Consider the following 260,826-nt stretch of genomic DNA (forward strand, 5'->3'; position numbering starts at 1 on the left):
CCGACTTTAACTTAAACTCCAATTATCTCCATGATTGCAATCTGCCCAGACCAATAATCTACTGTTTTGACCCTCTAAACGATATTTTATAGAAAACCTCAAAACACAAAAGTCGTAGAGAACGAAAAGACCTTTCTGAAAAAGTATGGCTCATCAAAATTGGAGTTATAACGAATCGGGAATTAAATAAAACGTCTTCTGATCAGATTCAGAGCGAAAACATGACCTGAATATGTTTTGGGATTTTGAGAACAGTTCGAAAACGAATCTGAGAAAACATTGTGAACGAAAGTTGTAGGAGATTGAAAGAGCTTTCCGAAACATCAAGAATCGTCGAAATCCGATAAGAATTGAATTTACTACGAATTTTACAAGACAGTACAAGACAGCTGATTTATGAGAATAAAGCCCTGCGAATTTTTGTAATAAAAACGAAGAGAAGGTTGGGTGACTCTCAAAAGTGTATATAAAAGAATGAGAGAACACAATCATTATATAGAGTCTTGAAACCCTAATCGTAAACCTATCCATTATCCGAATACAAGTCTGATCCATATTCTAACTCTATCATCCTAGTCCAATTTTTAAATCCTATTCATAATCCAATTTTAATCCTTTTTTTTTATTAATACTAATCTATTAATATTAATCTAAAAATTACGGGATATTACAGGCTGCCTAGGGGTTTAACGGCTTGTTGCAAAAGCTTAGTGTGGGGATGTTTGATAGAATATATTTATATATATATTCTATAGGATTTTATTCTCATATTTAATTATATTTTGCACTGATTTGGATTTTATTTAATAGATTTTTATTGTTTTATTGTAGGAAATAAAGAATTCCAAGTTGAGAAGGATTTGGAGATAAATTAGCTATTTTGGAGCTAATTTCTATTAAAATTCGGATTTATTGGGTTCCACCCGATTTCTGCACTGTTTGGGCCATATCTTGAGCTCCGGATGTCAGAATTGGATGATCTTACAGCCCACGCGAAGCCCTTTTAATTCTCTTTAATTTAGAAGTGGTCCAAGAAGCAAAGTCCAATCAGAAAAGCCCGAAAACAGAGCAGCAAAGAAAGTTGCGAATTTTGACAAAGAATCCTACCTTGCTTGGAAGTTCTATTTGTATATTGATTTTAAAACATTAAAATTGTTATTATTATTAGAGGAGGATCAGATTTTATTATTGGAGGATTACCATTAGAATAGACATTAGTTACTTACGCTATTTTACAGAGGGTTAGGTCTTCTTCTCCTTCTCTCCATACTTTTTTCTAGACATTATTTTCTCCATTAATTGAAGCTTTGAGGTATTTCTTGATCATCTCTTGTTTATTTGTTAATGTTTTATATGGCTCTCTTCACTATTCTTGTTGCTTTTACTTTCGCTACTATGTGTGAGTAGTTTCATTCTAGGACGGAAGGGGAGCCATGTTTGCACCATTATAATGCCTTATTTTCATTAGTGGTTTAATGGGTAACGTGTAATTCTAGTCTATATGTCTTGATGTTTGATCTGTGTAATTGGCCAATATCATAGATTGATTGTATGCAAATAGGAGTACAAGATCGAGAGATGTACTTACTAGAGGCACACATAAGATTAGCGGGACTGAAATTGAGTGCGAGAGCATCAATGGATTCCTGAGAGTGTTAATGCTTGAGAGAGATTAACAATTGCTCTAATTACATAACTTGTTGAATTATTATATGATTAGCTAGTTTTGGTGTAAGCATGGTGAACCTGAATTGTCCTAGACTTTAGTTAATTGATTTAAATCATCTTTGCATTGCTTTATTTAGTTAGTAAAAAAATCTTAAATATTTGTTTGTCTTGTGAAACAATTTGCAATAGTCAGATTAAGATTCTTGAAACTTGTCTCCCTGTGGATTCGACCCGTACTTGCTAGTATCTGTTTACAACAGGCACCGTGCACTTGCGGTAGATATTATTTTACACATCAAGTTTTTGGCGCCGCTGCCGGGGAGGCGCTAGTTTTCTATATATTTTAATTTGATTATTTAGATTGTTTCCTTTGTCTCATTGGAGCTTTAGTTCCAATCGAGGCTGTTTTCACTGTTTTCCTTGTTTAGTTGTTCATGCCCAGGTCTACAGGAGACGTGGAATCAACTACTCCTGATCCTGATTTTGACACTACTCTACAGCAATATCTTGATCAGCGAAAGAAAGGGAAACAAGGGTCAAAGATTAAAATGGGTGATCTTCCTATTAAATCTTTGAAGAATTATTCGCAGCCCTCTCCGAGTGGTGTGCCTACTGGCATTGCTATGCCAAATATTCAAGCAGCAAACTTTGAGATCAAACCGGCGTTGCTCACTATGATCCAACAGAATCAGTTTGCTGGTCTTCCAACTGAAGATCCTACGCTTCACTTGCAAAGGTTTCAACAGCTCTGCTCTACCATCAAGTTTCAGGGAGTCACTGCAGATCAAGTGAAAGTTATGTTGCAGATCATAGCATTTTTTGAATTTTGAATTTGTACACAACTAATCAAAATTGAAGAAGATAATTATATTACATATACTGTCACAATTGTTAAGGTTATCATGTATCATATAAGTAAGCATTAATTATATTAATTTATCTTTAAATAAAGTGTTTAAAAATTAAAATTAAAATTTATAATTATATTTTTATTTAATATTTAATATCCGGGAGTCGTCTAATATTTAGCTATGTCACAAATATGTCAATTTTTAATTTCGAGAATAATATATATATTAAAGTTTCTAACATAGTGATATAGATATTATAAAACGTATTTTTATAAATTTTAATATTACGTCATTAATAGTACGTATTAAACATTTTATGTAGGTCACCTTGATCATAATAGATATGTATCACTATTACAGATAGCAATCGGGTCGGTCGAAATTGGTTTCGCAAATACCAAAATCGAACCCAAACTTGAAAAATTCAGAAATCTTAAACTTGAACTTGAAGGATATTACACGAGTAATTATTATTTATTCAACAAATAATATTAAATATATATATATATAATATTAAATATAAATATAAATATCTTAATTTTGTTTTAATTTTATTATATATTAAATAATAAATATATTATAAAAGATATTATGTATGTATGTATGTATGTATGTATGTATGTATATATGTATATATATATATTCGGGTTCGGGTTCGAAATAAGTTCCGGGTATTCAGGTCGGGTTCGAATCAAACCCGATCCTGGCCCGAAAATTATTCGGGTTTAAAAACAAATTTTTTTCCGAAACCCTATAATTTGGGTTTGGTAAAACACAATCTGCTCGGTACGAGTTAGACTCGGGTCGGGTAGAATTGTGACTGCCCAATCCCTCATGAAACAAGAATGTAGTATAACTATCATTATAGTGGATAGTCATTCAAATCTATTTATTCGATTTGACGTATAATTTTGATGTTCTTATTAACATAATGTTTTGTTTGATATATAATTTTAGTTTAATATTGTTTGACATATAATTTCACTTGAATTTTCTTGATATATAATAAACTTAAGTATAAGAGAGTTATGTCTAATATAATTTTTTTCTTCTTACTTTATACTTTATTTGAAAATTCAAATATAAATTTATTAAATGTATTTGTGAAATAATAATAATAGAATTCAATAAAAATGTGAAGCCCGTGCGCGGAGCGCGGGCAAAAACACTAGTTATGACATAATTTCCGACCAAAATATATAACAACTTATTCAAAAATAAAAATATTAGAACTTATAAAATTATGAAACAATTATGAAAAGTTATTATGTCTAACCAAAGTAAGAACTTTGGTTAGACACACAATACTAAAGAACTCATAATAAAAAACATAAACAAAAATTTAATTTTTTGTTAGGAAAAAGAATTAATCATTCTAATATGAAAATTATTTATTAAAAAAATTAAAATCCCAATTAACATAAGTTCATTATTTAATAATCCGATTAGACAACAAAAGTTAACATTAGCATAATAAAGTATAAGAATTAATAAAATCTAATTATTAATCCAAGGACAAAATTATCCGCACAATATTCATCTAGGACAAAAAAAACGTGTCAACCCATAATGGTCCAAAAATAAATGCCACCAATTATGGCCACCCAAAAAAATGGTACAAACTCCTTGAACATAATCAAGACTTATAAAAGCCATCAGTTATGGCACCCAATAAATTCTAATTAATAATTTATAAAACAACGAATTTATATGTTATTTAAGTCGAATAAATGCACATAAAACACTTACCAAACACACATCTATTCAAAAGCATGAATACAATCAATTAATCCCTAATATGTATATATGTAAATATAAAAACGCATTTAATAATATTTAATTCCTTCTCATATATAACCGAAGAATTTAATTCCTTCCTATCCGAAATTATTACACACTAACATATATACATGTATAATATATAAAATTATGTCATAGTTAAAGCAATTGATATTCAAATCATAACAAATCAATAATCTTTTCTACATGCAACTAAAAACAATTTTAACAACTGAAATTTATAATTTAAAAGATCAAACACACATTAAACACATCCACCAATCAAGAACTACCAAGAACACAAAGAACACATATAGAAACTTAAAACAACCCTGATTTTCGACTGAATTTGTGGCCGACCACAACAAATCTGGCCAAGATAAAACAAATTAGAAAAATATGACCTCTAAACTCAAACAAAATTCACAACATAATCCGAACAAATTTCAACGAAGTTACAAATGAATCCGATCACCTAAAAACCCGATACTACCTCTACAACAAGAGAGAAGATAAATAAAACATGCACTAACGTATATCTACTATCATAATAAAATAAAGAAAGCAACAAAACGCAAGAAAAACACACAACAAACATAAAAAGAAGACGTACCTTCTAAAGAGACGAAGAGAATTTGATTACAAATAAAATAAAAGAATGATGTTACCGATTTTGAATAAACCCATAAATCATCACTGGATCGGAATTCTGACGAGGAAGGAGATCGGAGGCTAAAGACAAAACTCGACAAAATTCTGGACGGAGATTTTTATTAAACTTATATATGCACGCATTTGGTATTGAATTATGTACGCACACTCATATTGACTTGCTACAGAAACAGAATGAAGAAAACTGCAAACCTTGTTTTCATCGCCGCTCCTACAATCGGAAACCTCGTTCCTGTAGTCGAGTTCGCCACTCAGTTGACCCACACTTACCCGTCTCTCACAGCCACCGTCCTAGTCATCCCCATGAATCGACCACTCGTGGACACCTTCGTGGACTCACGCTCCACCGTCAACTCCGGAAATGTCTCCTTCATTCATCTCCCCTCGTTAGACCCGCCCTCACCCGACCAATACCAGACCAGCGTAGGTTTCATGTCTCTCTTAATAGATTCTCAAAAACCACACGTCAAGAAAGCACTCATCGATCTCATGCACACTCAGTCGGAGACGGGATTATTTGTTGATATGTTTTGTAAGAGCCTCCTTGTTGGATGCTTAGAGCATCTCCAAGTGGCTCTCTAAATGAGCTCTTAACTTCAAATTTAAAGAGCAATGCAAGAATTAGAGCTCCAATGGGCTCCTAGAAGCTCTTTAAAAAGTTAAGAGCTTAACATCTCTCCTTTCTTTTAAAGAGCATGTAAGAGCTCTTAACTTCTTTTTTCATGAATATAATATTGGTTTCCCTCCAACTTTACTCCCAACAATTCTCTCTTTTTACTTTTCTCTCTCTTTTATATGAATAAAATATGAATAAGGAGCAGGGCCGTCTGGGAGAATTTTGGGGCCCTGTGCTATAATATGAATTAGGCCTCAAATAATAATAAAAAATATGTATATTATAAAAATAAATAAATAATAAAAATATTATTTTTTTATAAAATTAAAACATGTCACTTAAAATAAGATAAATAATGTTATTAAATAATAGTAATTTTAATATTTTAAACAAAATTAATATGAATTTATATGAGATATATCTATATGTCATTGAAAAGAATGAAATTTATAGGACATATGAAAAAATATCATATGTAAAAAACATTATGAAAACATTTAATAAAAGAGAAATTATTATATAAAAAGTAAAGATACAACATAAAAGATTTTAAATGCAAATAGACATAATAAACTAATCTATTAGATTATGTAATTATTTATCTATAAATAAACAGAATTAAAATAAATATATAATTTTTAATTTTCAATTTCATTTTCGAAATTTAATTTTATTAAATAAAACATTGATTTCTAAATTTTGAGGCCCCTATAGCTTTGGGGCCCTGTGCCGTCGCCCACCTTGCACGCCTCAAAAACCGGCCCTGATAAGGAGCAAGTATAAAGAGGAGCATTGGAGTTGAAATCTTTTTCAACGTCTTAACTCACTAGGAGCCAAATATTATATTATATTTTGAAGAGTGACTTAAGAGCACCATTGGAGATGCTCTAAATATAATATAAAAAATGTGGCTCTTAGTAATTTAGGACAAAGTTAATTAAGAGTGTAAACTCCAACAATACTCTCTACATCTCTTCTCTATTTCATATTTTATTCATATATTGGGCTCCACTATAACAAAAGAGAGGGAAAGATTGAGGTTGATTGGAGGGAAGGATTTTTTTATTGTGAAAAAATAAGTTAGGAGCCATGTGGTGGCTCTTAACTTTGAGTAGAGAGGAGAGAGAAACAAGAGGCTCTTAAGATTTAAGAGCCACTTAAGAGTCTCTTGGAGTAACATTTTGCTTCTCCCTCCTCAAATCTCAAGTTAGGAGCCTAAATGAAGAGCCTCTTGGAGATGCTCTTATACTCTATCCGTCCCTCTCAATAGCTTACATTGAGTTTGGGCACGGAGTTTAAGAAATATGTATAAAGTAGTGGAAAAGAAAAAGAAAAATGGGTGAAGTGGTGGGACCTATTGATTTTTAATATATAAAAGAGAGATAGTGGAGTAAAAGTAGTGTGAAAAAGAAGAAAAAGTGGAAAAATTGTGAGACCCATTAACTATTTTAGAAAAGTTTTGTAATATAAAAAAATGAGAGGGACATCCAAAAAAGAAAACTGTAAACAATCTAGAGAGACAGAAGGAGTAAAAAATAAAAGATTAGTCTGGAATAAGTACTCCTAGCCCTAGGTGTAATGATCTCCGAACCTCGAAGGAAGATACTAGTAGTAGTAGATGCATTATGCATAGCCTGTGGTGCTAGATGCCGGTAGACGAAGCAAAAGATGGTTGAAAAATGAAACGGAATTGCTGACCTGTGCCCTAAAGTGTAGTGATATACTCCCTCCGTCCCAATGAATTGTATACAGTTTTTTTTTGGGACGTCCCACCAATTGTATACATACCAAAAGTAGTAATTTTTATAATATAAAATAACATTACACCAACTACTTTCTTCCACTATCTCCTTTCTATAATAATATAAACACTATTACTATTACACCTACTACTTTCCTCCACTATCTCCATTCTATAATAATATAAACACTATTACACCCACTACTTTCCTCCACTATCTCAAATCTATTATTAAATATAAATGGATCCCACCACTATACTTACTTTTCATCTAACTTTACTCATTTTTTACACTTTTTCTTTGTCTCCGTGTCCCAGTCATTTGTATACAAATGACTGGGACGGAGGGAGTACTAAGAAAGAATTTATAGCCGGAGGACATGGACGTAAAACAACCATCATTTTGTCTTCTTAGAAATGAATGAGTAACTAGGGCTGTAAAATGATCCGGTACCCCTCTGCTCAAGTATCGGATCATATCATTTTTAGTTTGTCCAAATTTGGGTTTGGGATCGTTTTATTCGGATATAAACCGATCCCGGGTATTTGAGGTTCGGATCTGAACCGAATATGATCCGGTATCATATTTTTCATTTTTTAACCGGGTAGTTTATGATCCATCGAATATGAGCCGGATATGATCCACTAACATTAAATATCATTATTATTTAGTTATTCAGATAATTATCATTTAGTCTAAGTAAACATAATATTATAAAATACAATAATTTTAAATTAAAACCTATAGTTATATGTTGGTATATATCAGTTATTAAATATATATATGAAGATAATAAGCATGATCACATTAAATAAATCATATTTCATGAAGATATAAACTTAAGTAAGATATTAAAATTTTATAAAATGATGACTATTTACTTACAAATGTGATGGATTTAAAATATAATATGTATATGAGTTTGAATTGAATATGAACCGTGGATCATATTTGGGTATTCGGGTAGGATCATATTATGAAAATTTATATGAGACCGAATCTGAGCGGGTATAGGGCTCGTATCCGGGATCATATATTATACGAGCTTAATTTTTCCGCCAGATTTGGATCGTTTTCAATACGGATATGAGACATGTATCATATTTTCGAGCCGGATATGAGCCGAGACACCGGATAGTCCGTCTCGATTTACAGCCCTGTGAGTAACGTGCTTCTATGATAAAATTCTCTCTCTATATATCATTGGAGCCTTTGATTGTGTACTATAATTTTTCCATTATACCATTTACTGTATGGACAGAATTTATATGACCGGCACTTAATAAAAAATTTAAAATTTTGATATAAATATGTATATCCATATTTTAATCTATAACCATATAAAACCAAACCAAATTATAACCATATTTGATATAATAGGGTTAATATATGGTTTTGATTCATAAACCAGTCAAAATTCATATTAATCAACCAAAATTGTTCCAAAACTATTTTCTGCCTATCATATTTCATTTTTATAATTTTTATATTGTATGAAAGTACATCTATCTAATGCATTAAAGATTTAAAGTACACTAATATGAGACTAGTAGTGGAAGACAAATTTAAAGTATTATCTTCAACCTTTTCACAATTAGAAAATTATTTCGATATATACATATATCTTTGCGAGAAATAAATTCGATACGTGTACCCTTGAAAAAAATTCTACAGTATTTACTTAAGGTCAATAGATTGCAATAAATTAAAAATTTGTTCCCTTTGGAGTCCTTATTAATACTACAGAGTAGATTCAACATGATAATATGCCGAGTATAGCAGGAAACATGATTGTGTTGAGTATCTACTGAGAGAAATGAGACTCTTTGAAGTCGGATATGTTTGCGGAAACTTCAATTTTCTGATCTGAACTAGTGCTTCTTCCTTTCAGAAAACTGGAGTACCATTGCGCAGATAGTTTTGGATATCTTTTCAAATTTTTGTCATCTAAATCCACATAGTACAAGCCATAGCCAGAATTGTAGCCATCCAGTAACTCGAACACGTCCAAGAAGGACCATGTGAAGTACCCTTTTGTATTTGACCCATTCCTTTCGCCATTTCAACGTTAATATAGCAACACAAAGAGAAGACAATGCAATTGTATAAGACAACATAAGACTAGACAAATAGAAGACGTTTCAACGTTAATATAGCAACACAAAGAGAAGACAATGCAATTGTACAAGACAACATAAGCCTAGACAAATTGACGTCATATGTACACACCAAGCTAAAAAATGAGGGATATGCATACACCACATCCAATAACAATGATCCGCCTTGTGTTATTGTGAAAAGACAGCAACTTAATTTCTGAGAAGGTATACCTTATTGCAGTCAGCAAACTGCCAATGAAACCTTGAAGATATTGTAACCTTGGTATATCATCCAGCGTTCCATTTCGGATTGCACTCAGACCTACCAAAAAAATTCACACAGCCAAAACGATTAGACGATGCTGAAAAACCAGGTTCAAATAACCTAAAAGCTGCAATGTACTGATGATATGTTCCAGTGCATGCGTGGTGTCACAGTTTTTTTATTACAGAGACTGATTAATCTCTTCTCTTGATCCAGTTTGATGCAAGTTATAATATATAATTTGATCATTTGGACTGGGTGTAAGAGAGGTACCATTTTCATGGATGTAGATAGGAGGGTTCCCGTATCCCTTCAAATACTCCAAAAGTTCTTTAAGGCCTGCTGGGTTTAGAGGAAACTGTGTTGAATAAACATTATTAGTGAAGTATGAAAAATGACGTAAAAAATGAAATAAAAATAAACTAGTTTACCACTTACCTGACCTGGTGGAAAATCACTTTCATTTACTGCAGAGAAATAGAGAAAGTTATCAGCACCAAGAATCTGATTCAGTTGACCAGCTACAATGGCATTAATAGCCCTTAAAAGGAGATTGTATTATATAGTTTGATTATGTGAACATTAAAATTGCTATGCATGCTGGAACCCAGTGGCTAATTATTTTTACTAAACAATTAACATACACTTAATGGTGACTGCCATATCGGCCAGTAAGTCCCTGCTATCCATTTGAAGGCTAATGGACATATCCTTGACCTGTGCTGTGGCATAATGGTTCACTCCAAGGAAGTCAAATGAACCCTTCACTTCTCTAGACTCTATTTTGGTGAATGTTGGAATTCTTGTCCCTGCATTCTTCTTCATTATTTCAGGGTAATCACCATAAACCAAGGGATTCAGAAACCTGAAATTGCATTTTGGCATAAAAAAAACATAAGTCTGCTTCTTGCATACAATCCTCATTCCTCAACATCCAGAATAGAGGGAAAAAGTTTAGTGCAAGGTATTCACATGAGTGAAAGGATTAGTGACTAACCACCCTATAAAAAAGTCATTTGCCCTTTGGGTTGCAATAACATCTTCCGTTGCATTTGTGTAAGGTATATACCAGTACGAGAAAATATTTAGTCCAATGAAACCATGTTGCACAGCCTACATTATATGTCTTGTATGATTAGATTAATGATTGAAGTATGCTGCGATTGCATTACCTAGTAGCCAAATATAACAATAAATTACATGAACACTGTCCAGATATAAATATGTTAGCATTATTAATTAAGGAGCTTTCATTATACTGTACCATATAGTGAAGTCATGGCGTGTTACCTTGTATTTCTTCATGTACAATTTTGCAGTAGATGCGTGCGCCATTAAAATATTATGAGCTGCGGTGTATGGCTCAGTTGATGAGTTACCTCTAGTACAGTTGGTCCCAAAGGGAGAAGAACAGCGATTGGGCGGTAATAGTCCTGAATCATAACCGAATAAGACAAAAACATTGGGCTCATTGAAGGTAGTCCAATGCTGCACCCTATCACCAAATTCTCTGAAGCACACATTGGCATAAGCAACAAAATCTTTTCTGCATTTGCAAAAATATCTATCATTTCATTCATTTAACATGTTATGTGCAAAAATGAATGCACCATAGGAAATATGTAGTCATGCAAGCATGACAATAGCAAGAGTTCAAAAGTCTTTACACTGCCTTTTTACTAAGCCATCCTCCATATTCGTCTTCAAGTATTTGTGGCGTATCGTAATGAAATAAGGTGACATGCGGTTCTATTCCTGTGTGAACAATTTGTACATGTTAGAATCAACAAAATGAGTTTGAATAGGGCATGGAGATTAATTATCAAGTGCTCCTTCCGATTTACAATATTTGCCCAAAGAAAGAAATAAAGAAGACAGACATTTACTGTTGATTTTCGGATATATGGATTTACCATGGTTAATTAGTTCATTAATGAGGTTGTTGTAATACTGTAGTCCTTTTGGATTGACAGCTCCAGTTCCATCTAAAAAAAAATGGTCATCATGCCCAAGATAACAAGAAAGATAATACCAGCATTAGGTAAATATGATGAGATTATAATGAAAGCTGTGCATACTTGGAATCAGTCTTGACCATGAAATGGAGAACCTATATGCTTCTAGGCCAGTCTCCGCCATCAGATGGACATCTTCCTGTGCCACAAATATTGACTCAGAAACTAACATATTCCAAACTATCAGAATATATTATTTATGAGAACAGTGAGAACAGTTGTTCTGTACTTTTCAAAAAGCATTGAACAACTATTTTGCAGATATTTTATTTTTTAAATGTTGTATTGTTCTGTAGCAGAACAATACTCGTATTTTAAGTGTTCTCACACTAAAACTATTCCCCATAAAGCGCGACCCATATTCTTCTATTTTTGGGGACCAGCTGTGTAAAGCTTTAATAGTTAGAACAATGGATAACTTGTGCTGCCACAGTGTATCTTATACAATGTATGTATATCGCAAATGGTAACCGCATTAAGACGCGAATTTAGTATCAAATATTTCATGTTGTATCTTGTAGAACTGTATGCATATAAAAAAGGTGATTGTGTATTTTCCTAAGAACTAGTCACAAAGATTTCATATTATAACATCTGGAGGTATAATCATCCTAGGGACATCGCTGCATTGAGGTTAAGGGCTAAGGGTTTAGCAGTTCGGTAAGCCACGCCTTTCTAATGACCAAGGTTATGACACGATTCGTCTCCCCCTCCCCTGTGCTGACAGACATAAGTAAATTGTCACAGGAAAAAATTACATAAAAGGAAACTTATCTAGAAACGCTCCAATGAAAACAATGTGTTGGAAGAGATAAAAGAGAGAAACAACCTTGTATTTGTGATACTCATCGCATGCAACATCTCCATTAGCTCCATGTGTATATCCTGGAAGTATCAACTGAATCTCAAAGACCATTTATTGTGAGCTAAGTAAATTACAGTAATAAATGATGATCTGAACTCTGAAGCAGATATGCTTTAGAAATGAGCTATGCAGTCAAAGAAAAAACATGGACCACTTATAATATATGTTCTCTATATTGAACTTATGATTATAATTCCGGCAATCTCAGCCTTCTAAGTTCAAGACCAGTTGTGGGCAACAATATACCTCTCTGTAAATGCACAAATGATATATTGTGACTATATACTACAGGTTTGACACTTAAAACATTGAACTTCTTAAACAAACTCTATGATATAAGTCCACCTCCACCTACTAACTAGAAGAGTTGGTGACTGAAATGGTAGAACAGAGTCTTCAATCCGAACTCCAGTACCCATAATCCTAAAATGAAATTTAGTGACAATTTTAAGGTCTTAGATGAATAGCTCTTGGTGATCCAGTTTTCAGCTTAAAAAAATTAAGTTTCAAGTGAGAAGATTGTAGATATAAATAAAAAGTATTAGTTAAAAAAATAATTGAGCAATAGTGAAGAAAAAAATTGGAACTCCTAAAATAACTACTACATATTTCAGAAGTTCTGATATCTAAATATTTACCAAATCATGTAGCCAAATGATGATATTCCAATACAGCATTTGATAAATGAATTTTTTGTTATGCATGAAAGCATCCGGTACAGCCATACAGTAAAGAAAACGTACCTATTATTTTCTTAATCCTAAATAGAAAAACAGGATACATAAATAAGAAACAGAAATATAGTGACCAGAATGAGCATAGGTGTCCCAGATGCTAGGAGTCCTTCCATCTTCAAGTGCTGCACCTTCCACCTAGCATCTTAAATTGCATTTAGATAATGACATTAATCTGGATAGTTGGATTTGTGTTAGTAATAACTAAGTCAAGTTTTTCAATTTCTTCTAGCTCAGGTTTTGATAATTTCTTTGTATTGTACTACCAAGTTAATCACCAACTGTTCCTGAAGTTTAATGACCGATGATTCTAATGTAAAAATTAAACATAATAATGATTATTACTACTCCCTCCGTCTTTTACAAGTGGCTATACCTTTTGGCACGCATCTTTAGGTACTTTAACCGCGCGATTTCTCTATATTCTTTAATTCGCTTGACCTTTATGTAGTAGAAACTAGAAAAGTTAAACTCGATTTAACATTGATCTCAGCTAAGTTATTATATATAGTATGCTAGTCCAATTATAATACAGAAATGTATTAATTAGGCAATGTATGTGCACAGACAAAGAAAGATATACAACCTCATTCGGCCTGAGTTGTATACCATGAGGACGGAGACATGGACTTTAATTCTCTAAATTTTTATTCAGAAAAAAATCTTAAAAATAAATTATACAAGGGTTTGTCTAGTGTGTGCCCATGGGCACATGCTAAGCACTAACATTTATAAAATTGGAGAGATTTGATTGGTGTGGTTGTTGCAACTGCTGGGGGTCTACCATTATTAAAGAAGGTAAGCCAATAGAAACCATCCAAATTTATCAATTTTGGTGCTTAGTGTGTGACCATGGGCACACCATAGAAAAACCGATTATACAATTATACTTTATAAAAATATTAAAATGCGTATCGAAAAACATATAAGATTGAAGTAGTACCTGGTAAGCTGAAGAGCCAGAACCAAAAACGAAGTTGGGAGGAGGTGGAAAATCGAGTCTGGTGAAATCTGTGAGGCCCTCAATCTGCATCTCTGCCACTACTGCCATTAACGTAAGTAGGATTGCTATTACTCCACTCCCCATCAAAATTTCTGTGCAAATTTATGTGTATAAAGTTAGTTCTCCGAGTGCTTTGGCAATGCTATCCTATCCACTTGTATGAATCACAGGGAAAAGAGTGACTGGCTTTAGGCAAATTCCCCGTTTTGGTATGTGGTCTTAACCATCTTGTTTGGATGCATAAGCGACAGTTTCTGATAAGTGCAACACATTCATAATTTTTTTTTTCTTCAGACCATTAACCCATTCTACGCCTCAAATTTTCCTCAAAATACACCCCAGTCCACAAAGTACACATTGTGCATCCGCACTTCTAAATTTCCACATTTGTACACTTCGACGGCTTTTTGCTTCTATTTCACTTTTCACCTTGTACTCCCTCAATCGCCCTCATTTTTTTACATTATTTTTTGGCACGCTTTTCAACATGAATAGTTGCATAATATGTTTTCAATTTTTTTCTCTGAATAAAAATTTGATATTTAAACTTTTATTAAAAAAAAATTAAAAAAAAGTTATAAAATTATATTTTATAAAAGGCTCAAAATGCGTGTAAACAGTGAACGTAAACAAACACAGGACGGAGGGAGTATTTGTTTAGCATTATAATGTATAAATATATAATAATAAACATAAATGATATATATAATTTGGGTAATGTTCTATAATAATCATTTAGTAGCAGAATATTGTCAGTAAAAAATTGTTGAAAAAATAAAATGGAGTGATTTTCTTCCGGAGGACACAGGAACCTCCAATATTTAAATAAAAAATTTAGAATTATCTTTTATAAAAATAATGGTGATAATTTGTTGCAATATCCGTATATCAGGAACCTCGATCTATATAATTTGATTATTTAAACAAAATTCAAATAACATGATTTTTCTTTAAGAAAAATATGATTTTTGAGTAGGTACTCATTATTATCCTGAACTATCTCGACTTATAAAATTACATAATATAATATATAATAATAATGTAAACCTGAAATTCATCTCAATCCTGATTAAAAAAGTCTAGTAAACCGAATTTCACAAAAAAGAGAACAAGACGCAATGGCTTTCATGCTACAACTAGTAGCTGAATACACAATAGGACAATCTTTTTTTCAGTCACTAAAATCTCGCAAATATACAATAGAACAATCTTTATTTCTGGATGCTAAATGGTAAAATTGTACTGTTCAAAATCAAATACCACTTTTCTTTTTATGCAGTAAACAATTCTCATGTGTGATAATACGAGTTCAATATTTAGCAAGATACTTGACGAAATTCTATTATTGTACAAAGCGTCCCCAATCTCCCAATTTCTGGTTCCGCCACTGGCCACTGTCATCATGCTATCATCAACTCCGGTTTTGTTTTCTTTTCACATATCCTACAAGAAAGATGGCAGTATATATGGATAAGAAACATGTGAATGCAAAGTGATAATTTATTATGCAGTATAATGGATTCTGATTTATTGTAATCTGGTATTAATTACTGCCAGTGAAATTATGGTGTGGGCACAAGTTGGTGAGAGTTTAGTATCAGTTGGTTAACATACAGAGAAATATTTTGCATAATAGTATAACTTTTCACTTTACATGGTCAGTATGTATGAGGATTTCAACCAGTATAGTCATATTATTAACAGTATCTACTGAGAGAACTGAGATTGCGATAAGTATGATATGTTTGGAGAAATTTCAATTACCTGATGGCTGCGTCCTTTTAAGAAATTGGAGTACCATTGTGCCGATAGCTTCGGATACCTTTTCAGGTTTTTGTCATCTAAATCCACATAGTACAAGCCATATCCTGATTCAAAGCCATCGAGCAACTCGAACACATCTAAAAAGGACCAGATGAAATACCCTCTTGCATTTGACCCACTCCTTTGGCCATTTCAACATCAATATGAAAAGCACACAAGAGAGAAGTCAGGAACATTTCAAGAATATAAAAGAAGACGTCATTAGAACCCCGGAGTTACAAGATGAAGGATATAATTCATCTTCTGGAGCATATAAGACATGAAGTAACAATTTTTGACTTGTATAAATACACCAGCTTGGTTTCTGAGTAGGCATACCGTAAAGCATCTAGCAAACTGCCAATGTAACCTTGAATATATCGTAGCCTTGGTACATCGTGCAGTGTTTCATTACGGATTGTACTTTGACCTACAAAAGCATGGTGCACATAATCAACAACTAGACCAAGCTACAAAACAATAGAAGATAGTTCGACTCTGTAGGCCTTTATGACGAATTCCGGTTATTATCAATTTCAAGGAATATATCCAAAAGCAGAACTGAATTATAACATATGTATTCTATTGCATGCACCGGTAGATGTCACATAGACTGAATTATCACATAGCTCTAGTTCTATGCACGTTATAGGAGAGCTTGATCAAGTGAACTGAGTGTGAGAAATAACCATTTTCATAGATGTAGATAGGGGGGTTCCCGTAGTTCTTCATATACTCCAAAAGTTCTCTCAGGCCTGATGGGTTATAAGGCAACTGTGTTGAATAAACACCAAGTGTTAGTGAAAACATAAACAATAACTAATGGAAGGTATTCTTAAAGAAGATGATTTCAGCCCTCACCTGACCTTGTGGAACATCAGTGTCATTTACTGCAATAAAAATTCAGTAGGTTTGTCAGTACCAAGAATCTAAACATATACATATATAGTGTAATTCAAACATAGAATCACCTAACCAAGTGCAATTGATATAATTACAAGGCTCGACTCTGTAAACATTAAAATTTGCTATAGGCAATGGCACCCAGTGGCTAAACTTTTGTATAATTAACATACATATCAAGTTTACTGCCATATCCTCTGTGAAGTCCCTGACATCCATTTGGAGGTTGATGGACATGTCCTCGACCTGTATTGTGCTATAATGGTTCAACCCTAGAAAGTCAAACGAACCCTTGACTAGTCTGGACTCTAGTTTGGTAAAGGTTGGAATTCTTGTCTCAGCATTCTTCTTCATTACATCAGGATAATCACCGTGAACCAACGGATTTAGAAACCTGAAATTGAGATTAAACATAAAAAAAAAAAACAGCCTATCTTTGTTGCTCGCATAATTATCAATATACATAATAAAGAAAGAATTTATTAATGCAAAGTATTAACATTATTAGGTGGGATTGGTCACTAACCAGCCAATAAAAAAGTCAAAAGCCCTTTGGGTTGCTATTACATCTTCCGGTGCATTGGTGTAAGGAACATACCAGTATGCATATACATCTAGTCCTATCAAACCATGTTGTTCAGCCTGCATCACATGTTCGCCTATGACTAAATTAGTAACTGAAGTATGCTGCGATTGTTAAACTAGTAGTTGGTTTCATACATGCTCAAGAAGATTTTATTAAATACAGAATAACACAAAATGGCATGCCTACACTTGAAATGTAAATGTACATTTTTTTATTTACCAATGTTCTACCTTATACAGTAACATATGGATGAAATGATATGTTACCTTGTATTTCTTAAAGTACAATCTTGCAGTAGCTGCATGTGCCAGTAGTATGTTATGAGCAACGATGTATGGCTCAGTAGATGAGTTACCTCCGACACAATTTGTTCCAAAGGGAGAAGAGCATCGGCTAGGCTGAAATAATCCCAAATCATAACCGTAGTGAGCAAAAACGTTGGGTTCGTTGAAGGTAGTCCAGTGAAGCACTCTGTCGCCAAATTCTCTGAAGCAAATATTGGCATAAGCGACAAAAGCTTTCCTGCACTCACATTATTACCATTTCCTCATGCAATTCATTCTCTGGGTTATGTGCGAATATATGTGCACAAAGGAAAGACACAATTATGCAAACATGACAATAACAAGAGCGTAAAGGTCTTTACACTGTCTTCTTACTAAGCCATCCTCCATACTCATCTTCAAGTATTTGTGGTGTATCGTAATGAAATAATGTAACATGTGGTTCTATTCCTGTGTGAGCAGTCTGTACATGTTAGAATCAAAATCAGTTTGAAGGGGGCTTGGAACTAAGTTATGAATTGCTGCTTTCTGTTCACCATATATGCCCGCAGATAAAAAGAGAAGACAGACATTTACAATTGATTGTTTGGATAAAATTTACGGATGTACCATGGTTAATTAGTTCATTGATGAGGTTGTTGTAATACTGTAGTCCCTTGGGATTGACAGCTCCAGTCCCATCTAAGAAGAAAAGGGCTATCATGCCCAAGATAGCAAGAAAGATAATAGTACCAACATTAAGTAAATATGATGATAAGTGCGCATACTTGGAATAAGTCTTGACCATGAAATAGAGAACCTATATGCCTCTAGGCCTGTCTCCACCATCAGATGGACATCTTCCTGCCACAAAATATCGACTCAGAAAAGAAGAGGGGAAATTTTAAAAGAATCAGGGTATGTCAACATGCACAATTTGTTTTTGGGTAATATTAGTAAAAGGCTATACTGCTTTTGTAAGTGCTCATTCTGCGATCTGCAGCAATAGCGTTTCTATACACAAAAATTAACACCACAAAGATTGAGTACTTAGAATTGAGCTTTTCATGCAGTAGAAATGCCTGTAGAGCCCCAAGGATTGCCCAATAGGGACATATATATACGAGAAAAACAAAGATAAGGTCTTTCTTGAATGATTTTACAGACCTTGTATTTGTGATACTCATCACATGCAATATCTCCATTAGCTCCATTTGTGTATCCTGAAAGTATCAACTGAACCTCAAGACCTTCCATTGAGAGTAAAAACACTAAGCACTAATAACCAGAAGACTAAAAATGCTCATCTATAGATCAGCTATAACCAAAAAAAGATGAAAAATCACTAAATTACCAAAGGTGAACAGAAGCAGGACACATAAAAAAACAAAATCACAGACCAGAATGAGCATAAGTGTCCCAAATGCTAGGCTTCCTTCCATCTTCAAATGCTGCACCCTCCACCTTGCATGCAAGATCGCGTTAACAACTTAAGATAATCCAGTTCAGCATACGTTACCATTTACCAAATGAATTAGATTCACTCTGATGTCAGGACTAAAGGTTGAGGTGAACTGAAGCCAGATGGTTATACATGGAACACATACCTGGTAAGAAGAAGTGCTGGATCCGAAAACAAAGTGAGGGGGGAGTGGGAAATCGAGTCTGCTGAAGCTTCTGACCCCTTCCACTTCATCAGCCTTCATCTCGGCCACCACTAACACTGTCATTAACATAAATATTATTACAAAACTAGTCCCCATTATTATTGTTCACCTCTCTGTCCAGCCTCTTTCCCTGGTGTACTATGTTTTTAATGTGAGCTTCTATGCGTGTTTATATTGAGCAGGACACTTTGTAGGGTACCGGAGGAAAACACACATGTTTTAAAGCTTTCAAAATCTTCGTTTTCACTTTCTTTTGCTTTCACTGGTGGCCTCAATAATTTCGTCCAAATTTAAATGCAACTCAAGTTGATGTTCCGATGGATCCATAATTTATGATAGCTGAATGAGACCAGATATTATTATAGAGTTGATTTTAGCAGAAGATCACAAACATGTGACGATGATATTATTATAAACTGAATACAGCAAACGGTACAGATAAAAGTATGACTCTGCTATTGTCTCTTGACATTTCTATTTTAGCAACCTCATATCGTATACAATTATATAGTACTAGAATTATTTGAAGTCTTAAAGTGAAAATGAAAGAGCAGCCACTAGAAATTCTATAGTCAAGAATACAACAGGCGGGGTAAGTGATAAGTAAGTGAGTGGCGTGTATCCCTCATCCCTCCGGTGGTGGGATAAAAAAAATGAAATTAATAGTCGGTTGTTTGTCACTTGTCAGTTGTCACACCATTCGCCTTTTCTTTGGGCAAGTTTCTTCTTTTAATTTTTTTCCGAAACAATGCCCACGTGGACCGCTACAGTACAGGTTTTTTCATCGAAAAAATTCCCATATTTTAGAAATACGTCCTTCGTATATATTGAGGAGTCTATTCTTATGCTAGAAGCCTAGAAGCATTATTGATCAGTACAATCTGCAGATATCAATGGAAAAAAATAAATTTGCATATGGATGAATATCATAGATTTGAACCCTGGAGCAATTTCGGCACTTCCCCTGATCCTTTATGAATAGTGATACTACTATAATATTTCAATGGATTCAAACAAGAGTTCAATATATAAATGTCCAAGGTGAATGTGCTTCTGTTCATCTAACCCCTTGTTTCAATGTAGCCTGATGGAACATTACTAGGAGATGTAAGATTGTTGGGAGTCAAGACTTATATCTTTGATTTCAACCACATTGTATTTGTTCTTGTTTCTCCCGTTCAAGAAACTGGAGTACCAGTACGCGGAGAGCTTAGGGTATCTTCTCCGGTCCTTATCATCAAAATCCACATAATACAGGCCAAATTTTGACCCAATCATGATCTCAAAAACATCTAAGAATGACCAACTGAAATACCCTTTTACATTTGCTCCATTCCTTTCAAATTGTAAGAGGAAAAAGAAAAATCACTACCAAAGATAACTAGAGTAGTTTGTGAGGTATTTTTTATGTTGTCATACCTTAATGCATCCAGCATGCTACCAATAAAGCCTTGCATAAGTTCCACCCTCGACGTATCATTCAACGAGCCTGTACTTGGAGTTGCCTTACCTGCAAAACAGCAGCATTCAAATCTTCTGTTACTGTAGTAAATATTCTGGTTTCTTACAAACTTTACTGCTTTATTACATTTGTAGATCTGTAACATAACTGAATCTTTTTGCTAGTGCTATAAGGTGTTACACAATGGCCAGATTTTATACACAAGCCATTTCTAATACTGACACAGATAACTAATTGTTAAAGGATGAGAGACCATTTTCATGAATGTATATCGAAGTATCCTTGTATACGTGCTTCAAGTATTCCAGAAGTTCCTGAAGACCCTGGCATATTACAGGTAATCAATCAAACCATTTGTTCAAGCAATGTCAAGTGAAAAATAATGATTATACTAACTAAATTATTTTCTAGTTTTAGCTCTCACCTTATATGGAGACCTCCCATCTTGATTACGTCCAACTGAGGTATGAATGAAGTTCTATCAGTATTATTAACAATTATTTTACAACAAACAAACTCTAAAATTGCATATTTGTTAAGTTTTCATATATATATTTAGCATACATGCCATTTCTATTGCCATATCTGCCATTATGTCCCTGTTATCAGTATCAAGGGAGCTGGATCGGTCCTTGATGTAGGTAGTCGCATAATGGTTCACTCCAAGAAAGTCAATTGAACCCTTGAGATATTTGGATTCAGCGTTTGTGAAGGCAGGAATTCGTGTTCCAGCATTCTTCTTGACTATGCCAGGATAGTCACCAAAAACCAACGGATTTACAATCCTAAAAATATAAAGAAACAAAAACAGCAATCATATATCACTTTATTATCTACCAAGGTGTACTAAAATAGCATGTTCATTAGGTCAATAAGAAATTAGTTTTATGAGATTTTTTGACTAACCAACCAACATAAAACTCATTGGCTCTTTGAGTTGCAATCACATCTGCCACTGAATTCGAGTAAGGAACAAACCAGTAGGAGAAAACATTTATTCCGATGGAACCTTGCTGTGCAGCCTGCATGATCAAACCATCTAGAAATTACACTCTTCATGACTATTAACAATTAATATCATTACTTCATTATTCATAAGCCACTCTTTTAATTGATATAAAGGTTCAGCATACTAAAAGGAATGTGATATTTAGCAAGCAGAAGAGAAGGGTCCTGATTTGATACTAATCCTGCCCTGCAGTGCTAAGTATTAAATAAATGATTAATGCACTACTCATACAGGTAAGGTTTTACTTTCAAAAAACAGCAGACAATACCTTGTATTTTTTCTTGTAGAGCCTTGCAGCTGATGCATGTGCAAGCAGCATATTATGGGCAACTGTGTAGGGCTCATATGACGAGTTGCCTTTGTCGCAATTTGATCCGAATAAAGAAATAGAGCAGCGACCTGGTGGCATCATTCCCATATCATAACCAGCCATCGCAACCATATTGGCCTCATTAAAAGTAGTCCAGTGAAAAACTCTATCACCAAATTCTCTGAAGCACACATTAGCATAAGCAGTGAAGTCTCTCCTGCATATGTAGGATCATAAGTAATTTATATATGTCTTTCAGATGATTTCATCCCTCTTATTCATATAATTTACATTGACCATACACTGCTTTTCTGCTAAGCCATCCCTCATATTCATCCTCCAGTACTTGTGGTAGATCAAAATGGGATAAAGTTACATGGGGCTGTATTCCTGCATGAATCGCAGCAAGAAATATTTATCCCTGAATTAAAGTAGTAACTGACAGATTGGTGACGTTAAACAATTGAACAGTAGTTATATCTTAAACAAGTGAGTAAATGCAGATTGTTAACCATGGCCAATAAGTTCATCAATGACATTGTTGTAATATTGTAAGCCCTTTGGGTTGACAAGTCCTCTTCCATCTAAGAAAGTTAAAATACAGAACCATCAATGAATTACACTACAAAATAGCCAAAAAGAAAGAAAAGAAAAGAAAAGTATGCTATCTAACTTGACAAGATAGGATGAACATACTAGGGATAAGTCTTGACCATGAGATAGAAAACCTGTAGGCCTCCAGTCCTGTGTCCATCATAAGTTGAACATCTTCCTGCCACATGAACTATGTTTATAAGGACTAGTATACAGATATTTCACTAAGCTTTCTGATCACAAATTTGAAGCCTTTTTAACACTATCAACTACACTCAAATCAGAACAAAAGAACAAGTGAGGGTTTGTTTCGATAATCTAACTACTAATTTCACGAAGGAGATTGAAAAGTGAAGAAGTTGGGGAAAATTCAAAAAGAAAACACAAAATATTTTGCTGTAGACCTTGTACTTGTGATATCCATCACATGCTATGTCTCCATTGTCTCCTTGCCAATTGCCTGAGTTATTCAGTATTTGAGGCAACACAAAATCAGCCTTTTAAAACCAATTATAAAATACATTGATGAGGAATCAGCAAAAATAAAAAGAAAAGAGCATGCAATTAAAGAATTCTGAAACTATCAGTCTATTAATAGATTATGTAAGCTTAACAGGATTCCTTAATTAACAAAATATGAACTTTTATTCCTGATAATAATGTTAATGCATCTTTACTAGAGGTAGGAACGAATCAGGCCTCTTCCCTGAAATAAATATGAGCGACAAAAAAAAGGAAACCCCACGAAAAACTGATGTACGTGGTCATGTAAGTCTGTAGTAAGATTTTATAGATTTAGAACGAACATAAGCTGACCCGATTTTTTATATATATATAAATGTAAACAACAAAGATCGATGCCTAACCAGAATGAGAGAAGTTATCCCAAATGCTAGGCTTTTTTCCATCTTCAAATGCTGCTCCTTCAACCTTTTTCAAATATATAGCAAGTCAGCTTCGAAACAATCAAACACAGTGATTAGGAATAATTAAAACAATATAAAGAAACCAGAAAACAACCTGATAAGCAGAAGTCCCAGAACCAAAAACAAAGTCACTCGGAAAATCATCTCTGCTAAACTTTTGATCAAGGCTGCAAACCCTCAGCTCCCCTGAATTCATCATCAACACAAGAAAACATAACAAAGGAAGAGAAAGCGGAAGATAACTCAGCTTCTGCGCCATCTTCTCTACCAAACTACGAATAAAATTGACACTGGCAGTAGTGTTCTAGTTCTAGTGTACACAAATATATATTCATATCTTCACTCTTCGAAGTTTCTTGTTATCTCCACCATTTTAGTTTTGTTGCATGCTCCATCACACCTGGAGCCAAAACAAAGTTCCAAGGTGTCACTTTCTTTGGGCGACTGGAATCAAGAGAACTCACCCCTCTAGTGAAATTGCATGTGTCTGTTTGTGTGAGTATATTAAGAATTTGCCTTGGCTTTTCTAGATTAAGCCGTTTTGTACTGCAATTCCTATATAGTATAATTTAATAATTAATATGCTGTGTGATTCTGAGAATGCACTTTTTCATCTCATTGTTACTTGTTTGCTTATACAAATATTGGTTCTTGTTACTTTTACCTTTCTGCTTATAGGATCCTGTCATATTGTGCATTTAATAGATTAATAAAGGACATGTTTAAGATTCTTTAATAACTGATACACTCTTTAGTGCGTGCTATCCTGCTCCCAAGTTAAGACAATCCAAGGGGGCATTTCTTTTTTTCTTTTTCTTTGCTAATTATCCAAGGGGCCATTTCGCTTTGTTCCTTTGAGACATGCGAGCCAACACTGTTTCCAGAATCCTTTTAGCTACTTTTTTCGACATAAAATGTAAGCAAAAGATTTATGGAGCGTTTGGATCGTGAGCGAGAATGATAATCGGGAATGAGAATGGGAATGAAGAGTATGAGAATGAGTGGTATGGGAATGGGTATCCCAAGAGAATGGTATGGAATGATTTACCCTCCAAGTGAGATTGGGGTTCTCATTACATGTCAAAAAATTGTTGATCCAAACACCACCAAGTGGGTATGAGGTTCCGAATTCTGTTAACCGGGCTCATTAATCATAAACCATATGCCTCCTTAGCCTAACAAGCTCCAAACCATGAGCTATTCCTACTCAAAGCCAGCTGATCGGATTCGATTAACAAACATATTACACTTGTAAATATCAGCTGTTGGCAAAATAAACGTGCATGACCGAACAACAAAAAACTATTAATTCGCCAAACTACCGGCTACTTCCCAGAAATACAACTTGGTAATGACGTGACAAAGTAACAGAAATGTACCGAAGTTTAGAACACAGCTCTGTGACATGGAGTGTATCTTCCGACTGTCATCAAGGCTGGAGGAGAATATATTTTTATTGTTCAACAGTAAACAGTAACATTGGCAAAGCCTTTGAGAATATACAAGTATGGGGAAGTACAGCACAACTTCACCACCAGACAGAAGTATGAAACTAGATCATGTTGACTCCTTAGAAAGTTGCCTTTCTCAAGAGAGCCATGTACATCAAGCACCGCCACCAGCATACTAACTGTCAGTCATCAGGCAGAGACCGATGCTGATGACTGTATTTCTCTTCCCTATAACCCCGTAATCATTAAGTTGAAACCTAAGTAAAACACTCAGTTGGTGGTGCATTAGAGAGGCTTATGTCATATAATCAGGCATCACACAACAGCAAGCAAGCCTACTTAATGAAAATAAATCAATAGAATCTTTTACTGCAACATTAAGATCAATGAGCTGATTTAGCAACAAAAAAAAAGATCAATGAGCTGGCTGAGTAGGAAATATTATTATGCCTGAGATTTATGTATAGCAATGTGTAAATGAACGACTTAACAAAAATATAAAGAGAAAGGAGTACTAGTAAAGAGGTCATTTAAAAGATGATGCACATATATTTAATAAATATATCAACAATGCAGTTTCCAGTATTTACTCGAGAGCATATGCCTCATTAATTTTTCAGTCCAAATGCAATTTATTTACTTGCAATATACTAGACAAAAAAAGGGAGCAAAACACAAAGCTAAAGCAATCCTCTGACTGAGCAAAAAACAAAGTACAGTACAACCTACAAGCAGCAGGTCAGGTGTCCAAAGGCATAGATCCAGCCTCAAAAAACATGTCCAACTCAGAAACATAAGCTAGAAAAATGAACTTATCATCACATAGTAACTGAAAGCAGGTCTCAGACATTTATGCATATCCCAAGTGTGCTTGCAAGAACAAGACGTGCATCCTTTAACATATATGTTCTTGAGCTTCTCATCAATGTGCACACAACCAGACCAAAAGACAATACACAAACAATCCTTTTTAAATTGGCAGGCCAACAACTTAATTCCCTGTTCACGGGAAAAATACAGAGGCCCCCTAGCCAAATGTGGTCCCACTTCACTATTTATGAGACAAACACCAGCCAGAATTAGACCAGGGCAACTGAGGAAAAGCTTGTAAAGGGCAGTCCATCTGCCAGGAGGAGAATCAGTAACAATGCCAGAGAGAAGATCCGAGACAAGGGAAGGAATTGTTTAGAAGCATTTTGAACATGGCTTCTTTGTAACATACGGCAGAAGATAACAGTCTCGTGGATCATCATCGAGATTCGAGGTGCTTTTGAGATAAATATCATCAGGTAGGGCTTAAATATATGTTTCTCTAAGCTAGTGCAGATGCTCCTGGAGAGCAGAATATATACAAGCAATGTTACAATTTTGGATGAAGAAAATACCTCTTTGAGATGCCAAACACTCAAAGAATATAACTCGCAAAACTTAACTCTATCACCTATTCACCACTAAACCACAAATGGAAGTGAAACTCAAACAACAAAAGCACTCACCTATTCACGTGATAAAATTTATTTGAGGAGAGCAAGATATTGGATTCAAGTGAGATTCAACAAGAAAAGAAAGAGAGGTTTATTATCAACAATTAGAAATGGATCTTGCATTTTAGTTGTCTTTGCCTTCTCTTCTACTGAACATGAAATTGTTTTATATTTAGTTTATAAAACATGGCTGGCGTCAAAACAGTCCATAATCTCTGACAATTACTGACAGTTGAATGGGAAACATGCAAGGCATTGCGAGTTTACCAGAATTTTGTTGAAGTTGGGGTTGCAACGTCACTTCTCCTAATTAGGGTCCTCAAAAGGCCATAAGCCCGGGAATACAAATTGCATTAAGTCAAGAAAAAATACCAGACAAGTAGTTTGTTTCTTGTAAGCAAATGACAAACACCCTCATAATCATTTACATGAATTATTTAATCCTAAAATTCTCAGTAAGAAAAAATAATATTAAAGAAACAAGTAAAGGTAAATGGAGAGTGTAGACAATCACCACATTCAGTTTTCAGTGAATTATGAGCTTCATATTGTATGATCATGTATCACAGAAGTCAATAACTACTTAATACCAATAATTACTACTGCAATTTCAAGATCAGTGAGCTAAGGCATCGAGTGGGAACATATTATGACAGGCTTCAAAATTTAGACTTAACAATCAATAACTGTTTTAACTAATATCACTCCCTTAGTAGTCTGTTCCTCCCATTTCCTTGCATATTGGTTCGGCACAGAGGACAAGTGAAGGGCAAAAAAGAACAAGTTTGTGAGTCCCATTTAGATTAACAAGGAAAAATTTGCCATTTTTAAAAATGTAAAGAACTGAGATAGACACCCCAGAAAGGAACTAGTAAGGAAATAATTGGGAGGAAATACAATATTATCAAGTTTAGATAGATGACTAACAAAGATGGTAATAGTATATAAGCCATTTGAAAGAAGATGTATGTAACTTGATCTAAATGCACTAACACTGCAGTACCATGTGACCAAAAAAAAAAAAAAAAAAAAGACACTGCAGTACCAAGTATCTAGTACAATCAATGAACAAATCCAGCCATATATATTTTTACTAAAATGAATTAAATTAACTTGTTAAATGTAAATAATCTTAGACAGACAAATGGAATAACTTTCTTGGATTTGTAAAAATATGCAGCTCAAACAATTAGCAGCGAAAATGATACTGCAAATAATGCATAAACATAGCAAAATTTGCACAACCTATACTTAAGTCATATATCATATTTATCAACTCGGTCAAACTGCTACAATGACACGAAAGAGCTACATTAGTGGGCAAGAAAAGTAGGGAAACCCCAACCTCAAAACCATAAAGACATAGACACAAAAAATTATAGTATCATAAACCTGGCTAAATCCGTAACTGGTCCTTCCAATGATATTCGCCCGAATTAATATAAATGAATTGAGTAGCAGATCAATAAATAAAAATTCGATATAGTACAGAAAATTGTCCTTTATTCATCAAACAAGCAGCAAAATCTCAGTGCTGAAAATAATAGCATCATAATCAATAAAGCAGATGACAATCTTACAACAGTACAAAACGAACTAAAACTAAAATCAGATATGCAAATTTGACTAATCATAAGTCTCAAATGCATATCAATTCAGGTGAGCGAAAACAAAGTAATACCCAAAAGCAGCAAGTCAGAAGTCAGGTGTACAAAGGCCAATCAGTCCAGGCTCCAGATACATGCCCGTTCTCACAAACATAAGCTCGAACAACCAGCTCCCCATCATCATGAAACCCAAAGGCCCGTCTTAGACAAAAAGCGGAATGCAAATTCCAAGTGTTCGTACAAGAACAAAAAGCACAACTTATATTAACTTTATTCCTATCACCATCACTAACCGTCCTCCAAACCCTAGACTCTTTAAAATTCTTAAAAATCCCTCTGAACAGCATATAGTTACGCTTACCATCATTGTGCACACAGCCAGGCCAACCACAGATATACAAACAATCCCCTCTAAACCGACTAGCCAGCAACTTATTCCCTTGTTCACGGCTCAACTCCCGAGCCCCGCAAGCCAAATGTGATCCCACCAATCTACAAACCTTCCTCCTCTTACACACATTACAACCATCATCATCACCATCACTATCATCATCAACAACCCCCGCCATAACCACATCGCTAACCTCACCTCCCTTACCAATTACAACATCAGCCAAAGCCACAACAGAATCAAACACAGAAATTGGGTTATCAAAAGAACCCAACTGGGCCAAACTGCTGGGGCCCACCTCAAGATTTCCAACACTGACACCAGCCTTAGCAAGACCAGGGCAACAAAAGTAAAGCTTGTAAAGAGCAGCCCACCCACCAGGAGGAGAATTAGCAGCACCCCCAGAAAGAAGATCAGAAACAAGGGCAGGAATTGTTTGAGTACACTTAGATTTCCAACAAAATGTGTGTAATAAAGAACAGAACTTTGTGCAAACACAAGCAAGATGGGCCCAGTCTTTTGGGTCATCATCAAGATTGAAGATGATCTTCAGAACTACATCATCAGGTAGCTTTGAGAATACATCTGTCTTCACCATTTTGATCGATTTGAGATGGGTGTTATCTGGGGTTGTGTGTATGGATTTAAAGCTTGGATCTTTAAATTGATTAGCGAAATGTTTTTTGTTTGTGATGTCAATTTGTTAAAAGAACAAGGGACTGATAGAACATGGGCTATCACGTCTCTTGTTTGTCTGCCCGGTTCAACAATTGGGGCATTTTTAGGCTGCTGCTCTGTACTTGGTTGCAAACCAGTCTTTTGACTATTTTATGTAAAATAATCAAACTTTTAACTAAAATTAGCATTTCTTGACCTTTTTCTTTCTACATGAAAATTTTAAATTATTTATTTATAATTTAAGAAATTCAAATTCTAAAAAATGTTATATATATTTTGATAACATATTTTTCAAATTATAGATCATATGTTAATTTGGTCATAATTTAATTATTTTAATCACAAAAAGTTAAATTAAAGTACTAGTTTAATCATTATGTAAAATTAATTTTCTATATAGAAAAAACTTTTTAGTTCATCAAAGTTATCGGCTAATCTAAAAAAAAAGTCTATTTTTGTAAATGTTGTAAGATATATATATATAAAGACGCTTCCATCGATTTTCACCGGTGGAAAGCCCCGATTCCTTTTACCTATTCTCTTATTTTGAAATCTTATTTTACATTGTTTTGTTTTGACGTGTTGTCATCATCATAATTTAATTTTCATGAGTTTGATTCAAGTCTGAAGGTTATTATGGGATCGCATTTATGTCATCAGCATAATTTAATTTTCATGAGTTTGATTCAGGTTTATGATCGATTGTTCTGAACAGTCAGGTGAAAACCAATCAGATGGAAGTAAGAAACAAGTGCATATATTCAAATCATCTTCAAATCGCTTACTTACCTCTCCAAGAAGGAAGGATTCAACAGTGATATTCTTCGACGTCTGTCCAATTTCTCGATATTCTTCGACCAAGGCATGTTTATTACTGACCCTTTCCTAGCTGCTACTACATCTATTATCGACCCATTGTCTTGTCAGCAGTTATAGGAGACACCAATACTAGGCATATAACATGTGCCGCCCGAAACAAATTACTAAAAATAATTAAATATGACACGACTGTAACCTGAAGCCCACAAAGATCATAATTATTTAGCAAATCGACAACAGTCTTCAAAGTTCAAACCATTAGATCTTTCCAAAATCAGAATTCACAGTACAAATATAGCAACGGCGGGTCAAATTTAACAATCATAAAAATTCAAAAGTTGGGTTGAAAACATCTCAGGTTCATTGGTAAAGAAAATAAAATTAGAGATTGGTATTGATGATCACAAATGATGCTGATGGGCAATACACCTCAATCTCACCACAGCTCTGGAATATCACCTATAAATACAGTAGAGCAATCAACTTAAATCAGGTGAATATTAGCGGGCATGATGAAAAGAAAAATACATAGACAAAGCGTTACTGGACAAGACTCAAACCTGGATACACTATTACTACGGCTACGGCTTGGACTCTTGCTCCTCGACATGTGCTTCTTTAGGCTTGGACTCTTGCTCCTCGAGATGTGCTTTTTAGGGCTTGGACTCCTGCTCCTAGATATGTGCTTTTTGGGGCTAGGGCTCCTGCTCCTGGAATCATGCTTTTTTGGGCTTTTATTACCCCGTTTCTGCCGCTAAGTATAAGATCAAACAGAAAATTGGCTGACTCCAAGGTTATACAAGACTATCAAACATTTGCATCTATGAACAAATAAACGAAAATAGACCCTTCTTATTCTGAAAAATTAGAAGCTTCACCAAGTAAAACTGTACCAACAGTCCACATGAAAGATTAAAAATCAGAAAACTAAACTGGGACAGATGTAAGAACCTCACTCAAAAATAAAAATAAAATCATCTGAACTAAATACATAACAGATCTAAACTAAATAAATAACTTACAGATGGTACTGGAGACCTGGATCTTGACCGAGATCTGCAAAAGTTCCAGAAACAACCCAATTTAATATCCACATGTTCCTCTTAAAAGTGATCCAAGAGCCTTGATGCCACTTCCACGTGAGAGTTACATTATAAATAAGAAAAACCCAGAAATATTATAGCAGACAACAGAAATAAAATTACCAACAACCTTTAAGAGAAAAGGGACAAACAATAAAAGACCAAACTAAAAGAAAAAACCTTAGTGCCATATAAACTCTAATGAACATGATATTCAAAAGGACCACAAATCCACAGATTTTGGATAGCGCTTCGTTAACTTGACAGCATTTGATGGGACATGGTTAAATGTTTCTACTGCATTTGTTCCGGTTTCAAAAAGCACTAAGTTTCAAATCCAGCTTTACCATCAAGATCCATGATCTCCTGTGTTCCCAATATAGCACCCTTGGACATTCACGATGCTTATTAGAACAGAGTCACCCGAAGGGTTTCAAAGCTTCGATCTAGAAACTCATACCTCCACAACCATATATTGTATGCATTTGAACCAAATCCCACCAACATTTTATTATGCAATCCCCAGATAGCCGCATATATCCATTATCTAAAAAACAAACAAGGTGACTTCATCTTTAAAAAAGATAAAATTGACACGACAGTTTGACAATCCATTGGGTTTACGCCACCTGCTTTCAGTGTCACATCAAGAACTAAAGAAAGTAAAGTTGTGTATTAATATGATACACTTTTCTGTTTGTCGATGCCTGAGACTCATCTCCCAGAGAAAATTAATTCTTTGATATATTTAGGAAGGAATAAGCATATAAACTGGTGATTTTATTACCATATCACAGAGTTTAAATAGTATTTTATAGTTAAGATACTTAATGAAGAACTTGATGAAATTTTCTGAACTTCATAGCTTCTGATAAAATAATAGGAAAATCTTTAGATAACAGCCAAAATATCAATTACTTCAACTTTCACACTGGCAGATGTATCTTACAAAGGTTCCACCCCGGTAAACAGATAAATATTCAGTGAATTAAAAACAATCACCTCAGCCAAATACGTATCATCTCTCTCTAACCATATCTCTGTGCTCTCTACAACCATATCTTATTTGCACATATAATAAAGAAACTGTGTTTATATATAAAGTTGACTAGGGCATAAAACAAGAACAGAGAAAGGCCTCAATTATATAGCACTAAAAGAATAACATGAACACAAATCAATAAATCAGCTAATCATTATGTCACAGCGATATGTAACTTATACCTTGATGTAGCACGTGGCTTTGATCGAGAGCGGGATCGAGAGCGAGAAGATATGGACCTAGAACGAGATCTTGAGCGACGTGAAGATTTGGGTTTTGGAGATTTGCTACAGATTAATCACTATATTAATACCAGAAATGAAAGGAATGCATTACGAATCATTTATTATGTAAATCAATTGTACCTCTTGCTCCTGCTCCGACTCTTACTTCGGCTTCGGCTGCGACTCCTGCCTCTGTGACCTGGACTGCGGCTTGAATCATAAACCTTTACCTACATGAGTAAATTATGAGGATACAAATATATATACATTAAACAAAGGCTGGAAGCAACATATACACTAATTAAAGTCAGTTCATATCTTACTCGAATCACACCGCGGGAAAAGGCATTTTTAAACTCCGACTCATCCAATTTTCTGATCTGAAATCATTATAAACTTAATTATATCAATCTAAAAATAAAATTGGATGAAATCAGAAGATAAATCTTGTAAACAGCTGGAATATAAACCAAACTAAAAACAACTTACAGCATATTTCATATCATCATAGTTTGTATAATCCACAATACCAGTAGTGCCTGTTAGATATCAAAGATAAATCATGATATTTCTTACTCCACTAAATGAGAAAAGATGGCTACAATTTTTAATTTACCAGTACCACAGACAAACAGTGCCAAAAATATTCATTAGAAACTATAGATATAGGTGCATATGGTATTGTGTTTTATGCTATCCTAAAAAGGACGTAAACAGAGCTCAGTAGTTGACTAGTTGTAATAATATATCGTATGAAGCTCTCCAGGTAATACCAAAAATTCCCTTACCTCACCCCCAGTTTCAAAAATTACAAAGGTATGACAAGACTTAGTGCCGAACAAACTAAATATCACTAATTAATCCAAGCGGTCCAACCGTATTCTACTCTTTTTTTATTCAAATTGTATTCTATAGCACAAACCAAGAGATATCTTGTTTAAAGCACATGAGGTAATACTACAGCTAAGTTGGTCCAGAAATATCAAAAATAAGTAATCACATGAATATATTATGCCCTTGCACTATATATATGTAAGTGATGCATATATATCTCATTTAACTTGACAAATATTTAACAAAAATATTCAGAAATAGTGAAGCTACAACCAGTAGGCAGTAGTATTATAAATACATTGGACAGCCAACTGAAAGATATTAGAAACAGCCATGAGTATATATATTCTTAAAAGAACGATAGGGTTAAACAACTTAAACACTAAAAGGAATAAAAATGTGGCAGGAAACCCAAGTTATTATATAGTATATACAAATACAAGAACCACTTGAGCAACCTACTACCAAAGGTCACCGGTTAGTCCAGAATTTGCCACTTAGTAAATAAAGCAATTTTGTCTTGTTTTTCCGATATACATCATACATAATATAATCCTTCAATTCGATACAAGAGAACAGAGACTAGTTGTAAAAGGTCTTATCACTTATATGATTGTTATACGAGATTTGTACTATTAACAGAAGGCGAGCATTATACAAGAGACTACGACTCATGACAAAAGATCCTGGAATGTGACAGTTTATTATCTATCAAGATCAACAACTTACCACCACCTTCACGGAAGACTTGTGAGAAGCATACATCTCCTGCACGGCGCATATGATCCTAGACAAATAAGAATGAAATTAATTAATTTGAAAAGTTAAAAAGACTTGACATAACCATGACTAATTGGCGTTCGAATGTGCATTTATAAATTAACACAGAACCAACTATCTCATCTTACTTTAAGGTCTTGCCATGAAGCAGAAGAGGGTAATCCGCTCACCATCACTGAACAATTGATATCAAAGTAATTAATAAGTCACAAACCATAAATAAAACATGTAAAACACCCAGTAATTGCAATTACCACGATAATCAGACCGCCTTGACACGCCTCCACGTCCTCCACCACCTCCACCTCCCCCTCCCCCTCCACCACGACCACGGCCATGATTACTATAGCGGTCTGTTGCCGACGAATTACCACGTCCACCATGTGCCAGCTCAACCTACTCGATCAATATACAACAAAATTAAATGTTAAAACCAAGTACAAGTAACATCGTAGTAAACATATCTTCCCTTGAATGTGTGACCAACCCGCAATCGGTGTCCATCAAAATCATAACCATCACGTCCCCTAATAGCATCCTCAGCATCACGAGCTTCTTCAAACTGGAAAAGAAAAAACTTTTAAGTCCATATAAAACCTTACAAAACAAATGAACTAAAATTTTAAACCAAACTCTTACCTCAACAAACGCAAAACCAGGGGGCCTAGGTGGTATTTTCAAATCAATATGCGCAATCGGTCCATACTGCAATGTAAAACAATGATTTAAACATAAAATCAGCTATGTCATTAAAAAAATAGACACAAAGCTATCATCTTTAATTACTCCCAGAACTTTCAACTAATGTTAACAAAATCAGATATCCCCCAAAAAGAAGACCGGCATCAAACAACTCCAAAACTGCAAATAAACCCGCAATGCACAATAACCTCTACAGTAATTAACATACAACACAATAATCAAAATTGCCTTCATTAGTCCTACATATCGACAAGCTACAAATTTCAATCAGCCGAAGCTCAAGTACATCGAATACCGATACGAAAAAGAATACATAACAAGCACAAATGTAACAACCTTGTAAAAGAGATCTTCGACTTCCCGCTCACGAATATCACCAGGAAGATTGCCAACATACAGAGTTCTACTTGACCGACTCATCTTGCCTGATACAATTCAACAAACACATAGATTTAACAAACATATACATACACACAGACATACATGTATATAGATTGAGAGCAGAGTAGTTGACCTAGAACCTGTTGCACAAATTACCTAAAACAATCTACACATAAACATATAAATGAATAAAATAGATCAAAAGGATAATTAAGTAGTTCCAGATCTTAGGAAGATGCATTTATTATTTACCTGCGGATGTTGGCGGAGAGCGATTCAAGATTAGGGTTTCCAAAGTTTAGGACAAGGGGTACGATTGTGGGATGAAATAGTAGTTGAAATTTGATACTCTCGCGAGTGTTTGACCTTCTTTTTTTCTTTAACTTTTTTCGGAATAAAGATTTTAATCATACTATGATTCTATTTTCAATTAATTGTTCATATTTTTATTTTTAATTAATTGTCAAAATAATTAGATGACAATAATTTGAAAATTTATTCTTATATAATTTGAATATCAAGTACAAATCATTTTAAAATTAAATTATATATATTTCTCACCTATATATTTCTAGAAAAAAACACAACAAAGATAACATATGCAAATTTTAAATATTTACATATTTGATTATAAAACTTAATACTTATCATTTTGTCAGTGATAGGTTGAAGTCATAGATCGAAATGAATAAAAAGCAATATTATACCCTTTGATTATAAAATAAGAACCGACTTCAAGATGGTTCGATTTAAAAGAAGTGATCAATACATTATTTTTAAAATGATTTGATTATCAAACTAATTACTGAAATCATTCAATGATATTGAGTGAATTATTGATTTTACACAATGTCACTAGAATCATTTAAACGAATTAGTGATATCAAGTAGATCACTGTCGATGAATTTATTCAAACATTTGACATAAAACATAACACATGAGTTATTGAATGAATAAATACAAAAAATGAAAATGCCTTGTTAGTGAAAATAAAAATATTTTGATAGAAATATTCATTTAATTAATGTGATTATAATTTGTTATACGACGTTTGGCAAAAAAAATTATCTAACGTTTATCCAACTTTGACCTTTTAGAGGTAAGTATGTCATTGCCTTATTGAAGTTAATATGACGCACAATTTTATCGTATAATCTTTTTTATAGCCTTATTAATATGTTTGTACATAATTTGTTTATTAAATTCATCGATTTCATGAGTAATGACGTAATTTGACACAATTTTATTCACAGGAGGCTTTTTTATGACGGAGAAATACAATTCAAATAACGGAAAATTCAAACATAATATATAAATATAAAACTTTGTAATACATTTAGCTTGTAGCAAGACTATAAAATTGAAAATTATTTATTCGAAATTATAATTTATAATTACCATAACTAATTAACTACAAATTTCTTAACATTTTTAACAAGAAAACAATTAACAAGCTTATTAATCTTTTTATTAGTAAATCTTTAGTTTATTATAAATCCAGGGAGCGCAGAACTAGTAGCCAGAGAAGTGCAAGCAGGTCAATCACTCTTGTTCGATGTAGAGCTCAGAGAATGAACTAATCAAGTGAGCTTGTGCAGCTTATAAATTTGTAGAGTTGGTGCTTATTAAGTTCTTGTTGTCTAATTTAGTTGTAGAGACAAAAGAATGCAAACCTATAAAAGGCTTCCAAGCATTATATCATAACTTAATAGCATTTAGTAGGATGAGATGTCAGTAAAACAACAAATCATGACCTCCTAGCAATTAATTGGTTAAACGAGTTTATATCAGAATGATAAAGAACACTAATCTGATAGGATATTGTGTACAAGTGTTTTCATATTGAAAAGCAATAATCAATTTAAGATGCTAGTGGCCTAGTGCTGTTGCTCCAGCCATTGACATATAACTAAGATTTATTCGATTATGCAAACTCAAAAACATTTATCGGGGACGGTCATATGACAGGACCATCACCAGATAAAGTTCTTGACATTGAAAGACAAACATGAGTTAATCTCATTATTCATGATATAACCTTCTGCCACGCTGGTCGTGCCTGGATATCATCACACCAAGCTTTAACATGAGAGCGCGCCTCAAACAATTTACCTGCCCGAGTATTGTATATTAACTTTATGATTGGAAGATGGTTCAGATCAGCCAAGGTAAAGGTATCCCCTCCCAAGTACTTTGATTCAGTTAATCGCGATTCAAAGATATCAAGAACCTTAGCCAATTTAGCCTCATGCTCCTCCACAACTGCAACGTCTGTTTCCATCCCAAACATTGGCTTATATGCTAGCTCCCAAGCTAATCTTGCAGCTGCAGCTTCAAATTGAAGGGCTTCCACTTGCATCCACACCGTCACTATGGCCATTTTCTTTACATCTTGGACTACCAGTGGATTCCCCTTATCCGCATAAGCATATGCAATATATTGAGCTATTGCCCTTGATTCTGCCCCGCAAATAATTATGAATTATACAAAAGAAAATTCAATACTCTATAATAACAGTGATAAAAACCGGTTCAAGATACAGTCATGCATTTTAGTTCTGAGGTATTTAGAAATTAGAATCTTAATAATGGGACAACATGGCTTCTGCAGAAATGATAAAACAACAAATGCAAAATCAAATTAGAGTTATTGATGAGAAATTAGTGGGTAATGTGACTCTGTCGTGGTCTGATTTTTATATTCTCAGATCCTGTTGCAGGACCTGAATTCTTAAATGTACTTCCATCCAAAAACACAAGCACAATATACACATCAAGCCTCATCCAAAAACGTCAAGAATTTGGCTGAGATGGTAACTTATCATAGTATCGGATCATTTAAGCCAACAATCCTCTCTTCCCAAAAAGTAGAAGAGGAAAAGCTTCTATTTATTTCACTCTTAAACTAATTTTACTCACCTAATGAATGTTGTCTATTACATAAAATTGTTTGGTCTTAACCTGTCTGTACTCGGTCGACTGACACTCTGAAAGTACTATTTGGTTGCATTCTTTTATATCTATATGAATTATCCCTAGAGCTCTTTCTCATTCTAGTGGTTTATCAAGATAAAAACACTGCACGTACACACAACTGATTAAAGAACAAAGGCCCAACATCAGAGAATAAAGTTTTATGTGCAAACAAGGAATGGAAGTAAACTGTAGGCGTTTCATCACAGGAAAGCTATTAAAAATTGAGCACGCTTTTGAAAATCATGCTACAAGTACCCGATTTTGACAAACTGCAAACTAAATATTCTCCCAGCTTCCGCTTTTAAGCTGAAACATGTATGCTAGACACACAAAAACAATGAATAAAGCTTACCGAAGAGTTTGAGATCTCCATCTTCGAACGCTGGAAGTTGACCGAATGGCTACATATTGCAGACGATATTGATGCATGTCAGTAGACAATTAAAAGGATGCTAAGCTAAACATAGTTAATTTTCACACAAAAAAATGCATTGGATATGTGGACTAAAAGTTTATGTCTGACAAATTTTAATGAACAAGAAAGTGTGTGACAAGTTGAGACACATACATTGAGAGAAAGGTAAGGTGGCTTTTTATGCTCGCCAGTTGCCATGTCGACGTTAACAAGCTCAAAATCAATACCCTTCTCGTAGAGTGCTGCCAAAACCCTCATGGTGCACATTGATACTTTGGTTCCGTGTACTTTGATTCCCATTGCTTGATGGTTACGCTGCAGAGATGGACAATATGTTATCAACTCTTGCTGGTTTACTGAGAGAGGCAAGATGAGTGATGCCCATATTTATAACCTTTTTCGTTTCCTACTTTTGGGGATCTAAATGTTTACTGATTCACTTCCTGTTCCTTCTTATTTAATAGAATTGGTCAATATTTTCTTGCTGTTTTTAATTTTTTTTAGTACTTGTCTAAACCTCAAGTAGATCTTTGAAAAATTAGTCACTTTCCTTGTAAAAGTATTAATAAAGTGGCCGAAAAAAATCTCCTGGAGGATTGGTCAATATTTTCTTGTTGTTTTTTACTTTTTTTTTAGTACTTGTCTAAACCTAAACCTCAAGTAGATCTTTGAAAAATTAGTCACTTTCCTTGTAAAAGCGTTAATAAAGTGGCCGAAAAAAATCTCCTGGAGGAGTTTAGATAGTTAAGAGACAAGAGTGACTCCGCAAACACATGTATTTTGTTTATTTTCCTAGAAACAAAGTTGGATATTTTTATATTTCTAACCGAGACTTGTAGCTTGATTCTTTACTCATTTCATACCGAGAACATGATTTGATGACAAGGTGGGAATTTTGTTCTGAACGTGGACATGATATTCAAACAAATCTGGAGCAACCATAAACAGCAAACATGAATTATATGACCATCCCTCAACAAAAGCAGAACGGCTAAAAGAATTTGAGCAACAAAAGGAAATATACACATAGCTAACACTAAAACTTCAAACGCAGATACCAAATAGCATCAAGTTCTTCCTCTTATCTATGCATAGATCAGCCTACGACCAAGTATCAGGTTCTTCCTCTAAACTATGCATAGACCAACCTACGATCATTGCCCAAGACCATTATGCCATGCTTCACTACTTTACTGCACTTGTTCGGAGCCGTTTAGTGAAACAAGTGTCTCTATGTGTTTGAGAGTTGCAAGAACACTCTCTTTTTCAAGTCCATAATATTTGGTCTCTTCCTTCTCATAGTCATACAAGAAGCAAGTTTGAATGAGTGTGCAAGTTCCATAAAACTATGCAGCGCCTTAATAACAAGATAGCCATATATCCGTCTCCAAATCACCCCAAATACTAATCCTTTTAGTCCATGACAGCTGACCAGAAACATAATCCAGAGTCCATAGATCAACTCCCGGTCCGGTTTCAAAGATCATAGCAACAGAACTTTGGAAATCCAAAACTTCGGCCATCTTTCTATGAATAAAGCTATAAGGCCAGTTGAGACATTTGGGTTGACTAGTTGAGCGCTCAGCAGCATAATTAAATTTAATTGGTCAGGAACAACGATAAGTCCAAAATAATAAAAAAGCACAAAAGAGGAGTTTAGTTTCATCTGGACGGGGATCTGGACAGCTAAAGAAGAGTTGTGTAAGGGGTTTAGATGGGTGCTTGGTAATGGGGAGGATATAATTGCCACCAAGGATCCATGGTTACGTAAGAAAGCTAACTTCTGTGTTGATCAGAATCTATTTTATGAAGGGAGAAATGAAACAGTGTCGAGTATCTTCCTTTCTAACGAAAAGAAATGGAATACTAGTCTAGTCAGAGAAGTATTCCTTCCAAATGATGCAGCTGAGATTCTGGCATTGCATATTCCTCAACGAGAGACTTCAGATAAAGTAGTTTGGACGGGATCAAACAATGGAGTCTATAGTGCAAAGACAGGCTATCATTATTGGTTCAACTTGAAGTTTGGTAATAATATGGTTTCACAGAGTGTGGGTTGGAAAAAAGTGTGGCATTTAAAAATTCCCCATAAAGTGAAAGTCTTTACTTGGCGCTTTTGTCGTAATGTTGTTCCGCTTAGATGGAGATTGAGTGCTAGAGGTGTCAGAGTTCCTATCACATGCCCAATGTGTTCATCGGATGTAGAACACATGTTACATCTCTTTTTCGACTGTGAATTTGCTGCTGGTTGTTGGCATCATGTAAGTTTATGTTATGACTGGAGTGGCGTAGAAAATGCTAATGATTGGCTCCTAGAGAAGATTAGCTCTGCTCCTGCAGAAGAAGCAGCTAGGATTTGCATTGTCCTGTGGGGTGTGTGGTATTTGTTGGAATCAAAACTCAAAGATTTGCATAATAAAACAAAGAAAAGTGCATATATCATTCAACCAAATCAAGGCTCTATATATAGCCTTTACAGATGATAAAGAAAGCAAAACCTAACAGACTCTATAAGATAAAGTTTAAAAGACTTTACCTTGAAATCTAACTCTATCACAATCAAGCAAATCCTATCAGAAAACTATCTCTATCTCTCCTGGAGAATAGATCTTATTAATTATCCTAACTAAGATAGCACTGACAAATCGACACCTAACATTCCCTCCCTTAAGCTAAACTTGTTATTTTAGCTTATTTCTGATGCATTCACCAATCCAAGCATACTACGAAGTTTCTCAAACTGCTCCAACTTTAACGGCTTTGTCATTAAATCTGCAATTTGTTCTTGAGAACTGCAGTAGCTTAATGAAACAGTACCAGCATCCACCAAATTCCTCAAGAAATGAAATCTCACATCTATGTGTTTGCTTTTTCCATGAAAGACAGGATTTTCAGACAACTTTATAGCAGAACTATTATCACATTGAATTACAGTAGCTTCATTTTCCGCCACTCCGATTTCTCCTAGAATTCTCTTGAGCCATATACACTGACATGCACAAAAAGCTGCTGCGATGTATTCTGCTTCAGTAGTAGATAATGTCACCACTGGTTGTTTCTTTGAAGACCATGAAACAGCTCCATGTCCTATTTTAAACACATATCCAGAGGTACTTTTTCTATCGTCAAGATCATCAGCGTATCCACTATCCGTATAAGCTAAGAGTTTCGGATTGTCTACTCCTCTTCTGTAAAAAATTCCCAGCTCAGTTGTTCCCTTCAAATACCGGAGAATCCTCTTGGCCGCTAACCAGTGCGACATAGTTGGTGCAGACATGTACCTGCTAATTAGACTTGCACCATACATCAAGTCAGGACGGGTTACCGTTAAATACATGAGACTCCCTACTACTTTCTTGAACAAAGTAGTATCAAATTTACTTTCTCCTCCATCCTTTGACAGCTTTGTACCAGTAACAAAGGGATTTTTAACTGCATTGCAACTTGCCATTTCAAACCTTCTTAATACCTCTCGAGCATATCTTCTTTGACAGATGAATATACCATTCGAATTCTGCAAGACTTCGATTCCAAGAAAATGCTTCATTCTTCCCAAATCAGACATATCAAACTCCGACATCATTGAGGCTTTAAACTCATTGCACATATTCACATTATTTCCAGTGAAAATTAAATCATCTACATAAAGACTCACAATCAAAATTTTACCTTCAACTGATTTAGTGAACAATGTATGTTCACTAGTACACTTCACAAAGCCTTCACGCAAGAAATAAGCTTCAATTTTCTTGTACCACTCCCTTGGTGCTTGCTTGAGGCCATACAACGCTTTCTTTAATTTATATACCTTTCCTTCCTCCCCCTTTTTAATGAACCCATCAGGCTGTTGTATGTAAACGTCTTCTTTGAGTTCGCCATGAAGAAAAGCACTCTTCACGTCAAGTTGAAAGACTTCCCAACCATAGTGTGCTGCTATCGCAAGAATTACTCGGATAGTATCGAGCCTGGCAACTGGTGCGAATACTTCAGTATAATCTATACCATAACGTTGTGCATACCCCTTAGCTACCAACCGTGCCTTGTATTTCTCAACCTCACCCTTTTCATTGACTTTGGTTTTAAATACCCACTTGACTCCAATACATTTAGCGCCTTTAGGCAGGTCTGTCAACTCCCAAGTCTGGTTCTTTTCTATGGACTGAATTTCTGTTGCCATCGCTTCTATCCACTTCTTACTTTTGATCGCCTCCTCGAACAAAATTGGATCATCATCAGTTACCATCATTGCAAACATATCATCCTCTTCAATGATTCCTTCACCAGTTTCATAATCAGCCATCCAAAAAGGTGTTTTTCTGATCCTCTTATCCCTTCCATCAACTACAATCTCTTGTGTATCTGTGTCATTTGGAGATGAATTGCATACATTGTCATTGCCCAATTCAGTGGTACCATTCTCTTCCATATGTTCTTCAATACACTCTTGATTATTCTCAAGTACGTCCAAGTTTAACTTTTCTTCTGTTTTACTCCAGTCATAACACTCTTCTTCTTCAAACACAACATCTTTACTAATGATAATTTTCTTTGTGTTTGGATCGTACAATCTATAAGCTTTCGTTCCATCATTAACACCCAAAAATACACATTTATTGCTTTTAGAATCCAGCTTGCTTCTATTCTGGTCAGGAATGTGAGCATGAGCAATACATCCGAAAATACGAAAATAAGCAGCTGTTGGCTTCTCTTTATTCCATACTTCTTCTGGAGTTTGATCCTTCACCGCTGTAGTTAGAGTTCTATTTTGAATGTGTACACACCAATTTACAGCTTCAGGCCAGAACCTTTTCGGAACGTTCTTATCAGCCAGCATAGAGCGTACAGTGTTCATAATTGTTCTATTCTTCCGCTCAGCAACTCCGTTCTGCTGTGGCGTGTATGCTGCTGTCAATTGTCTCCTTATACCATGAGCTTTGCAAAATTCTTTAAATTCATTAGAATTGAATTCACCCCCTCTATCTGTTCTCAAGCAAGTAATGTACACACCAGACTCCTTTTCAACTTCAGCTTTGAAATTCTTAAACGTAACGAAGGCCTCAGACTTTTCACTTAAAAAATACACCCAAGTCTTACGTGAAAAATCATCAATAAAGCTTATAAAGTACCTTTTGTCGCTGTTTGAAACTGGTCTAATCGGCCCACACAAATCAGAGTGCACAAGTTGAAGCTTCTTTGATGCTCTCCAAGAACTCTGCTTTGGAAAAGAATCCCTGTGTTGTTTTCCAACCAAGCACACTTCACATAGCTTTTCTGGAACTTTAATTACGGGAACTCCATCTACCAGGTTTTTATATGCAAGTGTTCTCAACCCTTGGTAATTCAAATGCCCAAACCGACGATGCCACAAATTTGATTCCCTTTCAGAATTAACTTCAGTTTGAAGACATAAAGAGTTTGATGCTGTCATAGATGCTGATAGATAGAACATTCTGTTGCCGCTCATACTAGTGTGCATAATTACTCCCCTTTCCGGATGATAAACTTTACATGTTCCGTTTTGAATTAGAATAGCTAATCCTCTTTCCTGAAGTTGTCCAATGCTTAACAAATTACTCTTTAATTCAGGTATGTAATAAACATCTGCAATCACATGATTAATACCATTGATTTGAAGTCGTACACTTCCTTTAGCCACTACTGCCATTCTGGTGTCATTACCAAGCTTCACCTGTTGTCGATATCCTTCATCCAGCTCCAAGAACCAACATTTATTTCCAGTCATATGATTAGAACATCCAGAATCTAGATACCAGGCTTCTTCAACTTTGCTCTGATGAGTTTCAACACTAGCCATTAGTAGAAGCTCTTCTTCTTCAGCATAATTCGCTTTCTTTTCCCAATCTGGACACTCATATTGAAAATGTCCCAACTGATGACATTTAAAACATTCAATAACAGATTTGTTCAAAGGAATCCTTCCTCTTCCTCTGCCTCGTCCTCCGCGGAATGAGCCTCTTCCCCTTCCTCTGCCTGGTTTATCATCATAAGAAATTCTTAATACTTGATCTTCATCATGACTTCCCTGCATCCTTTGTTCTTGAACAAGCAAGCTTCCATGAAGCTCATCTATTGTCATCTTGTCTAAGTCATTTGACTCTTCAATTGAACAAACAACGTAATTAAATTTGGAACTTAAAGATCTCAAAACCTTACTCACCACCGTACTTGACTTCATCATCTCGCCATTCACTTTCATCTTATTTACCACAGTTAAAGTACGTGCCAGAAAACTATCCACTTTTTCTCCTTCTTTCATATTCAGCATTTCAAACTCTTTCCTCAATGTCTGCAGCTGTGCTCTCTTTACCTTGGTAGATCCTTGGTATTTTTGTTTCATTGAATCCCAAAATGCCTTTGACGTTCCTTTGTCCAGAATAGTTTCAATGATTTCTCTTTCAATTGCTTGAAAAGTGCATATATCATTCAACCAAATCAAGGCTCTATATATAGCCTTTACAGATGATAAAGAAAGCAAAACCTAACAGACTCTATAAGATAAAGTTTAAAAGACTTTACCTTGAAATCTAACTCTATCACAATCAAGCAAATCCTATCAGAAAACTATCTCTATCTCTCCTGGAGAATAGATCTTATTAATTATCCTAACTAAGATAGCACTGACAAATCGACACCTAACAGTATTGGCGTAACAAGAGAGTATGGGATGGGAAGGTTGTTACCCCGGGTTTTGCCATGGATAGTAGTTTCAAAATGTACTCAGAATGGGTCGAAGCTAAGAAGAAGCAAGTGTCTGGTCCTCCCCAACCAAGTCTGCAAGCGGAAAAGGCTGTGATTAGATGGACTCTTCCAGTTCCAAGCGTTCTTAAAATCAATGTGGATGCTTCTGTCTTCCCGAATGCTCAGACTTTTTCGGTAGGTATGGTAGCCCGTGATCACCAAGGATTATTCATTGCAGGAAAAGTCAAGTGTTTTCCCACAGTAGATTCTGTTTTTGAGGCTGAAATTATAGGCATCAGGGAGGCTCTATCATGGATTGAGGAACATCAGCTTAGTTACAACCAGTTTGTGATAGAAACAGACTCACTTCTTAGTGTTAAAGCTATCTATGGAGACAACTTAAATCTACTGGAAGTGGGGGAGATAGTTGAGGAGTGTAAACGAGTTCTCCAGACTATGCATAGAGTTTCTGTTTGTTTCATCCGAAAAAATGCTAATAGGGTAGCTCATGATATGACTAGATTCCCGTGTTTAGTAAATTCCAATATTATTTTCACCCCTCCTCCTACGTGTTTGTTGGAGGCCTTTCTTTTGATCTTTCTTGATGAATGCATCTTCCGTTTCAAAAAAAAAAAAAAAAGCACAAAAGAAATCTTATATATTTACCAGGATTATTAATAATAAAATATTTGGAAGCAATTTTTATTTTTCGAAACGGAACCCGCGCCTCCATTCTCACGCACTGCAATTCAAATTCCAGATTTGCAAACGTCTCTGTTCAAACTGCTCAACAATGAGAAAAGCCCTAAAAAGAAGCTCCTGCAACAGCAGTTCAAAAGAACAAACTCAAAAGAAAAGGAAAAAATTAGATACAAACAATGTCTCGATAATTCAGCAGCTAGGTCAGATTTCTCCGTTTAATCCCCAGCAGAAATCTCCGATCCTCAATCTAGCTAATCCTTCTCGCTTTCAGCAGCTTCTCGAATCTGAAAGCGATGTTGTCGCGCCTCAATCAGACTGTAAGCCTTCGTCGAGTGTCGAGTTCAATTTCGATGTTGGTAACGCGAATGAGAGAGTTTTTGTTCTCAGCCAGGATTTGTTTTGGTAATTTTTTTTATTTTTCTTGTGTTTGGAATTTTGAATTTTGATTTGTTTCGATTTTTTGATTTGATATTGTTAGTTTAATTTGTTGTGTAACGAATGCTATGCAGCACTCCGGATTATATTACTCCAAATGAGGCTCCGATTCCCAAGACTTTAGATTGCAATGAGGTGAATTTTGTGTGGATAATTTATACTCTTGAATTGGTGATCTCAGAAGTGTCAAAGCGCTAGTGCTGATTGTGTGTATGTTTTTGCAGGAAGATGCGTGCCCGAAGTCACCGGAGAAAATAAAGACGGTTAAAGCCAAGAAACAAATGCAGAGTAAGATTTATAATAAGGTTTCTTATCTTAGGTTGTGAAGTTATGCTGGTATTAACATATTTCATTTGTTATGTTGAGGATATGCTTCCTTGTTTACATCAATGCTTTGTTATGTAAAAAAAATAATAAATGATGAAAATATATTTCTAGCCAATCAATTTTTGTTGAGTATTGAGGTTATGTAACAAAGAATTTGCTCTTTGCTATTTTAACATTTCTGGAGATCTTTTTCTGGGTTGCATACTTGCTTTAATCTGTCGTGTCTTCTGTTAGGTGTAAATGTCCTCTTTCAAGTATACCTCTTATGATAATAAAGAGGTGAAAAGGCAGAAGTTTTCATAAAATACAAATGTTCAGTACCATCCCCTAATTATTTCAAAATCAAACAACTGTTGCTAAACAAGCAGGACATATTAGATGAAATTGAGGACCAGAAATGAGCAATTGCCGTCTTACACTAGTTCAATCAGCCTAAGAGCACATAAACGGTCTTAAAATCATTGATGTTATATATGGTCTCTCATGAGATTAGTGGTGAGATTGTTATGTTAATTTGGAGAACTGTTCTGTGGTGCTCTTAATTTGTGAGGCCACAGTTCAATGGAGTGTTTTTTGAAGAGTTGTGGCATGTCTGGGGCTGCATCAACTTTTGCCTAGGATCTATTTCTCTATCCCTAACTTTTGTGTCCTAGTAGCATAGAAGCATACGAGGGTGAAATCAATTATTCTCGTTTCATACGAAAGTGTTAAAAAAAATGAACATGTTTTATGCTCAGATTTCTCTCGTGATTAATTGCTTGATATTTAAAATGACATAAAGTATTATCGCTAGAAGAGTAGAAGTTTTATTTTTGTTTCTTTCCTTTTGCTTTTTTTTTTGTTTGCATTGTATATTCAAATTATATGTGTTTTTTTAGTTGCTCAAAGTGTCAATATTTCAGTCAAAGGATCTGACATGAAATAAATGTGTCCGAGTGTCCAAGTGTCGGATATGGGTATGACTACCTAAACGGAAAAGTCGGAGTAACATACAATGGGATAATAGGATATATAGGAACAAATGCAATAGAAATAAGGTTTTTAAAATTTTGCCTATGGTTGTTGATGGCTCCTAAATTAGAAAGAAGCTTACGCAGATCCGAAGCTGCAGTCATTTTTTATGATTCTTCCAGAGGGATCCTCCCGCGGAAACAGTCCCAACACCTGTCCCCCATGCATGACCCCTTTTATTCCCATTTTGCTGGAAAGCCTAACACCTGGAATCCCACTTCCCGGTCACATCTTCTACCATTTAGTAGGCTAGCCAAACACCCCCCCCCCCCCCCCCCCCCACCAAAAAAAAAAAAATTAAAAAAAAGAAAAGGAATGACTCATGACAAAAAGGAGCTAAAAGGACAAGAGAACGATCTTGAAAGGGGTAATGAACAGTTCTCTACAACACACACACACACACAAAGAAAAACATTATCGTCTGATAGTGGCCCTTTTAGCCGGAAAAAATCCTATGATATATGTTTAAATTCCCTACGGCCATCAGGCATGCACATATTTCAGTTGACAATGTTGTTTTTGCGATACAACTGCAATTAAAATGTTGTTAACTAAATTTCAAAGGCTTATATCTCAATCTATTTGGAGCATGATGTTGCTTTCAAGTATCCTGTGGCTGAATCTTTATCAAATTTGACTAATAATTGAAATAACAGTCATTCTGTCACTTAGTTAGCCGGTCCCAGTTTTTTAGTTAAAAAAACAATGATCAGATGTGATGCTTCATGATAAGGAGTTACTACTACTGTATTTGTGTAGAGACTGTAAACTTTGATTCTAACGCATGGCTCTTAAATTTGTGAAATATGTGAACTGTATTACTGAGCTTTGCGGATCAACATATTGAATCCAAGGATAAATTTAGGTCACACTGATGGATATTATTAGCCCAATTCAAACTAATGTAGCAAATATATATCTCGTCGTCCAGTGTCGACCTATAAGCCCTTGTAATCGAAGCGTTCTTGCAAGGCTCGTTGATAAATTGCTGCTTCATGAAGTCATACAAGCTCATTTGCCTTGATGCTATATTGTGATTGCAAGTGCATAGTCACACTCTCACTTTTCTGATGTATCGTGATCATCAGTAGTACGGAGTACCATCGCTGTGTTCCTATCAAACATGATTGCAACTAGCATTATTGTATAAAATTACACATATAATTAAAAGAGATCTTCTTTGTATCTTGTTAATACAATCTGTAGTGACTCTAAATTCTTAAAAAAACGAAACCATACGAATTAAAAAACAAATATGAAAGGAGCTTTACTTCTTAGGACTCAAAAAGAGATGCTCTTGATAATAATGATAAACTCATATACATTCCGTAATGGGTATTTATAGGTTCCCAGAAAACCATCTACATCCTACAACATAACATACCAGACATAATCTAAACCGTTGGATATAATTATCTCATACTACCAACCAGAAACTAGAAGTCGCCTCTATTATACTACTGGACAACAAAAACCAAAAAATGCATGCTGTGACTTGGACTTCTGGGGACTAGTATTAATTTTAACATATCGCACGGGAATTTTTACTTTATTATTACATAACCTCATTGTTTCTTGTGATTGTGAGGTCAAATCCTCATATAATTATCTTGCACATTAATCAAAATCTTCATATTATCCGTCTCATTATATATATTTTCTGGTTCTTTGCTTGCATATAATATTAACTTTGTCTATCGGGGTTTTGTCAATATTGTAGATGCAGCTTTGGCAAGCATAACTGGAGCTAGTTTCCCTTATGATCAGCTAGTATCAGAACTTCCGGATGATACATCTGTCAGTCATGATTGTGATTCAGTAAAAGAAATAGATTCTGAATTTCAGAAGAAACCAAATTACATTTCTCAGTCTGCAGTGGCTTTACGCTGTCGAGTGATGCCTCCCCCCTGCATGAAGAATCCTTACCTTATGGATGATTCAGGTGTCGATATAGACCCATTTGGCAGTAGCAGATCTAAATGTGAAGGTATATTAATTTTGTTGTTACTTGGGTTATAAGATCTTCAGTAGCTTTATATGGTTATAAGATACATATAAACAATACGACACACTATTTAAGCTCTTAGAACTATTATAAGCTTATATGTAATATGTGTTAAGTTGATGCTAAGAAGTGACAAAAAACCATCAGACTCAGATCACACTACAATGTGACAGTGCGATTGCTGATTTGCAGTTGTATGCTATCATATGTTTATAACATATATTATACGAATGCTGTTTCTGTCATTCAATTGTTGGTTCCAGGTAGCTGCCCATTGTTTAGTCAATATTTTGATCATGTTAAATATTATGCAAACCTTCAGGCCTTTTTCCTTCAGCCATTGGCGGTGGTGACCTTCCACGCTACCGTACAGATTTTCATGAAATAGAGGTACACTTTTCATTTATCAATGATTTTTTTGTCAATCTGAATATTTTAGGGGTCTGCGTAGCGATTGTTTTAAATAATCTATTCTACTTCAGGAAATTGGTTATGGAAACTTCAGCCGTGTTTTCAAAGCTTTAAAGCGAATCGATGGTTGCATGTATGCAGTAAAACATAGCACAAGACAACTACATTTGGACACTGAAAGGTATCGTCAAAAATTCAAAATGATTGGTGAATATTTTTTTTTTGAATTTTAGTAACATGTTCTCATGCCATCATATTTACAGGCGTAAAGCTTTGATGGAAGTACAAGCTATGTCTGCTTTAGGTTTGCATCATACTCTAGTATCTTGTCCCAAATTTTTTGCACGCACTTGATATGATGATATCTATATTATAATAACCGTTCCCCTTTGCAGGATCTCATGAAAACATTGTCCGCTATTATAATTCTTGGATTGAAAATGAGAAGATCTACATTCAAATGGAACTTTGTGAGCGTAGCCTATCCATCAATGGATCATCTAAATTATTCACAGAAGGAGAGGTCTTATTAGCAATGCACCAGGTTAATTTTTCAGCAAAACTTTGTGACTCAAGTGAACAGTGGTTTACGATCAGATAATTTTTGTTGCGTAATGCAACATGCTATATAGGCTATAGAAATACCGAAATAGTTAACTATGAAAAATTGCTTATATGGATCTTAATAGCAAAATATCACTGGAATTAACTTGTGGGGTATTGGATTGTAGTAGTTTCGGGACTTCTGCTGTCATTAACGCATGCAATTAGCATCAAGTACTTTTCTAGTTAAATTTATTATAAGAAAATTAATATTGAGGCTGTCAAGGTTGTACAATTCAGCCTTATGTTGGAGAACAGGTTGTCAATATATAGGAAGTTGGTATACACAGGGGTGGATCCAAGGGGAGGCTAACCCAGGCTAAAGCCCTGACTCAGTCAGAACAATTAGTGGATTTTTTTAATTAATTATCAGTCATGTTTTCTCCTTAAAACTTAGCCGGTGTCTTCATATCAGCCCCAGATAATTTCAAATAATCAAAAATAAAATAAAATATTATTCTAGACTTTAATTTCTGGTTCCTCCACTGAGTATACATATATGCTCTAATTTATTGGTATTTGAGTAACTAAACTAAGATGGGTCAAGGGAGAATTCACATAGGATTGGAGAATAGTGGATGCCATACATGAAGTGATTTTTGCTGACCTGCTTTTCTTTGCAAGAAAAAGGTCTTAACAGTCTGCCTAGAATGGCTGGTAACTGCAATCATGGCTTGTAAATTTATTAGCATGCCACTAGACAATGCATATTAGGATATACTGTCTTTCTTATTTGTTGAAGATTTTAGTTGTGCATCTTATGATTGACTATAATTTTGTACAGATAGCCAAGGCACTGCAATATATACATGAGAGAGGGGTTGCCCACTTAGATGTGAAGCCTGATAATATTTATGTCAAGAATGATGGATATAAACTTGGGGATTTCGGATGTGCAACTCTCCTGGATACAAGCCTTCCAATTGAAGAAGGCGATGCACGTTATATGCCCCAAGAAATCCTGAATGAGAAGTATGATCATCTTGATAAGGTCGATGTGTTCTCTTTGGGGGCTACCATATATGAGCTTGCTAAGGGGTCAGCTCTGCCAGAGTCTGGTCCTCATTTTCTACATCTCAGGGAAGGAAAACTGCCACTCCTTCCTGGCCATTCTATCCAATTTCAAAATTTACTCAAGGTAAATTCATGCTTTCTGTTTCAGTATTAGCCATGAATACTAAGAAATTAAAGCCTTGATTTGAGGAAAGTAAGATTCACTTGAGCACATAATTTAAGAGGTTAAAACAGAAGTTCCTTGCACTGAACACAGTTGTACTACAAATTTAAACCTCTGGCTGCCTATTGCATATATAAATGATACTGCTGGCAACTTTTCCATCTGTTTCGTAGTATTTAGTTGGCAGTAGATGCAAATTTTGTTACTCATATATTATCTAATGTGCATTTGTTGTTACCCCAAGTATGTAATTAAGTAAATAGACATTCTCTTAGCCACAAGAAGGCCATTGGCCCAGTGAGTCTGGATTTCCTCCCAGAAAAACTATCTGCAGCTATCTCGTCTTGTGATTTTAGTCCAAGTAATCCTTTCATAATTGCAATCTCATTGATGATATTTTTGTCTATAAACTTAGGCGATGATGGACCCAGATCCAGCACGGCGACCTTCTGCAAAAGAAGTTGTTGAAAACTCACTTTTTGATCGAATCCGCATAACTTCAAAAACTAGGTAAAGGCTTTGAAATGCTTATATGAAGTGTATACTGAATTGTAATTATTGTCTTAATGTAGTGCGCCATAGTTTTGATTGACATGGTGCTCATTTTGTAAAAATGAAGTTTAATGCTTACATGAAGTGTATACTGTATTTGGAGAAGTGTTCAGTACCGTATTCTGATAATTGGGTTGTATTATTGCAAATTGCAATTATTGCGTGGAACTGCAAAACTTGCCTTACTCCCATTCTCGTACTCCCTCTGTCCCTCTCATTTGTTTACAGTTTTTTTACACTGTTCGACACGCATTTCAAGGCGTATATAAAACATAGTTATACAACTTTTTTTTGGAAAATTTCTTTTTTGTATAAAAATATAAACATCAAACTTTTATTCAGAAGAAAAAAAAGTTCAAAATAATTTATCAAACTACGTTTTATAAGAGCATTAGAATGCGTGCCGAGCCCCCGTCCCCCAATGTAAACAAATGAGGGGGACGGAGGGAGTAATATTTAGTGCAGTACCCATGTATGTAGGGGTGAGCATTCGGTCGGTTCGGTCCAAAACCGGACCGAACCGAATAGACCGAGAACCGAAGTTTAGATTTTTTTCGGACCGAACCGGAGTACCGGACCGAAGTTTTATAATGGACCGAACCGGACCGAAGGAACCGAAATTATTTTAAAAATAAAAAAATATTATATTTTTTAACTAAAATTCATGATTTATTTTAAAATTTTCATATTAATTAATCACCCCCAATTCATTAAAGATATATATAATTAAATTTACAAACTAGATTTTATAATTATAACATATAAGATACATATATAATATAAATATAAATTAAAATTATATATATTTTGGACAATTCGGTCTATTCGGTCCGGACCGAAATATTTTTTTACGGACCGGACCGGACCGAACTTTATTTCGGTCTATTCGGTCCGGACCGAATGGACCGAACTTTCAGAAAATTAGGACCGAACCGAACCGAATTTATACGGTTCGGTCCGGTTTTTCGGTTCCGGTTCGGTTTTGCTCACCCCTACATGTATGTCAGTGATTACATATATTTGTCAAGCTCGTCAATCTTCTTGGTAAATTTTGACCAGCAACGACAAATCAACCTTATTATAATACTCTTTTCACATGATTAAATTATTTTAGGTTGTGTTTGGAAGTATGTATTTCATTTCAAATTTTGAATTTCAAATGAAATGATTTAAGGTGTTATTTCAAATTCTCAGTTTTATATTAGATATTTGAATGTTATGGATTTCAAATTTAATTCATATCGAACTTGTTTGTGTATCCAAACGTGTCATTTGATCAAATTCAAGATTTCAAATAAAATTCAAGTTCCCAAACATAGACATTAAAATAATTATTAAATCTCATTTTTAATATACTGAATGGTTGGTTAAACACTATTGCCCTGACATACTGGCAGGAGAAGGTCGTGCATGCTTGAATGTAGGGGTGAACATGGGTTGGGTTGGGCGGGTTTTTAGAAAAAAACGACCCAACTCAATTAGTGCGGGTTAATAAAAACTTAACCCATTAACCGGAAAAAATTTATATAACCCAACCTTACCCAACCCAATTAATTTGGTTTGGGTCGGATTGGTTTGGGTTAGACTTGCGAAAATAATAATTAATAAAAATTTAGTCATTCATCGGGATAGGAAAAAAAAAATATACTCACTCGCACGTCGATAGCTAGTAACAGTCGGCATACATATATTTATAGTTACTCAGTTTCTATGAATCATTCACTAATATTAGTCGATGCGTAAGTTTTTTAATTGAAGAGAGAAGCCTATTACATTAGTGAAACATTTGAACAATGGTGAAATAATAAGAAATTGTTGTATACACCCTCAGTTACGGACTCTTATTTATAAGTTATACATCAGTTCATTAACAGATCATTAATCATGTTCAAATTCCAAAAGTCATCATTTACATTTTATAGTTATCGAGATATTTAAAATTATTCATATTATTATTGTAAATGTATATACACACCCTAGATAAATCAAATTTAGGTTAAAGATTGATCGGGATAAACTTAAGAATGTAAGATAGATATGTAAATATTATACACACACGTATATATATAATCGGGTTGGGTTGGGTTAGTTAGGGTTAAAATCTGTAAAACTCTGACCCAACCCAACTTTATCGGGTTTTTTAAAAATTAACCCATTTATTTTTCGGTTTTGAACGGGTCGGGTTAATCGGCCTAAAAAAGGGTTGGTTTGGGTTGGGTTAGCGGGTTGAACGGGTTTATGTTCACCCCTGCTTGAATGTATATTCACTTCACTAGGTCATCGGTTGACCCCGGTAAAGCATAAAAGTCCTCATCAGAATTCATTTCCAGACATATGCTATCATGCAATATGAGTTGGGATAAACCCAATTCATTTCCAAACATATGCTATTATGCAATATGAGTTAAGTATAAACCAGAGTGATCCAAATTTTGGATTAACAAATAATACTGATCAAATTTGGATCACTGTTCACTGATCCAAATTTGGATCACCTACTTTATAATAAAATAATGATTTTGTTAATTTTATATCTTTTGTTTATCGAACTTAGAATTAATTTATAATTATTAATATTTAATTAATAAATAATAAAATTGATATTACTAAAAACTTACAATAATAGGAAAGCAGATTTCATTGAAATTAAAAACAGTGTACATGTAAGCATAAAATAAAGCGTACTCCCTCCGTCCCACCAGGTTCTTTACACTACCTTTTGGCACGCATTTTGATGCTCTTATAAAGTATAATTTCATAATGTTTTTTTTAAATCCTGAAAAAAAAAAGTTTGACGTTTAAACTTTTATTCAAAAAAAAAAAATAAATTAAAATAAGATTATTGATCATTACTATTATCATTGCTCAACATGTAATCATCCTCATCTTCAGGACCATCATAGTGTTTTACATACAAGTCTATCTCATTATTGTTTGACTCACCAAATTTAATCATCTGTTCAATGTGTTGTTCGGTTACAATTATTTGTAAATCAGAATCTAAAGACAACATAAGTACTCTGTCAATTATTTGTAAATCAGAATCTAAAGACAACATAAGTACTCTGTAGTAATAGATAGTCTCCAGTCCGATGTAACCTAAAGCCTAACTTTTACACGTAGATAATCCTAACTAACCTTTCCACTATCTTGATAGTCATAAATTGTCAAATGCTCAATAATATAAGATTCAATAATATAAGATGTAGTTGGATAACGTTTTAACTTCCCCGTGGTACAACCTTACACTCATCAGTTTATCTCTATATTCTGTCATAAAAGGATTACATACAAATAAAATTGAGCAATAATATTTAGTATCACATAACCTAACATATACTTCATTGAGAGATTACTTGTATGCTAAGTATGTCTACATACACACCACAAAGTTACAAAATAGAAAAAAATAAATATATATGTACACGCACATGAAGGGTTTCACACCATACAAAAAAAGGTTTGGTTCCATCATCCATGGAAGCTCTCATAGACATGACACCTTCAGCCTTCGAGCTTTTGTTTCAACTCACTAATATTTTGGAAAGCAATTCTTACAATTTTGAATGAAGTTTTGATCATAAGAGGGTTTTAAAATATCTGAGTTACGGTGTTTTTTGGAGAATGTGTCATGATTTATAATATAAGTCGGATAGGTGTCGATTGTAAGCCACATTTCGAGCTGCCTTTCTTTTTGACCTGAATTGGTTGTGGTGTTCAACTACTCAAATATAATAGGCAAGTCTATCCATATTTTTAATCTAAGAGTTTATGTGTACAAACCTATGTCCAATTAAGCCTAGATTATATGATAATTGTTTGGGGTAATATAATATATTTCTTATGTATATTATTATATGCTTAGACTAATTGTCTTCCTTACAGGTTGGGCTTGGCCAACTTATCACTGTCCGTCGATACTTGACCAGGAGGACTCGAACTCATTTCGAGTACCTGGAGAAGTTTCAAGTTGATCTGGCAATAGGTTGCAATGGCTATAATTAGGTTGGTGAGCATGTTGGAAGTACTCATGGCACTTCTTTGGAGAGTGTATGCAGATTTTCAAATGTTGCAAGGGCTTTGCGTTTTTTAGGATTTGGCATCAGTGTTGAGATGATGCATCGGTATTCTGAGCTTACACAGGATAGAGGGTGAGATGATGCATCGGTATTCTGAGCTTACACAGGATAGATGATATGATGGATGATGATGGAGCTGACATACTTGAGGTTGGGTGCTTGTACTCGTTGATTAATCATGAAATCGGACGTAAAAAGACTGCTATGAACATGAGGGAAGATCTTGACTAGTGAACTATGTAAAAAGATGATAAGCTATTCTGATTTTAAAACTGTTACGTGACACTTACAAAATATATCATGGGGATCTTTCATCTGCATTTTCATTTTTTTAAGTCTTTTTTTTTCTCTCTTCACTCTAGCCGCCCCCTCTTTTCATCCCGACGGGGCTTCCATCGATTTTCCGGTGGAAAGCCCTAAATCTTTCCGTTTAATTGCTTGTTCTTTGATTATTCTTGCTTGTTTTTCTGATCTTCTTAATAAATCTCCCTCTTCGGGGAAAGTTTTCGTAGATCTATATCATCGAAACTTTCGATTTTCATTTTGGTGCTTAAAAATACATAATTAACTTTGTTTGATTTTGTAATTTGATAGAACTATTTGAATTTTATATATATAGTGTTGTTAGGTTTTCATAAAATTGGGGTAAACTCAAAGCCGACACAAATTTAAGCGACTCTCGTGGATTATAGGTCAACTACGCCTGGACTCTTCATGTCAATTAAATTTTAGAGATGTTTATGAATTTTACCTCAATTTTGTATAGAATTTCGTATCAAACCCCATATATATTTTTATCAATTGATAGTAGATTATATCATAATAAATGAAGTCCAACATTAAGAGGGTGGGCGTTTAATTCATAAGAGCCGGTTAATCAAAACCTTATTTCATGTGTGTAATAATTTATAATTTATAATAAATATAGGATATGGCAGAAGAGAGGTGATACGGCTTGAAAATGTTGTCCTGGTGATATAATGCATCGCGAGGACATTGTTGGATCAATTGTGTTTATCAAATGCCCAAAATCAATATACTTATATAAAGGAGAAGCGAGGGGTGTGTAGGTAGCGCCGCTCACATCACTCTGTTCTATTTTTCTAATTTTCTGGAATTTTTGGATGAAAAATATCAAAAATTAGAACTAAAAAATAAAGCAAATAAATTACCTTTTAAGTGAAGGCTATTTATATAGTATTAAAAAAAAATAAAGGTTGTTGCAAACAAAGGTAGTTATAAACCGCTATGTGGGAGTCGAATATAGTCTTGACATGATATTGATGGATGATATTAATAAATTAACTATTAGTGATTTATGTTTGTTGGTTATTCTTTTATAATATTTATTTTGTTCATTGGACATGTTTGTTGTCAATTTTTATATGATTTACACAGGAAAATGTTATTCATGCATTATCTTTTTGTTCCGTTCAAACAACTTCTAAGTGAAGGCTGTTTATACAGCATTAAAAAATAAAGATTGTTATAAGTAAGGGTAGTTATTGACTGCTATCTCACGGATTTAAGTTAGATGTTTTTGTGCAGATTCAATCCAAAAAAATTGGAGGAAAGTGACAATGTAAGAACATGATTACTTTTCAAAAAAAAATATGATTCATCGTACCTTAAATTGTTAATTACGTGTAGAAATTTATTTTCATTTTTGCATTATGAATTATAGTCCAATTTTGCAAATTTATATATTAGTATTGGTATTACATATTAATTTTATTTTATCTTAAAAATATTAATTTTGAATTATAAATGCACTTTTTTTTGACTAATATGGCTTATAGCCTTACAAAGTGAGTATCTGTCGAAGATATTCTCGGGGTGAGCCAGAGTCGAACCCATGACCTGGGACGACAGAGGATAAACCCTTAACCACTGGGCTTAGGCCTGTAAACGGATCGGATTTGGATCGGATTTAACTAAATCCAAATCCTGATCCATTTAAATTTATCGGATTCGGATCGGATCGGATCAGGAGTCGGATATTTTACAAGTCAATCCATATCCGGTCCATTCGGATCGTGGATAATCGGATCGGAGATCCGATCCACCAAATATTATGAAATAATTATTTTTTACGTGAACAATGTTTTAACTTTCATATAGAAAAAAATGATATTTTCTAGTTATATTAATTCATGAATTTTAACGTAACAAGCACACAAAAAAACAACAAATAAAACAGTAAAGTAAAGTCTGCAGTTTCATGTTATTAATAAAAATGCAACCGAAAAACTTTGTTGGTTGTTCTTATGCATAGAATGTATCAAGTAATTAGAAAAATAATAAATAAATTGCTTAATATTTTTGGAGGAAGCAAATTATGCTCTACTCCTCTATTACTAAAGATTAAAATCATTAAATATGTCTTAAATACAAATCAGGTGATTGAGGAGGTGTTAATGGAAGAGTTTAGCTTCCCAATATTTATTATACTTACTCTACACAAAAAAGAAAAGAGTGATTATTAGATTAACCGGATAATAAGAGTGTAAGCCATGTCAAGATTTAGAAGCGGCTGATCGGTTATAGGAAAACATGATTTAGAATTTTGTCTTCTAATTTTTGAAAATTTTATTTTGTATGTAATAATATAATATAATATAATATAATATAATATAAAATATATAATATAGTTAAGCATGAATCGGATCGGATCGTTAACAGATCGGATTTGACCATATCCATATCCATTCTTTATCGGACCGGATTATTATCGGATCGGATTATTAACAGATCGGATTTTTTTAATAAGTATCCATATCCATTTATTTAACCACGGATCGGATCGGGTCGGATCGGATATCCGATCCATTTACAGGCCTAACTGGGCTATCCGATCGTGCTCATCATAAGAATCTCATTCTTCTAGACTTACGGTATGCAGTAGCAGCAGCAGTTCGCTTGAAAAATTATGGAATAATCTTCCCAGTGAACTTGTTTCAGAAATTGCAAAGTATTTGGGGATTAAAGATCTTATTCGTTTTCGTAGAGTCTGTAAAGATTGGTTAGCTGCTTCTTATTCATGTTCAGCTCAGATTGAGTTTTGTCGTGACCCTTGGATATTACGTTCTCCAATCAAAGAAAGTTCAAACAATTACATACTGTACAACCAATCTGAAACTTGGGTTTTCTGCTTAATAAAAAATGGCTACCTGAGATCTACATCAGAATAAACAAAATTGATTATTTGCTTTTGAAGATGAAGTCATTTTATCTCCACGTTAATTATTACATGTTTGCCGTGGAGCGGAAAGAATTAGAAATAAAGAAAGATGCTGATTTTCTGGTTTGCGGAACAAGGGTGAAAAAACACGGTTACGATTGTTACACCCGTCATTTAAACGTGAAGGGAACTACGGAAGAGTGGGACAGAGTGATCTTGTTTCATCTAGGGATGGCAACGGGTCAGATCGGGTCGGGTTTCTTGAGATCCACATCCGATCCATTATATTTCGGGTCGGTTCGGGTCCGAAATATGAAGATTCAGATCCGATCCGTCGGGTTTTTTCGGGTTTCGGTTCGGGTTCGGGTCTAATTCGGGTATTTAAAAAAATAAAATTAAATACAAATTAAAAATTATATATCTATAAAAAATGTGATTATGGATTTTATTTAACTTTAGAAATATAAGAGCATCTCCAACCTCACAAAACCCTTAGGTAAAAAATGAGTTGGCATACCATATATAAAAAATATAGCCAATCTGTTGAAAAAAGCGCACTCCAACCACATGAAACTGTTGTCTATAATTTTAGCCAACCTCCTATGGATGGCTATATTTGTCGAACCTCTACAGGTCTGTAAAAAATCTGTAGGAAGATTACACATCATTTATTACTATATTGAACTGATATATTCTATTTTAACAAACTAAAATATTAATAACATACTATTTTTAAATTATAGCCAACCAATATAGCCAATACCGTCGAAGCAAAATGTCTTACAGGTTCAACAAATTTTACATAATGTCTTACAGGTCCAATTTAGCCAACGATTATAGCCAACACCGTTGGAGATGCTCTAAAAAAGGGAATTACATGCTTCATTTATTACAATAAACACGTGAAACATGTTAACTCAATTGTATACAATCATTTAACTTATCATTTATGTTTTAATATTTTTATTGTATTTAAATTTTTTAATGCACAATAATTGAGAAAAATAAAATATTGATGTAATAAATATAAATTCCATGTTGCAAATATAAAATTAAGTAAAATGTTAATATTCATACCTAATAATTCATAATATTTCAATATATATACTTTACATTTAACATATATGTGTGTGTGTATACTATATCGGGTTTCGGGTTCGGATCGGGTTTAAATCGGGTTTCGGATTTCGGGTCGGGTCTCGGTTCGGAATACTTGAGATCCAGATCCAAACTTTTTCGGGTCCAAAAATAAGATCCAGATCCGGATCCAAATCCAAAAAAATCGGGTTCGGATACCAATCGGGTCGGAACAGGTCGGGTATCTATCGGGTCGGGTAAAAATGCCATCCCTAGTTTCATCCAAGGTTTCATCAGATTGCTCCTGGTGAGGGCTTTCTGGCCTTGTTTTACTTTGTGTCCAATATTGCTATCAGTAATTTGGAGAAATTATATATAATTAAATTTTGCGTATTTTACCATCTGAAATGAATAACCTTTGTAAACAGGATGGCGTCAAAATATATAATTTCTAGGTTGTTGATTAAAATAATATAAAATACTAATTATGTAAAATTCATTTATGAGATTATGGAGATCATTTCAGTTGGTGGTTAATTCTAGCCAAGCGATGGACAAAAGAAATTTTGTTGCCACAAGGATTCGAACAATAATTTTAACTAAACGAGGGACAAAAGAAACTTTGTTGTCACAGGGATTCGAACAATTGTGTTGCAACAAGTTGGATTCGAACTTGTGCCTTCATTGAGAAGATCTAACTCCACACAATCACGGAGTAAAATAAATTTTCACAGGGTTAAACAAATTTTCTATTAAAAATATAGGAGATATATACATATATTACTAAGTTCACCGTACAAAAATATATGCATATATTACGAAGATCAGTAGCCTGCCCCGTCCCGTCCATGGGATTATGGAAATGCCCTAACAAGCCCGGTGAGAACCCTATGCTGCAATACTAGTACTTCATTGTTTTTTTTTTAAGTAAATGTATCACCGTACTTACTAATTCTTATAAAACGGTTTATACAACTATACCTTAGGATTAATTCTATTGACAACTTTTAATAAATCGCATCAATTTATCTAGAAGTTTTCAGTTAACGTCGAACTAAACTTTGATAAATCTTTGCCAAATTAGTAACAAAATGTTGAGCTCGGGTGAAACACAAGAAAACATCCTTCATCAATAAGAAAAAAAAAATGGAACCTCAGCTACCCTCTAGACAAGTTAACCGCAATCGACATGTTGCACAGGCCAGCTACCTGTTATAGCACAAAATTATCTTCTCTGGTCACGCCATCTACGGTCACCGTGCCGGGCGTGATCCCTGAACTCAGGGTGCCGCGGTTGCAGCTGCGGCCTCGACCTATCAACCCTATAATTTTGACCATTAGTTGTTCTAGCCTGTCCATAACTCCAAACAGGTGGTTGTGATCGAACCGGACTGTTATCTGGACTCCAAGTATCATACCACGTATCACCAACCGTTTCATTTCTATTACTTGGAGGAACTATTAGAGCCTGCTGAGTTCCTCCAGCATATGCATTATAGTTATTATAATTAGTGTGAAATTCAGAGTTTGGAGTCAGATTCGGTTGATCCCTCCAAGAGGCTGTCGAAAAACGAGCATCAGGGACGTCTGCTGAGGGTTGCCTCATTTGAGACCGAGCTGATGTTGGCATTAAGTTGGGCATCTGTAAAGGAGCAGCCAAAGAATTGTGTTGAGCCAAATTACTGACTGTAAAATTATTTTGGTTTTGGAGAGTTTCTGAAGCAGTTTGATTTAAGGGGACTGCAACACGGGCTCGCTCAGGCAATGTTGCACTTGTAGCTCTTTGATACATTGGCGTTTCTGTGACTATTGGTTCCGCCGGAGCCGGGGCAATTACTGGTCTTTGGGGATAGGGTAGAACCGTGCCAGTAGAATATACATGGGGTTGTACTGTGGCAATAACAGCTGAAATGTGACTTTCTTCTCCATAAACTGTAGAGGGCTGCCATGAAAAAGAATTTCTCGAGCTCTGTGCTTCCCATCCACTCTGCAAGAAAGGAAAAGGAAACAAAACATAACCAAATCCATCAGTTAAGCCCAGAAGAAAACCACCATATAATTAACAGCAAAGTTCGTGAACTGGTGTCCAAATTATTAATTTTTAATAAAATGATATTCACAAGCTGTCACATCAAAAGTTCCCACTTTCTAAGAACTTCCCACGGACCAGAATTATGCCAGGGAAAATTGTGTGGCCTACCACCATAGGCCATAGCTATGCTAGTCATCACGTTTCTAATTTCTTACTAAAAGAGTATCAGATCCATTTGCAACTTTCTTTATCAATTTTAATAATAACTCAGAACATAGAGAATTCTTTAGTTTCTCTTTCATCATTTGATTGGGTGATACTATTGGGTAAAACCAAGCAGCCGATCCCCTAACTTCTAACGGGTAATTATTTCACCGGCAAGAACACTTCTTTACGGATCTTAGTCCATTAAAGTGGGGGAATGGTGATATAAAAAGAAAAAGAAAATGTAGGAGGAGAAGATGATTTGAGAAATTGCCACAACATTTTATAACTTTCAAGAGTTGTACAGTTGCTGCTTAAAACACGCACCGTTACAGGATTGCTGGAAGGAGTTGGGGATGGAAGAGAAACTTCAATCTGCTCCGGGGCTTTGGTGCCTATACCAGTTAAACTACTGACAGCACTACTAACCCCATTTGACTTGAGCATATCAAGTAATTTCATAGTATCTTGACTTGATAAGTTACCACCACCTTCTGCAGACGTCAATGCAAAAACAAGATCTGGGTTTTTCAATAAAACGGCAAGCAATTCAAAATCAGGCTCAGGCATGTTCCCATTCGTTATCACATTACTACTTTGTGATGTTGTGGCTGCAGAAGTAACTGGAACTTCATTTTGACTCTGAGAAGCAATTATTTCTGTGCCATCAGCATCAGGCAACTGTTCGATTGGTATTTCCGGGGTCAATGAGTCATCATAATCAATCTCACGATCCCAAGGTTCCTTGGGATCTGAAGGTATTTCATGGATTGTTTTATAGATTATTTCTTTCTCCCGACGAATTCTGTTTCTCTGGAACTCTACTTCTTTGCTATCTACACCAGTGCCAACCATCCAGCCAATATTAATTCTCATTTCTGCATTACAGAAAAAAGTTTCAGGCTTAAAACTGCAAAGAATACAAGTTATAACCCAAAGAACAAGTGCAGAGAGTTAAACTATATAATAGGTGAAAGATGAACCAACAAGAGAACTACCGCCAAACTATTCCCAATTGAATATTCAATGCTACCTTGAACATTACAAGAATTAATTGCAGCCATCACATTTGTTGATTTGCAGCAAATAGCAAAACCGCCCGCATAGCCCGTGAATTAAAAAAAAATTGTGTTTCCCTACCTCTCAAATTGTATAGAGATGGGGGTGACTAAGAAATTGGATGAATTTGTTTGACAAACTTAAAAAACTGGGTAAAAAAAATATGAAACAAGGATCTTAGAATTTGGATGATATTCATGTTTCACAAAACAATAAACAATCAAATGAGCAAATATATAGTTAATAATCATGCAGAAATCAAGACTGCCCTTTATAAAGCCACTTGCCATGATACATCCAGCTTTTTGTTTCAAGATGTAAACAATCTGATGTGTTTTGAAATAAACAGAATAAGATCCTCAATATTACAAACAATACAGCATCCAATCAATGAGCCCAGTAAAATTATAGATTCGGTTTCTGTTCTTCAGTTATTGGCAATACAGTTTTAAGTAGAAGCCAGAATAATGAATTTTGAATCGATTACTATGCTACAAAACTGGGTACATAACAAACTCGGGAAAATTAATTTTAAGCGCGACTTGCAAGGAGAGCTGGGCTTTCTTGCAAAAATAAAAACAGAGAGCTTAATTATATTTACCGAAACAGGACCGCTGAAGAGAAGAGGGCGAGCCATAAAAAGATCAAGATAAATTAGAGTCGAAGCACAAGCGGATGAGATTAAAGAAACAGAATTGCATGCTATGTTGCTCAAGACTCAGTTACTGAGTGACGCATAGATGCATACAGCACATATCCATCTATTGAACCCAAAAAAATTTGAAAGAACACATGGACACAGTCCGATTCGTAGGACAGACATAATTTATAGATACGTAAATAGGGTCATGTTCCTCTTAGAACCCTTAGAACCTTCTAGTATTAATAAGGGTTCTGCAGCACAAACTGCACATGCAAAAAGTGTCTTGTTTATGTATTATATTTTTAAATTTATTTTTGAACATACACAACGATGCAAAATAGCATGCATTTAGATTTAGATCCTGGAAATTTATTTAAAATTTAGGGTTCTGTAGCAGAACCTTCATGAATAAATTATCACCAAAACCGTGTAAAAGTAATTGAAAGATCTCAAATTAAACATAACTTTCCAAGGGACTTTACACGTGTGGCGTATTTTTCTTCTCATTTTCATTTGTTCTACCATCCATTTTATCTTTTAGCATCACAAGTTCATCTTATATGTGATCTATTAGTCGGACAAAATGCCCATATTTAAAATCAAAGATCATACACGGAACAAATGGTGAAGACGACCAAAACCAGAGGCACGGTAACAAAGATTACACGAGAACAAAGGAAGGAAAGTGAGGACATGAGGCTACAGTTCTGTTTTAAGGAGAAAGCACAAGCTGCCATGTTTTAGGCTTTGTTTTCAGCATTTTTAGGCCAAGGACATCAACTCAGTGGTTTCTCAACTTTTTTGTGTTTAATTTGCTTTTCGCTGCCAATTTGAATCTCGCATTAGCACAATCTTGCATCTACCAGCAAAGCATGTTTTAAAACACTCAGGCTTTTCTTTATTCTAAGAGGAAGTTCAAACTGCAGAAGAAAGAAAACAAAAATGGACACTATTTAAGAGTTACCAACTACTCAATATCATGGGATTTGTTACACCCTTGTTTTTAATCAATTATTCAAGTTTAATCTCAAATGAACGGGGTTAGCTGACCTGGCAACTTCAGATTAGAAAAACTCAATTTAACAAAGTCCAGTTGTGTCCCTCCATCCCTTTTTAGTTATTCAGTTTTGACTTTCAATGGTCAAATTGACCAAAGTTTGACTGGACTTTATATATTATATAATTAAACAAATATTAAAAAATTATGGCCCTGTTTGGGAATTAGCGGTTAGCTGTTAACAAATTAAATTAGATGTTTTGACTAGCCGATTGAATTAGTTGTTTGGTAATTAGCTTATTGATTAGCACTTTCTGTCACAGACCATAACTTCTAACCAAAAAAACTCCTCAAAGTAGCTCTTTCAAAATTAGCTTTTTGGATCCAAACCTCTATTTCAATCCGCTAATTACCAAAACACTAATATTAGCATATTCTAGTGGTCAAACCACTAAAACACCTCAAATCTCTAATTTTTCCCAAAACCTCTAACTTCCAAACAGGACCTCTATCATCATAAAGTACATAAAATCTATTTTAAAATGCAATTTTAAGTTCTAAAAATAAAAATAAAAATTGTCCTTAATCTTTGGTCAAAAATGGTCAATTTGACCACTGGAAATCAAAAGTGGACAATCAAAAAGGGACGGAGGGAGTAATATTTACTGTGATTTCTATTTCACATCTGATCGTTTAATTTAGGACGGAGAATATCACACAAAATACACATCTTGATTTTTAGTTATAAAACAGTTGGAATCTCGCTGCTTAGCCGCATATCATACATTTATCAGTTCATCCGAAAGGTAAAAAGTTTACTAACTAATTTCAAACACTGCTTCACAATTTGGAAGATATCAATAACAACCAGCATATGTGAGGTAAAGAATAAAAAATCTGCCTGGTTACATTGTGACCACTATTCTATTCGTCCTGTTTTCTCGTCAACTAATCCCGTCATAAATGTTAAACACCTTTTAATCGAGAACTTCAGAACATGCCTCCAAGGGATAGTGGATAAACTGATTTAACTCGTGAAATCAATAATATAACAAAGAAATAAGTAGTTTTATTCTTTTTGTTACTCCCATAAACTTCACCCGCAATGAAACGAGCAACTTCATTTTACTATCGTGACAATCATCTTTCTAATTTGCACATTATTCCCAAGCCAAGAACATAGAAGTAATATCATTGCCACCATTTTGGTACTTAAACCGATATACTGATGCATTTGCAAAACATTAAATTAGATTCTAATACTATGCTATCAGGAGAAATTCGATCAATACTTGTATAGTCCCAGGAAATTATTGATAAGCTGTAAAACTGCACAGTTCTAATTGCTTGAGCCATAAGATTGAATTTAGTACAAGCCGCTTTACTTTTATAGGTATTCCACAGTCCTGTCCAAATGTCCAAAGATTAACATTTGCACCACTTATAAAATTTGTAAAGCATATCCGTGTGAGAAATTTAAAAGAAAATTAGTTAGTAAACGAAGTATCTGGAGTGAACATGTACAATTTCAGAACGAGCACAATATCTGCCGGACATTAAACAAGTAGTTAAAAGTATAAAGCATAAGAGATAATTTAGATGCTATATCTCATTTCAATTACTTTCTAGGTACTCTCAAAAAGGTATTCTATGTCAAATTTTTAATGTAGTTAGTTGTAGGTATACCAGAAAGAGAAATTGAATAGGTATACCTGGGGGTGTCTGCCATGAAATCTGCTCCCTCTTGATCTTTTTAAATGCAGGCTCATATACATCCTGATTCATCTTGTTAGATATGGACGCTACTTTTGGCTCGTTAGTCAGAGGCTTCTTTTGCTCCTCAACTTTAGTGCGTACATACGACTTTGATGAAGACTGAGGCCCACTAACTTGAGGATTAGACACTTTCTTAGGGCTTCCATCAGAAGTAGCAAGGGGTTTCCCATATTTGCTCTGCATAAACTGAGCACGTAGTTTGGCTTTTTGGATCTCGTCAGCTGAAAGAGGTCGCCCTTGAGTTGCAGGTAGCGACCTTGCAAGCTGTGAACTTCTTCCAGTAACTTTCTGTCCAGGTTGCTCCAACTGCTGGACTCTTCTACGCTCTCTGGTTTCTTCTTATTACTTAAGGCAACCAACTATTTGCTCTTTACGCATGTACAACTAAGACAATAGACTATTACTTAAGAAGTTATGCATAAGCAGAAGATTTTGTAAATTTATCAGAAATGAAAAATGCTGATAGTAAGCAGATTGGCTACACAAATTCAAGGGGCGTATATAATAGCAAGCAGATCGGCTACACAAATTTAGGGGGCATTTTTTACTTCTTTGTTTAGGTTGGGATATGTAGAATATTAATCTGTGTTAGATTTGTAAAAACACCAGGAGGGACACATTTGGTCATTGTAAATGGGGAGAATCGCCGCACAAAGCTGACAAATTCTTCATCCATCTAGGCCTTTATTTTTATTATTCAACACTTTTGTGTAAAGATGATGATATATTTAAAAACACATATAACCACAAATCAGACTATTTTAAACCTTAGATTATCTCAGGAACAAAGATATAACGTGTCCACTAGTCCCAGTCAATAGAGAACTCATTAATTTGAAATATAGAAATAGTAATCAAGTGGATCAAAGATCATTGCAAATATCACCAGAGTTCCTCAACTATCTGAAGTCAAACTTGACTTATTAGGATGCTGGGAATTTTCAGCAACCCTGCCTTGAATCTGGTTTAACACAAATTGGCCTACTATATTATATTTTACTTAGGTACTCTTTCAATCACAACCTACATGATTGTATCTCTATAAATACTTAATGCCGCATAATATCAAACAGTGTCAACTGCAAGGCTGCAATTGTGTAATCCCAGTTCAATTAGCCGTAGCTCTGTGTTAATTATTCCACAGTTCACTTGATCTATGTAAGTTTAAACGGTTCACATAAAGCTTGATATTATAGATCATAAAAAGCCCATGTCCATTATGATTCACATTAACTAGAATTTCAAAGCAGGAACTGTCACAAGGATACGGGATGAAGAACCTCTAACAAGTTTCTTAGAGTCATCCACTGAAGAAAGCAATTTCAATGGCTGTGAAGACTCCAACTTCCTGAACAATAAAAGGGTGCTTTAACACACTGCCTGTAATATATATCATGAGCAGAATGTTTCACCAAAGATGCCTACATACCTTGAGTTCTCTGTGCCAGAATAACATTTAATAGCAGGGTCCTGCTGTGAACAAAGTAACATTATCAGTAAACTAAAAACTTCAAGCAGTTTTCAAGGAGAAGGCATCAGTATTACAAAGTAATTTCCAATAATCACTGGGGACTAAAAATATTTTTCATTTGATTGATGCAGGTTCCAGTTATGTGAAGCACTTACAAGGTTATCAGCTTTCGTCTCCCAGGATTCACTTTCCATTATTTCACCAATGCTGCACACGTAGACTTGACAATAAAATACAAGCAGATAGAAAAAAATACTACTGTCCTACAAAAAAAAAATGGCTGGTTTGGTTTTCAAAGGAAATTTATCATTTATATTTTATACACTAGTACATCCTTGTTCAAGTTAGTGTATTAATATTTTCCAGGTAATAATGTACATGTGACAGATAAAAAAGAAAGTGAAACAGGCATATTTTGTGTTCTGGGAAACGTGAATCAGGTATAAGAACTCACGTATTATCCTCAGCATAATAGGTTTAAAAAATATACAATGCACATATATAAACCCAGACATATTTTCACGACAAGTTAAAATATAAGCTCCACCATTTTTTGTAGGACGGGAATAGAAAATAGCATTATCAACTAGGAAAGAAATAGCCTTGCCTCTGCTTTAATAGCATCTCATCCTGACATTCAGATGTAGATTTCACAGCATTGGGTTTCTTTAAATTTTGGCTCCGCGCAAATAATTTGCTCCATTTAGATAAAAGAACCTTTGCTCTATTTGAGATATCTGATCCTCAAACAAGATATAATGAGATTCCACATATTAAAAAGGAACCAATAAAAGTAAATGTGCATAGATAAGATCTATATTTATAAAAGATGAGCCGTATACTCTGATCAAAAACTATGGCAGTTAAAACAATCTTTAAAATTCAGAGCATTTTTCACTGAATTCTTTTTCCCAATAGGATTATCATATCACATTTATATATTCTAGTGCGCGTTGAAGACACATATTCCACCACGAACAGGACTACAGGGATCCTTGAAAACTAAAATTGACTAGCATTCCAGAAATCATGTGCAGGTAATTTCAAATGCATATACCCGCAACTTGATGAACATATCACAGGTGCACTTAAGCAATATATTACTCAACAATTTAGTTTCATAAATTGCTCCAATCTCACCTCTTGAAAAAGGAACTTCAAATACAGATATTGATGATATCAATTTACATGTAACTAAAACATATAATTCTGCTTCATGATATTGGATTAGGTGCATTTTGTTTTATCATAATGACAGTGGCCATTCAAGTTTTGAGACAACCAAAGACATGCAACACCAACACCATAGTGAATTCTTACAAAATATTGCAAAATGATTAAGTCTGAAGTTAAAATTTCAGTATTTCACATAAGTAAATGGATGAGTTGTCTATCAAAGTCAAGACAAAAACGTATGGTAGAAGTGGGAGTATATTATTATCACATAAAAGCTATGTAACCCACAAAGATCAGCCAACAAAGAGCAACACACCTGATGACCTATAAAACCGAAGCCTATTTACACTTTGTAATATTGCAGACATGTGAGCTGGAAGAGCTTTATGTAGCGGGAGATGACAAAGGACCTGCAGAGGCATATAAAAACCATATCAGGTAATAGAAGTGGACTGTAAAAACAATAGCATAGATTATGCACGTACCTTAATAATGACATGAAGGACAGTTGTTTGTTCTTCCATTGCTGCTTGACCCAACCATGTTGCTAAAATCATAACTCCACCTTTAGTTAAGAACCTAAAATTTCATGAACATATATAGGCTTAATAACATGCCAATATAGTAAATCAGAAAAACTCATGCAGCTGGGACACCTACCAATTGAGTACTGAAGAATCCTGAATCTGCAAGATCCATTCCATCAATTTCACCTGTCCAGAAAACTTATCTTCTTTCCGCATTAAAGTAAAGATGTTCTCAACAAAATGTTTGTCCACATCATTCATGCCAAGCGGAATATCTTCATCTTGTGTAGAGCATGAAGGCCCTTCAGTATTGATAGGAGCCACTGTATTCAGGGGAAGTATACTACTAGGTATGTCAGGATTGGAGGATAATGGTCCTTCCTGTTCTTCTTTACATTTATTGGATCTATTTGCCTTCTCTCCAGATAGCCTAACAAATCTCCTTACTCTCGTGCGTTGACTGTTAAAAAACTCTCGAACCTAAAATTAGAGAGAAAATAATGTAACGTTATAGTCAAATGCAGCAATAGTTCGAATGAATATAGTATTTCAAACTCTTTTTAAATGTATTCTACTAAGTTTAGCTTTTCATACGTCACTAGATATTCAGTCAGGGAACCTTTCCCTCCCCCTTCCAACAAAAAAGGCCCAACACACAAGATAATAGCATAGGTAATCATCACAGAAAGACTTAATTTAGTTCAGTACCAAAAAACATTCTCACAGGCCTCAAAGTTCAATTTATATGCTTTTGTAACAGAATGAATTATTAGATTAATGGTAACAGAACCTGTGTGGCTGTAACCCCAAAAAGAGCACTGATTTCTCTAGACTCCCTCTTGTTGGTTGCATCTTTAATAGAAAAAAATGATTGCATATACTTCATAGCCTTGGGATTAAGCAAATCTCTTGGCCTTTTACCTGCAAAGTCATTGCATTAAGCATGAGTGCATGAAAGCAATAAACAACTATAGAACGAGTAAAACTGAACTTAAATTGTGCAAGTTAATTTTAGAAGTGGTTGTCTATGGAAAGTAGATACAATGGAGTGAATGATGACAAAATTTTACAAACAATAAAAATAACTACTAATTCAAGAAAACCAATAAAAATTATACTTAAACAGGCCGAATAGGAAACTACTGTTGCTTAATTAAAGAACTACCATCTCCGATGCGGAAACAGCATTATGTTTCTCAACTTATCGAGACTTAATACAAGGAAACACTGATGAAAACAAGGGGGAAAAAAAGAGTCTGCCATTTTACCACAAAAGTTCACAATGCCTTACCAATTTTAATTGAAAGAGCACCAGCTGCCTGCATTCAAGAAGAAACAAATCCAACCGTTAATGATAAAAATAAAAGATAATGATGTAAATAAAACTACAGTACTATACCCATCCTAACGAGTAAATAATAACCACTAATTGTCAAAATTGTCACCGGAGAGAATAGTTTTGCACATAGGACCTCCTATATCCACGAATATCTATCAGTAGAGGAACGATACACAGCATAACTTAACTGCACTGTTTCTATCAATCTGACTACAAATAAATATAACATATATAGTCATTTATGTTATACAATTCCAAACACACATCAGTCCAAACGACAAATCATAATACAAACACACGAGCTACACACACATATAATGAAAATGAAGAGAACAAACCATTTCTTGAGAGAGAGGATTGACGCCGGTGAGTTCACATTGCGCGACAACTAAATTCTGCAGATGTTCAATCTGGCTTTGAATCAGCTCCTTCTGCGAATCAATCAAATCATTAAACGACGTCGTGGAGCTCGACACCATCTGTAGCTGATTCACGTCTGATACAGCCATTGTCGACTGGAACAAAGCGGCGTCGTGTTGTGTATAGCAGCCGAATCAAACGGATCGGCGCATTGATTGGGAGATGTTGAATTAGGGTTTGAGATAGTGAATGAACAAAATTAGGGTTTAAAATAGAGGTAATTGATCGACGAGAAAGGGGTGGAACGCGATTTAGGGGAACAGAGCATTCACGCCTGCTTAAAAGATGCAATTGGATTGGGGTAGGAGGGTTAGATTTGGGTATTCGGGTTTAATATTTTTAATTTTATTTGAGACCCCTGAAGGAGGACACTGTACAGTGTACACTCCACCTTACCCCACCCAACTTGAATCCTCACAAAAAAATGACCCGATCAAGATAAATATTTACGGACAAAAACAATTAAAAAATTGTGCCAAATCGAAAATTTTAGATTTTTTATAACTTTAATATGGCTGGGATTTAAAAAATCTTGATAAATTTTACACTTTTTCGAATCTAACAGAAATATTTATAGATATAAATATTTTAGAAACTAGAAATTATTTATTTATATCATAATTTAGTTTCAAGTATGTAAATACCTAATTATAGCTCATAAAGAAAAGTCCAATGTGATTGAAAATAAGAAATTCACCAAAACTACCATTTTTGTAAGTTTTTTTTTTATGATTTTACTGTCTTTAAAAGTATTTGTAAACATACCAATTTTTAAAAAATATTTGTAAAAATACGATGTGCAATTAATGCAACTTAAAATAATTGGCTCATAGGCACTTTAAGTATGGTTGCAAGTATAGTTACAATGGATTGTATACAGTAATCTATATCTATATCTATATCTTCTTAATGTGTGCAATGCCCATTTTGCCTTTATACCCACGGGTTACCCATGTTTTACCCAATTTCTATATACTAAAGTACCTATGTTATTTATCCTGGGCGACCCGTTTACAACCTCTTAACCGGCTAGATAACCAACTGATACAGTACCTTGCCAGCTTCTTCTGTTCAAATCCGAATTTTTCAACAACCTACATCGGTGCCCTAACTTCCTCTCTCTTTCCTTATCTGTTATTCAAGATTCAGCCTTTCATTCTGACATTGAAGTCGAGCGCATGTGAGCCCTAACGCTGGCGTTCTGAGATGCCGTTTTTCAGGCTTCAAGTATCGTGATCAAGCAGAGGTTGTCAGGTGTTGTTGAGCTTTATTCGCTAGGCGAGGTCTCCGGTTAGTGAATCTTCGGTTTTGTTTATTGATCCTTGTTTTGTGGTATGAGTCTGAGTTCTTTGTATGTGGTTTTATTTTATCCCAGGGAAGAATCGTAAGTTCTTCGCCTTCATATGCCGTCTCTTCCTTCGATAAATGATGTTAAGTTCTTCCACACCCATATTATCCATCTTGCCATTCTGTGATGTGTTGAAGGCTACGAAATGGTTCATGAGAATTTGATTAGATAGGTTTTGATTCATGCATATAAGGTGTTTGATTTATGTTCTTTATGATTTTGTTTGATTTTGTAAGATCTTCTTACACTTTTATACTCTTTTTCATTCCAAGTCACATGTTTTTAATTACCTGTAAAATCATTTCTCTTTTTAATTACCTTCATATGAAGAATACAGTACCCTTCTCTCAATTAGAAGCTCTGTTCTTCTATAATTGGCCTATTCTGTGTTTATAGGATTGTTAGGAAATAATTCATTTTTATTATGTGAACTAAGCATCTCTATAAGTCCTGTATTGCGTAAGATTGAGTGTCAACATGATTGTTGCAGTGAGATGACGGAATGAAATTTTATATATTTTTATATTTGTATTGCTAGAATAGATTCGGCTTCTCTTTTAGTAAAGAAAAATGAAATAACCCGACAATGTCAAAACTTTTAGTATGTCTGTGCTTATTGATTCTGATAATCCTACAGCTAGCTGATTCGGAAAAAGGACAAGCTTCTCGAAATGGCAGTTCTTCAAAAAGAGTTGTGATCACAAGCAGCAATAGACTGAGGCTCACCTTCAACGACGAGCAGGGAATCATGGCGTGGCTCTTCTGGTGAATTTGCCGAGGGATTCTCAAGCCGGTTGGTAGCAAGCCTCGGTCGATTGTCTACTTCGCAGAGGGTTCAAACTTAAAATTCTGGAGTTGCTCATTGATGTTGGCATAAGTGGATGAGCATAACAGATTAGAAAGATTTTCAGGACTCTACAAATTCTTTATTACTTTTCTTATTTCACATTATTGTTTTATTTTGCAGCTAATAATTGCAACAAAACCGGATCCAGAGCATATGAGAAATCGCCAAAAATTGTAACTGAAGACAACATCAAGTTACTTTTTTTAATACAGAAAAAGGTTTTTATCGGTTTTATTATGTTCTCTCCTTTATGAATGAAAATTATATAGGTCTTAGACATAAGGAGTAAATCTCCTTCGGTGAATGTCATCTATGGTGATTCCACTTTGCAGCTAAAATTGTTATATCTTGCCTTTTTCATTTCTAATTATTGTCATTTTTATGATTTTTATAGGTTGATGCAATCCAAGCAAATTATTCTGTCTTACTAATATCACTAACGGACATATGCATGAAGCCGTTACGCCAGGATTGTGCAACTCAAAGTGTGCTGCAGGTATCAATTTCGCATGACCTGGACTATAAGGGTAATATTTGCTACTTTGATTATGTACAGCTGCTATTCAAAAAATAGTTGGTAGTGAAGATGGACTAGATAATTTGTGAAATTCTTGGTACATGAACATGTAAAAAGATTAAGTGATGCTATGAAGTTCAAACTATTGTGCTAAGATGATTATTTATACAGCTGTGTCAAGTTATGTGCTCTTTTGTAGTATAGTTTTTAAACAAAAATTTATATTTTAGAACTTTGTTTGGAAGAGGACTAAATGAAGAATACATCTCCAAGGAAACATTCTAAATTCTGAATTTACATGCATATGATTTTTAAGCCTTTTATATTAATCTTGATATTTCCATCAGTAAGATCGTGCAAATCGTGCAAAGAGGTAAATGCTTTTGCTAAATAACAAATTGATTTGAAAGGAGCCAGTGAAAAGTACCTTTTCAATATATATCTCTGAAAATGTGAACCACGATCTAGAATGTAACATAGTTAACCTTCATGAGTACATATATCTATACAACTCAGTGAATACTTTCTATATTGAAAAGGTTTTGTTATATACTCCCTCCGCCCCCCTGAGTTGTATACTTTTTATATTGAAAAGGTTTTGTTATATACTCCCTCCGCCCCCCTAAGTTGTATACGCAGGGGAGCACACTTTAATGATTCTGTAAAGTATAGGTTTATAACTTATTTTAAGATTATTTTTTTCTGAATAAAATTTAACTATTAAATTTTTATTCAGAAAATGAAAATCTTAAAAATAAGTTATAGAGTCATATTTTATAGAAGCATTAAAATTTGTGCCAAATAGCGAACGTATAGAATTAAATGGGACAAAGGGAGTATACTAAGTTTCAGACCTTTTTTTGTTAAATCAATTTTGAACACCATATTCTACTTCAGGTGCTTAAGGATGCAAATGGTCTTGATATTGTTGCAGAAGATGAGTCAGCAGGTAAAAAAGTTATCCAAAGACCATTTCAGTTTCTATTTTACCTTTTTGTGTCTCAATGACGCAAAAAGATAAATGTCTTCTTGATGCTACGATCAAAGAAACGAAACGGTGGCACAGCACTTAATGTGTTCATGCATAATAGAGTTAAGAATATGCAGGCTTCGAATCTAAATACATCAAGAAGTCCTCTTGGCACGCTTGATACCAATATATCTCATAACGAACAAATGAAAAAAAAATCGATTCTGAGTTGATGAAAAGGAATTCTGTGATGCCAGAGGTTGTAAAAAAATCTGTACCAGAAGGTATTTTCATGTTCCATGTGTGTGCTATGTTGGATTGTGTTTTCAAATTCTACCCATGGAATTGTGTTTTCAAATAACTATTTTGTCTATTTCATTTTTTTGCCGTTTTCATTCTGATGGGTTATTACAAATCCCCGATATACTATAAAATTTTCTTTAAGATGTGGATTCGCACTCTATTTAGTTATTTTTCACATATTTATAAGATATAATGCTTAGACAGGTGAGCGCATCATTAGTTTGGAAAATTAAGAAAAATGTGATCTCTTTTTTTGACTCAATTAATTATATTTGTGTGTGGAGTTTGTTATTACTTTTTCTAGATTTTGTAATTAGTGTAATGCTTGCAGGGGAAGTTGAAGCGGGTGGCTGGGTTCATCTTGGTCCAGAACATGGAGTAGGTGTTGTCCCAAAAATGGTCGGGATGCATTGTTTCAGAAGATGAACCACTGGAAGTAGTTGTTTGAAGGTAGTCTTTGGTGACTTTGAGGACAGTCTTTGATGTAGTAGTCAGGCTCCCGGACGGAGGGAATGGGAAGGCAATGTGTGTTATTATTTTTTTTGATCAATCTATTTGATAACTACCCTTATGATTGTCTACTTCTTTAGTAACTCCTGGGTATTTACATTATTTTGTTATTAAATAGATCAACCTCAATATCCAAATCAAGAAAAGTATAAGTGGTCATCAGAAATCCTTCCTTCAGTGTACATGTTTGATAAAATTCTTAACAAAGGTATGTTAATTTATTTGTCTTTCTTAAAGTCTATTGTCTTATATTTGTTTGTGATGATTTGGCAGAAAAGGCATATGAGCAATACACACTAATCAGAAATCCGAAGGCAGACACTGGATACATCTTTGCAGTATGTATTTCGGACTTTTAAACGTACCTCAAGTCCTTTTTAATTATGTTAGTTGGCAGGTGCAAAGAGATCCGGTCCTCCTTGAGCAAACCTAAATTGAGAAAATGGACTAGCTGCTGAAGTTATTCAGAAGATTGAAAATGTGCACCCCAATTCACATACCACATGTGCGGGTACTAATGGTAAATTACTCTTTAGAAAATTTTAATAAAAGATTTTGTCCATTCCTGTTTGATTGTTATTCCAATACAGATTTCGTACAAAAGAGGCATGATCTTGCAATAGGATGGGTTTAATTGTGCTTTGCACCTCCGTGTGTGCGAGACTCATGTGTTGTCTTTCATGTGTAGGTCGGAAGAGGAACAAAGAAAATCAATCAGATGCTTCACTTGCTGGTATTCGCGAAACAATTGCCTCGCATTCATCATTTGAGCTGTGTTTCTTTAGCTTAGGAACACCACGTGTTTGTGTTTTCAATTCATAACCAACACATTTTGGCAGGTATTCGTCAACAAGGTTCTGGAAATGCTCTGGATTTGTTCCTACAAAGACGCGCTGAAAGTATTAAGAGATCCAGGACCATCGGCACTTCGTCAGAGTTCGACAAAAACAGCACAGGTAAGAATAGTATCCGCGCATTGTCATTGTGTGCAATTGTTGATTTGTGATCGATGTCTTACACCGTCATGGTCAGAATAAAATCTTACCATGTGTTTGATTTATGAACTCTTATTGTTTGTATGATATAGGCTTCAGAGAGTATACAGGTGGAAGGGCGCTGGATTCATTTCTACAAAAACGTGCCGATAACATCAAGAAAGCTGGAACCAATCCTCCAGGGTTTGCCAACGTCGAAGGCTCTCTTAAAGAGAATGGAGGTGACACAATCAATGCGGCAACAAATCAGGACTCCCATTTTTTGAATTGCAAGGTGAAATTATGGTGAGTCTTGCCTTAAACTATGCTTGCTGTGATGTGGTTGTTTAGTTTCGAAATTCAAAATTTTGGCCTAATCATGGATTCAAAATTTTGGCCTTAAACTATGAACTCATGGTTTGATATCGGCTAAATATATTGTTATACCATGGATTCAAGTGCACGCCTCGGTCAGCCCAAATCTTCGAGCGCAGGTTAAAAGACGAATGAAAACGATTTCGATAAATTCGCATGTTCTGATAACATATTATTTGCTTGAATGTGATTGTATGACAAAGAAGAGAGGACAATGACTGATGAATTCAAATTCCCAGGTCGTAAAAGGAGCAACGAGAATCATCCTAGCAGCTCTTTCTCTGGTGATGTTTTTGAACAGCCAGCTTTATATTGGAACACCGCGTGTTTGATTTATGAACTCACATTGTTTCCATTTTCCAGGCATTGGAGAGCATGCAGGCGGAAGGGTGCTGGATTCATTTCTACAAAGACAGTGCCGAGAACATCAAGAAGTCCAGGACCAATTCTCCAGGGATTGCCAATGTTGAAAGCTCTCTTAAAGATAATGGAGGTGATACTCCATCACATATGCAAATGTTGTTGTTGTCTGCTGAATTAAGTACAAGTTTTTCAACATTTGTCATGTGTTCAAACTACAGGATACAGTCGGTCTTCGCTGTCTAAAGTTGTTCAGAATTCACCCTATGCGTTCTTAGTGGAAACCACAAACAAAGGTGTCATACTTTGCTCCATATTTTGTTCAGTCCAAATCATAATTTTAAATGCCTCTGGTAGTCTATGTAGAGAACTCTACCGAAAATATATTGTTTGACCATTTGTTTTTATGGTTATGCAGTTTGCAAAGATATTCCGCAGTCTGGGACCCAACTTCGTCGGAATTATGGACATGATATCACCTCCCAGATAACAAACAGAGGTAACTCATATGAATCGACATACATTGTTATTTGAAGTGTGTTTCAAACGTATACAGAGCGTCTTACAATTGTTTAATCACGGTTATTTAAAATTGTGAAATGCACGTATGTATGACCAATTGCATCCTTATTTCACCCAGGTCTTGAACGTACTCCGCTTAGTGTTACAGGAGGTAGTACGCTGTCACTGATAGCAACGAGTATCGGCGAGAGGTCCACCCCCGGCACATCCCTGACTAATGAGACCACTAAGACAACAGGTGTGTGTATATTTCATTTGCACTTTGGAGTATATTAAAAGATAATGTTTTAATGATTTTGACAAACATGTGTAGGACGGAGAGGACGTGTTCCTTGTGGAAATCTGCACCGGGCTCATAATTTCTTAATAGAAATCAATAATTAGTCAAAAATTTATTCATTGTAATCATCTGGTGTAATTTGAATTCTAAAAATATTATTATTTGACAGAACATCCCGAATTTGGACGCGCGGAAAACTGATTTCGTCTGAATTGATTGCACATTGCTGGAACACTTTAGTTTGAGGTACAAAATGTTTCCCTTATGTAGTTCATAGCAATGCTGGACCTATTCAATCACATTTTATGTAATCGTCTCTGATTTTCGCTGAAACAAATAAATGTTTTATAATCATCTGCAGACTTTTACAAATGGAACAGGGTTGTTGTAAGATACTTGGATAGCTCCTGCTTTACTGGCGACAGGCAAGAATCCAATTTATAATTTAAATTTCAGAGAATATATGGTCTGATTATAATTAATTCTTATAAATAATAATTCTTTAGGCCCTTGATATCTAAGGCGCATCTAAGGCGCATCTAAGGCGCTTATCTGTTGTGTTTATGATAAATTGAGCTGTCTTATTGATTTGTAAATATGTAGTAATTGAATATGAATAAGTGCTGATCTGGTCGTGTGGTGTAAATATGCTTTTCTCCCATATATAACATCCTCTGAGAATTTTAAAGTAGAACAATTTCGATTGTGCAGGCTATAACTGGGGACTCCGTAGTTCTAGAATTTGGGAAGACCAGATCTGCTCTTGAAGATAGTCTTAGGCGGGTAGAAGATATAGTTCCACAAGCTATCTGTTGTCAGGTATTATTCCCTAATCCCTGATTACTATCTCTTTCATGTTCCTTGTGGAAATCTGCACGAGGCTCATAATTTCTTAATAGAAATCAATAATTTGTCAAAAATTTATTCACTGTAATCATCTGGTTTGAATTCTAAAAATATTATTATCTGACAAATCACTCATATTGATTAACACATGCATGCATTTGTTTGTAGTTGGCTTCAATGTAAGATGGTCCCAAAATTTTTCGCAAGTTGTCATGTTTTGTAATAATCCAGAAACTGTAATTTGATTCAATTTAGAACACAAGAATTCTCAGTGTTATCATTCTTTCAGATTTTGGAGATTTTAAGCGAAATCCAGGGAATTGACTTCTTAGCTGATCCGTTGGATAAGCAGGTGGGGGATGATATAATTGGATTGCTCCAACAAGGCAAAAAAATTCAACAGTGGCTGTTCCACAATTTTAGCCGTGAAATATGCTTCCATTGAAATTTCAAAATCCTATATGCCATGATTTTAGCCATAATTTCTGTTATGAAATTGTTCTCCATGTCTCGCACTCTTTCTTCTCTAAAATTTAAATTTCACCGAAATCAATTCAACACATCGGTGATCCTAAGTCTTCAATGGAGCATAAATGTGTGTATTTCTGATTTGTGATGAAATATAAAGGTGTGTATTTTTCTGATTTTCGCGTGCATTTGGGTCCCCTGTCTTCTTCTTCAAAACGTACTGGTGAGTTTGGCCTCTTCTTTAAATTCCTATTTCTGTAAATAAATTGTCTGAATCAAATGATTGATATGACACTGATTTCCCAATCACTCTGCTTGACCCATCCTTTATACGAGGCACAACAGGATTTTGCATTGATTTCTGCTTACAGAAAATTTCATCTAGAAGCTTAAATTCTGACTTTGTATGTGTAGTACCAAATGATTTAGATATAATCAGGGCACCTCTGAAATGATTTAGATATAATCTGTGGTTTTGGACAATGTTACTTACCTGGTTCCTGTCTCAAGAGTGACAGATCATTTTTTTTTTGTTTTTTGTTTCGATCCATCGAATGCCCCCATACTGTCTCATGTGCAATCTCATGTGAATTGTAGTACCACACGACTCTAAGAGTATTGATTTTTTTATTGTTTTTCAGGATAAATAAAGAAACAGATGGTTTCGAGTTTCTGATACACAAATATTTTAGAGTGGCTAATTCACACACGAAAATTTATGCATCACTAACACTGCAATTTCAAAATTTTGAATTGTAGCCGGAAATGTATTTGCGCTATTTGGACTTAATATAATTAGATATTGTAGAACCTGGCAAGTTGTTTTTGTAGCCTAAACCAGAGTGAATAGTATAAGCAAACTTATTTAATAGACAGAAGGGTGGCGTGGCATGCTTGAGGAGCTCTATCAATATTTCTCTTTATTCACATAATTCCTATTTTTTCTGCTTCCCCATATTTATGTTCCTAATATCTATATTCATTAATTTTAGCTATTCCTAGAGTTACTAGGCGGGGAATTTCAGAGGTATGTGCAATTACACCCGTTCAGATAACTAAAGACCTATCAACTGCTCAGCAAAGGTACTATATATTATCTCGCTCCGATGACTTGGCTGTGATTTTGTATTCACAAAGAAGAATGCATGTTTTGTGTTTCCTCTTTGGCCATATCATATTATATTGATTCTTATTTTTTCATGTATGTGTGTGTATGAGTGTTATTTTTTGAAACATAGGTGTGGCTAAAACTATTCGGAGCCTTTATATTCTGATGCAGGAATGACGTATTCTTATTTTTCAAACATAGATGATCACACTAAAGACTGAAATATTAGGGTATGTGTTTGTAGGTGGGAGTCATAAACACAAAAGATGGCAACTAATAAGTCTTGGTATGACTCATTATTGAGAAAGATTAGTACCTTCCTCTCCTTTTTTAGGCTGTTCCTCCCAACTCTGTTCCTTTTGCTTGGTCTCATTCTGTAGTTTAAACATTTTCAATGATAGCATTAATTTTAAAATACTATTCGTTCAAGGCAGAGTATGTGGCATAGTATGTTCCAAAATTTCCGTTCTGCCAGGGTCCTTGAGATGTTATTAACTGATATGAAACCGTCAGCTCCTTGCACCAAATTGTATTGAAAATTAATTAACCAAGCTTCTTTTTTTTCTTTTGCCAATTCATACAAGGAACAGAGTTTTGTGTTGTCATCAGTTTGTCTGTTGGTAAAGGTTATATTTTACTTTTTATATCTTAATCATTCTAATTTTTGTACTTTTGCAGTTTGGCATTCCCATAACATATATATGGCAAGGAAAGATGGTGAAGATTTTTATGTTGATATTGGTGATTCAGAGTCTGGGAAAAATGTAGCACGTGAAGATATGTCGTCTAAAGACATGTTGGATACAGGAAATGCCATGGAAGCTTTAACCAGAGTGGACTTGGACTTGGCATACTCTTCCGAGAAATCAGTTAATCTAGACACACTTATGATGCATGTTTGGGCATGGGAAAAAGAATTTGAAGCTCTGGCTACAGATGATATATCTGTTGATTGCATAGAGAAAGCATTGGCATATGATTTCTTTTCGGGTATCTTAGAATCAGAGGTAAGAGCACCGGAAAATTTCATGAGTACCCTTCAACTTCAGATGGTTGATGCACGGCTTAAAATATCTTCATGCGGCCACTTAAGAGAATTTTTCACTGCAGTGGAGGTTAAATTGTACATTCTGGCGAGTCTCTAAAGCAATCACAGGAGAATGCACTGGAAATGAAGATGCAGTTAACCAAGTTGCAAATGACATCCCTGGCGTTCAATCCAACCTATTGTAAGTTGAGCGATATTGACAATGAAGATCATATTAGTTATCTGTCAGCAGGGAAGTTGTGTGATGCTCGATTGTTTCTGACATTTGCTTTGTAACAGGGAAATATAACAGTAACACAGGTTTGCCAGATGATTCTCAAGGGTCACTTATGAGGCCACAATTGCAAACAGCTGAACAGAGACATGTTTTAAGAATGTTGGAAAAGTCTCTTGCATGAGAGCTTGATTTTGAGAAAAAGCTAACAGCACTTAAACAAAATGAAGAAGATTTGAAATTGAAGCTACAACTAACCGAGCAGGTATCAGATCGAGATCATGAACCAGTAAAAATTGTGGAGATCATGGAACATAATGAAGTGATGCATGGTAAAACAATGCAAATAAGGCATCAGAAAGATCAGCAACATCCTTTGGTGATTTATTTGTAGTGGTTTTTTTTTGATTGATTTAATGAGTATCTGAACTTGAACCAAACTCTTGATAATCAAAAAAACTATGTATAATATTTATCTACATTTTATGGTTTAGTTTATTCTTATCTCATTATTAGCTTATATTTTTTAGTATATATCAAATAAATCTAAGTACTTTGTAAGTGAAAAAGAAATTTACTATTAATATAAAAAAGGGTATGTGTAAGAGATATTTATTTTACAAAAATTTGAAATATATAATATTTCTAAAATTTAAATGTAATATATCATTATATCTTTATATTTATTAATCAAAATATATTTATTTAAATAATTTACCACTATTATTCTATATATAATTTATTATAAATTTTTGTTATGTTATTCAAGATACGAGGTGTTGTTAGGCGACACCGAAAAAATTAAATTATATATAATTATCATTTTTGTATCTTTTATAAATATTCAAAAATAAATTTAGCTAAAAAATTTCCTGATGGATTTTATTATGGCTAAAATTATGTAGCATTCTTCTAAAAAAAATTATTATCTTAACTATATAAAATAATGAATTAATATAAATTCATAAAATTTATAAATTTTTATTCCAAACATGGAATTTATTGTTATATTAAATAATTTTATATATATCATTTCAATTTTTGAACATAAAATCAAATATTATACTGCAATCATATGAACCATCTATTTTTAAAGAAATATATTTCAAAAAAATAATTAAATATTGTTAATGTGTGAAACTCCAAAAATTACGTTCTTAAAGTTAGGTTTTGTTTTAATTTTCATTTCTTTTCCCACATATTTTAGTTTTTATTTCTTTTCCCACATAAAAACAACTTTCTGTGTTTTCATTGTCTTTACTTACTTTCCTACCTTCAAGTTTAAAGACTTTTGTTCCAAGCCTCCAACCGTCTCAAGCATATGATATTTACTCTGGTCTATAAATTTACTTTGAGTGTGTTATAATTAGAATCACTTTAATTTTGAGGCCTTATAATTAGATTCACTTTTGAGTTAATGTACTTAATATCTATACTTAACATATGATGTAATTCCTTTAATCAAATTATAATTGTTTTTTACCATGTATTTACAACGCAAATGAACAGGACCGCACAACAGATTGTGGAAACCATGTCACTGAATGAGCTAAGTGAGAAAATCACTGAAGATTACGTAAACGTTTTGTGTTTGGATTAGATAGCTTAATATTTTCTGGCTGATTGGTGAATTATATTAAAATTTAAATGAAAACGATATGTATTTTTCGATTAATATCCCCAGCTTATTAGACACTATTGGTTTGATCGGCTAACATTAACAAAACTTAGTTAGTATTTGAATTTGATAACTGCAGAAACATGTATTCTGTGTTGTCAAGATCATAAATGTTGAAGAAAATGGATGGTGGTGTAATAGTTGTGGAGGCTGTGGATCCGAGATGGAAAGACAAGATGGAAAGCTCTTTTGCACCAGCTGCGAGCACTGCATTGTGATTGAAAATTGCCGTCAAGCTTTCAGAAGAGAATGACACGCCATCAATCTCCAAATCTTCTTCCAAAAGAGTGAAAATGATTTGTACTTTCTTCAGGCCTAATCTCCCCTCATACGTTAATCCAATAAATCTGTGTTTAATAGTTAACCGATAACCGACATATTCAGTCTTTGTGGGTGTTTATGTCCTGTTCAAAAATGAAACACGTTTTAGTATATTTTTTACAATAAAAAATGTTTGATACCTCCTCAAATGCTAATATGAACCACAGCGTCTACCATGTTGACTTGAAAATTAGACTTTGTCACACAAAGGTAAAAATGCAGTGTATTTGTATGACAGATTTTTTGGGAACCAAATTGCAGAGTTTTTACTTGAATTGCCTATCCCGGAAACCATAAAATCACTGCTTTCTAACTCATGAGAAAATAGTCTTTATTATGAAACTAAATTTTGAAACACTTTGTAAAATTGCAAGAACCGTGAGTTCCTCAGCTAATAATATAGGATGGTTTCATTTGCTGCACTTTTCTACATTGTTAGTGTGTTTATTCTTAAGAAATGTTGTAATATATAAAAATTAATAAATTAATAAGTATAATTCAGATATAATGGTTACTTTCACTATATTTTGTTAGCATAAATCTCAAGTTTTAACGGTCAATACCATATATCCCAAACAATTAATTTTTTGATGATGCAATACCTGTAAATATACATAATATACATAATATGCTAAATAAAGATTAAGAATCTAATGTTAATATTGGTTTAGTTCATTTTCCGACCTCATTTTAATGAAAATTTTAAAAATTTACCCGCACGCGAAGCGCGGGCATAATTCCCTAGTTTTGTAAATATTTTCAAAGGTTTGGTATTTTGACAAAATATCTGAAAAGAATGTAGTATTTTTGTTAGAAAAATTGTTTGGACTTGGGTATTTATGGGAAACCCCACGAAAAAATTGATTTAAGACTTTTTTAAAGAGATGTCAGTGAACTGATTTAACATAGTATAGGAAATTTTTAGAAAATGTGTTTATTTTCAAAAAATTGAGAAATATAACCAACTTCACAAAAGTGAAAGTTGCATATGAGTTTGTGTCGTATTTTTCACAAGAAATTATAATTCGGATGTTTTTGAAAAAATTTATTACATGTTTGAAAACCTATTTTATAATTTGGATATATTTGAGGAAAAATATATATTTATATGTTTTTATGAACATTAGCTAAAAATACTCTTTTGTATGTTATTATTGGGCATTAACTTCAATATTTTGTTCTAATATACTATGTTGTTCACGAGCATTTTTTATAATCAAATTAATATTGACATAATTCTTATTAAAATTATGTGTTAGACTAATAAAAATTAAAATCAACAAGAATATATTAATTAAATATTCATGCTAGGAAAATTGACTTCAGTTTTTCTTCAAAATCTCAACATAGTAAGATCACAATGTATATCAGTGTTAGGGATAAATAACACGTGATCTTTCATGCTTATAGAATACAAGTATTCAATCAATATGAGTAATCATGTATGCAAAATGATGGTACAGGGAATTGAAAAATGTGGATAAATATCCAAGTCATGTATGCAAAATGATGGTATATCAATGTTAGGGATAAATAACACGTGATCTTCCATGCTTATAGAATACAAGCATTCAGTGAATATGAGTAATCATGTATGCAGAATGATGGTATAGGGTATTGAAAAATGTGGATAAATATCCAAGTCATTTCACGTTCAAAATTTAATTAAACATTGTTTACATATTTACAATATGTTGTGTTTGAACCGAATATTTTCTCTTTAAGAGTTTTTCAAGTCATATGAAATACTCAAAATAACTAGGAACAATTATAGTCAATTCGTGATAGTAATATAGATGTTCTAACATTTATCCAATATTAAAATGATAAAAAATTTAATTTATATATTTACATTTATATATCTATATATAAAGAAAAATCTTATGATATGGCATCTCTACGAATCTCATTTTTGTTAATTTTGAGGTTCGTCTGTGCTTTGTACATCTTGTTTGTGATTAAAATTGATAATTAAAATTTTCTCTAAATTAATAATAGAGCTTATTGCAATTCGCACCCCTAGACTTCGGCCCAAAATCACTTTAGTATGCAGACTTTAGATAATTGCACTTCGCCATCCGCAGGTATATTGTGCGCGGCAATTTGCAAACCTTCCGTCAATCTCCGTTAAATATTTATGTTTAACGTTACTTTAGACGGGGTAAAATGGGAAAATCCACTTCTAACAGTCTTCTTCCCCCATTTGCTTTATATAAACTCTAATCTCATGTTTATTAGCCCTAATTTACTTGTTTTTTGTATCAACTGGAGAAAAGATGAGGGAGGAGTGTGCTTGTGTAAACACTTTGCTTGATTTTGTCCGAACAAATCTGACCGCCTGGTCATCCAGATCATATGCATTACAACAATCCAAGCCATGTGATTCATTGTGTATCAAAACTTCGTCAAGCAGGTATTAAACTCAAACCTGAAAAGGCCACAAGTTTTTTGGTGATAAAGTTTAGTCACGGTGTGCTGGAAATGCCATCTATCACAATGGACGATTTCATGGGTTCCTTCTTGATTAATTGCGTGGCTTATGCAGGTTGTTGCCCAGAAAACGTGACTGAATCATCTCATGAAAGAATAACGGAGGACAACCTTTTGATCATGATCAAATAAGAAGCTGGAAATCTGAGATTTTAAATTTCCAATTATTAAACTGCTAATTAACCCACTAATAGTGGGTTAATTCTTTAATTTTTTTTAAATGTCAAAACTACCTTCAACTTTTTAACAGAACCGTTAATTTTTGACGGAAGGGTTGCAAATTGCCGCGCACAAAATACCCGTGAGTGGCGAAGTGCAATTATCTAAAGTCTGCATACTAAAGTGTTTTTGGGCTGAAGTCTAAGGGTGTGAATTGCAATAAGCTCTTAATAATATCTCAGAGTCCTTCTCCTCCCCATTAATAATTTTCAAACTATAGAGCTGTTTAATAACACTTAATAGCCTCTTAACAGTCATTTTATTTGACCGATCAGGGGTTTATTTTTTAATTCATTATCAAACGTACTTAATGAAATCAAAACACACTTATTGGACAAGCGTGTGGATTCTCACTTGTTGGGGAAGCGAGACTCAGAATATGATTTTCAATATATTCCCTCAAACTCATTACTCTTTATTTATTTTTTCCTTCCCATTCCACGCTACTTTATTCATGTGCACATCATTTTTCTTTAAAAAGATGAATAGATTAATCTTTGATATATGGGCTTTCTACAAGGTTCTCGAGTAAACAAGTTTAACAGTAAAATAATAAATATATTGTCATTCAAATATTTTCATGATTGTTCAAACAATAATTATCTTTTAGTAAAATTTTCATTTAGGCAAGTTTTTCATTCAATGTCGAAAAATATAATAACTCAACATTATTTATTCGGATTTATCAAACAACGTTGAACCTCATTTAGAGTGTTGTTATATGTGATTTGTATTACACACTGTCAAGAAAGTGAATACGTTTTAAAGAGATAGTTATTAGCAAAAGATTTGATTATTTATTGATTATTTCATGTTTTTGTTTATTAAAAATTTAATTACTGGTTTGTATGTGACCGCTAAAATTGAGGGGGTCACGCCCCATGATAATAAACATATATATAATAAATTATATCATCATACAACGATGTACTTCCATCCATTACGTATATGTACGTTAATATAAAGAATATGCGGATCATTACTATTATACTTATTTTCTATAAAAATAATTTATTAATATTGATATATTCTAATCTTTATTCTTATTATACTTATATTTAATTTATTTTTACGCACCACATGCACGAATTAGTTCCCGTCTTTTAGAAAAATCACGCGTCAAACACCTCTCTGCATTTTATGGCAAGTACAGGGAGGTTTAACAATCATCAATATACTTATATAAAGGAGAAGCGAGGGGCGTGTAGGTGACGCCTCTCAGACAGCTTCGTTCTATTTTTCTAATTTTTTGGAATTTTTGGATGAAAAATATCAAAAAATAAAAATGATCTTTTTTAGTTTCGGATATATTGGAAGTAAGTTTTAAACTATCTTTTTCAAAATATCAATAGTAAAAATTGTCTACCTTAATAAATTTCAAATCAGAGTTTCAATTTTTTTGAAATTATTTTGATATCGAAAAAGGCTTACTTTTCTTCCAAGACTATGACCATAATTTTGGAAAGGTGTATATCAAAACCAGAAAATATTTTTAATAAGCCGGTTTTTTCTCAAATCAACACCTATAAATTGAGGTCAGACATCATAAAATTTAACATAAACAATTTTTTTGTGCTTTTTTGCCATCTAATACAGCAATGAGTTATACTATGATGGATGTTTTGAATGGTGATAGAGATGATTACCTGATGAGAGTAAGAGTTTGTCGGGTGAGAGTCGAGAAATCCAAACATGAGAGGAGAATATAGTCTTGACATGATATTGATGGATGAAAAGCTGAATAAATTAACTGTTAGTGATATATGTTTGTTGGTTATTCTTATATAATATTTGTTTTGTTCATCGGACATGTATTTTGTTGTTAATTTTTATATGGTTCACTTTGTATACTGGAAAATATTATTCATGCAACACTTTCACAAAATCTGTTTGATATGCAAGATGCTTTGAATGACGATAGAGATGATTGGCTGATAAGAGTAAGAGTTGTCGGACATGGGAATCGACAAATCCAAACATAAAAGAAAATATAGGCTTGACATGATATTGATGGATGAAAAGGTCAAAAAATTAACTGTTAGTAATATATGTTTGTTGCTATTCTTTTATAATATTTGTTTTGTTCATGGGACATGTTTGTTGTTCTTAATTTTTATGAAAAAGGCTTACTTTTCTTCCAAGACTATTATCATATTTTTGAAAAATGTGGATATAAAAACACTAGCATGGATTTGAATTCCTACATCCCGACATGATTAATGCTCGTATTAATGACAAGGATATACTCTCTGAGTATTTTTTTTCTTACTCAAGATGTTTATAATATGAAATTTATTTAATTCTACAAATATTAATTTTGAATCATTAATATAATATTTATAAGTGCCGCAAATTTATTTTAATTTACAAATATTAATTTTAAATCATTAATATAATTTTTATAGACCGCCGCAACGCGGGTTCTCAACCAGTAACTTTGTGTTTCAGGAATCACAACTGACAAGCTTTTTTGTTACGGTTTCTTAAATAATTTAATTTAACGGACATATAAGTCTAGCTTGTTCTTTATTACAGAAAGCAAACAAAAACGATTACTACTGGACAGCTGTTGATACAACAGTGTATCTGGAGGCTAACACGTGGAATATAATATATGTCACCAGAAACACCTAACTCACTTGCTCATCTTACAAATGGCAACAACTCTTCAATCTTTTCTCTATCCAAAACTCCACAATTACACCACCAACAATTTTATTATTATAAATTCCTTCTTCAACACCACTAAACTCCATTCTATGCTCAGAAAACTCAACTCGTCTCCCTCAATTCGCCATTTTCTTGCTCATAATCGGAAAAAGATAAGGACTCTAGCACACCCATTTGATCAAACTTCAAGATTTCCACTGTTTTCACCCTTAAATTCTCCAAAGATTCAGTCTACTGAAAGGGGTTTTACTGATATTTCAATGGCAAATCAAGAATCCGCTTCTAGTTCTTCACAGGGCCATAAGTATACCAATCGTTTAGCTACGGAGCATAGTCCTTATCTTTTTCAACATGCCCATAATCCTGTATGTGACTCTCTCTCTCTCTCTCTCTCTCTCTCTCTCTCTCTCTCTCTGTCTGTCTCCCCTTCCTCCCTCTCCTCTCTCTCTCTCTCTCTCTCTCTCCCTCCCCCTTCTCTCCCCCCCCCCCCCAATATTTCCACACCACACACATATCTAATTATATTTATTAAATTTTGTAATCAAGTATTAATTGTATCTAATTAAGAGGGGTGTATTCGATTGGGATTTTAATGGATTGTTTTTAGTCTATGGATTTTAATGGATTAATGGATTGTGTCTGATTTTGATTTTGTGCGGATTCTTGACATTTATCGCAGAGATGATAGGATTTAAGCACAATGCTTCAAAATCCCATTGATTTTGATGGAATTTCAAAAAACTTAAAATACACTGAAGAATGCCACAAAATCCATCATTTTATGAAATGCAAAAAAATCCATCAGCATTTGAATACCATCAGATTTTAATGGATTTTAAACAATCCTAATTGAATACCATCGGATTTTAAAGCATAATTTAAAATCCCAATTGAATACCACCAGATTTTGTAGCATAATCTGAAATCCCAATTGAATTCCTCAAGATTTTAATGGATTTCAAACAATCCCAATCGAATGCCCTCGGATTTCATGAATGCAAAAAAATGCTTTAAAATCCCAATCCAATACACCCATCTAAAGAGTTTTTCTTTGATTACTAATTCAGTGTAAGTTGATTAGTTTATGCAAGTTAATCTTGCTGCAATTGTCAAAAGTAATTGACTGAGTGACAAGTAATTGCAAAGTGTTTAGGTTTAAGATGAACCCTCCTTTTAATGAAATTCTAATTTCTTAAACGATGAAGGTGAATTGGTATCCATGGGGTGAAGAGGCATTCAAAGAAGCTCGCAAGAGAGACGTGCCCATCTTCTTATCAAGTATAGTCTTATTTATAGTGGAGACTACTGTATCTGTATGACCTGTGTGTTTCGTGATTGTTTACTATTTTAGTTCCATCTGATGTCATGTTTCTTATTTGCTTATTTTCTGCCTCTGAAACTTTTATGCTCTGGAAGTTGGATACAGCACCTGTCACTGGTAAGGCTCTCAGTTCTCACGACATTATGAGATCATATATGTACTACGGCTGCCAATGTATGCCAGAAAATATTGATTTGTTATTGACCAACTGATAGGTGTCATGTGATGGAGGTGGAATCGTTTGAGAATGAAGATATTGCCAAATTGCTTAATGATTGGTTCGTCAGTATTAAGGTTTTAATAACACTCACTTTATGGTTTTATACGTATTTTAAGATTATTGACCGCATATAGCAAATATAAAAAATAAAAATCTACGGCATGATAGTAATTAGTGATAAATTTGTTATAGTTTCTAAAGAGCAGTTTGTGTTTCGTGTTGAACTATAAGTCTATAACTTAGTGGGATAAATCAATTTGCTTTCTAGAATATGGAAAACAATGTTTAACATCACTTTTTACTGAAAGATTGTGGTAAATGATAATCAAACATAGATAAATTCTTTTTATGCAAACAGTTATGAAAGTAAGGAGATAATGTTTAATGTTTTTTAGTTGGTCTTACCCGTTTCCAAAACTTTTCTATATGATCAGAAGTCAGAAAATTTGGAGCTGATAGGTACTTGCAAAGTCCTGTTATAAGTGCGGTTGATTATCATGTTAACCAAGTAATCGACAAATTTTTTATAAAATTCAATTTCATGTACAGGTTTGGCTGTTAATAAGCTATGGCGAATATCTCTAAGAATTTTTTTCAACCATCTTATACCGTTAACATGTTTCCCAACAGGTTGATCGAGAAGAACGTCCGGATGTCGATAAGGTAATTGTACAGTTTAATAAGTACATTTAGGTGTTAACTGGTGTAACTTAAGCTAGTCCTTGTAGCTTAAGCTGCTATTGTTATCTTGCTGTCCCCCTTGCCATGAGCAACCCTTTATGTACTTCTACAGCAAGATGACATCACATGTTCTTGTTTCTAAATATCGCCCATGTGAAAAATGTGTATCCATGAAAAAAATGAATTCGAGAATACTATATTGCCATACTACAAATGTATGTTTATCTATGTATATGTCAGCGGGAGGTCATCAAATCTGCCAATGGCATTAGGTAGCATTATGATAGCATTCTACTGGGGTTTAAAAACTTAATCGGACAGATCTTGTGTTAGAGTTTTAGTAGATGTAGTGCTCCTGCTGAGTTATCTTTCCACGCAGGTATACATGACATATGTGCAGGCATTGTATGGGCGTGGGGGATGGCCCCTAAGTGCTTTCCTTTCACCTGATCTTAAGCCTTTAATGGGTGGCACTTACTTCCCTCCTGAAGACAAGTTTGGAAGGCCTGGGTTCAAAACTGTACTGAGGTAGATGAGGTCACAACCATGGAAGTCCAGTATATATAACTCATAGGGTTTAATAAATTCTTTTCTCTGTTCTCATACTTATGCTGTTGCAGAAAGGTAAAAGATGCTTGGGATAGCAAGAGGGACGTGCTTATTCAAAGTGGCACTTTTGCCATTGAACAACTGTCAGAAGCAATGTCTGTGAAGGCAGAGTCCTATAAAATATCAGAGGGGATAACTCAAAGTGCTTTACACAAGTGTGCAAAGCAGGTATGTATCTACCAGCCTATAGCTATTTTTATGTATATTCTCTAGCAGGCGTAAATGTATTGCTCGAGTGTGCATAATACTTTTCAGCATTTATCTGTGTACCAGGGATTTTAAAGATCAGTCTACTGTGAGTTTTGTCTTACTGATCTTAATATTTGTTGCTGCTGGTCAATCTGTCAATAGCAGTTTAAAATTTTATATTTTCCCAACGACCTAATTTTGATGCCTCTGATTACAGTCTGTATTGACCATCCATTCAGAATTTCATAGGCCTTCTAAACATTGGAAAGACAACAGGTTTAAGTTCATGTTTGATTTTGAGTAAGTCATCCCCCTTAATAGATTTAAGTATTTAACTGATTGATGCAGTAGCAGAGTTAGAGTCTATTGAACATATAAAATTGCCAGTTGCTGAACACTATTTTCTTCGTTGAGAAATTATAGGATCTGCAGCCTTTGAACGTTCTTGTAGCTGAGATGTCCATAGATTCATATTTCTTGACAACTGTCAAGTTCTTTTTTTGTTCGCTACGTCATTTCTCAAATATACAGGCTTCACATTATTAAAGATCAATATATTGATTCCTTTCGCAGTTAGCTGCGAGCTATGATTCACAATATGGTGGCTTTGGCACTTATCCAAAGTTTCCTCGGCCAGTTGAGGTTCAATTAATGCTTTACCAGTCCAAGAGGTTGGAAGAAGCTGGAAAATCTGGCGAGGCAAAGGAATATCTGGATATGGTGCTTTTTACTCTGCAATGTATGGCAAGGGGAGGAATCCATGACCATGTTGGCGGTGGCTTTCACAGATATAGCGTGGATGAATGCTGGCACGGTGGGTTCATTTTTTTTATCTCAACTAAGATTAAGAAAGTCTTAGGGAGAGGACAAAATGAAAAAAAGTTTGTGCTGGGTTTGGTGCATATTGCTTAATTATGTAGTTGGTGTTCTTCTTTATTGCTGATGGTGGATGCTTTTCTTATTAAGTTTTCAATTCCTTGCAGTTCCACATTTTGAGAAAATGTTGTATGATCAAGGACAACTGGCTAATGCTTACTTAGATGTCTTTTCTATTACAAAAGATGTCTTATATTCATGTGTGGCTCGAGATATTCTTGATTATATACGAAGAGATATGATTGGTCCGAATGGGGAAATTTATTCAGCAGAGGATGCCGACAGTGCTGAGACTGAAAATGCTTCAGGGAAGAAGGAAGGTGCCTTTTATGTCTGGACAAGTAGTGAGGTATATTCACCATCATCTCTGATATCAGCCCTGGATTTTCTGTAGGTTCTGTATGTTTGGAACATGCTTTGGAGTGGATGTATGACAAGCTTGAGTTCTAATTAAGCACAAATGATGGAATCTGTTATCTCATTGAACAATGTTACTACTTCTGTATACAATGCGCAAGTCTTAATTGAACATCTTTTAACTACTAGTTACATTGTAATGTATTCATTATAAATGAACAGTGCATAGCCTGCCCATTATTTTACTTTTTTGCTTCTCTGGCCGTATTTTTTGTTTCTAGAGCCGTCACTGCTCTTCCAAGCTCTTTAAGCTTTATAATACAGTAATGTATTGTCAGTTCTGATATGTTTCTGTGCTAATATATCCGCCTGCTTTGAAGGTTGAGGACATAGTGGAAAGCCATGCTGATCTTTTGAAGGAACATTATTATATAAAGTCATCAGGAAACTGTGATCTATCTTCTAGTAGTGATCCGCATAATGAGTTCAGTTCAAAAAATGTGCTTATTGAAAGAAATAGTACTTCTGCATTGGCATCAAAGTTGGGAATTTCTCAGGAGCAGTATCTTGAAATTCTTGGTGAATGCAGGCGGAAACTCTTTGCTATAAGATCAAAGCGGCCCAGGCCACACTTGGATGATAAGGTTTTTCATTTTCTTTTCCTTATTTCACTTTAGGAAGTCGTTAATGTGATAACTTTTTTTAAAACAATATTGCCACAAATGTTAAGAGGTTATATATTTTAGGTCATTGTAGCATGGAATGGACTCACAATTTCGGCATTTGCTAGAGCCTCTAAGGTGTTAAAAGGTGAACCTAATGGAACAAAGTTCTACTTCCCAGTTGACGGTGCCAATGTAAGACAGATATAAGCCTTTTGTTTTACTGAAGTTTGCTTTAGTGGTGCTTTGTTGGTGAATACCACTGATGAACTTCTAGTCAAATTCATCTGGTTTGTGATTTTGTAGGAGAGACATGTTTGGTCCATTATTAATTCTTAGTTACCGTAAATTATGACTTCTGTTATAGTGGATTTAATGCGTATGAGTATTTGTTAAAGAATGTTGAGCATTATTATTCTTTGGTCCAGCCAAGCTGCAACCAGCTGACGCTTTTTTTCTTCTTTCTAAAATCAGCCAAGTGACTACATGGGAGCTGCAAGAAAAGCTGCTACTTTTATTAGAAAGAAACTGTACAATGATCAGATGCGTAGATTAGAACACAGTTACAGAAATGGCCCATCTAAAGCACCTGGATTCTTGGATGATTACGCCTTTCTGATACAAGGGCTGCTGGATGTTTATGAATGTGGCGGTGAAGTCTCGTGGCTAGCTTGGGCAGTTGAACTGCAAGATACACAGGCAAAGCAATAAATCCTTTCGTTTGGCCATACTTGCCAAAAAATTATTCTTTAATATTGTTTCTCGTTTCTTGTTTAATAGGATGAATTGTTTCTCGACAAAGAAGGAGGTGGTTACTATAATACCGCTGGTGACGATCCATCCGTTCTTCTCCGTGTGAAAGAAGACCATGATGGTGCTGAGCCCTCGGGGAATTCTGTATCAGTTATTAACCTTGTTAGATTGGCTAATATGGTTACTGGTGATAAGTCTGATCAATACAAGCGAACTGCCGAGCATCTCTTGGTTAGTTTTTACTGCAATGGGCTTTTCCCTCGGTAACATATGCACGCTACCCTTGATATTCATCTGATTTGACTGTTATATATCTGCAGGCAGTCTTTGAGAAGAGGCTGAAGGATGCTGCAGTTGCTGTACCTTTGATGTGCTGTGCTGCTGATATGTTATCTGTTCCTTCACGCAAGCAAGTTGTGTTGGTTGGTTCCAAGTTGTTACCAGAGTTTGAAAACATGCTTGCAGCTGCTCATGCATCATATGAACCCAACAAGACGGTAAGTAGATCACCTTTCGACAGCATAAAATTTGCAGTTCTGCCATATGTTTGCTTACGTTCCCGTGATGCCTTGTATTATAGGTCATTCACATAGACCCTGCAGACATGGAAGAGATGGACTTCTGGGAAACAAATAATGCTGATATTGCCCTTATGGGGAAGAACGCCTTTGTATCGGGCAAGGTGGTAGGTCTTGTCTGTCAAAACTTCACTTGCAGCTCTCCTGTCACCAATCCTTCTGATCTTGAAGCACTGCTCTTAGAGAAACTGGTGCGTGCTGCATAAATTATCTACTGGTGCTTTGTCATTTATGATGCAAAAAAGGGGGGGAAAAGCTACCAAGCTTTAGTTTTGTTAGTCGAGTTAAAACTTGCATAATAGTCGCAGTGAAGTGGTGTGTAATGCAGTGAAGTGATGTGTAATGCGCTAATGCTAATGTTGTGAGATAAGAGCATGTTATGAAATAAAGCTCTGAAGCTTTTACCATGCAACCATGGTACGGGTTTGTTTAGATCTGTTTCTAGAGTTACGCGTGTAGACCATTAGCTACGAGTCGGTTTCAGGGTTTGTTCAAGCCCTGTTTCCAGAGTTGTATGTCTGTAGACCATTAGCTACCAGGAGGGTTTCCAGAGTTATATGTCGTCTCAGATCCTTGTGCAGGATTACAGCTTGTAAGATGTTACATATGATCAGAAGAAGCTTTTATCAAAATTCTGATATGCATGATTTCCTTGAAAAGAAAAGGACACTGATTTCCGTGCAAAACATGAAACTCACGAAACTGTATAGTATCAAAATGTTTGAAATGTAATACTAAGTCCCAGTACAGAGCACGGTTGGATGGATAGCTCAAGTGGGTGGTTAAGAGTGTATCCTCTGGCGTTCCAGGTCTTAGGTTCGACCCTGGCTCACCCCGAGAATATCTTAGAACAGATACTCATTTGTAAGGCGTATGATCGAACTAATTTATGTTCATCTGGGAATATATATTATGCTATTTTAATACTCGAGTGCTTGCTAGTTGCTACATATCATCAGCGTGCCCTGGCACAGGGCCCTTGTCATTGGCGGAAACTATCATTTGCTCCTCCACTTGTGACAAACATTTTTAAGTATCCACACCCCCCACCAACCAACCATCAACTGTATATATGCTAAGCTGGGTAAAACTATCCATTTTCAAAATGCACCTTATGTAGATCTGAGTTCTTCCAACCAATACTTCACCGACAAACTCGCGACAACACCACGGTATATATGAGTGGATTACAGTAGCAGAACTCGGCCTTACAACACCGTATATATAAGTTGCTATCCGGCCTTACAACACTGTATATATAAGTGGATTACGGTAGCACCGGCCTTACAACCCCGAATATATAAGTTGTTATCCGGCCTTACAATGGGATTACGGTAGCAGAACTTATCTAAGACTGTATGTATAATGGATTACGGTGGCAGAATCCGTCCAAGGTTTACTAATTTGATAATATAAACGGATTACATGAGCGGAACCGGTCTCACTAAAATCATCTTAGTAACTCGACAAGAAATCTAAATCAACAGCAAGTTCACTTTACTAATGATTTTCACACACAATGATATAGAGTTTATGGAATTATCTTTATGTTGAGTAGCTTTCAGTAGGTTATACATGATTGCAGACCCCAAAAGCACTGCAGCACATCTGTAATCATGCTACATCTAGAGAACAATATCAAAACATGACAGTGAAAAAGCCACACCCCTCATCTCACTCCCCACCTTTCACCGAAAAGCAACACAAGGCCCCCCTACATAATATTATTTTTGACTATCTGTATGTTTAATTAGTCTAGTTAATTACACCACTCACTTAAAGTTTAAAGTTTAATTACATTCCTTTAATCTTGCATGGGATCATGTGACTTTCTACTTACTCTTCCTTTACTTTCCTTCTGCTGCTGCACACACTTCACTCACAAAACACACAGAGAAATGGGTAGTTCACACACCCAAAAGTGGGATGCTTACACAGTTGGATAAAGAATCAGACTTAGATGTCTTTATGAGATGAGGCTTTTGGTTTCGAAGTTTAACTATAGTCTGTTGTCTTGTTGAGGGGAAATATGGGAGTTGCTACACTTGCGGAATTGAAGCCAAGCATCTCGGGGAGAAGGACTCTTCGTCCAAGTGCAAGCACACGGAATTTTGTCGAATGGTACATTTCTTCTCGCAAATTATGTTATAGGGTGTATGGAAACGTGCTTTCATTTCAAATGACAGGTTTTGAGTTGTCATTTCAAATGACAGGTTTTGAGTTGTCATTTCAAATTCTCATGTTTATACTAATAATATTTGAATGTCGTGAATTTTAAATGAAATCCAAATCCATGAAATCCAAATCCTTATCCCCAAACATGTTATTTGTTCAATTCAGAATTTCAAATGAAATCCTGGTTCCCAAACAGACAATTATGTTTTGGAACTCATTTACAAGCTTTGGTTGCGCGTTTGGTTTCCTAACCTAGCTTCTCAGATAATACAACTACACTGAAGGAATTTAATAGATTCCTAACAGATTACACAAAATTCCAAAAATATTATCTCTAAGCTCATAAAGTTCTTGTCTATATGCACTACATTACATAAATTGTGACACTGACTTCTAAACAAACTTGAACCCAGAAGACAGTGTCACAAGGCCACTGTCCTTGCTTCAACTGGAGCCACACAAGTCGTAAATTCCCATAGTCCATTGTCTATTGCCAATAATTCTATAACTCACCATTTAAAGACTCTCAAATCAATGAATTATAAACGTCGTACTGCCATTGCTTGATTACGAACACCAGTTTTGAATATAGCAGATTAAAGGAACAATCTTATCTGGAATGTCGCTATTAAGAACTGTATCACTTTCACCAGAAATGCTTCGAGGATAGTCCCACACATCTGTTATTGCAGAATACTTTGTAATCCTCATGGCCCTTCTATTTATTTCTGAATAGTTACAAATAGGATTACATTATCTGTAGGGGTGACTTGTTCTCTTAATAAACAGTAGTTCATAATTTTTTGCTTCTGAACTATTGGTATAAACTTGGAAGAATCTCCGAAAGTACTATTTATAGGAAGGAGTGATAAATATTAAATAGCAAGGATGTATGTCTTCTTCTGTTGATCTCTTTTTAGACAAATATCTATATAGTGGAAATAACTCTATTGTTGTTTCAACTTGCAGGCCGATATCTGATGTTTCCAGCGATCTTACAGTCGAAGTAGGAACAGCAAGTTTTTCTCTTCACAGAGTAAGGAGATGAATTTTATCTATGTTTCAGTACTGATTACTTAGTTAACACTTTCTTGTTATACGGAGCTATTTAAGCTTGTCCAATTTAGAGTGAACCTAGAAAACATGCAAATAAGTTGATCAAATTTGAAATCTTATTAATAGTGGAGGCTTGTGAAGTAAAATCATTTACATATGAATCAAATTTGTAGACAGTGGAGAATAGAGGAAGAAAATTTAGTAAACTTTTAGTTGAGACTTTGAACATAATATGAATATGACCTCTTTACAGTTCCCTTTGATTTCGCGGAGTGGAAGAATCCAAAAGCTGTTGCAGGAAGCAAAGGATGCGAAGATCTGCAGACTGAATGTGACAGGTATTCCTGGTGGAGCAGAGGCATTTGAGCTAGCTGCAAAGTTCTGTTATGGAGTGAACATTGATATAACTCTCTCAAACATTGCTATGCTACGGTGTGCTGCTCATTTTTTGGAAATGACTGAAGAATTTTCGGACAAGAACTTGATACCCCGAACTGAAGGATATTTAAAGGAAATGGTACTTCCAAGCATATCAAACTCAATATCTGTTCTTCATCATTGTGAAAAGCTCCGACCATTGTCAGAAGAAATCAACCTAGTTGGCAGACTTATCAGTGCAATAGCAAACAATGTCTGTAAAGAGCAGCTCACCTCTGGCTTGTCCAAGCTAGATCACAACTTCTCTACAAAATCTGTACCTACCATGGAGACAGAAAATACTTCAGACTGGTGGGGTAAATCAATGACAGTTCTAAGTCTTGATTTCTTTCACAGGGTTCTTACTGCAGTGAAGACAAAAGGCCTAAACCAAGATTTGATCAGCAGAATTTTGATTGATTATACGCATCATTCTCTCCAAGGCCTTCTTGCGAGGGATCCACAATTGGTCAAGGGAAGCTTGTCTGACACCGAGTTGCAGAAGAAACAAAAGGTCATAGTTGAAACAATAGTTAGTTTGTTGCCAACGCCATCAAGGAAGAGCACAGTTCCAATGGCATTTCTTTCGAGTTTATTAAAATCTGCTATAGCGGCATCAACAATCAATTCTTGTAGATCTGACCTGGAGAGAAGAATAGGATTGCAACTTGACCAAGCAATTCTTGAAGACATTCTAATTCCGACAAACTCACATGGAAACCATCACTGCCCCATATATGACACAGAAGCAATTTTGAGAATCTTCTCCATCTTCTTAAATTTGGATGAGGATGATGACGAGGACAATTATATGAGAGATGAAAGTGATATGGTTTATGACTTTGACATCCCTAGATCTCCAAAACAAGGCTCGATTATTAAGGTGTCAAAGTTACTAGACAACTATCTTGCAGAAGTTGCCCTAGATTCAAATTTGACTCCATCAAAGTTCATTGCTTTGGCGGAATTACTTCCAGACCATGCTCGTCTAGCAAATGATGGCTTATACAGAGCAGTGGATGTCTTTTTGAAGGTAAAAAGTCCAATATTATTCCGTAAGAAAAGATATTTAATTTTTCTAATGGCATGAAATTATTTTCTAACAACCTGACCTTCCATCAAATCAGAATGGCTTCTGAGCAGTTGTGTTTTCTTGTAACAGGTTCATCCAAACATCAAGGACTCTGAGCGTTATCGACTCTGCAAAACCATAAACTGCCAGAAACTCTCTCAAGAAACCTGCAGCCATGCAGCTCAAAATGAAAGATTACCTGTACAAACCGCAGTCCAGGTTCTGTACTTCGAGCAGATCAGGCTACGTAATGCAATGAATGGGGGACACAATCAATTCTTTTTCAGCTCAACAAACGCTCAATTTCCTCAGCGTTCAGGGAGTGGTGCAGGAAGTGGCTGCATTTCACCGCGAGACAACTATGCATCAGTGAGAAGAGAAAATAGAGAACTAAAGCTTGAAGTTGCAAGAATGCGAATGCGACTAACTGACTTGGAAAAAGACCATGTCTCCATGAAGCAGGAACTTGTAAAGCCACACTCAGCAAGCAGGCTACTGAGATCATTTACCAGGAAGCTAAGCAAGCTCAATTTCTTGTTCCGAATCAAAGAGATGAAGAATACGAACGGAGGGGCCACTTCAGAAAGTCGATTTTTCTTTCAGAAGAGAAGGCGTTACTCTGTTTCATGACCATTTTGCTCGCAGACAAGCACATAGTATAGTACAACATTAAAACCAAGTTCATGATCAAATGTACTGAGCTAGAATCATGATAAGCACTAGAATCATGATAAGCACACAATATACTACTACCATTTTAGTTATTTTGTTAAAAGGGACGATGATTCCTCTGTAATATATAGATCGTTGGGTTACAGTTGAGATAACTAGCATACTGCAATTGATCAAAATAATGTTGCAGCGTGTATGAATTTGGAGTTAGGTCCATATTATATTAAAATAATAAAATGGTGGCAATTTTTCTGCAAAGTCAAATATTTTAATTGGTCTAAAGAAACCAAAAAAAGTTACATCCTTAATTATTCAGTGATCGATTAAACTTACCTAAAACATAATTTTATGTTCCAGTTGTAATAAAAGAGTATATAAAGTATCGGTTGTCAAAAAATTAATTTAAAATTTTATAGATATAATAAAAAATAAATAAATAAAACGAATTCGCTATATTGCATTCTATATTGAATTTAGGCAAGGAAGATGTACCTCCATCCATTCAAGAGAATGGGAAGGAGATCCTGAACTTGACTCGTATAAAATGTGTGAAATAAAATATTAATTTAAAAAATGTAAATTATGATAAATTATATTTAAATTTATCAAGAAATTAAATAATCACACAACATTTTAACTTGCGTTTAGGCAAGGAAGATGTAAACATTTTGTTAGAAAGTAATAACATAATAATGTGTTTGTTAAGATATTGAACTAAATAATACCAGAATTGAACTAAAATATAAATTGAAATTTAATAAGACACTTGCGTTGGTTGAATAACTGAAAAAAAATATATTTAACTTTTGACGGAGACATAATCACAACTATATATAGATATGCTAATTTATCATATTTTTGAATTTTATGATAGTCAATGTATCATAAGATCCATGGCTATTATAAAATTATATTTATTTTATTATAAAATCTAATAAAATAACCATCACAACACTATATAAATAACAGAAACAGAAAAAGAAGAAATAAACTTTTCATTAATCCTGAAAAATTCACTTATCTATACTATACTATTAAAGCCGAAACATTAAAAGTTTGGTCGGTCGGTACGCGGGCTTTTATACGGACTTTTATAATTAACGGGTTTCAAACAAAATTAGTGGGCTTCAAACAAAATATAAACAATCAAAACATAAAACAAATCTACGATCAAAACATAAAACAAATATAAAACCTATTTAGCTATACCAAAACCAAAGTCAAACCTTAAAAAATACTACACTATCAAAGCCGAAACATTAAAATTTTGATCGGTCGGTACGCGGGCTTTTGTACGGACTTTTATAATTAGCGGGCTTCAAACAAAATATAAACAAATCAATACATAAAACAAATATAAAATCAAAACATAAAACAAATATAAGACCTATTTGACTATATCAAAAACTAAAGTCAAACCTTAAAAAATACATAGGCATCTATACTATCTATACTATACTATTAAAGCCGAAACATTGAAAGTTTGGTCAGTCGGTAATTGGGCCAAAATACGGGCCTATCTATATACCAATTATTCTTTTTAACTAAAATATGTTATCTTTTTTTATATTTTCTAACTAAAAAAACTCCATTATCTAAAATATCATTGGAAAACATAGTAATTACCTTTTTAACTAAAACACATCATCTTTTTTATATATTCTAACAAAAAAAACAGATCTTCTACAATTAACACGGGCTACATATATCATGATTTTGTTCTCACAATAATATTAGTTTACTATATTATTAAAACCGGAACATTAAAAGTTTGGTCGGTCGGTACTTGGGCCAAATTATCGGCCTACTTATATAATCAATTATCTTTTTAACTAAAAAATCTATTATCTTTTTTTATATGTTCTAACTAAAAAAACTCAATTTTATAAAAATAATATTGGACAACATAGCAACTACTCTTTTTAACTAAAACACATTATCTTTTTCAGAATCCTAACTAAAAAATCGATTTCTAAAAATAACACATGCAACATTCATATAAAAAAGGTATTATATATCTATATTATACTATTAAAGCCGAAAGCCGAAACATTGAAAGTTTGGTCAGTCGGTACTTGGGCCAAAATACGGGCTTATCTATGTACCAATTATTCTTTTTAATTAAAATATGTTATCTTTTTTTATATTTTCTAACTAAAAAAACTTCATCATTTAAAATAATATCGAGAAACATAGTAATTACCTTTTTAACTAAAACACATTATCTTTTTTAAATTTTCTAACTAAAAAACGGATCTTCTACAGTTAACAAGAGCTACATATATAAAAATATATTATTCTATATAATTTAATAAATAACCTGTGATATTTTTCAACCAAAATACATTAACATTATTTTTAAATACACTAATGGACTCACTTTAAAAGTAATATTATAAATCTATAATATACTATTATACTGTTAAATCCGAAACATGAAAAGTTCAGTTAATCGGTAGATCAGTCGAGTTCGGTGAGCCGGTTGGTATTCAACCCACGAACCTCCCTAATTTATAACATGTTATAATATATTTTTTATTATCTATTAAACCAAAACATTTAGGTTAGTATGATGGGTCGGTATTTGGTTTTACGCGTCTTTTCAACTTAATATTTAACATACTATATTATTAATTATCAATAACGAAATATTAAAAGATTGATTGATTGATTTATATCTAATTTTATAGATCTCCTTAAATTATAACATGAAAAAAAAACGTATTTTAACATTCTGAGTAAAATATATATGTTCGACCTAATTTTTTATTAGCCATTTGACGAAATTAACTATTAAGAATTTATCATTTGTTAAATAAAAATTTTTATTTAATCATATTATTCTATCATAATTTTATTCTCACAATAATATTATTTTGAATTAAAATATATACGATAAAATAGCAAATATTATAACCGCCCGTGCATTGCACGGGTTATAAGCTAGTCATAATTTATTTTAATAATACAAAATATAATTAGAAAGAACATATCAAATTTAGAGTTGGGCTCTTTGGAGACCAATTAATTTGGAGTCTTTGAAGACTCAATCTCATACCCTTAATCTAAAACTACAATGAACGATAGATGTGAATGACACGTGTTTTTGGTTTATAATTTAAAATGTATTGGATAATCCCCGTATATGGTTCCGTATATACACCATTCGGTATAGTAAGCATTCATTTGACAGTTACAGACATTTATCATCCTAAACATTCTCCCCAAAATTAAAATCCAGCAATCTTCGGGATAACAACCACAACGATGAGTGAAGAACAATGACAACCAAGATTACAAAAACCTCTGGGACGTAAAGCTTTAAGTGAAAAACAACGCAGATGGAGTGAAGAACAACACAGATTGAGTGAGGAACAATGACAGTAATGAGTTCAGGTTCGTATTTCACCCAAAAGAAGTGTACACGGCTAATCTGTATGTTTTTCCATTGTTCAGTTGTGTTATTGTTTTGTTGTTTACTAGTTGTTCCGATGTGTTATTGTTTTGTTGTTTACTAGTTGCCGGGTGAATGTAAGTAGCGCATTGTGTGTTAATTTAATGATCTTGTTGTTACTAAAATCGAAAGAACGGGACAAGACAACAATGTGATTGATATACGGAACAACGGCATCATACATTACAAAATCGAAACTAACTTTCTCCCCTAAATCAATGAAACAATCTTCGGGACAAGACAACAATGTGATTGAGTGAGGAACAATGGCATCATACATTACAAAATCGAAACTAGAGCATAGAATCAGTGGGAAACAACATGCAATGAGTTCAGGTTTGTGTCCACCCGACTCAAGTGTAGATATTTAATCTATAAAGTGTTCGACTGTTCTGTTATGTTATAGGTTTGTTCTTGACTAATTGCTCGATGAATGTGTGTATTGGAGAACTATCTGAACCCATTTTATGATTGTGTTGTTCCTTAAAAAATTTTGAGACTGAAGCATCTGAGGTGACAAATGGGTGTTTTTTTAGGTTTGGATGCATGCCTTATTAATATGTTGTTAGAATTTATGTGCTATTTAATCAATGATCTGTTGCCTTATGTGTATTGTTCCCCACTTGTGTACCTTCATTTCTAAATTCCCTACAGATGTTCCATAGAGTTTGACTTGTGTAATCTCATTGTAAATATTCTCCAACCTCCAAATATTGTCACAACTTTCTACAATAGGTCTTTTATTCAGTTGTTCATGCAGGTTGTCTTGAACTTTGGAACCCTCTGGCAGTTCAGCACGGTTGCAGGAGAAATGATCAAATCCTGAGACAAAATACATTTCAATTAAGCCTTGCCTGGAATAAAAAGGAGTACTATAAACATGGTCTAGGACTCCGGGCAGATGCAACACATATATGAATTTAGCATATTAAGAACACTTAAAAACTGATAAATTAACATAGTAGAATTATGAGGAAAGAAACTTGTCCGTAGAGTACTATACTCAAAAAAACTGCAATAATCTTCCTATACCTCTAAACTTCAGGTTCCAATCAAATTGAACAAAACATTTCGCGTGTAATTAAAGTTTCTGAGATTATTTGATTAACAAAAAAGCAACTTCAGAAAGAATATACTAGAAACTAACATATTATATCGAAGATCAATAGACCATACACATACCAGACTTTTCTCCTCGAATAGCCATTTTGAAAACAAGAAGAAGAGATTTTTCTGAGAAGATAGTATCATATGGACAAATCGGAAATAAGGAAAACAATTGCAGCGAGCAACAGAACAGGACGACAGTTCGCGGAGATCTCCTCCTGAAATTACGCTCTAAACCGTTATAGGATTCTTATACCGCGTATAAACTTTGTAAGATACAGATGCATACAACTGAAATTTTTTTAAATTATATAATGAAAAAACACCAACCGTAGGATTAAAAGAGATTGGATGGTCAGGATGAAGGACTCCAATACTCCAAAAAAATTAGGTCTCCACGGAACTTAAACCATCAAATTTAATATAGTAAAGACTATAATATAAATTCATAATATAATAATGTCAATATTGAATGCCGGCTAACCCGACTCCAAATCCATATCTCTGGCCCTAATTTGATTATCCAATTGATACATACAATGCCAATTTCGTTGATGAATTTCGGTCGTTCTTTGCCTTTTTCTACCGTTTTCAGGTAACCTCTCTCTCTACAAATACATATACATACATATATGCATTTCTATATATTTTAATTGTGTTGTTATCACACGTTTACTTGGTTCTTGATATAATTCCACTTGTTATGCATCGCAAGTATATAGTTAGCAACTGATAGAAACTTGAAATGATATATTAATGGAAGAGTTGAATTGATAACAAGTTAATTTATTGAATATTTCGGGTTTGGTAGGAAGTTGGGCATATAAAATTGGCTTAGGGATTTATTTATTCGGGTTAAATTGTGATTGTATAAGATTTAAGTATTAAAGGGAGTATGAATGTGGACTGATGGAGACATTGGTATTGCGGTGTTGTGTAAATGGATTTTCTTCCTGATTTCCGACTAAAAGAGGGTTGTTTATAGCTTTGATGTTGAAAAGAAGAGCTGTTGCGTGTCATCGTGTTAAATAATTATAGACTTATATTAACAGGGAATACTAAATACGTATCATTGGAGCTAGTCCAATAGGTTACCTATCCTATTACTTATAAATAATATAAAATAATGAGTGCTAGTATGTCTTAGTGATTTAAGTAATCTATTTTTAGTGTCAACTCCAATAGTAATCCTTATATTTGTTCTCCTAAGATTATTTCAATAATAAATTTGAGAGAGAGAAGGGGAAAAGGAGAGAATAGACAATGAAAGAAGGAGAGAGATGATTATTTTATTCATAAATATTAAATAGGTAATGACTAGGGGTAACTTATAAATAGGTAATGGTTAGGAGAATTAAGGTTGTGCTAGTGATTTAGGATAACACTAGGATAGTGTTGGAGTGCATTTTTTTGACACATTACCTAAATGTGAGTTTAGGACATCATATAGGTAACCTATTGGACTTGCTCTTAAGAGCAACTCCAAGAGTGTCCTAGTGATTGCCTTAATATTATAAAATATAGTGTCCTAGTAGTAGTTTAGGACATCATTTTTGTACAACACTCCAACAAGAATCCTTATTCGCAAGCCCTATTATAGAAATATTGATATATTTGAATTGTAAGTGTGGAGAGAAGTGTGAGAGAGGGTCGGGAACAATAATATTTTATTATTAAAATTGAAATGAGGCTTGAGTAGGGCAGCCTTAAAAATAGGACTAATGAAAGATGTCCTAGCAATTTAAGACATTTAAAGGACACTGTTGGAGCTTTTATTTTGGTCAATTGCCCTAAATTTTGATTTAGGACACCAAATAAGGCACCTGTTGGACTTGCTCTAAGCCCTGCCTTTCGAATTAGAGTAGCTGTTAGTAGTCTTAATCTGGCTGACGCTCATAGGAATATTATAATAATGTTTTGACCGACTTTTGCTATCGTTTGCGTGTTTGGTGAAGTTTGTATTTAGATGAGGTTTAAATTTTTAAGTATTTGTGTGGAACTAATTGCTCTATGTCATAATACATGCATTTTTTGCTACGCCACTAGGTATTTTCATCTCGATATGATCTTGCACCACTACTACTTTGATTGTAGTAATCATCTTCTCATAGCTGTACTCAGTTGTCACTTCTTCTTGTCTTTTGGTCATGACCTAGAGAGCTTATGGACTGGTTTTTTGTTCTAAATCTTTTCCTTATTGGCCCTGGGATTGAAGATTATACTACATATGTATAGTTGAGTTTAAAAGTGAATTATCTTTATCATAGTGAAATATTGATAATTTTCCGTTTCAAATTACATGTCCACTTTTATAAAAATAATGCATATAAGGAAAATTTAACTTTTGTAGGAAACTTTCATTTGTAGTCATTATTTATTGCATCGACCAAATATAATATGTTTTATATAAATGATCTTGGAAATATAAATTAGAAATATGTGGTATAAAGTTCATCTTGATAATACAAATCATGAACTACACTACATTGAAAGTTGAAGTGAACAACTGTTTTGAAACATTTTTTTTTTTTCTGTCCATGCAAATTGAAATGGAGGTAGTACGATTCCCTTTTATTTTTTCATGTCTGTTAGTTGCCAATTGTTTATTTGAAATGACTATTATATATACATATATGATTTCCCGTAGGCAGCTAGAGCAGCAAATTGAGACTGTAGTTAAAGTACTGAAACCAGGCCCTTTGGGGATCACCGAACACAAGTTTTCTGCTGAGGAGATAGACAAGGCAAATGCTACAGTTAAGAGGGCAGTGGAGAATTGGCAAAGAAATGCAGTCATGGAACGGAATAGTCCATTTTTGAAAGATTTTATTAACTGACTGATAAATAATTGTTTTTTTCAAATTTTTTTACTAGTTTTTTTAATCAGAAACAAATTGTGTAATAACTAAAAAATTAGACTCTTACGGTGTATTTGCTTTTGGTACCTATTCTTATTTACACAGTTACCTTCTAGTGTTAGAAACGGTAAAGTTAGAATGTGAACACGAATTACTTTGAAAAAAGTAAATGTCTTTGTGAAGCAGAAATATGTACTGTTATATTATGCAAGTAGATGCTATTGAGATCATAACAAGAAACTAAGCAAGCACAAACATTTCTTCCAATTCAGAGAGATGGAGCTGAGTGGAACCTGATTCAGAAAAACTAGTTTTTTCTATGATAGATAAAGGTATTACATCTTTTACCTTTTGAAAGTAAGTTAAGCACCTAGTCGACACTAGTACCAAGTTTCATGACCTTATGTACTGAGGTAGAATAGTGACATGCACATAGTATAGTGCTAGCCTCCTACCACCCTAGTTTTGTTGAGAAAACTGATGTTTTATTGGTAATATAGATCTGTCCCATACAACTTAGATACAACTGAGTTAGTTTAGCCTTCAATACTGCGTCTTCAGCTAATATGGAATCCATTAGTGCCTTGGAAATAGTCTGCAGCATGTATTTACATGTGTTTCAGGTCTACAATCTTTTCTGTAATAATATCACCTAATAAAATAGGTTGAAGATAACTGTATGTGGGAGTGATGTCATATCTGCTTTTGACATTTTCTTTTCTAAAAATGTTGCATATCTTGCAGGATTGTGTTGGATTACTAGTTGTCTATAATTTTAACATCCTTTCCCACTCCCAAAAGCTCATTTTTGGGTTAACAAATAAGTTCACGGGCGCCCATTGGTGCAAAATTTTACGTTCGTGTTCATGATTAATTATGAGAACTATTGGGAGACGGCTGAACAGCTCAACCTTGAATTGATGTCAGAAAAGGAATGTTCTCTTTCCTCAGTCCCTGTAAATCTTTTCAGTTCATCTAGTTCTGATATTACTCTTAAGAAATCTTCAGAGATCGACAGGCTTCCTTGTTGAAGCACAACTAACTTGTTCTTGAAGACTCGAACAACTGTAGCCTCTCCTTTTGGAGTACATTCTAATGACTGTGTCCCAGAACTCCTTGGGCGAGTTTACATCTCGGACATGACCGATAAATCTTTTGCAATTGAAGTCCTCAAGGCGATAAGGGCCTACATTTGATCTTCTATTTCCTTTGTTGTTTGAGATTGTTCAGAGTGGCTGCTGATTCTTTCTCCTCTTCTCTTCTCCGGTAACAATCTTCCACAAATCCTGTCCTTGAAAATAAGCTTCCGGTACTTATTATTTATGCTCACAAGCTTCTTAACAGAGCTGTTAACAGAGAAAACAATGTTTTGAACCATTGACTCCTGTACCCAACTCCATAGATAGACCTTGTAATCTTTTAAATGCAATGATTTGATAGACGAAAAGAAAACATATGACAATTGACAAGGGTATGTGCCAGAAATTAGACTCGGATTCATTAAAATTGTGTGAAAGAGAAACGTAAATAGACTCGGATTTATTAAAATAGTAGTGAAAGGTAGACGTTTGCTGTAAGCACTTATTGTGGACTTCCGAGATAAGCCTGCAACACTTGTTTATGAACTTTCTAAAGATATTGGATTATCCGATATATCTTAAGGAAGAAAGACTAAAATTGAGTTAGAGCCCTCCCGGAAGGACTGATAGTCTGGTATAGATCTTTGTACTTGTCCACCCAATCAAATGTGACGTCTCTTCTGTATGAGCAAAGCTTATATGTCTCTCAGGTGCTAGACGTCCTTCGACAACTTAAACGAAAATTATCTGTACAAGAACAATGTAAGTAGATGTATTTAGATTTCTACCGGAAGAGAGCTGGTAGTTCTGATGTCAAGCAGTTGTGAATTTGTAGACATCTGGCTTTCAAGTTGGAGTATTGTGCTTCGCCAACTGAAAGTCCAATATATCTTATCAAATTTGCACTTTGTAAGTAATGGAATTTGGTCTTTATTTGCACTTTCTTTTTCCTCGTGTATTTCTTTTTAACATTTTTCACAAATTTAGTGAAATAGAAAGAACATCACATTAGAAAGAGTTGGCTACTGCTTAGAACTTGCAAGGTATTGAACTATTGATTGATTTATGAAATCCAGCAAATGAACAAAGAAACAAAATAGATTTACAACATCATAATTCATACCTGTTTACATTGGGGATTTAGAATGACAGGAAATATCAGGCAAATTTTAGCAAAACACGTATAAAATCACATATATGTTTTCAATTTTTCAGGAGATATTTTTATAGTTTTCTAAAAATTCGGAATGATAAAAAAATATTGAATTTTTTCTTATGAGGACATGCCTCTTAGTAAATACGGCTGTGCTTGTTTATGCTATTCTTGATCATTTTAAAAAAAATTAAATAAAAATATCGGTGAATATTTATATATTTATAAAATAGATAAATTTAAGTTACCGCCTTGTTAATTTTATTTTTCCGAATTTAAGACCAAAACTTACATAGAGGTGTAATCACAAATTTTTATATTTTAGGAATTACTAGTGAATATAGAAGTCAAAAGTTATATAATTTATGTATTTATTTATCTTTTAAATTATTAAAATAAAAAATGAATATACACGACAACGAGGGTTTAGAGCTGAGACTCTAGTCTAGTCCGACAATAAAATCGAAAACCCTAATATCTGAGGTGAGCATCGTCGCTTCTCTACTGCTTCTCTGCTTGCTTTCACCGGGGGGCCTTCTTTTAAGCTCCTCCCTATTCATATATACACATCCAATTCAATTCACTACTATGCTGTTTTCTACATTCATCTTTCCATCTTATTTCAGGTCACCTCTCTCTCTCTCTCTCTCTCTCCCCCTCCCTCTCTCTCTCTCTAGTATGCTTTCTATTGTATATTCTTCGAGTCGTTGGATGTGTGTATTTGACCTCTAAATGTGCTGTAATATTGGATGATGTTCATATAACTTAAATATTTATCTGCATAGTAATTTCTATTTTCTGGAAACGAAATATATTGTTTTTTTAATGTATTTTTAGTGTGTACTTGGTTGTATGTTAGTAGTATCATACTTATTGCCTTTTCTCCATGTTAGTGTTGTCCATGGTATTCTAGTGATTTTTTTAACTTAAAGTTGAAACTCGATTATGAAATAATTGATGAAGTAATAAACCTCACTGAATTAATAATTTTTTCCGTCCACAACATAATGCAGAGTATGTATTGTACTCTCGATACTAAATGATTAAACTCCATAAAGTAATATTTTTCCTTGGTCAAAAGTTATTACTTTTAAAGAGGTTTAACTGTATAATGTTATTTTCTCTATTTGCTCTGCAGCTTCCGTTCCTGTGAATGTCTTCTTGATCACTTTTTATGAAGGCATTGGTTTCGGTTATTAGAGTTTGTTCTGCTGGATCCAAATTTACAGTTCTTAACAAATTTGAACCGTTTAGACTTTTATCCTCCACCGCCTCTTTGCTAGCACTAGAAACCTCGTCTTTCAAGGAGAATCAACTGGTGTCTGCTGATGAGTGCATTGGTGAAACTGATGATGGGAATGGTCGAACTGTTCATGCGACAGGTGCATGCATTTCAGTTGAATCTAATACGGCAAATGGTAGGTTTTGCCCTGTTTTTCAGAGGGATGCCATGTTTAAGTCTGTAAATGATGAGAATAATTCGATGTATTGGTTGGGACCAGAGGACATTGGTCGCTTAAAAAGAATTAAATTAATTCTTTCAAGTTTTGGCTGGAACTTCTGCTTTTGCAATTATGGCTACGGAAATATTGAGATAGATCAGCATAATGTAATACAAATTTTGAATAAAATTTATGGGGAAAGCAGAGATGCTTCTCTTGCTTTTTTCTTTTACCAGTGGTCTCAATTTGGCAGAGATCCGAAGCACAGTTTACCTACAGTTTGTACAATGATATATATTTTAATTGATGGCAATATGAACCACAAAACAATAGATCTACTCTTTCTTCTTGTAAGGGAAAATGATAGAGAAGATCAATGGCTTTTGCTGATGGAAGTCCTTCATGAAACCCACATTGATGCAAAGGCATTGGGAACTGCATATAGCATGCTTGTTAACTGCTATGTTGAGGAAAATAGGCTGCAGATTGCTCTGGAGTTGAGCCGTCAAATAAAGCGTTATAATCTTCTTCCATCAAAAGGGGTTATTAATTCACTTATCAAGGGATTGATACAGTCTGAACATATAGAGCTAGCATGGGATTACTTGGAAGAGATTCAAATTCAGGGGCTGGTTGCTGATGCTTCAATTATGAGCTTATTTATTCAAAGTTACTGTAGAAAAGGTAATCTTAAATGTGCTTGGAAGCTACTGATGGAAATGAGAAACCATGGAATCGATCTTGATGTAGTTGTATATACTATTCTAATTAATGCCCTCTGTAAAATACGCCTTACAAGGGAGGCTACCTCTTTGTTATTTAAAATCAGCTATATGGGTATCACTCCGGATGCAGTATGTGTTAGTTCTGTGATTGATGGTATCTGCCAATCGGGTGGTTTTGATAAAGCAATTAATATTTTGAAGATATTTAGGTTGCCGCCCAATATTTTTATCTACAATAGTTTCATTGCAAAATTGTGTATAGATGGGAACATGGCTCTAGCGCTAAATATTTTCCAGGAGATGATGGAGTCGGGGTTGCATCCTGATTGTTATAATTTTACTACCATACTTGAAGGATACTGCGAATTAAAGGATTTCAACGGTGCCCTTATGTTTTGGGGGAAAATGTTAAAGAGTGGAATCAAAGCATCTGTTGCTACCTATACTGCATTAATTGATGGTTACTGCAAGTCTGGAGATGTGTATACAGCAGAGTATTTCTTCCTAGCCATGATTAAAGAGGGACTGTTACCTGACGTTGCTGCATACAATACCCTAATAGTTGGGTACGGAAGAAATGGCAACTTGTACAAGGCTTTCGACATTTTGGATATGATGAAATGTGCTGGCATATCTCCTGACATTGTGTCTTATAACGCAATAATTCGTGGTCTTGTCCTTCAAGGATATGTAAATGAAGCTAAAGATATACTACAGGAGCTTGTATGTCGAGGTTTTTCTCCTGATGTTGTAACATTTACCAACCTCATCAGCGGATACTCAAACAAGGGATACTTTAAAGAGGCTTACCTTATGTGGTTTCACTTGAGAGACCTCCATATGAAGCCTGATGTTGTGATGTGCAGTGCTCTTCTATATGGGTATTGTAGGGTACATCTTATGGAAGAGGCTGATGCTCTTTTTTTAAGGATGCTTGGCATAGGTCTGGTTCCAGATGTGATACTGTATAACATGCTTATACATGGTTTTTGTTATGTAGGATGTATAGAGGACGCATGCCGGTTGGTTGATATGATGGTCAACCAGGGAATCATTCCAAATGATGTTACTTACCAGGCACTAACTTTTGGATATAAGAAGAATCGGGCTCGGCATCCTGTTGAAACTGCAGTTTATAAGGTGCAGAAAATACTCCAGAAATATGGCTATAGCACAGATGTTGGTTGCTTATATATTTAGTACCACACAGGGTGATGAAACTACATCATCATCTGGACTGAAATTACTGATAATAAGGAAGGATCACTAGGTTAATGTGATATTATAGACAAGGGAACCCGGATACTGATGAAGAAATATTAAGTAACATGAACGCCCGGATCACTTGAGGTTAGCACATTCTACGATCACACAAGTCAGCCAGAGCTATGCCAGTAAGTCATGTTATATTGCTTGGTCATGCTTTTATATGGAGTTTCAGGCTTTTACATTTTTTTTTGTCAAGGCAAATTGATCCATACAGCATTATTCATTTTTTTCACCGCCAAGTAATTTTGTTGCAAGATTTATATGTAAATCAGTATTGCTGGAGTCAAATGCTATTGTACCTTAATTTTATATGATTGTTTATGAATTATAAGTACTGATTTTCGTATGGTCACCGTTACTTGTGGAATATCTTTTAATAATAGTAACACTGATGATTTTTTTAAAATTGATGCGAATTTTTATTATAATTTGACTAATCATTGGACTGATCAGTTGAATGAGCTGCTGGAGTAATATGCTCTTATAAATCCCTATGATTGAATGCACACAAGAAATCTAGAGTTAATGTCTTTCCGCTATAAAAAAAACAGCGGATAGTTTGCTGCAACAATCGATTGGTAGGGACCGCACATTATATATATATACTAAAACGAGGCCCATGGGGCATTGGTTTAAATATCAAAATGGTCACTGACATATCACCTTTTTTTTTCCGGTCTTAATGGGATATCATTTGTATCATTAAAGTCACAATAAATATCAAGTATCTCTGAATATGTACTTGGGGAGTAAAAATATTTTTTATGGATTTTTACACATTATTCTTGAATGTTACACAACCAAGTAAAAGGGTATGAATTATAGTATTTATGATAATACTATTTAGACTTTATCAAGTTAACTATTTATTTTTAATTAAAACAAAGAAAATAATTATATAATAAAAAGTAAATAGTAAATAAATTTGATAAAATCTAAATATATTATCATAGATACTAGAAGTCATAACCTTTTACTTGGTTGTAGTAACATTCAAGAATAATGTGTAAAACTCTATGAATAATATTTTTACTCCTTGAACTAATATTTAGAGGTACTTGGTTGATATTTGTTGTGATTTTAATGATTCAATTATTCAAATAATACCCCGTTAAGATCGGTGAACAAAGTGATATATGACCTTCACTTCAGTAAACACTTTGATATTTAACCCCATGGCATTAAGTTAAGAAAACCCATGTTTGTTGGTGAGGAGACATACAAGGCAAATGCTATAGTTTACAGAGCAGTAAAGACTTGTTGTTAATTCTTTGCAGGGATGTTAAAGGGCCTAAACACTCTTAGCTCGCGAAAAAATCATGATGGTAAGATGAGCCTCTAGCATCTAAGGGCTGATCAGACCAGTGCTGGAACTTTTAGAAAGAGCTTTCTGCCAGATTTTCTTAATTGTTCATCATTTTTTACCCGCAAGAATTAACGCAGCTATGAGTATTGCTGGCTTATTTGTTCGTTGGTTCTAATTGTCTAATTTGGAGCTGATGAAAGTCTTCTGAGGGGGATTTTTATAAGATTTCCATTGACTTTGGCAAGGTAAAGGTAGTTTTGAAAGGTATTTATTTTCCCTCTTTTCTTAATCATTTACATCTTTAAAGCTGGAGGAGTATAGAGGACAGGTATGTTTGCTTTTGCGGAATCTAATATTTTTGCTCATATTTTATATAGTCTTCCTTTTCTATAGACTGGAGCTACCAATTACTTAGCTGGACATCTAATACTAATTTTCATGGCTGCCAAAGATTTAGAACACAACTTTGCTTGAAAAAGGATGAAAGCTCTATAGAAATGTAGTTTCCATTCATATCGAATTTCTGTTTACCAGTACATTATGCAAAGGACTATGAATTGAGTTTTGCGAGAAGCTTACATACATTGTGTAGAGGACTACGAGCAGATATTGGACTACTGCTCTTTGACTTCTGCATGTTTTGAAGTGTTTGCTCTTGGTTAGATTGTTTTAGTATATTTGTACAACTCTTTTGTTGTGGTATAGAAGTTTAAACCTTGCTTTTGTTCTTGCTGCAAATTATAACATGCAGTCTTCCTAGTGTATTTTATCCGTGATTTGGCTAATCAGATAGAACAAATAGTGGCATGTATCTTTCATAAAGTAAGCCGAAGGTTTTTTAAACTTGTAGAAGATCGTGCATAAATTAGCTTTTCCAGCTGATTTCTTATTACTCGTGATTACACCACGGTAGTGTTTTTCACTACACCCATATGGCTTTAGCCTCTAAGAGGAGTTGGATTAACTTCCCTTTAACATGTAGACTCATGACTTCATTAGCACCCCCAATAAGCTGCTTCCCTATGAACACAGTTGGCGTGCTTGTTTTACATCCCAGTGCCTCGAGTTCCCTTTCCAGCTGCTGTCCATTTGGATGCTCATCGAGCTCATGGATTGTGGTGTTTGCTCCATATTTGCGTATAAGTATTATTATACTGTGGGATATACAGCAATATGTTTTGCTGAAGATTACTACAGGTGTTTCAGCTCCCAAGCTCATGACCGTAGCAGCCATCACTGTTGTTGATAAGAAAGTGATGGACTTGAGATTAGGCTTATTGTTTTGGTTTAAGAAGTCTGGCTCTCTTGAAGGACTATATATACAGGGGAAGGGTGATGATACATTGTTGATGAGGTTAAGTTGTGTTTTCCCAGATTTAACCTTGCTCTTTCTTTCGTAGTGCCAACTTGACATAGAATCAGAAATCAAGAATATATTTGGGAAAGTGTCTTCACGATAAGTTTGCACATCGCAAGTGACATGGCCCCAAATGTTTTCAAGAATTTTGTTTCATCAGACACCTGGATGAGAATCAATGGCAGAACCACGGACCTTAATATTATTAAAGTAAATTACATGACGGTGGCCGTATTTTTCGCTTAAATTTCGAAAAAGTGCTCAAATCTTTAACTTTCAAAAAAATGGCTCATGCTGGTGTCAATCAGCCACTATTTTGAAAGATGAAAAAGGTCTGACCATCATTTTAGAAAAAGAAAATAACGAAAAATTAACGAACACCACTATTTAAAATGCCAAAATTAAAGCTGATCATTAATTTGTGCATTTGAAGATTTGCCCTCTTTTTTTTAAATTCAGGGTAGGCCTGCTCACATTAAGCACTTCTGATTTTTACTTCTTTTCATGCTATTAGAGCATCTCCAACCCTGTACATCTGTTAGCTATATTATCTAGCTGGCATGTTGTATACCTAATAACTCCAAAAATGGGCCACTCCAACGGGCTCACCTGTTAGGTATTTTTTTACCTACTACATTTGCTGAATGAAGGGGCGTCATCTATATTACATCCAGGTCAGCTTCCTCATAAATTTATACATAAATTCTTATATTTAATAATTATATTAAGTATATTACTAGTTTAGTTTTATATTTAAATTTTATTTTAAATTTAAATGTGTATTTTAACAAATTTAGTTATTAAGTTAATAAAATTAATATAATTATAACTTTTTGAAGTTATAAGAAAAATATTATATATATATATATATATATATATATATTTTTAGATACAATATATATATCTCATTTTTAAAATTTACATCAATTTTGAACTATATGAAAATGTATTTTTTATATAAAATTAATTTTATATGTTAACTTATCTAAAAAATAAAAAAGTTTATTTCAAAACAAGAATAAAAAGTGAAAACATATAAGTCGGTCATATAATATTATTTTAATTATCATAATTAAATATATATTTGTATAAAAAAATTAGCGTAAAATTTACACCACGTGTACACACTTGTTGGTACCTAATTTTTAAATTTATAAAATTAAAATAAAATTTTAATTAATTAAATAACATATATTCTTGTAGAAAAGCTTCACTTGATTAAATTTAGAAAATAATTTATTTATTAATTTTATTTACAATACATAACTACTATGTGAAATTTAGCTATTAAAATATGAAAATAGTCAAATAATAGATTTTTAAATGATAATATCATTTCAATTAATTAGAATAAATTCAGAAAATAATTTATTTATTATATTTATATAAAATATTTATTTAACTGTATTTATAAGAAAGTCATTCAAGAAACTTATTCACAATAAGTAATTATTATTTAAAAATATAATTATTAGAATGTGAAAATAACAAACATAACAAAATTTTAAAATATAGCTAACCATTATAGCTAACACCGCTGGAACAAAAAACTTACAGGTTCAGCAAATTTTTACCTAATCATTTATATTTACACTTTTAGCTAGCTAAGAGCAACTCCAAGGGATCAGACCTCTTAGGTAAAAGTGTTTATGTGGCATCTACATGGCATCTATGTGGCACATTTTAGATAATAGGTAAAAATTCTACACTCCAACCATGACCCCTTAGCAAAAAAATATAGATAACTAAAATTGGGGTTGCTACATTTGTAAAACATCTAAAGCTATTATGTATAATTTTAGATAATATAATTATACATAATACCATTGGAGTGAAACTAGAACCTCTTAGTTATAATTTTAGATGATTATCTATATATCATATTATAGCTAACAAATATAAATAAGACCCTTGGAGATGCTCTAACAGTATATTTACACTTTTAGCTAACAGTTATAGCTATCACCCTTGGAGATGCTGTTAGTGTACTAACAGTGTGCGCAATCTGTATAATGTATCCTTTCGTTACCTGATATCATATTATCTGTAAAATTTGCAAACAAGCAGATGAAGTTGCATGGTTCCCCTGCATTTGATAGTAGCAAAAACAGCTATATAGATACTCACATGGAGGTAGTCTCAAGTGCCTAACAAAACTTTTCTCCAGTCAGTACAAGATCATGCAACTATTACAACTTATAAGCTATATCCAGATAGCTTTAGCCTTTAGAAGCATCGGCACTAGCTTGCCTTGGACATGGAGGCTCATGATCTCATTAGCCCCGCCAATGAGTTTCTTTCCAATGAAAACTACAGGTACACTAGGCTTATGGCCTAATGCCTTGAGTTCCTTTTGCAGTTGCTGTCCATTTGAGTGTTCATCAAGTTCATAGACTATCGGGTTTGCCCCGAAACTGTATATCAGTGTCTTGATGCTGTGGCTCATGCAGCAAGAGCTTTTGCTGAAGATCACCACAGGATATTCCTCCCCCAATCTCGTGACTGTAGCCATTAATGCAGATAGTAGGATGTGTACAGATCACTGAAACAAACAGGCCTTTTTACGATGGAAATTTAGGCTTAAATGAATGGAAGAATTCTGAACAATTGACAGAGAAGTCTAGAGTATTAACAAAGTTAAGATCTCTAAGTCTGTCGTCAAGCCAATGATATGTTTCGAGGAACTTGAGTTCTAGTGAGGACCTTATATAGTGAATGTCTGGAGAGTGTTGAAGTTGCACCAGCTAGTAGATGTGTGAACTTGTGAAAAGGAGAGAAAAGCTAATGCTTCGTAGATTAACATATCATTGGTTGATGGTGATAGATTACATGGAATATAAATCTTTGATCTTCGTATCATTAGATTTTTATGAAAAAACTCAACAATGTTTCATTGTATATCTCGGTGGTTTTAATAAACATAACTTTGGTTCACTACATATTCTGCATATGAGACTTTGTAGCTCTTTTTCTTTTTATATTATTCCATCTATTTCCAAAAACAGATATTTGCAAGGTAGAAGGAGGCGCAAAGATAGCCCGCAGTTCCCACAAGGATTTACATAATAGTATTTGCATGTTGAAATATGAGTTACATTCTAGAAATGCAGCGCAGATGATATTTTATGCGCATAAAATCATATGATTGTAGTATTAATAATGTGGGTGGCATCTGCAGATATGATATTCTCATGATCAGGTGATTCTGTGGAAATATGCTGATGGTTTGGGCATCTAATTGATCAAGTCTTGGCAACCCTGGCCACTCAACAATGATCTTCATTTCAGGTACTAGTTGCTTATAATTTGAAGGTGCTTAAGATTCTTTTTCATTTTGAGAGGCTGTCTAGTAGTAAGACTTATCATTTGTGATAGTATATAAAGGAAAGCTATAGGAATTTGTGATAGGTAACACTTGTTTCAAGAATATTCTAGCAAAGTTGGGTATTATCTCTGTAAATGAAATTATATTTCAATTATTTGAGTGACATTTTATTACAAAAGCATTTCTTCAGAAAAGAGAAGAATGAAACATATATCTCCCTTTTACTGTCTTACAAAGAAAATGAAAGAATTCTTGGTGGATGAAATTTTCACAAACTGTAAGAAACTTTGATCAAGATACTACATTTCAAATTAAAATACAGACCTAATTCACACTGATATTGAATGTTGGGCTTATGGAAGGCCTAATCTTGCATCAGGGACATTGAATTCTGAGAATTCGTTGGAAGTCATTTTCCAGATCAAAATTACATGTTGCACATCACATATCAGCATGAGTACAGGCACATTGTCCATTAGATCTTTGGTACTTGTTATGCATGAGTACAGGCACATTGTCCATTAGATCTTTGGTTTGGTACTTGTTATGCATGAGTACAGGCACATTGTCCATTAGATCTTTGGTACTTGTTATGCATGAGTACAGGCACATTGTCCATTAGATCATAGTGTTTTTTGTAAGCATTTTATCAAACTATACTATTTTGGATAGTTTGCATTTATATCAGTGGAAGAAATCTTTGATTATATGTTGTTTACACATGTCAATAACTGATATAGCATTGTAAATGTGTTTCCCTGTTTTGGGAACAGTTTGCTCTTTTCTCGTCTACTGTGCTGCAAGTCTGCAACTCTTTCTGGATTCATATGTGTTCTGTTCCACCCTTATTGACTTCCTTTCACTTGATAATGAGCGTATGATCATGCATGGCAAAGCTTGCAACATTTGATCAAGGACAATTTAGTTGGACAAATTATACATTAATATTACGTTTTATAACAAATCTCAAGCCAAGTCCAGAACAGATAATGTATATGTATTATGTATAGGATCTCCATAATATCTGGTTGATACAAAAGCTTATCAAAAGTTAGTAGTAGTACACTACTGACTAATGTGAGATGTGGCTTGGCAGTTACACCCATATAGCATTAGCATCTTTGAGAAGAGGCACCAGCTTGCCCTGTAGATGGAGGCTAAATACCTCGTTAGCTCCCCCGATAAGCTCCTGACCTATGAACACTGCTGGTACGCTAGGCTTGCGTCCTAATGCTTTCAGTTCCTTCTCCATCTGCTCACCATTTGGATGTTCATCAATCTCATAAACAGTCGGGTTTGCCCCGAAGCTGCAGATAAGTGTCTTAATGGAATGCGACATTGAGCAAGTGCTTTTGCTGAAGATCACAACTGGATATTCCATTCCCATTCTTGTGACCAATGCCATTGCTACAACTGAGAAATGAGAAAGATATTTGATTGACTCTTGTGATGTACTTGATGAGTTGCTAGATCTTGGTTGAGGTGTCTCGGGTTAAGAAGCGAGTATATATAGAGGAGTGAATGGCTTTGCCAGAGGTACATTGTGCAGCATCGCGAAGAGTCGTTAAAGATATTGAGTTTATCCGATTGAGATGCCTTTTTCGCAAGAATCTCATTGTGCTCAGATGAAGAACACGAAAAGTAAACCGATGACCGACCTTGAAAAAAAGTTGAGCAAAGGCCATGAGTTGGATGTGACTGATCAGAAGACCAAAAACAAACGTGGGAGTAAATTTACGAGTCTTGACAATTCTCCGTACAAGTGCAGAACAGAATATATACTGACCCTCTGGACTTTCAAGTTTCTTTGCTTCAACTGATTACTGGTTACGTTGATAATCAGGTAATTAAGTTGTCTAAGCAATTGCATAAAGGTGATCCAGGGGAAAAGTCATGATATTATCATGATAATATAATAAGATTGTGATGAGAATCAATGCATCTGGCTGTCTTGTCTCCACGGCAGAGATAATGTGGAAGATATTCGCATGTAAAACAAGCAAACAGGGGAAGTATATGAGATGGGGACAGGTGTCATGTTGTATGTCCAGGACTGCTCTGGCTACAAAGAAATCGAAGGGCCAATTCTACATACATAATATGTCCCACTCGGAAACAGGATTGAATACGGAATTCATCTTACTCTTACAATCGTAAATGCAGCACACACTCAATTGAATTGAAATAAATTGTGATTTGTAATTTTTGACAGGTTTTATGTCCAATATCCTCATTGTTGCTGTGTTTAGTTATTATGATACATTAGGCTTTCTGCTAATGGTCTTTTTTTGTTATGAGAAGTTTTTGCTCGTGTTTAATTTTGAATAGTCACGAGGCCTCTTCAAACGATTCCAAGATCATGCGATGAGGTTCGAGAATTTTCTAGTGCTGATAAGAAGAAATATCTTTACACCTATGGATCTGGTCGAGAAGGAAGTTCAGATGCATCATGCATGTCATGTAAGCTGCAAGCACTTTGGTGGATTCCTTGTTGTAAACCTCATCTAGATGAAAGAGAAGTTGATGCTTTTCTACAAGATATTCCTTCACTGGACAATGTAAGTTCTTAATGTTTTAAATAAGATACCTATATCACTGTGAGATATGCAAAGTTTCTCCGAAGTTAAGTCTCAGCAAAACAGTAGAAAAATCTCTGGTGCAAGATAAATAAATTACTGAGATGTGGTTACTTTACTGATGCCTTTAAGATTACTTAACTGATCATCTTAATACAATTTACTCTATGAGATTATTAAGTTTAGACCTTTTTGTTGTACGTTGATTGTCGTTTATGCTTGATCCCCTTGCGTTTTTTTTTATAAATTTTAGTAAGTTGTGATGAGGGGGACCATAGGAAAACTCTTATCTTTCTCCGCGTCTGCTATGGAATCCTCCCTGGAACATGCAAGAAGTAATATCAGAACGAAAATAAGCATTAAAAGAAACAACTTTAAAGAAAGGGTACGGTGTACATCAGCATGCAGTTTTAATCAAGCAAAGCAAGGCATTATGATCTTACAGAATTGCCCATGTCTGAATTGTATAATATCACCTGTTGTGAATCACAGGCATGTATGCGATATGCACACACAATCGAGCAATGCACATCTGAGGACAAAATATATATTGGCCCCTGCAATTCGACTTTTTCCATCCGTTTTATATCAGTGAGATGCATGATGCATGTGATACCATGACTATGAGTTCTGCTCCGTGCAGATTGTGATACCTTAGCCAGTTTCTTTCTCTCTTTTTCCCCTTTAATTGTAGTAGATGTCTATGATTTTTTGCTGTTAACTAACTACACATATTAATAGCTGATACTGTAAACCAGGCCTTGTTGATATTCTCGAGGATGATCAAGCCTGTGGATATAATTCCAGACAATTCTTTCAACACTTAGTACCAGAACGAGCTGGTGCATCAAAGTACTGGACTTCCTGAGCAAAATGGTAAATCAGCATTTCTACCGGTTGAATTTGAATACTAGACTTCGCTAAGCCAACATTATTTCTTATATGTGAATCGTCCATGTTGATATCGTTACTGAATGTTCAATCAAAGATCACAATGCGCAGTTAAAAGCAAGGTATTGGTTATTGATAAAACATAGTACATATCAAGGTTTGATAATTATTGTTAGTACAGGAGCTATTCTTTGATATCAGCTAAGCCAAAAATATGCTGTGTGTTAATATAAACACTAATAAACTGATACATGGATATGCCTTGTCAGTTACACCCATATAGCATTAGCCTTTTTGAGCAGTGGCACCAGCTTGCCCTCTAGATGGAGGCTAAACACCTCGTTGGCTCCTCCAATAAGCTCCTGGCCTATGAACACAGCAGGTACGCTTGGCTTACGTCCTAAAGCTGTCAGTTCCTTCTCCATCTGCTTACCATTTGGATGCTCATCGATCTCATAAACAGTCGGGTTTGCCCCAAAACTGCATATCAGGGTCTTAATGGAATGGGACATCGAGCAATAGCTTTTGCTGAAGATCACAACTGGGTACTCGACGCCCATTTCTGTAACCATTGCCATTTCTGCAACAGAGAATATGCAAGCTATATGCTTAAGTAGTTAAGTGGAAGTGTTTGAGAGATGTTTCTTGTAATGTACTCAATGAGTTGCTTCAACTTAATTGTGAAAAATTGCGGTTCAAGAAGTGACTATATATAGACGATACCAGTGGCTCTTCAATTACAAGTGTTATATTGCTTAGCTTCTATGTTGAGGCTGTTGAGGATATAGAGTTTATCCGTTTCGGATGCTTTTGAGCAAGATTCCCATTACACTCAGATCAAGAACGCCAAAAGAAATCTGATGACCGACCCCCCATAATAAAAGTTGGACTAATGAGGTTCTTATACGATCAGAAATGAAAGCTTGATGTGATTGATCAAATGACTAATCAAACGTGCGATAAAACCTCCGTACAATTGCAGAACAAACTATTCTTAATGCGGACCTCGTCTTACTTGAGGAAACTCTATCTTCCGCGTAAATTTTAAAAATGCAGTTTGATGTTAACCGATGCTAATGACTCTGCTAAAGGACACTAGCTGTATCAGAAAGACGAAAGCAGCCAATATTTATACACTCTCTGTCCTGTTCATTTCTATACAGTTTCTTTTTTGGAATGTCCTGCTCAATTGTATACATTCTCAAAATAGTAATTTATAATATAAAAATTTAACCACACCATCTACTTCTTCGGCTACACTCAGTTTCTACTCACCTTATACATTATATATTAGTTGGTCACACCATTTTACCCGACTTCTCCTATATGTCTTTACTAAATTACATTTTTTCCTAATTTTCATGCCCCACCCCATACGTATACTACTCCATGGGATGGAGGGAGTGCATGATACGAGCTTACAACACCTGAAACATTGTCATTTTCTCATATCAATCTGCTTGGACTGACTGGTTGTTGATGTATTAAAGTTCTCTAAGCGGCTACAAGCAAATGTTCCAAGTGAATTACATGATATTATCCTGACAGTATAATGATATTGCGATGAGCATCTATGCATCCAGTTGTCTCCTTTATAGAGATAGTGTGAAAGATATTCGCATGTAAAACAAACAAACAGAGCAAACAGCAAAGTATGAATCTGAGGCATGAGATGAGGCCACGTAATACGTATCGTGTAGTACCTCCAAGACTGCTTTGGCTACAAACGACGTGAAGGGCCGGTTATACAGAGCAGTTGCATTGTTGTATGATAACTCAAACTATCAACTATGGGCCAGTTATACGTGCATGATAAGTAGGTTGATAACTCAAGCATTCAGCCACCAACTTAAACGCGCATTTGTATTATTTCAGGCAGAGAGTTATGCTTATTTGGGATAAAGAAAATAAAAGAAGGAAGCTTGCGGCATTTGATGATCATGCCCTCAAGCGACACTGGACAACACTGGTGAGGAAGGATTAAGTACCTCCAGGGTTAGAGGGTTGTGGTAGGGGGAAGAGTGGCGTGTGAACATTGTTCTGAAAATGATTTGAGGGTAAATACTACTACTACTTTTTCCTTAGTTACTTCTCAGTACTGTCTCTTGTGTAAATTATGACTCCCGATTCTTTGCATTTTTTTTGGACACAGCCCACAGGATTAAAAAAGATATATAAAATAGCACACAAGAGTAAGAAAAATGAGTATAGTGATGGGAACAAATAATATTTAATGTGAATGAAAGTAGCGGGTGAAATTAATTTTTATATTATAAAATTTTACTCTTTTGGAAGTTTTGAATCGTAAAAGATTGAGAGCAGTATCCCAAAAATGTAAAGATATATTGGGGGAGTATATTTCTTTGTCACATAACTTAAGTTTCGAAATCCTTGATCATCGTTCTTTCCACACTATTTTCGCTTTCATTTGATTTTTGAGTTAATTGTAATTGGCATTTTTTATATTTGGACATAATGCAGATTACACCTAATAGTTTTGGAAAATACACTTTGCATCCCCAGACTTTTAACCTGTAAACACTTTGCACCCTTTCCGTTAATTTCTGCTGTTACCGTTAACTTTTGCAGAGGCATTTTGGGAAATTTAATTATATTTAATTAAAATCAGACCTTTATTTAAATTTTCTGACCATCTAAACGATTTTTTTGGGAAAAACTTAAAGAACGAAAGTTGTAGAGAATAAAAAGATCTTCTTAAAACTATAAGGTTCAAATTTTTCATAATACTTTTTATAATTATTCTAAAAAAATTCAAAAATTAAAAATCTTGTAAAAATGAACAATCGTTTTTAAATAATTTTTTAAATTTTGAACCTTATTGTTCTAAAAAGATCTTTTTATTCTCTACAACTTTCGTTCTTTAAGTTTTTCCGAAAAATATCGTTTAAATGGCCAGAAAATTTAACTAAAGGTCTTATTTTAATTAGATATAATTAAATTTCCCAAAATGCCCCTGCAAAAGTTAACGATAACGGCAAAAATTAACGGAAAGGGTGCAAAGTGTCTACGGGTTAAAAGTATGCGGCTGCAAAGTGTATTATCCAACACTATTTAGGTGCAATGTGCATTATGTCCAAACATCAGGGGTGTCAATTGCATATAACTCTTGATTTTTTGCAATTCCTTTTGTTATGTTTGGTCGGGGAGAATGGAATATAGTGGAATTGACAAAATTAAAGAGGAACAATGAAGTTGCTAGGAAAGATATGAAACAAAAATGAACAAGAGCAGAATTTTTGTGTTGAAATTTGAGAAAGAAGGGAGTAGCAAAGAGGATGGAGCTTTTCATCTCAGCACTGAAAATTCCATTTGTAGTGTATGTTAGGAATGAAACAGGGAAGAAATAAAAAATTTGAACGTTAACACATTTTCAAATTTAATTCCATTCCTTTCATATCCGATAATCCCAATCAACATGTTTGCCAATTTTACTAGAACAATTTTGAACATATTCTGCAACTGCATTGTCCTTTAACTTCTCAGAATTGAACGTTTTTACAAAGACAGTATGTCTAAATTCCAATTATAGGCCTATTCATACAATAGGCTTACATTTCACCTTTCCCGGACTCTGCACTCTTTCCCTCTTCCCAGGCCCTATATGTTTGGTTAAATCATAAAATCCAAGAGTTTCAAATCCTCCGATCTCTATATTTTACTAGTCTGGAACCAAATTGATGCCAAAACAAAATGCTTCTGTTCACATGAGTAAAAAAAATCCGAGGAGCTTATGTAATGAATTATCAAATTTTAATCTTATGATAAATTTTTTGATAAGCTTCAATGTTCAATATGGTCATCCTTGTAATTATAGGTATTAGTTTTCACTGATATTAAAACTTTTCTATCTTTAAGGTATCAATATCCAATAGACTAAGTGAGAAGTGTCTTGATCAAGTGAGTCCACAATCATGCCAGGCTATCTAGTACTGAGAAGAAGAAATATCTTAGCACCTTTGGCTTTGAGGTCGGTTAAGAGGCGAGATGAACTGCATTTTATGGATGTAATGTTGGGGTTTGAAAACTCTTCTATTTAACAGAAAATAGAATTACATGCATGAGGAGTAACTCTCACTCAACTGCAATACAAAAACAAACCCTCTGAACTATATTTTTAGATACATAAGCTTGTGTTTTTTTTTATCTCACATACATGCTACTGAAATGAACGATGCTATCTATAGCCAGCCTTCAACATTGATGTGTGTGTGAACAGCGTGTGTGAAGCTTTGAAGCCGGAATAATTGATCTGCTGGAATTGTCAAGTTGTGTGCTTTCAATGTATTGGAAACTGGTGTGCTTTTAGAGAAATGGCAGCTGGATTCTACAATTCTCCCCCTCCAGCTGTATTTTTGAGCCAACAGTCATTTACAATCCATCCCGATTATGTCTCGGCATAATCCTATCTTTTCTCGAGCAACTGCTTTTGTTAACATATCTGCTGGATTCTCATTTGTGTTGATTTTTGAAAGCTTGAACTCTTGTTGCTCGACTGCATCTCTAAGCCAGTGATATCGAACATTAATATGTTTTGTGCGTGAATGATACATGGAGTTCTTGCTAAGATCCATAGCACTCTGGCTATCACAATGAATGATGTACTCCTTTTGCGGAAAACCCAACTCTTGGAGAAATCCTTTCAGCCACTTAAGTTCTTTACCAGCTTCTGTCATGGCAATGTATTCGGCCTCTGTCGTAGATAATGCTACACATTTCTGCAATTTAGATTGCCATGAGACTGCTCCCCCTGCTAGTGTGAATATGTAACTTGAAGTAGATTTTCTACTATCAAGATCTCCTGCCATATCAGCATCTGTATAACCTTCCAAGATTGGTTTCGCTCCCCCATAGCACAAACATAGTTTTGATGTTCCTTTCAAATACCGTAGTATCCATTTAACAGCTTCCCAGTGTTCTCTTCCTGGATTTGATAAGTACCTACTCACAACACCAACAGCATGAGCAATATCAGGTCTTGTACACACCATTGCATACATTAAACTACCTACAGCTGAGGAATAGGGCACATCTTTCATCATCTTCTTTTCTTTCTCAGTTGAAGGACAACTTTTCTTGCTTAACTTGAAGTGATTTGATAGCGGAGTACCTACAGGCTTGGCATTTTTCATGTTGAACCTTTTGATTACACGTTCAACATACTCCTTTTGTGATAAGAACAACTTCCTTGCCTTCCTGTCACGAATGATTTTCATGCCCAAAATCTGTTGTGCCGGGCCTAGGTCTTTCATATCAAAAAACTTTGACAAATCCTTCTTCAAGTTGTTGATCATGTTAATATCTTGACCCACTATCAGCATATTTTCCACATATAACAAAAGGATGACAAATTTTCCATCTGGAAACTTTTTTAGATACACACAGTGGTCTGCAATCGTTCTCTTGTATTGATGTTTCTCCATAAATGAGTCAAATTTCTTGTACCATTGCCTAGGAGCTTGTTTGAGACCGTAAAGGCTCTTCTTTAATTTGCAAACAAGATGCTCTTTCTTTGGAACTTTGAAACCTTCGGGCTGCTCCATGTAAATTTCTTCTTCCAAATCACCATGAAGAAATGCTGTTTTCACGTCCATTTGCTCGAGTTCAAGATTTAGACTAGCAACCAACCCAAGTACAACTCGAATTGACATCATCTTCACAACTGGCGAAAAAATCTCGTCAAAGTCAATTCCTTGCTTTTGTTGGAATCCTTTGACCACGAGTCTTGCCTTGTGCTTCACAATATTACCTTCGGCATTTTTCTTTAACTTGAAAACCCATTTATTTTTCAAGGCTTTCTTTCCTTCGGGAAGTTTCACCAATTCATAAGTTTGATTCTTCTGCAAAGATTTCATCTCGTCTTCCATAGCTTTCCACCAATTAGACTTGTCCTGATGAGATTGAGCTTCTTCAAAGCTCTCTGGCTCCCCCTCGCTGGTAAGAAGGATCCATTCAGATGTCGAGTATTTTCTTTGTGGAACTGGACCTCTAGTAGTCCGTCGAACTTGAGTATTTCCAACTACACCTTCAGAAGAAAGCTCCCCCTGCTCCGGAATTTCTTCATCTCGATCATCGTTAAAATCTTCTGGGCCATCATTAACATCATTTGGGTCATCATTTTCTTGTTCAACATTATCATTCTCTTCCTCATTATTGACAGGAATATGTGAAGATACAGGAACATCTTCTGGAGCTTGAGATATTTGTTGTTTTAGATTTGTTGGAGTAGTCTCATGAAACTGGTTTTCATAAAAGATCACGTCTCTGCTTCGAATAACTTTCTTTATTTCGGGATCCCACAGCCGGTAACCAAAATCTTGATCTCCATAACCGACGAAGATGCATGGATTTGACTTGAGATCAAGCTTCTGTCTCAATTCCTTTGAAACATGCACAAATGCCTTGCATCCAAACACTTTCAAGTGTGAATAAGAAATGTCTTTCCCTGACCATTTTTTCTCCGGAACTTCAAAGTTCAGTGGAACTGAGGGTGACCTGTTTATAAGATAACAGGCTGTGAGCACAGCTTCTCCCCAGAATGGCTTTGCTAGTTTAGCCATACTGAGCATGCATCGTACTTTCTCTACAATAGTGCGATTCATTCTTTCAGCAACACCATTATGTTGTGGGGTCCTTGGCACCGTCTTCTCGTGTCGGATTCCATGTTGAGCACAATATGTTGAGAATTCCCGAGACGTGTACTCACCTCCATTATCAGATCGGAGACACTTCAACTTTTTTCCTGTCTCTCTTTCTACCATAGCATGAAATATTTTGAAGCGGTCAAAAACTTGATCCTTCGTTTTTAGACAATAGGCCTATACCTTTCGTGATGCGTCATCAATGAATGTTACAAAGTACCTACTGCCACCAAGTGAGTCTTCTTCAATAGGTCCACATACATCTGAGTGGACAAGGCTGAGTAACTCAGAATGATTCTTTCTAGTAGTACTGAAAGAAACTCGATGTTGTTTCCCGAATAGACAATGCTCGCATGGATCCAGGGAAACATCTTTGTCAATAGAGATGGCTTCCTTCTTTGCAAGAGTTGTTAGTCCCTTCACGCTCATGTGACCCAATCTTCGATGCCACAGGTTTGCCGGCGTCTCTTCTTCAATAGCATTTAGACTAGGCTGACATGACTTCACATAGGTTTTATAAAGACTACCACAAATATTTCCTCTTGCAACAATCATAGAACCTTTAGATAACTTCCACGTACCTTCTTTAAATTGATTTTCATAGCCTTGACGATCCAAAGCTACTCCTGAAATTAAATTAAATCTCAGATCTGGAACATGTCGAACGTCCTTCAATACAAGTGTACACCCAATGTCGGTTCTTAAGTGTACATCACCAACGCCAATAATATTTGAGAAACTCGTGTTTCCCATCTTCACAGTACCATGGTCTTCAGATTTATAAGTTGTGAATAGATCCCTGTGGGGAGTGGCATGATATGATGCAGCAGTATCAATCACCCACTCGATATCATTGGTACCTACATGTAGGCATGCTTCTTCTCCACATGTAACAAGTGCTATATCCGATGACATAGTAACCATGGTCTCACCATCTTTATTTTCCCATCTTTATTTTCCGAACTCTGGCTCGTCTGGGACTGTTCCCGTAGTAACTTTCGGCAGTCCCTCTTTCTGTGGCCATAACGATTACAATGGTTGCAATAGCCTTCGAACCAAGAGGAGGAATCAACAGACTTTTCCCGCTCTCTTGATCTCCCTCGAACTTGCGATCTGCCTCTGCTTTGACCTCGGCCTCGGCCTCTGCCTCTACCTCGTCCTCGTCCTCTACCTCTGTTTTTGCCCCACTCTTGTTTGTTAGTTTCTGAAACCAGGGCATATGATTCATCAGTCCCAGCTTCTTTCCTCCGAGCTTCCTCATTTATCAATGCATCTGTTACCATCTGCATAGTCACATTACCGTTTGGGGCAGAATTACTTAGAGTGACAACAAGGGTCTCCCAACTATCAGGTAGAGAACTTAGGAGTAATATCGCTTGCTCCTCGTCTTTAAGAATCCATCCGGAAGCGCTTAGTTGATTCACGAGATCCTGAAATTGACTCGTGTGCTCCGTTACTGAGATACCACCTCGCAATTTATGGTTCACTAGTCGTCTCATTAGCAGCGTCTTGTTTCGAGCAGTTTTTGCTTGGTACATGCTACTAAGCTTCTCCCAGAGTTTGTATGCACTTTGCTCCTGAGCAACATGATGGAATACACTATGATCGATCCACTGGCGAATTTGTGCGACAGTTTTTCGATTCATTCTGGCCCATTCTTCATCAGTCATTTTATCGGGTTTGTCACCTTTATTTTCGAGAGGCTCTGCTAAATCCTTCAAATTTAACAAATCCTCCATCCGAGGTTTCCACATGTTGTAGTTTGTGGAAGTGAGTGCAATCATAGTATCTGCTGATGAATTTGCCATTATAATAAAAACTTCTCTTGTACCTGACTATATATGCTGAATCAGGCTAAATAGAGCTCTCCGTTGGATCCGGAAGGGTCGAAAATGGTAGGATAGGTACTTTCTGGGTCTATGAACAGTACCGCATGAACAGTAGCTACCTATATGTGAACCGTCCTTCGTCTCCGGCGTGAACAGTGTCTTCTTCTCCTACGTGAACACAGCAGCTTGAATGACGTGAACACAACACCTTGTAAGAGGCTCTGATACCACTTGTTGGGGTTTGAAAACTCTTCTATTTAACAGAAAATAGAATTACATGCATGAGGAGTAACTCTCACTCAACTGCAATACAAAAACAAACCCTCTGAACTATATTTTTAGATACATAAGCTTGTGTTTTTTTTTTATCTCACATACATGCTACTGAAATGAACGATGCTATCTATAGCCAGCCTTCAACATTGATGTGTGTGTGAACAGCGTGTGTGAAGCTTTGAAGCCGGAATAATTGATCTGCTGGAATTGTCAAGTTGTGTGCTTTCAATGTATTGGAAACTGGTGTGCTTCTAGAGAAATGGCAGCTGGATTCTACATGTAAACATCATATCAGCTGCATCATATCCGATTAACGATCCTTGTCTAAACATACATTGGCCGACATGTAAGCAGCAATCACTTTGTTAGATTCTCAAGTTCTTGTAGGAGATTCTCCTTTTGTAAATTTTGTCCAGAAGAAAGCAAAGGTGTTACTTTTTTTACAAGAGATTCCTTCACTGGAAAATGCAAGTTTAAAATCTTTTAAATTGGATAAGCGGTTGCTATAAGCAAGAACAAGAGATTGTCTGTCTGTCGCTGTCTCATGTAACGGAAAGCATAAAACTAAGTCTATTAAATTACTGAGAACACTTATTCATCATCTGATATAAAGTACACTGAGATTATTAATTTCAGACCTTTTGCTGTATGTTAAGATTTGTTAGGAGTCTGTCTATTGCATGATTCTATTTCCATACAATTTTAAGCAGGGGACCGAGCTAAAAAGTTTAAACGATCTGGATAAACAAGTCGTTTTCCACATTACTATGGGATCCTACCAAGATAACAGAATAGAACATGCAAGAAGTAGTAGGAGAATGCATGTGTAAATCAAAAAAGAAATTGAAGGAATATTAAAAGTAAATCTGCATGCAATGGTATGAAACAAACCATGATATCAAACTCATTTCCATTTTATATAACCGTTTATTTTTTGATTGTGCAGGAAACTCAATCACTTGACTCAAAAAGAAGCAAAATAAGTAATGGCATACAGTGCTGGATCAAAAACGCCAGTGACTGATGGTGCCTGTATCAGATGTTATTGAACATATTGATCATACCAGAATTAGAAATAGAACTATAGAGACTTTGGATTAACTTATGAGCGGCCTTGTAACCATGTTGCTCAGGGATATTCAGTATGTAGAATAGATATACTTAACAACACCACAAGCAGAACTACTTCATTGACATTTGAGAATATTGTTATTTTGCAGGAGACGTGATTAAGTTAATTTTTATACCGAAAGTGTGCCTCATGTCAATGCATTTTCATATTAACTAGAAGAATAAATCCCACCTTTCTTCTGCAGCTCTGCCTATCACTGACATGGTCATTATCTTAAAATATCATCTGGGGCATTTCCCTTATCCAGAAAAAATATCTAATTGAACTTTAGCTTTTTGTATTTCATTGAGTTATTTATTGTTATTTTCCTCTTTAATGGATTAAAAATTCTAGCAATCACCTTAGCAATCCACTATATATATGAAAGATGAGAACTCATAGTCCACAACCACACACAAGCTTTGCCTTCAACCTCAAACTCAAAGTTTACATAGCTTAACAATACTCAGTTTCCTTGTTTCAACTTGCATTGCTTCATCCTCGCTTTTTGTAGAACTAAAATTTCTTACCATTATGGATATGATAAGAGACCTTGCATCAAAGAAGGCTGCAGTGATCTTTACCAAGAGCTCATGTTGCATGTGCCATAGCATTAAGGCACTCTTTTATGAACTTGGTGCAAGCCCTGCAGTTCATGAAATTGATCATGACACAAATGGAAGGGAAATGGAATATGCGCTTCAAAGGTTAGGCTGTAGTCCTTCTGTCCCTGCGGTTTTCATTGGTGGAAAATATATAGGCTCAGCCAAGGACATCATCTCCCTGCATGTAGATGGATCTCTAAAAGAAAAGCTAATTGAGGCCAGGGCTATCTGGTTCTAAACACGAACATCATACATATTTTATATAATATATTATATACTACTGAAACTAAATATTCTGCTATAGGACTAGCTCCATACTGGCATATACCATGTTAAAATGCCTTGTACCAAGGCCTTCTCTTTTTGTCAGCTCTGGTGAAAAGGAACAGCTTATGAATCAGTTTTTTTAACAAAGGTGATTGTGAGTTGATGAAAGTGTCATTTTCAAAATATACAATCTGTGTCAATTAAATTTCATCTTAATTGCAGACAACTCTCTTTCTCTCTATCTTCTCTTGTATTTAAGTGTTGTTATGCACATAATTGCATGTTAGATCATTGTGCATGAGCAGACACCACTTTGGTGATTGTGCTTACAAGAATATTCAAAAAAATCACCACTGAATAAAGGTTCAACGATCACTAACCTGAAATTCAGGCAGACATGTAGACAAAGAACTTATCCCATAATGCATAAATGATGCAAAATTGTGCAAGATGCTGCTGGTTATTAATCCTTTCATATAATTAGTCGAGTGCCCTTCTTTCAGTCGCATTAGCAATAGATTCATATGAAGAATAAAATTTAATTAAAGGCTTTTTTTTTTTTGCCAACAATTAAAGGCTTCTTAATCACATCATTTACAACAATCTGTTAGGATCAAAGGACCATTTGATGGTAGATGCACAAGAAGTAGGACTATTATTAGATGAAGAAAGTATCAAGCTTCTCTTCCAGCTGAGAAATGCTTATGTCAAGCTATATGCCCCCAACCACTGCCCGTATTCGTTTCTTATACCTCATGAGCTTTTGGAGTCTGTTATGATAAATCTCTTACTCTCAAGTCTCAGCATATGACTGATGATAGTATCTTAATAATACATTCTCAGATTGACAGATACAACAAATGACACAACTATAGCTGCGCATATCATTGACATGCATCTATATTCATAACTATATTTCTTGCAGTGTTATTTTATGCCTTTGTCTTGTAGCACTAGCAATAGTATCTCCGGGTTTCCAAATTAATCTAGAATTTCTTGTGATAGGATCAATTACAAATTTTCAAAAGGCAAAAGTATTTAGCATGACTTCTGTCACAGCAAGGTTGAAAGCTTGAACTGATCATGCTGTCTCCATTCTCCATTTTCAAGATGATGCACAAGTATTATGACCATGACAGCTTCCTGGTTAGAAATTTTTTGCAGATTATTTGATGTCTTGCAGCTGAGAAATTCTAAGGTTTCATATGGTTGCCAGTTCCATGTCTCTGGTTTTAAAAGACTGTAGGGAAGTTGTTAGGATATCTTGGTAATCGGTTAAACATAGGGGTGAGCAAAAAAAACCGAAAAACCGAAACCGAGCCGAAAAACCGAAAAACCACACCGAAAAAAACCGTAGCTTAACCGAACCGACGGTTACGGTTTTACCCCTATAACCGAACCGAAAAACCGAACCGCTAATATTATTTTAAAATATTTAATATATATATATATATATATATATATATATTTATTCTATACAGATTTATGTGCTACTGACTATATACATTTATATTTTATTTGATAGATGATCAGTGCATTAGTGATTACTGGTTATGAAGTTTTACAAGAAAAATTTTGTTCAATCTTGCCATCCTTTTAATGCTCTAATATCAATATGTCCACTGCCTTTAATTAATTTTTGCATTGTTAATATGATTTTAATAATTTTTATCGCAATGTTAATATGATTTTTATAATTTTTTATTAGCACGATATTAAAGAGAATAAATTATTAAATTCGAAAACCGAAAAATACCGAAACCGACAAACAGTTAACCGAACCAAGAAAAACCGTTCCGAACGGTTCGGTTACGGTTACTACCTAAAAACCGAACCGAACCGACATACACGGTTTGGTAACGGTTTTTGGTAAAAACCGAACCGAACCGACCGGTGCACACCCCTAGTTAAACATAATAAATTTTTACTAAATATAAATGCTTAAACATAGTCATTGTTGGTTCTGTTCCTGCGCCAGTCTCTTCTTCATAATATATTCAATAATTCTTTCAGTACTGTCATCTTCTTTACAACCTTCAGTTCTATTCATACAGAACAAACCAAGCCAAATGCATGCAAGATGAAGCCAAGGACTCCAACAGATATGCAGACATATAGCAAAAACATCAAGTCCATAATATCAACACTAATATGCAATAGTAACTTTACTATATAATTTTCTTCTTTATTTTCACTTTTTGAGGGAATTTGATTCTTTATTTTGATTACTTGCTATGGTGAAAGCAGCAACTACTTTCAAAATTTGAGTCTTAGAGACAGACAGTCTGCTCAATTCTGATAAGTATAAAGTAGAGTCGGTAGCATGTAGGGTACCCAGATTGTGTATGAACAGACTAGCTGTTCCCAACTTAGAGGAGAGCTTGCAAGTTGATGCCTGCCACACTGGGAATCTTTTACAGACACTGAAAGTCATTTCCGTTTCAGTTGCGATCCCACACACAGGTCTCTTGAGTCTTACAGAATACTGTGATACAACTATGTTTGTTACATTTGTTCAACAGAACTTAAAGTCATCTAACAGAAGATTTCCCATGCTCAGGGTACCATGTGGCAGCCGCAATATCAATCAGGCATCTAAAGGTTGTAAATCTTGGAATGTCCATATAATTATATGCTGTTTGTGTTCAAGTGTTGGTCTTTATAGTAATGTGCAGACTAAAAAGATTCAAAATACTCATAAAACCAATTTTATACCAAAGAATCACATAACAAGATCATCATGAGAATCTCTTGGGACTTGACCCTCTTTATCGAATTTTGGACATCTTTCATACTTTCTTGGAGATTTAATTCCATGAGATCTGCATATAGTGAGGCCATGGTCACTAGTCTGCTCACGTCTGTGTCGAACCCAGCCATTGATGCCTTGATCATTATTCTAGGGAATGCACAAGGAGAAAATTACTAAATAGTCCTGGAATCAGACATTCACAATTGTTCCATGTAGACTAGTTCTCGTGAGCTGGAGAAGTATATATGTATTTTCACCAACTTGTTCATCAATCTCTGGAACATAAGTTTTGGTATCTACATATCTTCAAAGTGACTTTCGTAGTTTTTGGCATCTAAGTAAAGCACATTGGCTTTCGTACGTTCTTTTCTTAATACAGTAGTCCACCACAGACTGATTATAAATAGAGCAGCCTTAGAACCTCAGTCTGGAGCAACTTACACCTTCAAATTCTCATTCCCCTCAGTTTCTACCATCTAACAAAACGTAAAGATGGACAAAGTATCGCGACTTACCTCAGAAAACGGAGTGGTAATCTTTAGCAAGACTACATGTTGCTTATCCTATGCTGTGAACATTCTGTTTCATGAACTAAGGGTAGAGCCTGTGGTTCATGAACTCGATCAAGACCCCGAGGGAAGGGAAATAGAGAAGGCCTTGTTGAGGATGGGATGCAATAGCCCTGCAGTGCCAGCAGTGTTTATAAATGGAAAGCTTGTGGGTTCTACCAATGAAGTCATGTCCCTCCACCTCACTGGCTCTCTCACTCCTATGCTCAAGCCATATCAGAACATGTCTTAATTCTATTGCAGCCCTCATTATTTAATGTTATCTAGTTGAAGAATAAACTTTGCAGGGTAGTTCTTTGAGCTCACTAGCTATTAAGTACTTGGCTTTGTGCCTTGTGTCCACATGTATTATGTATTGTGTATTCAGTTCAGGTTGTCTAGTAATTAAGCAAGTAGTGTGTTTGCCTAATGAAGAAAGACAATGAAGATTGTGTAATCTCTTTGCATTCCTTAATGAAATTAGATTGAAGTACAACGTCTTAAAGGAGCAGGGAGGTTGTTTCCATGACTTGTTCTGACTAGACAACGAAAAAATTAAAGTTACTCCCAGTGGCTGAGGCACGTTATGCCCTCCGGGGTCACGTGCCCCCCAGATTTAAAAAAATAATAATATTTTTCATGTAGAATTCATGTATATAATATTAAAAACATATAATTATAACTCTCATGCACCTCCTAATTTCAAGATTTGATATCATAATTTTATTAGTTAATTTTTTTTTCTTGTATTCTTTTCACAAAAATTGAAAGGAAAAATGAGGGTTTCTCGTAAGGTTTCTTAGCTCATTACGGTTTAAAAAAAAATGATGTTCCCCCTCCACCCCCTAAGTTCTGGCTCCGCCACCTGTTACTCCTAAGGTGGTGTGTTTAATGCATAAATGCAGTTGATTAAGCACACGAACTAGCCCACTAGGTTCTGCATGTAATCATCAAAAACTCAAAACAGCTTGTCTTTCAGTTAGATCTATTGTTCTTTATTCAGCCTGAATATAATTGTAGGATTAGTAGATTTAACACCTGAAAGAGGTTGTTGCAACAGTCCATTAGCAGAGAAACTAGAGATATGCTCTACTTTTCCACAGTATGAGGTGCCATTGCAGCTTTATTCCAGATAATGATGAGTAAAAATACCTTGCTTTTGTCCTCTGTGTCTCTGCTAACCTTTTATCTTTCCGTTTTCATGTCTGCAATTGTAATTACAAAAGTACCATATTCTTAAATTTAATAATTTTTTTATACCCCGTATTTACTTAATTTCAGAATCCCTTAATTGAAAGATCATTTTTTAAGATAAATATATTTATCTAAACATAATCAAATGATAATACGAAAGTCGAGATTTAAGGGAACTCTTCAAGATTTGGAAAAAAATAAGTGTATTTTAACATGTACCTCTTTTCAAGACATTTTATTTATAATACCAAGAAGTTTCTTTTTATTACATTCTCCCCAACATCTCCTGATTTAAAAAAATTCGCTAATTTGACATGTTATTAGAGTTGGGATATATTTTGGGTTACTTATTTTCGAATTAAACTATAGCAATGCTGAGAAATTTGTGATCCCATAGCATAGTTTAGATTTATGAGCTGGGAAAAGAAAACGAAAAGGAAAAAGAAAGGAAGGTAGAGATTTGAGTTGTCGGAGAGAGCAGGGGATGGTAGTTAATGAAGCGTATGAAATGCGCGTATTGTGCTGGAATAATACAAGCAAAGAACAAACTGGTCCCGGCCACATATTGATTTGAATGATCGGAGAATCCAAAAGATATACAGTAGTATTGTTGTTGTATGGTCCTAACGTACTTTAAAATTTCATCATCCCACTTGACAGAGGACTATTGCAATCACCAGATTCCAATCTTACAAATGGATACACGCATATGAATCTTTCACTTCTTTAGTCCGTAAGAGCGGTAGATATTCAAAATTTATTTCCAAATATTAGTTCGCAATATATATAATTTACTCCACTCCCGTCAATAAAATAGGATTCTAAAATTCTCTCCGTCTTCGAATAGCCGTCTTGTTATTTGAGGAGCTTCTATGAACTAATTTTGGCTCTAAACAATTGTGATTTGTTTGAGATAGTAGACAAGTTACCCACGTTGTCTGAATTTTCAAACAATTATTAAATCAAATATATAGGGCATGTTTGGAAGTTAAAAATTTGAAGCAAAATTAGAGGTTTGACGTATTTTAGAGATTTGACCACTAAAATAAGCTAATATTAATGTTTGGTAGTTAGCGGATTGAAATAGAGATTTGAATCCAAAAAGATAATTTTGAAAAAGCTAGTTTGGGGAGTTTTTTCGATTAGCGGTTTTCGTTTGTTTCAGAAAAAACCAATGAATCAGCTATTTACCAAACAGTTTTATGAGAAACAACTAATTCAAACCGCTAGTTAAAACATCAATCAACTAGTTAAAATATCTAATTCATTTTGCTAACATTTAACCGCTAATTTTTAAACAGGGTCATAGTCTTTTTGGTTTGGACTTTGATATAAAAAAATATTATCAGTTTATAAAATAACTTAAAAGCGGATAAAATTTCTTGAGAAAACTTAATGTAAAATTCAAAACAATTTGGAAGTTGGCTTAAATTTATTAGGATGATGCTTGATAAAAAAAAAAAAGGGGGTTAAGTATTAAGTTGGTTACTGGAGTGAAGGTCATGTATTACTTCTCTCATTGATCTTTTACAGGTATCATTTTGATCACTAAAGTCGTATAAAATATCAAATGGATACCTCTAAATATGTGTCGGAAAAGTAAATATTTTTTTGTGAAGTTATACACATTTTTCTTCAACGTTACTATAACCAATTGAAAACTGATGAATTCTAGTATTTTTAGATAATATATCTAGATTTTTAAAAAATTATTTATTATTTATTTTAAATTTTACAATTATTTAATCTGATTTAAATAAAAACATAAAGTAAAAAAGTCTAGAAGAATTTACCAGTTTTCATTTGGTTATAATAATTTTGAAGGAAAAATGTGTATAACTTAAAAAAAATATTTGTTTTCTCGACACATATTTAGAATTATCCATTTGATATTTTACAAAAATCAAAATGATATTTTTAAAAGATCAATGAAAAAAGTGATATATGTCTTTCATTTCAGTGACTAACTTTATACTTAACCCAAAAAGAGTAGTAGGGATGATGTACTTTCTCAAACAATTTATTTCATTTTTGTTATTTTCCTGATAAAAATTTTGTCAGTCCGAATAAAGAATTTATCAAAATTATTTTAAATCATCAATTTTTAATAAATTAATAGTTGTTTAAAATATAAAGTTGAATTAATAATTTAAAGTATACACATGTCATAATAAATCAATGCAACTTACAAGGAACAAAGTATTATTTTTAAATTTAGCTAAACTTACCTTCCAATATTAACTATATTTGATCAATTTTTAGAAATTCTACAACTCTTTTATAATATTAAAACAACAATTTCAATTTTAAATTAAATAATACTACTATAAATTTGAAATATAACTTATCAATATAATTATATTTTAATAATTCAGTCGATTTTGGACCTAATATATGCCTTATTTTGTCCCTTTGCAATTATAAAGATAATTGAGTAGATAATCATTTATTCAGCAATATTAAAAGAAGTGAACGGAAAAGAAAAGTAAAAGGGCGAAGACGAAATAAAACAAGCAACGAAAGAAACCACATTTCATTCGCTTCTTTGCTTGTCATCTTACACCAAAACTCTTGTTTATTTCTCCCATCCTTCCCAAACACCGACACTGCTCCCCAGTCGTCAAACCCTAATCCCTCAATTTTACATTCTATGGATTCTTGACCAGGTTTTCTCTTTGACTTTTTCATTCATTTTGTTCTCAATTTCAATTTTCCTTTTTTATTGTGTTTATGATTGATCGAACTCGTTGACTGTTCATATCTGTTAGATGATCACTTACTGTTTGATTTGTTTGTTTGCTAATTCTATTGTGTATTTTAATTTGGCTGCTACTGATTGTTGATTTGTGTGGAGATTTGTTAGAGATCTGTTTGGTGATTTCGCTGTTTCTCGTGGAATTTTATTGATTTGATTCTACTGTTTGCAGTGCTTCGCAGAGTTGGGGAGGCATATGAGGTGTGGTAACCACGACTTCAGCATACTGTTGTTTCGGGACTTGTCGCTTATTGAGGTTAGCTGGAGTTTTTGTTCTCAATTGTTTTTTAATTGGAGCAAGTTAGTTGCAATTTAGTCTAGAGTGGTGATTGAGATTGGTGTATACCGTGTTTTCTATTGTTTTTGGGGTGGTTTGAAGGATTTTTAGTGGCCGAAGAGCAGGATATGTATTTCAATATGAAAAGAGTAGTCGTGTTCTGCAATATGCGCTGTTTAGTGAAATTCTGATTTTAATTAAGGAAGAAAATTTAATTAGAGTGTAGTGAGTACTTGAATACTTATGGTATTAGTATTTTACTATTTTTAGATTTAAAATGTTATTGAACTCTTATTGTACGGGCCTATATTGCATCTTTTTTGTTCCGTGCTCATCATGGAAACTATCATGATGTTTCCATATGGTTTGAAGTGTTTTCAGGTATCTTGGTGCGTAAAGCGGGAGAAAGTTAGTTATTTAACTGAAAGCATTGTTGGCGTTTTGCGTGTTGGGTTTGGACTCTAATTTTGTCAAGGGAGAATTGTTTTAATGGCTGAAGGAGAGGAGGGCATTGAGCTTAAGTTTCGAATATTTGATGGAACAGATATAGGTCATAGAACCTATCCGCCATCTACCACTGTTGCAACTCTTAAGCAAAGGCTAGTTGCTGAATGGCCTCAAGGTTGGCAATATGCTACTAATTATAATTACAAAATTTTAAACTATCTACGTTTGCTAGGGCCTGCATATGCAGAATGTTTAGAGCAACTGTTAGATGCTTGATTAGTCTCCATCATTAATATGTGCTTTTCTAGTATCTGCTTGTCTGGTTCCACCCAACATATGTCATAATATATATATCTGATAAGCAGCTGGCGCCTCATTTTAAGTTCGTTATCCCTTTCCTCTATAGGAATATCATTTTCATATAATTTCTCATGCGTTGTTTCACACATGTAAATGAAACCTTCCTCTGTGTTAGATCTAATTAGAGGGATTATTTGTAATAGTTGAGTTTTTTTAAGCAAGCATCTCATAATATTTGCAATGAGCAACATCACGGTGGTGATTAATGTGGCTTTGAATTAGTGAATGGAAGAGGTGCCTAAAACCATGAATAAGTTTCAGTTATAGAAGTCTATATTTCATAGTCCATGTACATATATATAGATATAGAAGATATATGTAGCTTCAAGACTTCAATGTTCTAGGTGGCTACATGTGTCATATTACCTGGTCTCTCACTCTCTCCTTCGTATAGGCGGACATCACTAATGTTCTATTTATCTCCTATCATATGGACATGCTATATGACTTTATTCAAGAGAATATCTCAATCTGTCCTCTTGAAAGAACAAGAAAGGATGGACAAAGGCCTCTTGTTTCACTTAACTGAAAGGGGCTGCATTTGACTACCGTAAACACTGGGCTTTCCAGTGCCAAACAAGTTCAGAATGATAAGATAAGCCTACCTGTGACAGGATAAGTTTTGCATTTTGGTGAAGTAGCCATGCCCAGTGTTATCGAAAGCATTAAGCGCATCGAGGCGCAAAACTCTCTGGAGCCTAGGCGCAAAGCGCAAAAGCGAGGCGCGCTCTTCTTTGAAGCTAGGCGCATGTTTTACAATTTTTTTTTACTTATTATTTAGGATATATGTATATAGGTTTATAACATAATTTATACTTCATACTCCCTCTGTCCCATCCAATTCTTATCATTTGAAATGGAGTACTCGGCATGTATTTTAAGACTCATAAATAATATAGTTTCATAACTTATTTTTTAAATTTTCTTTTTCTGAATAAAAATTTAATCATTAAACTTTTATTCAGAAAAAGAAAATTTTAAAAATAAATTATAGAACTATATTTTTGAGCCTTAAAATGCGTGTCGAGCAGTCCCCTCCAAACGATAAGAATCGGAGGGGACGGAGGGAGTAATATATTAAATCACACTTTAAGCCAAAAATAACTTAATGTATCCTTTATAATATATTAAATAATACTTTTAGAGGGGAAAACAATCCTAAAATTATATATTGAAATTCAAAATTTATGTTTCATAGGCAGAATTCCAGGCTAGTACTTTTTATTTGGGCCTAAAATTCTTTTTTTTGTTATGGGTTAGTACTTTTGGGCCTTAAAAGTGACCCAAAATTCTTTTTTTTGTTATAGGTTAGTACTTTTGGGCCTTAAAAGTGGCCCAATAACATTAAATATCTTATCATGCGCTTAGCTTCGCTAAAGCGCGCTTTTCTACCGCTCCGTGCTTAAGCGCGCTTTGTGCTTCAAGGCTAAAAGCGTGCGCTTCATTGAAGTTGCTTTGCCTCGACATATATGAGGCGCTAAGGGTGCGCTTTGCTTCGCTTTGCGCCTAGGCGCTCGCCTAGGCGCGCTTTTCACAACACTGGCCATGCCTATCATCTATTGGAACTTGAAGTTTTAAGAACTGGTATAATGGAACTTGTATATGCATTTGCGGTACTTGGATATAAAAATGAAAATGCTGTGGCTAATGTAAAACTGTCACTAACAGTTCAGTAGGAAATGAGATCTGGTGTTTAAATTAAATGCATTTTCTGTTTGGAAGTTGATACTTGTATTCTTACTCCACTACATTACCTTCAAATTCCTAGTAATCATAAGTTTCATAATTAATCACAAATAATTTATTTTCCATCTAGTAACATAAAATGAAGATGTATGAAAGCAAATTGACAAGCCTCTTTTTTGATCAGAAGTCAAAAGTTGAAACCTAGCAACCGGGTAAAAACCTGCTTAAGGCTTCTGCTAATTTCAAGCTGTAAGTTACCTTTAATGTTAAATTAGCAGGCCACAAGAACACAGCTATGGATCAGTGAAATGACCTAGCAACTGGTGGTGAATTGGTGTAGGCTGCCACCATAATAAAAATTTTCAGACCGGTTATCTTTGTGTACAGAAAAAAAAAAAAATCAATATTATGTTTGTAACAAGGAACTTTTGTTTTGGCTAAGAACTTGAATTGCTGTAATGTTTACAATTTTGAGTTGCAGTGAAGTGTTTTTATCGAGTTCTTATGACAATCTCTCTGTTGGCAGATAAGTCCGTTATACCAAAATCAGCAGGTGATATGAAACTTATTCATGCGGGAAAGTTTTTGGAGAACAGCAAGACACTTTCCGAGTCCAGAATACACATTGGTGACCTCCCTGGAGGTGTCATAACGATGCATGTAGTGGTTCAACCTCCTGTTGCGAAGAAAAAGACAGGTCTGTTTATCTTTTAGTCATTACCAAGGTGTCTGACTCCCAAATATATGCTTATATGTGCAAAGACATACTCATATTGTTTCAGCTGTAGTAATAAAGGTCTTATAAATTTCTGTTTTTGGTATGGTTCAGTAATATGATGAACAATGAATAAATAGTATGTGTTCAAATAGAGACTAGTGTAATATATATTTATTTTGTTGTTAAATTGGAGGTAGCTATTAGAGGAATATAAGATGACCTGGACATGAATTTAATGGATAAAACAAGGGAAATCTGATGTTTTTATTTGTAAGAAAGTAGCAAGTGTTAGCAAAGATGAGACCCCTAGTAACCTGATATGAAAGATTTGCTAAATGAGATTAATTAGCCTGACCGAGAATTGATATTCAATGCGAAAATGCACTTAGAATTAGGCCTGTAAACGGATCGGATTTGGATCGGATCTAGCTAAATCCATATCCTAACCATTTAATTTTATCGGATTCGGATCGGATCATGAGTAGGATATTTTACAAGTCAATCCATATCTAGTACATTCGGATCGTGGATAATCGGATCGGAGATCCGATCCACTAAAAATTATGAAATATATTTTTGCATCATGTATTAGCCTATTATAAAGAAAAAAAGTGATATTTTGTAACTATATTAATTCTTGAATTTTAACTTAACAATCACAAAAAGACCTAATAAAGTAGTAAAGTAAAATCTGCAGTTTTGTGTTATAAATAAAAATACAACTGAAAACTTTGTTGATTGTTGCTATGTTGAAGAATGTATCAAATGAATAGAAAAATAACAAATAAGTTGTTTGATACTTCTGGAGGAAGCAAATTATGGTCTTCTCGGTTATAAGAAAATATAATATAGGATTTTGTCTTGTATTTTTAGAAAATTTTATTTTGCATGTAATAATATAATATAATATAATATATTATAATATAAAACATATACTATAGCTAAGCGTGAACGGATCGGATCATTAACAGATCGGATTTGATCATATCCATATCCATTTTTTATTGGACCGGATTATTATTGGATCGGATTATTAGCAGATGGGATTTTCTTAATAGAGATCCATATCTATTTATTTAACCACGGATTGGGTCGGATCGGATATCCGACCCATTTACAGGCCTACTTAGAATGGAACTTGTGTGAAAATACTTCCCTATAATTGACTTGTTGAAACTTTTCCCTGGATTTCTCCCGTGTGAGATGCTTTAGATAATTACTCCCTCCGTCCCATTTATATTGGCCACAATTCCAATTTTACAAGTCCCAAAGTTTATATAGGAAGTTGAGTGTTAATTATGTTAAGTTATTTACAAAATGATACAGTTTTTAGAAACTGTCAGTATAAAAGATGATCGAATAAAACGTGGAATTTGATTGATGGACAAAATAAGTGGGACGGAGGGAGTACATTTTTAGGAAATGTAGTCTTGGCTCAGAGAAGTCCTTTTTACCCCTGACACGCAGACAGTGGAACACTAGTTCCCCTTTGTAGAGGTCTTATTTATGTTTTCCAACTATGTAATTGGAGAATATTGACAATAAATTGCATTATAAGCTAGCAAAAATTTAAACCCTTTTAGACTCTCAATGTGTGCAACTATTTAAATGAAATATAGGCTTGTACTTTTATTAGCTTACTGAGTAGCCGTTTATGGAATTTTAATATTTCTACAATGAACTGAATTTGAAATTAATCTAGATGGGCACCTACTGTAGTAGGTATATCAAATTCAGCACTCTGATTGTCATGCAGCCTATATTCTAGCTCTTGGTTCTTTAATAACTATATTTGCATAGAATGATTCAGTTTTTCTATTGTATGTGGATTCCTTTTCCCTTTCTGTGTCATATTTGCTTTTCAAAAATTAACATCCTGCCTCTGCTGTGCGTTCTCAACTTTAATTTTTTGGGTGCCCTGTAGACAAGAACAAGGACGAAAAGCCAAAACAGGGTACTTGCTCGTGCACTATTCTCTAGAGTGAAAGGCTATCTTGCTGCCCCCTAATGAAGTACCACCTTCTCGTTTCGTATTTGCATGGTTCTTTATGAATCAGTTTATTGTTGATGTAGCATTTGAAATGCATCTACAGTTCATGGGGAACACGAGTTGAAAGAAAATCAGTAAAGGGCATCAATGATTTAACCGGTCGCCTTCACTCTGTGTTATTGCATTACATGACTGTTTTGTCGATATTCAAAATTTAAGTGTCTAGTTGTCTATTGTCTACTGTCTGCTGTCTGCTAGAAATTTATTTTCCTTATGCTTGTGTAGCCGTGTGTGAGTAAGAGGGATGCAATTTGTTACGGTGGTGAATGGTGATACATAACAGAAGACTTGTCACTGTTTACTGTAAGATTTAATGAGAATTTTGAAGATTATAGAATTGAACATTATTGTTTTATGTAGTGCATATAATATTATATGTCTGCGAGAGCTCTGTGGATAATGGCTTGCACACTCTATAAACATTTTGTAATACACAAAAGAAATGCACTTTGTGTTAAGTTGACAAATTTGCTAAATTAAAGGATAGTGTTTCAATAATTGTTGTACACATTGCCGTACAGATTTTTATGTCTCATATGATTGCAGTGGAACAAGTTGGTTGTGGGTTGAATGAAATTCGTAATACTGATAACTGATAAGTACAACATCTATGATCTGCATTCCTTGAATTTCCACAAATTTAGCTTACTGATCAATTTTCCAACTTAAAACAAATAAGCATATAACTGAGACAGGTTGAACTCTTATTTTATTCTTCTCCTGTATATTGTTCTCTTTTGTTCGAGGCCTATCCTGTCGTATTGGTATTGGTTCTATTAATATCATGTCGGTTTGAATCTGGTCCGGATTAAAACTTACTATTAGAATGGACATATGTCCATAAGTTTGTAAGCTTTGATAAGTCACTTTTAACTTCCCTTTTTTTTAAAAAAAAATAGTTAAGACAAACTAATCTCCTATCAGTATATTCCATGAATTCTTCCAAAAATATACATTTCAAAGGAAAACATATAGAAAATTAAGTTCTATCAATTGATTGTTTTTTACGTGGTATAAATCCGGTCAAACGTTGTCATCTGTGATTAGACTAAAAAATTATGTCAATTGAAGAAATCGTATATAATTAGGTTTTGCAGTAGAAATCGTATGTGATTAGATTTTGTAATTGTGTTTACATCCTTTCATATTCGTATTCTTGCACGTTCTGTACTCGCGAAAATTAATCGAATTCATGAAACATGGTAGTCGAATTCATTAAACATAATCAAATTCGTTATGTATTAGTGTATCTAATTTGATCAGAAATATGTAATCTTTCCGGGTTTTTTTTGTAAGATAATGTTTGAGTATATCAATTAATAAAAATGTTAATAAAAAAATTTAGTATATAACATATTAATAAAAAAGAAGTAAAATCTTAAATTTCAAATCAAAAAAGATATACATAGTTACATACATACATACATATATGTATGATCGTGTAGTGGAGAACAATTTTTAGTCTGAGAATAGTGAGAACACCTTTATTCTGCTGCAAACAATACAACATTCAAAAAGTGAAAAATTATGAAAATTACTAAAAAGTGCAAAACAATTGTTCTTAGTGTTCAGCAAAATGTTCTCACCTGAATCACTGCCTATATATATGTGTGAATATTTATTACGAATAACAAAAATAATAATATATTAATTTTTAAATTAATTTTATAAAATTTTAATAATTATTCAGACATTTTGAAAGTTATTACATTTTCTCTTTACTTCTCTCTATATATATTATATATATTATATTATCCTATAAATTAATTTTTTTGTCTAACAAGAAGACTCGTTAAGATTATTTAAGATAGAACTGGAGATAAGAAATGATAATGATATATATATTTTTTTTCCTGATAAATGTTAAGGCCAATAACAATGATCTTTCAATACAGTTACTCAAAATATGAATTGATTGACAGAAATCAAAATTAATTAATTTTCTCTAACAGTTTCCTTGCAACTCATGTGAGTTCTTGAGCTGACCAGACACACATATACATACAACGCATACAGACATAATCCTTAACAACACACATACACATCTCAAACTCAAAGCCACCGCCGTCGCCGTTGTACTCCGGTCGCAATTTCTTCTTTCAAATTCATCAGATTTCGTGAGCTTATCGAACCCTTTTCTTATTTTGTTTTGATTTCCATTTGCTTATCATTTTAGTCTCAGCAAAACTTGATAATTTGTAGCTGTAATAATTGATGTTTATTTTTCAATAAATCTGCGATTTTTTGGGTCTTTGGTCAATTTTGATCAAATTCTGCGACTTGTATAATTTAAATTAATGGTTATATGAGTTGAATTTTTCAAATTGTTGTAGGTGTTAGGCCTTCGGACGTTTGGAATCGGTTTGGATTGTTTTTACCTTAGCTACATGAGCAGAATGTCGAAAATGTCTGTGACTGATTTACCGGAAGCTGTAATTATGGAAATACTGTTGGAGCTTCCTGTGAAAACATTGCTAATATGCAAGTCAGTGTGCAAGTTATGGTATTACATGATTTCAAGCGATTACTTTATTAATTGTCACCTCCAGCGTGCCATCATTTCTTCTTGGGATAACCCCACATTACTTAAAATTCAGAATCCTGCGGGTGGTTTGGCGTTCGCTACCTCTAAATTGGATTTGGTTGTTCATCAACCGCAACAGAATAACAAGGCAGCTGACAATGGCCAAGCTTTGTCCAGCTATCCTGTAGACTTTGATCATCTGCATTTGCCACATCTTTTTGCCTATTGTCGAGTTGTTGGTTCTTGCAATGGCATTATTTGTCTATCTAATAGATTTAATAATGTTGTCTACCTCTGGAATCCGTCAATCAGGAAGTGTAGGAAACTTCCGATTCCAGGAGGTTTGCTTTTGATAAAATCTCCAGTTAAGATAGGGTTTGGTTATGATTCCATCTCAAATGACTACAAGGTGCTTAGGATTGTTTTTGAAAGAAAGAATGGTCTTGTTCCGCTAGTGCAGGTGTATTCAACAAATGCTGATTGTTGGAAAGAATTCCGGACTCCTATCTTGATGAATTGGAATTTTGCTGCACACTTGCAAACTAATATAGTTGTAAAAGGGGTACTATTTTTTGACGGGGGAGATGAACTAATCTCATTTGATTCACACAAGGATATTCTTGGACTAGTTCCATTCCCTAGCTGTATTTTCAGAAAGAGGTCACAACTTCTGGACTTTGAAGGTTCTGTTGCTGTTGTCTTTGAATCCATTGGTGATGGATTAGGAATTGATCTATGGACATTGGATTCTGTTTCTGGCGAGGTGTCTTGGACAAGAAAATTTAGTATCGACGATGATGCTGATTCAGAATCTGAGATATGTCTTTCTTGTTACTTGGGTGCAGGACGATTTTATGGAAGTCAGTCGGTCAACGGGATTTACTTGCATAACGTCTTGTACGATTATGATAAAAAAGAGACCAAGGTTTATGGGGTTCGGGAAGAGAGCACTTATGCAACTCCTCTCAAATATGTGGAGTCACTTGTTTCACTGGATGGGTTTGAACAAGTGGAGTAAAATGCGAGCTAAATCAGTTTCTCGAAAACAATCTGCAGGTAATTCAGCAACACACACACACACACACACACATATATAAATATATATGTTTATGTTTCAGTAAAGCTTTTGCATTCTACTAGTTACTCATTAATTCCACAAGTATGCTTTGGTACCTTTATCATTCTTATAATTTTTTATTAATATTTATTTGGTGCAATGCATGAATATCTTTAATCTCTAAAGTTTTTATTACAATTAGTTTAAGATTTCAGGCTCTATATGTTAGTGTAGGAGGTTTTTATGTCGATAAGTAAGTATGATGTGATCTTTTATTAGTGTGTGGGGTTTCAAATAAATTCAGAATTTAGTTGCATTTGTGGCGGATCAAACTCAAGACCTTTTAGGGACTCTTGCTTAGTAAGTAGTAAAGCATTTGTATTTGTAAGCAAACAAACCAGGGAGCTCATGGAGAACTATTGAGAGGGTTGAGCACCTCATGAACTAGGACCGCTAAGATTTTCTTTAATCATTTATATATAAAGGATATAATTTCTTGTTAGTTGTTACAGTGCTTGTTATTTTCTTGTTTTTGATATTCCTCTAGCCTAAATGACTTCATGTTAGGTCTACCTTGCTTCAATAATCTGTGTTGCGCTCTTGCGCACTTATATTCCTAGGTCTAAGAGACTTACAAGTATAACTTACATCTCCATCACCAACTTTGTAACACAACCAACATCTAGCCTGACTGGGACTTGGGTCCTCTAGCTGATTGTATCAACATAGGCTTGCAGTTTCCTAGTACATACTGCTTCGATCTGAGAAGTACAGGATGAGTATTTTACTGAATTCTTTAGCAAAAACAAAATAACGCATGATAGGAATATGTTCACTCATTTTCACATTTACCTTAGCCTTCCATAGAGTTTGACGTCTCACCCCCTTCAAGTAACTTAAATTGCACTAATGAATTAACTATTTCTCCGGAAGAATACTGCCAAGGCTTAAACAATGAATTATGTTTAGATTTCAACTAACTTTTAACAGAGATATATTTATCAGCCGATCTGATGGCTATTATGTAAATTTGTATTTGATTACCAATGAGACTTTCTTGTCACACAGCACCTTTGTGGCAGACTGGCAGTTGTCCACTTCAGTAACATTGTATATGATATAGTGTGTCACATCATCCTGAATCTGTACACTGTTAATTAGAGGTATCTGTATAAAGGTTAGAAGATAACCTAAATCTGAATGTGAATCAAATGGATAAATCAAAAAAGCTTGATATCTACATATATATATATATATATATATATATATATGAAAAACCTAATTTTTAAACCCTTACGAGGTAAATACCAAGCAAGTGCTAGCAAATACGAGACCCTACTAAGAAACATGATATAAATGCACTTGGAAGTTGAGATAATGTAATAACTAATATAAGTGGGATCTCCATTAGTTCAATCACTATGCAAAAATAACTCAGAATGGAACTTGCGGTGCTAATCGATCTTGCAGTAATCGTTAATGGCTCATTGCTACCATCTTCGAGGTGGCCAAGTCTGAAGCAATATATATACATTTTATTATAATAAAGCTTTTTATCAAACTACTGCTGTAATTAATTCGTGTGAATTTATAAATTGGCTTTCTTGATTTGTAATTACACTTCACATTTTTTCTGAGAAATCTATTATTTGCTCAATTTTTATATATATATATACCTATAGCAAGTGGCTCTGGTTTCATTTGCTTTAATATTTTACACTGTGCTCCCAAGTTTTAAAATGGAGAGAAGAAAAGAAAAGAAGATACTAAAAATTATTTATAAAATAAATTCAGTCGTTCCCAAAATTTTTTCTGGAAAGAAGAGGAGACGGTTTTTCTCTAAAAGTTTCCCCCCATTTTTGGGATAATTGTCGAAACCATACCTAATTTTTCATCAATTTTCTTATTACACCTTTTCTCTTCTATAGTTCTATAATCTGCTCTAATTTAAACCTCAGGAGCACAGTATGCACCAGAAGAAGATTGAAGAAGGCTTTTTCTTTTCTGTTCTTCCAAAATATGAGGCCTTTTAAGACTACATATATGCAAGTGAAACATAATCCTAGTTCTTTCTTGCTCAGAGTACTCGTAGTCGTTACTTAGAAGTTGATAATTGTAGTAATCAGAACTAAATATTGAAATTTATCTTGAAAGGCATCGATACTAGATATACTATACAGTCAGCCTCTAGCAAAGCCTCCAACTGTCGAGTAGCCAAGATTTAAGCTAATGAATCTTAATGACTGTAATTCCATCTGTTGATTTTCCAATTTTTACTGTTTCTGAAGCTTATACTTCCATTGCCATATTTACTTTTTTATGTTCAGATATCCTGTTTTTGCTGTGTGATTCCAAGTTTCAATTTCGGTGCAGTGCAGACAAGAACAAAATGGAGAACCAAAAAGGTCTGTGCTAATGAACTAACCTCCAGAGTCAAAACTATCTTGCTGCCTGCCAACAAAGTACCATCACTTCGTCGCATGTTCATTTTGAATCACTTCAATGTTGGTATAGCATTAAAAATCCATCTACACATCTACACTCCCAGAAGGAACAAGAGATAAATCCAAGATAATCTGTAAGGGCATCATTACATGGCTGTTTGTCATTATAATATTTGGATTGAAGTGTCTAGTAGCTACTAGACACTTCAATCCTTTCTATTGCGTAGCAGTGGTTATGACCAAGCGAGATGTAATTTGTTGCTAATACATAGCAGAAGCCAGAAGACTTTATACTGTTTACTATGACATTTAGTGAGTATTATGGAAGAATATGGCATGAACGATTGTCGTTCATGTAATGCATAAAATAGGTATGTATTAGATATAAGGGAACCAGAAAGAACAAATAACAGGTTAGTTACAAGTTCTCAGAGTGATTTTGTTATCATAATCGAGCATGAAGTTATAGCATGCAATTTTACAAGTTTTTGTTTGTGTAATTATATAACTAGCTTACCTCTATGAGTTGACGTCACCACTATTCACATTTCATCTAAGTGATGCATAGCAGAATTTTTAATTTTATTTAATTTACTCACAAATATCATAAGTTTTCATTACTGTGGTTATGTCTGCAACTCCTTGACAAAGAAACGCTTGTTTCTTTGGTGGACCTGGGGAGTCCTAAATTCAGAATTTTCTCTCCTCCAGCTTCCATTATTAGTGGCGAGACTAATAATTTTACTCCAGATCATAATTTTTCTATTATGATTTTGACTGTAGTATAGAGTCTATAGACACACAGAATGCCAGTTTTTTTTATAAACCGTCGTGCTACAAAATCTATATATACGCACAGAATGCCAGCTCTGTTTTTTTATAAACCGTCGTGCTACAAAATATTGATCTCGTTGCTTTCAAATTATTGGAGAGCTTTTGTGAAGTGATCTAGGATTCAAGTGTTTTTTCCATGAAAGTGTGGCTGAATTTTTTTCAGCAGTTCGGTTTAAGTGTTTCTGAAGTATGTGAATTAACCAATAAAATAAATGAAAGAATACTTAGTCAATATTTGCTTTATGGTCTAAAATTATCTTTAGACAGAGGGATTAATTTTATTATTACATATATAATCCGATTTCATAAATAAAATGTGTATTTCATTAAAATTTGTCTAAAATATTTTAAATTTTTTTTTCTCATTTATTTAATTCAATCTAATTAACATTTTCTTATGTGAATTTTTATTTGATATTTTTATCAAGTAAGCAAAAAAAAAAAAAAGACGGCGTGTTATCAAATATTTATGTCATTACAGATAAGTATATAAATAAAATGAACAAAATATAAACATAAATTGAAAAATGTTATAATAAATTATCTAATTACATAAGATGAATATCTTATAATTTTAGAAAATCATTTTTCTTTTTAACATCGCTCCACATTAATTTCATTATCTAATGTAATTTTATTTATTTATTTATTTTATACGTAGGAATCGGCACCGCCACTCTTTAGGTTTAGGTGCGCACTGGATAAACCCACGAGCTCACGTAATAGCCTGCAAACTAATATAATTTTAGAGATCAAAATAACAGCGCATTAAAGCCTCTGGCAAAATTTCAATTAAATAATATTCCATGATTTTTAGTCTAACTTAATAGCGATAATAATGTTTATTTCATTTAATTAAAACTCAAGATAAATTAATAAAACCTAATATTTTTAATTTATAGATATTTGAGTGTAATTTTTTTTTTTTAAATGAGATTTGAGTGTACTTATTTTGCGGAAATGAATCTGCCCAAGTGCCCAGCAGCTCGTTTCTGTGGTATAAAAATTTGTTTAGCAATAAAGAATTATATACCCAACGAGTCAAAAGCACACGCATCATTCAGTCAATCATACATGTATATTAGCCTATCATGTGTGTATATAAGATGTCTGTGAATTGGGCGTATTTCAATATTTGTCTTGTTGGGTTTTGCAGTTAGAAGCAGCAAAGTGAGCAGGCTTAGTCCCTCATCTTTCAATCTTATTTAATTTGGTTTAGTTTTTTGTGATCAAAAGATTATTTATGTAGTTGCAATTGTTCTTGTTATTAACTTTGTATTGTGGGTTTAAAATTTTATGCTCAATTTTTTAATGCAGTTCTTGTTATGTGCTTCAGCTTTTATTTAACAATATTAGGTGTACTGAATTTTTTAAGATGAATACCAATTGATTCATTTTGTGTGTTTTTGGGTTTTGTAATCTGTACCCAAATGTTATTTTCATTTTACTTTTATCATGTCTGAAACTGGGGTTTGCTCATAATACTCCCCCTATTTTGTTTTTGTTTTATAGGTTACAGACACAGGTACTTTGACCATCTAGCAATAAAAAATTTGTGAATTAAAATTTTGATTATATATTTTAATTCATAAACTAATAAATTTAAAAATAATAATTCTTACTATGCAGTCACTTCTAATCATATTTGTCAAAAATCAAAGCAACCTATATGACAATAAAGAGGGAGTATGGTTTGTTTGAGCTAGTTATGTGCTGTGAGCTAGACTGTATTTAAAAAAATATTTGGTAAATAGAAACGGTGTCGTCAAAATATTGAGAAAAAAGAGAATGGAATGAAAACTTATAAAGACGTTTTATTGAGAAAAAAGAGAGTTTGAGAAAATAGTGACTATATATGAGTGAGTCTAAATTATCTATGATGAAGATTGTATGGAAACATAATGTTGAAGTGTAACGAGCATTTCTTCCATAACATGTCACATTTTACATGTGGGTTAGATTTCATTCTCCCCTCATTCCATTCCATCCAAGTAAACACAACTAAGGTCAACAAAATAATTATGTCTTGACTCCCTAAGTGTGGAATGGAGCACAACAGAATATGGAATTAAATAAAATTAAAACATTTGCATTTCTTTTATAAATGTGTTGGACCTTAGTAGTTCTCATTGGTTCCCTTTGGACCCAATTATGTGATCCAAAAACTTCTCTCTAATATCCTATAATTGCCTCCTTTTTTAGCCCAGCTACATATACCCAATATCTTTTATAATGTCTATGATCCTATTAATATTAATGTTACATACTATGTTAACCCATAATTGAACTGCAATTAGTTCGGCTTTAATTGTATAGTAAATATTGAGAAATAATGTACTAGGTTTAAGGCTTTGGGTGAACTGTGCCTATATTTTACAACAATCCACATCGAGTAATTTTTTTGGATCTCGGCCTTATCAAATGTGTTATTATTAATGCGGTATGAAAAGCCTTACCATGCTTTGAAAATCTTAGTAGTGGGAGTTTGGTGCTGAAATCTGAGACAGGGAGCGTTCCATTAACAACCCATATATCAAAATCTAAAGCATGGCATGTCATTGACTTTGCGGAATAAAGTACTCCCTCCGTCCCTTTTTACATGTCCACTTTGAAAAAAAAATTTGTCCCAAATTACTTGTCCACTTCTCTTTTCAAAGCAACTTTTTGTATGTTTTTTCGAAAAATAACAACTTCCAATGTTTGACTAGCATATATATATACACAACTCTATCTAATTCATTACATTTATTAGGGATATGTATGAAAACAAGATATTCAACTAACATTTTCTTAAGATGCGTTATTTTTTCAAAAGGGACAAGTAAAAAGGGACGGAGGGAGTACTATTATTCACTCTATGCACATCGCTAGTAATAAATAATTTGTAAACATGGCTGTTTACCAAAGTATTTCATTTTAAATTTTAATATGATATATGACTCGCCTACTCGCTCACTTGTGTACAGATGACAGGTCTTCTGGAAACAAACCCTTCCTCTCTAATCATTGACTATAGCATTGCAAACTACTGATAACTTAAGCTCGACTAGGGGCTAACTGTAAGGTACCAGTTTTTCATTTTAAGTGCACCTTCCTCTCTATTTATTTGTTCGCACATAAAGGTCCAAGTTCCCAAACATTCCCTCTTAATTCAAAGTTCTTAAATTTGTTTGAAAAAGATGTAATTCCCATCATCATCATCATTTTTGTTGAGCACTTCTCTTCACAAATTAGGAGCACTTCTCTCCACCAATTTCTTCTAGGTTCACTTCTCACCACTTTCATATGTTTATGCACTTCTCACCAATCCTACAAAATTTAGGATATTGTTCTTTCCAAATTTAGAGCACTCTTCTCCACAATTTCTAAAAACAAAATTTTCTTTAATAGCCACTTGTGACATGCTTTCTTGCTCATCACAGTATGCATCAACTTGTTGCCTGTAACTTTCATATGTATTTCCGTATTCTGCCTCTGCCTCTTGATTACCATCCTGGAACGTCTGGTGTTACCAGCACTGTTGGAACCGGCTTTTATTTTTTGCTTTTTCACACATGACAGACCATTAGTAACTCCCAGTTTCGTAGAACGAACCTAACTCTGATGCCATGTTGATTTTTTTGTAAAACATATATGTGATGCAGAAAGTAGAGCATTAAACAAGATTACTTATTCATTCTGCATACTAATCTGAAACACAGAAAATAGCTTTATATAAGTAACTCACCGACTATTTGGCTAAGATTTAACAAAACTCAAACTATATCCTATTACTAAAAAATAGGAGCTAACAAACTAACTAACAAAAATTCAAAATTATTCAAATAACTTTAAGTTAACCTCAACAATATTTAAAAATATATGTGGTTGATGAGCGATATGTGTCTGATGCATATCTTACCATGGCTACTTACTCTTATTTATTTATTTGGGATTATTCTTTTTCAGTTAAGATGCTTCAGTTGATCTTTAATTTTCAAATTGTTATTTATATGAGCCGTACAACCTGTCTCAGCTGCTAAATGTTCTAATGCTATTATTTCGGCTTTCCATTGTACTTTTCTATGGGTGATATGTGTCTGATGATATCATTCCGTGGCTACTTAGTGTTATTTATTTATTTGTTTTTATTTTGTCTTTTTAGTTAAGATGCATCAATTAATTTTTACTTTTCAAATTGTTATTAATTGAGGTGTACAACCTTGTCTCAGCTGCTGAATGTTCTGACACTATTATTACAGCTTCCCACTGTACTTTACTAGATCAAGAAATCAACTTACTTTCTTCTTTAAGCTAAATGGCGAAGCCCACCAGCGATTTACCAGAAGGGATGGTTGCAGAAATACTTCTCCGACTTCCGGTAAAAGCATTGCTCCAATGCAAATCCGTCTGCAAGCTTTGGTTGTCCATAATCTCAAATTCTTATTTTATAAAGTCTCACCTTCACCGTGCCATCACTGCTTCCATGATTAATCCCTCGGTACTCAATATTGAATGTCTGCCGCCCGACGAAGACAATCTGGCCTTTGATGTCTCTACTGTGGCCATTCTTTCAACTCTTGATGAATGTACAGCCGAACTGCAACAGCAAAGGCGACGTCAATGTCGACTTGTTAACGATGGGCCTAGCAACTTGAGACAAGATTTGTCCAGCTCTCTTCTTCACTTTGATCATCTTGTCATGCCACGTCTTTTCAATCATTTTCGAGTTATTAGTTCCTATAATGGCATTATCTGTCTAGCTAATTATTTTGGTAGCGAGGTCTACCTATGGAATCCATCAATTAGGAGGTGCAAGAAACTTCCTTCTTTCAAGCCATATGCAACTAGATCGATGCCAATTAAGATAGGCTTTGGTTATGATTCTATTTCCAATAGCTACAAGGTCTTTAGGATTGTATATGAGAAGATTCTTGATATCATACCAATAGTTCAAGTGTATTCCACAAATGATGATATCTGGAGAGACTTTCGGGCTCCTATTCTAAAAAACTGGAAGATTTACAAGCAAACTAATATCGTCGTAAACGGGGTAATGTATTTCGACAGTGGGGATGAGCTGATCTCATTTGATTTGCACAAAGAGGTTTTTGGAATAGTTCCATTCCCAAACTTTATTCAACGTAAGGGGTCTGATATTTTGGATTTTGAAGGGTTTGTTGCTATAGTCTTTGCATCTGTTGGTTATGGACCAGGACTTAACCTATGGACGCTGGATGATGTTTCTAACAAGATCTCTTGGACTAAAAGATTTAGTATTGAGACTGATTCTGAAACAAATATATGGCTTTATTGTTATTTGGGTGCTGGACAGTTTTATGGATATAAGTTGATGAATGGAAATATCTTCTTGTATGACTGTGATGAGAAGAAAGAGACCAAATATTATGAACTTGGAGAAGAGAACAGTACCTTGACTCTTAAGTACACAGAGACACTTGTTTCACTGGACGGCTTTGAGCAAGTGCTAGAGTAAAATGATAACGATAACAGTCTCATTAAAGAAACAATCTACAGATAAAAGTTTAGTAGGTTGTTTATTGGTAGCAGTTCCATAATTATGCTTTTGTTGTGTGCCTGCTCCATCATTCTATATTAGCACCTTTATCATTCTTTTATATGTTTCCTGTTATGGAATATGGATTGTGTCACTTAATAATTACTTGGTTGATTATAGAGGTCCTAGTTTAATTTTTTTTTCCTAACGATTCTCTATGCACGTTCGTCACTCTTGATACATTTGGTTTGAACCCTTGTCGCACATTGGCATCCTTTTTCTGTATTACAGTGTTCGTACATATTTGGTTTAAGTATCAGCCCAGGGCATCAAAAAGACATGGGCAGAGAGTTGTCCTTAGTTTAAAGTTGATATCTATAATCATATAACTGAAGATTAAATCTTTTCTTGAATGGCATGAATACAAGGTACTCCCTCCGTCCCCTTTTACATGTCCCTTTTGGAAAAAAAATTTGTCCCAAATTACTTGTCCACTTCTCTTTTCAAAGCAACTTTTTGTATGTTTTTTCAAAATGTAACAACTTCCAATGTTTGACTAGCATATATATATACACAACTCTATCTAATTCATTACATTTATTAGGGATATGTATGAAAACAAGATATCCATCTAACATTTTCTTAAGATGCGTTATTTTTTCAAAAGGGACAAGTAAAAAGGGACGGAGGGAGTATATTATATGCACCCTTTACCAAAAGCCTCTAACAGTCGAGTAGCCTAGATTTCAGCTCATGCCTCTTTATAGCTTTAGTTGAATCATATTGTATGCCGAGTCATTTTTTCTTCCTAATCTTTCCTTTTCAATACTTGAATTCAAAATTCCAAAAAACATATGCTCCCCCGGTCCCCCCTATGTAATCTCAACTTCCAGTTTTGGGTCTATGACTCCATGAAAGATTGCCCAACTCTGCAATGGGATCAATGATTTAGCAGGCTGCCTTCAATGTGTGTATTATTGCGTTATATAGCTGTTTGTCAAATAAACAGAAACACTTGTTTCACTTTATGAGTTGACGGGGTTGAACCAGTTTGCAAAATAACACTACTGGCGCTAAAGTAACAACCTAGGAGTAGCTTCTCCAAAAAAAGAAAAATCTATGAGTAAGTTAGCTACACATTTATATCTCTTAATGTATTCCTTCTGAAATCTGCTACTTGTTATATTTTGTCGTTTCACGATCATTCTATTCTTTCTCAGCTTTTCAGACATATAATCAAGACCGGTCTGAACTGTCTTGCTCAACAACGGTATCAGTGTTTAAATCCCTATCAACTTTGCTTTTGAACCACTTATTAACTTGCTGGATAACAAGAACTACAGCTGGTTTTAAATTAGACGGTAGTTTAACAACCTCCTTTTATGCTAATTCACTTGCTTTTAGATTAATGTAATAGCAAAAAATAGCTATGTAAATGAATGGAAAAGTATCAATTCATCACATGTTCCTATATAATGCAAAAATAAAGATACGGGTTCAATCAGACAGCATTTTTTTTTGGATTAATTATTTCCTACTGTACAGATATTGAAGATGGTGTATTACATCCCATCTCCCTATTCTTCATAGATCATATTTGCCACAAGAGGGCGGAGAAAGAAACTCCAGCAGTATGATGAAAACTCCAGAAGGCGGATACACTTCCCGGTTCTTATCTATTTGTACTATCAAACATGGCGTGCTATTCTTATCCTTTACACAATAAATCAAGGTTACCTCATTCTTCTTTCTGCTTCAATGTTCGGCCAACTATTATCGCTGGGGACAGGAAACTCAGGAGTAATCGTTAACTTTTAACTTGTTTTTGTAGTTATCATACATATGCAAGTATTTTTCTTTCTGGTCCAGCTATTTCATATTTTGATTTATTGAGGAAGTGGTTATGTGTTGACTCATTACAACTAGGCCTGGCAATTTGACACGTAACACGCTAACACGAAACGAAACGACACGAAAAAAATGGACACGGGTTTTGATTTTCGATACACGAAACACGAAAGTACACGAACACGAAATTACACGATAGATTTCGTGTCGGATATGGGTTTTCATTTGGGGTACACGAAATACACGAAAGTACACGAAATATTTGTAGATTATATTTATTATATATATGTAATGATATATTAAATATATAATTGAGTATAAAGTGTATATTTATATGTATGTGTGGATATATATTGTAGATACATTAACAAATTTATAAAGAATTGTATACAAGTATAATATATATCATTCACATTTAATAAATTTATAAAGGAAAATATATATTAAATCCATTTTTTGATTAAAAAATATATTAATATTTTTATATATAATATACACGAAAAGTACACGAAATATACACGAAACGATTCGAAACGGATACGGGTTCCAAATTAGGTACACGAAATTAATAACGGGCGGATACGGGTTTCACCTTCGAGTACACGAAACGAAAGTATACGAAACGAAACGATTGCCACCCCTAATTACAACTTGGTGCTGGTATCGGAAACTGTTGGAATATAAATCATGGTTTTAGGAGAATAAAACCTCCGCTATCCTGTGTTGTTTTGACATTAATGGTTCATATCCTTTACACCTTGAGGTTCATATCCTTTTGTGGCATCTCTGTTATGATTTACCATGGTCACCTCAGATGACCAATGCTACATCTGCGTGTTATATGATAGTTATTTTGTAGTCTGAAGCAAGCTCATTGTCATTGGAGCTTGGACGCCAAGAAGTATTTGATATGTCCTTCAGTCCTTATATGGATCTGGGTGCAGCTTGTCGGTCTCAGAAACATAAAGTGCAAGCTATATGGCTACACGGCTCCGGTGCATGTGTTTGTTGCATGTTCCCCTCCAAAATTAAAAATAAATATGTGAAAATTTAAAACTTGCAGGATTATCTAATCGCATGAACTACATGTTTTGTTTACTCATTATTCTACAACTATGTTGGTGCTATTTTGCTCATTTTCATTTAACTAGGTCCTCTGGAAATTGTTCGTACCCAGACAGGGTCATTTAGCAGCTTGTCAAATTTGTGATCGCAGATGTAACTTCAATTTTTTTATCAAGTTAATTATCATAATACAAACCCTGCATATTCTCTACATTATCATCGTCCCTTTTGGGGAATTGGAGACTCATAACTGAGCCCGACGAGGAAAAGATTCTCTTGCTATATACCGGAAGAGGTGGTTATGAAAGTACTTTCGGAACTTGCTGTAAAATCATTGCTCCAATTCAATTCCGCATGACTATACATAATATCAAATCCTGTTTTTATTAAATCTCTAGCCTTGTTTGGCTAGAACGCCATTTCCCTGACTTATAAAACTTATAAGTTAAATCAGTTTATTGGTATCATTTATGTGAATTTAAGATAACATATAACATATATAAGTCTGATAACTTAAAATTTTAATATATTTTATTAATTTATTTTTATTTTAAAATTTGATATAAAAAAATAGATACAAAATAATTTGTAATATTTTATTAATAATTTCATATTTCAATAAATTATAAATATCAGAAAGAACTATCTAAAATAAAAATTACCCTTACTTATAAGTAATTGGGGTATATTCGATTGAAATTTTAACGGATTGTTTTTAGTTTATGAATTTTAATAGATTGTACGGGATTTTGATTTTGTGTGGATTCCTGATAAAATGTCGCATAGTTGATAGGATTTAAGCACAACAGTTCAAAATCTAATGGATTTTGATGGGATCTCAAAAAACTTAAAATGCATCGAAGAATACACAAAATCCATCATTTTATGAAATCCAAAAATATCCATCAGCATTTGAATATCATCAGTTGGATTTTAAACGATCCCAACTGAATACCATCAGATTTTAAAGTATAATTTAAAATTTTAATTGAATATCACAAGATTTTGTAACATAATTTAAAATCTCATACTAATACACCTTCGGATTTTATAGCTTAATTTAAAATCTCATAATTGAATATCAATCGAATACCCATCGAATTTCGTGAATTAAAAAAAAATACTTAAGAGCATCTCCAAGAGCCTCCTTGTTGGTTCTTAAATATAATATAAAAAATGTGGCTCTTAGCAATTTTGGACAAAGTTAAGAGTGTAAACTCCAACAATACTCTCTACATCTCTTCTCTATTTCATATTTTATTCATATATTGGGCTCCACTATAACAAAAGAGAGAGAAAGATGAAAGTGAATTGGAGGAAAGGATTTTTTTATTGTGAAAAAATTAAGTTAAGAGCCATGTGGTGGCTCTTAACTTTGAGGAGAGAGGAGAGAGAAATAAGAGTCTATCAGTGATTTAAGAGCCAGAGTCTGCTCCCTCCTCAAATCTCAAGTTTGGAGTCTAAACGAAGCCTCTGAGTCTTACTTGTTGTCTTTTCCGGTAATAACCCTAAACTACTCGCAAGTCACAATTCGAAGATCCCAAGCATCAAAAATGGCACTTCTCGAAGAAGATTTGTTCACCTGTCTCATGCAGTACTTGCGTATTTTCCTCGTGCTCTTGTAATGGCAAATAGTTCTGCAATGCCCATGATTTTCAACGGGAAATATAGTTACAACATAACAACAGTGTGGGTGTTTTCAGCAAAGGCTGATTGCTAGAGATTTTTCCCGGTCGAGTAATTTAAAGTTGGACGCACTAGGGAATGGTAGTATTGTTATTGACAGGGTACTGTATTTTGTTTGTGGAGCTGTTTTCTGAAACGAAAACATTATTACCAAACAATTATCTGATTTTTGCAACTAGATCACTTTTTGACCAGACAACAACAGTGAACACTAAGACCTCTAATCCCAAACAGACCTCTGTGGTTATTCGATTTATGTAATGATCTTTGTGCACTAGTTGCAGTCCCCAAATCTGGATTTGGTCCCAGGTTGGATATTTTGGATTTCGAAGCTTCGGTTGCAATATTCTTTGTAGAATTAATATATTATTTATGGACAGTGGATGATGTTTCTGGATATGCAATTGAAAAGATTAGTACTGATGTTAATATGTCGTGAATAAGGCAATCGTATTGTTTTGGTGCAGAAAAGTTTTCTGGAAACCAGCTGGTCGATGGAACTTACTTTTGTGACTTCTTGTATCACCATGAGAAGAAACAGTAAATATCACGATGGACTTCAAAAGAAGGATGTTCGTGCAACTATCAAATACACATACACACTTTTGCACACCTCTTTCATAATTTGATATTGGTACGTTTATCATTCTCATATCTATTATTTTCTTATACTTGGGATGCTTAATTAGTTAGGTCTCTGTTTGGGGTGTATTTTATTTAACTATTCTCTATGGACGTTCATTACTCTTCCAGCATTTGGTGCATCCCTGATCCCTCTAGCACAATAAAATTCTTCCTTTGCATAAATTTCATTGCTCACAGATATTCCCTATGTCTTACCAAGTTACTTAACTTGACGATGCAAATTTTCTAAAAGTAACATATATGTTCAGTGTTCTACATGTTCTTCTTGAGGGATATAATGTAATTTAGAGGGAATGATTATCTTTTGCTCTATCCGTCCTTCAACTTAAATACCTTCGGATTCTATTTTGGAAGTATATTTATGGATAACTATATTGGTCAATACTCATAAAAGCACTCTTATATATAAAAAAGCTAGAAAATAAACTATAGAATTTAATACACTTTTTGTGTAGATTCAAATTTTAACAACCACTAGTCCTTTTTTGTGCACAAAATATAATTAAACATGAAAACAATAAAAAACAATAGCATTAAACATAAGATAATTACATAATTTTACTAGGACACTATGCTAGATTCTATGACATTTATTGTTTGGAATTTAACGTTAGATTTGATATGATAAGGTTATTTGTACTTAAATTTTATCATTCTACTCTTCTCCATCCATTTTTTTTCAAAAAAATGATGGTGATGAGTGTTCTTCCGTGTTATTTATGTAAGAGTGTTTTCTCTATGGTGCTACCATTGCTATATATTTGTAACATGTAAATGGGGAATTTCATTAAGCTCCCCTTTTTTTAATTGCTTTACTCTTTTCTGTAACATAATAGAATATAGGTCTGAGAAAACTAAAACAATACTCGATAGACAATCTTCTGCCTTAGTTTTGTTAAAATTGTTTTTAGTTATTGACGCAAATTGTAATATTTTACTGGTTTAAGAAGCTACTATTACCCCAAGATGTTACTTTTACTTGTTGATTATTTAGTAAAGATATCATATTGAAATTAGCAGTAGTTTAATAATTTAGCTTTGTTCTTCAACCGTTTTTATGATACTTTTTTGATGTATAGTCTTTGTGAAAGGGACTCTGTCTTTCTTTTGAAAGAGCATCTTCAACCCATTGCTTAATTTAGGATATCTTTTACGCCAGAGTGGTGTTGAAGTTACACTTTCACCAAATCAACTCCAAATCATTTACTTGTAAAAGTACTACCGGAAAGAATATTTTCCGCTCGAGATACAAAAATGAAGTTAAAATACAAATTGCATTAATTTATTTTAGTGAGATGAGTACACGGGTTTTCTTAGTAAGATGAGTACACGGGGTGGGATGTCAGAAAACTCAATAAGTGGGGAAGGACATGGTGAATTTATAGGGTTGCACCAAAGTTGGGGTAATTTTCAGTGTTACAGAAAAATTATACAATGTTTGAAGTTGATCTTGAAACAATTTTCGTAAAAGTACATTTGTGAAGTTGAGTCAAAGATGGTCTTACAACTTGGTGCTAATTTTGATAATATCTCTTCCTAGAACCTCAATCTTTTATTTTTATGATGTCAGCTTGGGTTTAAACAAGTAGACAATATTTAATGCCAAGTTAGTGGTTATAGTATTGCGGACTACTTTCAAGCCACTTGGTTCATGTTAGTTTTCTAGTCACGTAAATCAAGCTTTAAACTTAGAAGATTGCCTGATTTATATCATATTCTGCAGGATAGCATACACTGAACGGAGGCCAAACACTAAATGGCAGATGAATTATGAACCACAACATAATTGCTGCAATCTTTGTTTGTTTATGCTTTGTATCAATAATGAAGAACATAAAATTAGCATAAATAAAAGAGAGGAAGAACTCAATGTTCGATGTTTACTATTGTGTGCCGCCATATATGTTTTGAGTGTCTAAAATTACGAAATTAATATCCTTGCAATTGACGAATTTGTTGCTTCTTAACATTTGTTAGTAATTGTGGTTTGTTTGAAAATAAATTAGTAGCTACTCTTAACTATCCCACTAGTCTGGTACCCTAGTTGCAAGTTGATCTTTCTTTTGTCCAGGTGACGAGACATAAAATGAGAGGCCAGATTCTGGTGCACAGAGGCTACATTGTGTGGGGGAGGGGACAATTGACCCTGCTTGCAGTTATGCATAATATATAAGATATTAAATACGTTTAAACTAATATTTCCATTTGAAATCTAAACTTCGACATCACTTAATTTAAAATTTGATGTTACGGAGCTTCATTTTCCATGTCGAATTTGACCTTAAACCATGGCCACCTGTTAGTGTAAAGTGCAGCAAAGATCATGGAAGTGCCTCCCCTTTAGTGATACTTATTTTGATGTGTACAAGAGTAAAACTGTTAAAAAGTTATTATCTTTTGTTTTGACTTATTTAATGAGCATGTAAGTGCCATGTGATGTGACTAGCCGCTTTTACTATCACAGTAATAGATCCAATCTTGTTGGTAAGAAAATCATGAATCATGAGACTGTCATTGAGAAGAAAAAGGTGGTGTCATCAAAACTCATATTAACTATACCTACTCCTTTTTTCAGGAAATTAAATGCGACTTCTCAGCTATGTGGGTCCACTGTGCTCAAAAGTGATAAGGTTGTCCTATGTACAACATTTTTTTTCTTTAAACCAGAATTTGTTTTGTTTGAAAAAGTTGAATGTTTGGAGTGCAAGTTTGATTTGTTTTTCCCCTTACTGAAAAAATTTTCTGTTTGAATGTTTCCAAAGAAATAGAGATGACTAGTTGTTCACAAGTTCGGGATGGGAAAATTCAAGAAAATAGTAGCAATAAAGAAAAACCAAGTCTTTGTGATTTCTGTGGAGATTCAGTAGCAGTTTTGTATTGCAAAGCTGATTCAGCTAAGCTTTGTTTGACGTGTGATAGGGAAGTTCACTCGACGAATCAGCTTTTTACTAAGCACACCAGATCAGTGCTATGTGATGAGTGTGAGTCTTCGCCTTCTTCCATTTTTTGCTCTACTCATTGTTTTGTTCTTTGCCAGAACTGTGATTGGGAAAGTCACAGGATTTCAGAGTCAAGTAATCATGACAGAAGGCCTCTTGAAGGGTTTAACGGGTGTCCCTCTGTGGTTGAGTTTTTGGCTAATTTTGGGTTTGATGATTTGGGGAAGAAGAAGAGTAAGAGAAGTGAGGGGGTTCAGGAGTCTGAGAATTTTGGGTTTTCTGATTATTTGGTTTGGGAAACTCCTTCTGTTATTAGTCTTGATGATTTGATTTCTTCAGATGGCTCTGACCATAATTTTCAGGTTACGGGGTTTCCCCCTTTGCCTAAGGTTAGTCCCTCTCATTTGCCTCAAGTATATGTAACATGAATTTTATATGTTCAGAGTGTTTTTTTTTTTTTTTTGGATTTTTGGGGCTTAGTAGTTTCACAAATGATATTGCAAAGTGATGATTTGAGAAATGCTTGTTTGGAAGTAGAGTAATAGTTCCTGGATGATATTCATATTCAAGATATCGAGTTGTGTCCTTATGGTCTGTTAGTGACTATGTGATTTTAATTTTCTGCTTCCGTTTTTTTAGACCGTGGTTCTTTGTTGCTTAGCTTTGTTACTAATTTCTGTTTAACAGTTAAATTCTGCAGTTCTGTTTTGTATATAAAATCACATCTTCGGCTCAAAAAAAATTTCTGCTTTGTAAACTGCTGGAATTAGTGAAACTGTTTTGGTTAAATCCATACAGTATATTCTGTTATAATTATGCATGGTACATGTGCAGAACCGAAATACTGTTTGTGGACAACGCAAAGAAGAGATACTTTGCCAGCTACGTGAATTGGCAAAGTTGGAACCAGGCATTGACCAAAATAAACAGGATGTAGAGCCCTCTCCTGGGTTTCAGTCCCTGTTGCCTTACGATGACTTCCAACATCAAAATTTAAACTTTGAGAGCAAGACAGAACCAACCTTCTTTGCCACTTACGAGGTCTATTATCTTCTGCTCCTATTTTTCATTTTGTTTTTTCTCCCTGCATATTTTAGGTTGATTCTGCAGTTTAATGTTAATTTCAGTAACTAAACATTTGCAAAACCCAATTTGCTGCCTTAAACAATGTAAAAGATAAGGTGATGGCTTGATAAGTTACATAAATACAGTTCTATATGAAAAATGTTTGAATTAAGATGGGGGGGGGGGGGGGGGGGGTTGCTGTTATACCACCAGTTGATTCATGTGCCCATGTATTACGAGGAAGAATACGTTTGAGAAGTCGTTGTTGGTAGTCTGGTAGTACTTGGGGCTGAAGAGTTACTATCAGTGCACTTTTATAGGTTTAGTGTTTTAAGCTTAAGCATGTGGTCCAATAACTTGTAGGGTAGGAGAATAGCTGGAGTTTCCTGATATTTAATCTTGTGCCCATGGATCTTTAATATGTGGAGCTACTTTTCCAATTGGATATGTATGACTATGTGTCAATTTGTGAATCGTTCAATATGTTCTATGTTTTGACGATTCTTATAATAAGACAAATGGGCATTTTCAAAGAGGGTCTCTAGGCAACCTCTTACTAGAATTCAAATCCATGACCACCTCAAGTGGACGGGGAAATTGACATACTCCTCTACCACTAGGCTATAGCCTCATCCTCATATTCTGATCATTCTTATTATTCTCTAAATCTGGGAGCAATATATAGCAGCACGACTGGTGGAATGGCAGTAAAAGATTGTATAAACAAGTATGGGATAAACATATGAATGTACTTGGCATTACAGTTTCCCCCCGTCAAGATGGAAGCTTCTCCTATAGTTACGTATTTAATATTCTCAGATGGAGCTGGAAAAGCGTCTCTGCAAGAACAATTTTGAATGCTCTAACGTTTATTGAGAGCTTTTGCACTAATGAGTATAATTTTTAGTCTGCAACAGCAAGTGGCTGACCTATAATCTTCAAACAAACAAAAATTTTAGAAGTAGGTCACTTGGTGTTTTATTTTTGCTGCTAAATAATAGGTCACTTTGTTAAGGCTTCTTATTATTACTTTAAGATGATAGCTCATATTCCAATTTTTGTGTTGCATATTCGGTTCAATAACCAATTATCCAATTTAACTTATAATTTCAGAACATCATCACATGATCTGTAACTCCCCAATTTCATGTTTTAAAAGGGTAAATAGTAGTGGAAAATAAAGAACGGTTTTAAAATCAAACGCCTAAAAAGTAGATTATATACTAGCCCAGTTGTGTATTGATTTCTACAAATCAAGTGTTGAGTTTGATGACTTGGTGTCATCCAATATTACAATGAAATTCAGTTCATGATGTAGGCCATTAATTAATTATCATGTTTTTCTTCTCTTAACAATCAATTTTGAGACAGAAAAAGGAAGAGTTCAGTTTGCTTGTTTTTCAGATCTATATATATGAACAGAAAGAGGCAATTCATTTCATTTTTTTTTTCAGGGAAGTACTTTCCAGTGGTGCAATGATATTGGCAAGGATCCAGAAAAAATTCTTCCTAATGCTTCATCTCAGAGCTACTTTAACACAGACTATCAAGTTCCTGCTAAGGATCCAGATATTGATCCTAAGCTACATCACATAGACAACAAGAATGAGACGCCAGCACAAAATATTGTTGTTGCTAATGCCTCACAAATCTTTCCCAAAGTTGCTCCGCATGAATTTTGCAGCCAGCATCGAGACATTGCAATCACACGGTACAAGGAGAAGAGAAAATCAAGGAGGTAAGTATATTTCTTAGGTACTTCAAGCATACAGAGGTCAGAGGCTCTGGTATTGATCTAGAAGCGTAAATCAATAAATTCCAGCCAAATGGATATATATTATATATTTGCATGAGTTTCGAATATCATGTATAATATTATTTGCACGACTTTCGAAAATCATGTATATGTTGGCTGATAATATTTTTACATGTATAGACTTATATCTCAAAGTTGTAAATGACAGGTACGAAAAACACATAAGGTATGAATCCCGGAAGGTTCGTGCAGAAACTAGAGCTAGAGTCAAGGGTCGCTTTGCAAAGATAGATCGCTGAACTGTTTTGTGCAGAAATATTCTTAAGACAATTATTTGTCTGGTATTTCACCACTTCTTTTTGGGACTAGGTTTGCGTAAGCACTTCAGATCATATTGGTTAAACAACGTGAGAGAGTTCTGTTTCTTCAGCCTTGGTTCAGGAAGGTTTTCTTATATTTTATTGAAATATATGTAGTGAAATATGTTATTTTCTTCTAATCAATAATTGTCATACTACTGAAACCTAAAATTATTCAGTTTCAGAAATGAGAGTGAGTTTATAATCCCCATAGACCATAGTACAAGAATGCTAGCTACTCACTTCTCAGCAGTACTGAAGCAGCAGGCTGGGATTCTGCTTTACCCCGGTTTTGGAAGGACTCTCCATTCCGTTTCTTGTATGATTTTAAGAATGAATACTCCATTCTCTTTCTTTATCATTTTCCTTACAATCTTTATCATAAAAAATTTGGACTCGATTCATATGGAGTCATTGTTGTGTCATACATTCTTTGTTCTCTATAATTTTTTTTATATATAATTTTCATTAAATCCTTCCCTCATTCAATTTCATCCTATATAACGCAACCTAAATAGTTCGTATCAGAGCAAACCAATTTCACTTTTCATCGATCAAAGTGTACGTTAGAACTAGATATCGCGATACGTTAATGAGAGAAAGTAGTTAACAACAAATACGAGAGATTGTTTAAATGTAAATGTAAGAAGAATGTGGTGAAAAACACGGAATGGAGAGTGATGGATATTGTAGCTGATCTTGTGTTTGATCCTTGAGCAAACGAGAAAGAGTTCTCAAGCATTCTCAGCAAGCATCAGGTCAATGTCACAAGAGGCTATCACATACCCTATTTATAGCGGTTTAAGCTATCATGTAATTCTTTGGATTAAACGATCTAGTACAGGCTAAGAGTTAGTCCGGTCCATTAGAGCCCAGGTCCGTTAGACCGTGAAAGCCGTCATCAAGGATGGTCTGTACTCGCACGACCCAAGCCTAGGTGGCTAAGGGGTTGTCAAGGAGCGGGTCGGAGAATGAATATCGGTCCAAATAAGCGGAGGTTGAGAACTCGAGATAGCGGAGGAAAAGACCTCATTATGGCAAAGATAGAGACCTCATTACATATACTTATGCGTTTTCGCTGGGACTGGTTACGAGGCTCCTTGTCTTGATCATCTTTTGGTGGGGTGAGGGGACCCAAGGTAGAGGGATAGCCCTAGAGAGAGCCCTTGGGAACTTTGTGTAACTGACGACCACTCAGTTAGAGGCCAACTTGTAGTAGAGATAATGAGACCTGGGAGTTTTACTGGAGAATTAGTCCTAGGGGAGACCCTTAGGCTAGTGAATCCCAACGACCCTAAGTGTAAGAGGCGAAGGGGTAGTGATCCCAAGACTCACTGTTGGTGCTTGCAGCGACCCCTAGGATAATGATCCTTAGAGTGATGAATTCTTTAAGTCTTGATAAATCTCTTAAGTAAGGGAGGCTCATTAGTGGAGTGGCCTAGTAGAATAACGAGTTCAAAGGACGGTCCAATTCTGATATTGAGCTGAAGAGCATAAAATCTTTATTAATTGAGGTGGATGGGTCCACCTTGATGATACATATCTATGTATGGGCCTGTCGAGGCCCATGCCGATTTTGGACACAACACAAATCATTTAAAAAAATTATAAATTATTTTTTTATCGTGTTACGAGAAGGTAATCGTTTCGGAATATCAAATATCCAAACTTTCGAATCTAAAAACATGATCCAAATTCAAATCCACATTAAAATCGGATTCTAGATAAATTCAAAATAAATTAGAATATATGAGGTGTCTATCAGGTCGGATAAAAATATCACCTTTTATTTAAATAAAAATGAAATTTAATCAAAAATTATGAACCGCAAGTGTTGTTGAATTCCATTATCACTCACCCGAAATTCATCAAAAAGATTTGTGGGATATATAAATCTATTTATTTAAAAAAAGATATCAACTTAAACCAAATCATTTTAAAAAGTTATAAATTATCTTTTCACCGATGAATGTTACTGTAATTTATTATGTACTTTTTTGTAAGGTCGAATATTGCTGTCCCGGTTGAAGCTGAGGGAAGGTCCGGAAGGAGCAACTTTGACATATATATTGATGTCAGCCTAGTTACGATCTACGAATCAAGAACTAAAAACAAAAACTTTCTCACATTCTTCTTTGCTTTGTTCATATATGTAACTATTTCTATACGTGATCATAACGCCATTTCCATTTGTCTGCCGTGAACAATTCAACAACATGCTGCAACAAGAATACGCGGTTAATCGAAGCCGCTAGTCGTTATTATTTTTCCGTTGCTAGTCATTTCGGTTTCATAGATAGGCCGAGTCGTCGAATTTAACGAGGAACTCTTCTGTTGTAGTTTAACGAAACTCGTCTTATTTACAAAATTTGATATTTATATTATTTATATTCTCGAAGATTTTTTATGATTTGATAACGCTAATTAAAGGCCACAAAATATCGAAAGGCGAGTATTGCAAGTATGAGAAACAGAAACAAGGAATTATGAAGAGAGGTGAAGGGAAATAGGTCACCATAACTGAAATATTAAAAGCATGAAATAAAAGACAAAGGCAGGCCATAAACTCTACTAGGCATTTAAAATTATATATAAAAGAAAAATCCACAGAATTTGGCCCAATTCATAAAACGGGTTGTTGGTTTAGTTTTGCCTTTCCCTTGCTCTCATTCCTTTGTTGATAATGAACCTAGGCAAGTCAGGTCCCATCTGCGAGTCACTTGTGTGTTTGGTTTAATTTATTTGTCAGATATAAATACTTTTTAGAGAATATGTAAATATATATATATTTTTCAGATAAATATATGCTTCCTCTGTCCTTTTCATTTCTTAACATTCTTTTTAACTGCTTGACACGCACTTTAATGCACCTATAAAATATAGTTCTATAATTTTTTTTTAAAATTTTCTTTTTCTGAATGAAAATTTAGACACTAAATTTTTAGTCAGAAAAGGAAAAATTTTAAAAAAAATTATAGAACTATGTTTTATAAGCGCATTAAAGTGTGTGCCGCGCCCCCGTCCCCCAATGTTAAAAATTGAGAGGGACGGAGGGAGTATATTTTTATGAAAACAAGTGTCGCGTATATTATAGATCACAAATTCTATTAAAAATATACGCAAATATATAGTTAAATATAAAGTGGTGGTTGAATTTATCCGCTTCTACATTTTAGTGGCAAAATTTCAAATTTTCGAATGGGTGATCATATCCGGAATCAAAGTGAAAAAATGGCTAAATTTTGGTCATCAATTTATACTTTACTCTCGGTATATACTATATTAATTTATTATATTTTAATAAATTTACGACGCAAGGGGATTTAAGTAAGAAAAAAATGTGGCACAAACACAGTGATCCTCCAATGTTGTTAACATATTTGCGTTTTGTTGATAATGTTAATGCATCACGTTTTACCACAAAATTAGAGATTAAGATACGAGAATATAATTCACTCTAAAACTTGTCCAATGTTCAAGATTGTATGTTTGTCGGTCGATAACGAAATGTCGAGAACAAAACACTACAAGCAGCAGGGAAAACTTAAAATTTGTTAGAGAGGAAGAAATGGTATTTTTATAACTATTGGGCAAGATTACATAACGTGCAGACTGCATGCAGAGGGTTAGCCGAAATTAAACAAATTGTTTTTTGGTAATTCAGTGTCGAGCCAGTTTCATGCATTTCGACTAATTCGCCGACATGATGATACTCATCAAACATGACAATCCACTTATTCTGATATCGTCAAATAAATTCGAAATCCCTGAAACTGAACGAACTTTTTTTTTTTTTTTTTGGCTAATTTGGACGAAGTTTATTACGTACATAAGCGTGCGTTAGAAAACACAAGTTCCTGTGTTGTATAGTTTTGTCTGCTTCGAGCTACTGTAGGTTTACAGTGTACTAAGTTTGTTTAGGAAATATAATTTAACAAAACCACACGGCTAGTAGTCGGACGTTGTAGCCATCGAACAGTGATCTGAACGTTCGATTATATGTATTATGAAACTAATCATTATTCTTACAAATATTAGGCGGATGGTAATACAATTTTCCGACCACTTCCGGTGGCCTTTGTCCACCTATTTCTCGTCAAACAAGTCGGTCTCTCATTTGTTTGCGCTATTCTCATATATATTATTTCTAGATAATTTTCATATTAATTTTATTATTTTTAGGTAGAATGAAAGTTATACGGGTTATTTGGAGAAAATTTCTGTAATTGTTTTCTTTCAATCATTCTGTCTCAATTATTTGAACTAAAAATATTTATCATTCTACTTTGTTATGTCTACCTTCAAATCTTCATAAGAAATTTATACGGACTCATATTTAGTGACAATTATCTCATTCTTTTTTCTTCATTAATAAAACTATTTTATAATTTTTCTATATATTCTCTTCTCATTACATTTTATCCGAGACAAAGAAGTAATGAACACTTAAACTGAAGTACATCTAAGAAGGTCACTTGTAATGGGTTGATGATTCACTAAATTATTAGTGAAGGAGAAAGTAGGGAAGATTTTAATATTTTTTATTATTTTTATTTATGATATTTCTTATGTACTTTAGACTAACGATTCAACGTGTTTTGTATTGTTAGAACATCTCAGATAGAGTTTGTTAAAATAATATAAACTATTGATAATATAAAGTTTGTTGAACATATAAGACGTCGTGTTTCAATAAAACTGATTTAAACAAAAAGTAATATTAAAATATATATAATAAAAATAAATATTTGAATCCACTCATATATCTTATATAAGCTAGCATATGATTTAACAGGATGATTCTGCATAAGTGAATTATGTAGAAAATGTATCTAACGCCAGAATTAAAAATTTGATATTCTTGTTGTGTAATAATAGGTCATTTAAAGGATTGTAACTTTCACATAATTATATTATTTTTTAAATATATGAAATTATAATTTAACAAAAATATATAATCACATTTTTATGAAATCATAGTACTCATCCCTTACAAGATATTGTAGTCACAAAAAATGAAATGTTAAAATAATGAAATTATAGTTCCTAACATTGGAAGATAACTAAATATAAAAATCATAAGCTTCATTATAAATCCAATGATTTTCCCAATATCAACCAACACATATAGCAATCTAAGACATAGGTTTCGAATTCAATAAAATTGAGTTAGAATGATTCGAGAGTTCGAACGTCATGAATTTCATTTAAAACACAAATCATTATATCAAATCCAAAAATTCCAAATAATTTAAGATCCCAAACAGATCATAATATCGCTCGGATGAATTTAAAAAATAAAATAAAGCAAAAGCAAAGTGTGAGGCTGCCAGAAAATTGCAACTGACCATGGTTTCTAAACTCTCCCTTACGTGACCCTACCCACACCACACCATTCTTAACTTGTTATTCCTCTTACCAATACTCTCATTTACTCGTTTTGCTCGTTCAACCAAGCTAGACATCAATTTTCCGCATCGCAAACAAGCCATGTGAAGTTGATAATATAGTTACCATATAGTCAATTTTTATTTCTAAATTTGCTTTAAATCACTGCCATATACATGGAACCATTTACCAGAGTTTTCCACTCTAGGTAAAACTAGTAGCTGTGATGTGAGAGGTAACAATTCCTCGACGATGAGAGGCTGAGATTGGTACTTTACTTATTGCTGCCTTTTAATAACAGTTTAATCATGTTTAATTCTAGTGGCTTAAGTAATGTTACTTGTTATTAAACTTAAACCACAAGCTTAAACCAGGTTATAGCTAGCTACCTACCTTCCCATTAGTTAAAGAATATTGCTCGAGTAATTCTTGGTAAATATTAGTCATTCAGAATTAATTACATGCCTCAAGTGTGACTTATTTAGTATTCCCTGGATATGTACACGCGTTTAAGTGAAAAATCGTTCGTGAATAAACCTAACAGAGATAATTGTTTGTTTTTCACATTAAAATTAAATTATATAAAATATGTAAAGTATGAATGAATCATTTATAATATATTCGTCGTTATCATAATGTATACATATATTTATACCAATATCAAATTATTTGTAATAATATATGAATGGATCATTTACACATCTGTTATATCGTTCATATATAAACGCATATAAACAATGGATAAAATTGTTATCTAAGTTTTTGATATATAATTATCTCAATTACAAATTATTGTTCTCGAAAAGTTTTCCGTTCAGATCCAAACTAGTAAAATCGCCAATACTAATATTTTTAGAAAAAGTTTTGCCGATCAGATCTAAGCCAGTAAATTCCCAGTTCTCGACTATATCTTTAGGAGAAGTTTTTTCCGATCATATATAAGTTACTAAATTCAGCCAGTTCTGGACTAGTATATTTAGATATATATTATTAGATACTTGAAATCATAAATTTATGATTTTATTACAAACATTGCATGACCGTTTCACGCAAACGGCCAAGGCTGAATTATGTAATGACACCAATATTACTCTTGAAGCTTCAATGGTCATAGTATGTTTTAATAGTTGAAATAGATATGATCAGTGAGACATACCTGCCTTAAAGCCGCAGAGTTAGCCCTTAAAATCTTACTTTTTTTTCATCACATACAAATTTAGTTCGAGATAAATATCACACACTAGGAGATATATAGGACCGACTCATTAAAGTTGATAGGCAGCTCAGGCCAAGTGTCTCCACTAGAACTCGCTAGACTTGATTGGTTACACTTTCTTTGGTGCTATATAAACGTTGGCAGAGCATCGAAACCTCATAAGCTCTTCAATCTCCACAACACAAAGTATACAATTACTCCCCACTTGAGAGAGATTAATTTCTTCCCCTTTCATTTCCCCTCACGCCACTTTCTAGAAATGGCTTTCTTTAATCATCACTTCCAAGTTGAAATGGTTGTTGTTTTTGGCATTTTAGGTCAGTTCATCTCTCTCTCTCTCTCTCTCTCTCTCTCATATATTTGTTTAATCAGCTTGTTTAGTTATGTGTATATTTTACATCCACAGGCAATATCGTTTCTTTCTTGGTGTACTTGGCTCCACTGTAAGATATTCTTCTTTTGGAAAAGCTAGTAAATTTATCAAGCTGAGGCATGTATTTAATGGTTTGACATGTTTCTATAAATGGTGTATTTGCAGGCCAACATTTTTAAGAATATATAAGAGAAAATCGACAGAAGGGTTCCAATCAATACCCTATGCAGTCGCCTTATTCAGCGCCATGTTAACTTTGTACTATGGCATGCTCAAGCCTGACGGATTTTTGCTCATCACCATTAACACAGTTGGAATCTTCATCGAATCCACATATATCTTGATGTTCATCATTTATGCACCAAGGGATGCCAAGGTATGTAATCAACCAATTTAAACATTTGTTTCGTCATATTATATTCCAATATAAATTCGATTTCTGATATATCATGTTAAGCGACCAATTCTGCTGAAGATATCATAGTAGCTACAACTGACTAAATTAAGTATTCTCGTTTTCTTTATATTTTTGACAGATCTATACCGGCAAACTGCTTGTTGTACTGAACGGAGTAGTGTTGGGATTAATAATTTTTACTACGATGATGTTCTTCGAAGGGCTTGTGCGAATCAAAATTGTAGGATGGACTTGCGCTATCTTTTCTGTCTGCGTCTTCATCGCTCCTCTTAGCGTCATGGTAGGTTCATACCAGTATACTATAGCTAGCGTCTATAACTATAATTCTCTGGAGCTAGCTTACTTGAGATTCTCACGTAAGTTCTAGTTATGCATATAGTAATATTATAACATATATTTATGCATGCAGAGGCTGGTTATCAGAACAAAGAGCGTGGAATACATGCCACTTTCGCTATCCTTCTTCCTCACTCTCTGCGCCGTCATGTGGTTCTTCTATGGCCTTCTGGCTCATGATTATTTCGTCGCAGTGAGTATTGCTAAGCACTTCTAATTTCAGAATTTACTTGATTAATATGGTTTTATAACTATTAGGACTAATCAATTAACGGAATTTACTTGATTAATATGGTGTTATAATTATTAGGCCTAATTAATTTTGTGTGGTTCTTGCATGATCAGACACCAAATGTGCTAGGCTTCACTTTCGGGATTGTCCAAATGATACTCTACACCATCTACAAGAACAAAAGCACACACGCGATCCTCCCTGTTTCGAAGATCGAACTGGAGGCGCAGAACGACGAAACGAAAGCGAATGATCAAAATTCTAAGCCAAGTGATGAACGAGAAGTTGCAGTACAAGTAGTGAGTGATGGTGATGACAAAGAAAGGGCAGCCCCATGCAACACATTGGTGGTGGAGTACTAATTAGAAATTTTCTTAGAATTCGTGATGACGTATCGGATAAAAACAGAAATTAACAAACAAACATGAGGAGAGAGAGCTCCGGAAACAGAAAAAGGACAATGCTTATGTATACACGTCTATATACGGCACTTCAACTTCCAGCTCGCGTAGGCGTTTGATTTAGCTACAAAATGAAGAAACCCCTTGATTTGTAATCAGCTCTTGGCCGTAGAGAACCGAATAATACACTGCTCTTTGTCGTTGCAGTTTCTAAATATTAGTTTGATCAATTTCAGTTTTCAACACTTGAGCTATATATTTCAGTTCACGCCTATTTTTTCTGAAAGCAGTCATCATATAGCTAGGCTGATGGAAAAAGTAGAATTTTTTTCCGATAATATATATGATTTCTCCTTTCCTCTTTTGGCTAAAATCTAATAATCATAAATCTATATGGAAATTCTTGTGTTGTGTGACTGCAGATAGTTTTATGCTTTCCACTTTATCTTTCATATAGTTTTGATTTTTTAAAGCTTTTGTAGAAAAAACAGCGTCGGGTATATCTTGTCATTTCCGGATCCCAATTTCGAATTGTATCCTCTTGTTTGGTTTATATTTCGGTCTACATATATTAACGATGGAAACATTAAATGAGGAAATTATTGAATATTTACTGCAGACGAAAACAGCCTGTTAGTAGTACACGGTACACCAGTGGTCCTGCAGATACATATCATTGTTCAAGTGTTTGTGTAAAAGTACTGGGAGATCTTATTTTTCAGAGATAAAGTCTCATATTTTCGAAAAAATACGTAAGGAAATAGTCGACTTAATTCTACAAATAAGGTATTAAACACTTAACAATATTTACAAAAAATTTCCCAAATAACTTCTTATTTTCATTAAAATGACGGGCAAATTAACATGCTCAATAATAGGTGGTCTCTGTTGGACGCAAACTTGTGTCCCTGAGTGTGTGTGTGAGATTATGGAATCGGCAGGCAAAACATTTCGTGCTTCACTTGGCCTGTAACACAATTACAAGGAGAGCACAAACACTTGAACACCAACACACATTTCCTTCTTGCTTTGTTGGGACAAACCCTTAACTATACTATAAAGCCACTTCATTTTTTGCACCAATTACTTGCTCAGTCTTCAACAATCTCAGTCCTCCCCCAACTGGCGCTTGAAGAATTTTTGTTACTACATCAGAAGCATTTCCAAGAAATTACTCCCTATGTCTCGGTCGCTTTTACTTTTGACACGTAATTTGAGGTATAAAAAATACATATTTAGGCATATTATTTTTCAAATTTTCTTTTTCTAACTAAATATATAGATGTTAAACTTTTATTTGAAAAAAATATTTTAAAACTAATATATAATAATATATTTTTTGTATACCTCAAATTACGTATAAAAAATCAAGACCGGCTCTTATTATGAGACAGAGGGAATAGTATGTTAAGTTACCCGCTCTTCACCAGGTATTGTTATAAGAAAATCTAAAGTGGATTAAATACAAGGAGAGCACAGACATCTGCAGACCAAGACACTTTCTCCTCCTTGCTTTGTTAGGACAAACCCTTAACTATATTATAAAGTCACTTCATATTTTGCACCAATTACATGCTCAGTCTTAATTATACAGTTAAATCTCTGGAAATTAATAAGTTTAAATGAAATAGTTAACTACAATTTTAGAGAAAAAACCTCATATATCACAATTTCTTTAACCAATATTAAAAATATTATAATTGTGAAAAATGATCTGATATATTACTCATTATGCCGGACCATCGGTGTTTTGATTCTTTAAAAAAAACGCTACATCGTATCATGTTTAGATTTATAAATCACTGTAAAACATAATACGATTTGACGTTTTAGAATGAAATGCTACATAAAATAGCGTTTAAGATTTTAAAACCCTACCAAATTTGGCGTTAAAAAATTAACACTATAGAGTCTAGCATTTCGAATTGTAAAGCGATATTCGAGACCATTTCCTCCTACAATCATTTTGAAGACGTTATCATTGAAAAAAGTGATGGAGTGAGATACCGCCCAAAATCTTACTCCCTCCGTCCCACCAGGTTCTTTACGTTACTTTTTGGCACGCATTTTAATGCTCCTATAAAGTATACTTATATTATATATTTATTTTTAAAAAAAATCTCCAAAAAAGTTTGACGTTTAAACTTTAATTCAAAAAAATAAAAAATAAAAAATACATTATAGAACTATATTTCATGAGAGCCTCAAAATGCGTGCAAACAGTGCACGTAAACTTCCTGGTGGGACGGAGGGAGTATTACATTAGATCCCGATTTAACGTATAAAATTTACTGGAATACCCCCGTACCGGATACTTTTCATTTCTGATAAAATCAATTAAAGAAACAAATTGGGCCGTAACATCTCTTACGAAAAATTGGGCCAGCCCTATATTAGATTTATGAGTTGCTAACGTGAAAGAAATAAAACCCGACAGCGGAGCAATCGGGTCAAGCGGGTTTAAACGATTGGTGTAAATTAGGGTTTTCACAAGTTGAAAAACTCATCCTTTGTTGCTATCAGATAGATAGATACAGAGATGATGAAAAAGAGTGAAATGGGTCAAGATAAAAATAGAAAAGATAGCAGATTTAAAAGGCCAGAATCAATGACATCGAAGAACAAGATGAGAATGGGTGGGAAGGGCCTTTCTCTTGAAGCTTTTGCTAATGCTAAATCCAAGACTGATTACAATCCTGCCCTCATCAGTATGTTTGTTTTATAGGCCTTTTTGTTATTTTGTAGATTTGAAATGTCTGGTTCTTTATTCTTGCAATCTTGATTTGGGATTTGATATGTATTTGTGCTGCTTAGTGATTAGATATGAAAGTGATAAGTTTGTAATTAGGAAACCCCCCGTTTGCCTTCGTGTAAGTAGAAAATTATAAGCTTTGGTGTGGTGGAGTTGTAGAATGTGGAAGTATAGAAGTATATGTGTTTGTACTGCTTAGTGAGTAGTTATTGAAGTCGAAAATTTTTTAGTGCGGGAGCTGAATATTTTTCTGTTTTGCATCCCTTTAAGTAGATAGTTATATAAGTTTGGCATGGTGGTTTGAGGGAGATTGTTGAAGCATAGAAATTGCGGTAGAATTTTCTCTAGTGAATTTAGCACATTATTGGATTGTCTTGAGAAAATTATACTGTAACTTTGTAGCTTAAGATCTAAGGAGAGAAGTGCATGCTGCGAGTGTTAGAACAAGCGAATATCAGCTTAGGTTTGTTTGTACAGCTCCAGGGAATTTGTCGAGAGTACCTTTTCCACTCTCATCTGACTGGTATTATTATTTTGGGGATTTAAGTAGCATAATATGTAGTCACTGCATTTATAAGAATTGGTATTATTATTTTGGGGATTTAAGTAGCATAATATGTAGTCACTGCATTTATAAGAATTGGTATTATTATTTTGGCGATTTAAGTTGCATAATATGTAGTCACTGCATTTATAAGAATGATGATTTCCCAGCTCCGTATAAGTACATGGCCAGAATGTATTAGGTAGGACTTTGTTCCTATAGGGCACTTTTGTTGTTACTTTGTGTTTATATTATAATATATCATGTATTAAAGCTAGAGTCAAGTTACTGTTGATACCTTGACATTAGCTAAATGCAACATGGCTAGTTCGGGAACTTGGATTTCATTTGTAATTCTTAATTTGGTCAAATGATATGTTTAGACTTTAGATAAACAAAAGAATTTGGATTTGGACTATTCAAATACCAGAGAAACTTGAGAATTTGAAATGACAAATCATGTCAATTGAAATCCAGCATTTACATGTTATCAAACACAATCAATAGTTAATTAACTACCAGATGTTTTATACACTTGCCATAGCTATTTGATTAAAAAAAACATCTTTGATAACAAGCATGTGTTAGAGCTTGTGCAAGGGATTGGCTTTAATATTTTAAAAAAATGTAATTTTTTTGTATGATAAAATTGTTGTTAGCTAATTTATATTAATTGCAGTTATATATATATATATATATATATATATAGGGTATGATTCAATGAGGAACTAATTTATGTGAGTAACTGAGTAACTCACTGTGGAGCGTTGGATATCTGAAAGTGCATGTTAGTTTTTGTATGTGTAGACACAGAGAAACAAAACACATGCATGCTAAACACATGCAATGCAAGCGTGAAAGCAGGAGTGTGGAATGTAACTCCCGGCCAGTCTAATTCTTAAATATAGCATTTTATTTTCTGAATAAAATTATTATTCCCGTCAATTGCTTTTTTATTTCCTCCTCTAAATTAAATTATTTTTTTTTATTTCCTCCTCTAAATTAAATTATTTTTTATTATCATTAGGTTAGATAGATGTAAAAAGAAAAAATTTAAATATGTATTGATTTTTTAAAATCCTTATCTATTTATTTATGTTTTTATAATCTATAATTACAAGATTATAAAGAATTTTAAGTATGTTTCTGTTTTAAATATTCAATAGTAAAACTGACATCGTTTTTTTCTAGTAAGAAGAATATAACGATAAATTAATTTATTTTCAAAAGTAGGAAACTAAGATTTAATAAAATACCTAATAGATAATGTTTAAAATTTTATATTTGAATATAAAATTTTAATACCTTTACTTAGTTCTGTAATTTATTTTGCCTATTATGTAATTTATTTGTGTACATGTTTTGTAAATTTTTCTCTCATGTTTTGTAATTTTTATTTAATATTTAGTTTTTTGTTATTTTATATTATCTATTTCAATATTCAAAAAGTTTCATGTGTTCTGTATTTTATTTATATACTTGTTCTATAATTTGTGTCATGTGTTCTGTATTTTATTTATATACATGTTCTGTAATTTGTCTCACATGTTATGTATTTTATTTATATACATATTCTGTAATTTGTCTCACATGTTCTGTTTTTTATTTATATACATGTTCTGTATTTTATTTATATACTAGTTCTGTAATTTGTTTCATGTGTTCTGTATTTTATTTATATACCTGTTCTATAATTTATTTATATACATGTTCTGTAATTTATATACATGTTCTGTATTTTATTCTGTACATTCTATACTTGTGTTATGGAGTTAATATCATCAAAATATAAATAAGAAAATACTGAACATACAAATATTTAGAAAAGAATATGCCATCACAAATTATATATAATATAAATTAAGAAGAAAATTATAAATAATAAAAAATAAAGAGCAAGAAAAAAATAGTACATAAAAAAGATATTTTCATAATATACTGAGCAATAAATATATTAAAAACAAATCATATTTAAAATTAAAAAAATAAGGGATATCCAAATATTGTGTGATAATTATAAGATATACAAATATAAACAAGTCAAATAAAAAAATGAAAATGCAAAAGTTACAAAATAGAAAACATATGTACAGTTTTTTCAAATTAGAATATATACAATTGAACAAAAAGTGTAGTGTTAAATAAGGAAATAATATATAACTTAATTTTAATGTTCTGTATTATTGTGTGATCTATCAATTTTGTGTTTTTATATGTTGATTTTTATAATTTTGCATAAGTTCTGTAATTTATTTATTATATAAATTAGGTTTTTTGTTGTATTCTTTTTTAGCACAGTATTATACAAATTCTGTATCATTTTTGCAGTTATGAGACACTAGAGTAATTAGGTTAGACGTGGGTAACTGTCGGATGGAACGTGACACAACACACATCCTCTGCTTCGCGTACCAACATTAGTGATCTGCATGTAATATCTAATGGTTAAGATTAAAAGTTACTTAGTTACTAGTTACACGGGTTACCCACCGAGAAGCCCCCTATATATATATATATATGTAACTTTAATAGTCTTCTAATATAAAAATTATAGATTATAGATAACAGAATAATATTATTATTATTTTAACAGGATTAGATCATTAATGTTTAGTATTATATTAGAATTAAAATTAAATTCTATGATAAGTAATAATCAAATAATTTATAAATCTAATAGACTTCTAGTTGAATACTAAAAAGCTCATATTGGTATACAAATTAAGCTATGTAAGATAACTAATGTATTACAATTTAAAACTCATAAGGCCCGTACTACTGACCAACACTGATTATTTTTAATTCGACTAGATATAGTAGTATGGATTTGAGAGTCACTGTCATATGATTTGTGTCAGAAGTTGATGGCTAAATTAGACAGCACGGAAATATCTGCATTGTAGTGGTGTATTTATTCTTCAGTTAGATACAGAATACACTTATTTCAACTTTTGCGAGTCTAGGTTTATTAAATTCAGTCTTATGCAGTTTTAAGTGTTCTAACTTTGTGTGGACTACTCCAAGTTTTGATAGATGTTGCCCTTATGATCGTTTATTTTTAGGGTGATTTTGATAGCAGACTTTGTGTGGACTACTCCAAGTTGTGATAGATGTTTGTGCCTTATTATTATATTCTTCCATTACATCAGTTTTGTTTGTGTATCATTGCTGCTTCATACGCAATAACCTATCAATAATATGTTTTTCCTATCCCATTATGTTAACACTTGACATTAGAGGTTTAATATTTCTGAGCTAAAGTGTGTCAAATGATAGTTTAAGAAAAAGAAAAGGAGGCAGAGTAGGACTTTAAAAACGTAGTTGTCAATTGAGAAGAGTTAGCAAGTTGGAAATTGTGGGTATTTACTTTTGGAATATGAGCTGATTGCTCTTCAGATTAATACAGAAGTACTCTTTGGTGGTTTGATATTATATAGCTAACTGGGAAAGTATATTAAGCCACAAAATCTCTCGTTGAAGTAATGTTTTATGTTGGCCTTCTTTACTTGGGGGGTACGTATCAGCAAAGCAAGACTCTTAGAGAGCAGCTTCTGGTTTATTGTTTGTCATTGCCTAAAGCACAGTCCTGTTATTGCCTAAAATGGTTATATTCAAACATAAAACAGTGTAAGGAACGAACCTTTGTTTAATTTGAGTTTTGTGCATTGGTGTCCAAACATTAGTTTGAACTTCATTCTATCTATGCCTAAAGCACAGTCCTGTCATTGCCTAAATGGTTGTAGTCATATATAAAACAGTGGAAGGAACGAATCTTTGTTTAAATTTGAGATTTGTGCATTGGTGTCCAAACATTAGTTTCAACTTCATTCTATCCATGTTAACATACATAGAGCTAGTGAACTATCAAATGTACTCAAAAGTGGTCTCCTCAATATAAAATAATATAACCCAATGCATGTCTTTGAAATGTGGAAACCTGGATAACTCCCGCAAAAGACATATGATCGAATAACATCCTCTGAGAAAACCTATCTGCGATCATCGTGGGTAATTAGCAGTAACCAGTAACTATAAACATTAATAGATTTCTTAAAGGCGCCATGGAGTACAAAGGATTTCTGAAATCATGTGATTTTCTTCTTTTTTCTGCAAAATTATCACTTACTAATATTTAATTTTGCTGATTTGTTTTATCGTTGTTATCAGAGAAGAAAAGGGAGTTCTACAAAAATGCTAAATATGTTAGCAAGTATAAGAAGTTAAAGAAGCATGAAAACTTCCCAAACAATCCTTCTTTCCCAGATATCGAACCACCAAAGGTTTGTATCTTACTGCAGACGGTTTCTTTATTTAATATTAGGCTCAGTTTAAACCATGCTAAATATTATCGTTGTAATCGATGTGCATCGATATGAAAGTATACAGGTATCTGTCTGGTCTCTTATGTTGTAGTTGCTATCACAGGATGAAATAGAGCCTGTCGGAGATCGAGAAGTAAATCACGAGAGAAAGAAAAAGAAGAAGGATAGTGCACGGAGTCTAAATGAAGTGTATGAGAGGAAGAGAAAGGAGCTGGAAAAGGCAAGGAATGAGAAGGAAGCAATCATTCAAGAAATGAAGGAAAGAAAAGAACAATCCCAGTCCCAAAGAAAAGCTCTTAGAGAAAAGATGCTCAAGAGAACGAGGTCAGGTCAGCCTGTAATGAAGTACAGAATCGAACATATGTTGGAAAAAATACAGGGTTCAAGATCTTAGAAAATATGTGCTTGGTCCATAAGTAATGTTTCTTAAACTGTCATCCGTTGCCGTGACTTTATTTATTTTTTGAAATTTGTTAACTCTTTACCATGATTTTCCGTTTTCGTAATGTGGAAAACAGTAAGTTCAATACAGAATGCAGATCACAGACTCTAGTGTCTTGTTCAGTGTCAATTCCAAATCTAGGCAGCCTTTCTAGAGCTGACATTACTATGGTGTGTAAGATTCCAGCCTATTACTATTCATTTGGTAAAATGATATTGCAGGACTTTCACTACTGATTTATGTCAACTAATTATTTAGTCCAATTTTTGGGTTTATCGAGCCGACATTAAACCAAAAATAATGAGAGTCTGCCTTTGATAAGGACTTGACATTTGCCGTTTAAACCTGGGGCTGCTCTCTTTTCAATTCAAGCTCCAATTTTTGCTGTGTGGGACTGTGGGGTAGCTCAGGTGTCTCCAATAATTTCATTCTCCATAAATTCAAAGATCTCACTGCTGGTTACTATCAGTCTACTTAATCTCATTCCAAGGAGCATCTTTACCCTTTCTGCATAATTTAGAATATCGAACTCCGTTTATTTGTCAGAAAATATTCCGTTTTAGAAAGTAATAACGCGATATTTTTGCACCTAATCAAAAAAACTTCAACGGAAAATTTTATAGGTGTTGTGTCCTGCTAGAAGATTTAGATGAAAGTTGGCATTCCCTTTATAAAAAGGGTAGAAATTTCAAACATCGCTGCAGCTTATTTGTTGGCTGTACCATCTTGATATGTTGGGTTAATTTGGGGTGAAAATATTATTTTATTATAAAAGGTGCTTTTCTTATAAAATGTGAAGTTTTTGGGTATACGATAGAGGATATAAAGAATGAAATGGCCAAAAGAAAGCTATCTTTGTGAAGTAAAAGAATCATTAGAAGTACCAACTAGCAGAGCTCATTCATTCAACCCTTTAATGAAGAAATGCAGAGTCCATAATCAATATAATCAGCTGGGACAAGATTTGTACCCCTCTATCCTCCAATTGAGTAGGGCTCAAAATTCAAAATATTGGCTAACATTTTGACCATAATTTGCATACATATTCATTAAAGAGAGTGGGCCAAAAAGTGGTAGTGAGCATTACTACTGTGGAGAGAAGTGAAGAAAGCATGCTGTAAAATCATTAGGTAGATGAATTCGAAAAGAAGAAAGTTCATCAATGAAAATCATAAGCTAGTGCAGAGAGAGTTGGAGAATAAAAATGATGATCCCATTTATAAAAGTTATTCTAAACGTGTGGGCATCATCAAATCATGCATAGACTTTGAGTTCTCGACAAATGATTGTTATAACATAGTACAGTGTCACAATGTCACAACATGTTTTCGGCGTGAATAACTTAACTTATTGTTGTACGGCCCTTAGTAATCATGGTATAAGGGCAGGTTTCGAATTCCTGACAAATGATTGTTATAACATATCAATCCACTGTACAGTATCATGACATGTTTTTGGCGTGAACCATTTATTGTTATACGGTCCTTAGAAATCATGGTATAAGGACAGGAAACAATCGTTTGTCAAGGAACCGAGGACATCTAACATGCAGAAGTGCAGATACATACTCACAGCCAAAGTTGTGAAAGAGTGAAAGAGCTACTGTTACTGGTTTCTTTTAGCAAGAAATAGCAGAACAGCTTTATGATGAGACATCAAGCCTTTGTGTGTGAAGGGGTTGGTGTAATGTCCCTGTTATGTTGTTGTCTGTGGCCATGTCTTTCTCATTTAATTGAACCTGCTGCTGCTCCTTGTAGTCTTTTGTTTAAACAATTCAGTTGGTATCAGGTGTATGTAAGATAAAGTGAGCGTGAATAACTCTTTAAAGTTATTCATTCACACCTTTTCTCTACTAACTTGTTCTAACCTATCACATGCCATGCCACAACAACCGGGCTACTCTCTCACTCCCCGACACCTACATGTTTATGTATTTGTGATTGAAATTTCATGGGATGCAAGTACTTCTTGTTCCACCCTTCAAATTTAGAATCCTTGATTAGCTGTTATATTATGCAAGAATCAGGGTACCTGCTGCACTGGTTGCTTTCCCTTGTATTCTGTTTCCATGTACCATCTCTTGTGATAAACACAGTAGTAATAGACAAACTTTGAAAGGGTCTAGGTCCTGACACACGTATATTAGTAGTATATGTTCGGCGGAAAAAAAAAGCTAGACAACTTAATCCTAGAATTTTAATGTAATATAAGGGTGCTACAATATCGTTCAGCAAAAAATTACTTCAAGTTTTTCACGTCCAACGTTTTTTTTTCTCGATGAACGTATGTTATTATAATTCATATATTGTGGACCAACTGCCACTTTTGAAACTTAAAGAAGACCGGCTGTCGTTGAAACAATCATCTATGGACTCTTATGTGAAACTATGACAAGTAGAGTAGCGACTAACAAGAACTGGTTATCATAAAGACAATCAACTCGGGAAGCTTGGCATCATCTCTGCTGTTTGAAGATCGTCTTTTACGAATGTGGTTCACTTGCTGCTCGAAAGGTTGCGAATTCAAACAAAGAAAGAGTTTCCGGTGGTTAACCTGCAAAGTCACATATTTGAAACTGGAAACACACTGTAAAAAACCTCGAATAGTCAAGTGGTTAAGTTGTCTACATGCCCCTCTAGGTCACAATGCTAACATGAAACAAACTTATTCTGAGAAATAAGGGTTGTGCTGAAACCAACCTTGAATCCGAAAGTCCGGCAATTTAACATTTCTCAAACCTCAGGCAATTTTTCAATCCCCAAACCTCAGGCTAAAAAAATATGAAAACATTAAGGAACGGTATATCATTTCCCAGATGCTTATTCTGACAGGACTCAGCAGCAAGTGATTCAGAAATCTCATCTGGAACCCAGATGAAGATCCCAGATGACGTTTCCTACATAATGGACAAGGTAGAAAAATGGAACCAAAAAAGAATTTATTATCGGAAACTGATAATGAAAATTTCAATAAACTTTGCATCTGAATACAGGATCCGTCATCCATTCAATTACAGAATACAGCTTAAAGGTGTGCAACCCATCTTGAACCTTGTTCTTATTACATAAATCTAACAACAATTTTGCCCCACATAACAATAAAGTCAGAATCTCAGATGCATAAGATACATGTCTAAAAATAACAGTGTACACATAGTGAATATGTTGGACAAATAACTTATACATGATGCTTAAATCCATAGCAAGAGTTCAACTACTTATTAGTTACTACTACACTTGCTAGAACATAGCTCAGCCAGGCACAAAATTGATGGCATATGAGCTCTGGAGCCTCTCTATTACATAGCCTCTTAACAACTTCCGATTTCAGCCGCCACTGCAACTATAAAAGGCATCATACAACAGATGTAAAATTACTAGTGTATAAAATGCGTATACCTGCAGATTCCATTATGTCCACCAGAAAATCATCATGCAATCCCCAATGGTGTATTGCCTTCTTCATCCATGGTCCATATAAAACCAGGCGTGTCAAATCTTGGCCCAGCAACTGTCCGGTATATATAGAGCTTTTCAATAGGACAGCTTTCAGGTCTCGACTCTGGGGTCCCTCTCTCATCGATTACTTCAACATTGAGCCTTGGTAACCTCTGTCCTAGCAGCTTGCATGCTCCATAACTTACCGAGCAAGAAGACATCCAAAGGGATCGCATTGTCTCCAGCTTTGCAGCATTGGCCAACAGAGCCTTATCTCCAAAAGGAGAGTCCCTAATCTCAAGCTTCCGAAGGCTTTCACAACCAGACAATACATGATGGAGGCCTAAATCACCATCACCAGCAAAAGCTATAGAGAGCATCTCTAACTTCTTTGCATGCTTGCCAATGTACTCAAACACACGATCAGTGAGAAGTCCTGATAGGGACAACCTTCGTAATTCTCTGCAGTTCTCTACAATGGCCCCAAAACCAGCATCAAGTGGTTCAAGAGTTAGGTAATCAGTAGCACGAGCCTCAATGATGCACAAACGGAAACGGATTAGGTTTGGACGATTCCGAGCAATCGTAACCAATGCAGCATTAGACATTCGGCGGCAGAAATATAGAACTGACTGGAGCTTGGGACAGCCTTCAGAAACAGAGACAAGTCCCTGCTCTGTCAAAGCCACATTCTGTTCCACACCGTATGGGTCAGAGGGGAAAACCCTCAATTCTTCCAGATTTTTACAACAAGTAGCAAGGATATCAAGGCCGCTGTCTTCAATGTAATCCAACACCTAAAATGATCGCGATTATTATTTTTAAAACATTGCAAGGAAAATAAACATGCACAAGTAAAACATGTCAAGAAGTTTAATATAGAAATGTTTCAGAAAGTCGAACATACCCATAACCGCTCCAAATTCTGACACTGGCTAATAAGCTTACTAATATCAGGACTCTGGATAGTAGCATAGCTTAAGTTCAAAGATGTGAGACCATTGCAGACTGGATAAATAGCTGGAAGATATGCTGGTACTACATCCCAAAACCCAGACAAGCCCTTAAGCTCCTTGCAAACTGTAAAGGCATCAAATAAGTTGGATAATAACTCTGGTCGGAGTTCCGCTGAATAGGCACCTGTACCTAGCTCAACTAGTTGAGGGGCCCCGCGGAGAAGGTTCGGTAGCTTCTCGAGAGGAACGGCACGGTTGAGCTGAAGCGATTTTAGGTTAGGACACCTAGAAACAAGCCTCTCTAAGGCCGAGAAACTTACCTCAGAAGCTAAACAAGCTATGTTTAGTGAAACCAATGATGTGCAAGTGTCAGGAAAATGGCTTAGCCAATGTCCACTCAAGTCTTCCACTTCACTCTCACGCAAGTCCAATTCTTTCAAATTCCTGCTCCAGCCACCATCGTATCATCAAATTCAAGCAAGAATTAAGGGGGGAAAAACATTACATACTTAGTTTCTAATCAACCATATAATTACCACATATATCCTATAAATACAAGAGAATATGCAATGGGATTGATAAAATCCAGCAATCAAAATTTCTTTACAACTTGGTTAAAAGAGGAAAAACAAAAAACTAGTGCAAATAGAATCCTTGAAGAAATCTTAATACAAAAGGACAGGAGAGCAAAAGACATAATCAGATGGAAAAGGTGAACTCAGAACATGGAGCTCCATGTGGGGTACAAGCAGAAAATTACCCACTTCACCAATGACAAGCTAAACTAACCATAAAACATAAAGGGCGCAATATTTTTTTCTTAGTAATAACATCAAGTAATCAAGATATTCGAAGATAAAATCTTAATACTTATATGTGAACATAACTTCTGACCATACACTGGTTTGCTATCCATTTCCTCAGTCTTAACTTAATTGCACCCTCGAATATTCTAATTTTTTATACATAACTTACAATATTTACATTCAAAGATGTGAACTTCCATACTCGAGGACATAAATGTTAACCATACACTGGTTTACCATCCTTTTCATTCACTCTATCAATATATGGTCTCTAATATCCTCACTTTTGACAGACTACTAAAATCGTTAATATTCTAAACAGCCAAAATTAGTCACTCAAACTTTCACATTTCTTTCAAATACCCCAATTTACCCTCACTTAAACCCAAATTTTAACTTCAACGATCAAATCTTTACCCATGACCCAAACCCAAATACCCCTAAACATACAAACAAATCACATAAAAAACCACAAAAATCAAAAAGATTGCAACTTTATACCTGCAATTAGCCACAATAGACGCAAGCCCATCAGTAGAGAACCCCTCACAAGACGACATAACCAGAACCTTAAAATTCTTGAAACTCTTGGAAATCAGCTCCAAACACTCATCACTCACAACCATCCTCTTCAACCTAATCTCCTCCAACCACGGATACGCCCTCGACATCGCAACCACCCACGGATAAACATACCCTCCCCAACCTTCCGGCACCAAATTAAAATCCGCAAAATGCGGCTTCCCCTTAATCTCCACCGATCTAATCTCCGGAAATCTCCTCACCATTATCCCCGGAGTCACCGCATAACAATTCCCAATAAAAATCCTCCGACGACACCACCGTTCAATCTCGTACCACGATTTACACACCAGCGACACCGCGTTTCGATCCTTATCAGAATTTATAAACGAAAACACATACTCCAACACTTCTTCTGGAAATGAGTACGCCATTACACACACTAATCCACCTAACCCTAATAATTAAAACTTCTTGCTTAACACTAATCTAATTAAATCTAAGCTACAGAGAATGTGAAATTACGAATCTGCCCCTACGAATCAAAGCTTGTGGAATGTGAGAATGTATACTTACAGATCTGATTCTTGACTATGTATCAGCTCAGATCGAACCTGCGAAACCCTAATTTGAGTTCTTCAGCTCGAAAATCGATGGAGTGTAAGTGCGATATAGAGATTCAGATCTGGTGTGCGTATATCATCGGAGGACCTTTGGGCTTTGGAGTTGATGAAGAGGCGGTTCTAGAGAGAGAAAGTTTGTAGAGAGAGAAAGTTTTAGAGAGAGGAAGTGTTGGAAGAGAGAAGATAAGATTTTTGTGTTGTGTCTGGAGAGGTTAAATTGTGACCAGTTAAGTCTGAAGACTGTTTGTGGGCCCACCGATAGACGGTCAAGATGTTGACACGTCGATAGGGTCTTTGTGGGTCGTTGGATTTGTTGCGGTCGAGCTCTTATCGTTAGAGAACGATGTATGTCTCTCGTAACCGCATGAAACGGATGGAGCAGCTGTGAACAGTGAGGTTTCTCTAATTTCGAGTTTCGAGTCGGGTTTATATATGTACTTGGAAGAATTAAAAAAAAATTGGAAGTAAAGAAAAGTATTATACTTAATATTCAGTTTTTTATATATTATTAATTGTTAATGAGATTATATATCAGTCAAGGTTAAATTTATTTGCTAAATAATTTAATTTTTCGTAATAAAAAGTAATAATGGAGATGTAAAATTATGGTGGAGAATGAGGAGATGATAATATGGGTTTTACTAAAGTGTGATGATTATATCATAAGTAAAGGTGTGTAAGAGGAATCTCATGATTCTAATCTCACGGCTGGATCAGATTGTGGGGGGACCACTGGAGTTAGATTAGTATTATTATAAAATGAGAGTAGCAGGTAATTGAGAAATGAAGGTGATGGTATTATTAATTCGCATATATAGTTGTTCAATCAAGTGCATGGTGTTTACATTATTACTGCTGCATACTTATTGCTCATGCCTAATTTTGTGTTTTAAGGTTTCTAATCACCTAGTATCTTTTAGACTTTTGCATTGTTTTAATCATATATTCCCTCCGTCCCTCTGGAAAGTATATATGTTTGAAATGGACACGGATACTAAAAAAAGTGTATAAAGTAGTGTGAAATAATGAGAAATAGAAAGAAAAGTAGGTAAAGTGATGGGACTTATGCATGTTTAATTGATAGATTTGGAAAAGTAGATGGAAGTAGTGGGTGGTTGGTATTTTTATATTATAAAAATGTACTATTTTGGGAAAGTTTTGAAACGTGTAGAATTGAATGCAACATCCTAAAAAAAAAATGTATAGAATTGAAAGGGACAAAAGGAGTATGCGAATAACCACTATGTACAATTGGAACTTTCAGTCTTTTAGGAGGGATCATATCATGATATCACGGAGATATCATGCATATACGTAAATACTACCTCCATCCCAAATTAGATGATCCCGTTGACTTTGGGCTAGGTGCATTGACCGTCTACTTCCGAAATATATTTTTTTATTTTTTCTTTTGTAAATAAAAATTTCATATTTAAATATTTATTTACAAAAATAAAATTTTAAAAATAAGTCATGTAGCTATACGGTCAATGAACCTTAAACTGTGTGCCCAAAGTCAACGGGGTCATCTAATTTGGGATGGAGGGAGTATGAGTTATATTAATTATTGTAAATTTTATTTTATTAGTTAGTTATAACATCCGGTGAGATTAATAAAGACACTTGTCATTGTAATGAAGTGAAAGCATTGTTTACGCGAAGTCTAATTAATTTATAATTGTCACTGCTATCATATATCACCGTCCACCATTATAAATTATAGTCATGATATCTCATCGTATTACTTTTGACTACTCATCACCATTATATGTTGATTTTTCAAAAAAAAAAATAGTTGTCCCTCGCCTCTTGCCATCAATCATTAACTACAAATACCGGATAAATAGAATTTTTAATTTACAAAAATAAAGATTGATGACTTTTTTAAAATAAAATATTGTTTGATACTGTGTCAAACATGTGATTTACATATTATGAAACATGATTAAAAACAGGTCTAATAATGATTTATATCTCTGGACTAGTCTAAATCTTAGTGCACTAAAATTCTCTATATGTACATGTGTGTGTGATAAAAAATTTATAAAATAATATTAAGAAATCAAAATAAATAATGAATAATTGTAAAAATTCAAGAAAACCAATCAATTGTCTCTTTGATTAGACAAATAAAAAGCTTGTTTTGGTTAGCACTACAAGAATTTCGACTACCACAGAAAAATTTTGTTGGCAACGGTCAATATAATGAAGTAACCTGACCTGAAAATTCCATTATACAAAGGATACAAGGATTTTCATTTTTAAAACCTGTTTAAGTTATTAATATATAGTTAGCTGAATGCTAAAAATAAACAATGCAATTAGACAGCTAGAAGTCTAACTACAAAAGATTAGTAGCATTCATCCATGTTCAAGGAAAAAGAATAGCCTCCATCCAATCTCAATCCTAGAGGACGAGCACCACATGGTCAAAAGAAGGTAGGCTAGTGGTGCCCGGCCAATTTAATCCGAGATTAATACGATTACAAACTTGCATTACTCAAAACCTGCGGAGTTGTAATAGTCGTGTACACAAAATCAATTAACTTATGAGATTGGGTAATAAAAACTTTAGCATATATTTATATATGACAATTTTCCGAGCTAAAATCTCATAAAATAATGTGGTGAAATTATTTGCGTGACATATCAAAACAAAAGAGTTAGAGAGAACATGCGTTGAGATGACAAGATTGACTTATAAATTTTGGCTTGATGCGAGCTATGATATGACTGAGGGTGAGCTACAAAGTCTTCATCATCTTTTACTCTTCCTCTTCTTTGTATTACTATACACGTAGTTCTTTCTCATATTTTTTTTCAAATTATAACTAATTATATTATAATTAATGAATTCAGTCCTTCAATTATTTACTCTGCCACACATCTCAAGGGAATATTACTTTAAAGTTTTTTTTCCCCTGTCGAAGTTTCAAGATGTTTGTTACTACAATTTTTAATATTCAGGTCTTAGATATAATTTTAACTAAATCGTGTATTTATTTAATTGGTCTAGATTATCTAATTTTCGTTTTCCGATAGGACAAGATTCACTTTCGGTGGGGATGTGAATTATCAAAACACTAGCTCCTACACCTTATTGTGTCCTACAAATAGACAGTTACAATTAACCTAATTCTTTGTTGCTTGTCTTTTCATGCATTAACTAATCCACGTTATATTGGGAGAGCTGTTAATATGTGGTTGTGACTAATGTACGTCGGTTGCGATTTCATCATTTCTGCTATCATACCCCCATATTATTTTTATTGATAAACAAGTTTTCCTTCTTTTTACGGATCTCTCTTCCCTTTTTTTCTAAAAATTAGGTCAAGATTATATTATTTCCATAAGAAAAATGAGGATAAGAAATGTAATGGGAGTATTGCATAAAAATAATGTGATTTTATTGCTTTATAAATTTATTGTTACATGTTATTATATTTGGAGTAAAGTTCAAAGTTGTAGCTAAAGTTTACACTGATTTTCAAAATGTTGGCGAGAGTTCCAAATTCTTAAAAAATGGCCAAACTTTGTCTCTGTTTCTTAAAAATGTTGCTCCCGTTAAATGTTACTAACGGCGTAATGGACAAAAGGGTAAAAATGAGTTCCAAATTTTCACAAATTAAGGTGGCCAAATTTTGCCCCCGTTTCCAAAAATGTGGCTCCCGTTAAGTGATATTTAACGGAAGTCACACTTCTAAAAAGCGGAGCCAAAGTTTGGCCTTTTTTTTGAGAATTTGAAATTCTGACCAAGTTTTTGAAAATCGGTGTGAACTTGACCACAACTCTGAAATTTTCTCTTATGTTTGATAAAAAAATTGTTTATCATTTATTTTATATGATAAAATATTAGAACAATATGTAACGCATTAAGATTGTATTCACTTGAATTAAACGAAATGATGAGAGAATAAAATGAATACTATAAAAACAATTTATAAAAATTTAATAAAATATGAGAAAAGAATTATTAAATATTAATTCGTTTAGTTTTTTTACGATGAAAATTATAGAAAACATAATAAAATAGTGCAATGGACATTTTTTTTTTCAATATCATATGGGTTATATATTTAATAATAAAAAGTAAAAGTTATAAATATTTTTCCAACCACCACTAATTTAGAATACAATTTCATTTCATTCTCTCCAACATGTATAGTTTATTGGAGATAAGTCATTCTATTCTCTCTATACACATATGTTGTGTTTGGTTGGGGAGAATGGAATGGAATGAAATGAAATGAGTAAAAAATACTTGAAACCAATAGAGATAGGAAGAAAGTTTTGAAAAAATTTGAAGGAATGCAAAATTGCTATGATGAGATTTGAGAAGAAATTGAGGATGAGAGAGAATGGAGCATTCCATCTCAGATGGAAGAGATGATATCTAGCATATGATGTAGGGAATGAAATGGAGGAAGGAATGAAATTTTTTAAAAATCATCCATAAGATAGTTCATTTTTCATTCCATTCTTTTCAGAATCATTCACCCCAACCAAACATAACATATTATAGTTTATTAAGACAAGTCACATTCTTTTTTGAAATGACAAATTTAAGTCGAGCTCTTCATCTCCAATATCGCACGCATCTGAAATAAGAATGGAGTCATGTAAATACGTTTCACATAGAGTGGTTGATAACTTGATATGATGATAAAATTTGTCAAAAGGTAGAATCATAGCGAGATTACAATCCAAGAAAACAAAACAAAATAGTAAAAGACTGTAGAAAGATGCTAGCACAAAATTGACCTACGCTCCTCTCTTCCAAACTTTTCCACTTCTTTCTTCTTCCCTTCATTTCAATCTTCTGGCATGTGACAAAAAGCTTGTATAGACACAAGGGACCTATATGTATACACCACATTAATAGTACTGTACGATTGTATATTTGTACATCCAATACATCCTATCTGGGATGAGTAATAGTAATAAAAATCAGAAATTAAAAGTAATTAGTTCACATATTAGTTTAGATTATTTGTGAGATTTTCATAAATCAAGATTTTATAATTAATTCAAAATATAATCGATGAATTTATTACATGTAATTTAAAAAATGATGAGAAATTATTAAAAAAAATTTAATACTTCGAGGATTCTAACGTCACCGGATTATAAATCTATTATTATCTGCAATACAAATTATAAGAATAATTATATAAATAAAATGTTATTACTAAAAATTTGGTCAAAGGTCTAATTGAAAATGTTGCAAAGCGGATGTTAATATTCGATGAAAACAGATAAGTCTGGCTCCATTTCTCCACCAATACTTGTATCTTTGTCTTATATATCTGCATAATAACTAATTATGTATATCAAGATTTTGAATATTGTTGTGTCCACGATAACAGAATCATTCTGTCAATCCCTTTTTTCTAGTCAAATTTGAAATATGATTACTGCACAAATAATATTAAAAAGACTCCCTGTCTTAAATGTCTTTATGTAAATTTTTTGAGTTTAAACAAGGATTATTTTTGCTTCCACTCTCATCTTCTCCACAATCCACATTATTCAATTTTATAATTAATATTTTTTTAGTAATTAGCAATTTAATTAACTTGATTCAACTAATATCAAACTCTAATCCTTTTTAACCTCAAATTTTTGTAAATCCTTTTGAAAATAAAAATTACGTTGTTGATTGACTTCATAAAAAAACTGTTTCTATTTAAATATATAAAAATAATCGTGAGAAAACATATGTAATGTTTTGTGTCATTTTCGAAACAAGTTTTCTGAAAAATTTACAATAAAAATATAATTTCAAGGACAAAAAATATTAGAACATTATTTTCTAAAAATATAGAATATAGTCAAACTGCACTCATATTATTTTCGTATTTTGCTAATTCAATTTTCAACCCACCTCATTTACACTTTCACAAACATGTTTATTGGATCTCATGATTTCCCTGGACACAACTATGAAACAAACAAAAAGACCAGTAGCAAGTAAAAATTTGACACCAAAAATGTAGCTTTGCATGATCAATTCCATGTCTACACACATTGAATGGGTTTAGCTCATGGACCTTCTGCACAATTGTTTCTTTTTGCCCCCTTTTGTCCACTGGTCCAAACAGGCAAGCTACACATATTCATCATATAATCCCTGGCCTGATGAAATGAACAGAAGATCCAATGGCTATAAATCACTAAATGAACCACTTTTAGACATTAAATGGTCCAACCCCATTGGCTGGACCACAAAGAAGATCACTCCAATGCAATACTCAAATCAGGGGACCATAAATTTGGGACATCAGGTTGAGTATCCACATTAGCCATGCACAACTGATTGAAGTTGATGTATGAGAGACTAGTGGGCCACTGGGCCTGTGGCCCTCCGGGTCGGGTCCCATTCTTCATGCATTTATATTGATTGGTAGATGGGGAGTGCATTCCTTGGTTGAAACAATTCCGGGGACCTCTAATCATTGTTTAGTTTCTTCTTGAAATAGACTTGTTTACTTAACCTTTTAATTATAGAATGATTAGAGCTAATAAAGTACTACTAATATTACTTGGAATTTATGACACTGTTTGAGAAAAGGTCAGGCCAACCTTTGAACATCAAAGTGGCAAAATGTTATCTCAGAGCATGTGGGTGTTTGGCACGGTCACTTGCTTCTAACTTTTACTTCACTTTTTTACTTTTAAGCACTTATTTTAAACTCATCCAAACGGCCCCTATGTTACGAGCATTTGGATTTAAACTCACATATTAAATAGGTTGCTTTAAAATTATAGACGGTCTTTTCTTATAACAACTAGTTGAGAAACCGCGCGTTGCGGCGGTCTATAAAAATTATATTAATGATTCAATATTAATATTTGTAGAATAAAATAATTCTGTGGATGTCTATAAAAAGTATATTAATGTTTCTAAATTAATATTTGTAGGATAAAATAAATTTGCATTATAAAAATCTTGATGTAATACCAATACTAATATATAAAATTGCAAAATTGGACTATAATTCGTGGTGAAAAAACGAAAATAAATTTATACACGTAATTAACAATTTAAAGCATGTCGAATCTTAATTTTATTTGTTTTTTTTTTAAAAGTAGTCATATTCTTACATTGTCGCCTTCCTCCAATTTTTTTGGATTGATTGTGCACAAAAATATCTAACTTAAATCTGTGAGATAGCGGTCTATAACTACCCTCTTAAAAGTTGCTTGAACGGAGCAAACAGATAATGCATGAATAACATTTTCCTGTATACAAAGTAAATCATATAAAAATTAACAACAACAAACATGTCCGATGAACAAACAAATATCATAAAAGAATAACCAACAAACATACATCACTAATAGTTAATTTATTGATATCAATCATCAATATCATGTCAAGACTATGTTCTTTTCTCGTGTTTGGATTTGTCGACTCCAATATAACGGTCTATAATACCTTCATTTGCAACAACATTTATTTTTTTAATACTGCATAAACAGCCTTCGCTTATCGTTGAAGAAGAACGGCCCCTCACTTCTCCTTTAAAAATCGAGCAAGAGAACTATCACCAGACAGAGGTAGGTTTGTGGTATTGAGAGAGAGGAGATTGTGTTTAGATGATCCAAAACCGTACAATCTATAGGAGTATTTATAAGTGCAGAGAGACTTGTGTGCTACTCTTTCCCATAATTAAATAATCTGAAATAAAACCAGATTAAAAGTTTCAAGTTACTATATTCCATAAATAATCTGTCTTTCCCATAATTAAATAATCTAAAACAAAATCAGATTAAAACTTTCAAGCTACTATATTCCATAAATAATTTGAAACAAAATCATATTCTGAAATTTGCTTCTAATATACCCGAAAGTAAAATAAGTAGTTCTAAGTTTTGATATTTTTCATCCAAAAATTTCTGAAAATTAGAAAAATAGAACGGAGCGATATGAGAGGCGCCACATACACGCCCCTCGCTTCTCCTTTATATAAGTATACTAGTTGAGAAGCCGTGCGTTGCGGCGGCCTGTAAAAATTATATTAATGATTCAATATTAATATTTCTATAATAAAATAATTTTGTGGTTGTCTATAAAATGTATATTAATGTTTCAAAATTAATATTTGTAGGATAAAATAAATTTATATTATAAAAATCTTGATGTAATACCAATACTAATATATAAAATTGTAAAATTGGACTATAATTCATGGTGAAAAAATGAAAATAAATTTATACACGTAATTAACAGTTTAAAGCACGACGAATCTTAATTTTATTTGTGTTTTTTTTAAGTAATCATGTTCTTACATTGTCACCTTCCTCCAATTTTTTTGCATTGGTTGTGCACAAAAACATGTAACTTAAATCCGTGAGATAACCGTCTATAACTACCCTTGCTTGTAAGGACCTTTATTTTTAAAAAATGTATAAACAGCCTTCACTTAAAAGTTGCTTGAACGGAGCAAACATATTATGCATGAATAATTTTTTCCTGTATACAAAATAAATCATATAAAAATTAAAAACAACAAACATGTGCGATGAACAAAACAAATATTATAAAAGAATAACCAACAAACATACATCACTAATAGTTAATTTATTGATATCATCCATCAATAACTACTTTTGCTTGTAACAACCTTTATTTTTTAATACCGTATAAACAACCTTCACTTATCGTTGTAGAAGAACGGCACCACCGAGTTAGAAATCTTTTATTTTTTTTAATACCGTATAAACAGCCTTCACTTATCGTTGCAGGAGAACGGCACCACCGAGTTAGAAATCGAGCAAGAGAACTATCACCAGAGAGAGGTAGGGTTGTGGTATTGAAAGAGAGGAGGTTGTGTTCAAATGATCCAAAACCCTACAACCTATAAGGATATTTATAGGTGCAGAGAGACGTGTGCTGCTCTTTCCCATAATTAAATAATCTGAAATAAAATCAGATTAAAACTTTCAAGCTACTATGTTCCATAAATAATCTGAAACAAAAGTCAGATTCTGAAACTTGCTTCTAATATATCCGAAACTAAAAAAGGTAGTTCTAATTTTTGATATTTTTCATCCAAAATTTTAGAAAATTAGGAAAATAGAACGGAGCGATGTGAGGCGTCAGTTACACGCCCCTAGCTCACTTTTCCTTTATATAAGTAAGAGAGACTTGTGTGCTACTCTTTCCCATAATTAAATAATCTGAAACAAAATCAGATTAAAACTTTCAAGCTATTATATTTCATAAATAATCTGAAACAAAATCAAATTCTGAAACTTGCTTCTAATATATCCGAAACTAAAAAAAGTAGTTCTAATATTTGATATTTTTCATCCAAAAATTTCAGAAAATTAGAAAAATAGAACGAAGCGATGCGAGAGGCGCCACATACACGCCACTCGCTTCTTCTTTATATAAGTATATTGATTGATGATTGTTTCTAATATACCCGAAAGTAAAATAGGTAGTTCTAAGTTTTGATATTTTTCATCCAAAAGTTTCTGAAAATTAGAAAAATAGAACGGAGTGATGTGAGAGACGTCACATACACCCCCCCCTCGCTTCCCCTTTATATAAGTATATTGATTTAGAAATCGATTTAAAATTAAAAATGAATTAGAAATATTAGTAAGAAGGTTTTGTTTGAATAATTTAATTTATTTTAATAATTTTACATGATAAAGTTATATCATTTAAATAGATATCATATCACACTTGTTATAGTTACTATTATATTTTTCATAAATCAAAAGTTATTTTATGAGGCTGAAGTTCAAGGGCCCAGATAAATTTGATGGACGTGGGAACTTCTCTTTAACAAAGGGGTTGGGCCGGGCCAGAAACAGAACAGCCATAACCCGAACCTTTTACACACACACATATATACAACATTAAACCCTAGCCACACAGGCCTGTGGAGACGCCATTCTCCATCTCCCCCAACCCCAAATATTTTCACACATAACTGATAGTCTAGTAAACTTATGATTATGTGTAGTTCGATATATGTTTATATGCATATGAGTGATGTATGATTAATTGGAAGCCAGTGATGAGAAGGTATTAGCCATGAGCTGCAACAATATTTGCGCACCCATAATATGATGGGGTTGTTGATGCTGAGATGAATGTGGCAATATGCTAATCTGAGGCCGAGCTTACAAACACACGCATAAGTTTAAAGGAATAATATTCTGCTAATTGGTCGTATTCATCGGAAATTTTCCGGTTAATGTTAGTTGGGCTTAAGTTGTGGTGTCCGGGATAAATTGATAGGGATTTTTGTGCTGATTTTTGCTGCGTTACAGAGGCAGAGTATGACCACCGTCCGCCGGTCATAGGCCGAATGAATTGCTAGCGAATACCAGGGGATTATCTGTTCATTCTTCATCTTTTAATCATGTTTTTTTGGCTTAAAATTGAAAATTGCTTACAACCTGCTCTTTAAACCCAGACATCTCATATTCCCAATTGATTTTTTTTACTGACTTTATTCAATACTCCCTCCGTCTTAATTTATAGGTCCTGTTTGGAAAAAAAAATTGTCCCAAAATACTTGTCCTTCTCTTCTTTCAATACAAATTTATCTACATATTAATTGTGATTTTTTTGAAACTCGACATTATTCTCATTTCTCAATGCACTAAATCCTTATATTTATTGTGATTTTTTTGAAACTCAACTATATTCTCACTTTATCAATACACTAATCAATGATACATTAGATAAGATTCTACTCCCTCCGTCCCCTTTTACATGTCTCTTTTGAAAAAAAAATTTGTCCCAAATTACTTGTCCACTTCTCTTTTCAAAGCAACTTTTTGTATGTTTTTTCAAAATGTAACAACTTCCAATGTTTGACTAGCATATATATATACACAACTCTATCTAATTCATTACATTTATTAAGGATATGTATGAAAACAAGATCTCCACCTAACATTTTCTTAAGATGCGTTATTTTTTCAAAAGGGACAAGTAAAAAGGGACGGAGGGAGTACCTTTTTTCTTAATATGTGTGTTTATTCCAAAATGGACCTATAAATTGAGACGGAGGGAATAATAAAAAACCATACGACATCTACATAAATAGTCGCGCCGAACAAAAAAAAACACAGAAACAATCATCGATTAATCTATTCTTCTTGGAGATAAAATTATGTGATTTGTTGAAGATAATATGTACACATGTTTCGTTACTTTCGCTTCCGACATAGTTTGAGCTATCGACTAAGAATGCAATCTCCTGATAATTTTATTACTAAAACAAATACCGTACTCACACAAACGGTGAGACAACAAAAACCAAAACCACAACCTATCAAAAACCAAAACCACAACCTAGCAACCTTAGATTTGAAAATGCGAAAATGAAGTACTAGCTATACCAAGACAATCCTTAAATTTGGGAACAAACCCACAAAAATAAGATAACTCCGACCACCGTCGAGAACAAAATCACCGAGAAGAACGAGAAATCCGAAACTCTGTTAATTGAGATCTAAGATAAAGAAGACCAATTCGGAAAAGGTTTTGAATCCTTAGATCCGAAAATACAAACTAATACCAAAACTTAAGGAAAAAAAAAACTAATCTTAACTAACAATGAAGAGTTTTAGGAAAATTAAAATTTTATGAAGAACAAACAAACAAAAAAAAAAGATTTTGGGGCTTTTCACCGGTAGAGATCCGGTGGGAGCCCCCGGCTGCCAAGCAAGAAAAAGAAAGAGATGCTCGGGAGAAAATTAGGGTTTTACTTTAATCAGAGAGTTTTTCAATTTGTAGTATTGATCTCATATTCTTCATTCAAGATTTTAAAATGAAATAATTTAAAATATAATCAACTTTTACAAATATGTGAAGAAAAATAAAAAAAAAACTAACATATTCAACAAGAGAAAATGATTTGTCTACAGTGAAAAGATTTTTGTATAAAAGTCGTCGCACTAATTATTGAACTATTTCATCCTCACTATTAGATTGCATTGTTTATAATCAATTTAACGAAATTAGTTTTTGCAGACCAGCAAAAAATAATAAAAACTAATTTCGTTAAATTAACTCCATAGAACGTAGTTAAGATGAATAAAAAAAATAGTTTCCAATTAAGATGATAGTTATTATAAAAAAAGTTACTTTTCATTAAAAAAATATAAATAAAGTCACAAGTATATGATCTTTTTATTTGTTTAGCACAATCACTTCCATCTTTTCTATTTCTTCTATTTTGAGAGTCGATTCTTGTAATTAAGGTTTCATCCGTCACTTCTTCACTTCCGTAGCTTCATCTCCACATCCGATTAAGCCCCCTTAGCTCTCTTATCCTCTCTTTTATTTATCAGTTTTTTTAATAAAACTAATATCTAATCTTTTTTAGCGAGATCTTGTTGAATATCTTATTTTAAGGTTTTAATCGTGCCTATATATTCATAAGATGTGAGTATGTTATGTTTTGAAATTGTGGTTTGTTAGTACGGTTTTCTATAGTTTTTTATAAAAAAGATTTATATGATATTTTGGATGATTTATATGACTCGCATCTATTCAGGACTATAATGGATATATAAAAATTCACTTTTCAGAACAAAAAATTGTATATTTTGGGGACATTTATTGTTTATACGAGAGTAGAACGTCGAAACAAAAAATGAGCAATAGGTTTCTGAGAGTATTATGTGTATAAAAAATCATCAACCAAAATTAAATTGAAAACTTTTGATGAGTATTATGATGCGTGTCAATTTCGTTAACCAATATTCATCATAAAAAAAAGATTAGTACTCATATGAATTTTGTACTCTTAACCTTAAAGCAGGTAAAATAAGAAGCTGAGTGTCAGTCCTCTGAATATTGTACTTCAAATTTCCTTCCCCTTGTTTGTCTTCCAAAGTCTTTGTATGAATTCTACACTCTCACCTAAAGTCACCCTCCTTCCTGCTTGAAATTTCATAACTCGGGAACAGGGCTTCTTCCAGTTAAGTTGTACTCGTTCAACTTTGTTAATGGTGTCACCACTGTGTTGTACACTTCATCACCCCACTCATTCTTTATGGCTTTGATGCAATTATCTTCTTCATTGATAACTCTCTGACATGTCACATCCAATCGAAGTATACAATAAGGAATAAATAGAGAGATCAAGCTTAAGGAAAGAAGTACTCTTACAAACTAGTATAACATTAGGGAGTATAAAATACAAGTCAAAGAAGTAACAATGATAATGAATGACAATTAAAAATATATGGTTTGCGGTGTCAGTCCAAAAAGAAGACTTGATAAAAAATTCTATTTACCTTAGTGTTTGCACCAACCGTTATGACCTGGGAGGGGTACCAATTTATCCTGAATTTCAGAATCTATTAGAAAAGTGGATTCTATTGCTTTCTCTCCAGCTTCGGCAATAGGAGATTTCATCTTAGCAGCAGAAGCAAATGGTTTGTGATCAAGGTCTCCCATTCTTTTGACACCAACTGAGGCTGTCGAGATAGGCATGTCTTTCAAACCTTATAAATATAATAAAATATTAAGTAAATGAACCACTTTATATGGACTTAAAGTTTATAAGATATTGACATAAATTTTACTAGGATGACAAGAGAAGAGCAATATCAGCTCCTTTCGGGAATTCTACAAGTAGAGGATATGTGCAAAAATATAATCTGACTCCTTAAGTATTTCATTTAAAGAAGTAGTACTAATACCATTCCTTATTTTGTTGACCATGATAAGAAGCTACGAAAAAATCACTAAAATGAAACAAAAAAAAACTTGTTCAAGCAAGAAGTGAGATAAATTATGAAAATGTTACAATATACGAAAACTAATGATGTCATTAATCAATCTAAATTTCATATAACACAATGTTTCACAACATTTCTTAACTAACATGTAAGATTAGCTTTTGAAACTTTATTTTAGAGAGTAATTTTGTGATTAAAACACAAAAATTCAAAGCACAAATTACCTTCAATATATACATAGATAAGTAGCACTATTAGAATGTTTTTTCACAAGGACAACATTAAAAAGAAAAAATATAAAACGAACACAACGTTGCAATAAGAGTTTTTAATATATGGTAACGTATTAAGTGACTAAATATCTATTTAGCAAGTACTAGCTGTAGTATGTAGCATAAAGATCTGTTTCTTTGATTGACAAAATCATAAGCGTCACCAATCAGAAGTGCACTTAACTGGAGGCAATTGGCAATTAGGTCACGAACTCTGTCTGTTTTTTTTGTTACACAATAATTTTCACATCATGTAAATGTCCTATAATATTTGTAATAACATTGGATATGATAAATATAATTAAATATATACAAAGAAAATCACCTGAAAATACTCACGGGACATGAATTTTGGAGCACTTTCTTCATTGTTTACTGCAATATTTATTATCATAAGAAAAACTAAGATCGATAAATTATGCGATTTACGCATAAAGTTAAAGATGATATGAATAATAATTAATTCGTGTAATTGGGATAGCAAGCCCTTACAATAGATTTATGAATTGATGGTAAAAGATCATATCAATTAGAAAGATGTAAAACAAAGAAAAATTGGAAGGATGCAAGACAGAAAGAAATATGAGAAATGATACAAAAGAAGAGCCACCACGACAAGAGTGAGATATGAGATTACAGTCTGAGGGCGAAGGGAGAGGAAGATATGAGATGTTTTAAGGTGAATGAATAATGAATGAAAAACGAGATGTGAGATTTTTTTTTATAAAGGATATCGGAAGGATGTAGAACAAACACGAAGATTCTAGCGAAATAGTGATGATAGAATTGTAATACGTACATTATAACAAATACTCAATCTGAAATTCGCGAATTAACTTATTTGTATATCTTTTACGAAATACGAAAAAAAAAGATTTCAATATAAAATATACTCCATTGGTCTCACCTATTTTTTTACAATTTTCTTTCACTGTTTGGCACGAATATTAAGATGTATATAAAGTGTAGTTTCGTAAGTTATTTTTAATTTTCTTTTTTTGGAATAAAATTATAAACATTAAATTTAAAATTTTATTTAGAATTTTTTTAAATATTTTATGATAATATTATATACTTATATATTATAAGTGTAAGGGGGATAATTAGATCGTATGACCGTTTCACAAAAAGATTATCATCTGTTGGATCATATACTAAACAAATAAGCACCGTGAGATTGTTATGTTTTATCCTATAAGCCAATTGATATTTACTTGCATATTTATAATTTATTTTCTTAATCTAAAACAAATTCCGCTTTTCACATGTTTAAGATTTCTTCTTCTTTTTTTAATCCAAAAGAAATATTACCTACCAATTTTAATTAAAAAAGTATACAAATCCCACCGCCACAAAATTTATTTTATCTAATATATTTTCTTAAACAACACACCAAACAAAAATAATATTATGCACAATATAAACTAAATTTATATGGAAAACAAACCAAACACCTTTTCTTAATTCAAAATAAATTCTGTATTTTGCTTGCATGTTTATATGATTCCTTTTCTTAATACAAAACAAATTATGCTTATAAATTTAATTTTAAAATCATATAAATTTTTAGAAAAATAAATAAATCACATTAGATATCATAATTTTATTATAAAATACATTTATAAATATAATCTAATATAAAACACATTCATAAATACTATCCGATAAAAGTTGTCATCACATGTATAGAACCGTGCTACATAAATATATATATCAAAAAAATCAAGAGAGAGACGTGAAAAAAACATAACACAATTTGATATTATATACAAAATTCTCACATGCAAATATAAATTTACTAAAAAAAATTATACATAGCAAAATCTTTCAGATCTTTTATTATACAATGTTGAACATAAATCACTTCACATCAGCTTCGCTAATTTTTTCTTCTCATCTTTGTAAAAGTCTTATATAAATTTTATTAACACCAAAATAGGAATGTATCAGAGGGATAAAAAATAAACACACAATTTCACGAAGAATGTTCCAAATATACACAACAAGATTAACAAAAATTGATTGTAATAAATGATGTCGCGATTAATATCATAATTATACTAAACAATCATGAAGTCAAAAGTCAAGAATAAGATGTGATCAATACTTTCGTACAAACAGATTTTCGGGCCATCAATACTTCATGCGTCCAATTTGGAGGATGGGAAACAAGTTTATTGGGCCTATACCATATAATTTGGGCAGCCTTCCTAATTTACAACTGCTATCTCTGGGTCATCAGAATCCACTTGGAGAGAATATGCAACCCAATAACTGGAGGTTCTTCAGTTCTTCGGTCAATTTGCCTGCTTGTCCTCTAAGTCTCGAGGTCTTGTACCCCTTGGTATCTTGTTAGCATGTCCTGCTTAAATTTTCTATGGACGTCGAAATTTCAAGAATTTGAATGACCCCATTCCGGTATTAAAGGATAGCCAATATCCTAAACTTTCGTACCAAGACCTTTTACTTGCTACAAATGAGTGATAATTTAATTGGCGAAGGAAGAAACGGTTATGTTTACAAAGGAGTGCTTAAATCAGTGGAACATATAGCTGTTGTGAAAGTACTAAACGTTCAACTACGAGGAGCCAACAAGAGTTTTTACTATGTGAGGAACCCACTCCCGCAGAGAGTGATGGACATGGTAGATCTAACGATTTTACTAGATCAAGAAGAACATGGCTCAAATGTAAATCAATCACACAGCAGGGTTATAACGGAGATATGTCTAGCATCAATATTTGAAGTGGGGATATTATGTTCCAAAGAAACCTCATAATAGAAAACAACAAAAACAAGGTATACAATGGCAATAGCAACTCAAATCTTCACTTGTATTTGTACTACATGTACTATTACACCCAACAATACAATGACAATAGCAACCAGAAGTCCAAGCTTTTATGTAAATGTAAAACCAACTTGCAAGTTTTAGTGTCAATCAGAAGATTCCTCACCAATCCAGTATGTCAAGTGACTCTTGGTTTCAGTATCTTCAGCAGGCTGCACTCCCCATCTTCCTCCTCACCCACTATAAACTTTAAAGGGGTCAACACAAAAACAATTGCATTACAATTTTAACAAGACAGAAAGAAAGCACGTACACGTGCATCAAACACTAATAGATAATATAGATACTATTTTCCACATTTGTTAATTCCTGTTACAATTACTACATTGTCAAAAATAATCAATTGTAGAATGCCTCACAGAGCATTTAACTCGGAGGAATCGGAAATAATGTCATTCCTACTACAAAGCAAGTGAAGGAAGCTCCTATTCTATTTTAACTTCAAACGGCTAATAACATTTACAATGGCTTTACTTGGATAAACCTAAAATGACTCCGCAGGATGATTCATCTCTTGCATGGAATGCTGCACTAGTGCCCAGGTGAAAAAAACGGATGGGCCCAAAACTATATTTTAAGCATACAAGAATCTTATATTGTAGACCTATAAATTGAAGACCCCGTGCTTATGATTTGCTTTTAAACTTTCTTTGTGCTTTCAAATCTACCACAATCACAGTTATGTTGTCCTTGCTTCCCTTTTGAAGAGCACGATTTGAGAGGCACTCAGCTGCTGCTTCAGCAGCAGGATCAATTATTTCACCCCTCTCCATCGGTACTGTGGCACCATTTTTTTTATGCCAGAGAAGAATCCGTTTTCGAGCCATTTCACATACCTCCTCATTGGTCATGACATCCCATAAACCATCACTGGCGAGAATGAGGCATTCATCTTCTCTCATTCGAGGAATAAACATCACTTCAGGGTCTGGAATAATCCAGGGTTTTAAATACCGATCACCTGCAACCAAAAGCAATGACAGTTGAAACAATTAATAAACAACCTCGAGTTTGATCCACATAACTAAGATGAAATGCTTTTTAGCATGAACACAAATATAACTCCATGATTCAGCCCAACAAAGAATGCTAATTGCATGCACAATGTTTGGTTGACAAGGATCTTATATTTGCTATACGAAGAAATACATTTAAATACACAGAGCAATGACCGGAAGGAGTAGAATAAAGATCCAAACAATTCAGGACATGCATATTTTTAGAGCTATATGCACACTGCTCACTCCAAAGTAACCTTCATATTTAGTTCCGACGAGAATCTTAATATAAAGTTGCTAATAAACTAAAATTGCTCAGTACTTGGCTGTATTATTTGACCATATAGAAAATACTATGACCTCACATAAGCCTTTTTATGCAGGGAAATTTCAATATATTAGATCTCAGATTCTGAATAAAACTTCTTACAGATATTACAGTAACAGTATTTAAGATAAACATCTGATAAATGTATCACAGATTAATTTTATACACAAGTTAAAGCTTATTGACCATATTAATGGCCTCACAATTCTATATAATGGTTCCACCAAGTCTTGAACCCAACCTGTATCCCTCGGAGGTCAAGTTATTAGACATTTAGACCTCATGGCGACAAACCCTTATTGTCCTCACCTGACAAATGTCTATTTAGGCAAAACAGAATGTGACCTGAACAATTATTTTTAGAACAAAAGTCCTCATACCAAAAACATTTCATAATTCCAAGTGTATAGCAGTAGTTTTATACAAATTCCCAATTTAGTTTGAAGAATAACTTAAGAAATTAGGAATTAAAGAACACACTCATTCTGATACTTGGCCACTTGGGTATCTATAATCTCAATTGAAGAGTTACTCTTTTATACCAGTACTACGCCATATATTCACTGCCCCCTCCCATCCACAGCCATCTATTATACATGCTACAACTACAACTATATCTAGTCACTACAATGTACGGTGGGATCAGAATTCAGATTATACATGCTACAACTACAACTATATCTAGTCACTACAATGTACAGTGGGATCAGAATTCAGATTATGATCCAAGTTGTACCTGTGCACAGTTCTAACATGGACTTGCGGTTTTTCAAAATACCTTTATGGAAAAATCATCTGCAAGAAGGGACTCCATACAAACATAAATCTCTAACTATTGTTTAGCGTTAGCGGAATAGATCAAAATATACTCAAGTGCACAGTGAACATCAAGGTAAAGAGTATTACAAATGACATAGAAATCGGATGATATCTAGAAACGAGGGACTGCTTCACCTCAATTCAAAGCAGAAAGCCTTAACATAGTAATTTGAAGATGAATGTTTAGCATAGTAATTATGAAGATCTATCAGATTTCAAAATTATGAAGTCTACTGACATCACATACAGTACCGATTCAAGAAAATGACACTAGATAGGCTGAAATCCTAATATTAAAACAAAGGAAAATAAAATCCTGAATATACGACTTTACCAAAATAAAACTAACTAAAAAGTCACAAACACAAGCATGTAGTCCTATCCTCTCATAAATGTTCATATCCACACGGATAACTTATTCTTAGGAAATACGCACCTATGGACCTTGACATTGCAAGTACACCAAAAACACGATGCCCATTCCACTGTATGACTTTGCCTCCAGCTGCTTCAATCCTCGCATATTCGTCTTCGCGATTTGGCTACATTAGTAACACATGAAAGAACATAAAGAGAATATTTTTTAGGTGACTAAATGATAAATGTAATCAAAATACAATGCGCAAATAAGCAACAAGAGAGGTTACTTTATGATCCACTGACAATGCCAAGGGTTCTTTTCCACGGCACAGGACCACTCTAGAATCGCCACAATTTGCCACAATTATATGAGAGGAGCAAACAATAGCAACAGCAGCAGTAGAGCCAACAGTTTCTGGAGCAATAGGTGCAGCATTAGCTTCTCCTCCAATCTCAGCATCAACCTTGAGAAAAGTATTGCTAAATGCTTTCCTCCACTGTTCTTGGCAATCATCATTAGTACTCCCGTCATTCAGTTTGGCCATAAGAAGGTCCAATTCCTCGGCCAAAGCAGAATGAAATCGCTCTCGACAGTAGTTTGCAACCTGCAAGTTCAAACACAATATAAGATCAAATCATCTGCAATAAACAACACATGAAAATGTGAAATTGATGAACATATTGAGGAAGAAGGATAAGAGGGTGGAAGTGCAGGAGCTACCTGAGAGCCACCGTGACCATCATAGACTCCGAAAAAGTGAGCAGTCAAGTGACTTAAACATTTTGTTACTCCATCAAGTGCTCGATCACCAATCAGCATTTGAGTAGGAATTTTCATAAACCTGGGTACAGTTGCAAGTGCATCCTCCATTTCTGGTCTCCGTCCACATAAAGATGTGAATCCCCAAAGTGGTACATAGTCGATCTCAAAAACACTGCGTGCGCCAGGCCCACCAGATCCTTGCTCAGAGGGTAACTGGACAACTGCAATTGGTTTATAATCAGCCCCATTTGCAAGATTATCCTCAATGCTCAGAGTGACAGCAAGTGAATCTTTCACGTTTGCTGTCATGTTAGACTCTATGAAACCTGTGGGCTTGGTTATATTTTCAGTACTGCCGACATTTTTATCCGCAGCTATAGAACTTGGTCTTCCCATATCAGACAGAGCTTCGAAAGCTAATATTTCATCAGCCCCGATGCTGCTAGAATCACTTATTGCTGCAAACGAAAAAGAGCTATCTAGGATCTGATTGCCTTCCACCGATAAGAAATCATCTTCCTCGCTTTCCTGGATTATAGCATTATTAGAAATCAAGTCATTTTCCTTTCCGGACATCAAATCAGACACTGCAGGCCCGACACTACTTTCTCTAGGCACAGACACCCCGACGCAATTAGAGTCCATCTCAGAATCATCACAAATAATATCCTCACTCTTACCTGAATTAAACTCATCAGGACTTTTAGCTACAGAGTCAGCCAATAAACTTGTATTGTCTGTCATCAACTTGAGCTTAGTAATATCCATATGGGTTCTTGTAGTTGTGTTATCACACATTAAATTACCTAACATAAATGGCAAAGCAGCGGCCGAGGCCATTTCCTCCATCAATATCACTATTCGGATTGTAGAAAAAGTTACCTTCCAGCCCCTCTAAAGTTAAACAGCCTGTCATTATTCAACTAATTCATCACCTTCTACTATCATCCAGAACAATCTCGACATATGACAGTGGATGTGAACAGAACATATTCAACAAAAAACGAGCTCAACGCAACTATAAGTAAACAAAGTTTGTTGCCACTCTCTCTACTATTCCTCGAAATGGAAATGACTAGTCAGATCTGGTAAACAAAGATGGATACCTACTTCCATTTGTGGAAACTTTTAACCAAACTTGGACACGTCAAACTCCTCTGTTCCTTATCTATACCACTATCAACTACAATTAAACCCAAGAACTATATAAATCCACAAAATTCAACAAAACTAAAACAACACAACCTAAAAAGTGCATTTAAATCCAACCCTTTATCTGTAAATGCAAGAAAGACACAAAACTACAAAAGTGAAGTTGTTCATGAGAAAGAACCTAGGAAAGCAAACTAAAGTCCCAAGAATCACAAGAAAACCATAGATTAACAACAACCAAAAAGTTCACTTTTTTACAATAATTTCAAGTTCCCTGGATCTAAGGCAACCTATATCAACCTCTTGAATAAAGTACATCTATATCCTATATCTAAACAACATCTATCCATCACTTCAATCTTGAAAAACAGTTAGAATCACTTAAACATTAAGAAGCATTTTTATAAAGTACAGATTTCAAGAATCACTACCTAATCTTCTTGGTCATCAACAATTGAGCTCTTCACAGCTTCAAATCCATAAAAATTGAATCTTTTAAAGAATCAAGAAAATGGGTAGCTTAAAGGAATGTAAAAAGTGAGACACAACTCAATGTATGTGATATTGTGATCACTTCAAAGGGTACCCTTTCCTCGAATTATTTTTTTAAAAAAATAAGTAAAAATTAGAGATATTTTAGACTTGGTTAGGAAGACTGGAAGAGCAAGAAAGAGTGAAAGACCCTAAAGAACAAACAGAGAAAATTAAGAAACAAAAAATTACTCCCTCTGTCCCATTTAATTGTATACGTTTCTTTTCAACTGCTCGACACGCATTTCAGTGCTCTTATAAAATATAGTTCCGTAACTTATTTTTGAGATTTTCTTTTTCTGAATAAAAATATAACATCCAAACTTTAATTCAGAAAAAGAAAATTTTAAAAATAAATTACACAACTACACTTTACAGGAGCATTAAAGTCCGTGCCGCGTCCCCGTTCCCCAATGTATACAACTCAGGGGGACGGAGGGAGTATACAATAGTGTGGAATAAGGACAGGTGTCAAATCAAGAGAGGATAGAAACATTTTATATAAAAACAGCTCCACCCAATTTTCATGCCCTCACGCCAACTCCAACTATATATTCAAGGGAAAATAGATTTTTTTGCCACCCAACTTATTATTTGTTTAGAAACCTACCACTGAACTATAAATTTTTTCTTTTTTGTCACTAATGTTAGGTTCGGACCTTTTTTTGTCATTAACGTTAGGTTCGAATTTGATTATTAACACTATGTTATTTTTTTAGTATTATTAAAATATAGTGTTAGTCTGCAATATAATAGCGATCTGATATGTGTCTATATCTTTATGTAGTGTTCTAGGTAGTTTACCTTGGAGGACGAGAGTTGGACACGCATTTTGAGACTTCAAAAAATTTCAAAAATTATTTTATTTTATTTTTTCTGAATAAAATTTAATGTTGGTTTTGTTTTTCCTTAAAAAACGTTGGATTTTTTTGGTTATTAACGTTATGTTTTGATTTGATTATTAACAATATGTTATTTTTTGGTTTCAAAAAAAAAACAATATGTTATTTTTTAGCATTATAAAAACATAATGGTAGTCTGCAATATTATGGTGATATAATATGTGTCTATAACATTATATACAGTCATCTATATGTCCCTTAGCTAGTTTACCTTGAAGTACGAGAGTTTAACAGGCATTTTAAGAACCTAAAAAATTTAGTTTTATGAATTAATTTAAGACTCCACAAAAATATAGTATCACTTGACTTTATAGTTCTTTACCACTACTTGTCACGTATTTTAAGGTTCCCACTTTTTATAAATATAGTTCCATAAGTTAATTTTGAGATTTACTTTCTGAGTAAAAAAAATCCATACTCTCGTCCTCTGAGATAAACCACCTAGGACACATATGGAGTACTACATATAAAGATATAGTTACAGATCACTATTATATTGCAGACTACCGAAAAATAGATTTTCGAAAAATATCGTTCAGATGGTCGGAAAATTTAAATAAAGGTCTGATTTTAATTAAATATAATAAAATTTCCCAAAATGCCCTTCAAAAGTTAACGGTAACTGCAGAAGATAATGGAAAGGGTGCAAAGTGTCTACAGGCTAAAAGTAAGGGGCTGTATAGTGTTTATTCCAAAACTATTAGGTACAATGTGCAACATGCTGAAATCAAATGGATGCCAAATGCAATTAACTTTAAAAAGAATAACATAGTGTTAATAATCAAATCCGAACCTAACGTTAGTGACAAAAAAAAAATCCGAACCTAACATTAGTGGCAAAAAAGAAAAAATTATAGTTCAGTGGTAGGTTTCTAAACAAATAATAAGTTGGGTGGCAAAAAAATCTATTTTCCCTATATTCAAATTTGGATCACTAAAAGATCCAAATTTGGGACGTGATCCAGATCCTATTCCAATCACGTGATCCAAATATAGATTCAAATTCATCCATCTTTATAATATTCATATACTTTGATTTTAAATATTTTAAAAAATGATTAACTAATTTCATCATTAATTATAATAATATAATTAACAAATAGACAAAAATAAAATATTATTAAATAATTCAAAAAAGTTAAAACAGTACATAAAAATAAATTAAAAATATTAAAATAATACATTAAATACTAATTCTCAGAATTAGTATATTTTTCCCACAAATGCTCAATTAGTGCATTTCGAAGTTCAAGATGACAATATTTGTCTTTGATTTTTCTGTAGCGATTGATAAATTGTTGAAATTTTATTTATTTTGAAATTTTAATTTATAATTAATCGTTGTTTTAATTATATTCTAATCTTAATTAATCTATCTTTAATAACATTAACAAAATCATCAATTAATAAAAAAAATATTATTTTAATGTTTAAAAGATTTGGATCAGTGAATGGTAGTGATCCAAATTTGGAACAGTACTATTCACTGATCCAAATTTGGATCACTTTTTAGTCCACGATTGGAGTGGTTTGGACAGAACTACCTCAAATTTGGATTTTTGGATCATGGTTGGTGATGCGCTTAGAGCTAGAGAGTCTTCGCTTCTTCAATCCAAAACACTACTTGATTTACTTGATGTCTATTTCAGCATTAAATTAAAAAAATGTCTCTTTTCTTATTTTATTAAAAATCAAATCTGCGTTTTAAACTGAAAATATACTTCAAACATTTATTAATAAAATACTTGGGCGAAGACTAATGAAAGGACCGATGAAGTGTGTTTTATTTAATCTTTTAAAGTTTAAAAACAACTCTACGATATATAAGACAATTATATATATATATATATATATATATATATATATATATATATATATATATATATATATATATATATAGTTAAGTTCCATGTAATCCACATATTTACTGTAGTACCGTAGACCACGTATGTTCTGCAAATATAAAATGGCATAAAAACATTGCAAAATGTATGAAAGTTGTTATTTTGTGAAATACATTCTATAAATATCACTATTTCATGAAAAATATTGAAAATCATTTATGTTCGACAAGTAGAACACATATGTTGTGTAATATGTAAATATCTGCAAACTTAACATGTTTTGCAGAATAACGTTTTTTTTTCACTATTTAACTTATAGAATGTTTGGGATTGTCAAACTTTTTAACAAAATAATGATGTTTATAGAACATGATTTGCAAAACAACACATTTTGCAATGCTTTTATGTCATTCTATAGTTGCAGAACATACGTGATCTGCGGTACTACAGTAAATATGTGGACTACATGGAATTTTGTTCTTAATATATATATATATATATATATATATATATATATATATATGATCAGTTTATTTATTTATTAAATATTTACTCATTTGAATTCGATTATTCAATATTCGTATAATGGTAATATTCTAAACAATTTGTTCTCATTTTAATCGAGTTTCGTGAATAGTTGGAGAAGATTCTTTCAAGAAAAAAAATTATATAAACTATAAAAATGCTTAACATACAATTGACATAAATATTTATTTATATGAGTCAAAAAAATTAGAATTTTTTAAAGTGAAATAGTAGTTGTAGTCGGAAAATAGGAAAACTGAAAAAGATTAGTTTGACATGACATATTCACATGTATTAAAATCATCTTGGAATTAAATAAGAAATTGGGTTAGTTGGTGTAGAATACTCCAGCTATGTAGCTGATTGGTTGGACGGTGTTGATGTGTCCACCGCAGTGAAGAACTCTCTGTGATATTTTGTCAATAATGTAAGTTTCAAAATTCTTAGCAAGATCCCAAAATTCTTTGATATTTCTGTTTGGTTATTAAACTTTCGCTCGACTTGTTCTTAAAAAATTAAATTCGGCTACAAACCCGACTTGGATTTGATTTAAATTTGGGTCATGATTCCTGACACGGGACAATTTAATTAACATTCTGCTTAGGGCTATAAATCGATATGGACTATCCGGTGTCTCGGCTCATATCCGGCTCGAAAATATGATACATGTCTCATATCCGTTTTGAAAACGATCCAAATCTGACGGAAAAATTAAACCCGTATAATATATGATCCCGGATATGAGCACATATATACCCGCTCAAATTCGGTCTCATATAATTTTTCATAATATAATCCTACCCGAATAACTGAATATGATCCACGGTTCATATTCAATTCAAACTCATATACATATTATATTTTAACACCATCATATTTGCAAGTAAATAGTCATCATTTTATAAAATTTTAATATCTTATTTAAGTTTATATCTTCATTAAATATGATTTATTTAATGTGATAATGCTTATTATCTTCATATATATTTAATAAATGATATATACCAATATATAACTATAAGTTTTAATTTAAAATTAGTATTCTTTATAATATTATGTTTACGATAATTATTTGAACAACTGAAATAATAATGATATTTAGTATAATTGGATCATATCCGGCTCATATTCGATGGATCATAAACTACCCGGTTAAAAAATAAAAAATACGACACTGGATCATATCCGGTTTAGATCCGAATCTCAAATACCCGGGATCGGTTTATATCCGAATAAAACGATCCCGGACCCAAATCTGGACAAGTTAAAAATAATATGATCCGGTACTTGAGCTGAAGGGTACCCGGGATCACCTGGATCATTTTACAGCCCTTCTGCTTGAGGGCCTTTGAATCAATATTTTTAACGGCCAAAATTAAAAATTTTAACTATGCTTGCTCCAATGAAAACAGACCAACCAATGTACTCTTTTTCTCAAACACAAACCTAGCCATTTTAACATCAGCAGTGTACTCTTGAAACATCTCTTTTCAACAAGTACATGAACAAGTTACAATAGTACAATATATCAGAACACGAAGAAGTATGAAATGAAGGCCACGAAGAAGTATAGTATAGTAAGAAGCCTTATCCCCACTTAGAGAAGAAATTCGAAGGCCGAGTTTGACTCTGAGTAAACCTTTTGACCAGAAACTGCCACAAGAGATGGCAAATTTATATCTTGCCAGCCTGGGCAGCCACGTCACAGCCGACTATTGACCCCTGTTAGTAAATTGTTATTACAAAACTCTTTTGCTGGGAGAGAATGATTCCTACCAGTTTACACATCATTAGGACTTTATCAAGTTTTCAAACAGCACTGTACAAAGATGACAACAATGACCTGATTAAACGCAAAGGCTTCCATCAAAGGATTAATCATTATGCATGTATGTATCACATTATGGTGACATTGCACCAGATGTAGCGGCCAACATTTGCACTTCAGGTTCCTCTACTTTCCACTTGATTGTGTGATCAACATTGGAATTGCCTGCAGGCACATCAAGTTAAAGTGCTATTAATAATCACAAAGATATATACACATACATTCAGTAAATTGAATTTCTCGTAGTCCTACCAAGTACCAAATCGATGGCTGGCGGCTCTGGTGGTACACTCAAAAGACATATATCTCAAGATAAATAAACCCAGATAACTTTAAGGTGAGCAGGCATATTCCAACATGAAGACGGCATATACAAAACCTTTCATATCACCGAAAACCATTATCATTCGAATTTTACAGTAGTTCAAAAAGAGGCCAGTTTCGGTTATTGCTTAATTGGTAGTATAAGACTAGACAATATCTTCAAACTTATCAGTACAATTTGTTCTCGTGCCATCAGTCCATCACTATTTAAGTGAGTCCATCACTATTTAAGTGAGTACTTGCTCTATTTACTGATAACAAATTACAATAACCAACTCCAAAACTCTTAGGTGGCGTTTGGTTCGTGGAGCGGTATGGGGTTGGATTGTTGGAATCAGGAATCCGGTTAGAGTGGTATGGGTTTAAGAGATCATTTCTGATATCATATGTTTAGTTGAGTGCTGGAATGGATCTGTTTAATTTTAAATATTATGTTATTGATTAAACTGAATTATTTTATTTGATAAAAAAATATAAATATTTTTAAAAATATAAATATTTTTAAAAATATAAAATATTAGAAATATTTTTATATTATTAATAACATCTATTAGTACATAAAAATATTTTTTGGAAGAAAAAAAAACAACATTAAAAATGATACTCATACGGCCATACCACCATCTCATACCCTCCGCTACTCTTGGGTATCAAAAACTCATGACTGAGGGGTTTGAGGTAGGGATGGCAACGGGTCGGGTCGGGTTTCTTGAGATTCAGACCCGATCCATTATATTTCGGGTCAGTTCAGGTTCGGGTCCGGGTCTGGAAAATGAAGATCCAGATCCGATCCGTCAGGTTTTTTCGGGTTTCGGTTCGGATTTGGGTCTAATTCGGGTATTTAAAAAATAAAATTAAATAAAAATTAAAAATTATATATCTATAAAAAAATGTGATTATTGATTTTTTTAAAATATAGGAACATAAAAAAGGGTTTTACAAGTTTCGTCTAATACAATAAACACGTGAAATATGTTAACTTAACTGTATACAATCATTCAACTTATCATTTATATTTTATATTTTAATTATATTTAGATTTTTAATGCACAATAACTGAGAAAAATATTGATGAAATGAATATAAATTCTGTATTGGGCATATAAAATTAAGTAAAATGTTAATATTCATACCTAATAATTCATAATATTTCAATACGTATACTTTACATTAAACACATAATATATATATATATATATATATAATATTTTGTATCGGGTTTCGGGTTTCTGGTCTCGGTTCGGAATACCTGAGATCCAGATCCAGATCCAAACTCTTTCGGGTCTAAAAATAAGATCCAGATCCAGATCCAAAAAAATCGGGTTCGGGTAGACCCAATCGGGTCGGAACGAGTCGGGTATCCATCGGGTCGGGTAAAACTGCCATCCCTAGTTTGAGGTATGGGTATGAAAATTAAAAAAAAAGTTAAACCAAACACCAGGTATGGGTTTTGGTTGATTCCATACCCATACCTGATTCCTGAAAATACCCAACCAAACGATCCCTAATTCTTTTTACAGGAACGCTTTATGAAATGAATATATTAGTTATGTTCTAGTTACATCTAAGAATTCACTGTTGTCTTCACATATAGTCAATGAATATGCATTCATCCTATCTTAAGCATATCTTCTTTGTCTGTTTGTTTAAGCAAAAAATCTGTAATAAGCGTCTATGTAAATCTCATTGCAACAAAATAGTCACAGGATGTTACTTAGAAAAATTTTGCTAAAGTCTACAAAGGGACATGACAATTAAGAGCAGTGACAGCTTAAAAGTTAAAGTCATAAACCTCTGTTCCCACTCTGGTAGCTTTGAGATTAGTTTTTGGTCCTGTACGAATGACAGCGGCTAGGTATCATATTCATATCTATTTCACTCGGTGTGAGCTTGTAGAGTTGTGCCTTCACGTGAATAAATATAGGTTTCTAATAATAGATGTGTGTTGATTATGTATGGTTGGTGCTTAGTGCTTACACTATGAGCCAGGTCAAGACCCTTCCTAACAACCTGTGGGGAAGCTACCTAAGATTAGGTAATAATACCTAAAGTGACTGCTAGGCCGGGGTGAGCATAAAAATCCGATTCAGTATCTGGTTTAAAAACTCTGGATATCCGGTCTGAATAAATCCGGCAATTTGTATATCAGATTAAATCGGACCAGATATCCGATCCGCTTTTCGCTTTTTTTCTAGCAATTCGGATCACATATATATACGAAATTAAATATCCGGATCCAATCCCGTTTTATTATTTTTAAATAAAAATAAATTTATAAATAATACATAAAAATTATTTAACCTTTAAAATAGAATAATAAGAGTTCTGTGTATTAGTTTGCTAGGTCACGTAGCTATATCTGCTGAGTTTCAGTTCATTGCTTCAATTTCCATTGACGGAACCAGCAGAGCTTTTGAGATTTCACTAGGTGTATGAATAAAACTTTTAAATACCCTAAACATTTTGTTAATTTAAACTTTAGTAGTGGTTTTACTTTGGGCCAGCAGCATTACTTGAGAACAGGACCGTGCACACTATTATTTTATACAAGCAGTGGCAGTGAGTATGTCAACAAAAATTGACAGCCATTACTACTAGTATAAAATAATACTGTGCACGGTCATGTTCTCAGGTAATGCTAATGACCAAAGGTAATACCACTCCTAAAGTTTAAATTAACAAAATGTTTAGGGTACCTAGAAGTTTTCTTCATACACTTAGTGAAATCTCAAAAGCTCTGCTGGTTCCGTCAATGGAAACTGAAGCAATGAACTGAAAATCACCAGATATAACTACGTGACCTAGCAAACTAATACACATGACTCTTAATATTCTATTTAAAAAGCTAAATAATTTTAATATATTATTTATAAAATTATTTTTATTAAAAAATAATAAAACCGGATCGGGTCCAGATATCAAGTTTCTTATATATATGTGATCCAAATCTGAATCCGAATTTCTAGAAAAAAAAACTCGATAGGATATCCGGTCCAGTTTATTCGGATGGGATATCCAAATTTCCAGATTTCACGTGAATAAATATAGATCTCTACTAATATATGTGTGTTGATAATGTATGGTTGGTGCTTAGTGCTTACACTATGAGCCGGGTCAAGACCCTTCCTAACAACCTGCGGGGAAGCTACCTAAGATTAGGTAATAATACTTAAAGTGACTGCTAGGCCTGGGTGAGCATAAAAATCCGATTCAGTATCTGGTTTAAAAAATCTGGAAATTTGGATATCCGGTCTGAATAAATCCGGCAATTTGTATATCCGATTAAATCGGACCGGGTATCCGATCCGCTTTTTTTTCTAGCAATTCGGATCACATATATATACGAAATTAAATATCCGGATCCAATCCCGTTTTATTATTTTTCAATAAAAATAAATTTATAAATAATACATAAAAATTATTTAACTTTTTAAATAGAATAATAAGAGTTCTGTGTATTAGTTTGCTAGGTCACGTAGCTATATCTGCTGATTTTCAGTTCATTGCTTCAGTTTCCATTGACGGAACCAGCAGAGCTTTTGAGATTTCACTAGGTGTATGAATAAAACTTTTAAGTACCCTAAACATTTTGTTAATTTAAACTTTAGGAGTGGTTTTACTTTGGGCCAGCAGCATTACTTGAGAACAGGACCGTGCACACTATTATTTTATACAAGCAGTGGCAGTGAGTATGTCAACAAAAATTGACAGCCATTACTACTAGTATAAAATAATACTGTGCACGGTCATGTTCTCAGGTAATTCTGATGGTCAAAGGTAATACCACTCCTAAAATTGAAATTAACAAAATGTTTAAGGTACCTAGAAGTTTTCTTCATACACCTAGTGAAATCTCAAAAGCTCTGCTGGTTCCGTCAATGGAAACTGAAGCAATGAACTAAAAATCAGCAGATATAGCTACATGACCTAGCAAACTAATACACAGGATTTTTAATATTCTATTTAAAAAGTTAAATAATTTTTATATATTATTTATAAAATTATTTTTATTTAAAAATAATAAAACCGGATCGGGTCCAGATATCTAGTTTCTTATATATATGTGATCCAAATCTGAATCCGAATTTCTAGAAAAAAAAACCCGATAGGATATCCGGTCCAGTTTATTCGGATCGGATATCCAAATTTCCAGATTTCACGTGAATAAATATAGATCTCTAATAATATATGTGTGTTGATAATGTATGGTTGGTGCTTAGTGCTTACACTATGAGCCGGGTCAAGACCCTTCCTAACAACCTGCGGGGAAGCTACCTAAGATTAGGTAATAATACTTAAAGTGACTGCTAGGCCGGGGTGAGCATAAAAGTCCGATTCAGTATCTGGTTTAAAAAATCTGGATATCCGGTCTGAATAAATCCGGCAATTTGTATATCCGATTAAAACGGACCGGATATCTGATCCGCTTTTTTCTAGCAATTCGGATCACATATATATACGAAATTAAATATCCGGATCCAATCCCGTTTTATTATTTTTAAATAAAAATAAATTTATAAATAATACATAAAAATTATTTAACTTTTTAAATAGAATAATAAGAGTATTGTGTATTAGTTTGCTAGGTCACGTGGCTATATCTGCTAATTTTCAGTTCATTGCTTCAGTTTCCATTAACGGAACCAGCAGAGATTTTGAGATTTCACTAGGTGTATGAAGAAAACTTTTAAGTACCCTAAACATTTTGTTAATTTAAACTTTAGGAGTGGTTTTACTTTGGGCGATCAGCATTACTTGAGAACAGGACCGTGCACAATATTATTTTATACTAGCAGTGGCAGTGAGTATGTCAACAAAAATTGACAGCCATTACTACTAGTATAAAATAATACTGTGCACGGTCATGTTCGCAGGTAATTCTGATGGTCAAAGGTAATACCACTCCTAAAGTTGAAATTAACAAAATGTTTAGGGTACTAAGAAGTTTTCTTCATACACCTAGTGAAATATCAAAAGCTCTGCTGGTTCCGTCAATGGAAACTGAAGCAATGATCTGAAAATCAGCAGATATAGCTACGTGACCTAGCAAACTAATACACAGGACTCTTAATATTCTATTTAAAAAGTTAAATAATTTTTATTTATTATTTATAAAATTATTTTTATTTAAAAATAATATAACCGGATCAGGTCCAGATATCTAGTTTCTTATATATATGTGATCCAAATCTGAATCCGAATTTCTAGAAAAAAAACCCGATAGGATATCCGGTCCACTTTATTCGGATCGGATATCCAAATTTCCAGATTTCCCGTGAATAAAATATAGGTCTCTAGTAATATATGTGTGTTGATAATGTATGGTTGGTGCTTAGTGCTTACACTATGAGCCGGGTCAAGACCCTTCCTAACAACCTGCGGGGAAGCTACCTAAGATTAGGTAATAATACTTAAAGTGACTGCTAGGCCGGGGTGAGCATAAAAATCCGATTCAGTATCTGGTTTAAAAAATCTGGAAATTTGGATATCCGGTCTGAATAAATCCGGCAATTTGTATATCCGATTAAATCGGACCGGATATCCGATCCGCTTTTTTTCTAGCAATTCGGATCACATATATATACGAAATTAAATATCCGGATCCAATCCCGTTTTATTATTTTTAAATAAAAATAAATTTATAAATAATACATAAAAATTATTTAACTTTTTAAATAGAATAATAAGAGTTCTGTGTATTAGTTTGCTAGGTCACGTAGCTATATCTGCTGATTTTCAGTTCATTGCTTCAGTTTCCATTGACGGAACCAGCAGAGCTTTTGAGATTTCACTAGGTGTATGAAGAAAACTTTTAAGTACCCTAAACATTTTGTTAATTTAAACTTTAGGAGTGGTTTTCCTTTGGGCCAGCACCATTATTTGAGAACAGGACCGTGCACAATATTATTTTATACTAGCAGTGGCAGTGAGTATGTCAACAAAAATTGACAGCCATTACTACTAGTATAAAATAATACTGTGCACGGTAATGTTCTCAGGTAATGCTGATGGCCAAAGGTAATACCACTCCTAAAGTTGAAATTAACAAAATGTTTAGGTTACTTAGAAGTTTTCTTCATACACCTAGTGAAATCTCAAAAGCTCTGCTGGTTCCGTCAATGGAAACTGAAACAATGAACTGAAAATCAGCAGATATAGCCCGGGACTGGCTACGTGACCTAACAAACTAATACACATGACTCTTAATATTCTATTTAAAAAGTTAAATAATTTTAATATATTATTTATAAAATTATTTTTATTTAAAAATAATAAAACCGGATCGGGTCCAGATATCAAGTTTCTTATATATATGTGATCCAAATCTGAATCCGAATTTCTAGAAAAAAAACCCGATAGGATATCCGGTCCAGTTTATTCGGATGGGATATCCAAATTTCCAGATTTCACGTGAATAAAATATAGGTCTCTAGTAATATATGTGTGTTGATAATGTATGGTTGGTGCTTAGTGCTTACACTATGAGCCGGGTCAAGACCCTTCCTAACAACCTGCGGGGAAGCTACCTAAGATTAGGTAATAATACTTAAAGTGACTGCTAGGCCGGGGTGAGCATAAAAATCCGATTCAGTATCTCGTTTAAAAAATCTGGAAATTTGGATATCCGGTCTGAATAAATCCGGCAATTTGTATATCCGATTAAATCGGACCGGATATCCGATCCGCTTTTTTTCTAGCAATTCGGATCACATATATATACAAAATTAAATATCCGGATCCAATCCCGTTTTATTATTTTTAAATAAAAATAAATTTATAAATAATACATAAAAATTATTTAACTTTTTAAATAGAATAATAAGAGTTCTGTGTATTAGTTTGCTAGGTCACGTAGCTATATCTGCTAATTTTCAGTTCATTGCTTCAGTTTCCATTGACGGAACCAGCAGAGCTTTTGAGATTTCACTAGGTGTATGAAGAAAACTTTTAAGTACCCTAAACATTTTGTTAATTTAAACTTTAGGAGTGGTTTTACTTTGGGCCAGCACCATTACTTGAGAACAGGACCGTGCACACTATTATTTTATACAAGCAGTGGCAGTGAGTATGTCAACAAAAATTGACAGCCATTACTACTAGTATAAAATAATACTGTGCACGGTCATGTTCTCAGGTAATTCTGATGGTCAAAGGTAATACCACTCCTAAAGTTGAAATTAACAAAATGTTTAGGGTACTAAGAAGTTTTCTTCATACACCTAGTGAAATCTCAAAAGCTCTGCTGGTTCCGTCAATGGAAACTGAAGCAATGAACTGAAAATCAGCAGATATAGCTACGTGACCTAGCAAAATAATACACAGGACTCTTAATATTCTATTTAAAAAGTTAAATAATTTTTATTTATTATTTATAAAATTATTTTTATTTAAAAATAATATAACCGGATCAGGTCCAGATATCTAGTTTCTTATATATATGTGATCCAAATCTGAATCCGAATTTCTAGAAAAAAAACCCGATAGGATATCCGGTCCAATTTATTCGGATCGGATATCCAAATTTCCAGATCCGTGAATAAAATATAGGTCTCTAGTAATATATGTGTGTTGATAATGTATGGTTGGTGCTTAGTGCTTACACTATGAGCCGGGTCAAGACCCTTCCTAACAACCAGCGGGGAAGCTACCTAAGATTAGGTAATAATACTTAAAGTGACTGCTAGGCCGGGGTGAGCATAAAAATCCGATTCAGTATCTGGTTTAAAAAATCTGGAAATTTGGATATCCGGCAATTTGTATATCCGATCCGCTTTTTTTCTAGCAATTCGGATCACATATATATACGAAATTAAATATCCGGATCCAATCCCGTTTTATTATTTTTAAATAAAAATAAATTTATAAATAATACATAAAAATTATTTAACTTTTTAAATAGAATAATAAGAGTTCTGTGTATTAGTTTGCTAGGTCACGTAGCTATATCTGCTGATTTTCAGTTCATTGCTTCAGTTTCCATTGACGGAACCAGCAGAGCTTTTGAGATTTCACTAGGTGTATGAAGAAAACTTTTAAGTACCCTAAACATTTTGTTAATTTAAACTTTAGGAGTGGTTTTACTTTGGGCCAGCACCATTACTTGAGAACAGGACCGTGCACAATATTATTTTATACTAGCAGTGGCAGTGAGTATGTCAACAAAAATTGACAGCCATTACTACTAGTATAAAATAATACTGTGCACGGTCATGTTCTCAGGTAATGCTGATGGCCAAAGGTAATACCACTCCTAAAGTTGAAATTAACAAAATGTTTAGGGTACTTAGAAGTTTTCTTCATACACCTAGTGAAATCTCAAAAGCTCTGCTCGTTCCGTCAATGGAAACTGAAGCAATGATCTGAAAATCAGCAGATATAGCCCGGGACTGGCTACGTGACCTAGCAAACTAATACACAGGACTCTTAATATTCTATTTAAAAAGTTAAATAATTTTTATATATTATTTATAAAATTATTTTTATTTAAAAACAATAAAACCGGATCAGGTCCAGATATCTAGTTTCTTATATATATATGTGATCCAAATCTGAATCCGTATTTCTAGAAAAAAAACCCGATAGGATATCCGGTCCAGTTTATTCGGATCTGATATCCAAATTTCCAGATTTCCCGTGAATAAAATATAGGTCTCCAGTAATATATGTGTGTTGATAATGTATGGTTGGTGCTTAGTGCTTACACTATGAGCTGGGTCAAGACCCTTCCTAACAACCTGCGGGGAAGCTACCTAAGATTAGGTAATAATACTTAAAGTGACTGCTAGGCCGGGGTGAGCATAAAAATCCGATTCAGTATCTGGTTTAAAAAATCTGGAAATTTGGATATCCGGTCTGAATAAATCCGGCAATTTGTATATCCGATTAAATCGGACCGGATATCCGATCCGCTTTTTTTCTAGCAATTCGGATCACATATATATACGAAATTAAATATCCGGATCCAATCCCGTTTTATTATTTTTAAATAAAAATAAATTTATAAATAATACATAAAAATTATTTAACTTTTTAAATAGAATAATAAGAGTTCTGTGTATTAGTTTGCTAGGTCACGTAGCTATATCTGCTGATTTTCAGTTCATTGCTTCAGTTTCCATTGACGGAACCAGCAGAGCTTTTGAGATTTCACTAGGTGTATGAAGAAAACTTTTAAGTACCCTAAACATTTTGTTAATTTAAACTTTAGGAGTGGTTTTACTTTGGGCCAGCACCATTACTTGAGAACAGGACCGTGCACAATATTATTTTATACTAGCAGTGGCAGTGAGTATGTCAACAAAAATTGACAGCCAATACTACTAGTATAAAATAATACTGTGCACGGTCATGTTCTCAGGTAATGCTGATGGCCAAAGGTAATACCACTCCTAAAGTTGAAATTAACAAAATGTTTAGGGTACTTAGAAGTTTTCATCATACACCTAGTGAAATCTCAAAAGCTCTGCTGGTTCCGTCAATGGAAACTGAAGCAATGAACTGAAAATCAGCAGATATAGCTCGGGACTGGCTACGTGACCTAGCAAACTAATACACATGACTCTTAATATTCTATTTAAAAAGTTAAATAATTTTTATTTATTATTTATAAAATTATTTTTATTTAAAAATAATATAACCGGATCAGGTCCAGATATCTAGTTTCTTATATATATGTGATCCAAATCTGAATCCGAATTTCTAGAAAAAAAAACCCGATAGGATATCCGGTCCAGTTTATTCGGATCGGATATCCAAATTTCCGGATTTTTTAAACCGGATAATCCGGATTTCGGATTTTTATGCTCACCCCTACTGCTAGCGGCTACGTACCTTCTCCATATCTCTTTCACTCTGTGTGAGCTTATAAAATAGAAATAGATTTTTAATGGTACATATGTTTCAATAATGTATGATTGGTGCTTACACTAAGAGCCAGGTCACAAAACTTACAAACAACCTGCAGAGATAGCTACCTATACATCATGTTAAGATACTCGTAGGTGAGAAGCCGTAAAGAGAAAAAGGCCATTAACAGAAATAGTGTCACTTGAATTAACCATTCACGGTTGGGCAAAGGCTAAAAATTGCTGGTTTACCCTTGGGATTACCCTAAAGTCATCAGCTTAACAAAATAATTCAGGCTTTTGTCAAGGACAATAACATCAGAATATGAATCCCGCTATTTTAATCTTGTCTTTGCTTTTCATGTGGTATGATCATATGAATACTAATGGAGTAACATATCTAAGTCACTTCTAACATTGTAAGTAGCAAAATAAAAATATTTGTCTTTTATAGACACCTGCTACACCCAACAAAATTTGGAAACTTAGAAATTGAAAATCGAAGTGTAACAAAATCTTAAATGATGTAAACAATAGTAATTATAAATACAACACACACACACACACACTCGGATACCATCAAGTTCAAATTTATAATAGGAGTGATGGACTAAATTAAAATATAAACTTGGTATTACTGACATAGACATGGCTAATGAAGGTTGGAGAAAAGAAAATAGAAAACACACCAGAAGAATTTCTTAATGCCTTGACAGCATCAAAGTTCTTGTATGTATACCCCACGAAACTTAAGTCTTTCGGAGTTGATGGCATCTGAAATAAGTTGTACAGAGACAAATTCAGACATGCAGGACAATGTCAAAAAAAATTATGCCATATACCGAGGTCATACATAATTAAAATATAGAGTAATTAACTGTTACTATAATAGCAAGTGATATTAATATGGCACCCAGAGCAGCATCGTATAAATGTCTTCAAAAATATTATTAAGTATAAGATCAAAAGTACTCACAAAAGTAGTGGCTCAAAGGTAGTTAATATCCCGGTCATTTACACTGAACTGGTGGTTAAATAAGGTGAACCATTCCAATTAATATGGCCAACTGGACCGGACTCTCAGTTCACAGAACCAGTTAACCGACCAGTCTAATTTTTTAATACTATGATTACATATTTTTTGACAAAAATAATATCCAATCATAGACCTTCAAATCCTGAATCTTCACATGTTTGGAAAGGAAATCAAGGAATCAAGGAAAGAAAGACTACCAGAGTTTATTAAAGCTTTACTTCAAAAAATTTAATATTACCTACTCACACAAGGTCAATGACTTAACTATCACAAAAAAGGCAATTTTCACAAAACATGATGATCGCTGCTACCAATTCCTGGTGCACAATACTATGATAATGGATAGAAATATGTGAACAAAAGCAGTATAATACCTTTCGAGTGGGTCCTGAGCTTGTTCTTGCCGGAGGTGGAGGTATCAACTAACAAATAAAAGGTATAAAAATATAAGGACTACTAAACAGCGAAGAGAAATAAAATCAAAATTGAGTGAACAATCTTAATATGTGCAATAGTACATCCAAAGAAAACAAAGGCTGATCACAGTTTGAAAAGTCATTACATGGGAATTTGAGCAGAACAGTTAATGCTGATATTAGGAATCCTAGATGAACTTTCTACCTTTGGAAATTTTCCTGATAAATGATAGTATCTCATTGTAGCCAAACAAATATTTACATATATGCAGATTGTATAGAAATGCAAGTCCCATTCTTTCATGTTGATGATAATATTTTATTGGACATCGATACAAGATGGAGATGCCATGAGACAATATAAACTGAAACAGTCACAAAAAATTAGCAACTTGAACACAATATACGGGTACAAGGTATGTTACTTTTAACAAATTTTTCCAGCATGCCAGCATCAAACTAGGTACTTGATTCCAAGTACACATTACCTCACTTTATACTGGGGAATGGCATGGTCATAATTTAGTAACATGTGATATATACCGAGGAATGAGAATATCGTATTTTACAAGGACTTGGATATATGAGTGTATAAAAATGCCCATTTCTGCTACTCGTTAAGCAAGACATAATGAGTCTTGTCATGATTAAAGTTATTATAATATAATCAGAATATTAAACAGGAGATGATTGTGAATAATACTTCATCAAATTTCATAAAATTTTGGGTGTCCAGCTCCCCGTTGACTTCTGGTTTGAATGCAGCCTCCATCTCATATAGTTTATCCCATAACACTTCCTTGAACCAAGGGTGAGCCTGACAGCACACTCATGCAATTATATGATAATAGAGAGTCATATAAATAACAAAACATTAATCTACACAAACCAATACCTTAATTTGGTGTGCACCACCAGTACCCAGCCTATGATCAACATCACAAAGTAATCCACAAATTAAATCCTTAGCCTCATTTGATAAATTTGCATCTTCTGGAAATTTTAGGTAAGTTCTCCAGTGAACAATCTGACAACCATAAACATATTGCAATCTTAATTATGCAAATTGTATTATATGTTCTCGCATTATTTTACCTAAAATAAACTCAGAGAGACCTGATTTTACATGTAATAAATTTAAAAATGCAAAATAGGAATATAATCCGTTCAATATCCTATATTACGATACTTTCAGGTACATTTAGTATCTAAAAAAACTGCAGCTACAGCTTTAAGATGGAATCAATTTTACTGCCTAATCATTGATTGTGGTAACTTTACACATCAAGGCATGTGAGTTCAATCAACTTATGTATCACAAGATGGTATCCAACTTCCTTTAAATCCTTTCTGTTATAAATATATAAAGATTTTTGAAAGATAATTATATATATAATCTCTGTATATATATATAAAAAAAAAAAAGCAGAGGTCAATTAATTGTTTCTATTTCTACTTCCATATATGTTGTGTTGTTCAGCCAGTAGAATAGCTAAGCTAAACTTAATGACAACACCTCTTATTTAAAGATCATATCAAAGAACAGTTTAGAAAAAACATGACCATAACTAATTACAATAGCAAACACAACAGAAGCACAATACCTTTCGGCAAGTGGATGTAGGATCATCAGAATAAAATGGGGGATAACCCACAAGCATCTCATACATTATTGCACCTAAAGACCACCTGCATGAGTGTAGAAAGTAAGATTAAATTGATACCTAATGCAAAAACACATTTATTTTGTTACTAAGACAGCAAGTGTGATATCCAAGAACAGTCAAATACATTCTATACTAAGACCAGACTTTAAAAAACACTAAAGCAAGTATAACAGAAAAAACATTGCTTAGATCTAATTAAATCCCACTGAAACTTATTATTAGTGTACCCATGTTATTGCCTCTTATTTATTATCATGTCTCTTGTATAAAATTTTTAGACTAACAATGCTTTTGTCTATGCTTTATTTTTGTACCACTTTGACAAAGCCGGAAGTCTTTTTGGAAACAGCCTCTTTATTCCTAGGAATGAAGGCAAGGTATGCATACATCTCAACCTCCCCAGACCCTGCTGCTCTAAGGGCAGGACATACTGGGTACGTTTGGCTTTTTGGTTTGTTCCACTGATATTTGTTATTTCTTTTAATAGTTTATGTAGTGCAAAACCAAGATATATGCAGTACTTCACTTACCATCTCAAGAGATAATGGAGGTAAGCATTTGTACATCTCACACTCCCTGAACCCTACTCTAAGAGTGGGACATACTGGGTACATGTGGTTATATTAATTGGTTTGACTGATATTTGTTCTCTCTTCATAATTTATGTAGAGCAAAGCCAAAATGAGTGCACTACTGCACTTATCATCTAAAGAGATCCATATCATGTACGATGCATACCATCTGAAACTGGACAAAATATGATTAACTAGAACACATTTATTTTTCTACATATATCCAATTTAATAAAGAGTAAGAGATCTATTAGTCCACGGCTTTAAGCACGTCTAATATGTTAGCTGCTAAAACAGCATGTAATTACTAAACTGAGAGTTTCCACAGATTCCACAGTTTTTTCTTTGGCAATTACTAGTGGATTATAAACTTTTAAAGCTAAAAAAACACAGCATATTACAGTAAGTTGCCTAGACTCTTTACTTCCGCTTGAGTACCTGGCTCGAACAGTTGACCCTCATACATGGGTATGGACATTCAACACTTCATACCAGGCCAAAAACATTTAAAAATTTCAATATATTGACAAGTGCAACACTTGGATAGGCATCCGTGCTAGACACTTCCAGTTGAATGCAGGTTACATAGGTTAACATAGTACAGACTACAGAGATTAGATGACCGTCTCATTTAGATTCTACAATTTTGGGTCTCATATGCATGTGTCCTCATTAGGTGGTGGGATTCCAATAGGCAATTCAGACTTCGCTAATGAAATTATGATAATTTCAGTTGCGATCATGTAAACATCAAGAACTTCTTTAAACCTTCTGACAGTGCTCTTACAATTATAACGGAATCCAAACTCACCAATCACACTCCATTGCATATCCTCTCCTTAATAGTACTTCAGGGGCGATGTAGTCTGGTGTTCCAACTGTTGAATATGCCTACCAGCACATAAGAGAGAGAGTTTTATTATTGCCACACAAACATAGCATCTTTAAGTTTCCATTATAACTCAAAACATTAGTGCATTTACTCTATTGCAGCATTCTTGAAGATTAAAACTATTCCATATTACATGCTATCCCCTTTCTTATTTATTCTAGCTATTTGAGATTTTTGGGACCCTTTCTGTGCTGCATTAGGACCTCCATTACTAAAAAACAGGAATCTGAAAAAAAAATCAATATGTCGTCTAAATTGAGGTTGTAAATGGAAATAATTTTCGAAGACAATTAAAATTCAATGTTTATCATTTACTAGTGAGAAGAGACATTCTACTCGGAAAAAGAGGATAAATCATGAAGTTTATGACCTGTGTAACTGCATGTGAAACCTTCATATATAAATATTATTAAATATTACTACTGTTCTGTATTACATGTATAGATAGATTTGCATACCAGCTTCCTCCTGTTCATCTGCCAATGCTGGAGCTGCTCTTGGGGGCTTCTCCATTTACTTCCGTTAACTGTATTAGGAATAGAGCCATCAATATCCATTGGCTCTCCTAAACTCACATCAGCCATAGGTTCATTCTCATTCAGTGGGGACAAAGCTCTACACTCCAGAGGCTTAGAAAGACCAAAATCTGAGAGTTTCATGTGCCCGTTCTTGTCAAGAAGAAGGTTATCTGGTTTGATATCCCTGAAGATAATATAATGCAGATCAGATAGTTAATTCCAAGGTTCACCACAGTTTATTGCAGAATGCAAATGCAAGTCATGCAAGTAATATTAAAAAGGTGTCAGAGCTAAGCCAGGACCTGTGGATGTAATTATGTTTATGAAGGGACTCTATGGCCAGGACAGTTTGAGCTATGTAAAACTTTGCCATGCCTTCAGTAAGCGTGTCTTCTCTCATTAGCAAAGTCATCATATCACCGCCAGGAAGGTATTCCATAATTAGATATAAGTATTCATCATCTTGGAACGAGTAATAGAGCTTTACTATGAAGTTACTGGCAACTTCTGCCAGCAAGTTCCTCTCAGTTATGACATGTTCTACCTGTAAAGGAAAGAGTTGAATTGTTATTTATGGTCGTGTAGCTCATTGTTTATCAAGTCACATCTTAGACATTGGCATTAATCATAATCAGATATATCACAAGAATGACTTTATGTTAATTCGAGAATGCAATCTACACCATATTTAAACCTATGAATGTCTGTAGTAACTAGGTACAAGCAAAGAACAGACATATGCCACTAGAAACCTCTCATGAGTATATATATATATATATATATATATATATATATATATATATATATATATATATATATATATATATATCTACCGCAACTAATCAAAATGAGAGCAACAGACAAAGTTTTAGAAAGTCATCATGCCTGCAAAATATACTTTAGCAGTTATACCTACAAGAAAGTAACTGGGCAACATAAGGTAATTTGAAGAAATAACCATTAACACCAACAATGTTAGAAGTTTGAAATGAAATTTTCTGCAAATCAAGTAAGAACCCCAGGTACAAGAAAAACAATATCACGAAGTATCACTAAGATACGAATGTCAAGAAATAGTCGTTTCTGGTCCAATGTTAGTCAGTGACTTGGTATGATACAATGACACACACCATAGATGCTTTTCGAACAAGTAATTTAGTGATATTATAGTGCAAATTGTGAGGGACTCAGCATAACATTATTAACCCCCTCTTTATATAGCTCACCTGTCCCTTTTTCACCATTTCAATCTTCTTCAATTTCTTCATTGCGTATATCGTTCCAGATTTCTTCTCCCGGCATAATCGAACCTGTAATATTAGCAAAAAGATGGTGCTAAGATAAGCAGAAAGTAATGAGAAACAATAACATCACGAGTGAGATACTTAATAAAGTCTCAGATTATGGATATAGAAATATATATGATCCAACTATAACTATTTAAGAAATAAAATTAAATGTGTGTTTTTTTGCATTGAGAACTACACATGCTCATTCTCTGCATGAAGCTGGCTTGCTTGAAAAATCAGATGTTGCAATGACCAAAACTCTACAAGTTGATAAAGCATTTGCATGCATGTCATTAACACAACTTACCTCGCCGTAGGCTCCTCTCCCAATGATGGTCAAAAGATCAAAATCTTCAACACGTGTCTTCTGCCTTCGTAGTCTCATAAATTCTGTCTCCTTTCGTTCTAAATCTTTAATCAAATTGTGCTGCTCCTCCACAGGCACATCCGAAGAAGCTAAGTTTCTTTCAAGCATCCATCTCCTGAAAGGGATCTAGATGATGTTGGTAGCATTCTTCAAGAGAAAGAAAATATAACATATAATTAATTATGAACATTCAGAGGTAAGCGATCTGAAAACAAAACGGCTATTTGTTTAGCTCGTTCTTTGTTTCGCAATCAGATTGTGGTTGACAATTCGGGGGTTTGTCCCGGCCGAGTGATTTCTGTTAATAAAATCATTTGTTTGTCAAAAAAAATTATGAAAATTCAGAGGTAAAAGAAGATTCAGTAATGAACAACTAGATACAGTTCTATTCTAGATACTTTAAACCGTACTGTCATCTTTGGTACACTGCAGCATATTACTCTATCCATTAGACCATATAACTGATAACTCGCTATTTCAGTTTTCTCCTGCATAGAATTACATACCGTATCTACAAATAGAATACCTAGGGTGAATAGTCTGCAAAGTACCTTTTTTCGCTACACAGCCGCAAAGTAAATATATATCAAGCTACACGACAATTTTCTTTTAGTATACAGATTTGTCAATCTTAATTTGAGAAAGGATCCGGACCATATACAATTTTTCAAAAACTAAATGATGTAGATACATGGGGATCGAAAGGATCAAAAGCAAAAGAATTGAGTGGTCTCATTACCCCAGTTTACATTCAGTTCATATTACCAGCCATGAAGTGTGGCTGGCATTAAAACTCACATAGTTAAAATGCAAATATACAGAAACCAATGCATTTTGAAGTCCGAACAAACCTTCCACACACCTACCTACAAGCCCTCGTATTATATTTCTTCATCGAATTCTATTTCTATTTGTCAAGGCCCATACCGCTTTTTGTCCGCCATAACCAGACAAGTCTTGTACATTTCCCTATCACACCAAGAAACCCTATTCCACCTCATCATATCGTAACCCTAAAAATTTATAAGACTTGCTAACTTGCCACAGTAAACTAAACCCTAATGGCTACTGCTACATATCCATTTCAAAAATGCACTACCTCAACAACCATACATCATCACTATACAGCACCAGTAGAATCTATTTTCTTCACTCTCAAGAGGCCTCAAATAAATCATTGCTTCTCAAAATTCAGCTAAGTTTCGATAGAAATCTTTTTGGACCCAGGGCATATAGCCTCCCAAAACTCAAAGCGGAAACTTAACTCCTCAATCAAAAAACCAACACACCATTCATTCAATTAAGGTACCAAAATCTCCCAATCTTCCCTAATTAGCACAAATTTACCAATTTTAACATAACTCAACTAGAAAACCAAGCAATTAACACCAAAAACACCATTTTTAACAATAAAGATTACATTTTTACCAACCCCGCATGAATCAAACACACAAAAACACTAGATCTCACAAAACCCATATGTAAAACCAACTAAAAAACCACAAAACATTAACTTTACAAGCAAGAAAAAATAAAAATCCAACCTTTCTTTCCTTTCTTGAATATTCTTCATCTGGGCTTTATAATGATTCTCAATGTATTTTTTAGCAGTAGCCACTTTCTCCATTGTTAAGCTTGAGCCAAGCACTTCTTGTTCTTCTTCCATGTTGTGTCTCTCTCCAGATTTCAGCAGCAAACGGCAAACAGTGTGTTGAATGTTTGTATGATGTTTCACTGCAGTGTTAGGATTCTACCGAAATTTTAATAGATTAAAGTTTTCTTAATATAGGGATAAATTTCAATTAGGTCACTTACTATGTTCAAATGTATCAAATGAGTCACTGTTTACAAAATTAGCTCAGATGAGTCACTCATTGAAAAAAAAATTGTATCAAAAATATCATTTTATCGTTGGTCGAAATTCTGAAAATATTATATATTGAGTTTCACATATTTTTTATGAATGATATTACATTCAAATGAAAGGTTCCGAGTTCTACTATTTTAGCCAATATTGTTAGATTTTTAAAATTTTATCTAACTATTTATTTTTAAGTTTTTGATTATTTTATTTAATTTAAATAAATATAAATAGTAGATAAATTTTTATAAATCTAAAAATATTATCTAAAATACTAGAATTCAGAATCTTTCATTTAGATGTAATACCATTCATAAAAAATGTGCGAAACTTAATATATAATAGTTTCAGAATTTTGACTAACGATAAAATGATAATTTTTTATACAAATTTTTTTATGAGTGACTCATCTGAGTTAGTTTTGTAATCAGTGACTCATTTGATACATTTGGACGTAGTAAGTGACCTACTTGACATTTATCCCTTTTAATATATGAGGTTGAATAGATTGGGTATAATTCTGATTTTTATTTTGTGAAAATCTTGATAAAAATATCTTGATACGCGATATTTTAAAATTTCATTAACTTTGTTGGGTTCAAAAAACTTGAAATATACCAGACAACTCATAAAATCTATCATTTCATGAAATTCAAAAAAATATCAGCATTTAAATATCATTAAATTTTAATGAATTTTAAATAATCTCAATTGAAGAATATCACCTAGCATAGTATAAAAGGATGCTTATATATGCACACCTAAATTTATTTATGCACCCTGCATCCTGATTTATACTACATTATCCTTGTCCTTTTGTCATTTCAACCAAATATTTTATTAATTGAAAAGGATAATTTAGTACAAAATAGATGGAAAGCTGTGCATAAATAAATTTAGGGTGTACATATATCAGCATCCATTTAAAATCTTACGGAGGTGTATTCAATTGGGATATTAATTGATTGTTTTTTATCTATCAATTTTAATGGATTGCATGTTATTTTGATTTTGTACGGTATCTTGATAAAATGTTGCAGAGTTGATATGGATTCTTTAGAATTTAATCACAATGCTTCAAATCTCATGGATTTTGGTGGATATTCAAAAAACTTAAAATACACTAAGATTTGCCACAAAATCCATCATTTTACAAATTCCAAAAAAACCCATCAGCATTTGAATACCATCAGATTTTAATGGATTTCATACAATCCCAATTGAATACTATCGGATTTTAAAGTATAATTTAAAATCCTAATTGAATGCCACCAGATTTTGTAGCATAATTTAAAATCCCAATTGAATACCTTTAGATTTTAATGGTATTTAAACAATCTCAATCGAATACCCTCGGATTGTATAAATGAATCGCTTTAAAAAAAAGACTGTGTCATTGTATGGCTGGAAATCTTCATAGAGATTAAAGAAATTTTATTTTTTAAAATATACTTTTTAATATAGAAATAATTCTACTACATCATAATATACTAATAAAATAATATTATCTCATATTTTTAACACCAAATCATATTGAAATTAATTTATAATATAAATAAACGATAATTTTAAAATTATAGAAATATATATTATATTATAATGTAAAAAATTAATATAAAATTAAAAATTAATTTATTTTTCATAATCATATATATATATATATATTATTTTTATGTATATAATCGGGGTTGGGGATCGGGTCGGGGAAACACTAATCCCGATCCTGCCCCAATCCTGAAATTTAAAAAATTTCCAAATCCTCGACCAGAACTTAACGAGGAGACACTAATAACTGCCCCCACCCTGATTTCGAAAATTTAATAAAAGTTTCTTCGTTCCCCGCTCTGTTTGAAGATTTTTCTAAATCTCCAACCACAACGGGGTGGGGACACATTAATCCCTCACTCCGCCACAATCTCTGAAACTTTTATAAACTTTCCCTGTTTCCCGCTCCATCTTGAAAAAATTTCCCGAATCCCCGATCAAAACGGAGCAAAGATCGAATCGGGGTCGAGCAGGGCAACATGAATGCCCATCCCTGCATCAGAGAATTCATGAATAATATTCATGTGTTGTTCGTAAACCTCGGTTCGTGAGTTGTTCGTGTGAGTTCGATCGCGAATTTTTCGTTTTCGAGTTCGATAAACATTTAACACGTTGAAACAGGAAAGCCTAAAAATTCGATTCGATTCAGCACATTTACGGTCTTAATTATGAATACTCGCAACATTATAATAATACTTAAATTCTGACATATAAATATATCACTTGATCTTTGTATTTTGACCCTTATAAAAAATAGTCTCTATAAATTAATAAAGTTTAGTTTATCAAATTTTTCTGTAATTAATTTAGTTAATCAAATTTAAAATTAAAATCATGAAAAAATATAGTTATTATATATTTGAGTATATTTTTATAAAAATGAAGATGGTGTTCGTGAAATGTGTCAAATGTAACGTGCAAGTTCTTTTTAACAGTAGAGTCTTTTAGACTTTTAAGACATTAGCTCTTTTTCACTACTTCAATATTATATTAATATCTTTTTATATTTGTTACATTGAATATTTAAAAATGATGATAAAATAATTTTAACTTCAGAGTAGTGCCCAAACTTTACATCCAGTTATAAAAACTTGGCCTGGTTTTAAAATTCTCATAAACATGGTCAAATTTTATCTTCGCTTTTTAAAATAGCGGCTAACACTACTGGAGTAACGGAACTCTTGCTGCCAAGTCCGAGTAGTCTATAAGTGGAGACATTTCAGGACATGGAAATAGTGTGAAAAATATATATGTAACTTAATGAAGGAAGAGTTTACACTGGTTTAAAAGATGTAGCTTGATAGAATATATTTTTATATATATTCTATATGATTTTATTCTCATATTTTATTATATTTTGCACTGATTTGGATTTTATTTAATAGATTGTTATTGTTTTATTGTAGGAAATAAAGAATTCCAAGTTCAGAAGGATTTGGAGATAAATTAGCTATTTTGGAGCTAATTCCTATGGAAATTCGGATTTATTGGTATCTACCCGATTTTTGCACTGTTTGGTCCATATCTTGAGCTCCGGATGTCAGAATTGGATGATCTTACAGCCCACGCGAAGCCCTTTTAATTCTCTTTAATTCAGAAGTGGTCCAAGAAGCAAAGTCCAATCAGAAAAGCCCGAAAACAGAGCAGCAAAGAAAGTTGCGAATTTTGACAAAGACTCCTACCTTGCTTGGAAGTTCTATTTTTATATTGATTTTAGAACATTAAAATTGTTATTATTATTATAGGAATAGATCAGATTTTATTATGAGGGGATTACGATTAGTATAGGAGGGGGAAGAAAAGAGAACACACATTAGTTACATACGCTATTTTACAGAGGGTTAGGTCTTCCTCTCCTTCTCTCCATACTTTGTTCTAGACATTGTTTTCTCCATTAATATAAGTTTGAGGTATTCCTTTTCATCTCTGTTTTTACTTGTTAATGTTTTATATGGCTCTCTTCATTATTTTCGTTGCTTCTACTTCTGCTACTATGTGTGAGTAGTTTCATTCTAGGACAGAAAGGGAGGCATGTTTGCACCATTATAATGCTTTATTTTCATTAGTGGTTTAATGGGTAACGTGTAATTCTAGTCTATATGTCTTGATGTTTGATCTGTATAATTGGCCAATATCATAGATTGATTAAATGCAAATAGAAGTACACGATCGAGAGATGTACTTACTAGAGGCACACATAAGATCAGCGGGACTGAAATTGAGTGCGAGAGTATCAATGGATTCCTGAGAGTGTTAATGCTTGAAAGAGATTAACAATTGCTCTAATTACATAACTTGTTGAATTATTATATGAATAGCTATTTTGGTGTAAGCATGATGAACCTGAATTATAACTAACCGCAAGCGCACGGTGTCTGTTGTAGTGCAGACTGGCAAATGCGGGTTGTATTCTCAAGGAGACAGATGCTATCAATTTTTATTCAGCTAAAGTCGATTTTTTCAAGAGCAAATGATGAGTAAAAATGTTTAATTAACCAATATAACTAAATTAACACTAACTAAAAAAACACTAAATAATATATTAAAAATCCAGGGCAATCAGGTTCACCATGCTTACAAAATGACTGGCTCTAAGCTAAAGCAATTAAAGTGATCATGCAACTAGAGTTTGTTAATCTCTCTCAAGTATCAACACTCTCGAAACACGCTTACACAAATAATCACTTTTAGTAATTCGATTAATCAGGTAATTAAAGCAAGGTTAATCTCTCTCGAGTATTAACGCTCTCAGAAATCTAATGATGCTCTCGCATTCACATTCATTCGGCTAATTGTATGTGTGCCTCTAGTAGTATATCTCTCGATTATACTCCTATTCGCATAGAATCAATTCATGATATCGGCCGATTACACAAATCAATATTAAAACATATCAATTAGAATTAACCAATTAATCAAATCACCGTAAAAATCATGCCAACATCATAATGCAAATATGGCTTCCCCTTAAGCCCTAGAATACACTACTCAATAATAACTAAACCGACAAAATAACCAAGACAATCAAAACACATAATATAACTAATAAGAAAAGAGAAGAAAACTATATAAAGAAACCTTTAACCTTTATTGCTATCATCCAAGAAAAGCTTTGGGTCTCTCCATAAGTCTCTCTAACCCTAATTCTAATCTAAAAGTGTACAATGATCAAAACTAATCCTATCTCTCATAATATATGTCTTTTAATATTTAAAACTTATATCTATACTATACTATAATAAGCCAACATGGGTATAATTTGTAGTCGTACAAAATTTTGGTTTGGTCATGTTGGTTTGGTGATTCATTTTATAACTAAAAGTCTGCTACACGTGGAGTTCTAATAGTCTTGCATCTCCAAACAGTCTAGAGTTCTCATAGTCTTACATCTCTAAACAATTTGATATACTACAAGATAAAAACTCCACTATTATTTTTTAAAATATAATTTATAATTAATAAAGATTTCAATTCATTAATATTAAAACACTAATAAAATAATGTTAAAATATAACTATATATAATAAGTTTAAAATTATATAGCCGTCCGTGCTTTGCACGGGTTTAAAGCTAGTATAAATAAAACTCCAAAACCAAGTAGGAATTAGTCTCAAAATTCACAGCCTGCTGTTCTGTCCAGTTTTCGGCCTTTTCCAGTTGGGCTTTGCATCTTGGACCACTTCCGAATTAAAGGAAATATCAAGGGCTTCGCGTGGGCTGTAAAATCGTCCAAATCCGACATCCGGAACTCAAGATATGGCCCGAACAGTGCAGAATTCGGGTAGAACCCAATAAATCTGAATTTTAATAGAATTTAGCTACAAAATAGCTATTTTAGCTTCAAATCCTTCTCAACTTGGAATTCTTTATTTCCTACAATAAAACAATAAAATCTATTAAATAAACATCCAAATCAGTGCAAAATATAATTAAATATGGGAATAAAATCATATAGAATATATATAAAAATATATTCTATCATAGTTATAAGTTGTTTCCACCTTCAATCGAGTAAATAATGAAGCCACAAAGCCTTGAAGGATGTAAAACCGCCATCAACTACAAGATTATGCCCAGTAACATACTTGGCATCATCGGATGCAAGATAGAGTTCAGCATTTGCTACATCAACCGGCTCACATTTTGCTCCCTTTAGTGCACCTGCATTATGAATCATGTCAATGAGCCTTTGTGTTTCCACTCCTGGAAAGAACCGGCTCATGTCTTCAATGGCAAACGCGGTTGGAATTGCAAATGGTGATATGCAATTGATTCGGATCCCATGTTTGCACAACTCTGATGCCACATATTTCACCAGTCCTATCACTGATGACTTTGATACTGAATATGTATGGTGTGCTAAACCTCCCATTAGCCCAATGACACTTGCAGTGTAGAGAAAGCAACCACTTTGACGCGGTATCATCACACGGAAAGAGTGCTTGATCCCTGCTAAAATCCCTCTGACGTTAATTAATTGCCATGACTTGGTCAAACTTTGCAAGATCTATGTCAATTATGCTTCGAGGGGTGTGGCATGCGACACCTGCGTTGTTGTACATAATGTCCAAGTGGCTGTATTTTGATACAGGGTAGTCAACTACATTGGAGATATTAGACTCTTTCGTAGCATTGCAGGAGAAGAATGTGGCATTTGATCCGCGTTCTGTTGCTAGGTCCATGCCACATTGATGCTGAATATCAGCAATCACAACTTTGGCTCCTTGGGAGATAAATCTGGTTGCAGTTCCTTTCCCAATCCCACTTGCTGCTCTAGTTACCAGATGTTTCTTAAAATCACAGTTTCTAGATGTTAAAGTGTACAATTTACAGGACTGCGAGGAAAAATTCCCTATCAGTTTTTGGTTACCCGAATGTTGCTATGAACAGATAGTTAGAGTGTACTCCACCAAGAAGACTGAACCTGATCTGGTTAAATGTTAAAATCACCCTTTTAAAAGCCATAACTATATTTACACTTGCTAATTTAATATAAATCGTCACGCTTTTTTCTTTTATCTCTTGTCACAGGTTATCTCTTGTCACATGTTAAAGTAATTTCTGATCTCTTGTCACAAGTTAAAGTAATTTCTGATGCTTTCAATAACTTTCTAGAGAAGAATTATGGAAGGACTCAGGTCCATGGTACTCCCCCAAAGAAGAGTTAACTATCACACTTTGATGATTTTACCACTAAGGTCTATATATATATATATATATATATAGAGTCCTACTCCAATAGAAACCAAATTAGCCTAAAAACTAAAAACCAGTTTCTGGACAGTTTTTTATCACTATTTTTAACTACAGAAATCACTAATTTGTACCTAACATATCACTAATTTATATATAACATATCTCGCGGATATAAATATATACACACACATATATGCAACGTATATGACCATCATCTTCACCCAAATCATAATAATGGACCTCTTACCACCATTACCAGACGTTTTCATGACTTGCCACCATTGTCTATCATCACCAATAGTCACATACACTTTCTATCATAACTTACAAAACTAACGACTACTTACCATCATCATACAACTTCTCTTGCGGCTTCCTAACGTCAATAACCTTCCTACGGATGAAATTGATCATCTATAATCGATTATCAATAGTTTAGATAAGTAGATTTTCTCAATTTTGATGATAAAAATCGTTGTTTATATACTATATAAAAACAGTGATTAGTGCAGTATAAATTAGTGATACCCGCAGTTATAAATAGTGGTAGGGAAACTGGTTTCTAGTTTTTATTTTAAGAGTGGTTTCTATTTGATCATGAGCCTATATATATATATATATATATATATATATATATATATATCTGTGTGTGTGTAGTCCTACTCCAATAGAAACCAAACTAGCCTAAAAACTAAAAATCAGTTTCTGGACAGTTTTTTATCACTATTTTTAACCATATCACTAATTTATATATAGCATAACTTGCGGATATAAATATAGTCTTTAATAGAATACATTCCTTATTCTTAAATAAATAGATGTAGGATTTGTTAAAAAGTAATAAAAAGAAGGAAAAACACCCTTAAAAATAGTAAGAAAAAACACTATAAAATAAATCAAAAAATATGTATATATATAATATTAATATAATTATATATATTAATACAAATATATATTTCAAAATATTCTGCGAATTACTAAAATAAATTTTTTTTATTTATAAAATATTACGGGTTATATATATGCTCTATAGATAGATAGATAGATGCATAAGGTTAGAGGAGAAGCTCGTATATTTTTTCTACTTGAAATTATATGTCTCCTCTTTGGTATTGTTCTCTAATAATCCTAATCGTATAAAAAAATGCACTTACCTGACGATATTGTAACTCGAGAAATTCTGGTGAAAATATCATGACTCAAGTCTATTGTGAGCAGAGGCGGATCTTAATAGTGCAAGAGGGGTCAGTCGACCCCTTAAATTTTTGTCCATAATTTTACATAATTACATAATGTCGTGAAACGGTAAAAAATTACATAATCTAAATATTAATTTTTTGTTTTCTATGTTATCATTTTGGTATCCAACATTTTAATCAAAGAGGACATGACTTATTTATTTTGTGGAATGGTAAGGAATTATATACTATGAATATTATTATTTTTTTTCGAGTTAAATGCAAAGTGTGTAGCTAAACTTAATTTTTAGAATGTTTTTAGAATTTTAACTAAAATTAATTTTTAAATAACTAATAAATATGGTTGGGTTAATATAATTTTACTGAGTTTGTGAAATAAATTTTTATACAATATATTGTTTAAGTTCTTTATTTTAGCATGTCAAAAAATAATTAAAATTGATTTGTATTAATTATGTTTCTATTGGATTGCTTAAATATTTTTTAATTTTTATTAAAATAGTTGGTTAAAGTTTGTTATAAATTAAAGAGGCCCGTAGGCCAAATACCACCCCTTTGATCGTATTTTTCTTTTAATTTTTCAGTTTTAATAATATGTAATAAAAATACTTAAATAATCGTATCTCGTTATATTAAAAGAATAATAATATATATATTTTTCACAAATTAGTATTTTCATAAAAAAAAACAAAAAACAAGGAAAAGGTGACTGCGATCTCAAATTTTAGGAGTTTGTATCATATGATATGTTTTAAAAAAAAATCTTCAAATACTTCAAACCCATAAATCCCTAAATCTTCAAAAGCCTAAACAACCAAATCTTCAAAACTCTAAATCCCCAAATTCAAAACTCTAAATCCCCAAATTCAAATGAAATTGATCAATCTAGGAACCGTGAATGTTGATGAGGTTGGATCATCATCATTTCGTGAAACCATTATCGAGATGTTAAAGAATTTTCCTGTTTGTAAGGTTAATTCTAAGTTAGTGGTGGTTGATTATGTTGTTCCACCTCTCCTTCCCAAATACTACTCAATTACCTTTAAATTGATGAATTTCAAGCCTGTTGATGCCATTTATCATGGCAATTATATGTATCTTTTTGCTGTGGTTGTTGAAAACGTTGTTTACCAACTTGATACTAACTTCGAGGTTCCAAAATCTTTGTTTCCCGGGAAAAAAATCGAATTAATCCACCTTGGAACTAGTTATTTAGAGCTTTACGATCCATATAATCTCTGTTTCACCAAAGCCTGGATTCGTCAGGCTGTAATGACAATCAGCAAAGGATATTTTTTGCAATAGTGAGTCCTTGCGTTGTCCTGAAGTAAGAGATTTTGTTGGCAGTGGATTTGAGGTTGAGGACTTTGATAGACGTTACCCTTCACGAAGGGTGATGAAACTTGTTCACTCTTGGGGAAAAATATCTCAAGCAGTATGGGACAAGAACTATCCTTATTACCTCAAATATGAAGATGACTCGTTAGATGGATATATGGTGATCGATGGAGATGGGGCTGATCAAGTAATTGCCGATGGAAGTGATGAAGGAGATGTAGCTCAAGATAAGATAAATTGTAGTGAGCCTGATGTTAAAGGTGGAGGCAAGGCAGATCAGAGGAAGAGGATTAGTGATGAAGAGGCAGTTGGTGTTGAAGGAGATGTAGCTGAGGATAAGATAAATTGTAGGGGAGATGATGTTGAAGGTGGAGGCGGGGCTGATCAAAGGAATGGTGATGAAATTGAGAAGGAAATGGGATTGGTGATTGAAAATGGTTGGGCTATTCAAAAGTTTGGGGAATCTAAAATTGAAAATGTGATATTGTTGGTAAAAGTAGATGAGAGAGATAAGAAAGAGGAGCCAAAACCGGTCAAGAGTGCAAAGAGAAAAGCCATCTCACCTAAGTATGGTAAAAAAGGTCCTAAGCTCTGTAGAGGTATTTGTACCTCCTCTGTTTTCCGGAGCTCTAGATTTGGGAGAGGTATGTGTGCTTCAGTTTTCCTGAGCCCTGCAGTTGTGAGATGTGCAACGATGAGAAGAAATGGGGTGGTGGTTTGATAGTCGAACGGTAGATGGGTGGTTGAGCGGCGGGGTCTGCTGGTTTGAACCGCCGCCGATCAAAGGAGCGTAGATTGAGGTTGTAGATGGAGGAGGCTGAAGAGTTTCGCAGTTGTCATTGAATTACTTTTTCTGTTTTATTTAATCTTTATTTGCCGTCATTATTCTTCATATTTTGATATTCATCCATATTTATATATATTTGTGTTGTTCTTGTGTTACTAATTTTTATGGATGTAGGAACTTCTTGTCTAACAAGGTGATATCCATGGTGGTGACGGATTGGTCCAGAAGGGGTGGAGAAGAAGAGCTAATTTGGCGATAATTGTGCCTTAATTAAGAATATTAATTATTCTTAATTAAGGTTTTTAGTACCATTTATGGCGACCATTATTGGGGCATTATTGGCCATTAGGGATGGCAAAATAATCCGATCCGACGGATACCCAATCCGAAACCCGAATTTTTGGATATACCGAACCCGAATTTTTGGATTTGGATTTGGATATGGATTTGATTTTTGTACCCGAAATTTTTTGGATTTGGATATGGATATGACCTCTACCGATCCGAAACCCGAAATCCTATCCGAACCCGATCCGAACCCGAAACCCGAAAAAAACCCGAATATTATACATATATTTGTTATGGATCAAAAATCGAGGGGTGAGCTTCGTGCTTTTTGACTGATCTCGCGAGTCGGAACTCAGACGGGTCCTCACGAGGTGCCTACGTATCTTCAGCGGGGTGAAGAATCAAGTCAAAAAACGTAGTTCTATTTTGGAGGGGTAGAGCCCTTTATATAGATGTCTCAGGGTTAGAGACTGATTAGAAGTAGGATCCCTGGTGTTAGAGTCCTAGTAGAAATAGGTATTTGAGTCAGAGATAGGATAGGACTGATCCTTGATCCTTATCTTGAGCTGCTGGAGGTTATCTAGGACTCTAGATAGTTATCCACGAAATTCAGAGTTCTTGTAGGACTCTCGGAGTCCTGGACTCGTCAGTCAGACTCCTAGTAGAACTAGGATTCGAGTTCTGGGCCCTGACCGGGCTAGGGGCTCGTGCCTTGAGTTTGGGCAGCCCATGTTTCTCAAACATGAATGCCCAACAGGTTTTTTATAACCTCAATCTGCTAGCCACGAATTTTGGGTGATAAACCCAGAATCCGGGCCTTATATTCTGGCTTTTAATCAGACCCGGGCTCAAAATTACCCAATAATTTTTAGGGCCAATTTCAGACCCATATCAATATTATAAATAATTTAATATGAATGTGTGTGTGTGTGTCTATATATATAACATATTTATATTTAATTATTTGGATGAATGTAATATAATACTCTCAATATCAATAGACTAGGTTAAAGGAATAAGGATTTCTATTTAAGACAAATACTTCATTAATAATATATTGTATAAAATATATTGTATATTGGTAATAATGAAAATTAATATGGTTTAAGTTTATATTATTCTAATTTAAACCAATAAAATCCAATCCAATAATCTTAATTTTGAAAAAAAAAATACTTAATTATCATAGTTCAGACAGGTTTATAATTTTTAATTTTTTTTTTAAGATATCCGGTTGAAACCCGAATCCGATCCGAAACCCGAAAAAACCCGACGGATTGGATTTGGATTTTACATTTTAATATCCAAACCCGAACCCGATCCGATCCAAAATATAACGGATTGGATATGGATTTCATGAAACCCGACCCGATCCGACCCGATTGCCATCCCTATTGGCCATAGAGGCATTTAAGTGCCATAATGTTGGCTCGTTTATGTCTTTATTTTAATTTTTTTAAATTCAGTCACATTCATTTTATTCTGTTTTGTCTTATTTTCAGGATGTTTTGAAAAAGAATTTAAGAATTTATTTATTAAGGCTGCTTCCGAGAAGACGCGAACCTTGGTGCACAAGATAGTTGAGCTACAAACATAGATAGAAAAGAATAAAGAAGACATAATTTTTAGTCTATTTTGTAATCAATGTAATTTTTGTAGGGTACTCTTTTTCCCCCTTGAGTTTTTTTCCCACAGGGTTTTGCTCTTGAGGGGTTTTAACGAGGCCCTTTTTTTGTGGGTTATCTCTTCTGACTTGAAAGGCTATGTTATCTAAGCTTCCGGAGTATTTACATACTTTCGGTTAGATGATATACCTTCTTGAACGAAGGAAACTCTATCTATCCGGATTTGTAACTTTCTTTCTTGGTATAATATAACCGTTTTATGACAAAAAAAAAATCTTTCAATGTCTAAACGAAGCATATTTATTCGTGCTAAACAACCTTACATCTTGCTCATACAGTCATACTTGCTCCTTGTTAACACCGTTATTATAAGTTAGCGGTAGTACACGAATTGCATCAAAATTCATAGTTTAGGTACACAATATGCATAATTGATAGTTCAAGTACACAAATTGCATAACTAGCATACTTCAAGTACACACTTTATAGTTTACTCATTTTTTTTTCCTGTGTTTATTCTGATTAATCATCATTACAAAATATTATATACGACCCCCCTTATTTTCGGAGCTGGATCCGCCACTGATTCTGAGATGCACCCCTGTTTGCAAATCATGGTATTCATTCATAAATTACTCTCTCTTTATTAACCTTCACCTCTATGGTGCAAAACATACCAAGTAGTATCTCTTATGTAACTACGAACTAAAACAGCTCTTTCGATTACGGTATTTATCAATACAATACGACACGGAAGCATGGGTCCAACATTACAGATTGGTTTATCCTCGTAAGCTAAAATCATATGAAGAACCATTAATTATTCATGGTTGTTGTAATGGACTTTGTTTTAACCAATTTTTTCGGGGTTAAAAGCCAAGCCTATTTAATTTCTATAACAATGGAGTACGTGTTTTTATGTATGAATAATAAAAAGATCGAATGAAAAAATATCGGAAAGAAAATAAGAGACGAGAACACAAGCAATTTTGGTGACGCGGAAAACCCCTTGTAAAAGGTTAAAAACCGCGGGTGGGATTGGTTACCCAGCCTATAAAGAAATTCATTATAATAATGTAGTACAAGATGACTTTGATTACAATTTGCAGGTGATGAAAAGTAGAATTACTACGTAACTTCGGTTTAATAGGCTGATATATGCAGAGTGTAGATGGCTCAAGTTAGTAGCCTGTCGTCCCATTTTCCCATGTAGTTGCCTGCTTACATATTTTCTCCTGCTAGAGTCCTATACCTCCACTAACTCCTAATCATGCGCCAACTCCTCCCTACATGCATGCCACTTCCCACCAGTTATCTTATCTGCCGCTTTGTTTTCAAAGGCTCCTCCTAAATAGCTGGACCGTTTTGAACCATTTTCCACGTTTATTCATTAGTTAAATCTTTATTGTAAGATAAATATTATTTCCTTAATATTTATTTCTTGCGTCATTAAAATATCCACAACTAAATGAACTCGGTCAACCTCCTTGTTACGTTAAGACTCCTTCCGTCATGTGTGTAAAATCAGGGCACAACAATAGCCTCTAATTTTATTGGTGGAGGCGTGCAACCAATGAAATTACTTCTAGAACATTCCATTTTCCTAAGATCATGGCAAATAAGAACACCCGCTTGATATTTATTTCTTCACCTAGGGAGAACACCGACACCATGTTTGTGATAAGAGAACACCGACGCCATGTTTTGCTACTGACGCTTGCAACTGTGGTAGCTTTGACTTCTATTCTCATCATGCCATATGGATTTGCAATGTTCGTTGTTGTCATGTATCAAGTCTCAATCCCGTTGTGTCGTTAATGTTACCTCGAGTTCATTGTTGTCTAGATCTTCTAATGATGAATACATCGACGAGTAGCTCACTTGTTTTCGTTAGCTTCACGCTCTAAGATGAGAATATTTTGTATTCGCTATAGTTGTTTATAAGCTTAGATGTAGTTAAAATCAGCCCCGTAATATTAACATGTCAAGTTGTGACATTGCTTTGCATTATATTTGTAAAGCCCCTTGTTGGTGTCTTCCGACATCTACAAGATGTTGTATATTTGTCATTGTCAGCAACACATTCCTATGTGTCCGGCCATGACTTGAAATTGGTTCATGTGACCCCTTAATTTGGAGTGATCGTGACGAATGAACAAGAGTGCCAACACGTAAAGTGTTTTGTAACATGTCTTCGTCCTTCATATGTAACTTGTAGACATGATGTGTATCTTATTATCATAACGTGATATGTTGTTTGAAACTTTATATGTCACTTGTAATTATAATGTGTGACATGTAGTCAATGCAATATGTCATGACACGTGTAAGTGATGGCATATAAAATTGTGTGTTGTAATTCACGTGTAATGTGTCCGACCAAGGGTCATGACCTGTGTAATTTTGTGGAGTTTTCATCGTCATTGTGTTAGATACATCGATGTATTTTAACTTGTAATATCCGTAATTGTAGTCGACAAATATATTTTTCAAACGTAGTATATGTATTCGACAAATATATATATTCGATGAATATATAATTTTCAGACGTTGATGCATGTAGTATATGTATTCGACAAATATATAATTTTCAAACGTTGTTGTATTCAACAAATTTGTTTATTTTCAAACGTCGATGCATGCATTCGTAGGCTAGTTAAAAGGTCTTTCCCTCTTGAAACTTAGCTCGTAATTGTAATTGGGATTATGAAATATTTGAATTCATAATGTTTTAATGCATCATTATTCGTGGCGTTAGTTGTTTGTGTAATGTGTATTATTGTCGTCATCATCTTTCGATAATGATAAACCGTAGTAGGATGGGTGATCAGCCCTCCTTGTCCATTACATATGTATCTAAAATATACTCATGCAATATCATGTCACAATAAATATCATGGTGAAGACATCAATTTTAAGCAGTTAAACATGAAGACAATTTGGAACAACTTGCATAACATATTTCATCACACATATCAAATCAAGTAGAGTAGCGAGACATGTAAAAAACAAGCACATGTAACATTATGCTTAGGTCACAAATCATTCAAGCAAACATTTACTCGAAGCATTAAATATATAATCTAAATGACATAAGGCCAAGTAAATATCGTAATCAACTTATTATCATATTGCTAAAGACTAAGAGAATAAAGAGGATGAGTTCACTTATATGTGATAAAGTTTCAATAGTAGCATGTTCGGGCCCCTGGGGACTTGTAATTCGTAATTCGTAATGTGTCGTTGAATCTCGTTGGAGTCGTCGGACACTTCTAGAGGTGTCAACGATTCACGTCATGGTGTTGCCCGTCATGTCCCCTGTCATCAAGCTGACCTTAATCAACTTTTTTGGACTTGTCGCAACAAGTAGTCTCTTTTTGACTATTTCTTCTATGTTTATCCTTCCTGGGCATGTCATGTCTTCTTCATCTACATCATGCCGAACGCTTTCATCACGTCATGTCTAGACAGGTGAAGATTTTGGATATGACGTCAGCTCCATGTGTTTTGACTCTTGTCGTCATGTTGTTGGTCTCTTTAGAGGTTGTAGTCAACTCAGGTTGGAGTTGGATACTTCTAGAATTGTCACCAACTGTGTCATTGAAATGTGTCCGTCTTTTTAAACATGTCTTTGGTTCGTATGTCGTTCATTGTCGCCGTTCTCTTTTGCATTCAAATTTTTTTGTAACTTAGAATTCCCAAGGCTGATTGCATGAATTTCCTCTTTGTGGCGTTGTTTATCGTTTCATCGATGTCATCCATGTCTTGTTGTTCGTGTCGCGTTACGTGTTGTTTACTAGTACCCGTCAAACATGATGAGATGAGTGTAACTTATTCCTGTCGTACATGTCATGGTCGTTTGTGGTCACTTCCGCTCTGTTTAACCTTGACAAGTGCCTTCTTAGAGTCATTGTGTACCACCGAACGATGTGACACATGTATGCCGTCGTCTTCTCAAACTATCATGTGTTGTAGGTTGAAGGCGTCGGCGATATATGGACAGGTTGATCAACTCGTCGGACAGTCCCCTGAACCATTATAATGTTGGACGTGTCGGTGTAATTCCCAAATCCTTACTTATAAATGGCTTTCGTAATGCTGTAAAGATCAGTACCGTAGACCTTCATTGTGTGTGTTGAGTGACGTGTTCTTTAATTCAGCCAACCCGTCGACGTGAGCTCCATTATCATAGAAATCATGTAAGTGCTTCATTAGTTTCCCACAGGCGGCGCCAATTGTTTTAACCAATTTTTTCAGGGTTAAAAGCCCAGCCTATTTAATTTCTATAACAATGGAGTACGTGTTTTTATGTATGAATAATTAAAAGATCGAATGAAAAAATATCGAAAAGAAAATAAAAGACAAGAACACAAGCAATTTTGGTGACGCGGAAAACCCCTTGTAAAAGGTTAAAAACCGCGGGTGAGATTGGTTACCCAGCCTATAAAGAAATTCACTATAATAATGTAGTACAAGATGACTTTGATTACAATTTGCAGGTGATGAAAAGTAGAATTACTACGTAACTTCGGTTTAATAGGCTGATATATGCAGAGTGTAGATGCATCAAGTTAGTAGCCTGTCGTCCCATTTTCCCATGTAGTTGCCTGCTTATATATTTTCTCCTGCTAGAGTCCTATACCTCCACTAACTCCTAATCATGCGCCAACTCCTCCCTACATGCATGCCACTTCCCACCAGTTATCTTATCTGCCGCTTTGTTTTCAAAGGCTCCTACTAAATAGCTTGACCGTTTTGAACCATTTTCCACGTTTATTCATCAGTTAAATCTTTATTGTAAAATAAATATTATTTCCTTAATATTTATTTCTTGCGTCATTCAAATATCCACAGCTAAATGAACTCGGTCAACCTCATTGTTACGTTAAGACTCCTTTCGTCATGTGTGTAAAATCAGGGCACAACAAACTTATATGTTATTCGATGCGTGACGATATTTATCTCTGGAACCCCACCATCAAAAGACTAAGAGTGCTTCCAAAATATCCTGACCATTGTTTTTGCCAAAATTTGTAGGGTTAAAAGCCAAGTCTATTTAATTTCTATAACAATGGAGTAAGTGTTTTTATGTACGAACATTGAAAAGATCAAAAGGACGAGTATCAGAAAGAAAATAAAAGACAAGAACACATGCAATTTTGGTGACGCGGAAAACCCCTTGGAAAAGGTTAAAAACCGCGGGTGGGAATGTCCCAGCCAAAGTTTCCACTATAATGATGAAGTATGAGCTTACAATCATGAAATATACAAGAAACAAGTAAAAGAAAATGTATTCGTCGGCAACAGTGTTTTCCCGTCGGCATCAGTGTCTTCCCGTTGGCAAAATGATCTGAGATTGATGAAGATGTGTAACTCAGCTATCGAAGTTGAAGAAGCTAAAGCCATTGTATGCTAACATGTGTAGCTATGTGTGTATATGTTTTATGAACATGAAGCTCGGTTGAGGTTATATGAGAGACTTGGTGTAGAAGATGAGGTGATGGGCTTATAGGTGATAAATACAATGGGCTAAAATGCTATTGAAGAAGATCAGTATAATATGTGTGTGGCGTCTCTTTTTGTTTACAAGTGAGTATGTAGATAATGCAGCCAAGATGAGTTGTACTTATCTCATAACTATATGTCTCTATATATAGATCTTGAACTAACAATTTTCCCTAGTTTTACTCCACGTGCAGAACTTCACTCCTTCGGTTACGTGGACTCCTTTAATGTCTATCCATGCTGGACTTTAGGCTGACCAATTCTTTTCTTATCCAAATTCTGCAACGAGCCTCATTCCACGTCACCACGTGTCGTCCAATGCCTTGCGTCATGGTATCGTGACGTCAACAAGTTCACGTCAGTCATGTGATTTTTGACACTAACAACCATTGCAAGTCTTTTTTTAGTTTTAAGTGTTCTCTCGGTTTTAGGTCTAGTTTTGGTTGTTCTCGCGGTTTCGGTTTTTGGTTCGATAAACGAATGAATGACTATATGGTTGCCGTGATATCCTACACAAGGAAGGCATCATTGGTTGATGTTTATAGTTTAAGCAGTAATTCTTGGAGAAGTATAAATCACTGGTATGGTTGCTGCACGTAATTATTACTTACAGCAAGACTTGGAGCATGTTGCGGGAACACTGCACTGGGCAGTTGAAAGAAGTGAGAGTTGCATGATTTATTCGCTAGATGTTGAAACTGGAATGTTACGAGACACATTATTACCGTTACCATGGGGTTCAGGTGATAATAAGATGGATGTTAGCTTGACGGATTTTGGTGAACACTCTCTTGCTGTTTGCGGAGCCAAACCAGATGCAAACACCTGGCGTTGTGTGATCATGCTAGTATATGATCATAATTTGAATAACTTATACACAATTGATTTGGAAAAGGATACATGTCATGTTCTTCGACCTCTGGTAGGTTTTAGAAACAATGGTGAAGCTCTGTTTCCTAATCTCGACCTTAATAATTGGGGACTAGTCTACAATAACATGGAAATTAAAGATTTTAAAGAATTTGTTTGGGAGATTGACTACGATGTGAGGTTTGTTACAACAAGGAATGGGCGTAAAGGCCAACGTGAACTCCAACGTGTACGACCATTTATCGAGACTCTGGTCCTCCTTAACGATAGACATGCCATGGAAACTCCAACTCCACGTTTTGAAGAGACAGATATGAAAGAAGATGTAGTGATTTAGGTAAATATTATTGGTATGTGCATTCATGCTTGCAAGTCACTAGATTTGCCAACAACCTATTTTTACACTTCCTTTGTACCCTTGTTTTACATGATAATTAGGATGAATCATCACCCTATTATTTACTTTTCATGGACATGCTGCTATTATATAAATTCCTGGTTTTTGTTTAATTATTTCTGACAAACTTATTGCTGATTGTATGTCTCAAATAAATTATAGAATACTGTACAATGTAACAGACTTTTGTGTAGAGAACCATCTGTTTAAGCCTCGGAAATTTGGAGTCCCGGAAAGAAAAATGCTTCTGCACTAGAGCAGCAGAGGTAGTTAAAGCAACTCCAACGCAGGCCTAACTCCTGCATTGGACCCCGTGAAAAGGTTTCCCATCACAAATTTAGCGTTGGAGCAAATGGGAAAAAGCGGTCCGGTCCCGCGAAGCTGGGCCTCGGCCATTTCTGGAGTCTTACTTTTATATCATATTTTATTTTATTTAAACACTCTGAATTGATCCAAGGACATATTATTATATACGATAAAATAACCTGGCAGGACTTATGCTACCATTATGCATTGGAGCTGAATCACCCAAGTTCCTTTTTGGCTTATGTGGCAACTTAATGGGACCCAAAAATAAGAGATTTGGGCTCTCCCATTGCCCATGCTCTTAGGTAGGAAGCAATCAGAATTCAGAATGTAGAACATCACACCTACTTAAGATTTATGCCTAAAATGGATTTCTATTTTATACTCTAAATCCACTCCGCGTCCCCTTCTATATATAATTTAATTTTGAGTTTTTTCTAAAATATCAAAAAGTTTTTAAAAATATAATATAATATACAATCTCAATTACTATTATTGCAACTGGATATCAACGGCAAATCATCGGCTTTCAGTTAGTCTTCCAACTAAACTTTTCCTACTCCCTCCGTACTTTTTGATGTCCATTTTGCTTTTGCATAAGTAAAAATGACTAATTTTTGATTAAATATTATAAATTATTTATTTATTATTTTTAAATTCTGAAAGTTGCATATTAAAATAGACTAAATATACTTTATAATTCTTATTATTTTTCACAATTATATGATACATATAAATTTAAGTCAAAATATAGTCAATTTGACTGGTCAACAGTTATGACGGAGAGAGTATACTATTTTTTCGAATACAAGTTTGGAAATATTTACTATTTTTTCGAAAACAAGTTTGGAAATATAAATATTTTAACATATTTATATATTTTAACAAGTTTGTCTTTATTTTCTAGGCCAATTTTTAGTCATTAACACATGTATTTCGTAGTAACATGATACAAGGCCTTTTGTCGTGGTGTGGAGCACACATGATAATCTAATACAGAAAAAATACACACACACATATTGATAATTGATAATCATGAAAATAAGGAGGGACTATGGGGTCGTTTGGGCAAATTTAAAAAAAATGACTTCTTATTTAAACTAGAGAAGTGGAGTAGAAGTGAGAAGAAAATAAGTTAATAAAGTGTTTGGAAAAGAAGCAGCAGCTGTGAAGGAGAAACTAGGATTCTCAGCTTGGCTTCTACTTCTTCTTTACAC

General features: G+C 33.9%; 28 protein-coding genes, 1 long non-coding RNA gene and 1 pseudogene across 106 annotated transcripts; 14 read left to right on the top strand and 16 right to left on the bottom strand.

Annotated features, from left to right (window-relative positions):
- Positions 1–2,206: 2,206 nt before the first annotated feature.
- LOC135152614 (uncharacterized) lies at positions 2,207–5,665 on the bottom strand. The gene is made up of 2 exons (XR_010291968.1): positions 5,163–5,665; positions 2,207–2,445 (listed from the first exon to the last, which is right to left on the bottom strand). It is a non-coding gene; the product is annotated as an uncharacterized LOC135152614 (long non-coding RNA).
- Positions 5,666–8,953: 3,288 nt separating this feature from the next.
- On the bottom strand, positions 8,954–14,680 carry LOC108221630 (beta-glucosidase 22-like). Of its 8 annotated transcripts, none has more exons than XM_017395495.2 (13): positions 14,250–14,679; positions 13,381–13,444; positions 12,537–12,592; positions 11,771–11,846; positions 11,606–11,677; positions 11,360–11,447; positions 10,983–11,238; positions 10,690–10,805; positions 10,337–10,557; positions 10,131–10,159; positions 9,966–10,050; positions 9,659–9,749; positions 8,954–9,379 (listed from the first exon to the last, which is right to left on the bottom strand). In XM_017395495.2, the coding sequence occupies exons 1-13, from the start codon at positions 14,391–14,393 to the stop codon at positions 9,133–9,135; spliced, it is 1,545 nt and encodes a 514-aa protein (XP_017250984.2). In that variant the 5' UTR covers positions 14,394–14,679; the 3' UTR covers positions 8,954–9,132. The 8 variants fall into 8 exon arrangements, with proteins under 8 accessions (XP_017250984.2, XP_063950646.1, XP_063950648.1 ...); XM_064094576.1 differs by having other exon boundaries at positions 13,316–13,444; XM_064094578.1 differs by having other exon boundaries at positions 13,381–13,451.
- Positions 14,681–15,502: 822 nt separating this feature from the next.
- LOC108223196 (beta-glucosidase 22-like) lies at positions 15,503–20,274 on the bottom strand. 4 transcript variants are annotated; one of them, XM_064093418.1, is made up of 14 exons: positions 19,472–20,274; positions 19,265–19,328; positions 19,032–19,087; positions 18,653–18,728; positions 18,495–18,566; positions 18,248–18,335; positions 17,868–18,123; positions 17,542–17,657; positions 17,189–17,409; positions 16,974–17,002; positions 16,802–16,886; positions 16,452–16,542; positions 16,074–16,254; positions 15,503–15,752 (listed from the first exon to the last, which is right to left on the bottom strand). In XM_064093418.1, exons 1-14 carry the CDS (start codon positions 19,625–19,627, stop codon positions 15,744–15,746), a joined length of 1,500 nt encoding a protein of 499 aa, XP_063949488.1. In that variant the 5' UTR covers positions 19,628–20,274; the 3' UTR covers positions 15,503–15,743. The 4 variants fall into 4 exon arrangements, with proteins under 4 accessions (XP_063949488.1, XP_063949486.1, XP_063949487.1 ...); XM_064093416.1 differs by having other exon boundaries at positions 17,084–17,409; XM_064093417.1 differs by lacking the exon at positions 18,495–18,566 and having other exon boundaries at positions 17,084–17,409.
- On the bottom strand, positions 19,470–24,285 carry LOC108223195 (beta-glucosidase 11). Of its 2 annotated transcripts, none has more exons than XM_064093420.1 (13): positions 23,927–24,285; positions 23,773–23,836; positions 23,311–23,366; positions 23,009–23,084; positions 22,825–22,896; positions 22,615–22,702; positions 22,271–22,529; positions 21,900–22,015; positions 21,558–21,778; positions 21,418–21,452; positions 21,247–21,316; positions 20,951–21,041; positions 19,470–19,587 (listed from the first exon to the last, which is right to left on the bottom strand). In XM_064093420.1, exons 1-13 carry the CDS (start codon positions 24,089–24,091, stop codon positions 19,560–19,562), a joined length of 1,341 nt encoding a protein of 446 aa, XP_063949490.1. In that variant the 5' UTR covers positions 24,092–24,285; the 3' UTR covers positions 19,470–19,559. The 2 variants fall into 2 exon arrangements, with proteins under 2 accessions (XP_063949490.1, XP_017252812.1); XM_017397323.2 differs by lacking the exon at positions 19,470–19,587 and adding an exon at positions 20,420–20,867 and having other exon boundaries at positions 23,927–24,275.
- Positions 24,286–26,265: 1,980 nt separating this feature from the next.
- On the bottom strand, positions 26,266–29,566 carry LOC108220386 (phytochrome A-associated F-box protein). The gene is made up of 2 exons (XM_017394138.2): positions 28,449–29,566; positions 26,266–26,615 (listed from the first exon to the last, which is right to left on the bottom strand). Exon 1 carries the CDS (start codon positions 29,361–29,363, stop codon positions 28,470–28,472), a length of 894 nt encoding a protein of 297 aa, XP_017249627.1. The 5' UTR covers positions 29,364–29,566; the 3' UTR covers positions 26,266–26,615; positions 28,449–28,469.
- An 888-nt stretch (positions 29,567–30,454) lies between these two features.
- Positions 30,455–35,691, bottom strand: LOC108223188 (serine/arginine-rich splicing factor SR34B). Of its 3 annotated transcripts, XR_001807154.2 has the most exons (15): positions 35,560–35,691; positions 35,263–35,351; positions 34,864–34,929; positions 34,712–34,786; positions 34,479–34,620; positions 34,353–34,399; positions 34,174–34,231; positions 33,100–33,149; positions 32,934–32,990; positions 32,752–32,840; positions 32,569–32,673; positions 31,805–31,891; positions 31,285–31,731; positions 30,823–31,016; positions 30,455–30,721 (listed from the first exon to the last, which is right to left on the bottom strand). XR_001807154.2 is itself a non-coding variant. In XM_017397308.2 (14 exons), exons 2-14 carry the CDS (start codon positions 35,344–35,346, stop codon positions 30,718–30,720), a joined length of 1,005 nt encoding a protein of 334 aa, XP_017252797.1. In that variant the 5' UTR covers positions 35,347–35,351; positions 35,560–35,691; the 3' UTR covers positions 30,455–30,717. The 3 variants fall into 3 exon arrangements, 2 of the variants coding, with proteins under 2 accessions (XP_017252797.1, XP_063949389.1); XM_017397308.2 differs by lacking the exon at positions 31,805–31,891 and having other exon boundaries at positions 31,285–31,318; XM_064093319.1 differs by lacking the exons at positions 30,455–30,721; positions 30,823–31,016; positions 31,285–31,731 and having other exon boundaries at positions 31,752–31,891.
- Positions 35,692–37,334: 1,643 nt separating this feature from the next.
- On the bottom strand, positions 37,335–39,077 carry LOC108222460 (glutathione S-transferase). The gene is made up of 3 exons (XM_017396379.2): positions 38,853–39,077; positions 38,637–38,685; positions 37,335–37,768 (listed from the first exon to the last, which is right to left on the bottom strand). The coding sequence occupies exons 1-3, from the start codon at positions 38,997–38,999 to the stop codon at positions 37,335–37,337; spliced, it is 630 nt and encodes a 209-aa protein (XP_017251868.1). The 5' UTR covers positions 39,000–39,077.
- A 6,997-nt stretch (positions 39,078–46,074) lies between these two features.
- LOC108223984 (wee1-like protein kinase) lies at positions 46,075–53,085 on the top strand. Its single transcript, XM_017398487.2, has 10 exons — positions 46,075–46,502; positions 46,610–46,670; positions 46,760–46,823; positions 49,594–49,860; positions 50,201–50,268; positions 50,361–50,470; positions 50,553–50,593; positions 50,685–50,833; positions 51,677–52,030; positions 52,485–53,085. The coding sequence occupies exons 1-10, from the start codon at positions 46,192–46,194 to the stop codon at positions 52,581–52,583; spliced, it is 1,524 nt and encodes a 507-aa protein (XP_017253976.1). The 5' UTR covers positions 46,075–46,191; the 3' UTR covers positions 52,584–53,085.
- An 8,916-nt stretch (positions 53,086–62,001) lies between these two features.
- Positions 62,002–72,983, bottom strand: LOC108223415 (homeobox protein LUMINIDEPENDENS). Of its 4 annotated transcripts, none has more exons than XM_017397680.2 (13): positions 72,521–72,983; positions 72,135–72,162; positions 71,634–71,764; positions 70,977–71,323; positions 70,802–70,895; positions 70,633–70,726; positions 69,748–69,877; positions 69,296–69,347; positions 69,099–69,139; positions 68,938–69,017; positions 67,606–68,007; positions 63,522–64,072; positions 62,002–62,945 (listed from the first exon to the last, which is right to left on the bottom strand). In XM_017397680.2, exons 1-13 carry the CDS (start codon positions 72,689–72,691, stop codon positions 62,184–62,186), a joined length of 2,883 nt encoding a protein of 960 aa, XP_017253169.1. In that variant the 5' UTR covers positions 72,692–72,983; the 3' UTR covers positions 62,002–62,183. The 4 variants fall into 4 exon arrangements, with proteins under 4 accessions (XP_017253169.1, XP_017253167.1, XP_063950766.1 ...); XM_017397678.2 differs by having other exon boundaries at positions 69,099–69,142; XM_064094696.1 differs by having other exon boundaries at positions 67,606–68,004; positions 72,521–72,982.
- Positions 72,984–73,501: 518 nt separating this feature from the next.
- On the top strand, positions 73,502–83,785 carry LOC108221070 (hypothetical protein). 50 transcript variants are annotated; one of them, XM_064094742.1, is made up of 23 exons: positions 73,502–73,892; positions 74,588–75,015; positions 75,192–75,293; positions 76,212–76,263; positions 76,919–77,112; positions 77,216–77,617; positions 77,786–77,830; positions 77,937–78,053; positions 78,185–78,377; positions 78,653–78,730; positions 78,810–78,939; positions 79,028–79,102; positions 79,225–79,305; positions 79,447–79,566; positions 79,642–79,854; positions 79,970–80,033; positions 80,320–80,427; positions 80,744–81,145; positions 81,915–82,005; positions 82,275–82,316; positions 82,709–83,037; positions 83,141–83,259; positions 83,358–83,785. In XM_064094742.1, the coding sequence occupies exons 10-15, from the start codon at positions 78,668–78,670 to the stop codon at positions 79,710–79,712; spliced, it is 540 nt and encodes a 179-aa protein (XP_063950812.1). In that variant the 5' UTR covers positions 73,502–73,892; positions 74,588–75,015; positions 75,192–75,293; positions 76,212–76,263; positions 76,919–77,112; positions 77,216–77,617; positions 77,786–77,830; positions 77,937–78,053; positions 78,185–78,377; positions 78,653–78,667; the 3' UTR covers positions 79,713–79,854; positions 79,970–80,033; positions 80,320–80,427; positions 80,744–81,145; positions 81,915–82,005; positions 82,275–82,316; positions 82,709–83,037; positions 83,141–83,259; positions 83,358–83,785. The 50 variants fall into 50 exon arrangements, with proteins under 50 accessions (XP_063950812.1, XP_063950814.1, XP_063950810.1 ...); XM_064094744.1 differs by having other exon boundaries at positions 80,744–80,806; XM_064094740.1 differs by having other exon boundaries at positions 80,744–82,005.
- Positions 83,786–90,633: 6,848 nt separating this feature from the next.
- Positions 90,634–97,548, top strand: LOC108222933 (uncharacterized). 2 transcript variants are annotated; one of them, XM_017396920.2, is made up of 15 exons: positions 90,634–91,035; positions 91,876–91,948; positions 92,087–92,108; positions 92,207–92,285; positions 92,842–92,874; positions 93,272–93,420; positions 93,513–93,669; positions 94,264–94,504; positions 94,674–94,915; positions 95,304–95,567; positions 95,670–95,780; positions 96,060–96,284; positions 96,366–96,569; positions 96,659–96,835; positions 96,919–97,548. In XM_017396920.2, the coding sequence occupies exons 1-15, from the start codon at positions 90,655–90,657 to the stop codon at positions 97,120–97,122; spliced, it is 2,562 nt and encodes an 853-aa protein (XP_017252409.1). In that variant the 5' UTR covers positions 90,634–90,654; the 3' UTR covers positions 97,123–97,548. The 2 variants fall into 2 exon arrangements, with proteins under 2 accessions (XP_017252409.1, XP_017252410.1); XM_017396921.2 differs by lacking the exons at positions 90,634–91,035; positions 91,876–91,948 and adding an exon at positions 91,961–91,983.
- Positions 97,549–98,738: 1,190 nt separating this feature from the next.
- Positions 98,739–102,566, top strand: LOC108222934 (BTB/POZ domain-containing protein At1g03010). 2 transcript variants are annotated; one of them, XM_017396922.2, is made up of 4 exons: positions 98,739–99,037; positions 100,061–100,127; positions 100,401–101,597; positions 101,727–102,566. In XM_017396922.2, the coding sequence occupies exons 1-4, from the start codon at positions 98,946–98,948 to the stop codon at positions 102,264–102,266; spliced, it is 1,896 nt and encodes a 631-aa protein (XP_017252411.1). In that variant the 5' UTR covers positions 98,739–98,945; the 3' UTR covers positions 102,267–102,566. The 2 variants fall into 2 exon arrangements, with proteins under 2 accessions (XP_017252411.1, XP_017252412.1); XM_017396923.2 differs by lacking the exon at positions 98,739–99,037 and adding an exon at positions 99,841–99,981.
- A 4,737-nt stretch (positions 102,567–107,303) lies between these two features.
- Positions 107,304–109,835, top strand: LOC108221087 (uncharacterized). The gene is made up of 2 exons (XM_017394988.2): positions 107,304–107,464; positions 109,517–109,835. Exons 1-2 carry the CDS (start codon positions 107,409–107,411, stop codon positions 109,704–109,706), a joined length of 246 nt encoding a protein of 81 aa, XP_017250477.1. The 5' UTR covers positions 107,304–107,408; the 3' UTR covers positions 109,707–109,835.
- A 2,544-nt stretch (positions 109,836–112,379) lies between these two features.
- Positions 112,380–117,439, top strand: LOC108223903 (pentatricopeptide repeat-containing protein At2g19280). 3 transcript variants are annotated; one of them, XM_017398364.2, is made up of 4 exons: positions 112,380–112,585; positions 113,098–115,520; positions 116,673–116,965; positions 117,079–117,439. In XM_017398364.2, exon 2 carries the CDS (start codon positions 113,134–113,136, stop codon positions 115,324–115,326), a length of 2,193 nt encoding a protein of 730 aa, XP_017253853.1. In that variant the 5' UTR covers positions 112,380–112,585; positions 113,098–113,133; the 3' UTR covers positions 115,327–115,520; positions 116,673–116,965; positions 117,079–117,439. The 3 variants fall into 3 exon arrangements, with proteins under 3 accessions (XP_017253853.1, XP_017253855.1, XP_017253852.1); XM_017398366.2 differs by having other exon boundaries at positions 116,673–116,946; XM_017398363.2 differs by having other exon boundaries at positions 116,673–117,439.
- Positions 117,440–117,623: 184 nt separating this feature from the next.
- Positions 117,624–117,935, bottom strand: LOC108223905 (monothiol glutaredoxin-S1). Its single transcript, XM_064094010.1, has one exon. The coding sequence runs from the start codon at positions 117,933–117,935 to the stop codon at positions 117,624–117,626; it is 312 nt and encodes a 103-aa protein (XP_063950080.1).
- A 2,214-nt stretch (positions 117,936–120,149) lies between these two features.
- On the bottom strand, positions 120,150–120,713 carry LOC108221018 (monothiol glutaredoxin-S2). Its single transcript, XM_017394919.2, has one exon. The coding sequence runs from the start codon at positions 120,568–120,570 to the stop codon at positions 120,262–120,264; it is 309 nt and encodes a 102-aa protein (XP_017250408.1). The 5' UTR covers positions 120,571–120,713; the 3' UTR covers positions 120,150–120,261.
- Positions 120,714–122,359: 1,646 nt separating this feature from the next.
- On the bottom strand, positions 122,360–122,936 carry LOC108221016 (monothiol glutaredoxin-S2-like). The gene has a single exon (XM_064092952.1). The coding sequence runs from the start codon at positions 122,786–122,788 to the stop codon at positions 122,480–122,482; it is 309 nt and encodes a 102-aa protein (XP_063949022.1). The 5' UTR covers positions 122,789–122,936; the 3' UTR covers positions 122,360–122,479.
- A 1,974-nt stretch (positions 122,937–124,910) lies between these two features.
- On the bottom strand, positions 124,911–125,637 carry LOC108221017 (monothiol glutaredoxin-S2). Its single transcript, XM_017394917.2, has one exon. The coding sequence runs from the start codon at positions 125,426–125,428 to the stop codon at positions 125,120–125,122; it is 309 nt and encodes a 102-aa protein (XP_017250406.1). The 5' UTR covers positions 125,429–125,637; the 3' UTR covers positions 124,911–125,119.
- Positions 125,638–135,164: 9,527 nt separating this feature from the next.
- Positions 135,165–135,801, top strand: LOC108222584 (glutaredoxin-C11). The gene has a single exon (XM_017396486.2). It carries the CDS (start codon positions 135,260–135,262, stop codon positions 135,566–135,568), a length of 309 nt encoding a protein of 102 aa, XP_017251975.1. The 5' UTR covers positions 135,165–135,259; the 3' UTR covers positions 135,569–135,801.
- A 2,918-nt stretch (positions 135,802–138,719) lies between these two features.
- Positions 138,720–139,393, top strand: LOC108222303 (glutaredoxin-C13). Its single transcript, XM_017396222.2, has one exon. It carries the CDS (start codon positions 138,842–138,844, stop codon positions 139,148–139,150), a length of 309 nt encoding a protein of 102 aa, XP_017251711.1. The 5' UTR covers positions 138,720–138,841; the 3' UTR covers positions 139,151–139,393.
- Positions 139,394–142,579: 3,186 nt separating this feature from the next.
- On the top strand, positions 142,580–148,764 carry LOC108223974 (membrane-anchored ubiquitin-fold protein 3). 2 transcript variants are annotated; one of them, XM_017398471.2, is made up of 5 exons: positions 142,580–142,757; positions 143,019–143,102; positions 143,505–143,745; positions 146,143–146,313; positions 148,259–148,764. In XM_017398471.2, exons 3-5 carry the CDS (start codon positions 143,613–143,615, stop codon positions 148,312–148,314), a joined length of 360 nt encoding a protein of 119 aa, XP_017253960.1. In that variant the 5' UTR covers positions 142,580–142,757; positions 143,019–143,102; positions 143,505–143,612; the 3' UTR covers positions 148,315–148,764. The 2 variants fall into 2 exon arrangements, with proteins under 2 accessions (XP_017253960.1, XP_017253959.1); XM_017398470.2 differs by having other exon boundaries at positions 142,607–142,757; positions 143,496–143,745.
- Positions 148,765–150,272: 1,508 nt separating this feature from the next.
- On the top strand, positions 150,273–154,896 carry LOC108220356 (F-box/kelch-repeat protein At3g23880-like). Of its 3 annotated transcripts, none has more exons than XM_017394099.2 (3): positions 150,273–150,501; positions 150,718–151,964; positions 154,293–154,896. In XM_017394099.2, exon 2 carries the CDS (start codon positions 150,772–150,774, stop codon positions 151,924–151,926), a length of 1,155 nt encoding a protein of 384 aa, XP_017249588.1. In that variant the 5' UTR covers positions 150,273–150,501; positions 150,718–150,771; the 3' UTR covers positions 151,927–151,964; positions 154,293–154,896. The 3 variants fall into 3 exon arrangements, with proteins under 3 accessions (XP_017249588.1, XP_017249586.1, XP_017249587.1); XM_017394097.2 differs by having other exon boundaries at positions 154,339–154,896; XM_017394098.2 differs by having other exon boundaries at positions 150,277–150,501; positions 154,344–154,896.
- Positions 154,897–156,208: 1,312 nt separating this feature from the next.
- LOC108222373 (putative F-box protein At1g32420) lies at positions 156,209–162,866 on the top strand. Of its 4 annotated transcripts, none has more exons than XR_010292312.1 (4): positions 156,209–156,421; positions 158,210–158,307; positions 159,485–162,101; positions 162,286–162,866. XR_010292312.1 is itself a non-coding variant. In XM_064094375.1 (4 exons), the coding sequence occupies exon 4, from the start codon at positions 159,541–159,543 to the stop codon at positions 160,717–160,719; it is 1,179 nt and encodes a 392-aa protein (XP_063950445.1). In that variant the 5' UTR covers positions 156,209–156,421; positions 157,722–157,819; positions 158,210–158,307; positions 159,485–159,540; the 3' UTR covers positions 160,720–162,866. The 4 variants fall into 4 exon arrangements, 2 of the variants coding, with proteins under 2 accessions (XP_063950445.1, XP_063950444.1); XR_010292313.1 differs by having other exon boundaries at positions 159,485–162,010; XM_064094375.1 differs by adding an exon at positions 157,722–157,819 and having other exon boundaries at positions 159,485–162,866.
- Positions 162,867–165,136: 2,270 nt separating this feature from the next.
- Positions 165,137–172,505, top strand: LOC108220459 (zinc finger protein CONSTANS-LIKE 13). The gene is made up of 7 exons (XM_064094376.1): positions 165,137–165,648; positions 165,807–165,973; positions 168,560–168,614; positions 168,747–169,312; positions 169,758–169,964; positions 171,443–171,726; positions 171,953–172,505. The coding sequence occupies exons 4-7, from the start codon at positions 168,755–168,757 to the stop codon at positions 172,041–172,043; spliced, it is 1,140 nt and encodes a 379-aa protein (XP_063950446.1). The 5' UTR covers positions 165,137–165,648; positions 165,807–165,973; positions 168,560–168,614; positions 168,747–168,754; the 3' UTR covers positions 172,044–172,505.
- Positions 172,506–178,786: 6,281 nt separating this feature from the next.
- On the top strand, positions 178,787–180,826 carry LOC108219892 (bidirectional sugar transporter SWEET14-like). Its single transcript, XM_017393459.2, has 6 exons — positions 178,787–179,024; positions 179,114–179,150; positions 179,246–179,456; positions 179,617–179,778; positions 179,908–180,027; positions 180,180–180,826. Exons 1-6 carry the CDS (start codon positions 178,967–178,969, stop codon positions 180,426–180,428), a joined length of 837 nt encoding a protein of 278 aa, XP_017248948.1. The 5' UTR covers positions 178,787–178,966; the 3' UTR covers positions 180,429–180,826.
- Positions 180,827–182,891: 2,065 nt separating this feature from the next.
- LOC108219894 (rRNA-processing protein FYV7) lies at positions 182,892–188,759 on the top strand. The gene is made up of 3 exons (XM_017393460.2): positions 182,892–183,175; positions 187,931–188,043; positions 188,189–188,759. The coding sequence occupies exons 1-3, from the start codon at positions 183,007–183,009 to the stop codon at positions 188,477–188,479; spliced, it is 573 nt and encodes a 190-aa protein (XP_017248949.1). The 5' UTR covers positions 182,892–183,006; the 3' UTR covers positions 188,480–188,759.
- Positions 188,760–191,569: 2,810 nt separating this feature from the next.
- LOC108223183 (protein TRANSPORT INHIBITOR RESPONSE 1) lies at positions 191,570–195,078 on the bottom strand. The gene is made up of 3 exons (XM_017397303.2): positions 194,228–195,078; positions 192,872–193,364; positions 191,570–192,761 (listed from the first exon to the last, which is right to left on the bottom strand). The coding sequence occupies exons 1-3, from the start codon at positions 194,680–194,682 to the stop codon at positions 191,958–191,960; spliced, it is 1,752 nt and encodes a 583-aa protein (XP_017252792.1). The 5' UTR covers positions 194,683–195,078; the 3' UTR covers positions 191,570–191,957.
- A 16,862-nt stretch (positions 195,079–211,940) lies between these two features.
- LOC108223640 (probable protein phosphatase 2C 6) lies at positions 211,941–216,814 on the bottom strand. Of its 3 annotated transcripts, none has more exons than XM_064093570.1 (5): positions 216,568–216,814; positions 214,943–215,893; positions 214,509–214,826; positions 214,298–214,403; positions 211,941–212,677 (listed from the first exon to the last, which is right to left on the bottom strand). In XM_064093570.1, the coding sequence occupies exons 2-5, from the start codon at positions 215,831–215,833 to the stop codon at positions 212,343–212,345; spliced, it is 1,650 nt and encodes a 549-aa protein (XP_063949640.1). In that variant the 5' UTR covers positions 215,834–215,893; positions 216,568–216,814; the 3' UTR covers positions 211,941–212,342. The 3 variants fall into 3 exon arrangements, with proteins under 3 accessions (XP_063949640.1, XP_017253476.1, XP_063949641.1); XM_017397987.2 differs by having other exon boundaries at positions 214,943–216,167; XM_064093571.1 differs by having other exon boundaries at positions 214,943–215,512; positions 216,568–216,813.
- Positions 216,815–221,341: 4,527 nt separating this feature from the next.
- On the bottom strand, positions 221,342–240,452 carry LOC108219760 (uncharacterized). Its single transcript, XM_017393268.2, has 12 exons — positions 240,237–240,452; positions 238,633–238,807; positions 238,263–238,346; positions 237,339–237,580; positions 236,977–237,220; positions 236,438–236,517; positions 234,992–235,076; positions 234,283–234,414; positions 234,091–234,204; positions 233,346–233,393; positions 232,625–232,709; positions 221,342–221,931 (listed from the first exon to the last, which is right to left on the bottom strand). The coding sequence occupies exons 1-12, from the start codon at positions 240,356–240,358 to the stop codon at positions 221,840–221,842; spliced, it is 1,503 nt and encodes a 500-aa protein (XP_017248757.1). The 5' UTR covers positions 240,359–240,452; the 3' UTR covers positions 221,342–221,839.
- Positions 240,453–246,101: 5,649 nt separating this feature from the next.
- LOC108221631 (secoisolariciresinol dehydrogenase-like) lies at positions 246,102–247,708 on the bottom strand (annotated as a pseudogene).
- Between the last annotated feature and the right edge of the window lie 13,118 nt (positions 247,709–260,826).

The sequence above is a fragment of the Daucus carota genome, chromosome 5 (genome assembly GCF_001625215.2).
Source record: "Daucus carota subsp. sativus chromosome 5, DH1 v3.0, whole genome shotgun sequence".
NCBI classification, from domain to species: Eukaryota; Viridiplantae; Streptophyta; class Magnoliopsida; order Apiales; family Apiaceae; genus Daucus; species Daucus carota.

Excerpts from the sequence above, each read along its gene's own strand:
- LOC108223903 (XM_017398363.2), top strand. The coding sequence starts at position 113,134 with ATGAAGGCATTGGTTTCGGTTATTAGAGTTTGTTCTGCTGGATCCAAA.
- LOC108220356 (XM_017394099.2), top strand. The coding sequence starts at position 150,772 with ATGAGCAGAATGTCGAAAATGTCTGTGACTGATTTACCGGAAGCTGTA.
- LOC108223640 (XM_064093570.1), bottom strand. The coding sequence starts at position 215,833 with ATGGAGGAAATGGCCTCGGCCGCTGCTTTGCCATTTATGTTAGGTAAT. Across the intron at positions 214,404-214,508 it reads CATTGTCAGTGGATCATAAA|CCAAATCGCGAAGACGAATA; the intron begins GTAACCTCTCTT and ends TTACTAATGTAG. Across the intron at positions 212,678-214,297 it reads TGCAATGTCAAGGTCCATAG|GTGATCGGTATTTAAAACCC; the intron begins GTGCGTATTTCC and ends TTTTGGTTGCAG.
- LOC108221016 (XM_064092952.1), bottom strand. The coding sequence starts at position 122,788 with ATGGCATTGGTCACAAGAATGGGAATGGAATATCCAGTTGTGATCTTC.
- LOC108222584 (XM_017396486.2), top strand. The coding sequence starts at position 135,260 with ATGGATATGATAAGAGACCTTGCATCAAAGAAGGCTGCAGTGATCTTT.
- LOC108222460 (XM_017396379.2), bottom strand. The coding sequence starts at position 38,999 with ATGGGAATCAAAGTACACGGAACCAAAGTATCAATGTGCACCATGAGG. Across the intron at positions 38,686-38,852 it reads CACCTTACCTTTCTCTCAAT|CCATTCGGTCAACTTCCAGC; the intron begins GTATGTGTCTCA and ends TGCAATATGTAG. Across the intron at positions 37,769-38,636 it reads TGGAGATCTCAAACTCTTCG|AATCAAGGGCAATAGCTCAA; the intron begins GTAAGCTTTATT and ends TTTGCGGGGCAG.
- LOC108223196 (XM_064093416.1), bottom strand. The coding sequence starts at position 19,627 with ATGGGGACTAGTTTTGTAATAATATTTATGTTAATGACAGTGTTAGTG. Across the intron at positions 19,088-19,264 it reads GGACACTTATGCTCATTCTG|GATACACAAATGGAGCTAAT; the intron begins GTCTGTGATTTT and ends TGATACTTTCAG. Across the intron at positions 16,887-16,973 it reads CTGATGTTCCACAAGGTCAG|TTGCCTTATAACCCATCAGG; the intron begins GTGAGGGCTGAA and ends TATTCAACACAG.
- LOC108221630 (XM_017395495.2), bottom strand. The coding sequence starts at position 14,393 with ATGGGGAGTGGAGTAATAGCAATCCTACTTACGTTAATGGCAGTAGTG. Across the intron at positions 11,448-11,605 it reads TAATGAACTAATTAACCATG|GAATAGAACCGCATGTCACC; the intron begins GTAAATCCATAT and ends TTGTTCACACAG. Across the intron at positions 9,380-9,658 it reads AGTTTGCTGACTGCAATAAG|GAATGGGTCAAATACAAAAG; the intron begins GTATACCTTCTC and ends AAATGGCGAAAG.
- LOC108221070 (XM_064094702.1), top strand. The coding sequence starts at position 82,232 with ATGATCACACTAAAGACTGAAATATTAGGGTATGTGTTTGTAGGTGGG. Across the intron at positions 82,317-82,708 it reads ATGGCAACTAATAAGTCTTG|TTTGGCATTCCCATAACATA; the intron begins GTATGACTCATT and ends GTACTTTTGCAG.
- LOC108220386 (XM_017394138.2), bottom strand. The coding sequence starts at position 29,363 with ATGGTGAAGACAGATGTATTCTCAAAGCTACCTGATGATGTAGTTCTG.
- LOC108222934 (XM_017396922.2), top strand. The coding sequence starts at position 98,946 with ATGGGAGTTGCTACACTTGCGGAATTGAAGCCAAGCATCTCGGGGAGA. Across the intron at positions 99,038-100,060 it reads ACACGGAATTTTGTCGAATG|GCCGATATCTGATGTTTCCA; the intron begins GTACATTTCTTC and ends TTCAACTTGCAG. Across the intron at positions 101,598-101,726 it reads CAGTGGATGTCTTTTTGAAG|GTTCATCCAAACATCAAGGA; the intron begins GTAAAAAGTCCA and ends TTCTTGTAACAG.
- LOC108222303 (XM_017396222.2), top strand. The coding sequence starts at position 138,842 with ATGGACAAAGTATCGCGACTTACCTCAGAAAACGGAGTGGTAATCTTT.
- LOC108221017 (XM_017394917.2), bottom strand. The coding sequence starts at position 125,428 with ATGGCAATGGTTACAGAAATGGGCGTCGAGTACCCAGTTGTGATCTTC.
- LOC108222933 (XM_017396920.2), top strand. The coding sequence starts at position 90,655 with ATGGCAACAACTCTTCAATCTTTTCTCTATCCAAAACTCCACAATTAC. Across the intron at positions 93,670-94,263 it reads TACACAAGTGTGCAAAGCAG|TTAGCTGCGAGCTATGATTC; the intron begins GTATGTATCTAC and ends TTCCTTTCGCAG. Across the intron at positions 95,781-96,059 it reads TCCCAGTTGACGGTGCCAAT|CCAAGTGACTACATGGGAGC; the intron begins GTAAGACAGATA and ends TTCTAAAATCAG.
- LOC108223984 (XM_017398487.2), top strand. The coding sequence starts at position 46,192 with ATGAGAAAAGCCCTAAAAAGAAGCTCCTGCAACAGCAGTTCAAAAGAA. Across the intron at positions 50,471-50,552 it reads CTACATTTGGACACTGAAAG|GCGTAAAGCTTTGATGGAAG; the intron begins GTATCGTCAAAA and ends TCATATTTACAG. Across the intron at positions 50,834-51,676 it reads TCTTATTAGCAATGCACCAG|ATAGCCAAGGCACTGCAATA; the intron begins GTTAATTTTTCA and ends AATTTTGTACAG.
- LOC108223188 (XM_017397308.2), bottom strand. The coding sequence starts at position 35,346 with ATGAGTCGGTCAAGTAGAACTCTGTATGTTGGCAATCTTCCTGGTGAT. Across the intron at positions 32,991-33,099 it reads ATGATGATATGAAATATGCT|ATCAGAAAATTGGATGAGTC; the intron begins GTAAGTTGTTTT and ends TAATGATTTCAG. Across the intron at positions 32,674-32,751 it reads AGTCGGAGCAGGAGCAAGAG|CAAATCTCCAAAACCCAAAT; the intron begins GTACAATTGATT and ends ATTAATCTGTAG.
- LOC108223905 (XM_064094010.1), bottom strand. The coding sequence starts at position 117,935 with ATGGCTGCTACGGTCATGAGCTTGGGAGCTGAAACACCTGTAGTAATC.
- LOC108223195 (XM_017397323.2), bottom strand. The coding sequence starts at position 24,091 with ATGGCGCAGAAGCTGAGTTATCTTCCGCTTTCTCTTCCTTTGTTATGT. Across the intron at positions 22,897-23,008 it reads ATGGTCAAGACTTATCCCTA|ATGGAAGAGGACTTGTCAAC; the intron begins GTATGTTCATCC and ends TAACTTTCTTAG. Across the intron at positions 22,016-22,270 it reads TCTACAAGAAAAAATACAAG|GCTGCACAGCAAGGTTCCAT; the intron begins GTATTGTCTGCT and ends TTGATCATGCAG.
- LOC108223183 (XM_017397303.2), bottom strand. The coding sequence starts at position 194,682 with ATGGCGTACTCATTTCCAGAAGAAGTGTTGGAGTATGTGTTTTCGTTT. Across the intron at positions 193,365-194,227 it reads TCTATTGTGGCTAATTGCAG|GAATTTGAAAGAATTGGACT; the intron begins GTATAAAGTTGC and ends TGGCTGGAGCAG. Across the intron at positions 192,762-192,871 it reads AGAATTTGGAGCGGTTATGG|GTGTTGGATTACATTGAAGA; the intron begins GTATGTTCGACT and ends CGATCATTTTAG.
- LOC108223415 (XM_017397678.2), bottom strand. The coding sequence starts at position 72,691 with ATGGCTGTATCAGACGTGAATCAGCTACAGATGGTGTCGAGCTCCACG. Across the intron at positions 72,163-72,520 it reads ATCCTCTCTCTCAAGAAATG|GCAGCTGGTGCTCTTTCAAT; the intron begins GTTTGTTCTCTT and ends TCTTGAATGCAG. Across the intron at positions 64,073-67,605 it reads TTCATGGCAGACACCCCCAG|AAATGAGAATTAATATTGGC; the intron begins GTATACCTATTC and ends TCTGTAATGCAG.
- LOC108220459 (XM_064094376.1), top strand. The coding sequence starts at position 168,755 with ATGACTAGTTGTTCACAAGTTCGGGATGGGAAAATTCAAGAAAATAGT. Across the intron at positions 169,965-171,442 it reads CCTTCTTTGCCACTTACGAG|GGAAGTACTTTCCAGTGGTG; the intron begins GTCTATTATCTT and ends TTTTTTTTTCAG. Across the intron at positions 171,727-171,952 it reads GAGAAGAGAAAATCAAGGAG|GTACGAAAAACACATAAGGT; the intron begins GTAAGTATATTT and ends TGTAAATGACAG.
- LOC108223974 (XM_017398471.2), top strand. The coding sequence starts at position 143,613 with ATGGCTGAAGGAGAGGAGGGCATTGAGCTTAAGTTTCGAATATTTGAT. Across the intron at positions 143,746-146,142 it reads AGTTGCTGAATGGCCTCAAG|ATAAGTCCGTTATACCAAAA; the intron begins GTTGGCAATATG and ends CTCTGTTGGCAG. Across the intron at positions 146,314-148,258 it reads TGTTGCGAAGAAAAAGACAG|ACAAGAACAAGGACGAAAAG; the intron begins GTCTGTTTATCT and ends GGTGCCCTGTAG.
- LOC108219892 (XM_017393459.2), top strand. The coding sequence starts at position 178,967 with ATGGCTTTCTTTAATCATCACTTCCAAGTTGAAATGGTTGTTGTTTTT. Across the intron at positions 179,025-179,113 it reads TGTTGTTTTTGGCATTTTAG|GCAATATCGTTTCTTTCTTG; the intron begins GTCAGTTCATCT and ends TTACATCCACAG. Across the intron at positions 179,457-179,616 it reads ATGCACCAAGGGATGCCAAG|ATCTATACCGGCAAACTGCT; the intron begins GTATGTAATCAA and ends TATTTTTGACAG.
- LOC108222373 (XM_064094375.1), top strand. The coding sequence starts at position 159,541 with ATGGCGAAGCCCACCAGCGATTTACCAGAAGGGATGGTTGCAGAAATA.
- LOC108219894 (XM_017393460.2), top strand. The coding sequence starts at position 183,007 with ATGATGAAAAAGAGTGAAATGGGTCAAGATAAAAATAGAAAAGATAGC. Across the intron at positions 183,176-187,930 it reads TTACAATCCTGCCCTCATCA|AGAAGAAAAGGGAGTTCTAC; the intron begins GTATGTTTGTTT and ends CGTTGTTATCAG. Across the intron at positions 188,044-188,188 it reads CAGATATCGAACCACCAAAG|GATGAAATAGAGCCTGTCGG; the intron begins GTTTGTATCTTA and ends TTGCTATCACAG.
- LOC108219760 (XM_017393268.2), bottom strand. The coding sequence starts at position 240,358 with ATGGAAGAAGAACAAGAAGTGCTTGGCTCAAGCTTAACAATGGAGAAA. Across the intron at positions 238,347-238,632 it reads GGAGAGGAGCCTACGGCGAG|GTTCGATTATGCCGGGAGAA; the intron begins GTAAGTTGTGTT and ends CTAATATTACAG. Across the intron at positions 232,710-233,345 it reads GCTCAGGACCCACTCGAAAG|ATGCCATCAACTCCGAAAGA; the intron begins GTATTATACTGC and ends AACTTATTTCAG.
- LOC108221087 (XM_017394988.2), top strand. The coding sequence starts at position 107,409 with ATGCCAATTTCGTTGATGAATTTCGGTCGTTCTTTGCCTTTTTCTACC. Across the intron at positions 107,465-109,516 it reads CCTTTTTCTACCGTTTTCAG|GCAGCTAGAGCAGCAAATTG; the intron begins GTAACCTCTCTC and ends GATTTCCCGTAG.
- LOC108221018 (XM_017394919.2), bottom strand. The coding sequence starts at position 120,570 with ATGGCTACAGTCACGAGATTGGGGGAGGAATATCCTGTGGTGATCTTC.